The sequence below is a fragment of the Mustela nivalis genome (assembly GCF_964662115.1).
Source record: "Mustela nivalis genome assembly, chromosome: 4".
Classification (NCBI taxonomy): domain Eukaryota; kingdom Metazoa; phylum Chordata; class Mammalia; order Carnivora; family Mustelidae; genus Mustela; species Mustela nivalis.
Genome location: NC_139023.1, coordinates 45,963,022 through 46,227,147, shown reverse-complemented (window position 1 = coordinate 46,227,147; position 264,126 = coordinate 45,963,022). Strand labels below are relative to the sequence as shown.

General features: G+C 39.8%; 1 protein-coding gene and 2 long non-coding RNA genes across 9 annotated transcripts; all 3 read left to right on the top strand.

The window, feature by feature from the left end:
* The first annotated feature begins 21,057 nt into the window (after nt 1-21,057).
* STIM2 (stromal interaction molecule 2) lies at nt 21,058-167,146 on the top strand. 6 transcript variants are annotated; one of them, XM_082728395.1, is made up of 14 exons: nt 21,058-22,259; nt 24,678-25,085; nt 85,589-85,719; nt 109,857-109,971; nt 140,065-140,176; nt 144,028-144,143; nt 146,986-147,163; nt 147,914-148,091; nt 152,684-152,851; nt 153,116-153,139; nt 153,551-153,651; nt 153,876-154,114; nt 160,634-160,907; nt 165,481-167,146. In XM_082728395.1, the coding sequence occupies exons 1-14, from the start codon at nt 22,241-22,243 to the stop codon at nt 165,956-165,958; spliced, it is 2,541 nt and encodes an 846-aa protein (XP_082584521.1). In that variant the 5' UTR covers nt 21,058-22,240; the 3' UTR covers nt 165,959-167,146. The 6 variants fall into 6 exon arrangements, with proteins under 6 accessions (XP_082584521.1, XP_082584523.1, XP_082584524.1 ...); XM_082728397.1 differs by lacking the exon at nt 21,058-22,259 and adding an exon at nt 24,358-24,406; XM_082728400.1 differs by lacking the exon at nt 21,058-22,259 and adding an exon at nt 24,440-24,456.
* A 19,444-nt stretch (nt 167,147-186,590) lies between these two features.
* On the top strand, nt 186,591-195,946 carry LOC309863276. Of its 2 annotated transcripts, none has more exons than XR_014310962.1 (4): nt 186,591-186,695; nt 187,867-187,983; nt 190,242-190,339; nt 194,711-195,946. It is a non-coding gene; the product is annotated as an uncharacterized lncRNA (long non-coding RNA). The 2 variants fall into 2 exon arrangements; XR_014310963.1 differs by lacking the exon at nt 194,711-195,946 and adding an exon at nt 191,900-192,462.
* Nucleotides 195,947-204,462: 8,516 nt separating this feature from the next.
* Nucleotides 204,463-212,469, top strand: LOC309863277. The gene is made up of 2 exons (XR_014310964.1): nt 204,463-204,560; nt 212,182-212,469. It is a non-coding gene; the product is annotated as an uncharacterized lncRNA (long non-coding RNA).
* The last annotated feature ends 51,657 nt before the right edge of the window (nt 212,470-264,126 follow it).

The following is a 264,126-nucleotide window of genomic DNA, read 5'->3' as shown; positions in this document are numbered from 1 at the left end:
AAGTCAAGTCTGTGTTACTCACGGTTGTAATTTCAGCACCTAGCCTAGTGCCTGGGACACAGTGGTTCCTCAAAGAATATACTTTCAACTGAGCCAAAGAGACCAATACAATTTGGACCAGGACAAGTGAGAGGTTTTTTTTAGCTGGGGAGGGGTGAGAAGCCAGGGAAGAGGAGAAAAGAGAAAAGTCCAGAACGTCTTTGGGAAACACTTGGCATCAGAATTGGGCCCTTGTTCACCAGGTACTCGCTTGTTGCCTCACTGTCCCACCTGCCCTGCTGTATTGTGCTCTGGAGAGGCAGGGTCAGGTGTCTGAAAATGACATTTCCCAGACTCTCTTGCCGTCTGGGCGCAGAGGGAAATCCACAGGCACCGAAGAGTCCTGCTTGAGCTCCGGGAGTGAGGAGGTGGGTTTCTGGAGTTGCAGCAGTGTGGGGTGGGAGCGGGATGAGGGGGTGGGGGGATTCCAGCAGAGTGGGCCCCAGCAGAACGTCCCATTTCAGCTGCCACAGCCCGGTCCAGGCGGCAACCCTCTGGCCCATCCAGAACAGACCGAGTAGCACAAGCAGCGGGTGTGGATTCAGGGCTTTTAGCCTGAGTGTGCTTAGCTGTGGCTTCTTTTATGCTCCTTCAGCATAAAAGCCCCCTTCCTCTTCCCTTTTGCTCTTCCAACCCTTCTGGCATCTTTGAAACCGATTCCCTGCACGGAATTCCCTGTATTTGAAACTCTTAGAGTAGCCTCCTTCTCCTTCTTCTTCTTCTTCTTCTTCTTTTTTTTTTTTTTTTAACTTGTATCCATTATTTGAGAGAGAGACACAGCACGAGTGAGAGGGAGGCAAGCAAACTCCTTGCTGAGCATGGAGTGTGACACAGGGCTTGATCCCAGGACCCCGAGATCATGACCCAAGCTGAAGCTGAAGTCAGATGCTTAACCGACCAAGCCTCCCAGGTGCTCCCCTAAAGCGGCTTCTATTCTCCTGTCCAAACGCAGACCAATTTTGCCTTGAAATCAAGAAAAGGGGTAAAGACAGAAAGGCATTCTGAAAAGGAGAACTGCCATGAGGTGAGAGAGTTTGCAGGGATATTTGAGAAATCGTCCAGTTTGTCTGGGGCAGGGTGATCAAACAGGAGAGGGGTGAGAAGAAAAGCCATGGAGGCATAGTAGGTGTATGTCATGGAAGAACTCAAAGACTGGGTAGAAGAGTCTGCTCTGGTTTTGATTAACAGAAGAGAGTCACTGAGGCCTGTGACCAGGTGCTGGGACTAGAGCTGTACTCCAGGAGGCTGTTCTGTTTAGTGGCGGGTGTGATGAGTAGGAAGGAGCGGAAGGATCCAAACCCTCGTAAAAATGTAGTATTTAGAGGGTTGTGGACTGGGTTGGATGAGATGAATGAGAAGGGAGAAATCAACGGTTACACCACAATTGTCCTCATTTCGCTGAGAGAAAGGTAGGGGTATGAGGAGAAGTGGGGGAGACAGAATTAAAGTCACTTGGAAGCTGTGGCAGGTAGAGAAGAATCAGCCTCTATAGCACTATGAATCTTCACCTGTCATCTCGTTTGATTTCAATTCCAATTTTCTAGCTCTTTCCTCTACACTGCTCATTGGCATTGGTCTACAACTTGGCAAAGAATCTAGGTTTATATAACATGATTTGATAGTCATCTGCATAGAAGAGAGAACCAAAAACATAATACTGGATGAGATAACCAAGGGTGAGAGTAAGGGAAGCCAGGCCCACAAGGATGCCTGTGGGCAGGTGCGTAGGAGGACAAAGTGTTGGAGGTGAGAGAGAGAGAGAGGAGGCAGAAAAGTAGCAGGCGAGTAGGTAGCAGGGGGACCAGGAGAGTTCTGAGCCTTCATGAAGACTTTGTGAAAAATGGGACTTGCCACAATAGTCACCTCCTGCAAGGTGTTAAGGAGAATAAATGTTGAAGAAAATTCCATGGGATTTGCAGACCTCAATTTCAATGATACAGTAGGGAAGAATCTAGGTTTCTAATGGCTAAAGAGTAGTTGAAGAATGAGGAAATAAGAAGGTAAGAATGACCTATTTTTCCATCCTTTTGGCCCTGTTGGCATCCATTTCTTGTGCCTACCGCAGAACCCCTCCCTTCCCACACCGCCAGTGATGTGTCCATGAGCTCCCCATCCCTCTTCATCCAAGTTTAGGACAGACCAGTTGTTGGGGTCGTGTGTACAGAGCTGGCCTCCTGACTGACCTGCAAGCCTGCACTTCATGTAGACCGTATCAGCCTCTTGTGCAGGCTCAAGTTACCTATCAGCTTCTGGGTGTGACACTTAAATTTGTAGATTAACGGGGTTTACAGTTGGGCTAGGGCTTTTCCTTAACAATGTCAGCAATTTATTAAATCAAGGCTAGTTGCCTTCCATAACTTCACTAGAAACAGACAGAAGAATTATACAATCCCCCATTGTTCTTCTTATTATTTTTAATAAGTGTATCCTTTCTCATGTACTTGACATTCACTCAAAGTCACCAAATCACATCCATGCACACGAGGAAGTGTTGAGAGCTGCATCTCTCACAAGCTCCCGGTGAACTTTGTAGACCACACTCTACATCATTGGCAAGATTAGGCCACGGAGAGAGCAGGCAGGCTTCCTGTGCTCTGACGGGCTCACAGAAGCCATGGTGAAAATCTGATGACTTGGCAAGGGTTCCAAACCTTGACCTAAATCGCCTCACAGAAATCCTTTAACAAATCATTAGAGGGCACCTCTCACAGCACCAAGCAAGAGGTACTCAGCTTTCAAAATTCCGGTAAGTTCTGCTTTGGAGATAAGGTATACTTGACCAACTTAGATATTTCATAAAATACGGAACCTGCTTGGTCTAAGCCTAACTATGTTCCTGATAAAATATCAGCCTTCTCAATTACATTCTGTATGAACAAACACGCCTGTGAAACATCCAAACAACGGGGCAGTAGGTGGAAACAGATGTCATCATTTATTTTAAGATTAGTTTATTCAACAATTGAAAGGAGGAATGTTGCTTATTCTGCACAACAGCTTAGGATGTGAACAGTTTACTTGTTATTTAAAAAAATATAAGGCTGTCAAATAGTTTTCTCGATTTCTAAAGGAGCGCCTAAATGTGTAATTCGGTGTTTTTCTGCCGTACAAACAGAACAGGTTTTTCCTGAAACTTGCTGTAAAAAATTATGTTGCCCTAAGATAGAATATTCTAAGGAAGCTTAAAAAATAAAACAAAAAAGGGGTGCCAGGGTGGCTCAGTCAGTTAACTGACTGACCGGGTCAGGTCGTGATCTCAAGAGCCTGGGATTCCGCCCCACCTCGGGCTCCCTGCTCTGCGGGGAGCCGGCTTCTCCCTCTCCTTCTGCTGCTCCCCCTGCTTGTGCTCCCTTGCTCTCTCAAATAAATAAATAAAATATTTTAAAAAATAAAATAAAATAAATCCCTCTGAATTAGTCTGCAACAGCCCAGTTTTGTTTTTCCTAACCCCCAATGCCGACAGCAATAAATACTCATAATTGGGATCTTTGAGTATGATGTGCTAACAGGGGACACTAAAATCCCAGTTAATTTCCACTGCTGGACTTGAACTTTTTTTTTTTTTTTTCTAGAATGTAAAATTTTAAGCAGAGATCTTCCTCCAAGTCATGTTGCTTTACTTCTCTCTTCAGTTATAAAGCACGTGGGCAGGAGGATGCGGGGAGGAACACGGATGGCGAGGTGGGTTTGAACTGCTTTTCCATCACCCTCCTTTAGGACAAAATAAATCTGAGAAAAACGAGCCTCTCCCCTCGCCGGCTGCACTTCATCACCTCCCATTCACGTCCCAGCCCACTGCCATCTGGCTTCCCTTCCACCGCTTCATTCAGACTGCTCCGATTCAGAGGTTACAGTGTTTCCCTACTTGCCGAATGCAGTGACCTATTTTTAGGACCCTTGCCCTTGCCCTTTCTGTGGCATTGGACACAGCAGGGCAGACCCGGGTTTCTCGACTGTGTGTCTACAGTAAAGGGTAAAACTGGGTCTGGTGCGGCCCTAACACGAGTGGGGGGCGGGGGTGGAGATGGGGGTGGGGCATGTGCCCCTTCTAGGGGACCAGCGGCTGCTCATCTCTGGCTCCATTTTGGCCACGGAAACCTATAGACCCAGCATGGTTGAAATCTCTCGATTTGTTGTTGTTTTTTTTTTTAAAGCTTCGTTTTTGTGAGAATGTTTCCAATTTTTAGATATTGCCTCAGATTTCCAAGATGCTTGTGGGACCAGTAAATGTCTCTGCAGATCTGCCTCCTAGTAGAAGATTCTCTAGTTCTGCTAGTTTCTGGGCCTACCTCTCTCTCTCTCCCACCTGTTCATCTCTGCCTTGCATTTGCTCCCCCACCCACCCACACACATTTCTCACGTTGGGGCTCCCTAGTCTTCCTCCTTGGCCTTCTTCTGTCTTCTCAGCCTCTTGGGGGATGTCGTGAGGCTACGCTGGCTCCATGGGTTTGCAAGCCATGTGGTTGCCCAGGAGCCCACGCTCAGAAAGCCTCCGTGCTTGGGTTTTAATGCTGTGCAGCTGCTGTCTTGAAGTTCTCAAAATATCTTTGAGTGTGTGTCTTGTGGGTAAAGTCTGATGGGACAACGGAGCACATCCCAGAGGCTTGGCATCTCAGTTCTGTACAATCTCTCCTTCCTCTGCCTCCCTGGGAAGGGTTCTTGGTCTCCTTCCCTTCGACCTTTTACACTCCTGGGTCCTGCCTTCTCCCTCCCCCACCCCCACCGTGCCTCCCCTACACCTGCCCAGACTGCTTCTCTTCACCTGACCTGGATCTGAGCGAAGGTGTGAGGAGAGTTGAGGTTAACCTGTGGCATCTCGGGGGGAGGCCCAACAGTGGTGGCCGCCCTCCCTACCCACCCCCCACCAGTGTTGCCAAGAGCAGTACTCCTTCAGTGGACCAGTTGGATAAGGCCAGCTCCTCACCACTCTTGATCCAAATACCTAGCCCATGCTGGCACAAAGGTTGAGATACCCTTGGGGTTGCCAATCTGCTGTGGGTTGGGACAGCTGGCCTGTAGAAAGGGGAGATGCCTGATTTGACTTCCTGGCTCCCGTCTGAGGTGCGGTACATTGGCCTGGGCACTAGTGACAGGGGGAACATAGCGGCAGTTCGGTCCAACTGCAGGATGATTTGCCAGTCCCGGGCTGGAAGCCCTGGCACCTGCTCGGCACTGAAGGCGCCCTGCAAGTATCCCCAAATCCTTTGGGACCAGACTGTGCTGCAGGGGAAACTCTTCTTCCTCCTTCTAACTTCTCTGGATCTGGCTTGTGTTCATTTCTTTTGACCAGCTTGCGTCACCTTCCAGGGTGACTCAATTTCAAGCCAAGAAATTACGTTGTGCAATTGTAGTGATTCCAAGTTAAATGTTCTGATGTTTACATTGAGAACTGGCATTGCACACTATAAAGATTCATGGCAAAATTCATTCCAACAAATTTAAATTTCTATTTATTTAGAACAACATTGAACAGCAAGTAAAAACCTCCATGACATGTTGAGAGACTATAGATGAAAGGGAAACTCTTGCATTTTAATGCCTTCAGTATATTCCGTGACTTTCATGGAATGCTTTTCTTGCTGTTTGAACAATGGGCCCACATTTTTATTTTTCATCGGGCACCATAAATTGTGTGTCTGGGGATGTCCAGGCCCTCTCATGCTGATGGCTCCTACCCCTGTGGACAGCCTGGACCTGCTCCTCCTCTCACCAGGCATGTTTCTGAGGGTACGACAGGCCAGCGAGCTGGAGGCCATGTAGGACACTGGCAGGCAATGTGTTCACATCTGATCTCATTCCCCAAATCAGCTTCTCCCCTTCTGCTTTCCTTTTCACCTCATGAAATTTCATCTCGTCACTCTCTTGTCACAGAGTAGGTGCTAAACTGAATGAATGAATGAAATTTTGGAAACAGTTTCAATTCTCTCCCTTCCCTCAATTTCCCATATCCAATTGGTCACCAAATTCCACCTGTTCTACCAAGCATTCCAGGCCCTCCCCTCTCTCCATGCCTGCATAGGGTATGTGCTACCTGAACTACCTGTTTCTTACCTGTTCAAAACCCAGATCATATATTACTCCCTCCAAGAAGCCTTTTTGTGATTGGCCAGGCAGAATTAGTCACTCTTTCTCCTGTGATGCAACAGCCTGTTTTTACAATATTTATTATGCTGTGTTGTAATTATTTGCTTCTATGTCTGTTTTCTCCCCCCTAGGGTGTGAGCAAATCAAAGATAGAGTATATTTATTTATCTGCACGTTTTTATGCCTAACATAGTATGTTGGAGACTCTCAGTAAATGAATAAATGGTACAGGAAAAATAAGAAAGAATTTACAGGTACCAGAAAAGGCAGCTTCTTACAGAGGGTAACCCTATTTTCTAGGGATACCCGAGGCCGGGGGGGGGGGCAGAAAATGAAGGTAGACCCCCATATCTGGGTATTTAGATGTTCATTTCAATCACAGACTTGCCATAAAGAAGAAAAAGGGGGAAAGGAGAAGAAGCAGGAAAAAAAATCTTTGACACAGGCAGACACATGATGTAATAGAAATCACTGAGTTATAAAATAATTTCTCGTACTAAAAAATTTTTTTTTGGTAAGTGTTCACATGACGCTTTTCATTTTTAAAAATGTTTTAACATACACATAGCTATCCATGATTATTAGTACATATACCTAGATGGGCTTGGAAATAAGTATATACCCATGAAATCAACACCATCATTTACGCCATAAACTTATCTATCACTTTCAAAAGTTTGCTCCTGCCCTTTTATGACGCTGCTACTGATGCTGCTGATGTGATAAAAAGGCTTAACAAAAGGTCTACCTTCTTAGCAAAGTCTTTGGTATATGACACAGTATTGTTAACCACCGCCGCTATGCTGTGCAGGAGATCTCTAGGACTTACTCATCTTGCATAACTGAAACTTCATATCCTTTGACTAATAACTCCTTGCCTACCCCTCCCCCAGCCCCTGGCAGCCCCCATTCTACTCTACTCTCTTATTCTAAGAGTTTGACTATTTTATGCTCACCATGTAAGTGGTATCATGACACTATTTAAAGCTTCATGCTTATTTAAAAAAAATACCAATGCCATGTCCAAGTAGATTCCTGTCTCCCCAAATGTTTTAGTCATGCCATACATTTGGTTGAAACTCCCCTATACTCATTATATGTTTTTCCCAGTGTCTTACGAATAACCCACCCTCCACCAAGGTTTCAGATGTAGGATTAGATACCTTGAGGAGTCAGAGAAAGGAGGGAGGTGTGGTGCCGAAGCACTCTGGTGGAAAAAAACAAAAAAGGAAAAATGTACTGACATGAGAGACCATTAATAACATAGATTACGTTGTTATCAACATTAAATATGAAATCTGGGATAAGGTCGATTGTTAACCCAAACTTTAAATATTAGTAATAGTAGAGCAGGACTTCTTTAAGGTTAAAAATGGAATCACAAAAATCCACTAAAATCAGGGTAGATATGGTCCACAACTCCCTTGAAAATGCAGGAGGTTGTTTTACATAGGTTAGTACTCTCTTTCAATTTAAGAAGTGAGGCTACCTACCTTTTTTTTTTTTTTTTTTTTAAGATTTTGTTTATTTATTTGACAGAGAAAGAGAGAGAGAGAGCACAAGCAGGGGGAGCCAAAGACAGAAGGAGAGGGAGAAGCAGCCTCCAAGCTGAGCAGGGAGCCCACACTGGGGCTCCATCCCAGGACCCTGGGATCACGATCTGAACAGAAGACAGATGCTTAACCAACTGAGCCACCCAGGAGCCTTGAGGCGATCTGCCTCTTTTTGGGCCAAGTAACAAACTTTGATATGATCTGAGCTGGAGGCTTGGTAAAATAGAGATCGCTCTAGAAATTCCTAAATTAAGTCTTTATAGCTTGATTGCACTGTTTCGGAATGTCTGGATCAAATCATCTGGGGTGTCTATTAAAAATGCCACTAGTTAAGCCCCATTCCAGACCCACTAAATTAGACTCTTTGGAGGAAAGGCTGAGGAAACTACACTTTTAACAAGCCCTCCCTCCCATCCCAAGGGATCAGTAGGTACTCCAGATTTTAGGAAAACCCAATTTGCAATATAAATACAATAATTTTAGATGGTCAAATAAAACTTTTTATCTCTTTTTAACAACATTGGGAAAATAAGTTCTATCTAAGTGAGTTTTCTGGAAGAATTTCACATCGGTATACCCATATAAGTCCTGGAGCTTTTAATGTTTTAAACATTTTAATGAAAATCCTTCTAAACTGTGTTATATAATGCACCATCCTCTCAAAGAGAATACATTACACAAATAGGACATCATTATTGGTGACTCAGGATCATTATTACAGATATCCGTTATTATAAGAATAACTTAAAAAGTTCTGAAGCCTATTATAAAACTGTCTGATCCTCCTCTAAATGGTCCAGCTGGCTGTGTTTTTATGGTACTGCAATAGGTTTTTCATGTTCTGTTTAAATATGTTTTCTGTTTTCCTCCTTGCTGTCAGGTAGCTTTTATTAATTGTACCATTACTTTTTTTTTTTTTTTTTTAACTTTCTGCGTCTGTCTTTAATGAGCTTTGGGAAAGCATGAGGAACTCTTTATGAGTGAACTTTTTGTGTAGGTGCAAGGATCAGTTGGGATGCTTTCAGGTGTGATAAAAAGCCACAGTTCAGACTGATTTAAATAATAAGGGAATTCATTATCTCTCATAAAAAAGGCATGCTTGTTTTACAAAGTTGAAATCAAACTGTATATGCAAGTTTTATCCTGCGTTTTAAACTTATTATATCAAGCCCCTTCCTATATCATGAAACTCTTCCTAAATACTCTTACAGAAAACATTTCACCATATTAATTAACGCGACCACTACCGGTGCGGTGTTTTTCTCTATACAAGCACAGGAAGGTGATGGAGATGAAGTGGGGAGCGGGCTGGGACACAGTGTCTGGGAGCTTTCATTCTAGCAGAAGTTTGCTGTCATTTATGTAACCATTATTCTGTTTCCGAGAAGTTCTTTTGTAATGACAAATAACATTCTGATAAACATATTGCTTAATTTGGGGTTTATTTCCACAAGAGTAATTTCTTATTTATATATTTATTTAGAACATGAACAGGGGGAGAGGCAGAGGCAGAGGAAGAAAGAAAATCTCGGGCAGACTCCCCAGGGAGCAAGGAGCCCAGTGAAGGGCTTGATCCCATCAACCTGAGATCAGGCCAAATCAAGAGTTGGATGCCCAACCAAGTGAGCCACCCAGGCGCCCTGCCACAAGAGTAATTTCTAAAAGTGAATTACTGGGTCACTGTTAGGCTTTTGTTATATATATATATATTTGAGGGTTTCTATGTGGTAAGATACACATAAACTAAATCTACCAGTTTGAACTCTTTTGAAGTTTATAATTCAGTGGTATTAGATGCATTCACAATGTTGTGCAAACATCATCACTAACTATCTCCAGAGCTCTTCGTCATCCCAGATGGAATTTTTACCTATGAAACAGTAACTTCCCACTTCCCCATCTCCAGACCCTGGCAACTACCATTCTACTTTCTTTCTCTATGAATTTGATTTTTCTAGATACATCATCTAAATTGATTACCCAGTATTTGTCCTCTTGTTTCACATAGCAAAATGTTTTACAGTTTCACCATGTTGTAGCATGTGTCAAATTTCATTCCTTTTTAAAGCTGAATAATATTCTTTTTATGTACATACAGCATTTTTTTTAAATCTCTTCATCTGTTAATGGACATTTGGAATGTTTCCACGTTTGGCTCATTGTGACTTATTCTAATTTTTGTAATTTATTTTTTATTTTACTTATTTTTCAAGATTTTATTTATTTATTTGAGAGAGAGGGAGAGCAAGCACGCAGAGGAAGAGAGAGAGAGGGAGAAGCTGACTTCACCCTGAGCAGAGTCTTACTTGGGGTTCAATCCCAGGACCCCAAGATCATGACCCGAGCCTAAGGCAGACACTTAACTGACTTAGGCACTCAGGCACTCCATATTTTTTTTTTTAAAGATTTTATATACTTATTTTAGGGAGAGAGAGTGGTAGAAGGGAGTAGCAGATGGAGAGGGTCAAATGGACTCTGCACTGAGTGTATAGCCTGATGCAGGACTCAATCTCATGACCCTGGTATCATGATTTGACCAGGAATCAAGAGTTGGTCGCTTAACAAGCTAAGCCACACAGTCACCCCTTATTCCATTTCTAAAATGGACTATACCTGGTTAGGTCTACTGATAGTATTAAATAATTCTTTTTCACTGTTTACTTAACATCATTATATTTTCAAACTGTGTTAATAGTTGGAAAATATCTCAGCATTGTACTAACTGGTATTTCTCTATTTATTAGACATGTATACCATTTCCAACTGTTTATATTTCCATTTTTATGAAATGTCTACTCATATTTTCACCCTTTTATATATTAGAATCTGAAGATTTTTCTTACAGTGTGAGGTTTTTTTTTTTTAAATACAAGGTAATTTTCCTATTGTCAAATTTCTTGCACATATTTTTCCCACTTTATTTTAGCCTCTTCATTTTGGTTTGGCTTCTTTTTGTATCTAAAGAACATTTTACATTTTAATGGAGTCAAATTTATCAATATGTTTGTAAATTATATCATTTATTTTAGGTTTAGAAAATTCTTTCCTCTTTTTTTTTTTTTTTTTTTAAGATTTTATTTATTTATTTGACAGAGAGAAATCACAAGTAGATGAAGAGGCAGGCAGAGAGAGAGGAAGGGAAGCAGGCTCCCTGCTGAGCAGAGAGCCCGATGCGGGACTCGATCCCAGGACCCTGAGATCATGACCTGAGCCGAAGGCAGCGGCTTAACCCACTGAGCCACCCAGGCGCCCCAAATTCTTTCCTCTTAAGAGCGTATTTCTCCACTGATGTTTTGCATTCAACAGTTTGTCTGGAGTTAGGTATATGGTGTAAGATGACTGGCAATTTGTTTCCTTCTAAATAGCTAAACAATATTTATAGACACTTTTATAATTGCTAGTCTTATTCACTTTTCTGCGATGTTTGACGTTGCTAATCATTCCTTTTGAAAGTTCGTCTTTCTGTTGCTCACTCTCTCCTGGTTCTTCTTGTATGTTTTTGTTCTTGGTTTTCAGGCCCCTTCATTGTACTACCTCTTTCTCTACCTGTTCGTGAGACTGATTTCAACTTTTTATTCTCTTCATGTTGCACATTCTCTCTAAGTAATCCACCTCTTGGATCTATATGCAAATGATACCCTGCCATTTAAAAAAAAAAAAAAATCTTTGGCAATAAACTCCTACCTGGATTCTAGATCTCTGTATTCATTCATTATTCACCAAATAGTAACTGAAAAGTAATTGAATTGAATTGAAAAGATAAAAATGCCCACTCTCATGGAACGTACATGGTTGTGGGTAAGACTGACAATACGGCAAGTACATACAATATCTATTTCTTTTTAGGTAAAATAAGAGCGATGAGGCAAATGGATGCAGGCAAGGAAGTTAAAAACTGTCTGTGGGCAGATGTGGGGGTTGCAGTTTTAAACTGAGTGGCCAGGGAAAGCCCCACTGAAAAGGGGACCTTTATGCAAAGAGCTGAAGGAGACAGATGGAGCAAACGTGGTTATCTGTTGGAAGAACATTTCAGAAGGAGAAGCAAATGCAAAAGCCTTGAGGCGACGGTGTATCTGGTTTGTTCCAGGAGGAGGGAGACCCTGGGACTCTCCAGAATAAAGAAGAAAGAGAGCAATAAGATATGAGGTCAGAAATGTAACTGGAGTCAGATAACACAGGACTCTGTCGCCATTTTATGGCTTTTACTCCAAGAAAGATGGGCTGTTTGAGAAATACCATGGTCTCTGGCAGATGTGTTGAGAATAGATTTTGGAGGACATGGGCAGAATAGGGAAGCAAGTCAAGAGGCAACAGCAGTAACCCAGACAAATCAACTTGCTTGGCCCACAGCAGTAGATGTACAGGTAGTGAAAAGTGGTCAGATTATTTTTCTATTTCAAAGGTCAAGAGGATTTGCTGGGGGACTAGATGTGGGGATGAGAGGAAAGGTCTCAGTCATTGACTGAGATGGGGACTATAAAGAGAAACTGGTTTTGGAGAATATATCAGAAGGATCGTTTCTGAACATGTGAATTTGAGATGTTAATTAGATATTCAAGTGGAGATGTCAATATGAGTCCAGAGTTTACTGAATACTGATAGCTCTGAGCTGGAGAAATGAGTTTGGGAGTCATCAAAAGATGATGGCATTGAAAACCATGAGAGGCGTGCCTGAGTTGCTCAGTGGGTTTAGCCTCTGCCTGCGGCTTGGGTCATGGTCTCAGGGTCCTGGGATTGAGCCCTGCAACGGGCTCTCTGCTCAGGGGGGAGCCCGCTTCCCCCTCTCTTTCTGCCTGCCTCTCTGCCTACTTGTGCTCTCTCTCTCTGTCAAATAAATAAATTAAAAGAAAAAAAAAAAAAAAAAGCCATGAGAGCAGATGAAAGTACCAGAGAGTCAGTGTAGGTAGAGGAGAGGTCTACATCCTGTGCTCTGGGAGCTCTGTCATAGATTGAAATTATTACTATATTTTTGCACCTGCATGTATCAAGGACATTTCAAGCTAACTCTCTCTCAAATTCAATCGTCTCTCCCCTTTCATTCTCTAGTTCTATGTAGAGAACCACCATTTTGATAGAACAGAGGAATTTGAAAAAGGAAAGGAGAATAAGCTGTTATATAGGTTTAAGTTCCCATATGATTATTAAAGTCACACAGCCAATTTCACTTTGAGCTTCCTGGCAACCAAAGAATTAACAGCACTTCTCAAATTCTCAGAAGCCTTGTTGCCATTGTTACTTCTTTCTCTTACTTAAAAATAATATGCTGCTAGCTTTTCTAAAGATCCCTTGCCACCCGTTTTTGCTCCTGTGTGTGTACATCACTACGTCTTTTTTCTATCCATCCAAGCACAGTGCTCATTAGGTAGAAATCTGCTTTTAGGTTTAAATCTTTCAAATTATAATAGGGTATACTCAGAGCTTTTGAAGTGGTTTGATGTTAAAATGTACAAACACACACACACACACACACAATATAAGTCTGAGGCCATACAATGCCATGGTCTATTATTCAATTATTTACATGCTTTTGTTGAGCAAAATATAGTTATTCTTCAAAGACTGCACATTTACTCTTGTTTAAGATTTTACTTTATCCATTTAGTAAGAGTTCAGATGATATTATTTTGATTATAATTTCTCTTCCTCTTTGTCTAGTCTCTTTTTAAAAAGGTCATTTATTTATCTACTTGAGAGAGAGCACGTTAGTTGGGGGAGGGGCAGAGGGAGAAACCAGTTTTCTGCTGAGCAGGGAGCCTGAAAGGGAGCTCAATCCCAGGACCCTGAGGTCATTATTGAGCCAAAGGCAGACGTTTAACTGACTGAGCCACCCAGGTGCCCCTCTAGTTAGTCTTAGATTTGGTAACAGCTTATTGTCCTTGTAACCCATCTCAATTATTATTCCTATAAGGAGTCTTCCCCAGCTCCCTGGCAGGCTGTACTTAAGGAACATTTTATTTTCACCAGTATCATCATATTTTTCTTTAAATCTTTATTCATATGTCTCCATTATTAGAAGGAAAACTGCTTGGGAGCAGGTATTCTCCGTTTTTTAACCTCTGATGCCCTGCAGGTAGCACAGATTCCAGCATTAATAATTAATTAATAACCGTGATTGATCAGTTGATTGATTAGTAATCACTTAGTAATTGCGTTATTAGTAACACAAAGTGCTTTACTAATTAATGTCCTTTGCAAATGAAAGAGCTTTAATTAGCACACAGAAAAATTAAGACTCTCATTTTGTTGGGTGGACTTTTGAATCTGTATCATGTCAACTTTAAGACCTAACTCATTTTCCAGATCTTAGGATCACCTAACACATTTTTATCTGCAACTTTTGGTTAGCTCTGAGGGTAAGTGACATTTTCATTATTTTTATAACCAATTCATGTCTGGTATCATGTTAACAGAAGGTTCTTTTAGGGATTATACTTAGATCACTATTGCTTTTTATGACATATTTTCTGCTACTTTACATTTGGTTGCCTATCAGGTGCCAGAACTATCTCAGATATTGTATTTACTCATTTAAACTTCAAGAGAACCTTGAAATTTAGCTTTGTTATTTTAATAGGCCTTTTTATGGGCTGAAATTGTGTCCCCCCCCTTCATAAATTGAAGTCCTAACCCCCAGTTCTCCAGAATGTGATCTTATTTGGAGATAGGGTTTTTACAAAGATAATCAAGTTAAAGTGAGGTTGTTAAATTTGACTGGTGTCCTTAAAAAATGGTGACATTTTTGGAGACAGACATGCATAAGAGGGAAGACCGGGAGAAGATATCCATCTATGAGCCGAGGGGAACAGAGCCTTCTTTCACAGGCCTCAGAAAAAACCAACCCTACCTGACACCTTGACCTTGGACTTCTAGCTTCAGAATTGATGACAAATTTTTGTTGTTTAAGCCACCTGGTCTGTGGTACTTCGCTATGGCAGCCCTAGCAAACCGATATAGGCATATTTGGTTTTTTCAAAGGCAAAAAATGTAGACCAATACCAGGGTTGGTGGGTTTCAAAGACTTTTTTGTTTCTTTTTTGAAGTACACTCTGACATCTCAAACTTTGGGGGAGGAGTGCAAAGTGTGTAAACCTGAACTACTGAATTCCCCTTAATAAACTCATTTTTGATCACTTGATCATCAGTTGAACTACATTCCTTCTTTGGAATTGTTTAAATATTTATTTTGTTCTACTTCTATGGGTAGTGAAGTCTATATATTTGTTCCTGGCTGTGGTAAGTACTATTCCTTTTATTTGCACCTGTTTTGTGCATGAAGAACAATAGAGGAAGGATACATTTAGAGAACATGTGAATAATCCTGTGGCATTAAATCCAATCTATACATTGGTGGCTCCTAAACTGAAGTCTCCAGCGTAGGTTTTTCCTCCGGACTCCAGGATCGTATACCATACTGCTCACTGATATTTTCACCCAGATGCCTAATGGCATCTCCAGTTGAACCTACCCTGAAATGAGCTTCTAAACCTCTCTCACCACTACTACCTGCCTCCAACACAGTCTCCTCCATGGGAGGTAACTCCATTCTTCCAGTTGCTTCTGGCAAAAATTTCAGCCTTATCCTTCATTTTGCTCTCCACATTGTACAATACAACATTGTATTTTGTTGGCCTATGAAGCCTGTTGATTCTACCTTTAAGGTTTACCAAGAATTCGGGGTGCCTGGGTGGCTCAGTTGGTTATGCCTCTGTCTTCGGCTCAGGTCATAATCCCAGGGTCCTGGGATCGAGCCCCGAATCTGGCTCTCTGCTTGGTGGGGAGCCTGCTTTCTCCTCTCTCTTTGCCTGCCTCTCTACCTACTTGTGATCTCTTTCTCTCTCTGTCAAATAAATAAATAAAATCTTAAAAAAAAAATTTACCAAGAATTTCAACCACTTTAAACCATCACTTCTTTCACTCTTCTGACCCAAACTTCCATCTGTTGCAGGAGGTTCCTAACTCTTGTTCCTGTTCCCACTATGAAGCAGCTAGAGTGATGCTATATAACAAAATATGCCCATGGATGTGGGTGGGGGATGGGCTAAATAGGTGGTGGGATTAAGGAGGGCACTTTTGATGAGCACTGGATGTTGCAATGGAAGCGTTGTACACCTGAAACTAATATTACACTGTATGGGAACTACCTGGAATTTAAATAAGAAGTTAAAAAAAAAAAAAAAGAGCAGAAAAAGAATGTCTGAAGACATTAACACTATCCAAAAGCTTCCACTGGTTTCTGAACTCATTCTGAGGAAAAAGCTAAAGTTCTTACCATGACCTGTAACACCCTCCATTTTTTTGGTCCCCATGACTTCTCTTACAGCTTCTATTATTCTCTCCCTTGGTCTACTCTGGCAATGCTTACCTTCGTCCTATTCCTGGAACAAGTCACACACATCATTTCCCTAAAACCTTTCTGCTTGCAGGGATCCTCTCTCCCCAGATTACCATAGAACTATTTCATTTTGTTCAAATCTTTACTCAAAAGTCACCTCCACCCTCTTTGTCTTCTTAACCCCTTTAACATTTATCAGTATTTTACACGTGACATATTTTACTTATTTATCTCACATATCATCCATCAATTTCCTCAGTAAGAAAGTAATGCCATGGGACGTGTTTTCTTTCTTTTCTTTTCTTTTAAATTGTGGCAGATAGTAAAGAGCCCATCAATTGGCTAAATAACACAAATTTGTTTCAGTTAGATAGACAGCTTTAAACTCTCATCATCATCTTCCTTCTGAGAACGTGCCCCTCCATAGTGTGGACCTCCACATTTCCAAGCTTTCTGCTTTCCTCCCTTTCCATGTCAGAAGACTTGTCCCCACAAACTCCTGTAATTATTCCACTTCTTCACGGCAAACACATTTTGGAGCATGTTCGTGTAAATATTAAAATATTTACCAGTTCCTGGCAGGTAAATTATGGGAAGTATAAAATTATTCATAAAGTTACTTGATATTAATGTTTTGAGGCAAGAACTTTTTTTTAAAGGATTTAAAAATTTTTAAGTAATCTCTATACCCAATATGGGGCTCCAACTCAAAACCCTGAGATCAAGAGTCACCCATTGTACTGACTCAGCCAGCCAGGTATTCGAGGCAATAATTTCTTGAAACAAACCTGTTTTCTTAATGATTTAACCACATAGAGGTTGTAGAAACCGCATTTGTTGGTGACAGAAATTATTAAATAACAAAGCATGAATAAATGAATGAAATAAAGGACTACCTTTTTATTACTGTGGTGTGACCATGAGCTCCTCAGGTCTTGGACAGAAGGTTATTTTATTTATCTTTCATCATAACACCTATTATAGTATCTGGCCCCTAAAATGCCTTTAATATTTGGAAGCATAAAGGGCTTCTCTTACTTCACAGTGCCTTTTATGCCTCGGGTCTCTCATGTTTCTGCCATTATCACTCTATTGAACCCTGTTTATGTGCCTCCTTGGATTTGCTTTGCATAGTTTTCTGTTGAAAGCTACGATTACCATCTAGAACATTACTGCACTGCAACAGAATTGTCCTAGATTGCAGAAGGAATATTTCAATCTTCACTGAAGGGAGGCTTATTGAACTTGGCAGCAGCCTTGGTTGTAGTGGCCTTGATGTTGTGAGGCTGTTTGCTCCAGGTCACTCACACTGCTTTGGGATATGACTTAATAAAGTATCACTTAATGCAGTGAATCCCCAATTTTTTTTTTTTTTTTTTTTTTTTTTTTTTTTTTTGTCGGGGCAGGGGAGTGGTGGTGCAGCGGGGAAGGGAGCTTCCCTGTAGCTCCAGAAGTGGTAGACACTGCTGAGCTGCAGGTGCACAGTTGGGAAGCGCTACTGGCTCCCATTCACTTGCTAGCTCAGCTCATGCATGGATAACGCTAGTGCTGTTGAGGGATCTGGCTTTCCTGGCAGCTGCCTAGAGTAGCAGGAGGCAGGATTCAAAAGTATGGGGGTGGTGGGGTGGGGGTGGTTCATATCTCCTGCAATAACCTTTGACTGATGGGGAATAGGAAACTTTGTTCTTCCTTTTTCTGTTCCAAAACACTATGGTCCCCCAAGTCCTCTATCGAGACATCAGCTGAGATGGAACAGCCAGCATTTTCCTTGTGACCAGCTCAGTGTTTCTCATCTTCTGGGTTTTTTACTATCTCCTTCCGTACTTCTTTTCCCTTTTCCCCCTCACTCTTGCTTCCCTGGGGTTATACTCTCTAAAGAACTGCTGTCATATAAAACTTTACCTTGGGTCTTGCTTTCTTGGAAACCTGGATTAAAATATCATCACTGACTGCCCCTTTCCCAGAAATATGGTGCTGTAAAAATTTTTATGTGCCTAGTTTTATGTGCTTTTGTGGTTTTTAAAAAAGATTTTATTTATTTGACAGAGATCACAGGTAGGCAGAGAGGCAGGCAGGGGAGGGGGGTGGAAGCAGGCTCCCTGCTGAGCATTAAGCCCATGCAGGGCTTGATCCCAGGACCCTGAGATCATGACTGGAACCAGAGGCACAGGCTTAACCCACTGAGCCACCCAGGTGCTCCGCTTTTGTATTTTTTTATGTGTTCTTTCCACTTTCCTCTTTTGCACAATAAAACTGAAAACAAGTTCTGTCCTTAACACCCTCAAGAGTTCAGATAATAATATCTGTGTACCAGGTACCCTTACAACTGTTTTTACCTCCCAACAGCCCTGTGTGGGTACCATTATTATTGCCTTTTTACAGAAGGGGAAACTATGGCTAAGACATTCAGTAGCTTGGCCAAAGTCACACAATTGGTAAATGGTTGTGTGTACCAGACTCTTCTTTTTTTTTGGGGGGGTGGTGGTGAAGAGGGAGAGAGAACCCTAAGCAGGCTCCACCTCATGAAACCTGATGTGGGGCCAGATCCCAAAAACCTGAGATCATGACCTGAGCTGAAATCAAGAGTTGGATGCTTAACTGACTGAGCCACCCAGATGGGCCTCCACCACACCCCACTTCCCTGCTCCTCCGACAATCAGTATTCTGGCTGAGGAATACTGACATTATTCCTTATAACTCAAATGTCTCCAGTAAGGACATGGCTTTCCTGGAACCAAGATACAGGAGCTCCTCCTCCCCTCACAAAAGGTTTAAATTCCAAATGGCTGTACTTATGGCCATGTTTATATACATTCAAACTTAATAAGAAGATTAACCCACAGTATCAGGATGAGCTTTTCACAAAAGAGTGAGATAGGTAACACTTTACAACTTTAAAATAAATCTATTTTTCTCTTCCTTGCTTTTGTATGTTCCATGGCATCTTTTCCAAAAATGGACATGTTTTGTACACTTTGAAATTGAGGGTAGGTAATTCCCTCTTAGATAATCTCTTCAACTGTTTTAAGAACTCTTTAGCAACTTCATGCCTCATAACTCACAGATGTTATAAATATTTGGTTGGTGCTGTGGACCCATGGAACCACACTTTGCCCGAAACACATATTTTACCATTCTAAGCTTTAGTTCTAGAACACTTGGTCTTATGTGACTTAAGATTAGGTAAGTAGGCATCTGACTTAGAAGCATAGTCTCTTGCATCATACTCAAAGGTTTTTCCATTCCATCAATCACTTTTCCAGTCTCTTGCTGTCAAAAGTGTAGGCATATCATGTTTTACCTGTTGCACAATTTGCCTTCCATCTTCAGAATTAATACTATCCAAGGACTCATCTGCGTGCAAATGAGGCAGTGCTCATTTTCTCATCATTTTCCGTTATGAACCTCTCTACCTTTGTCTTCATCACAATTCGACTTCTCTTTTTAAGGGAGCATTTATCACTCCCAATGCTTTAGCACTTGTGAGATACTATATGATCAATAGTATTCGGGACACCTGGGTGGCTCAGTGGTTAAGCAGCTGCCTTCGGCTCAGGTCATGAAACCAGCGTCCTGGGATCAAGTCCCACATCGGGCTCCTTGCTCGGCGGGGAGCCTGCTTCTCCCTCTGCCTCTGCCTGCCATTCTGTCTGCCTGTGCTCGCTCTCTCCCCCCCCCTCTCTCTCTGATGGATGAATAAAATCTTAAAAAAAAAAAAATAAATAGCAAACTGCTTATAGGGCGCCTGGGTGGCTCAGTGGGTTAAGCCGCTGCCTTCGGCTCAGGTCATGATCTCAGGGTCCTGGGATCGAGTCCTGCATCGGGCTCTCTGCTCAGCAGGGATCCTGCTTCCCTCTCTCTCTCTCTCTGCCTGCCTCTCCATCTACTTATGATTTCTGTCAAATAAATACATAAATAAAATCTTTAAAAAAAATAGTATTCATGAAACACCTCAAATTAAGCAGTAACAGAGCAAACATCCTTTTAAATAATAGAAATGACCCCAGAAGCCTACTGATTAGTTGTGGTGGGCAAAACTTACTTGCTTTTGCTCTGTTGGATGGCTTTTAAAAAACTATGTTAATATTATGTTAATTGGTTTTGTACCCTGGATGCTGGATACCCTTTAAAAGACTTCCTTCTTCAAAGCAAGAATGCAATGACAAAGCTTACCACCTTCTCCAAACTAGCTGAGGAATATTCCCTGCCTTATTGGCTTTAAGGAGAAAGAATCTTGCTAATGAGTGATTTCCACTGTGTCACTTTTTCTTCTTGGCGCTTCAGTCAACAATTTGAGGACCATATTAATTTGCAGAGGCTTCACAGTTCGAATTCTGGGGCCATCATAACATAATATCACTTTAGAGATGTTTCTAAAGTTCTCAGGACCTCACTTCCCTTGCGAGCCTGGGTGGGGAGTTAGTGGGAAAACAGAAGGTGCTCCGCAACAGGACTTCCACCTACGGGAGCTCTTTGCATTTCTCGAAGGGGCTTCACCGTAATGAGCAGAAGCGGGGTTACGAGTGACTCCCCGTCAGGCGCCGGGATTCTGTGAAGCTCCTGTATCTTGGTTCCGGGAGAGCCATGTCCTTACTGGAGGCTTATTTGAGGTACGGTGTCTTTAACTCTTTGTTATGTTACTCTTTTATGGTAACTTTGACTCTTTTCAGACTCAAAGCCATGAAAACTGGCACATCCCTCTGTAGGCGAAACGCGGGCCAGAGAAGCTGGGTTGGCGGGCGGGACACAGGAGGAAGCCCCCCTCTCAGTTAACCGCGGACCGGAATTCCCCACTCCCGAACCTCCACCTCAGCTCCGGCTCCACGCCCACCCAAAGCCTGCCGCGCCCGCCCGCGCGGCGACGTCATCCCGCGGCAGCCGGTCGCCCGGACGCACCGCCCACGGAGTGGGAGCCGGAAGCCAGGCTAACTGCGGCGCGCGGCGTCCCGGAACCGCGGGAGCCTGAGAGCTCGCGCACCTGGGGAAAAGGCGGTGGGAGACAACGGGCATGCGCGAGGTTGCCTGGTGGCGCAGGCGCGCTGTTGGCTTCGCTCCCGGGATGAGATCCGGTTCTCCGGGTTGCGGCGGGTTGGCAGTCGTGGGCTGTCTTGGCTCCCCGGGAGAAGGGGGAGAAGAAGATGGGGACCGAGCCCGACGCTTGGGAAGGGCTGGTTTGCTTTGGGATGGGAGGGGCCGGGTGGACGGATCTTGCGTCTGTGCTGGGCGCGCCCTACGGAGTTAGGGAATTTTTTGTCGGAAGATGAACTCAAGCGACCACGCAGGCAAAGAGCGATGAGCTCTCCCTAAATTAGGAACACGCTCAGAACACACGCCCGGAACCTGGGGCCAGTTTTCCCTGAGGGATGAAAACGTACCTGTGTGCCAGGCAGCGTGCAAAGTCAGAACCTGTTGTTATATTACTCTGTTGCAGCCACCAGCAACCCTGTGGGGCGGGCATTGTTACGTGGTCCCTAATTTTCCCCTCCGGAAACCCAAGACAGTACTTTTCTTACGGGTTACACAGCTGAAAAATGATGGGAGTTGCAGTTTCCACCAGGTTTCTCTCATTCTAAAGCTTAGTGATCCCCATCAAATGCTTGAAGTAGCGAATGGGTGAAAAGCAGACAATAAGGACATTCTGTAAATTAATGGATAAGGTTTGGACGTTAAGAACTAGGCTGTAGGAAGGCAGGCGGCCAGGAAAGGGGCTTAACGTAGATTCTAAGGGAATTTGGCAAGAGAAAAGAAAGTTTTTTGGAAGCTAGGAAAGGGAAGGCAAAAGCTTGGAGGTGGGACAGGAAGTCAAAAGAAAGGAAGGCGATTACTCTAACGGGAACCTGGTGTTTGTTTTCGGCTTGTAAATGGAAGCCTCTGTAATTCTATAGAACCTCTTGCCTTCCAAAGCACCGGACTTTGTCTTTTCTGGATTTAGGTTTATGGTAGATGCACAGTGGTGCTATGCCTCTCTATAACAAGAGGATGCATTCTGGCCACTCTAATAGAAACTTTGGCACCCACGACAGAGATGATATGAGATGAAGGATTTAGGGCTGAACTCTGACATGCTTGTGACAGGTCTCTTCAGTGTTCCCAGGTACCTCCCTATCTCCTTCTGGCTCCAGCAGTGAGAGGCATAAACAGTTAATCATAACCCCAAGTCCAGTGCGCTCTAATTGCCAACATCCTTATCTTTCAAAGAGGAGGGGTGCCTTGCTGGCTCAGTCAGTGGAGCATGGTACTCTTCATCTCAGGTAATGAGTTCAAGCCTCAGATCGGGTGTGGAGCCTATTTAAAAGAAAAGGGGAGCCTATTTAAAATAAAAGGGGGGGGATCCTATATAATCTTTGTCTAAAGAAGTTTGGCCTCAGTGATTTGATAATTTGTTTGTGTTTTATACTGCAGTTATTGCTATAATACAGCCTGCTGTACCCAATTTAGCAACTAATTAGCTACTACTTTGTTTTTGCCACTAATTATTTAATGAGTGTAAATTTTATCTCCTAAACAAGATCCTCAGATTCCCCAGGCAGGGACTGCGTGGTTTCTCACATCCCTGAGTTCTGACTTGACTTTTTTGTCTCATTCCTCTCGAATTCCCACTACTCATTACCCTCCCGAGTACATACTAGGCACTCAGTAAATATTGAGTGTATGACATGTTGAAGAGCAGAAAACAAGCCTGTTATTTATATTTTACTGGTCTTCTAGCAAAGTTCTCTCCTTTTGGTAGATGCTCAGCAAATGTGTGACTTCATTGCTGTGCCTTTCAGCAGGGGAAATATAATTTCCCTGTCGTCCTATTAAGAATTGCCACCTAGGAGTGCCTGGGTGGCTCAGCAGGTTAAAGCCTCTGCCTTTGGCTCAGGTCGTGGTCCTACGGTTCTGGGATCAAGCCCCACATCGGGCTCTCTGCTCGGCAGGGAGCCTGCTTCCCCTTCTCTATCTGCCTGCCTCTCTGCCTACTTGTGATCTCTGCCTGTCAAATAAATACATAAAATCTTAAAAAAAAAAAAAAAAAAGAATTGCCATCTAAAGCACTGTCCCCAAGAAGTCTGTCAAGAAATAATTGTTGATCTGGGGGCCTGGGTGGCTCAGTGGGTTAAAGCCTCAGCCTTCAGCTCAGGTCATGATCCCAGGGTCCTGCAATTGAGTCCCAATCCCCCCCGCAACCCGCATCAGGCTCTCTGCTCAGCAGGGAGCCTGCTTCCTCCTCTCTCTCTCTCTGCCTGCCTGTCTGCCTACTTGTGATCTGTCAAATAAATAAATAAAATCTTAAAAAAAAAAAGAAATAATTATTGACAGATTGATTAGCTTCAAAGAAATTCTCAATTCTTTCCTCCCGTGCATCCACTCTTCCACAGTAAATGAGTCATGGTTATGTTGGCCAGATGGGACTGCGAAATTCTTTGGGAGACTGTGTAATTTGAGTAGCTTCTTGACTTGAGAAAACCCGCCAATACAAACTAAAATCAAACCCTGACCCAACAACAAAAAACTAATACCAAACAGGATCTTTATGCTCAGGGACCCTATCTGCAAATCTTAAATAACTTTGTGCTCCCGGAAGAGAGAATGCCTCTGCGTGTGCTGCGTGTGCAGGGCGCTTTACCCTGTAGGTAAAGCCAAATCTGAGCCACCATTCTGTAAACTTAAACGGACAGCAAAAAATTTTTATGCTGGGGTGGTAGCGAGGTGATGAGTTCAGGTAATGCTTGAACATAGGAAAGTTAAGATGGCAGAGCAAATCCATTTCAAATATTTGCATCCCATGGTCCTAAATCTGTCCCTGTCTCTAATTAGCTGTGGGGCCTAGAGGCAAGTTACCTACCATCTCTGCGCCTTAATTTGCTCATTTGTAAAGTGGGGTTGATAAGCGATACCAATACCTAACATTTAGAATTACAATGTGTAAATCTGCAAAGGCTTTAGAGCACCTGACGCGTGGGCTTGTACCAAGCGCTTTAAGTAAATAAAATACTGCTCTCTGCTAACCTCTACTTCCACTTTGCAGGCATCTTGTAAGCCGCACCTATATTGAAATTCTAGAGACGCCGCTGTTTTTGATTACAAGGTTTTCCTGACCCATGCAATTATTTTTGTTGTCGTCTACACGCCTATAACTTGCCCAAACAATTTGGGAAGTCTGTACTCCTTTGTCCCGCCTCTTTGGTACCCCCACCCTCCAGCTGTCTGGGCGGGTCCGTGAATGGGGGAGGGGGACATGCCGGTCTTCCTCCCCGCCTTCCAACTCCGTAGCTCCAGGAGAGCGTTAGCAGCTACCCCACGGGACTCCAGTCTTCCCGGGAACGCCCTCGGGGGCGGGGCTGTGGGGCCACGCAGGCGCAGTGCAGCAGAGCCGCGCTTGCGCCGTGGAGAGGCTGAAGGAGGCGGGGGATTGGTATGCTGCGTGCGAGTGTGTGAGGGGAGGAGGCATCGGGGCCGAGCGTGGTACTACGACGGGCGCGGGCCGAAGGGGGCGGGGGGATGCGCCGCGGCGGCGGTGGCGCGGGCGCTGGTGCTGGTGTTCAGAGGCGCCAGAGCAGCGGATCCCGGTCTCGCCGCCGCAGGAGCGCGGGTGTCGCGCGCGGCCTGAAGACGCCGTACCTTTCTGCCCCTCACCTTTTTTTTTTTTTTTTTTTTTTTTAAATAACCGGAACCAATGAACGCAGCCGGGACCCGAGCTCCAGAGGCCGCCGGTGCGGAGGGGACCAGGCTGGCGCCCAGCAGGAGCTCGAGTCCGAGGCGGCGAGGGCGGCCCGAGAAGTCGCCCGCAGCGGCAACGGCTGCAGCGCCTGGCGGAGCGGACGAGCTGCCGGCGGCTGGGGCGCCGCCACGCTTTCCCTTCGCTCCTCCTCCGCGCCCTCATCCCGCCGCGGCGTCCGGCTCGGCCTCGGGCTGGCTGCGGCGGCGGTGGTGCTGGGCTGCGCTGCTGGTGTTCGGACTGCTGGTGGCCGGAGCGGCGGACGGATGCGAGCTGGTGTCCCGGCACCTCCGCGGGCGGCGGGCCTCAGGCTCTGCCGCGGCAGCCGTCTCCTCTCACGCTGCGGCGGCTGGCGACAGTCCGGCGCTCATGACAGGTGAGGGCCCGGGGGGCGGCGGGCGGGGCGAGGCCGGCTGCTGCGGGACTCCCATCCCCGGGAGGGGCCCGTACCCCTGCTGGGTGCCCGCTAGACGACTGCCACGGGCGGTGCGCGGTGCGGAGCGGGGCGCCCAGACGCCAGCGCCTTGGCCGCTGCTTGGTCGCGGTCCCCTACAGTCGGGACGCCTTTCTCCTCCCACCCCCACCCCCGACACCCCGCCCTCGACAGAGCCTCTCGACGGCACTCGCTTCTCCGCCCTACAGTCGGGCTCCCCAGTGTTCCTCGCTGAGCAATGCGGTGGTTTCTCTTCGGTGCTGCAGAAGAGCCAGCAGGGTGTGCAGGGTACTGGGCTGATTTTTTTTTTTTTTTTTTTTTTTTAAAGCTGCTACAAAAAGTCAGCGCAGCACTGCGGTATTTAGTCTGCTTGTGGCGCTCCTTTTGCAAAGGCAGCTGGCAGCGAGTCTCACAGGTTCAAAGCCTCGCTGAGCACAATGTCCCAGGGGAGGCTGCTAAAGAGGATTCTTTGAGAGCCGTAATACCTAATGGTATTAGTGGTTCCGTATTAGTATGCGGAAACCTCTAAACCTAACGTGTATTTTTGGAGGGTTGGGAGGAAGGTTTTAAAGGATGGGAAGTATTTGCTGCTGGGAGCATCACTGGGGGATTAAAGGGTGCAGAAAGCTCTTCAGGTAACCAGAAATGTACCTATAATTTGTTAGGCTCAGGATATTCGTTTCGGGGCTTGTATTTGAGCAGCACAGTTCTGCTACAGCGCACCAGCACCTTTGTAGTATACAACGTTCTCGAAATTATTTAAAACTTGCGAACATGTTTAGTAAGTTTAGAAAGAAAATTGAATCTCTTTAAAGCCTTCCAGTGTCACGTACAACTGATACGTGTGGTTTAAGTAATGATGTAGGGATCTTGAAACGATTTCTTTTGGAAAAGTAGTGGAGCCAAAGCTTATTTTTAAAATTTTTGTACTGTATTTTTAAAGGTCATCAGTAGGTTTTCTACACTGATTGCAAGACTAAAAAGAAAAAGCAAAGTGGAACAAGATGACCCATCATTGATTTAACCAAAGTGATAGTCCAGCAGGCCCCTGAAAGTTACTAACAGCTGCTCTGAGAAGTGCCCAGGAGCTGTACTCTTGGAGCAAAGCAGCTCTTCTCTGGGTTCTTTGACAGGGTGTTGACTAGTTCAGAGAGGAGGGTGTTGGTAAACTTTGTCAGGCTCTTTCAAAGTTGTGTAGAACATAATGATCAGAATCTTTACTTTACTCTGAAACATATCATGCTCTTTTAAATGAAACTTGAAACATCAAACCTATGACTGGTTAATTTGGATAAAATGATTACAGAATGATGAGTATTAGCATAGTATACTTTGAAAGGATAGGTGGAATAACTTTAAGCTTTAATAGTCTTTATTGTCCAAATACAACTGTGGCAGATAAAATGAAGAACAGTGATTATTAGGAAATTAGTAAGAAAACCAATTGCAAAGGTTAAGGAAAGTAGCAAGATAAAACTGATTCAGAAGGTTTAATGCCTCATGCAGGAAGGGAGGGAACAAATATTTGGGCTTCTAGAAGATATAGGAGCATGACTCTTGGTTTCTTGAGCAGAAGAGTTCGATTAACAAATAATTGGCTAATGTTTTATCGGTAATTGGTAGGAGGGCATGCAATTTAGAAAATTCAGTACTTCCTAACTGATAACAGTACAATGTATAGTATATAGATTATAGCAAGGAAATTACTTCAGGTGGAATTTTAACTAGCTGTTTATAATCCTTTTTGAAGATTTAAATTTCTCTTATGGCATCATGGAAAAGGAAAGGTGATTGTTATTAGATAAGAAGTGTGATCACACAAAGTGAGTTTGTACTATAGTGATTTAAAATATGTTTACAAAAATAATATTAACTCTGGAATTTATTTTGAATGTTCTTATTCTTTCCCTTTGTTGGAACACTAATTTTTAACAAGTTAAACATTTCCATTTCAAATTTAAGATAATCTGACTATACAATGTGCAAGTTAAATTGTCATTTTACTAAGTTTATGTAAATACAGTCAGTAGCACTGATACTTGGGAAGTGGTAAATTGAAGTCTGTAATAAAGTTGGAGCATATTGAAAATTTCTTTGAGCTCTATATATGCTCTCCACTATAGGGCTCTTTCCCATTCTTCTGATTGTGTAAATAGTACTTTCTTTAATGGTTTCTACTTGTGTTAGGCCAAACCCCAAACATAATAAATTATGGCTATTGTACACTTCAGGAAGTAGAACCATAAACTGTACTTAAAAAATACTGCTTTATCATATTCTGGGAAGCATTAATGGAGAGAAGTGGGGTAGAGAGCATTAGTAATAAAACTAAGATACATGTGAATTTTGAAAGTGGAAAATTCTTGACAGAATTCTGAGAGAAGAATTGTATTCTGGCTCTGTATTAAAGTTGTCATTTAACTGTGAGTATTCTTAATAGCTCTGAAAGTGAGAGCCAAAATCAAATCTTTTCTTTTCCTCTACAGATTGGTATTTTTAATACTTCAGCAACATCATAAAGAGTTTGCCTCTTACAAATAAAATGTTGAAAGCATTCTTTTCCACTGAATTTTGTCTTCCAAGAGTTTTACTTTTGAGGTTTAGTGTAGTTTAAGACTAAATTGCTTTTAAGTCATCTGTCTCATGCTTAGTTTTAAGTAAGCAAGTGTTCTTACAAAGAGAGACTGAGAAATCATCAAAAGAAACAGACTCACCATTATAATGAATATTGGTTTATATTTTCCTTTTTTATATTACGTTTCCAGGATTGAGTGTGCAAATGTTTTGATAAAGTGAAACCAGTATTTATAATACTGTGTAGTAAAGGCTTAAATTACATATACATGTATATATCTTTAGGGCTCTTGCTTTGAAAGTGATTGAAATTTAAAGCAAATTAGGGCTTGGTGATGAAGTTTGTTGATTACAATCTAAGGCAGTGTTTTAATAATTCAAGCATTATTATTATTATTTGCCTGACAGATTTAGAATCTGTGAATTGATCCCAGTGAAGAGTGATTGATCTAATCCAGATATGGTCTCGAGAAATAGTTTATGAGAGGGCAGGGGAAGGTCAAAGAATACACATATGCAAATATGTCATTTGTGTATATGAACATATCACAGTTCTTTATTCTGGCAAAGTGTGCACAATACAGTTGATCATTGAACAATGGGGTCAGGAGTGCTGACCTGTGCAGTTAAAAATCTGAGTATAACTTTTGACTCCTCCAAACTTAACTACGAATAACCTACTAGTGACCAGAAGCCTAAATAGTTGATAGACATATATTTCATATTTGTATTATATACTATATTCTTAAAGTAAGTTAGAGTAAAGAAAGTGTTATTAAGAAAGTCATAAGGGAGAGAAAATATATTTACAGTACTGTACTGTATGGAAAAAATACGTATGTAAGTGAACCCACGAAGTTTAAATCCATAGAGTTCAAACAAAGTTCAAGGGTCAACTGTAACTGAAACATTTAAAACATGTTTTCTTGTAGAAGTTGTTTCAGAATTTTTTTTTTAAAGATTTTATTTATTTATTTGACAGAGGGAGATCACAGAGAAGCAGGCAGAGAGTGGAGGAAGCAGGCTCCCTGCTGAGCAGAGAGCCTAATGCGGGGCTCCATCCCAGGACCCTGGGATCATGACCTGAGCTGAAGGCAGAGGCTCTAACCCACTGAGCCACCCAGGCGCCCCTGTTTCAGAATTTTTTAAAACAAATTTTAGCTTCAGAAATATTTGGTTCTATCTTTTCTTAAAAATGAATTAATGCAGCCTTCTTTAGTGCCTCTGTTAAGGTTTACTATAATCCTTATCATTAGTATGATATTAGAAATATAAAACTTTTTTTTTTTAAAAGATTTTATTTATTTATTGGACAGACAGAGATCACAAGTAGGCAGAGAGGTAGGCAGAGAGAGGAAGGGAAGCAGGCTTCCTGCCGAGCAGAGAGCTAGATTCAGGGCTTGATCCCAGGACCCTGCCATCTTGACCTGAGCGGAAGGCAGAGGCTTTAACCTACTGAGCCACTCAGGTGCCCCTGCAATATAAAACATTTTAAGACATGTCTTTTGGAAGTATTAAAATTTCAGTGAAAACTTAAAATATTCTTAATGTGAAGTTAGACCATTTAGAAAGAGCCACTCATTAGTGTTAAACACATGTATGTGGTGGGGGTTTTGTTAATTTAGATGAAAATACTTCACATGAACATGATTATCACTGTAAAAAATTTCAAGGTTCATTTTTAAGCATTTCACCTTGCATACCTAACATTTACCTAGCAAATGTCACTTTTTAAAAAAATTAGTATTGGCTTGAGTGTAGTTACATATATGTTGCTTTGATGAGTATTTTACAGTGAATTTATAGTGTCGATGTTTACATTGTGACAATAGGTAAACTTATAGTGTAGTTCACATAGTATTAGAAACCATTGTTTCTCTTTTTGTGAAATTGCTCTTTCTGAGTTTAGCTTCTGATTTCCTGAAGCCACGTTTTGATGGATAGGTCTTGTGCTGTGTTCTCTTTTGGCTTCCCAGGTTAACTAGTACTGGTTCTTTTCTTCATCATTCTTTGGCCATTGTGATAAGGGGTTTTTCTTTTTCTTTCCTCTTCTTTTGTTTGTTTGTTTGTTTGTTTGTTTTGTTTTGTTCTCTTGCTAACTACAGGATTAAGTATCTACTTATATCTGTTTTGATCTAGTCTGTTTTGAACATTTCAGAATTATCTTACTGGTCTGGAGACATTGCTTTTCTTGAGAATACCATGATAGAACTGATTGGTGTCTGTTGGGAATCCCCTTACATAGGAATAACTTAGAGGGCCAGTTGGAAAAATGGGTTACGGATTTGGCTTAACTTTAGCAATAGGAGGAATTCTTTACTTTGCTTAGGGCTTGCTTTTTGGTTGGATACATGCTTATGTTTTTAGATTAATTTTGACTTCTGTGTGACTCTGTTTTTGGATTTTGGCTTACTCATTGATAATAATGCAGTGTAGAATACTTGTAAGATGATGCTTGAGATCTTTATCTATGTGTATGGTAGCCAAAGTATGAACTGGTTGAGCTAATGTTAAGATACACAGTAATATGAGTAGCAAGCCATTATTGATATTCACTAGAATTATGACCTTATCTTATTAAGAACTATCAGATTTTATTATCAAACCATTATTATTTTTTTTAAAGATTTATTTATTTGAGAGAGAAGGAGAGTAGTAAGACTCCCCACTCAGTGTGAAGCCCGGCATGGGACTCAATTTCATGAGCCTGAGATCATGACCTCAGCCGAAATCAAGAGTTGGACCCTTAAGTGACTGAGCCACCCAGGTTCCCCTCAGCCAAACAATTATGAAACCTATGCAGAATACTATATGTACAGTAGGAATTGGAAAGAATACAAAAAGGAGTGAGACAATGAGTGTGCCTGTTGGGAATAGTATGTATATTTATTAAACTATTACTAGCTGTCAGTATTGTGCTAAGTGCCGTATATACATCACTGTTTTATTTCTGAGATTAACACTGTTGGCGATAACCCTACTGTAATCTTCTTTTAAAAGATGAGGAAAGCCATAGAGGATGATCTTAAGTAACTCGCCCAAGGTTATACTTAGTAATTATAGTCAGAGATTGACTTGAGTTTTTCTGCTTACAAAGCTTTGATTCTTAACTTGTATGTTGTATGCATCTTAGACACAACTAAACATAATGAGACAGACTGACTAGTACCAATAAAAGACTGCAAAATATTGGGGAAGGGAAGACTATTAGGGAATAGGAGGAAGTTAGGGTTTGAGTGGGAGCTTGATGTATAAATAGGGACTTCTTGTGGAGATGAGTGAAAGAGCTTTCTGGGAGAAGGCATAATATACAAGAATAAGCGGTAAATTAATAGTTCTTTTTAGAGTTAAGTATAGGGTGTATATAAAGTAGTGGGAAATGCAAGGAGAAAGAAGATTTGATCCAAATTATCTAGAACTTTAATATTCCTTAGTTTATATGCTTTGTTTTGAAATGTCAACACATCTAACACTGGGGTACCCAGCCATGTGCATGGGAGTATGGGAATTATGATACATTTTCTTGGCATATCCATTTTACTAACTGCGAAACAAACAAGTATTTAATCCATAGTAGTTTAAAACATTTAACGGTACTGAACTTGCATGTGTTATGGAGAATGTAAATTTACTTTTATTGTTAAGGTAAAACAAAAGCCTTAAGGAGGTATTTTGATCTTTAGTAAACTCTGTTTTCCTGCTGGATTGGGAAAGCACTGTGGTTTTTGAACATTGAAGTGACTTGAGCTCTTTGTTTAAGAAAGCACAGTCTGGGTGGATGGAAATGAGGAGATGTGAGATAAATGAAGAGGCCAGTTAGGAAGCTGTATAGAAGTAAAGGCCTTGACAGTTTTAATCATGAAATTATGGAGATGAAAATGTTTAGAGGAAATTTTATAAAATTTGCTTTATTGTTAGAAAGGAATCTAGAGGAAGTCTAAGAAGCAAAAATTATTGTTTAATTTTAAACATGTAACCTTTGTAGCGTGACTTAGATTGGTGAAAGTCCTTGAAAATATCAAGAGGAAATGTATTTTTAGTATCATTATTTTATTTTGATTTAATCTTTTAAAAGATTTTATCCTTTATTTAGAGAGCACGAGTGCATGTGAGCGAGAGCGAACATGCAAGTTGGGGGAGAGACAGAGGGGGAGAGAGAGAGAGAGAGAGAGAGTCTCAAGCAGACTTAGCAGAGTGCTGAGCTGGATACAAGGCTGGATCCCAGGACTTTGAGACCTTGACTTGAGCTGAAATCAAGAGCTAGATGCTCAACCAACTAAGCCACCCAGGTGCCCCTAGTATTCCGTATTTTAAAGTGCAAATTTATTCCTTAACAAAGAATAACTTTCCAGGTTGACTTCATACTATATTGCATCAAAGTTGAACTTTCCCCACCCCCACCCCTTCCTTGACTGGCAGTGTCTTAGAATACTGGCATATTATTTGTTTCAAAATTAACTTTTGAATTTCACATATGAATTTCAAGCTCGATCCTTAGCTGATGATTTCAAATGACAAATCTAAATGATTTGTTCATTTCCTTATCCTTCCAGAACTTTATATTAGTAGGTATTAGATATTTAGTTCTTGAATTATCTAATCCTGTCTTCAGTAACTGTTTTCCTTGACTGGTTTTTTTATTTTTGCTAATTTTAAGGGTTGTTCTCTCCTGTCTCTGTCCTCAGTCTTGTGTTCCTCTAGCGTAGCTGAACATTTCCTCCTCACAGAACTTCATTACTAGGAAAGTTCTAAATTGGGGATAGGGAACCCCAAGCCAATGATTGATTTGACTTTTGGCTTTATTTCATTTGGCCCTTGAGGTGATACTGCACAACTATCATGGCTGCGGACCTGAGAGTAATTTTCCTTCTGCTAGGCTGCCTCAGTCATGCAGTGTAAAGTGAAACAACTTTAGGATAAAGACTAAAATTAGTTGTAGAATGTTAAATAGTGGCTATTCAGTGTTTTCTTTAGATGTTGGTAATTGGCCTTACCCCCAGCACCACAGAGTAATACCAGAACAGTTATTTGGACTAATATTCATCTCAGACCCCACGCACCTATATCTTGTCCCAGTGTTTCTTGCAAAATAAATTTGTCTTTCTTTGTGCTTATGGATCTTGGCCTCTGTTTAACTTACTTTTACCTCTACTTGTTCTCTCTTTCTCTACCTCTCTCTCTCTCTCTTTTTTTTAAGATTTTATTTATTTATTTGACAGACAGAGATCACAAGTAGGCAGAGAGGCAGGCTTTCTCTACCTCTCTTTTGGCCTTCTAAACTTGCCAGTATACAGAACTTTCACACTTCAAAAATGATTTTACTGAGTTAAAAACTAGGTTTTTGACTTAAAAAATAATTGAAGTGAATATGATTTATGTGATTTAAAAATACTAAACAATCTTATCACAAACCCCTGGAGTAACAAAAATGATTTGTAGTTGTTTGTTAAATGATTCTCAGTCAGTAAAAAAGGTTTTTTTAAAACCCTTACTTGCTGGGGCGCCTGGGTGGCTCAGTGGGCTAAGCCCCTGCCTTCGGCTCAGGTCATGATCCCAGGGTTCTGGGATCCAGCCCCATATGGGGCTCTCTGCTCAGCAGGGAGCCTGCTTCCTCCTCTCTCTCTCTCTGTGCCTCTCTGTGCCTGCCTCTCTGCCTACTTGTGATCTCTGTCAAATAAATAAATAAAAATCTTAAAGAAAAAAAAACCCTTACTTGCAATTTTTATCTGCTGTTTAACATATTGGACATTTCACAGGTCCATGTTATTGTGCTTATTTTTTTTTTTTCCTTTTTACAAATATCTGATGTTGAGTAAATAGATGATGTTAATCCTTCTTCTCTATTCCTATTCTCCAGCAAGAAACCTCTAACTTTTTTGTTAATGATAAGTATATAATTTCTCCTGTTTCCTTACTTTCATCTTTAGCAATTCTTTCTACTTTGTTACACACATTCAAACTGTGTTAATCCTTGATATTTCTTCTGTGTTTCTGGATACCAAAATTAAAAAAAAAAATCTACTTTGAATCTTTGTTCAACTGGGGGTATAGATACTCTGCTATGTTTTGAGTTTGCTTTTTAAAATAGACCTTGTGATGTGCATCCAGTGTTTGGTTCTAGGTCTGTTGAAATAGATCCTAAAAAGAAGGGTGGAGGGTAAAAGTCAGAAAGTCACACTTGGTGAGTGTGTGTGTGTGTGTGTGTGTGTGTGTGTCTGTACATAAAGCTTTAAACATTATTAAGGGATTGTTTAGTGCCAGATATGATGCAAGGAACTGGGGATATAAAGATGCTGAAATTTCATTGTTGCAAGAACAATATAGACTTAAAAATAATCCGAGAGTGAATTGCATAATCCAAAAAAAAAAGTAATAATATTGTATTTGTTTTTTAAAAGAAATCTACTGTGGGAGCTTATTTCGTAGCATTTCTGCATTTCTAAAAATACCTATTAGAAGTTCCTGGTTATATATTTGCAATATTGAAAACGAGCCCCCTTCCCCTTCTTTGGAACAAGTTGTGGTATTAATAAATACAATACTTTTTTGTTTACTTTATGGTATTACTTTTAGTCTTCATTAACAGGCAGACAAGCAAATAAACAAAACACTTAAGTGACTGTATGTGCCAGTCACCAAGTTAGGTGTTTGGAATTTTAAGATTAATAAGATACTGATCTTGCTTTTTATTCTAGGAGGAGATACTGACTTTTAAATGGTGATGCTACATTGTGACAGGAGGGGGGCATAAGGGCTGTATTTAATAGAATTGCATTTTGATGTGGGGAGGTGGGGTATTTAAAACACGTTTTTTAAAAATTTCATTTTAAGTAATTTCTACACCCAACGTAGGGCTCTAACTCACAACTCTAAGGTCAAGAGTTGCATGCTCCACAAGTGAGCCAGTCACGTGCCCAACATGGGCTTTTTTTCCCCACAGAAGTATTCACTGAGAATGCATGGGAGTTTGTCACATAGGGGGGGTTGCCTAAGTGGCTTAATTGGTTAAGTGTCTGACTCTTGGTTTTGGCTCAGGTCATGATCTCAGGACGTAGCAGAGGGAGAGGGACAAGCCCACTCCAGGCTGGGTGCTCAGCCTGGAGTCTGCTTGTCCCTCTCCCTCTGCTATGTCCCCGCCATGCCTGTCCATGCTCACTCTGTCTTTCTCTCTCACAAATAAATAAACTCCCTAAAAAAATGTTATAAAGAGTTTGTCACATGGGGCAAGGTATAGCACTGTGAGAGGAGGAAGCTGAGTGGGGAATGACATCATAGACATTGCCATTTGAGAATGCCTAGTGAAGGTTGTGAATTACAGGTGTTGCAGAGTCAATGGTCAGCCTGTTTGTAGTGTATCAACATCTGTGTCGGCATGTGGGATTCAAATTTATGCCAGGCATTTGTATGTTTTATCTTATTTAATCCTTTAGAGTCCTGCTGAGGTTATTGTCATATCTGTAGATTACTATGTATGATGGAGATTTAGGATTGGTCTCAAATAGTTTATAACCTTAAAAATCCTCCTGGGTGGTACCTGTGTGGCTCAGTCAGTTAAGTGCTTTCAGCTCTGGTCATGATCCCAGGACCCTGGGATTGAGGCCTGCATCAGACTCCTGCTAAGCAGGGATCTACTTTTCCCTCTCCCTCTGTGCTAGTGTGTTCTCTCTCTCTCAAGTAAATAAATAAAATCTTAAAAAAAAAATCCACTGGGGCACCTGCGTGGCTCAGATGGATAAGGTCTGCCTTTGGTTCAGGTCATGATCTCTACGTCCTGGGATCAAGCCCACATCGGGCTCCCAGCTCAGCGGGGAGTCTGCTTCTCCCTCTCCCTCTGCTTCACCCGCTTCTTGTGCCCTCTTTATCTCTCTCTCTCTCTCTCTCTCTAAAATGAATTAAAAAAAAAATCCACCAATGTGGAAATTTTTATGATAAATTAAAATTTAAAAAATTAAATTGGTAACCTCAGTAAGTGGGTAATTCCCGTTTGTGATTTGTTTTCATGAATATTCCTTAAGAATGGAATGTCAGTTTTAAGAAGCATAACATTTTACATCTTGAACTTTTTTCTGGGCCGTAAGTCTGGTCCCACTTTTTGTACAGTGTGATCAGGAGCATAGCCTCTAGATTAGAGTGGAATTGCTTGAGCTTGAGTCCCAGTCTGATAGTGGTTCTGTAATCAGGGGTAGGTGATTTAATTTATTCATGTTTAAAAAGTGTTTCTGGCCCCAATTCCAGTCTGTGCGGGGGAGACTTGCCCATACCAGCAAGCAGTTCTCCGACTCCAGCGGAGAGTCTGAGAATTCAGCCTGATTCTGATGTTTTCTACCCGAGATAGAATCAGATCCCACATGTAGAGTGCTCAGTCCCACAAGACTACCTTCCATTTCAGAAGCCAGTCACAAGCCCTGGTTGTTACCTGTGCTTCTGACTGATCCTCTGTAAATCATAGGTTCCCATGGATCCCCCACCTTGGGTTTGATTAATTTGCTAGAGTGGCTCACAGAACTAAGGAAAACTCATTTACTACCAGTTTATGACAAAGGATATTAAAAGATACAGGTCAGCAGCCAGATGAAAAGTTATATCGGGCAAAATCCCAAACAGAGGAGCTTCTATCCTCCTGGAGTTTGGGGCTCTGCGTAATGGCACACGGAAGCTTTCTGGTTCCCCAAGATGGAAGCTCTCTGAATTGCCCTCTTTTTGTTTTTTTATGGAGACATTGGGTTTTCATTATGTAGGCAGGACTGATGAACTCATTGGCCTTGGTGAATAATTCAACCTCTAGCCCCTCTATCCTCCCTAGAAATCAGGGTGAGACTGAAAGTTCCAGCCCTAGAGTCAAGGTTGGTTTCCCTGGCAACCAGCCCCTATCCCTTAGGTGCTTTGTAAGTCACCTTCATTAACATAAGCCCAGTTGTGGTAGAAAGGGTTTGTTATGGATAATAAGACACTCATTTCACTTTCTTGGCTCTGAAACTTTTTCAGGAATTGAGTATTAGAGCTCAAATACAACAAAGATGCTCCCTTTGCTCTTAACTCTCAGGAAATTCCCCGATTTTGGGAGCTGTGAGCCAGGAACTGTGGGTGAAGACCAACGATAAATGAAGTTTTTATTTTGCTCTTTTCTGTGACCAAATACATGCATTTCTTATAAATTACAATGTTGTAGTACCTTAATTTCCTTAACTCTAAACTGAGTTTGAAGGATATATGACTTTATCTGTGTAAAGTGCTGAGTACAGAGTCTGGCAAATACAAGTATTCAGTTGTCGACTTTTTTTTTTAAATCTGGAGATAAAGATGTAGAATAGTTGTAGAAATGATCTGTGATGTATTGAGTATCATTGTTTAGATGTTTTACGTTGCCTTTAAAAAAAGTGTGAAGACGTAGTTTGAGTCACTTCCATGATTCAAATAATCATTAATGGTCTAAGATTAGTAAAAACTTTGTAGAAATATGAAACTAAGTGAGGAGATTGAGAGTGAGGAGTGTTACTGAATTTTTAAAAAGTTAATATCATTAGCTTAAGTGATTTTAAACCTTTATTATTTTATATGATTAAAAGATTTAAAACATTTTGCAATTGAGATATCAGACTTTAAGTTCCCCATGGAGCTTGCATTTCAGTTGAGAGAATAGGAAAAATAAATTGTTTTTAACTTGTGAGAAATACTATCAAGGAACAAAAGAGAGATAGAAGATAGAAAATAATATGACTTGTATGGGGACACCTAATTTAGGCTGGTTAAGAAAGGTTTCTGAGAAGGTGACATTTAGCAGAAAATCTAAAGGATCAGGAGCCAAATCTCTGAAGAGTTGGTAATAACATTCCATATCATGGTAGCAGCATGGGTGAAAGACCATGAGGCAAGAGAGAATTTGAATTATTTGAAGAAGTGAAAGTATCATTTTGACTGAGCATCTTGAGGAAGAGGGAGAACAACGTTTGATCTGGCTGTGCAAGAGGGAAGGGTCAGACAGTACATAGCCTCATAGACCCTGTTTGGAGTTTATTCAATGGGTGATAGGAAGCAGTTGAAGCATTTTAAGGAGGGTAGTTACATGATTCCTTTTTTGGGGGTGGGGTTTGGTCTAGTGTTTTGGCTTGGCCCCCCCCCCCCCAAATTACTATGGAAAGAACATGTAACACAAAATTTTGTTACATTTTTTAAGTGTACTATTCAGCAGTGTTAATTATATTCATGTTGTTGTGAAACAGATTTCCAGAACGTTTTCATTTCACAAAACTGAAACTCCATTTTCCAATCAGGTAAAGAAAGGAGGCAAACTGAACAAGAAACAAAGGTGGCCTTTTATTTGGGGTCTCAGAATTGTCAATTCAGGGAATGCTGGTATTAGTAGCAACCAGGAAGGTGTCCCACTAATGTGGGGAAAGCAAGAGGTTTTTATGAGTGAGAAGAGGGTGACTTAGATAAGAGAAGAGGGGGAAGAATGTTCATTGGTGCTAACTTGTTGAGCCCCTTTTGATTATTTTCTCATCAACTACTTTATTGGTGCTACCAAACAAAACAGTTCTTGGTATGCATTAGTTAATTGTTCTGTCTTCATAAACTTCCTACCGACAGTTTTATGGTCCGAATATCAGTTGTTCTGTTGCGTTTTACTAGCACCTGCTTGTCAAACAGTTGCCCATTCTGGGTCAGCTTAAGAATTCATTACTTAAAAAGGAAAATGGAGCTTCAAAATGGAGCCTCTCACTTCAAGCCATTAAACAGCAGCTCCCTGTAGCCCCTGGGGATCTTCTGCTTTTTGTTTCCATGGATTTAACTACTTTAGATATGTCACTGTCAGTGGACTCATACAGTATTTGTTTTACTGTGGCTAGCTTCTTTGACTTAGCATAATGTCCTCAGTGTTCATTCCTCCATGTTGTAGCATATGACAGGATTTCCTTTATTCTTAAGACTGAGTAATATTCCATTGCATGTATATACCACATTTTTTATATCCCTTTATCTGCCAATGTTGGTTCTATCTTTTGGCTATTGTGAATAGTGCTACTATAAACATGGGTGTGCAAATATCTTTTGAGACTCTGCTTTCAGTTCTTTTGTATATATATATTCAGTGGGATTGCTGGATCATATGGTAGTTCTATTTTTAATTTTTTGAAGAACCTCATATTGTTTTCCAGGATGGTTGCCCCCTTTAATTGCCCCACCATCAGAGCACAAGGGTTTCAATTGCTCCATGATTTACATTAAAAAAATATCTTTGGCTGTTCTTCAGGGAATGAATTGTTGAGTCCAAGAGTCACCACAGGGAGATTACACTGGAAAGTAGTTGTTAGTAGTCTCATTTAAAATTAATGGCTTGGACAGGATGATAGGAGGAGGAAGGGTTAACAAGATATTTTGGAATTAGAGTTGATTTGGTTTGCTGATGGATTGGGAAATAGCAGTGAAAGAAAGGGAAGAGTCAAGGACAGCTCTTAGATTGTTAACTTCAAGGTCCCTGATGAACTCCACAATGCTAATACAGGTAGAAAGGTCTTTCCTTGAAGCCCTTAACATATTTCTTCTCATCTCATGGGTCAGGTCTGGGTTGTTGAACAATGATTTCCGTTTTTAGAACAATTGTGTTTCATTCTCATAGGACTGGCAGAGTGGCCCACCTTCCTGAGCACATTGCTACCCTGTTTGAACAAAATGGAGGTTCTTTTAGGAAAGAAGAGGTGTAATGAGAGATTAATTAGCTTTGTCAGCTTTGGGGGAAGTATCTTGACTTCTTTTGCTTCATTTGTAAAATGGGAGCGTAACTACCTCACAGGGTTGTTATAAAGATTAAAATAATGCATTTGAAGTGCTTAGCAAGGAATAAATGCTCAATAAATAGCATTTTCTTTACCTGATTCCCTCTCCCCTTTGACTCTGTATTTCTTTTAGTGGCACCATTGTTTTTTGAATCAATTGAACACAAATTCTTTTTATTTTTTTTTTAAGATTTTTTTATTTTTATTTTTTATTTATTTGACAGAGAGAGATCACAAGTAGGCAGAGAAACAGGCAGAGATAGAGGGGGAAGCAGGCTCCCCGTCAGAGCAGAGAGCCCCATGCGGGGCTCGATTCCAGGACCCTGGGACCATGACCTGAGCTGAAGGCAGAGGCTTAACCCACTGAGCCACCCAGGCGTCCCCGAACACAAATTCTTGAAGTTAAATTTGAGTTTTTTGCCATTCTTTCTGTTTTTACTGCTACCACAATGCTTCTGAACTAAATTATTTGGGCTAGGGGAGGCAATAATCTTGTAACTCACATTGTACTCTGTTATATACTACTTTTATTAGTAAAGCTTTTACTATTTTTTATTAATACCAAATTAAATTTAAACTTGTTTTGAAGTTCATAGTGGACTCAAACTCCTGATGGTCTTCTGTATATCATAACTATATTCTAGCAAAATTAGGATACTTCTTGTTCTTTGAACATTCTTTATTTTCTTCTTTATTCTGTTGCTTGCATATTTCCCTCATACTAGCATGTCCTCCCAGTCTCTCAAGACCCATTCCAAATATTTGTTCAGTCAGTAAATATTTATTGAGACTATTCTATTTCAGTGCACAGTTGTATGAGTTGGAGATACAGTGGCGGGAAGAAATTGACATGGGTCCTGCTCTCCTTGTTTCTTTTGTCATAAGGTCTTTCCAAAGTTATCTTCAGTAAGACATGATTTCTTCCACCTTGGGACTTTCTTAGGAAATTGTTTATACTCTTCTTATTGCAATTCTTACTGGCAGTATCTATCTACTTATGTTGTATCACAGTGGTTGTTCTTTCTTTTTGCCCATTTGCGGTATCTATTATGATATCTTTCTCATAAAGGTTGTTCCATTAGCCTTGTAAATACTTTTCAACATGAAGGTTTGTTTTTTATTGTAATCTGTTGTAGTTGATGTTGCTTATATCTGTGGAGCGATTAATGGTTGACAAGTAGAACTTTGTGTCCACTGTGTCCAGCACCTTAAAACATGTGGGTCATCTGTAATATAGTATGATTTAACTGTTGGTGACTGTTCTTACCTAAGATGTTTTGTTGCTATTGAAAAATTTTATGAGTTAAATGTTTTTGGAAAAAACTGTAGCTCATCTTTATTTGTGACTGTTAATAATTTCTAGTGGAAAATGTTACAGGATAACTTTCAGTTTTTCACTTATATAAACTGAGTAATTATGATGAATGCATTACTCAGTTGGTTTGAGTCATGAACTCCTTAGTTGATTATTTCACATCCTTTTGAAAGAGTTTAGAGAAATTAAAATGATTGTGATTTTTATTTTTATTTTTTATTTTTAAAATATTTTATTTATTTATTTGACAGAGAGAAATCACAAGTAGATGGAGAGGCAGGCAGAGAGAGAGAGAGGGAAGCAGGCTCTCTGCTGAGCAGAGAGCCCGATGCGGGACTCGATCCCAGGACTCTGAGATCATGACCTGAGTCGAAGGCAGCGGCTTAACCCACTGAGCCACCCAGGCGCCCCAAAATGATTGTGATTTTTAAAGTGATTATTAAAAAGGCTGGAATTTTATTCAGTTTTTAATCTTATGGACATTACAAAAATTTAAAAAGTACTGGTTCATGTGAAATTAGGAGTAGTAAAGTCAGCAGTAGGCATAGTCTGTGAGATTGCATTGTGCTTCTTAGTTGGGGAGTACATTTATTTAACAAATGTTTGAATGCCTACTACTAGACACTTTTTAGGTGCTGGAGAAATAGTAGAAACTAAACAAATGAAGTCTCTGCTCTTACGATTTCACTTTTAATGTTCCAGTTATTTGTCCTGCAGTAATAATTTTGGTATATGTAATATGTGATATTTGAACAAATTGGCAGCTTCCTCATTTTGTGTTGCTGCTGATCCCAGTATTCACTGGTTTCCAGATGCCTTTGTAATTGAAGCTGAGAGCCACACTGGTTTTAGCTATTAATCTTTTTACTCGCTCATAAATGAGTAAAAAACCTTTTTACTCATTAGTTCTACAAGTCATGATAAATCTCTGTAAGTCTTATACAAATCATACTTAAATATGTGTATTTTAAAATAAACTTTAGTGCAGTGTGATAGGCCTAGAACTAGAACCCAGATTTATTAACTCATAGTCCTGGGTGGTTTTTGTTATAGGCTCTATAATATTTCTTTATGGGATTTATTTTAAAAATGTTATAGAAACATGCAAATGTGTTGGTCCTCTGAATGTAGTCAAATTCAAGAAAATTCATAATGAGTTGTTTAAACTTGTTTATAAAATTATCTTTTATAATGTACTAAAAATTTAGTCTGACGTTTTGAAATCTTAAACTTTTTTTCACATAGCTAGCTGGTAATCATGATATATTTATCATAAACCTTGAGTATTGAACTGTTAATAGGTAGGACTTTTTTTCATATTGAGGCTAGTAAAAGAGTAAAAAATGGTTATATTCTAAGGCCTCTGATTTAAAATGAAATAACATAAGAATAGACTCTTGTTTGAAATTAAAAGTAAGTCAGTTTTTTTGTTTTTTGTCTTTGGTCAGTTTTTTAAGATTAGATAAACAGCAGATGTTTTTAGTTAAGTACAAATCCAAAGCAAGACATGGTATGTTTATAGATAATTTCTTCTAATCATGATAATGATGTTTCTGAAAAGTCTTACCATAGCAGAATTCAAAGTTGAAGAACTAAGATCTTACGGGGAAAATAGGCTTTCCAGTGAGGGATCAGTAGGAGCGCCTGGTTGGCTCAGTCAGTTAAGTGTCTGACTCTTGATTTTGGCTCAGTCATGATCTCACGGTTGTGAGATTGAGCCCTGTATCAGGCTCCATGCTGAGTGGAACCTGCCTAAGAGTCTTTCCCTTGCTCCCTCGCCCCCCATAAGAACACACCTGTGTGCATGCTTTTGTGTGCTTGCACATGTGTACTCACTCTCTCTCTCTCTCTCTTCCGAAGGAAAAAAAAGGGATCAATAGCTGTATGACAGTCTTTATTAATATTTATATTTGCTAAAAGAAAATGCCATAGTAAAGGATCATTTGCCTGTTATGAATTATAATTTGGAAAAGTTAATTTCTATTTATCATCTTTTTATTATAATGAAGCATTCAGAATTTCCACTTGTAGTTTGTGAGATGCTTGAAAACCCATTTCAGATTGTAGTAGGCAGTACGTGCACTAAGGAGCATTATTCATATGCTACTCAGTGTTTAGTCCATTGGCAAGTTAGATAGCCTTTTGCTGTTACTTGGAATTGTGTCCACTGTATCCACTTGTGTCCAGTGTGGTTCCAGACATGCTGATTAGCTTTGATGAAAAATGGGAAAAACTTTGAGTAAATTTATTTAATGATTCTTTGAATATTCTTACTGCTGTGGCTCAGACATCTTCAATAATTCATTAGGGTATTAGTAAAATTTGAATTCTTCCTGTAGGAACCTTTTATCAGGAGACATGAGTATATTCTGACTTGCCTCTGTTTCCCCACTGTTTAAGTGTGTCTTCGGACCTCAGCACTTTCCCTGCTTTGAGATAACAGAAGGATACTCTAGAGGTAAGGTCACTTTACCTAGGTCTCCTTAACTCAAGATTGCATTTTAAAAGTCTCAACTCTGGCTCTTCTCTGCTTTATGCTTATCATTCTCTAGACCCCCCCCCTCCTCCCTAGTCATCTGTAATAAAGATTCTCATGGTAGTGAACATGATAAACCGTAATTAAATTTGTAAAAGAGGGATGCCTGGCTGACTCAGATGGTGGTGTGCTGACTCTTGTCCTGGAGCCCCACAAGGTTGGGTGGAGAGATAATTTAAAATTCTCAAAAATAAATAAATAAATAAATTTGTAAAAGAATTCTCACAAAGTGAAATTATCATCCCAGAGGATTTACTAAACTCATACACAATAACTGTTTTACAGCTCATAACTGAATGCTTTTATTTAATGTACTTGTTGAAAAAAAATTTTTTTTTTGGTCAGAGGGATATATTCTAAATACCTGTATTTGGTGGCTGTTGGAAGGAAACTATAATATATGTTTATTTGATTATACTTTATAATTTAGGTCTTTTTGTCCTTTTACCACCTTTTCTTCTGTTTGATCTGTTCCTCTAGTTCTTTTAATGTGGAGATGGAAATAATAGGTTATTGTATTTTTATAGATAATAGAGAGTATTTTACAGTATCTGCTAAATACATACTTTCAGTAGTTAATTGTTTCAGGCTTTATCTTTTGTTTAAACCCTTTGCTTTAACTTGTTTGATTTAAGGTAATGAGAACTTCACAATTTTAAGAGTTTTCAGAACTTCTTGGATCTGTAGTTTGTTGTCTTCCAGTAATTTTGGATAATCTCAACCATTACTTTTTTGGATGATTCTTTTGTCCTATTTTTCTTCCTTCTCTCTTTCCTTCTCTCTCCCCAATTAAGTATATGTTAGACCATTTGATACCATCCCACAGTTGTTGGGTCCCCCCCACCCTTTTTTTAAAAACCCTTTTTTGTCCTTTTTATTTCAGCTTGGATAAGCCATTGGTCTGTTTTAAGTGCACTGATAATCCTGTCAAAGGAATTTTCCAACTTCAAAATTATTTATTTATTTATTTATTTATTTTTTAGTTTTAGTGTTACTATTTGGTTCTCTTTTAGAATTTTCTTATCTATTGAGATTCCCCAGCTGTTTATACATATTGTCCAGATCCTTTAACATATTAATCCTTTCCTCTAGATCTTTTAACATTAATCATAATTATTTTAGCCACTGTGGTAGTTCTAACATCTCGGTTATCCTTTTGTTTGGTTCTGTTGTTTGCTTTATCTATTGACAATGAAGCTTTTTTTCTTTTTTTCCTTTTCAAAATGTGACTTAATTTTTTTTTTTAATGGCTCATTATTTCTGATTAAATGGTAGCACAGTTGAGACTGAGGTAAATATTGCCTGTTTCCTTTAATGGATGTGCTGCTTCTGTCACACTATTACTGTGGTAGGTTGAGTCAGTTTTGTTAATGGTTGAGGTGGGTATGGTTTATGCTGTTACTATCATCACTTTCAGAGCACCATAGACCAGAAATTTCCCCAGCAGTGGTTTGCTGTTACTTAGTGTTTTGTGTGGCAGAGGTAGTGTTCCTTTTGCTTTGGCAGCTATCAGCAGCATGCCTGCACTGTGGAGAGGCTCTCTTTGTATAATAGGTTTGTGATGGGAGTGGAGGAGTTCTTGGTTTTAGGTAGGGCTTGTGAGCTTGGGCCTTGGGAGTTGAGCCTTTTCACTCTTCTTCCTCTTTCCCCAGCAGCAGGCAAATTCTGCCTAGTATTGCGGGGGTGGGGGGGTGGGCGGGGGGTGAGGGGTGGGAGAAGTACTTAGGGGAGAGTTTCCTGTTCTTGCCCAGTGGTAGCCTGTTTTGTTTGGTGTGGCATCCTGGACCAAGAGGAGTTCTTGTCCCTCTCCTGAAGTGGTGGGCTCTTACTTCTACCTCTTCCCTTGGAGCAATGGATCTTTGCCTGAGCCCTGGGGCTATGAGAGTTTCCTGATGATCTCCTTGTTTCTCTTGGTCTGTGCTTGTCCCTCAAATTGACTGATCATAGTTTTTGGTATATGTCTCTTTGCCAGTGATTTCATTCCAGGCTGTGGATTATGTTCTCTTAATGCTTTTACTTGTATTTCCTATCTAGCTCTTGTGTTCCTATTGATAATTCTTTGCTCCTAGACTTCCATGGTCTAACCAAATTTAGTCTTGAGCTCCCTTTGCATTGCTAGGAGGTTGAATCATCAACCTTACTTATCAAGGTACTTACTGAAAGATCAATACGCTTTTGATTATTTTGTGATTCAGAAGTTACCAATTATTCTAATTTATCTACATGACTATGTGTAATACTGAGCCCTCTAGATTTTGGGTTGTTGTGTAATTTATGTCTGAAAGTTCACGGATTTCATAGTTCTTCTTAGTTGATTTCACAATCTTAACGGTTCTTAAGTTTTCAGTCTTCATTGCTCACCTGTGGTGAAGAGTGTATGCTTTTATAAAGATTGAGTCAGATGACCTGGGTATAAATTCCTGCTTCATCATTTCTTTTATCTGCCTATTTATCCATAAAACATTTGTTGACTGCCTTTTCTATTCTGGTATTGGAGTCATTCTGGCAGCTTTCATATATAGAGCACAAAGTGTTTCTCATAGGTTCACATTTAATGCCCCCTGCAACTCTTTGAGCGTTGTAGGTATTATTTATAGTAATTATTTGAGGGATTATTGAGTAATTATTTTAGGAAACTGGAGCCTGGGTACTTAGTATCATATCCATTACCCCATAGATGGTAAGAGATGCAAACCTTCAATAAACATTAGTGATGTTCCATCTGATGGATACTTCATAATATATTTAACTGTGCCTTAGTACTGGAAGCACACTTTAAGTTTTAGTTTTGTAACGATTCATTCAGACTTCTAGGAGCTATACTTGATTGTTCTGGGTCTTTATCTCCCACATCCTGACCATCTGTCATAAATGCTGTGGGTTCTAACCACCCCCATATATTTTAAGTTTCTCTACTTTTCTGTTTTCATTGCCATCGTTATAGTCCAGGCCAGTGTTACCCCTCACTGGGATTCCTGCAGTGGCTTCCTAACTTCTTGTTAATTGCTCTTAACCTTCTATAGTCTGTTTTCTCAGAAGCCCCATAAAAATACACATAAGATCATTTCCTTCCCCCTTCAGTGGCTTCCCTTTTTAATTACAATAAAACAGACATTTCTCCTGGCCTGCAAATCCCTCCATGGTCTGGTCCCTGCCTACCTCTCCAGGTTTACCTCTTTTACCATTTTCCCTTACACTGAGTTCTTTGCTGCTGCTAGAATATGCCAAACTCTTTCCTTGTTTCTGAATTCTGGCACTTAATTTTTTTTTTTTTTTTTTTTAAGATTCTATCCATTTATTTGACAGACAGAGATCACAGTTAGAGAAGTAGGCAGAGAGAGAGGAGGAAGCAGGCCCCCCACTGAGCAGAGACTGGGATGCAGGGCTAGATCCCAGGACCCTGAGATCATGCATGACCTGAGCCGAACGAAGGCAGAGGCTTCAACCCACTGAGCCACCCAGGTGCCCCTGTTTCTTATGTTTTGACTGTTCCCCTGTTCCTTTATGCCTGGCTGACTTTAGTTTTTGGTTTTGTATCTTTCCCAGAAAGACTTATTTTGGTGACCACCTTTAGGAGCAGTCTCCTTGTCTCTTCCCAAGAAACAGATAAAACACTTTTAACACTTATATATACCTAAAACTAGAAGTTATATTTTAGTAGATCTGTTGACTTGCTATCTGTACTTACCCATAGAAATCTAAGCTCCGTAAGAATTGGCCCTGTCTTTCTTGCTCGTATGTTACCTAGATAGTGTCTAGTATGTTATAAAATTAAGGTAAGCCATAAACCTTTTTGGATAGTAAATGTCTTCATTTATGCTTTTTGTGCATAAACCTTTTTCAGTATTTTGGTGTTTTTTTCCCCCGAGAGTAAAAAGTCAATTAAGCTAAGGGAAATGTCTTATGTATTTCTTAACCCTTTATGCTAATTTGAACATTTCAGAAATGATCCCATTCCTCCCTGCATTTTTTAGATCTTGTGATACTTAAAATGTATGTTGTGCCTTCTTAATTTTCATTCTTCTTTTATATAAATGGTTCTTATTATGAACTTTGCATATACAGACACATGTAGCAAAGAGAATAGAACAAATTTCACTCCTCAGAACTGCTTTGGTATTGTTCTTTATATCCAGTAAGAATTATTTTATTTAGTTTCAGTTCTCTTTGATGCAGTTTTGCATCTTGCTTTTTAAAAATCTACATATTCTGAGCTTTTTCTTAACTAGTAAATGAAATAGAAGATAGAAAATGAAATAGAAGGTAGTAAATGAAATAGAAGAAATTATTTACTTGTTCTTACTGTTGGAAAGATTCCCGTTGTTGAACAGATGTTTTCAGTTTTTGTATTAAAAATATTGTTACAAATATTTATGCACAGAAACCTTTCCTTCATTCTGGATTTTAAGGGTACATTCCTAAGAGCGTAGTATTAGAGTAAAAGGTATGAATATTTTAAGGTTAAAAAATATTACTGGCAATATTAATAATTGCATCCTGAAGGGATTATGTTTTTGAATGCCCATTGGTGTTTTTTTTTTAAACATTTTATTTATTTATTTGACACAGAGAGAGATCACAAGTAGGCAGAGAGGCAGGCAGAGAGAGAGGGGGAAGCAGGCTCCCCGCCAGAGCAGAAAGCCGGATGCAGGCCTCGATCCCAGGACTCTGAGATCATGACCTGAGCCAAAGGCAGAGGCCCAACCCACTGAGCTACCCAGGCACCCCTGGTGTTTGTTTTTTGTTTTTTTTTTTAAAGATTTTATTTATTTATTTGACAGACAGAGATCACAAGTGGGCAGAGAAGCAGGCAGAGAGAGAGGAAGGGAAGCAGGCCCCCTGCTGAGCAGAGAGTCCAATGTGGGACTCGATCCCAGGATCCTGAGATCATGACCTGAGCCAAGGCAGCGGCTCAACCCACTGAGCCACCCAGGCGCCACTGGTGTTTTAATTGTAAAAGAATCTTTGCTATTTTGGGTGAAATACCAAGTTTCATTTCCTTACTTATTAGAGTTTGGATGTTTTGCCCTTTGTGTATTCAGCATATTGTCCTTGTGTTCAAAGGTTGGAATGGTCCTGATGGCAGATATCTTCTTTCAAACTAATGAGAGGATCAAAACTGATTTTTTTCTTGATATTCCATTGTGGTGACTCTTATAAAAATGTGGTATCATTGAAAGGGGCGAGCTTTCTAGTAGGTAAATAGTGATTCCTTTTTCTCAATTTTCTTAATTCTGGTTTAGTTCAGAAGCCTTGTTTCTTGAATTTGTTAATTTGACTGACAACTCAGGTTTCTGAGGAGTAAGTTACCGTGAATATTAAAGATGTTGGTTGCCTTTATTTTCTATTGCAAGATTTTCTGGAATATTGACCCTTTTCTGTAAATGGTGAGGTCTGTGATAGATCCCTGATTTAGTGGATATAAAGTGTGTGTCATTTGTCACTTTAAGGCTAGTACTGTATATCCATGTGTCTCTTCCACTATGGGGACTGGTGACCAGAGAAAACTACAGAGTGAGAAAGAGTAGATTCAGAAGGAGAAGAGAGCATGGAATAGAGGAAAACGAGACGAGGTAACATAAACATGCATTTTAATTGTATACCGTTTACTAACTCCAAATTTCTGTGGCTCCCTTTCTCCCTTAGAGGAAAAGGAGCTAATAAGCTCTCTTAGGTCATAGTAGGGATTAAATTATACACGCATACACACACACACACACACACACCCATGCTAAGTAGTATATTATTTGGGGTTCAATAAATTAAGAAATTAGGGAATTGTGTTTTTTCCCTAGGGAAATTAAAAAAAAAAAAAGATTGTTGCAGTGTCTGGGAATACCATATTGTTAAACACAGGTGTGAGTAGTAATAGTATAAGCTGGGACATTGCCTAAGGTACTGAATGTGTATAATAAGTTCCATTGTGGTGGCAAAGCAGTTCAACAGATTCATTCCTTGTGACCAAGCTGTAGTGGAAGTAGTATTATTTAATTAATTAATATGAAGTATTGAAGGTTAATTTAAAATGAAAACTTCCTATTACATTTACTAATTTCTTTGAAGTAGACTTAATGATATATCAAATGGTGCTCCTTTTGAAATGGAAGACAAAAGCAGCAAGTTCAGATATTGAAGTGTTTTTGTAGTTATGAGTGAGTTATGCAGATCTGCAAGATTGTGTCTTTTGATAGGACATTGTTAAGTTAATTTCCTGTTAAATGCCCATTAAAGGGATTCTCAGCATTTATCTTATTCTTGGAAAAGTTACTGTTAACAACAGGATTATCAGATTATCACTGGATTAACACCTGGCAAATAGATGAATCTTAGCAAACCAAGAAAATTATCTCAAGTGGGACTGAAATAATGGAATTAGATGCTTGAGTTCTTTATGTTCTTCTGAAGAGAAGGTACTTTCTCTCCAACTCACTCAAATGCATTTGGGCTTAAGATTTATTAATTCCCATCTTTATAATGAATTAGTCCATGGCGACCATTCCTGAGTCCCTTCTGTTTGCCACCTCTGGGAATGGGGAGTTGTAGCATCTGTAATCTAATGAGGAAGAGCAGCTATAACTACAAAACATTACAATAAGAATATATAAATAGTTGTGAGGGAATAAGGTAAAGGAAATCAGTGAAATAAAATGAGCTCAGAAGTAAGATGGACCTAGGCTGTTTTAGTTAGAGTGAACAATATACCTATTTAATAGGGTTGTTGCGAACACTAATGGTGAATATAGGAAAATGTTTAGTGCAATGTTTGCTACATAGTAACTTTTACAAAGGGTTGGCTGTTAGTATTTAATATTCCTATAGTTTTTCCATGGTGATGCAGTTCTCTAAATGGTTATTTATTTACTCTTTAAAACATTCAGCACAAAGAATTGAGGAAGAACCAGAGTGGGACTGAAGTGTGATTTATTTTTTTATTTTATTTTTTCAAAAGGTTTCCTTCTTTCATTCATTCATTCATTCAGAGTGTGTGCTGAGCAGAGGGGAGGGACAGAGGGAGAGAGAGAAAGAATCTGAAGCAGACTCCACAGGGAGTGTGGAGCCTGACATGGGGCTTGATCTCACAACCCTGAGATCATGACCTGAGGTGAAATCAAGAGTCAGCCACTTAACTGATTGAGCGACTCAGGCGTCCTTGGTCTGTGATTTATTGCTACTTCAGCAACTACTTTGGGAAATTAAAATTGAAGAAAGCTGGTGGTTTGTGATCGTGCTTTGTAGAAAAAGTACAGTACAGTGCCCATCTGTCAGTTGGTTATGGTTGTTTATTTAGCATCACTGGGAGATTAAATATACCACGTGAATGAAGAGCCAACATTGTTGAACTCTTACTATGTGTCAGGTGCTGTTCTTATGCTTTACATAAGATGACTCACTTTGTACTCACAACAGGCTTATGAGGAGGTGGGGTCGCAGAGGGCCAAAGTTAATTAAGTTCATGGACCTGACTAGTGATAGACACAGGATGCTCTGGACAGGATTTACATCCCTAACAAGTGTTATTTGAACTCTTGAGTGATTTCAGCTTAATCCTTTGAATTGTGAACTCGTTTTATTTCAAACTTATTGGAAGCACTTTTTTTTTTTTTTTTTTTTTAACATTTTGTTACTTCCCTGACTGGTATTGAGCGCAATTTAACAGGCACAGTGGTACTATTAGTGTGCAGGTGTGCTTCAGGGCTATTGGTTTTGGTTTGTGTAGAGCTCTTTGTCCTTATGCTTCATGGCCTTGAACTGCTGTAATAATTATTTCTTTATCAGCTTTTAAAGTATGATAGTACAGAGAAGGGCGCCAAGTCAGTAGATGGCATATCTTTTTCACAAAGCGAATCCTTACATATTACCAGCACCCAAATCAAGAAACATAACATCTTTACCCCTGAGGTTCCTCATGCCCTCTTATAATCACTGCCTGTTTCTGCCAGGGTTAACCACTGTTCTTACTTCAATGTCATAGAAGAGCTTTCCTGGTTTTTTTTTTTTTAATAAGGATTTTATTTATTTATTTGACAGTACACAAGCAGGTGGAGCAGCAGGCAGAGAGAGAGGGAGAAGCAGGCTCTCTGCTAAGCTTAGAGCCCGATGTGGGGCTCAGTCCCAGGACCCTGGGATCATGACCTGAGCCAAAGCAGACACTTAACTGACTGAGCCACCCAGGCACCCCTAGCTTTCCTGGTTTTGAATGTAATGTAAATGTGGAGTCATTAACATATATAATTATATCACAGTTTATTGGTTGGACATCTGTAGTTTAAAAATATTTTTTGGTATCGGGGCACCTGTGTGGCTCATTCAGTTGGACATTTGCCTTCAGCTCAGGTTATGATCCCTGCGTCCTGGGACTGAGCTCCATATTGGGCTTCCTGCTCAGTGGGGAGTCTGCTTCTCCCTCTGCCCTCACCCTACATGTGCTGTCTCTCTCTCAAAATAAAAAAATAAAATGTTAAAAAAAATTTTTTTTTTTTTGGGGATCTGCTATGGCTGGAAAATGGTACCAAAGCTTGAGTTGTTCTAATTCTTGGTAGTGTGAAGGATCCTCCTTTGAGTAAAGCATGTAGTGTTTTAGTGTGTGATATTTGTGATACCTTTTTCATTTCTGAGGGTTTTTTAAATTTTTTTTTTTAGGTTTACTGTGTTTGGCTTAGGTCAAGTTAGAAGGAGCATTCAGATAAACTATTTCCTGTGCTTATCAGATTAAAGAGTTTAGAGGCAGAAAAACTTAAAATGTAAGGTCTAGTGTTATTTGCATTAGGAGAATAAAGCTAAACTTATCCCCTTAGGCTATAGATAGGGTATACAAGCATGTAATTTATATATGCGTATACATTGTTGATTTATCCTGAGTATTGAGAAACCTCCTTATGGCTTATTGAAAAATTTATACTTAACTTTGCTTCAAATCTGATTTTTAAATCCTAGATTTTTAGAAGCTGATTACCATGGGCTAGTTCCTCTTATTTGACAAATAAAGGAAGTTGGGATTGGAGACTCGTAATTTGTGTTTAAGTGGAAAAGAAGAAAAATAGGACAGTTAGAACATTCACTTTTATGTTTATTGTAAAACTAAATCAGGGAGTAGAGGAACTAGGAAAGTTGATCACTTTTCATACTTAAAGCTTTTGCTGTTTAATAGCATATTCACATAATTGAGAGGATTGAAATTTGACCTTAAGGCTAAGTATTATTAGTTCAACGTGTATTTACTGAACACTTACAGTGAGTGCTCTAGGAACTGGGGAAGTGAATAAAACAATGCAGAACAACAAGCCTACATTTAAATGAGTAAGACAGGTAAACAAACAGACAAGGGGCACCTGGATGGCTCATATGGTTAAGTGTCCCAACTCTTGATTTGAGCTCAGGGCCTCAGGTCATGATCTCATTAGATAGAACTCCATGTGGGGCTCTGCACTGAGTGTGGAGCCTGCTTAAGATTCTCTCCCTCTCTCTCTCTCTCCCTCTCCCTTTGCCCCTCCCCCCACCAAGCTCATCTGTGTGCATGAACTCTCTGTATCTCTCGCTCTCCCCCGCAAAACAAAACAAAACCCCTAAACAAGTAGACAAATATGTAATACGTCAGGAGGTATTTAGTACTATGGAAGAAAATTATATGGCTGAGGGCAATAGAGAATGTCAGGGCATAGTGTGTATCCACATTTGCTATTTTGTATACAGTGGTCAGAGAAAGGATAGGTGACATATGAGAAGAGGGAGGGAGGTGACAGAATGATGTGGTACCCCTTAGGTGGAGGGAACCTGGCCTGGGGGCATCATGTACAGCATCACGATAGGGAGCATGCTTGGATTTTGGAGAAACTTAAGGAGACTACTGGGTTGGTATGGAGTAAGCAGTAGAGAGGGGAATACTGGATTAAGTCAGAGAGGTAGCCACAGCCAGAATGTCCAGGGTCTCATAGACTGATGTAAGGACATTGACATTTCTCTGAGTGAGATGTGGAGCCACTGCAGGATTTTGAGAAAGTTTTGACATCATCTGACTTGTGTTTTCAAAGGTCAAGTTAGTTATTTCATTAAGATTGGATTGTGGAAGGGCTGGTCTCAGGAAGGGCATACAAGTTAGGAGGCTTTGTCCATGGGAGGGAGAGTGATAGGGCTCTGGTATTCTCTGTGGAGATGGTGGGAGGTGGCATAGGTGATTATATACAGAGATAACCAAACACAATGAAAGGCTTTCTGTTCTGTTGTCCTGAAAGTTAGGTTTATTGTGATATAAACTTCCCTGTGATGTAAAAACACAAGAGCTTATGCTATATAATTTAAGGAGTTAAAACATTGGAACAAATTTATTGTAGTTTTCAAATGCTGGGTGTTATGGGTGGCATAAATATCATGCCAAATAGTTAAACCTTGTTTGCTTTTCTCCATGTCCCTAGTCCCTTTAAAGCATAGAGTTTATTTTAATTTTTTCTTTTTTCTTACTTTTGGTTGATATTGCCTTCATTTTTCTTAACTTTCCCTTGTTTTTGTTTTTGATTTTTAGCCTTCCTCTTATGTGCAAAATGTAATCACAAATACCTGATCTGGTTTTTGGCCATACTTTGAATTAATTTTCCTTTAGTATTTTATTAGGCTTTTTACTTTTTCCCCTGATTTTCTGTAATCTGTTATATAATTCTCAAAGTTACATCACTGTCACTTAACTTCAAGGCATTTTGCTTTATTACATAATAAGAGCTTATTTCATTTTGCAGAGTCAGTAGAGAGAGTAAATTATTATCAGCATCTAGCAAATAAATACTTAGCAAATGCTTAATTTTTTTGCTTTATTCATTTGTATTAATTTCTTGTTACTGTATTCACTTATCTGTTGTAAATTATATTTATTATGTCATGTATGCATTAAAAAATTCATACATATGCATATCTCAAGTATTATAGTCTGGTAAGTAGCCCAGCTTTGCAATCAGACCCATGTGAGTTATCATCTTGGTTCTGCTGCTTATTAGTTTGGTGGGACATTCTAGGCCTCTGTTAGCTTCCTCTAAAGTGGAAAACACAGTGCCTGGCTTTCCAGGTTGTGAAGTGCCTAGTGCAGTATCTGGCAGTAGTAGTACTTGTCCCTCAAATGGTGTTTTTCATTTTTCCCTTACAAGTATTTCTGAAGGGTCTGAACTGTTAGTAGTTCTGCCTGATTTAGGTTGTTGTAGCTTTCTATTGACTTTAATCACAAGACATGGTAGTACTGAGAGTCACTGTAAGAGGTCTACTGTATTTTAGACTTACGTTGTGTAATGGCAGTTCAGTCTATTGATAATTGGGTCCAATTGCATGAGTAAGTAAAGTACCTCCCTTTGTTTCCCATTGGCACAGAGGGAGGAGGAATACAGAGTGGCCGGATGGCAGATTGAACTTGCAGTTTGATGGAATTATTGTGTCTCCCAGTGGAAGCATTCCTCTCTTTGGAAGTAAGACCTCTAGACCACCAGGGTATAAGGTCATGGGGGTAGGAAGCAAGCATTTTGCTATTGAGTTACTAGGGGAATTTTCACCCTTTGATTTCAGGATTTGTGAATTCTAACTAGGGAAGAGACAACACTATTTCTTGAATGCTGATTTAGAATATATACAGTCTCCTGGAGAACATTGCCTTAGCCCTGCAAGGTCTTGCCATCTTAACTAGCACTGTAAGTGAGTCTTCAAAAGGCCATCCCACTAATCTGTGGGCCTGTTCTTTCAGGATGATGGAGAACATAGTAAGACCACTGAATTCTATGAGCATGCATCTGTGGCCACACTTCATGTGCTGTGAAGTGAGTTCCTTGATTAGAGGCAATGCTGTGTAGAATATCATGATGGTGGATGAGCATTCTGTAAGTTAACAGATGGAGATTTGGCAGGAATATTGGATGCAGTGAAGGGTTCTGGATACTAATCTATATCTAGAAAGTCTGTCCATTAAGAACAAAACTTTTTTCCCTCTGTGATGGAAGCGTTCCAGTGTAATCAGCTTGCTGCCACATGGTTAGCTGATCACTCTGAGTAATGGTGCCCTATTGGGACCTCTGTTGATTTCCACTGCTGGCATATTGGGCACTCAGCAGTGGCTGTAGCCAGGTCAGCCAGAATGGGTAGAAATCCATGGTGCTGAGCCCATGCATAACCTTCCTCCCTCCAGTGACCACTTTGTTCAGGAGCCTATTGGGCAGTGATAGGAGTGGCTGGGGAAAGAGATTGGCATATACAGAACCAGTCATCCTGTCCACTTGATTATTAAAATTCTCTACTGAGGTGACCCTTTGGTGAACATTGACATGGGACACTGTTTTCACATTTTTTTTGTCCACTAAGGTATTTCCATATTTTTTAATCCTTTTTTTTTTGGTCTGTCTGCATATCTCTTCAGACTACCTTATAATCAGTTTCTCAGTTATGTCCTTCCAAGTTCCTGACCACCTAGAATAAACCACTGGCTACATCCTAATGCAGTGGCACCTCTGGCCATCACTTCTTCCATGCAAAATGAACAACCAGGTACACTGTTCAAAGTTCTGTCCTCTGGAAGGATTTCCGTTACTCTGTGCTGCTACCACCCACTTATGGGTGGAACCTGCATATGTAGAGAATCATTTGTAAATGAGGCCCAGCATTTCTCTTTTGCATTCAGCTGGTGGTAGGAAAGTTCCCATGTGGTTGTGAGTGTGGGATGGGAGAGCGAAGATAATGTTACAGGAATGAAGGCCATGGGCATTTGGGCACTTCTTCATGTATCTTACTTGTGCCTTCAGGATCTGTGCCATCTCTATCTTGTTTGTACACCTTCCATTTCATGATAGAGTACTGGTGTGCACGTCCGCATTTATGACTTAGTGGGTCAGACAACGGAGGTCATGACAGGCAGCTCAGTTCACATGGTAACTTGGTAGTCCATCATTAAGCATCAGTCTCTACTAAGTCCTAGTAGCAAGCCAAAATCTGTTTTTTAAGAAGAGAGTATTCACTGCAGAGGATGACTGGCTTTGCTTCAAAATTCTAAGGGTCTGTACCGTGATTAACCAACTTGGGCATGCCATAGGCCCCAAGCAGCATCTCTCTCTGCTGACACTTCAAGTACCACTGGATATGCTGGGTCGTATGGCCCAAGTGGCAGAGCAACTTGCTTGGCAGCCTGACTAGAAGTAGAGCTTTCTTTTCTTCTGGGTCATCCTAAAAACTAGTAGTTTTTTTGGATCATTTGGTGTGATGGGTAAGTTCTGTGTGTCACCTTGGCTAGGGTGTACTGCCCAGTGGTTTGGTCAAACACTAGTGTAGACCTTGGTGTGAAGGTAACTTGTAACTTGTACCTCCCTAAAGGAGATTATTATGGATAACGTGGGTGGGCCTCAAGCCAATCTGTTGAAGGCCTTAACAGCAAAAACATTTTCCAGAAGGATTGCTCTGCCCCAAGACTGTATGTTAGAAATCTTGCTGGAGTTTCAAGCATGCTGTCCTGCACTACAGATTTTGGAGTCACGACTCCAGCATTCATTTCTGACTGAGTTTCCTGCCCAAGTGGCCCGAACTGCAGATTTCAGACTTGTCAGCCTGTACAGTTGCACGAGCCAGCTCCTTATAATAAATCTCTTGCTTTGTATTTCTCTGTCTCTTTTCCTGCCCCATGTGCATTTATCTATCTGTGAGTGTGTGTATTGGGGAATAGCACACCCAAATGGGGGATATGTTGCCTGTAAAATCTAAAGAGGCCCACTAGGTATTGTCTCTTTCTTGTTTGTGGGAGGGGCTAGATGCAACAACTTATCCTTTGCCTTAGAAAGGCCACCTTGACATTCCCCACACCACTGTACCCCTGGAAATTTCAGTTAGGTGAAAGGCCTCTGAATAGTTGTCCGGTTTCTTTCCTACCCTCTGACGTGCAGTAGTAGCAGTAGTTGCTACTTCTTGCTGACCACATCCAGTTAGTATAATGTCATAAATGTAATGAACCAGTGTGATATCTTGTACATGGGGGCAGGTATCAGGAAGTCCTGCAAATTAAATTATGCCTGGGACCATAATGTTGGAGAGTTGATAACGCCTCTGAGGTGGGATAGTGAACATATATTGCTGGACTTACCAGCTGAAAACAAGCTCCTTCTGGTAGTTTTATTAATAGATATTGTGAAAAAAAGCATTTGCAAGATCTTCATCCGAAGTATTGTTAACGATGTGTTAATTTATTCAAGTGGTGAAACCACATCTGGTACAGCAGAGCAGTCTCAGTTGGAGGCCATCACCCAGTTAAGTTTGTGATAATCTACTGTTCTCCAGAATCTATCTGTTCTCTGCACGGGTTAGATAGGTGAGTTGAATGGTGATGTGGTGGGAATCACCAACCCTGCTCTCCTTATAAGTCCTTGATGGTGGCACTGATCTGTATTTCCTCCATGAATGCAGTATTGCTTTTGGCTTACTCTTTTCCTATATAGTGGCAGTTCTAATGGCCCCCCAGATGGCTTTTCTTGTCCTAATAGCCCTTACTCCACAGGTCTGGGGACCAGTGTGGGGATTCTGTCAGTTGCTGAGTATGTCTGTTCCAATTACAGATTCTGGAACTGGGAAAATAAACCATAGGATGGATAGGGGATGCAGTGGACCCATCGTGATATGTACCTGAGCTAAAACTCCACTGATTACCTGACATTCATAAGCCCCTACTTTGACACATGGACTGCAGTGACATTTTGGGTCTTCTGAAATTAGTGTTAGTTCAGAACCAGTGTCCAATAATTCCTCAAAAGTCGAATTATTTCCTTTTCTCAGTGCATTCATCATGGTAAAAGTCTGTAGATCTATTTGGGGAAGTCTGGGGGAAAGATTAAATCTATGAATTTTTTGCTGTATCATAGGGTCCTTCCTCAAAGGGACCCATCCTCCCCTCTATTTCCAGGGGTTATGAGTCTATAAATTGGCTCAAGTTTGGGAAGTTTTGAGGAGCCTTAATTCAGCCTTAATTCAGGTTCACTGGACCTAGAACTGTTTCGTCTACTAGAACAAGTGAGAATTTAGTAGACAACCCACCTTTTTCACTTCTAGAGGCACTGTGATCATCTAGTGTATGTCATAGGTTTCTGAGTTAGGACCATTCTGATTTTTGTTTTCATTCTGTTATCCATTGTGGTAACCATGTCTACTATGTATTTGGTGATTAAATACTGCCACATGGTTCCTGACTTCCTAGGATTCAGTTACCCCCATTGCATTTAAGGATCTCACTTCAGTGGTAACAGTTCCCACTGTAATTTCTGACCTGCAGAGTAGAGCAATGACAGAGTTCTTCAGCAAAGCTGAGACTCACCACATATATTTATATATTTATATATCACATCTCCTCTGGACCCTCGTGGGGTTGGGGAGCAGGTTTTACATCAGAAAACCATTTTAACATTCCATTCTAATTTCTCTAAACCTATGGATACTTTCTTCTTTGTTATACCAAGGCAGTTCTGGCATTTCAGCTTCATGAAATGCAGGCCACCTTTTGGTCCATGTTTGAGCTGACCAACCAACCAAAAAGATAGAGCTACAACCTCCTGAGCTACAGCATTGAATCTAGAATCTCTGTTTAGTGGGCTTACATTAATAAATTGGGCTTCATTCAATTTTTATTTTTTCATAATTACCCCGCATCCTTAATATCAAATCTGACTCATATTCTCCAGGTTTCCTGTCTATATAATATAGAGTGCAAACATTTTCAGTTATAGTTTATCTTCTGGAGGATAACACTTTATACCACACCTTTTGGGACCAGCTGAGTCTTGAATCTAAATACAGGTCTAGAAGCAAAGGGTGAGAGTATAGGTACTGAGGAGAATCAGCTGTGTGTGGCAAGGTAAGTATCTCAGGTGAAGCTATTGCAGAGTCTTAATGCAAAGCAAGTTCATCTTAGTTAAGTGTAGAAGGTCTGATTGTACTAGCAGAGAAGATCCTGCAGAATTTAGAGGTCCAGTGTCCCCTGCATCATTGAGATCTGCCCACATGTTTCCATTCCGATTTTCAGGATCTCGTTTCTTCCTAGCCAGTACCCTTTCTTTAATGGACAGTATTGCATGAAGTTGGGAATTCAATTTGTGTTTTAATTTGGCCACGCACAGGATGACACTCTGGGTTTGATTTTCAGAAATCTCAGCCCTGAGGGTTTAGTAGATAAAGATTTCAGGGCAGAAAGAGACAGGAGCTTTTAGGTCATTTATGTAGAATTTGAAGCTCTGAGCTTTATCTTTTTATTTCCCAATTTATCTAACACAGTTAGTAGTCACTACTAATGTCATTTTTTGGCAAATGTTCCAAAGTATCAGTTGCAAGTTCATCCAGAACCTTGCTTTTTAAAAGTATTTGCTTAAGAGTTACCCAGTGGTTATATTTTATGTATCTTTAGTACTGTATCCTCCCATGTTCCACCAGTGTTTTCTTTATCTTGTTACTGGAAATAGAGTCATTAGTGCCTTTTAATCTAATCAGATTAGAGACCCAATTACAGAAACCCCAGACCCAATTCAGAAAACTAACCAAGATTCTGATCCTCTAGAACTATTCTTGGTTTTTAAATCATTGTTAGGGTTTTTAAGAGAAACAGAACAAGTATGTATGTACACACACACACACACACACACCACAATTTCTTTTAAGAAATTGCTTTAATGAGATTGTAGGAACTAGCAAGTCTAAAATTTGTAGGGCAGGCTGAAAGGTCACCTTGATCCACCATCAGGTCAAGAAATAGAAATCCACCAATATTCATAGAGACTTCCTTCTCCCATATCTATTCTAAATTACCACCTCTCCTCCTGCCAAAGGTAACATTAAATCTTCTGTGGTAAAGATTTTCTTTCTTTTTGCTTTTACCATTTGTGTATGTATGCTTAAACACTATCATTTATTTTTGTCTCGAACTGTATATTAGGCTCATTGTACTTTTTGTCTCTTGCTTTCACTCAGGAAAAGTGGGAGTTTTGTTCATTTTGTTGTATGTAGCTGCAGTTCGTTCATTTTACAATAATATTCCAGTTTTAAATACTCCACAGTTTAATCAGTTTTTCTGATGGACGTTTTGTTTGTTTCCAGTTTTGGCCTTTTATGAACAATGCTTCTGTGAATGTCCTAGCATTACACATCTGTGTGAGTTTCTCAAGGGTATATAACCAAGGAGGTTGCTGGGTCAGATGGTATCAACTTTACTTAGCAATGCCTAATTATTTGCCAAAGGAGATGTATCAGTTTACTTTCCCAGTATCACCAGCATTGGTATTTGTACACTTAAAAAAAAAAATTCTACAGTAGGTATATAGTGGTATCTTCTTGGGAGTTTAATTTGCTCATTACTATTGAAATTGAGCATCATTTCATATTATTGGTCATTTGGATTTCTTCTTTTGGAGATTGTTTATTAAAGTTTTCTGTCCATTTTTGCATGGGGTTAGTCCTTTTTTTTCTTACAGTGTTATGGAATTCTTTATATTTCTATTCTTTGGTTACAAAATATTTTTGGAATTCTTTGTTTTTCTCCTGTGTTTATAATTGCAATATCTCACCTCAGTTTGGCTTGAGTTTTTATTTACTTTATAGTGTGTTAATGAACAGAAGTTCTTAATGCTAGTATCAAATTAATGAGGCTTTTCCTTTGTAATTAAATACTTTTTATATCTTAGTTAAATTTTTCCCCACCCTCATGATCTTATCCTACATTATTTTCTCAACGCCGTATGGTTTGTATTTCAAATTTAAGTTTTTCATTTGATAGGACCTGAATTTTGTGTGTTTTGTAAGAATCAAGTCTGATTTCCATTTTTTTCCTTAAATGTAGATACTCAGCCAATTCCAGAACCATTTATTTTAACAACTTACAATTTTCCCACCAATTTGCATTGCTAATTCTGTTGTATAGCCAATGTGTGTATATGTTTGGATCTGTTACTGGGCTCTTTATTTCTTCTACTTATTTCTCTGTTGCTTTGACAATACTCACAAAGTTTTTAAGTTACAGTTGTCTTCTAAGTCTTGGTATTTGGTATAGTAGGTTTTCTTGCTATCTTCTTCTCAAAACTGTCTGGCTATTTTTTCCCCTTTGTGTATTCATATACATTTTGCAGTCAGCTTGCCCCGCTCTAGGTGAAAAAGCCTATTAGGAATTTGACTGGAATCGCATAGGTTCTTTGATACTGAGTTGGAGACAGTTGACATCTTTATAACATAATCTTCCAATCTACAAACTTGGTAAAAATCTCTATTTGTTTAAGTGTCTTTCAATGGCTCTTATAAAGTTTTAATATTTTTTTCCCTAGAATTCATACATACTGTTGTATTTATTTCTAGGCACTTTATGTTTTGGTCCCCTCTTTAAAAAAATTCAATCATATTTTTAAAATGGGATTGTCTTCTCACTCTTCAGGATAGCAAGTATTTTCATAGATTCATAACTGAGTTTTTTTGTACCTCAGGAAGTGTGAACTTGTAAAAATTCCCTTCCTTTCCCTGCAGATTTTTAAGGCAAGTGTTTTGAAAACCCAGTGGTAAGGAGAAATGTGAAAAAACAGAATTTGGCTTTAACCAGATATCATTAATTTTGTCTTTATCTTGCCCTGTCATTAATGAGGGCCAAACAATCCCCAAACCATGGCAGTCTTCAGATAGTTTGTTCTTTTGAAACTTTCAGCCAGAATATGAGGGGCTAAGGTTTAGAAAAATTTTCAATAAGTAGTAGAATCTATTTTTAGTTTTATTTATTACCCCAGAGTCCTTCTCTTTGTAAGCATATTTAAGAAATAATCATCAAACTCAGTGTATTAGATATCTGTATTACTACATAGTAAATTATTACAGACTCAGCTGCTTAAAATAATGTATACTTATTATCTTAAGGTTTTTGTTGGTCAGGTGTCTTGGCATGGCCTAACTGGGTTTTCTGCATGGTCTCATAAGACTGAAATCAAGGTGTTGGTTGGGCTGCATTCTCATTTGGAGCCTGGAGTGTTCTTCCAAGTTCATTCAGATTATATAACTGTCTGATTTTCACTTAGCATAATGACCTTAACATCCATTCAGATTGTTGAGTGTATCAGTAGTTTGTTCCTTTTTTACTGTTGAGTAGTATTCTATTGCATGGATGCACCGCAGTTTGTTTAGACATTCACCCATGGAAGGACATTTGGATGGTTTGCATTGGGCCAACTACAGATACCATTCAGGATTTTGTTTGAACATTTTAACAATTTCTGTAGAATTAATGCCATGGAACACAATTGATGGACCATATAGTGAGTTAGGGTACATTTAACTTTCTAAGAAACTGCCAGTCTCACTTCCCAGAGGGACTGTACCATTTTACATTCTCACCAGCAAAGTATGAGATGTGGTTTCTCTTCATCCTTGCCAGTGTTTGGCTGTGTTGGTATTTTTTTCTTTTGCCCGTTTTAATAGATAATGTGGTGATACCTCGTTATTTTAATTTGCATTTTCATAATGGTTAGCAATGTTGAACATCTTTTTATATATTTATCTTCTTCTCTCTGTCTTCTCACATCTTTGCCCATTCTTGAATTGAATTTTGATTGGTTTTTATGTGGATGTTTGCAAATAAATATAAAAGCTTAGTACCCTAATGAACCCCTATTATGGAGCTTCAGCTGCATATTTAGCCCTTTTTTCTTTTGAATATTTCAAAGCAAATCAGACACCTAGATTTCATGATGTTTTATTTATGAATACTTAATTTGTATAAGAGATGCATTTCTCTTACAAGGATTTTTGTAAACTATAACTACCAGGACAGTATTATACTTAGTTTAACAATAATTCCTTAATATCTACTATTAATAACTGGTAGTATTAGCATGTACTTAATAGATAGCAATAATGATATATATTAGTAACTAGTCCATACTAAATATATATTAGTAATGGATAATAGATACCTAATGTCTAATAGTCCATATTTGCATTTTTTGTTTCAAAAATGTATTTTTAAAAATGATATGTTGGAATTAGAATTCAAATAAGATCATTTATATACTCTTTTATTTGACAATATTCGCTCCTTTTTTTTCCCTCAGTTGATTTGCTGGAGAAATTGGGTCGTCTTCTAGAGTAATTTGGATTTGGCTGACTCCTTTTTCTTTGTATCATTTAACTTGTTCTTTTTTTTTTTTTTTAACATTTTATTTATTTATTTGACATAGAGAGACACAGTGAGAGAGGGAACATAGGCAGGAGGAGTGGGAGAGGGAGAAGCAAGGAGTCCGATGCGGGGCTCGATCCCAGGACCTAAGCCAAAGGCAGACACTTGATGACTGAGCCACCCAGGTGTCCCCATTTAACTTGTTCTATCCCCTTGTTTTATTTCCTAAACTGATAGGTTTAGTGTGTTGGTTAGATTAGTGTTCAGATTTTTAGAACAGAATCTTCACAGGGGTACCTTGTACTCTTTTTTGCATTGCATAATGTTTGATTGTTCCACTTTTCAGACTACAAGTGAGATCAGTTATTTCAGATATTGTCAGTCCTATCCCTACATTAAAAATTCTCCATTCATTTTTTTTTACCTAATGGTTATGGCTTCCATTGATGTTTGTTGCCTAGATTCAAATTTTATTTGGGGTTGTAGAATGGTGATTTCTTAGTTATTTACTCTTGCATTTATTTGCTGGACTTTCTTTCTTTTATTTGCTGAACTTTTAAGAACATTTATCACCATTTTGGTTTTCATGAAATGCACTCATAAAGGAAAAGCAGGAAAAATGCGCAATTCAGCACCACCCCTCACCTCTTTATCAGTTCTCAGAGCAGTGACTTGGTGCCCAAGCAATCTACAGAAAACACCAGTGAGATGTTTTGTCCTCCATCATTTTCTCTTTGAATTTTGAATTTCTCATTTTGAATTTGTGGATTTTTAAAAAAGGTATTTAATGCTTTTCAATGACATTTTCTTTAAAACTTCACTTTCTGTTTGTAGGTGTTTAGAAATACAACTGAATTTTGTACACTGATCTTTTTAGTCCAGCAATCATGCTAAATTCTTGTTCATTTAAATTTATTTTTAGATTTTATCATCTGCAGATGGCAGTTTTTTTATTCTGCTTTTTAAATCTTTATACCTTTTGTTTCTTTTTCTTTCCTTACTGTAATAGTATAGTTCTCCAGTACAATTTTAATAGAAGTGGGATAATGCAGCCCCCCTCTTGCCCATTACCTTAGAGGCAACAACACCTCAGTATCTCACTATTAAGAATGTAGTTTGCTACATTCTTATGTAGGTTCTTTATCAGATTAAAGATGTTTCCTTATATCATTATACATTTTATCATGCATTAATGTCTCATTTTATGGACAGCTATTCTGTATCTCTTCCCATGATGATGTGAGTTTTCTACCTTTAATCTGTTAATATGAATTATATTAATTGATTTTTTTTTTAATGTTAAACCAGTCTTCCATTACTGGAATAAATTCATCTTTATCTTGATGTATTACTATCCTTTTTGTAGGTTATGGAATTTAATTTGCTAATTGTGATTTTTACATTTTGTTCACAAGTGAGGCTGGCTTTATAATTTTCATTTCTAGTACTATGTTCTTGGTTTTGGTTCTAGTGTTAAACTGTCCTAATAAAACAAGTTTCGGAGACAAATTTCTTTCTACTCTCTGTTAAGAGTTTAAGAGTGGAATTCCTTTTCCTTGATTATTTCTAGAACTTACTCGTAAACCATCTGGGCTGGGAATTTTCTTTGTGGGAAAAATTCTCAGGTGGTTTAGTTTTTAGTTCTTTGAAGAATGGTGAGGTAGAAATAATATATTCCTGTGGTAACAGGCTAGTAGTTAAAAGTGAAAAATTCATTTGCTGATTAATATTTTTTTACTATTTTGAGTTAAACTGTTTTGTCTTCAGTTTTTGAGGTATAGCCTGTATACTTTTTGTTTGTAAATAATTACATTTATTTTGAATATTATTACATTTTGAAAAATATGTTATTTCCTCTCTTTCTTTCCTTAATACAGTTTAGATTTGTGTTTTAAACTTCTTAAGTTTATAAGAATCCTGAATAACGAATCATTGAGGGCTCTTTATAGGACTTTCAGCCGGATACCTAAGTTCAGCTTCTGGCTCTGCCAGTTACTATCTTGTGTATATCTCTTACTTTCTGGACCTCAGATCCCTCATTTGTAAAACAAATAGATACTTCACATAGTTTTCATGAGGATAAACTGAGAAGTGCTTTATAAACCATAAGCTGTAAAAATGAAAGGTTTTGAAGATAGTGAATATAAGTGAAGTGTTCAAACAAAGAGAGTTGGAGGAAACTTTGAGATCTGTTTAAGGCCCTCCATTTTATAGGAAGTAGAAGTGACAAGTGTATGTTCAGAGCTGAGTGCGGAGTTCAGACTTCCTGTTTCCCAAATCACTGAGCTTTTTCTATTTTTTCTTCCTGCAAATTGAAGTACGTACTTGAGAGAAACTTTTGATTTCTTTAGGTACACAGTTGAGTGTATCATTCCTAAGAGGCTAGGGGGAAAAGTACATGTGTCATTAGGGAGAAAAAGGAATTTTAAGACTTTAGTTTCTTAAGTTATCCGTAATTAAAAGTGCTGTCAAAGTAGTTATTGATTTTTTTTTCCCCCTCAGAATTTAGACAAAGAGAGCCTTGTTATACTTCTCAGGGATTAAAATTCATCTAATATAGTAAGAAGTAAGGCCCTGTGTGGTTGCCACATAACTTTGTACTTGAAATTCAGTTGAAATTTTTGCTTTAAAAACTGTTTCTTCAGTATAATTTTAGTAAAATCTTACCTTAAATTTAATGTGAAAACTTTCAAACTAACTGTGTTTGCAAAAGGTGTTTCCTTGAAGTCTAACTTGTCTCCTTGATTCCTTATTCTCTCTATAGGCTTAAAAAAATAGTTTACTTCAAAGTCTTAAGTTAATACTAATAATGAGGAGGTTTGTTATTATTTGAGTTTTGAAAATTCGATATATTATGTAGTATTTGTAGTGTCTAATACCCAGGAGGAACCCTCTTTCCTCCTTTATTCTCACTGTGGCAGTGTATTGGAGATAGCAGACTGTACCAAACACCTCCCCTCCCGAGCCCTCCATAAGGTGCAACACACCTTTCACTTGGTGACCCTTACCTCTATTTCTGCTGTCTGCTCTCATTGAAGAATTTTCTCTTTTCTTCCCTTCTTACCGTTCCTCTTCCAGAAATTCGCTTCCCTGGAAACTAGTGAGACACTAGGGACATATTGAAGGGAGGATCCCAGGTTTGATGAGGGACTTCTACAATCCGAAACATCTTTGTAGAAAATATGTGTCCCATACTTTCACTGAGTTTTTAAATATTTTATGTAAGTCATTTTGATCACATTTGTATTTTATTTTTTAGAGGTAATACCATCAAATACGAGATTTGTCAGTAGTTATTTGGAATATTTGAATATTTGAATTGAAACTGTGGTTTTGTTTTTTTTTTTAAGATTTTATTTATTTATTTGACAGATCACAAGTAGGCAGAGAGACAGGCAGAGAGAGAGGAGGAAGCAAGCTCCCTGCTGAGCAGAGAGCCCGATGTAGGGCTCCATCCCAGGACCCTGGGATCATGGCCTGAGCCAAAGGCAGAGGCTTTAACCCACAGAACGACCCAGGCGCCCTGGCTGTGTTCTTTTTGTTTAAATACTAATTTCTGTGAGATTCACTATGCATTTATGTAAAACTAATTATAATTTTGTTGTCTTAAAAGTTGGAGGTCAGATTTAATGTTAGGTTAGTTATTACAGGCTTGTGACTTTTTTCCCCCTCAAAAACAGGACATTTTCTTTAAATAAAACTTGTTACCTATATCCTATATCCTATATAGGATATTCCTATATCCTATATAGGATATTCCTATATCCTATATCACAAAGGTAGAACTGATACCTGACATCGAGGAGGTTTAGTTCCTTTATATAATAAATTTCTTTTTTAGGTTTAATAGATGTTGTTAGCTGCACTATGATTCTACAGGTTTTCTAGGACTGTATCATTCTTTATATTTTTTCATTGCTAGTGAGTGAGGGTGAGTATTTTATGCTAATTTTGCAGCTGAGTTAGCACAGAATTGAAGATGTTAAGGGGTTTACTAAAGATTATGTAGTTAATAAGTAGTGGAATCGCGATTTGAGTTCAGGTCTGACTAGAGTTGGTGGTGGTGTGATTATTTAGGGAGAATGCTGGTTGATAGGTAGAGTTACTTGCTGCTGTAATAGTTATGCATAAACTACTGTAGGAGTGGAGAATTGGAAATATCTGTTAGGAAGGTCAGGAAGGCTTTACAGAGAGGGTGAATCCCTGGTGAAGTGATTCTTCAGAGATCAGATTGTGTCTTGTGTTTCGTGCTGTGGAGACTGGGCTTTATTCTTTGGGGGATTGGGAGGTCCTGAAGGATTTCAGCAGGAGGGGTGATGTGACCAGTGCACATTCTAAAAAGATACGGTGGCTGTAAAACAGGGCACCTCTGTAGTGTGGTGGTCCTAGAAGTAGAGACACCATTAGAAGAAGGCTGTGGGGGGGTGATGATGTTATCTCCGATGGCAGTGGCATAGAGATGGACAATGGACTGGACAGGGCAACCAGGATTTGAACTTTTAATAGCCAGACAATATACAGATGTTGTTCTCACTCATTTCTCTTCTCTGTCAAAAATAATGAGTGAAAAGTCTGTGTTTAGAAGATCAACCCAATACTGGTTTGCAAAGGACTTTGCTCTTGTTAAGATCATAGCCATATTTAGGATAGAAATCATATCTTTTAGTGACAAAATTGTTTCCTTAGATGGAATCTAAATTTATGCCTGGATTATGGTAATAATGTAAAACTTTGCAGTATAGGAACTACACTGTGACATCATTTCAGGAAGCAAAGCTAGTATTACTTAAAATGATCAGCACCATTTTATGAATGACTTCTTTCATTGCATTCTAGATCTCTAAATCATTTCTTAGAAATATCTGATTTAGTTCTGTATGCAGAAAGAATGCAGTGATTGTCTGTCTTTTTGACAACATGTCCTTATTGGCCAATTTCTACCTATTTGATGCCACCCTGCCTCGTGTTTTTTCCTCATACCCTGAGGTGGAAGGGAGCTGTTGCAGTGTTCCAGACTGTCATGTGGTAGGTGGAGTTTTCTTGGATTATCTATAACAACAGTCTTCCTGTTGTTATTGAGGCCAATAAATAAATAAACTAAAAGAGCTTATAATATGAGTTTAGTTTTCAATACTTAATCATTTAGAAATGTATGTATCTGGATATCTCTTTCTCTAAAATTACAAAATACAAAGAAAAAGATCATATAGCTACCTTTATGCTTGGTAATGAATAAGATCTTTTCCTGTTGATGACATTTCTATTTAATGGAGGCTGCATATTGTGGTGGAAACAGTGGAGAGTTTTAGAAATTAGTAAAATTTACTTTGTAATATTTATGCAATCTGCCACATTCTCTCTCACCTTATTAGTACAGCCTTACAGTTTAGACCTCATTGCTTGAGATAAAATTACTTGATTTCCTGCCTCCAATCTGCTGTTCTTAAAACCACATTCTACAGCTACTGCATATTCTGTACAAAACACAAATCTGACACTGTCCCAGCCATGACTCCCAGTCTCTTATTGCTAATGAGTTCTGCTAAATGAGTTGTGACATAAATATAGTGGCTCCTTGAACATTTACTTTCCATGAGCTTTTGCTAGCTCAGTATTTTACACAGATACACCCCTCACCCCAACACATAGGTGTTTGGTTTTTGTAAAATATTTCAACGAGTTTATTTCTTAATATGCTTCAAGTACCATTTTACTTTAATTACCTATAATTAGTATTTGTTAAAATACCTGATATAGATAGATGTTAATTGAGACAGGGATATAAAATTATGAAAAGATAGGACGTAAGACATATAAGTGATAGTAAATGAGAGTGTTACAGATCTCTGTCAACTTTGTTCATAATTTTGAGGGCCAGATTTCGCTGAGGCTTGTAGAGAGTGCTAAGAAATAATAAAAGGCATTTTGGAATGTTATGTTCAGAAAAAAAAACAAGGCAGTGATTATTTCTGATCCTTTAATGGTAACAATAGAAAGTCGAACTCTTCACCACCTGTTGGAGTCTCTCTTTTGTTAGGAAAATAATTGATTGAAAATGGTAGATAAAAGTTATTAACAGAGAGTAGAATAAGAAAGGAACTAATTGTTCTCAGTGGCCAGGATATTTTCATTCTAAGGGTTAAAAACAACTAATTATCTTATTTTCATGATGTCTGAGCTGTCATAACTGTCACCACAGTCCAAGTAACCATATAACCATAATCCCCCACAGTTTCCTCATACCCTTTGAAAGAGAAAACTGAGAGGCAGCAGTGAGTGAGGAGGAAAACAAGAATATTATGTTGTCCTGGAAACTGAAGAAAGAAGAGAATGTGATCAGCTGTGGCAGATGATCACTGATAGGCCAAGAAACAGGAGCAATGAATTGACCATTGGATTTAGTAAGGTAGAGATTACTGGTGATTTTGACCAGGGGAGTCGTGGTGGAGTGGTGAGTGCTCAAGTCTGATGGGAGTGTATTTTAAGACAGAAAGGGAGGAGAGAGATTGGAGATGGTAAGTTAGCCATATTTTCAGGGAGTTTTTCTGCAAAGGGGATCAATAAATGGAGTAGTAATGCAGTGGAGTTGAGAATGTTTTGCCCCCCACCTTCTTTTTTAAAGAATGGGGGAGGAAAACAAAACTGTTTATATTCTGATGGTAGTGATTCATTGAGAGCAAAATACTAAGTGTGAATTTCTGGAGTAGTGCTCTTGAGGGGCCAAATGGGATGAGATTTAGTACATCAATGTAGGGATTGGTATTATGTAGAAACTTGGATAATTCATCTGTGGCTACAGGCAAGAGGCCCAGTTTGAGGTATAGGTATTCGGAGGTGGTTCAGTGTGTGATGTGAGTTTATGAAGTTCTCTTCTGAATGATACTTCTTTTTCCTTTTCTTTTTCAGAGTCTTTGCTCTGAATGAGGGTGAAGGGAGTGTATTGAGGGTGAGGATCAAGAAGGTGTGAAATAGAGCAGGAGTGTGAATTGACTGGAAGTTAGAGTGTGATTGTCTGGTCAAGTTAGCGGTGCAGTTGAGAGACCTGTGGTTATGGGTATAAGGCATCATGCTCAGTCATGTTTAGATGCATGGGTGTAGGGACAGAGTATGTGGAGAACTAGATTTTTACCATGGTTATTGTTTTGCCAACCAAGTGTAATAGAGGAGAAATGGGCCAGGGACTTGCGTGTGTTTGCAGGGGAGCAATTATAATAAGTGACCGTGGATTTCACTGTGAAAGGAGGGGAGAGAAGACATTAAAGGATGAGAAACAGTAGTCTCCACAAGAGATGATGGTGTCTCTGAATGGGGCAGAGTCCGGATAATGTTTCCAAGGTAGAACCAACAGATTTTCTGTGGTTGGATATTATGTGTGTGAAGGTTGTAGTCAAGAATGACTTTAGGGATGCCTGAGTGACTCAGTTGGTTAAGCGTTGAACCTTGATTTTGGCTCAAGTCATGATCTCCTGGTGGGGAGATTGAGCCCTGCATCAGGCTGGGCGCTCAGCAGGGAGTCTGCTTGAGATTCTTTCCCTCTGCCCTCCCCATACTTGTGCGCTCTGGCACGCAAGTGCACACACACACACTCTCTCTCTCGAATAAATAGATAAATCTTAAAAAAAGAAATAACGACCTTAGACTTTTTGTTTTGAGCGGTTATAAGAATGTCATTATTGCCAGCTGAAGTGCTTGGTACTTTGTCACATTCAGTGGTTTGATTATTTTTTGTTGATTATTCTATATAAAAAGGAAAATTTTTTAGTGTAATTAAGCTAAATATAATAAATATAAATAAACTTAATCTACAATCACTCATTCAGTTTCTATGTTGATTCACTCATTCAGTAAATACTTGAGTATTTGCTGTTGTTCCCAGGTGGTATTCTAGATGATGGGAATATGAACAATAAATCAGTTGCTTATACTGGTTTTTAGTTAAAATTGAGAAATGAAAATTTGGAAACTTTATGAAATAAAAGGAATTACCATATCTTAATAAGTGAAAATTTATATTATCCTCGTACTGAATTGTTAAATATCTCAGTTGACTATATTTAGGCCAGTTTTTTTCATCTTTTAATACTGTTCCTCAAGGAACTTACATTATCATGCAATTATTTTTTAGGTCACAATTATTTAAAATAATTTAAGGTATTAATGACGTATTCCAAAAAATATAAAGTAGAAGTAAGTTTGAGGGTTAATGAATTGAAATTTGACCATATGAAAAAATCTTTTTCTTTAATGGCACCTGATACATTGTTTGGAGCAGAAATGACATTCTTCTATTTGACTGAGCAGTTTCCAAAGTTTAAATCTACAGTAACTGGAAGAAAAAGTATGCCATTTTAAAGAATATGCAGAAAACACTGCACATTGTTTGGGGCTAATTCTTTTAGTTGAGTCATGAGTGCCTTGAATTTTGGGCAGTGGCAGTGTTGTTGGAAAAAGTATATATACTTTCCTAAGGGAGAAATCTCAGAATAGGAAGGTCAGTATTAATTTGTGTGCATATATATTGATATATTGATTAAATAATTTAATTACTTTCATTGTTATCTTCAATAAACTCTGGTGTTTAGAGAGAACCTCTGAAAGTTGATTTGTTGAGGACAACACATCATTACTACTAGGGAGCTGAAGTAAACACTTTTAGAGAACAGAGGTTCCCCTGGGAGGTATTTATGTCTGCCATACTGGTTAGGAACAGTGTTGGGGTACATGTGAGGAATCTCCAGTAACTTCTGTAATTCTGAACTCACTGCTTTCTACTTAACATATTTTTTCTCTTTTCTTTTTAAAAAATTTATTTATTTGAGAGGGAGAAAGAGAGTATGAGAAGGGGGCAGGGCCAGAGGAAGAAGCAAACTACCTGAGCTGGAGAAGAGACTCTATCCTGGGACTTCAGGATCATGCCCTGAGCCACAGACAGTCGCTTAACCAACTGAGCCACACAGGCTCCCCCACTTACATATTTCAAAGTGGAAATAGGTGTTAGAATTATATGGTAAGAAAAAAGAAAAAGCATGTGTAAAGGTAGATAGAAAAGACTGTATTGGAGCCTGGCATTAATTAATGATCTTTAGAATTAGCTGCTGGTTTGCTCATAAACTAATAAACAGATGCTTTGCCTGATTCTGCTTTTTGCACGAGGCCCTTTACAAGCTCCTTAACAAATGCTCACATTTCCAGTTTCTCTCTGCTGCTTTTGGATGTCTTTGGGGGAGGGAGGAAGCTTTGAATGTCTTAAAGAGGCTCTTTTGCCTGTGAATATCTTAGCATTAGAAAAAATCAGTGGAATTCTTAGGGTATACAAAAGCAGTGAGTGAAATGGAAGGTATGGGTTATGGGCATCTGACCTGAAAGGAGGAACAAAAGACACAAGCGTGGATAGAAACAAGAACAGGGCGCCTGGGTGGCTCAGTGGGTTAAGCCGCTGCCTTCGGTTCAGGTCATGATCTCAGGGTCCTGGGATCAAGCCCCACATCGGGCTTTCTGCTCAGCAGGTAGCCTGCTTCCCTTCCTCTCTCTCTGCCTGCCTCTCTGCCTACTTGTGATCTCTCACTGTCAAATAAATAAATAAATTATTAAAAAAAAAAAAAGAAACAAGAACAATTTTTCTGATAAAATTGATATCCCTTGATGTTGGCCTTTATTTATTTTTATCTTCTAAAAGATTTTATTTATTTGGGATAGAGTGAGAGCAGGTGAGAGACAGAGAAAGGGACATGAACGAGGATGGGGGAGGACCAGAAGGAGAGGGAGAGGCAAGCTCTCCACTGAGCAGGGAGCCCTCGGTGGGGCTCCATCTCAGGACCCGGGGGGTTCACAGTCTGAGCTGAAGGCAGACACTTAACCAACTGTGTCACCCAGGAACCCCAGTGTTGGCCTTTTTAATTGAATTATTCATAAGTTAGCTGTATGTGTAGATTAGATGATATAGATGTAGATATCTCTCTCTTATGGCCTTCAGTGGTGAACCAAGAGAGCTGTTACCTTTGGTCTTACAACTTTTTTGATACCAGGTTACTTTCTTTTCGAGTTCATACTTAAGATGTTATTATGTACTCAATTATTGCAGAATTTCTTTTCACTGATGTGCTTAATCTCCATGGTTCATCCATGTAGAACCAACAGTTCTCAGGAATATTACCCGTAACTCTAAGTAGATATGCAGTGCAGGAAAACAGTTAGTGGATCTTACCACATGAGTATAAATTTAAAATGCAGACTGTCTTTTGGTGACTGTCTCAGTTTGCTTACATTAAAGATATAGATAGTAATAAATGTATTTCATTATTAATGTAAAAATTGGAATTAATATGTTAAGAGAAATGATGATAGAATCTGGTATATGTAAGGTCATTATTATTTTTTTATTTTTTAAAATTTTTAAAAGATTTTATTTGTTTGACAGAGGGAGAAATCACAAGTAGGCAGAACAGTAGGCAGAGAGAGGGGGAAGCAGACTTCCTGCTGAGCAGAGAGCCTGGTACGGGGCTGGATCCCAGAACCCTGAGATCAGGACCTGAGCTGAAGGCAGATGCTTAACCCACTGAGCCACCAGGAACCCCAGGTGGTCATTATTTATTAGCAAATTGTAATTCACAAAACCTCAGGGAAAAAAAGAGGCTTTAAAAAAATTCTGAGAAGATATTTTCTTCAAAATTCAGAAATACCTTTATAATACTTTCTGCTTTGATGTTTTAATTACCAATAAGGATTTCAATAAGCTCTGTAACTGTATGTTTTTACTTTGGAGCGCTGTGTGTCGGAAGCTGAATTTGTAAATCTTTAATGTCTAGAGGATTTTATGAGACTTTCCCTTTCCAAAACAAAACCAAACCAGTGGCTCTCTGTTTTTGGAGGTGATTGAAGGGGTTGGTTGGTGGTTTCTTTCTACTTTGTATAGGCATTTCCCAACTTAGAAATATTTGATTTACAAATATCCTTATTATCAAGTCTCTGGTTGTGGCCTCATTTATCTCCTGTGACTGCCATCGCAAGTGCACTTCCCGTCAGGTGCTCACCTCTTTCATTGAGTGAAATATAACTTTGTAAGTCTTTCTTCCATTATTATGGAATGGTACATGGAAGGGGAATTATCCATTTTTATTGCTGATACCAAATTGGTGGGACAATGAATTCTCCTTCCCAGTTGGAAGTGTGAATTTATTTTCACTTGGAAACAGTAAGAACTTTCTAAAATAATTGTTCGAACAAACACACTAATCCTGTAAATACAGAGTAAAACTTATACCTAAATGAGTGTTTTTCTTTTTCAATGTAGTAATCTTTGGAGATTTTATACTTACAATAAGTACTGCTTTTAGTGGACCTGCTTTTAGAATTCTTGTTTTGGAGTTTACTTTCAGAATATTCTTTTGGGGTATTTTTAGAAATAGGGAGTCTTTTTCTTTTGACATATTATGGGAGATGGGGAGAAATAAAGTTCTTTTGAATTTCAACAAAATAGTTAACCCAGCTCTTTGACTTTGGGCATATTGCTTTGCGTATGAGAATTTGGTTTGTTCATCATGGAAAGAAGCAGCATGATCCCAACATGGCAGGGTTGTAGAGAAGTTGAATTAGATAACCAAGTAAAGCACCTGGCATATGTTACCCAGTAAATGCTCTATTCCCTCTTTATCTTTTCTTCTTGCCTTTTAGGGTCTATTTGCTTTTAGAATCAACCAAAAGATATTTAGAGTAAGTTTAATTTAGAAAAAATGATGTTTTTGATATATGTTAAGATAATAGTAATATAGAAAGACTAGACTTAGATAGCAGGAGACTTGGTGTTGTGCTGTTGATTAGCAAAGGCCCTCACCTTTCTGGATAATAGTACTAGGTATCTACTGAGTGTTGTCTGCTGAGTTCCATATGTGTGCCACACACTGTGTTAGGTATTTTATCTATAGATGTCTCATTTAATTCTAACATCAGCTTGGCAAAAGTTGCTCTCTGTTATTCCCATTCTATAGATCAGGGAGTTAAGGCAAAGAAGTTAAGTGACTTTGCTAAGATTGTGCAGTAATTGGCAGGATTCAAATGAATTTCCTGGGGCCTGGTTGGTGAAGTCATTTGAAAGCTTTTGACTCTTGGTTTCTCCTCAGGTTGAATCTCTGTTTCCTGGGTTCAAGCCTTGTGTTGGGTTCTGTGCTCAGCGCCGAGTCTGCTTGAGTTCCTCACCAACTCCCTTTTCTATCTCTCTCAAACAGATCTCTAAAAAAAAAAAAAAAAAAAAGTTCTTTTCCTTTTACATACTCCTCAACCTTTCTTTCTGTAAAATTGGGATAGTAATTTTATTTTTTGTGGTTGTTTTTAAGTTCTTCCTCTGTGAGAGAAGTGAAGCAGTGTAAGACAGTATTAATGATCTTTGCTCTCTATACCTTGTGCTTGGCTGTACCTTTTTTTCTTTATTGTGTAAAATATACATGTGACATAATGTGTGACCATTTTAAGTACACAATTCAGCATCATTAGGTACATTCACAGTGTTCTGGTTGTCACTTTGAATTACCACATTCCGTCCAAAACAATACAAAATAAAGTAAGCAAAGTTATTGCACTATTCTGTTCACATAATGCTGCTAATTCAGATGTTAGTGATTGTGGTATCCTGGGAGTAAATCAGGGCACTTGTTTACTTTTTTTTTTTTTCTTTTTGTGCCTAGTCAACATTATTTTCCCACATATGATAGATGTAGCTAATATTATAAACAGATACATTACTGCTTTCTAGGAACTTATAGAGCACAGTGGAAATAGGCAGCAGTCAATGAATGCAGAGAGATATACAGCTGCATAAGTATTACTTATTTAAATACATTGAAGGAACATATTGTTTAACCATGAATATAAATATAGATTTTTTTTGGACGAGGGATGTGTTGGTAAGTGAATTTTGTATTAAGATAGTTTCAAGGCAGAGGCATTCTCTTTTGTCTTCTACTTTTAGAGAGGCTCTTTGAGATTAGCATGGACTGTTTGAGGAGGCAAGGACAAGATGCTTTTTGTGGGTGGGGAGTAAGTGGAAGTGAAGTAGTTAGAAGATGGTAAATTGAAAAATGTTCCTGGAAAGTGCGAAGGACCTCAGTGAGTGAGTTCGTATGGGATGGTCTATTTAAAACATTTGGAGGGGGTAGTTGAATAAGGCACTTTTTTATGGGACATTTTTAGCTAACAATCAGGGGAAACTTCTTTCTTTTTATAAGAGTAGAGACTAATTAATATATACTTTTTATACAAAGTCAGTGATTAAAGAGATTCAGAGCTCCAAGAGGCAGTCATCAGTCAGGAGGGGTTTAAAGTAAAGACCCTTTATTTTCTGTTCAGTGTAACACTTATGGCATAATTAGGTACATCTGCAGTGGTTTCTCAACCCTCTATTGGTAAGGTTTGTTTAACTGGTGAACTTTAATTGTAGGAGTAAATATCAGAGATTCTAGAGTCTTCCACCTGCATTTTTATAGTGTCCTGGTATAGCATTGTGTAACCAGTTACAACTTTTTCTTTCTCATTTGTTTTTCTGGCATGTAATATGCTTTTAATAAAGAGCATATTTTGAATATCTACTTTGAATATCTAGCATATTTGAATACTCTATACAAAATAATATAATAGATGATGGGTTCCAACTAACTTCTTTCTAAAAATGTATTCAGTGACCTTTATTATTTATTAGATATTTGGAGAAACATCCATTAATCTTACTATATGCTAGGTGTTGGTGGTACGTTAGACACTGGAAATAGAAGGGGCACGAGAGACTCACCCTAAAGAGGATATCAGAAGAGAGAACACATTATTTATTTTTATTTTGAGTTTGAATCATGTCTTTAGTTTATCAAAAAATGATACTAAGGAATTATCTCTGAAGATCTTAGAGAACATTTATTCTCAAAATATTTAGATTGGAGTATTTAATTTGATAAGTGCTTGAACTATTAATGGAAGTACTAAGTACAGACAATATTATTTAAAGAATTTCTCTCAGTGGTGATAATTAAGAAAATCCTAATCACGAGATGCATAAATAGTTGCCCGTATGGTAAGCCAAGTTCTTGGCAGTATATGATATTGCACATTGTTAACAGGCTACAGTCATTGGATTGTGATTAAGAGTCGGCTGGCTCCCCTTCTTAGTTCTTTTCTGCATGAAATTTGCTGACCTTAAGGGCATTATGGGAGGGAAGCTAGCTCTAAAGACTGGATTTACTTCTTCAGCTTCAGTTATTTCTGAAGCTCTTGCTTTCTGAGGTTTCCAAACCATATTCCCTGCATGTATCGATTGAATGAGATGTCTCCTTTGACTGCATTCGGTTGTCACTTCAGTATGACCTTTTCTTTCTGTCTTCACTGCCATGACTTATATTCTAGTTTATATTCTGTTACTTCCTGCCTGGACTGTTGGAACAGACACTCATTGGGAACAAGCATGTAAACTATAGCTACAGTTTCTTCTCTGGATTAAAATAAAATCGACTATATGGGAAAGCATATTTTGAACTTGAAAGCATTACACAAAATATAAGTTGTAATTTCTTTCTGTTACATTTGACATTATGTCACAGTCCTACTTAAAAATCACTGGTTGCGGGGCGCCAGGGTGGCTCAGTGGGTTAAGCCGCTGCCTTCGGCTCAGGTCATGATCCCAGGGTCCTGGGATCGAGCCCCGCATCGGGCTCTCTGCTCAGCAGGGAGCCTGCTTCCTCCTCTCTCTCTGCCTGCCTCTCTGCCTGCTTGTGATCTCTCTCTGTCAAATAAAATCTTTAAAAAAAAAAAAAAAATCACTGGTTGCTTCTTTTAGGTGCCTCTTTCAGAGATTCATTGTCCTTCGATGCTGACAGCTCCAGGCTCTCTTTCCGGATTCATATCCTTCATATCCTGCTGCTCTTCCTTCCAGCAATTGCTAGTGTTCTCTTCCTTTCTTTGGGGGACTGCTGGCATAGCTGAGGACAAGGCTGTTCTCTGCTGTGTGGGACTGAACTGAGCTTTCTAGTTGCTTGATTCTTGGGCTCCACACTCCTCTCCTGCATGTCCATAGCAGCAGTGTGGAGAGAGGTGAGTGTGAGGGGGATGGGCAGAACACTGAGTGGTACTCTCTTGGAGAACCAGTCAGTTAGCCAAACTACTTTGTTGGTCCCAGAGCTCATGTTAGTTCCTGTTTGAGTTCTTGCTTTTTTTTTTTTTTTTTTTTTTCTAATCCCACTTACTAAAATCCAATTCTCTTTCCTAATGCCACCCAAAATGTAATTGCTTGCACGTAAAATTCAGGCATCATTTGTATAGCAGTGATATATCACTGCTATATATATATATATTTACCAGTATATATATTGGTAATAATATATAGTAATGAAACTGGCTTAATCTTTGGTTTTGAGTAGAGGAAGACAAGTTGGAATTTAATAGTGGTGTTGGTTGCTGGCTTTAGTTAAGTTTTATTCTGTTTCAGCTGATTTCTTCTCAGTAGAAAGTTCTGTTCTTGATTTAGGAAAAAGAAAGGAATGCTCAGTGTATAATGCTAAAAAGATTTATCACATCATATTGCATTTAATACAAAGTGAGGGCACCCAGCGGAGGGAATTTGTCTTAATTGTTATGTGGATGTCCAGCACCAAGCACAGGGTCTGACATATTACAGGCACCCTATATCCTATTTACTTGAACAAATGAATTCTGTTTAGATATCTGAGAAACATGTTTCTGGCTATGGAATACATGATACATACTGGTGCATTTTGGATAGCTGAAGTAGATGTCAATGAAATGTTGGCAAAGGAGAACCATTTTGTCATTTTAGCAGTTGTCTTTGGAACCTTTACACCAGATTCATTATATGCACAGATCTTTTGTAACAGTTTGTGTATTTGAAAAGAAATTTAGGTCAGCTATTGTGAGTTAAAATGATCATTTGAGCTGAATTAACCTGGAAGGGAAACAGTTGAGAAAGAAATGAAAAAGACATTAGAACAGGTATTGGGGTTCAGAATTCTCAGTTATTCTGAGATTTCTAGTCCTTAAGTCACTGTACCAAAAAGAGATAAAATTTTATGTGGAGAAATGGATCACTCTTGCCATATCCTCAGCTCCTGTTTTTCCTTTTCTGCTGCTTCAGCTTGGCAAAACACCAAATCCCACAGCAATGTTCATCATTTCCCTCCTCCATTCCTTGGACGCATGGAGTATTGCAAGCCTATAGGATTACAGTAGCACTTCCTGACAGCTGTGCCTCTCAGCCTTGCCTCTATTCTATTTTCCTCTGTCACCAGAGTCATCTTTCTGTAATGGATCTGATTGTGTTGGGCTTCTCCTTGAAAATCCCCTATTGTTTTCAGGATAAAAATCCAAATTCCTTAGTTGGTAAAAACGACTCTTAGAGATCTGGCCCCTTCTTTCCAGTTTCTTATCTGATCTCTCTTCTTTTCTCCATTTTTTCCTCTGTATTCCAGACATATTAACTAGTGGCATTTCTCTGAATGTTTGTTTTCTTTTCATGCCACTGAACTTACGACATTTCTTTCCTTCTTTCTTTTTTTTAAAATATTTTATTTATTTATTTGACAGAGATCACAAGTAGGCAGAGAGGCAGGCAGAGAAAGGGTGGGGGGGGAGCAGGCCCCCTGCTGAGCAGAGAGCCCCATGCCAGGCTCAGTCCCAGGACCCTGGGATCATGACCTGAGCTGAAGGCAGAGGCTTTAACCCACTGAGCAACCCAGGCACCCCATTATAATGTTTCTTTTTCCAGGCATGCGTTTCTCTCCCTCCCTATAGTCATCAACTATAGGTCATTTAAAACTTCCCAAGGTTACCTCTAGAAAACGTTTGGCTTTTCCTTCCCAGTCTATATTGGTTCCCTTCCTCCATGCTCTCCTCGTGCCCTACAAATAGTGTTTTCAGTGGTCCCTAACCTAATGTAGTAGTACACATGCTTCCCTTCTCACTAGACTGTGAACTTTCTTCAAATACAAGATACTCTTATAAGCTCTTTAATTCCTCATCTCTGTCACTGGTTTGCACAGTATAGAAGCCTAGAAGTTTATGGTTTAGTTAGTATATGAAGTAACAATTTATCAGAGACACAAAATTGCCTGGCTAAGTCCTGGGTATTATGATTGTGAGAAGTAGAACATGGTTCTAGCCTTGTACATAAACTTATTTGTGTGGGCAAAATGACCCATGAAACAGTTAGAGATTAATGAAGTACAACATCAAATGAGGACTTAGGTTGAATGATTTGAGAATAAAATATAATCAGATTTCAAATTCTTTGGCATTTCATATCTGTTCTTTATTTTTCTACTTAATACTTACCACTGCTAACATGCTCTGCCTTTTACTTATTTATCATGTTACACTTGCCTTCCCCAGTATGCTGCAAGTTTCATGAGGAATTTTTTTATAATTTTTTATTTTTTATTAACATAGGATGTATTATTAGCCCCGGGGGTACAGGTCTGTGAATCGCCAGGTTTACACACTTCACAGCACTCATGAGGAATTTTTATTTCTTTTTTCACTGTGGTATTTCCATGCCTGACACATGGTAGATACTCAATAGAAGTTTGGTGAATGGATGGAATAGTGTTCAGGAAAGGAACTGATCCCTGAAAGATAGTACAGATACAATACAGAAACATTTCCTGGAGATGTTACAACCTGAAACAGACCTTGAAAGGTAGTGTTTTATTAAATTAGTTAATTTAATTGAAAAAATTCCAATTTTGTTTTTACATGAATTTTTTTTCAGATTGTATGTTTCTCCTAATTTTCTTTTTTTTTTTTTTTTTTAATTTTTATTTATTTGACAGGCAGAGATCACAATTAGGCAGAGAGGCAGGCAGAGAGAGAGGAAGGGAAGCAGGCTCTCTGCATCAGCAGAGAGCCTGATGCGGGGCTTGATCCCAGGAACCTGGGATCATGACCTGAGCCGAAAGCAGAAGCTTTAACCCACTGAACCACCCAGGGGCCCCCTCCTAATTTTCTTTTAAGGCTTTATGAGGTTTTTAGAGCCCCCATCATTCACTTTACTTTTAGAGTTTGACTGGATTAACAACAAAGCCTGTTTAATCAGTGACTGATGATAACTAACCCTTGTGTACTCCTTGCAATAACACTTTCACTCCATATATTTATTAGCAAAATGCGTAAAAACACAGGTTTGCTGGAGGCAATAACACATTCCATATGTTAGGATACCTGTTTGTTTATATTTTACTTCACCTCCATTCAGAATAAGTACAAATGAGTTTGAACTTCTAGGCATGTCAGGGTTCTGGTTGTTTTGTGATGTAAGAATCATAATTGACCATTGTGCCTGCAGGTTCTTCGATTTTAGTAAATCTTGATCAGAGTTTTAAATACACACACATACACACGTGTCACATAACTTAGGATTGCGTTGCCTGTTGTTATAGTTTTAAACTTTTCTGTTTGCTTCTCTTCCAAGACTAAAGAAATTAAAATTAGATTTTGACTTCAAACTATTAAAAGTGTTAACTCCTCCAAACGAGTTACAACTGGAACATGCATGTAATCCAGATTTGCATTGTTCTGTTACCAAAAGAAAAAAAATTATTAATTGGTTTCCAGAAGTGGCTTCTTGACATTGTTTTCCCTAAGCACAGAATTAGATTATTTCTTAGGCCATTGTAGCTGCAGTAGATCTTAGTAAACATCTAGACTATTTTACAGGTGGGGTAACTAAGACACAAGGACAAGTGATTTGTACAGAATCGGACAGTTAGTTTATAACAGAGGCAGAATGATAAACTAGATTTTTTTTTTAAATTTTTTATAAACATATATTTTTATCCCCAGGGGTACAGATCTGTGAATCGCCAGGTTTACACACTTCACAGCACTCACCAAAGCACATACCCTCCCCAATGTCCATAACCCCCTCCCCCCAGCAACCCTCAGTTTGTTTTGTAAGAGTCACTTATGGTTTGTCTCCCTCCCAATCCCATTTTGTTTCATTGATTCTTCTCCTACCCACTTAAGCCCCCATGTTGCATCACCACTTCTTCATATCAGGGAGATCATATGATAGTTGTCTTTCTCTGCTTGACTTATTTCGCTAAGCATGATACGCTCTAGTTCTATCCATGTTGTCGCAAATGGCAAGATTTCGTTTCTTGTGATGGCTGCATAGTATTCCATTGTGTATATATACCACATCTTCTTGATCCATTCATCTGTTGATGGACATCTAGGTTCTTTCCATAGTTTGGCTATTGTGGACATTGCTGCTATAAACATTCGGGTGCACGTGCCCCTTTGGATCACTACGTTTGTATCTTTAGGGTAAATACCCAGTAGTGCAATTGCTAGGTCATAGGGCAGTTCTATTTTCAACATTTTGAGGAACCTCCATGCTGTTTTCCAGAGTGGCTGCACCAGCTTGCATTCCCACCAACAGTGTAGGAAGGTTCCCCTTTCTCCGCATCCTCGCCAGCATCTGTCATTTCCTGACTTGTTGATTTTAGCCATTCTGACTGGTGTGAGGTGATATCTCATTGTGGTTTTGATTTGTATTTCCCTGATGCCGAGTGATGTGGAGCACTTTTTCATGTGTCTGTTGGCCATCTGGATGTCTTCTTTGCAGAAATGTCTGTTCATGTCCTCTGCCCATTTCTTGATTGGATTATTTGTTCTTTGGGTGTTGAGTTTGCTAAGTTCTTTATAGATTTTGGATACTAGCTCTTTATCTGATATGTCGTTTGCAAATATCTTCTCCCATTCTGTCAGTTGTCTTTTGATTTTGTTAACTGTTTCCTTTGCTGTGCAAAAGCTTTTGATCTTGATGAAATCCCAATAGTTCATTTTTGCCCTTGCTTCCCTTGCCTTTGGCGATGTTCCTAGGAAGATGTTGCTGCGGCTGAGGTCAAAGAGGTTGCCGCCTGTGTTCTCCTCAAGGATTTTGATGGATTCCTTTTGCACATTGATGTCCTTCATCCATTTTGAGTCTATTTCTGTGTGTGGTGTAAGGAAATGGTTTAATTTCATTTTTCTGCCTGTGGCTGTCCAATTTTCCCAACACCATTTATTGAAGAGGCTGTCTTTTTTCCATTGGACATTCTTTCCTGCTTTGTCAAAGATTAGTTGACCGTAGAGTTGAGGGTCTATTTCTGAGCTCTCTGTTTTGTTCCCTTGATCTATGTGTCTGTTTTTGTGCCAGTACCATGCTGTCTTCATGATGACAGCTTTGTAATAGAGCTTGAAGTCTGGAATTGTGATGCCACCAACTTTGGCTTTCTTTTTCAATATCCCTTTGGCTATTCGAGGTCTTTTCTGGTTCCATATAAATTTTAGAATTATTTGTTCCATTTCTTTGAAAAAGATGGATGGTACTTTGATAGGAATTGCATTAAATGTGTAGATTGCTTTAGGCAGCATAGACATTTTCACAATATTTATTCTTCCAATCCAGGAGCATGGAACATTTTTCCATTTCTTTGTGTCTTCCTCAATTTCTTTCATGAGTACTTTATAGTTTTCTGAGTATAGATTCTGTGCCTCTTTGGTTAGGTTTATTCCTAGGTATCTTATGGTTTGGGGTGCAGTTGTAAATGGGATTGACTTCTTAATTTCTCTTTCTTCTGTCTTGTTGTTGGTGTAGAGAAATGCAACTGATTTCTGTGCATTGATTTTATATCCTGACACTTTACTGAATTCCTGTACAAGTTCTAGCAGTTTTGGAGTGGAGTCTTTTGGGTTTTCCACATATAGTATCATATCATCTGCGAAGAGTGATAATTTGACTTCTTCTTTGCCAATTTTGATGCCTTTAATTTCCTTTTGTTGTCTGATTGCTGAGGCTAGGACTTCTAGTACTATGTTGAATAGCAGTGGTGATAATGGACATCCCTGCTTTGTTCCTACCTTAGCCAAAAAGCTTTTAGTTTTTCTCCATTGAGAATGATATTTGTGGTGGGTTTTTCATAGATGGCTTTGATGATATTGAGGTATGTGCCCTCTATCCCTACACTTTGAAGAGTTTTGATCAGGAAGGGATGCTGTACTTTGTCAAATGCTTTTTCAGCATCTATTGAGAGTGTCATATGGATAAACTAGATTTTTAACTGTTGTTGAGAAGACCAAACTATGGCTAACCCTTCTATTATTCTAGTAACTACTTTAAACTTCTAGGCCATTTCTAATTCTAGAAATACATGTGGAACTGATGGTGTTTTAAAAGATATTTTAGTGACCTGGCAGAATAATAGAAGTAAGTTCTTAGAGTTTGTCAAATTGCCAGTCAGCTGGATTGGGTCTAATTGAAGTTTTGGCAGTACATTTTCATTTTAGTGTATAGGCTGTTTACTGTTTGAGTCAACAAGTAACTTTTACTAATCTGATTTTAAGCTTTGAAAAGCCTTAAATTATCTCTAAATTGTTAGATTAAATTTACACATTTTCCATAGGAAGAGGTTTAACCAATAAATGTATATTAAAGAAAACATGAGGAATAAGATTTTTAAAAGTTCAGTCTTTTTTTTTTCCCAGTGTTTCCTTGTTAAATTTAAGAAGTGATGTATTTTAAAAGGTATTAATATGGGTGAGCCCTCATTGTTAAATAGAAACGTGAAAAAAAAAAACCTTTCTAAGTATCATGTAACTCTTCTGTTTATCCTTTTCTTATATTCTCTGCTGTATTTACTTGGATTCACATTTTAATTAAACTGGATTCTTCAAAAATATCACCTTGTATTCTGTGATTTTTAGGTTATTTTTTCTTTTTTTAAGGAAGGCATTCTGTTTTGGGGGGAATGATTAGTAAATATAATGTTGAATAAGAAAAAAATAGTTCAAGATGTGGAAGAATATAGAAAACCTGATGTCACTACTAGAGTTACTTCTGGTGGTAGTTGCCTAAGATCCATTAAATTGATTTATTTATTTTTAATGAGTTGTGTCCATATATTACACTTTCGATGACTCTGCTAGACTTTTAGAAACCCATTGGTTTGACTTAGTCTGAAATTTAATGTTTTTAAACATTGAACATGAAATGTTTTAAAATTTAGTGTTGTTTTTCTTTTCCATTGTATTCTCTTAACTATATAGCCTATGTTTTGGTGTGGCAAGTTAGTGATTCCCTTCATTCTCTTTCAGATCCCTGCCTATCACTGAGTCCACCATGCTTCACAGAAGAAGACAGATACAGTCTGGAAGCTCTTCAAACAATACATAAACAGATGGATGATGACAAAGATGGTGGAATTGAAGTAGATGAAAGCGATGAAGTAGGTGGAAAGCTTTTCGTGTTATTCTCTTAAATTTTCCCATTATTCATCATATGTGACTCAGGTTCATCTTCAGTATCTTTAGTTTTTCTCTTTGCATTCTAATTTTACCCTTTGTATTTGTACACCTTTCCTTTTTTCTTTTTTCCTTATGCATATACAAGTCTTCTAGTTTTATAATAATCCCCAGTCTCATGTTCTTGCTTTCCTCAAACATATGTCCTCTTCTGACTACATCAGTTATTATCTATTGCTGCTTTATTAATCACCACAAAACTTAGTGGTTTAGGACACCAGTTTATCATTTCTCCTGATCCTGTGGGTTGACCGGGCTCAGCTAGGTATGTTTTCTGTTCCCTTTGGTATAGTCTGAGGTCACTGTGATGCTGTGTGGTTGCATTCCGCTGGGAGCTCTGCTGGGGCTGAAATGATGACTTCTTAGTTTTCGCAGTCTTTCTTCACGTGGTCTCCCGTCATGCATAATCTAGCTCAGGCTTCCTTACAGCATGGCAGCTGGCTTCCAGGGAACAGTGTTCCAAGAAAACAAGTTTCCGCATAAAAGTACTTATCATCCCTTGCTTGCCTTGCCAGTGCCTGTTAATATCAAATTGGCTTAAAGCAAGTGATCTGGTTAAGCTCACAGTCTGTGGGAGAGGATTATACAAGGGCATGAATACCAGGAGATGTGGTTTATTGGGGGGTCATTGATGTAATGATCTACTGCACCCGCTGTACAAATAAATCACGTTTTATTTCTTGAGCATTATCATCTTCCTCCTGACATCCCTCTGGCGTCCCTTTTAGTTTCTCCATAGAAGTTGTTTTCTTTGGTTGGAATCTTACTCTAGCCAAGTCCCCTGGTTGTTTTTCAGGCCTCTTCAATCTCTTATATTTGTCATAGTTGAGATGCTTCTCTTTTAGTTTATATGATACTAAATTATGTTTTTTCTACATTATAATCTAATGTTACATAACAGTCATATTCTCTAATCACATTGTTACCTAATAATTATAGTCTCTAAAGATTAATTCTTGACTTGCTCTACAATACTTTACCTTGTGAATGCTCATCCTTTTGTAGGCTACACTTGGTTCCTCCATCTCTAAGCCAGTGTAGATTCCTGACCTACATATGTCGCTTTCTGCCTGACATCTTTTGAGGGCTCTTACTTTTTCTTTCAAGTTAGTTTGTCTAAAACAATATCTCAGCTCTCTTCTTTGAAATCTATGACTATTCAGCGGCCCTTCTGGACCTACTTCTCCTTAGTTTAAAATTTTCCAGATCAGGTGTTGGCCGACTTTTCTTTTAAAGGCCCAAGTTATGGGTTGAAATGTGTCCCCACAAAAATATATATTTTGAAGTCTTAAATTCTAGTACCTCAGGGTGTGGCCTTATTTGGAAGTAGGGTAATTTCAGATGTAATTAGTTAAGGTAAGGATATACTGGAGTAGTGTTGGCCCTTAGTTCAGTATGACTAGTATCTGTGTAAGAGAGGAGAACACCACGTGGTGATACAGACACTGGGGAAAAGCTGACCCTGACAGTGGTAGCAGAGATTGAAATTATGGAGCCATAAGTCAAGGAATGACAGGGATTGCTGGTGACTCTAGAAGCTAAGAGAAAGGTATGGAACAGATTTCTCTGTTTTTATAGAGCTCAGTTTCCTCAGTGGTCAGAAGTGAAAGTCTTATTGCTCTAATCTCCCGGTCTTTCTGCTGACCAGTCCCATCCCAGGGTGATCTAGAGGCACCATTCTGAGTACTCTCTTAGTATGAACTCAGAGTGTGATCAGAAGGGGCAAAATACACTCTTCTGACTCAGGAAATTCAAGGGTTTTAAGAGCTCTCTGCCAGGAACCAAGGACAAAGACCAAATATATTTCTTATACCACAATTACAGAAATATTTAAATCTGAAAAGAATAGCAAAAATTCACATTTTTTCAATCATTAAAAGTACCCTCCAAGGAAAGATCTGTTAAACTTGCATGTAATATATAGACAGGGAGGGATTAAGTAAGCTTATGCAGGTATTTGACAGCCTATTTAAATGTATCTGATTGCATAATAGTTCCTTGAATTACAAGTTATTTTAATCTTTTTAACCTCATCATCAGATATTAAATGCTCAGATGTGTGAAGTGTTATCATTTATCACTGTGCCAAACAAAGTAAACAGGCATGGCTGTATAATTTATACTTATGTGGATTCATCTTGAATCTTTTAAATTTCAGTGAAATTCCAAATATTTTATAATAGAGGTTAGAAGTAAAAACTTTATGTTAAAATGAAAAGCTTATTTAAAAAAAAATTAGAACTCTGTGATATGATTGGTGAGCTTTAATATTTAAAAACAGGAGATGTTATTCTTGGTATTTCTTCTAATATTAATATTCAAGAGCAAATAAGGTATGCCTCTATATTTTATTAGTACCTTACAGAGTCTAGAAATCTACTGTCCAGTATGGTAGCTACTAAGATATGTTTGGCTACTGGGCATCTAAAATTGAGATGTGTTACAAATGTAAAATGCACTTCAACTTTTGAATATGAGAAAAATAATGTAAAATACTTAAACTTTAAAATATTCATTAACTGTTGGAAATGATAATGTTATAGGCATACCAGATTACATAAAATATGATATGAAACACTAATCCCGTGTGTTTCTTTTTACTTTTTATTGTGACTTCTAGAAAACTTAACATCACATATATAGATCAAATTAATTTGTATTGGAAGCACTGATCTAGAGACTGTGGTGTGTTGTAGGCTTTAAGGAAAGAGTTGTTAATTCTGTGGTTCTTCGACTATTTTGATGCCTTCTGATCTGCAAAACTACATCTTGATTTATATTTCTTGGTTAAGTGTTTCTTTTTTAAAGAAGTGAATTGTAATATCATTCTGCGTTTCTAGCAGTCATCATTAGGAAACTTCATGAGTTTAATAAGAAACCTTAGTCAAAAAAATTAAAGTACTTAATTTCTTGTGATTTTGGTTTAGAATGTTAACTTTTTTAAAATTTAGAAAAATATTTAGCATTTGAAATGCTACTTGAAAACTTAATTTTTTTCTCTTTAGTGCTTCTGCTTTTGTTTTTTGTTTTTGGTCATATGAGAAAGCATTTACTCTTTTAATTTATTCATGCATTTAATATTGAGCTAATATTTGAAGGTCTGTTTACACCAGATACTCAGATCTTGGAATATATCCGGGACAGAACAGAATCTCACATTAATCTTCAAACTCTAAAGTGGACATTTTGTTGGATGTTTGTAAAAAGGTAGACTAAACAAAAAAAAACAAAATAAGCAGGAAAAAGGGGGATGAGAGCAGGTAAAAAGCGGGTAGCTGTAATTTTAAATAGGGTGCTTTTGGCAGGCCTCACTGGGAAGGTAACATTTAAAGAGTGTACTGTATGGAATACTGGGACAAGTAAGAGAGTAAGTATCTGGCAGTTTTTCAAAGCTGTTCTCAAATTGAAAATAGAGGACAAGAGTGTTTTAGATTAAGAACAGGATATAAAGCTTTTGCTTTCCAGGTCATTGTCTTCTGACCCAAGATCAAAAAGATTAGATGTCAGTGTATGCTCAATCTGTGACCTGTTTAAATTGAGGTTTTGATTACAGTCAAGTTTGTCTATTCTGCCAATATTGGAGATATTTTGGAAAGTGTAGGTACTTGATTAAGAAATACTTTTTTTAAATAAGAGAAATGAATGGTTTTGTTGATTTGAACATAGCATAGGAGGAAGTGACAATTGACATTGTTATTGTCTGCTTTGTGGACTAAACACTTTAGTATAGTTTGTAGTGTGCATGAACTTTGTTTTTACTTTTCCTCTTTTTAAAAAAAATGTAAAAATCCTTTCTTCCCTATTTTTTCTTCCTTTATATATCCATGCTTACCTTTTAGTGATAACATTTGGAATAAATAATTTTAGAGTTTATGTTATCAGTTTTTGATATTTATAATTAACTGTAAACCAATTTATGTAAAAAAAAAACTGGTTGTACCTGATATTTCAGTTTTTTTTAGATTTAGCTAATCTACCTGAATAACACCTCTGTCATCTTTTATCGGTATACTTCTTAGAAAACTTAGTTAATAGCACAGATGTATGAGTGTCTGAAACAAGGAGAGTCACTATGAAAGTATGCAAAAATAGGGTTAGGAAAACCTACTAGAAAATACATTTTAAAATAGGATCAGTGAGTTTTGAATTACGTGGAGTACTGTTTCCAAAGGAATAAATGCATGTATATATTTACTGAAAATTTTAAGTTAAAATTTTAACTTATGTAAACATATCTTTTGCTATGTAACAAATTACCCCAGCCCCGGCTCCCAAATTTGGCAGCTTACAACAGTGTATGTTCATCATCTCACAGTTTGTTTGGGTCTGAAATCTAGGTGTAGCTTAGCTGGGTCTTCTGATTGTGGGTCTTTCAATAAGCTGCTATTAAAATGTCAGCTGGTATTGTGGTCTTCTCAAAGCCGGATACATGGTGGATCCACTTCAAGGCCTAATCATGTGGCTTCATGGTTGTTGGTCTTCACAGGTCTTCACTGGTTGTTGGTTGGGGATAACAGTTAACTGCCACATGGCTCTGTCCATGGGGCAGCTCTTAACATGTCAGTGAGCTTCCCTTAGAGAGCGTGGGAGGGAGCTCAAGAGAGCAAGAGAAGGTCAACAACCTGGGAGTTAAAGTCTTTTTGTAAGCTAATCTTGGAATTGGAATCCCTTTACTCTTGCCAAATTTTGTTTGTTAGAAGGGAGTCACTAGGTCACTAGTCACTAGTCAAGGGGAGACTGTTTGACAAGGTATGGGTGTGAGAATGTTGGGGTCATTGGGAGCCATTTTAGAGACTGATTAGCACAGTTTGTTTCTATACTCTGCTCAACTACAGATATTTGATGGGATATTCTCAAGCCATGGAATTATAAAATATAAGAACAATAAAGTTACACAACTTCCTTCAGAAGGCTTTGTGTTGGAGGGGACCCACAATAAGACTTTTCATGTTGATCTTGGTAATAGAATATGTCTAGAATTTTAAAGCATTGATACACCCGATTAAAATGATCTATTAAGTACTATTTTGCTGTTAGTAATTATGTGTAATTATATGCATAAATGGACCAGTACAACTTATTTGACCAACTTACTTGGCATTCAACTGAAAGGACAAACCGAGCAAAGGTAAGGTGAGCAGAGATTAGGTGCTAAAGAGTCCTTGCCGTCTGTTAAGTTATAATTATTGAGGCATTTCCCTGCATATTGGAATTTTTATAGTTTCATAGTTCAGTTAATGTGTTATCATAAAAACAGGCTTTAAATCTTTCTGGGAAATAGTAGCAATAAGCATATAAATAGAGTAGCAGAGACTGTTAACGGGTATTCAGTTAAAAAAAAAAAGAAAAAAGGGTTGAATAGCCAAAATTGGGAAAATTAGGGGAATGATCTTTTAATTTTGTTACTATAGGAATTATTGAACTTACGTTTATGGATTTATATGCTAAAGTAAGAGAAAATACTGAGTGTTTACCATTTGTTTCACTCTATAAGCACTTCACATGGACTGTGGTAGGGCTCCTCATAGAAGCCCTATGAGCTACGAGTATACTCTCCATCTTATTTGCAGATGGGGAAATAGGCTTAGGGAAGTGAAACAGTCTGCACATTGCCACCAGCTTGTGGGGTGGTATGGGTGGAGTTTGAGTCCAGACTGAAGACATGTTCATTTTATTTTATTTTATTTGTTTATTTGAGAGAGAGAGAGAGCGAGAGAGAGCATGAGAATAGAGAGGTCAGCAGGAGACCTGATGTGGGACTCTGTCCAGGGACTCCAGGATCATGACCTGAGGCAAAGGCAGTTGCTTAGCCAACTGAGCCACCCAGGCACCCTGAATCCATGTTCTTGATTTCCAGCGTGTGTTGCTTTCTCATGTTAATGTTTATCATCAATCTCCATTGTTATGCCCTTCCTAATATAATTTACAAATAAATAGCTATGTGTACATGGTGTACAGATATAGTAGATATACCTGTATCTATATATACATACTATTATATTAGACATATTTGATACATGCATACTATTATATTGTTATGCTTTTTAAAAAATATTCACATAAATGAAAACTGAGATAAAATTAAATATAATAGAAGTTCTCGTGTTCTCTCCCTCATGAGTGGATTAGATTCTATATCTCTGTGGGGCCTGGGCAACTGAAATTGGAGATGACTACGCTGATGAATTATAAAGCAAGATCTGTTATAAGTCACATAGACTTCATTCCAGTTTTATAAGAACAGGTAACTGAGAATTTTTTAAAAATGCAAGTTCCACAGGCAGCCGGGTGGCTCATTGAGTTAGACATCTGCCTTCAGCTCAGACCATGGTTCCAAGGTCTTAAGATCAAGCCCCGCATTGGGCTCTCTACTCAGTGGGGAGCCTGCTGTCCCCCGTTTGTGTTCTCTCTCTCTGTCAAATAAATAAAATATTAAAAATAAAGGCAAGTTCCAGAGACACTGCTAATGTTAATATTCTTTAATGTTCACTGTTCGCTGTATATGGGTCTCTTAACTATATAGCACATCAATTTCTGATATACTTAGGGTGACCACTCTGCTTTTCAAGATTGAAATTAGTTCTGCTGCCTCTGATACCTGGAAGAAATGGTACTGTAAGAATGAAACAAAACTTACATATTTATACTAATAAAGAAAAAAAGGCAGGGGATGATTGAGGCAGAACATTTAGATATCATTTTGATAATGGAAGGCATGGTTAAAATCTACATTTTATTTCCTTTGTTTCAAAAATACTTCTATAAATTTGTCACTATAACCATTGTAGCTACAAATTTTAATTTTTATTTGAAGTGTATCTATTGATATATAGAGATCCTAGAAGAGAAGTAGTGATTACAAACACCTATAAATAGGAGTCTATGGAAGAAATATTCTTCTGTTACCTGCGAAGAAGTCATCTCTTAGAATATGTGTACAGTTTTTTGATATTCTGCAATGCACCAAAATCTTTTAAGCGTCAAATTTTGTTTTGCTGTTTCACTTACCTTTTCTCTTTTAACATTTTTTTCAATTGCAGTTTTGGCAATTCAAAATAATATGGAGGCTCTGTATGTGTTTGGAAGCAAGGTAGAAAAAAGGTTGAGACCCTTTTTGCATAAAGCTTAGAGTGAAGAAGGAAAGGCAATAAATCCTGAAGACAAAGGGGGTCAGTGCACCCAAATCTTTGGCCCTTAAGGGACAGAAGTGGATGAAAAGGAGTTGGCATAGTTCCTGAAGGTTGCTCTAAAAACCAATCAAAGTGTGTTCCCTGGACAAAGCAGCAATGTGTGGAAATGCAAATTTTCAGGACCCATCCCAGACCTACTGAATCAGAAATGTGGGAGGGGGGCCCAGAAATCTGTATTTTAACAAGTCCTTTGGTAATTCTGATGCCCGTGTTATCCTTTAATAAATCTTATGGTTGTTTTTCTAATATATACTTTTGTAACAGTTTTTATAATCTTGGGCACAGTATTTGTATTTAGCTACTATGATGGTCTTGCAGAAGATACTGTTTCCTGACCCTGTATTTTGTGATTTTACTTTTCAAGTTCTACTTAAAATTTTCTTAATATGTTCTACTGGAAGTCATAAACATGTGTAACACAGTAATTATTATAGTAATATATTAACTTACTGGAAAGCAGGGTGTGCTTCTATATTGCTGGGGAGAGAATTCTTTGCTTTTGTTAAAGTAAGATGGTTCTGTAACCTAGAATGGTTAAGAACCATTGTATAAATTATTGAAACAGGTCTTAAGAAAGTATCTTTATTATTTTATAGTTGTACTTAGGATATTTCTTAAGTTCTAAGTTTGCTGTCTTGCCTCAGCAATTTTTAGTTGAGTACCCAGGCTTTTTATGTCTTGTCATGACAATTGTAGTTGCTCTTTACTGGGCTTCCTTCTCTATCTCTTGCTTTTCCAGTTAATTTACCAGTTGCTGTTATCTTTCTTTTTATGATATTTAGTAAGAATGAATGCTCCAAGACCATTTATTTTTATTTTTTATTTAAAAAAATTTTTTTAAGTTGATTCCACGCTCAGTGTGGAGCCCAGTGTGGGGCCTGAGCTCACAACCCTGAGATCAAGACCTGAGCTGAGATCAGCCTAACCAACTGAGCCATCCAGGCACCCCTCTCCTAGACTATTTCTGTTCATGTGTCTTCTTATCCCTCAGAGCAACTACCATAGAACTTCAGAAGACTTTTTCTTACCCTACCATTGCTTGCCATCCAGAGAGTCTTGCCTCTCCCCCCCTCCGACTGGGATGTAGTGTAATGGTTACCCTCTTTTTTATGTCCTTAGTTGCCTGTCATTTGAGAAACACCATTGGTACTATCTAGTTAATATATACAGATTAAGTGGGCTTTTGTGCTGCAAAATATCAGGTACTTAAATATAACAGTTTTCGTGGAAAAATGTTTTTCTTTTTCTTTTCTTTTCTTTAATTTAATTTAATTTATTTATTTGACAGAGAGATCACAAGTAGGCAGAGAGGCAGGCAGGAAGCAGGCTCCCTGCTGAGCAGAGAGTCTGATGTGGGGCTCGATCCCAGGACCCACGAGGGGTGTTCGAGCCCAACCATCTCAGTTGGAGGTTAACTGACCTGAGCTGAAGGCAGAGGCTTTAACCCACTGAGCCACCCAGACATCCCAAGGAAAGATGTTTTTCAAATGGCAAATACACTCTTAAATACAACCAGTGTGTAAACTGGGAATGAATGGTCTATGGTATGAGATCTGTCTATAAGAGCCAAAAAATTTCTGAAATTATTTGTGGCCTTGAGACATTTAACCCACTACCTTTGGCCTCTTTCTAGGAAGTTACCACAACCCCTGCTTCAACTAGTAAATCTTTTAGCCCCTTTTCTCAAATGATTTCCATTTTCTTTAGACAGAATATCTGGCAATTACCTGTTTTCATTAAAGAAATCTTCCCCAGGGCATCTGGGTGGCTCAGTCGGTTAAGTGGCTGCCTTGGCTCAGGTCATAATCCCAGGGTCTTGGGGTCGAGCCCCACGTCGGGCTCCTTGCTCATGGAGGAGGCTGCTTCTTCCTCTCCCTCTGTCTGCCACTCTGCCTACTTGTGCTCTCTCTCTATCTCTCTGGCAAATAAATAAATAAAATCTTTAAAGAAAAAAAAATAAAAAAAAGAAATCTTCCCCATTCCTGTTCATTTCCCTTAACACGACTTTCGTATTAAATACTGTTATACACTAGAAGGGGGCAGAGCAGCAGGGGTGTGAATCAGGATCTGTCTCTGTACTGCTTTAGTTCAGCCTGATTATATAGCCAGTCCTGCTCTTCTCCCTCCTCCCCCAGGCATTTTCAGGATCATGGCATGGCAATGCATTTATGTAATATATTTTTTGTGAGTTTAGCACACTTCGCATATCTGGCTTCTAAAACATCTGAGTTTCGGTGTACAAAACCTATTCCTGTTTCACAAGTGAATATTGTACATTTACAGTAACATTAACTCTATCGATCTTATAATTTCTGTTGTTATGGATATGGTGACATATAATTCATCATCCATACTGGAATACTTTGAGAGTAAAAGACGGTACTATTAATAATTACACCAGGGCGACAGGTGCACATGAGGATTGTCCTAGGCAAACGGGGCCATATAATTAACTCACTATAAGTCTTTCCACAGTCAGCTTTCCTCTGTAATTTCCTTTGTCTGTGTCTTGCTCACTTTACTAAGTTGTTATTAAATTGATTCAAGTATTGTGCCAAGGTTTGTGCTGTTAGCAAAGGTTGGATCTGTTTCAATTCAGTTTATCATACTGTCTTTATGCATGGGCCCCTTGTTTTCTAGTAACATGACAGAGACTTTGACATAATTCTAGTTTTTCCTAGAGCTAAGTGATTTTTTTTGTCTTTTTATTCTCTGGAAATAAAACAATGTAACAGTATTTTCCATATTAACTTAAAACTTATTGACCCTTTCTTTGATTTCTAGAATTTATTTATTTTTAAGATTTATTTATTTAGAGAGAGACATGAGTGGGGGGAGGGGCAGAGAGAGAGGGGAGGGAGAGAATCTCAAGTGGACTCCACACTGAGCACAGAGCCTGGTATAGGGCTCGGTCCCACAACCCTGAGATCATGATCTGAGCACAAGTCAAGAGTTGGAGGTTAACTGACTGAGCCACCCAGATCCTGCTACTTTTTTTTTCCTTTTGCTGTAAATTTCTGGCTTTCCCAATAATTCATCTGAAGAATTGTGTATAGTAGTCTAAATTTTCCTATTCACATACCCAGTGTTTGGCCTCCAGAATTTCTCCCAGAAGTAAGTGCTGCAGTCACTAACCCCATGGTCTTCAGAAGACTGTTTTGCTCTGGAAAGCTGATCTTGTGGCCTTAAGGTGATAAGGTGCTATGCTACATCAGGAAGCTATAAGGTAAATTGTTCTTATCCTCCTGATAACCCCACCATCTATTGATTATAACATCATGGCTCATAAAGCATTTATGGTTTCTCACCTTATCTTCAGCAGTCTTGTTTTGGGATAGGCAAGATAGGTGGCCTGTTTTAAGGCTGGGACTGCGGCTGTGATTATGTTACTTAGGTCACATAGCATAGGGGACTGGGCTGGAGCCCAGCCATCTCAAGTCCTGTTCACTCTTGAACATGTTTAGGCACAATGCCAATTGTTGTTTCTTGAACTTGTGTTCAATTTTGAGCCCTGGACTCTGAAAGAACATCCCTTGCTTACATTCCTGAACTGTGTTTCTATTAATGACTTCAGTTTTAGTTGCAAACCTTTAGGCATTGATGTCAGCCCTTTCACCTGGACCTTATACCTGCTTGTTCCCTGTATTTGGTCTAAATCATATTGACTTGTGTCTTGAGTGTTACCTTAAGCATGGCTAAAGAATCTCCTTATGTCACCCTAAAGACTACTTTTCACACCACTTTTCACCCCTGTATTTCCTTTAGACTTTCTGTCTTGGCCTTGCTGGGTCTGGCCTGGCTTGACTTTGCTCATGGCCTTGACGAAGTACTGGTATTACCAAATGTTGATGACTTGCTTTTTATTACCACCCCCCCCCCCCAACCCGTGCTGACCTTTTAATAGGATTATTAGGCCCAGAAGGCTAAAACTATAAGGCTGTTGAATTCAGTTGATAAAGAGAACCTTTTTAAGATGAAGGAGTATTTTGCCTTGATCCTGAAAATGTTTCAAAAATTTGATAAAAAATATTTGAGAGCCTTTTACTTTAATTGCTAATCCTTGCCCACTGACTTTTATTTTTTGTATCTCCCAAGTTCCTAAAATTTCTTTGAAATCTTTATTAGGGAAGTATAGGAATTTTTTGGAATTTAAAAGCCCCCCCCTTTTTTAAATTAACTAGTTGTGTTTTTTGTTTTTATTTTCCTTTTATTTTCTTTTACTTTGTTCCTTTAAGGGCTTGGGAAATATGCCTAGGCTCCTGGCTAAGGGTGTTTTTGAGCATTCATTTAAAAACAAAATGTTTTTACGTTCCTATTTATATATATAACACTGTACTGAATATGGAGCAGAATGAAAAAACAAGCATAGACTTCCATATGCTTACCATCTGGTAGGGCATATGAGGCTCTATCTGTCTAATACAAGGCATGTCATGGCATAGTATGTACTAGGAATACATATGAATCATGGAAGTGCTCTTGTGTCTCAGAAGAGTGTACATTAATTTGAGGAGCATCTAGAAAAGTGTGAAGTAGGAGTCCTTGAGATGGGCCTTTGGAAGTTGGCATGGTTTTACAGTTTTAGATGATTAGGTGGATCACTTCAAGAGGAATGGTCAGGGGGCAGAAAAAAAAAAGCAAGAATATAAGGTACTAATTTATGCAGTAGCTGGTAATTCAGTCTGACTGGAGTATGGTGAGATGGGGGATAGCATTGAAAAGAACTTGCTTGGTTTTTTCTCTTTCTGCTTCTGGTTACTTCTCCTTTGATTCTTCATTGTTCTTACTTTTCTTGCACCCTAAAGTGTATGTATTGTATAAGATTAAAAAAAGTTTTTTTTTAAAGCAGTTTGGTTTACAAGATTGAGAAGGCAGAGAGATTTCCTATACACCCCTTACCCCCACACATGATGTATACTCTCTCTTAATGTTAGCATTACCTACCAGACTGGTCCATTTTTTACCTGCTAAAGACTAACCTACACTGACATGTCATAATCATCCAAAGTCCATAGTTGTCATTAGGGTTTGGTCTTGCAGTTGTACTCTCTCTGGGTTTGGATGAATGTATAATGACATGCACTCAACATTGTAATATCACAGGGTATCTTCACTGCCCTAGACCTTCTCAGTCTTTATTGTTTCAGGCATTTCTTCTGTTCCTTTCTCTGTTTCTTCTCCTGGTACTCCCATTACATGTATGTTATACCTTTTGGAGTTGTCTCACAGTCCTTGGGTACTCTGCTCTGATTGTTTTTTCAGTCCTCTCCTTGCTTTTTGGTTTTCCAGATTTCTACAGATACATCTGTCCTCTGGGGTAGAGAGGTTTTTCTCAGCAGTGCAGTCTACTAACAGGCCCATCAACGGAGTTCTTAAAGCGCTAGAACTAGTGCTGTTGATCTGTAGCATCTCTTTCTGGTTCTTTCTTTGGATATCCATCTCTTCTTACTGCTTATCTGTTCTTACTTCTGATCTACTTTATCCACTAAAATCCTCAGGGTATCCTCTTGATTGTTTTAAATCCTTCATCAGATCAGTCCCTACTGTGTCTGGTTCTGATGCTTGTTCTGTCTCTTCAGATGTTGTTTTTTTGCCTTCTGGTATGCCTTGTCATTTTTTCCGGAGAGCTAAACATGGTGTATGGGATAAAAGAAATGCTGCAAATAGGCTTGTAGTAATATGATGGTGAGGTGTGGGGAGAGGGGAGGTGGTTTGTAGACTCATGATTAGGTCCCAGTCTTTTCATGAACCAGTGATTCTGGATGGCGGCCTTCACAACTGTTTCTCAGTTTTAGGTTTTTTTTTTCCCCTTTGATGGGATAAGATGGTTAGAGTGAGTTGGAGTTGGGTATTTCTCTTCTCCCACTGGAAAGCTAGAGAGCCTGGTAGAGTTGAATTGGTCCTGGTCAGTTAGGCTCTGATAATACCCCTGCAGGATAGGCGCCAGTTAACTAGTTGCCCCTGAGGGTAGACCTGATTGAGACAAACAGTGCTCTGGAGTACACATCTTTTTCTCAACTTATAATGGGATTATATCCCAATAAACCCATCATAAGTTGAAAATATTTTAAGTCAAACACACATTTAACAGACTTTAACCTACTTTAAATGTGTTAAGAACACTGACATTAGAGTTGATCACACTTGAGAACCACCACTGTAGTCTACCATATATAGCCTAGACTTCTTAATTTGGCATTGAAAATATTTTATTGTCTGGTCATAATCTGCCCTTCTAGCCATTATCATTTACTCTGCAACTTCTTGATGCACTCTTTATTTTCCCCAAAGTGAACTGCTGAAAGACTGCTCTTTGGACATATCTGTATTCTCATGATTGGAGAGGCCTTTCACTCATCATTTCTCTCATTCTCTTCCTGTTCCATTTTGCATGTGGTTGTCTTGGGTGTCAGACTAACATTCCATAGATGGGGTGGTTTTTATATTCTATAACACAGAGCATCCTAAATGGCAGTTTGCAGTCAGTCCTGCATTTAATACATCTTGAACATTTTAAATTACTTCTGTTTCTGTGTTGCTTTTGGTAAATTGTTTCCTCAAGAAAACCATTCCTTGACCTTGGCTCTCCCTGTCAGAATTTTGTACACTCTGTAATATCTTTAGTTGTAGTTGTCCAGTTTTCCTAGTAACTTTGTTAATGTGTTGTGACAGATTAAAATTTGAGTATATAGTGTATATGATACTAAATTGTGAATTAGTGGGACTTAATTGTGTAACATTGTACAACATTTGACAATAATAGTACTTGATATCCTGTCAAGGAAAATTTATCCCCAGATTTTAAGCTGGAAAATCACTGGAATAACTGCTTAGAAAAGAGTCACAAGTAAATGACTTTTGAGGTTTTGGTTACATACATGAAGAGTTGTATACAAATTGAAATGTCTTTGTGCTAATTCTTAGAACAGCCAATCAAATCTCAATTATGACAAAACAAGCAAAAACCATAAAGAAATGGGTTATAGTTACAACCCTGAGTCTCACTGATGGAAGTATTTTAAACTCTTCTACCCTGAAAAACCAAAATATAATAAAAAGACTTTCACAAAGTTTAATGTATGGGAAGTTAATGTAATCTCTTAGAGTTTGGCTTAATGATTATCAGAGATGAGTAGTACATTTAGAATAAATAATTTTTTTTTAATGAATGAAATTGTGCCCATAAAAGATAATGAGTTTCTTGAAATTCTTGATGATTTAAATATTTGGGGTATATCTTACATTCAATTTAGTGCAGAATTTTGGCTATATACAGTTTCATGAATTTTGACAAATGTATATACCCATGTATCTACCACCCCAATTGTGGTATAGAACATTTTGATCCTCAGATTTTGAAACTGTTACATTCTTTTGTGGAAGACAGTGAAGAGAAATCTTTATGTTGCTATAAAATCTATTATGTATAATTCATCAGTAATTTTCCTTTACCTTTCCATTGTCTGTTTATTTCCCATACTTTGTGGTGTGTTTAAAATCTTATCCCAGGGCCACCTGGGTAGCTCAGTGGGTTAAAGCCTCTGCCTTCAGCTCAGGTCATGATCTCAGGGTCCTGGGATCGAACCCTGCATTGGGCTCTCTGCTCAGCAGGGAGCCTGCTTCCTCCCTCTCTCTCAGTGTGCCTCTCTGCCTACTTGTGATTTCTTTCTGTCAAATAAGTAAATAAAATCTTAAAAAATAAATAAATAAAATATTATCCCAATGATGATCTTAGGATTGGGATAGGGAAGTTTTTCCTCTCTCCTTTTCAGAGGCCATATAAGGCCACTGGAGTTGCTCATCCACCTTCATTTATGGCTATAAACTATATATTCTCTCCTATTATTGTCGATTCACTGTGCCCCTTGCAAAAGTGAATTACTTCGACCTGAGCACTCCATCTCATCTCTTGTCTCCCCTTGGCAACTGCAGGACAATGCTTCAGCAATTTTCCATTTTCTACTGGATCTTTCCCATCTGATGCAAACCTGCTTTTGTTTTCTCACAACAGCATAAAAACTTCTGCTGATTCTGTTTCTCCCTTTGGTTATTGCCCAATTCCTTTGTCCTTCTTTCCAACGAGTTTCCTCAAAAGGATTTGTGTACTATTCTTCTCATCTCGTTCTTTCTTGAACTCACTTAAGCTTTTGTCTCTGTTATTCCTTTAAAACTGTTCTTACTAAGCTTAGATTTCCATCTGGTATTAGTTTCCTTCTGCTTACAGGGCTTTTAAAAACATTTCTGGCAGTACAGGACTTCCTGTGATAAACTCTTAGTGTTAGTATGTACGAAAAAGTTTTTATTTTGCCTTCATTTTTAGAAGATGTTTTTGCTGGGTAAGAATTGTAGGTTAAAAGTTTTTCTTTCATACTTTAAATATGCTTCCTAAGCAGTCTCTGGATTGTTTTTTTTTTTTTTTTTTTTGAATCTGACAAAAATTGTGTTATCCTTCTTATCTCTGTTCCTCTGTACCTATTGTGTCTTTTTTTTAATCTCCCTTTCCCAACCCAGTTGCTTTTAGATTACCCTCTTTATCCTTGGTTTTAAGCTATTTGATTGTGATGTTTATTGGTGTAGTTTTCTTCTGGGATCTCTGGGTTTATAGTTTTAATAAAATTTGAAAAAATTTTGGCCATTATATTTTCAAGTGTTTTTTTTTTGTCACTCCCTCTTGGCTCCTTACGGACTCCAATTACACTTATGTTAGGCTGCTTGAAGTTGTCCCACAGCTCAGTCTCTGGTTTGGATAGTTCCTCATGCTTACTGTATTTAAGTTTGCTGATATTTTAGTCTGTCATGTTTATTATTAATTTCATTTAGTGTCTTTTTCATCTCAGTCTTTGTGGTTTTAATTTTTAGAATTTTGATTTGGGTCTGAAAAAACACTTCAATCTTACATGTCTCCATTAACATGTTCAGTATTTACTCTGGCTTTTTGAATAGAATATAGCTATAATAACTGTTTTAATGTCTTTGTTTATAGTTCTCTCATCTTTGCCCTTTTTGGATTTGTTTGACTTTTCTCCCAGTTGTGGGTTGTTTTTCTATCTTGGAGTACTTGGTAGTTTTTCTTTGGATGTCAGACATTGTGGATTTTACCTTGTTGGATACTGAGTATTTTGTATACATAGAAGTATTCTTGAGCTTTATTCTAGGGCAGGGTTAAGTTATGGAAACAGTTTAATCCCCTTGGCTTGTATTTATAAGCTTTTGCGGGGGGCAGAATCAATGTAGAGTTTAGTTGGGGGTTAGTATTTCTCAGTACTAGGGCAAAACCTTTCTTAGTCTTCCACCTGATGACCTACAGATTAGGGGATTTTCCATTCTGTCTTGTGGGAACAAGCACTATTACCTGTCCTATGTAATCTTCAAAGGCGATTTCTTCCAAATTTTTGGTGTGTCTTTTTTCCTTGGCTTGCATGCATGGGGTGATCAGTAGTCACGAAAGACTCAAGATACTCTTTCTAGGTAACCCAGGCTTCTCTCTCTGTGGCTCACTCTTCTCTGTTACTAAGTACTGTAATCCGTACCCTCTTTAGTTCTCTGCCAGTTCTGTCTTTTCAACTCAGAGGACTGTCCTCTCTGCCTGGGTTCCCTCTTCCTGTGCTTTGTCTGGAGTTCTCTTCAGGAATTAATTTAGGGCAGTCCCAGGGCTTTCTTTGTTTTTGGTCTCCAGGGATCACTGTACTTTGTTGTCTTGATGTTCAGTGTCTTCAAAACCATCGTTTCCTATATTTTATCCAGTTTCTTATTTGTTTTGGGAGAGGGTGATAAATCTTGTGTCTGTAACCTCTTCTTAGCTGGAAATACAAATTCTGACTTAGCTCATTTTAGCCAGTAGAAAAGAGGAGATTTTTTGTTACATCTTGAAAGTTTACTTAAAGTAAAATTCACATATTGATGTTAAATCTGAATGGCTTACCTTATGTGTTACTGTTGTTACGCTTGATGGATATTTTTTGATTTATGTGATCTCGTGAGTATTGATCACACACAAGTTCATGGTTGGCAGAAGACATTTAAGTAGATATGTGTGTGTTCGGATTTCTGGAAACTGAAACCAAAGCCTAATGGTAGACTTTGGCCAGAAACTAGAGCCAAAACTAGACTTCGGTATATCTCTAACTTGCTACAAGAACTACTTATTTTTAATAATAATAATAAAAAATAGGGGCACCTGGGTGGTTCAGTGGGTTAAGCTGCTGCCTTTGGCTCAGGTCATGATCTCAGGGTCCTGGGGTCGAGCCCCACATCGGGCTCTCTGCTCAGCAGGGAGCTTTCTTCTTTTCCTCTCTCTCTGCCTGCCTCTCTGCCTACTTGTGATCTCTATCTCTGCCAAATAAATAAATAAAATCTTAAAAATATAAATAATAATAATAGTAGTAAATAAAAACAATAAATTTTCCCCATATATTTGTAAATCTGTGTTCTCTTTTTTTATATTTATAATCTAAAAAATTTTTTTACCTTTTATTTTCCAAATGAGAACACAGAAGATGAATCATTTGCTTCTGCCTTTGGACTTTTATTTTGGTGTTCTTAAGGACAGTATAATACTTTATTTATTTATTTATATTTCTTTATTTTCAATTGGATAGATTGATGGAATCATCAGTAATTTTGTTAGAGATTTTGGGATTATAAAGAACAGTAATCTTGAAGACTAGTCATGATATAGGTCATGTATTGGTTCATGTAAAACAAATGACTGGCATACTTCAGCTCATAAATATGTTGTGTTTTACAGGTCTTTGTAAACTCCTTGTTTGATTGTCATCTGTCATCTCTATTAATCGATCATTTATTTGAATTAGTGTAATAAATAATGGTTAAGGTCTCCACCTAGCTCATAAAAGGCTATAGTCTAGCTTAAATGGTGTTGACAGTCATTGTGAGGCCAGTTGAATGCTGAGCTGTTCTGAGAACAGAACAGAATCCTAAGGAGGTCATTGGCGCATTTATTGTGGGTAAACTGGGGATTGACTGATGGGATTTTGTTGTTGGAAGCTTAGGGAGTGGAATTAAGGGCTGATAACATACTGTAACACTTGGGCAAAAGTGTAAAGTTATGTTTGTATTAAGGTGTAGAAACTGTCCAAATCAGCTAGAAGTTTTTTTTAGTATAGAATTTTAATGTTTAAAAAAAATATTTGAAGTTAGGATCTCAAAAGTTTTTTCTCAGATATTAAGTGATTTACGTTTTTCATTTTTAATTCCATGAAAACATATTCCAGTTTGCGTGCGTTCTCTTATGTTTTTGTGTAGATGTCATCATCCATCTTAGATGATAAGGTCAAAGTTACTAAGACAAATCTTAGCACTAGCCTGTATCTCTGCATTGTGAACAGCATTTTGTGTGGTGGGTATCAACCACGATTTGATATTACTACACTTACATCAGTGATTATCAGTAGAGTTATCGTCTGCCACTTCAAGAAATGATACAGAGTGTACCTATCAAGGCAAAGATTTAACTCGTTATTTTAAAAAATAAATGATTTACATGAAATATTGACATTGTTGAGTGGTTACTCTATACCAAACAGTTTTTTATACTTCATGTGAAATAAGTCACTTTTGATATATGACTAGAATTACATTTTGCTACTGAGAAAACTGAAGCGAAGGGAGGAAAGTAGCTTACTAATGTCATATAGCAAATAGTACATTTGAGATATTCAAGGTGTGAAGATTGAGTCTGTGCTTTCCACCACTATGCTTAGTTTTGGGATTAGGAAACATGGGCAATTCATGCAAAATTAGTATGGTATCTTTTCTAAAAATTGAGAATCAGTAAATTTTTCAGAATATCCAGGTTAGGATAGTGGTGTGAATAGTGGTGAAGGACTTAAACTTTGGAATTCTTTAAAATTCACTTCCAGTATTTGATTATCTTAAATAACTCTATCAAGTCAAATAAATTGTCAACCCTCCCTTAGCTCTGCCTTTTTCCATCTGTACAAGCACAGATAATAGTAGTCCTTTCTGGTTATGTATTGTTTCCCCTGAGACATTATACTGAGCTATTTTAGTATTATTTTCAAGACAGGAAGACCCTGCAGTTTTTTTTCCAGGAACCCATTTGCTTTAACTGACTCAGATATCAGACCTTGGACACTGTTTTTTTTTTTAAAGATTTTATTTATTTATTTGACAGACAGAGAGATCACAAGTAAGCAGAGAGACAGGCAGAGAGAGAGGGGGAAGCAGGCTCCCCACTGAGCAGAGAGCCTGATGTGGGTCTTGATCCCAGGACCCTGAGATCATGACCTGAGCTGAAGGCAGTGGCTTAACCCACTGAGCCACCCAGGTGCCCCTGGACACTGTTGTTTTGATGACAAGTGTCCTTTGGGAAAACCTCTTACATTGTCAATGAAAAGTTTGTGGTTTTCCTGTTCATTTCTGTGTTATGTATTTTGTTTCAGAATGGCTGAAATGGTAGTTTTAAGAGTATTTGGAAATTGTAGCTTTATAAATGTCTGATATTTTCTAAGATGTATATTAAGCTACCAGTGTAGTCAAGGTGAAACTAATTTATTCAGGCTTTAAAGCTCAACAGCAATAACAACTCAAATTGTTTTTATTGTTTAACACTTTTATATTCTAAGTATGAATTTTTAATTTACTCTTTCCATAACTATACGTGGTGGGTGATTTAATTTCCTCACTATACAAAGGAGAAATATGAGGCTAAAAAAATGCAAGCAGTGGAGTCAGATTTTGAGTGTATCTGTCACCCTAGAGTCTGAGTGCTTAACTGTGATGATAAATCACCTCTCCTTGGGTATTGAGATCTTAAAATTGTATGTTTAAAAATAAAAGGGGAAATACCTATGTATCATTCTTATGTGGTGGAAATCAGGACAAGAATTATATACCCCAGGCCTCCTGGGGAACTGAAACAGGAAGTCCTCAAGAATTGAGGCAGTTCCTGGCGCCATTTCTTTCTCTGTTCTCTTTCATTAGTTTCTGTCTCTACATTTTGGCTTCCTTTGTACGTGTGGTTCATGTGTCCATTCATAAAATGGTACCTTCAACACCAGTTTCTTTAAAATCCAGAACCATCACCAAATAACTTAGCCTTTTATGGTCTGAATTGCATTTACTTGTGAAATAGAATCCTTTCATCCTGTTCATACTCTGGATTGTTTTCTTCTGGGTCAAGTAAGTGTCCATCCTTTAGTCACACAGCTGTGCCAATGAGTGATAGGTTGAGGAGGGATGACTGAACACATTCAGAGATATACACTTACATTGGTAGGGAAGGAGGTATGTATTGGCTGAAAAGAGCCCTCAATTGTGTCTGTACTAGCATGTATCAGATTTTATTAAGCACTGTCATAGAAATAACACAAATACAAAACACAAATATAAGTGCAGTTGGAATAAAAAGAAAAATATAGCATCAAAAATATGAAGTATAAATACAAAATACAAATAATATGTATATTAGAGATACAAGGAACTGATACCAGTTTATCATCTAGAAGCTAAGTTCCTGAAACTGGCTATGTAAATTCCATAATGGTTTAGAAGAATGTATTTTAAAGAATCATCTGCATAAATATTTTTGAAAAGAAATTTGAGTACTTTTGTATTTGTATTATCAATTCACCCTTTCTTATAGTAGGTATAATTAGGCACATAATTGGACATGCTTATCACTTTTTATTTGCAGTACATTATTTAAAGATTTACCTCATAGAATTTCAGATTTTATTTTCTGATTTAATTCCCAGATTTCAACAGATAAAAATTTGTCATTTTCTCATGCATTTTCAATTATTGGTGACTGCTTTTAAAATTTCTCTAGTTAGCCTGCCTCATTTCTATGATTTACAGTTTTCTGTGAAGTTTTAGAAAATTCTGAACAAACTGATTCTGTAGGAAACATTCTGGAGAGGGTTAATGGAAACTGATGAGTTTTAGTGTACTTGGTTTAGTTAACATTTTTCCACCTTAGTTTCAACACAAAGTAATTCTAGTGCTTTCTACTCTACTCTAGTGCTTTCTACTCATATTTCTAGTGCTCTCTGTTCACATTTGTGATCAAAATGTTGAAGATGTATGAGATATAAAATACACTTCAATATTGTTTGTTATGAATTGTGTTGTCTTGGGATCATGTTTTAAAAGGGAAGTATAGGGGCCCCTGGGTGGCTCAGCGGGTTAAAGCCTCTGCCTTCGGCCCAGGTCATGATCCCAGGGTCCTGGGATAGAGCCCCGCATCGGGCTCTCTGCTCAGTGCAGAGCCTGCTTCTCTCTCTCTCTGCCTGCCTCTCTGCCTACTTGTATTCTCTATTAAATAAATAAATAAAATCTTTAAAAAAAAATGAAAGGGAAGTATATATTAATTTTTAAATGATAATTTCAGGGAAAATACAATTCTGTGCATTTATTCAGTTTTGACCCAACATTTTTGGGAGCCAAATAGTTCTTTTACATTAACTGCACTATAGATAATCTTCCTGAGCTTTTTTAAAAAATTGCCTTTTTTTGATATCTTAATTCTTTTATTTTGTTAATCACATGTTTTGGCAGGTATCTATACACTCATCCTAGGCTTACTAAAATAGTTCAGTGACTAGAATGCCTCATCTTTTCTGTATATGGAGATTAGCTTTATTTTCTGAAGTACATTGATCCTAAAGCCACAGAACTCTACTTTTAGGTTCTTTGTGTTCATGTGGTAAAGAGAATTTCTTAGGACTTTTTTTCCCCCCTATGTATCACAAATATGAAACAGTTGCCATTTATTCCAACTGACTGGAAAATTTCCAAGGCAGGCTTCCTCCCTGCTTTTTTCATCCCCATGCTTTTCTTTCTAGAATTTCTCTCTAGCCCCCCCCCCCTTTTTTTTTAAAGATTTATTTATTTGACAGGCAGAGATTACAAGTAGGCAGAGAGGCAGGCAGAGAGAGAGAGAGGAGGAAGCAGGCTCCCTGCTGAGCAGAGAGCCCAATGCGGGGCTCCATCCCAGTATTCTGGGACCATGACCTGAGCCGAAGGCAGAGGCTTTAACCAACTGAGCCACCCAGGCACCCCTCTCTCTAGCTCTTCAACCTTTCCCAAGCTAGGTGCAGTTTCTGAACATCTCAGTGACAGTGATTTTTCCGGGTATATCTACTGGATTCTACAAATATCAGGAAGAACAAAGAGGAATGGGCAGAAAATAGGAAATTAGAAAAATATGAAATAGAAGGAGTTGGAGCAATGAGGCAGGCCCCTTTAACTTTTTAAAAGGGTATTTGGAAAACAAAGTGAGGCACTAGTTAGAACAGCAAAATATATAAGCACTAGAATAGACCTGGGTTATTGCTTTTCAAAGTTATCTATGGTTGAAGGACCAGATTTTTCATGTCCAGTTCATTTTAAATGGGGCCTACATGGTAAGTACATTTACCACATGCTTGGATCATAGTCTTTGAAAATGTCTGTTACTTTGTAGGTTTCTAAATGGCTTCTCTCTGTTTCTGTACATACTGTAGACAGGTATCAGTTCCCTGACCAAAATCAGTCTCCTGACATGTTGAGTAGTGTTGATCGTAAAATGTTGTTTCTTCATTTTGTAGCTGAGGTTACTAAATCTCAGGAAAGTGAAATGATTTCTGAATATTATACAGCTATTAAAAATTTGTTTTTTTAGTTTTAGTGGAAGATGACATAAAAGCAAAATTTGGCCTTTGTTTGAAAATGTTCATTATCAGTATATAAAAGTCAGAAAAATATGCCTCTGGGGCTGGGAGTTATTCACTTTGGGGGATATTGGTTGGGGATATTCACTTTCTGCATTATGGGTTTCTTAAATAATCTTTTGTGTGATCTTATATTTTTGAAATCAGAAAAAAATCAATAAAGATATCAATTAAAATAATACCAGAACAGGAAAAATGAGAAATGAGAGAAAAAGCTTAATAATTTAAAATATTTCTTTTATATTATTAGAGTAATGAGTTTATATGAGGATAGTGTCAAGAGATCAGGCTGAAAAGATTGTCAGGAATAGGATTGGAAAATGGTATGCAAGCCATAAAAGGTGTTTGCTTCTTCTCTTTCTCCCAAATAAAAAGCAAATGACTTTTTAACTACAGCAGGGAGCAACTGATGGATTTTCTATAATGAATACAGAGCAGGTTGGTTTTTAGCAAAGAAAATTTTAGTGCATTTTCTTTATCTATTTTAATGTAAGATTAATAGAGATCTACTTCAGCTTTATAAAATATAGTTCTGAACACTGCAGTCAAATGCCTCTCAACTATAAATAATAGCTTCACTGGTAGGAGAACACAAAAATATGAGGTAGTAATTGAGATTAGCATATATGGTGTTTTGAAACACCCTTGTCACTACGTATCTGGTAAAAATGCATGTATAAATGCATGTATATACACATACATACACACATGTACTGGCCATAATATAGAATATATTATACTGTTGAGCACAGTATACTTAGCTTTGCTGTTTGTTATTTTTTCAATCTTGGACAAATTATTTTATTTCTTTGGGTCTTGGTTTTCTCATCTACAAAAGGAGGATACATAATATAGAATTATTATGAAGTTAAATGAGTGTGTGTGTGTGTGTGTGTGTGTGTGTGTATGTGTATGTGTATGTAGAGACACAATGTAAGATAGTACCTGGGAAATAATGAGCATTAAATAAGTACTTTTATTGTTGTTATGATCAGTAGAAGACATTTTATTAAATAAATTTTATAAACATGTAAGAATAAGGTGACTATAAAATACCAAAAATGCCCCGGTTGTTATCTGAAAATTGCCACCTCTGGATTTAAAAATTTTGTTTCTGAGTCTACAGAGATTATAAAATAGTGAATTTAAGGTTACTTAGTGTTTTCTCTCTTACAGTTTATTAGAGAAGATATGAAATATAAAGATGCTACTAATAAACACAGCCATCTGCACAGAGAAGATAAGCATATAACTGTTGAGGATTTATGGAAACGGTGGAAAACTTCAGAAGGTAAGACTGTTTTAGTGAACTGAATCTGCTCTTCTGCCCTGCTTAGCCATTGTTAACTCACTAATTGCAAATGATTTTATGAAAAAAATAAAAATAACATTTCTGTGAGGGTATTTATATTTTAGTAAATAATTTTTCCATTTTTGATTTTGAAAAATGCTCTTTTATCTTATGATTAAGGGTCAGCCCGTTTTCAGCCTGTTTTACCTTATGTTAGAATAAATACGATAATGCATGTTTGAGAGCTTAAAGTTGTGGAGTATTGCTTCACTTGTTAAAGTGACATCATTATAAAAGGTTTATCTAGTAAATATGGGTCCCAAAGTTTTTTGTTATTGCGAGCAGTTCCTAAAGTCTTCAGAAGACACAGAACTTTTAAGCTTTTACTGAAATAAATTTTTTATGAAGTCTTCTAAGACTTGCATGATAAAGTTCTGTGATTTATATTTTACTACTTCTCTGGTTTTAGATCCTCCAGCCATCTCATGGACAGTAATTGTTTAAGGCAGGAAAGGTGTATGACCTAAAACCTCAACTTGATTTCCTAATACTAGAAAGCTCCAAAAATTAAAAAAAAAAAAAAAAAAAAAAGAAAGAAAGTCCATCAAACTTACTCTTCTTCTTACTTTTATTTTATTTGAGTGACAGTGAACCAAAATGTTGTTTTCCTAATGTTTTTATGTTTCTGTTCTTTTACCAAAACATTTATGTTATATATATTTTCCTCTCTAAGTTTAATAATAAAAGGAAAGGAGGAGAAAGATGGGACAGACTACTGCACAGTAGGATAAAGACACTTTATTATAAATTTACTAGACTGGTTGTGGTAACATTTGGAAATGGAAAAATTTTCTTAGAAAACTATCCCATCAATGCTCAGTATTTTTTATTAATGTACAAGGAGGTTTATAGCTTGCTTACATTTTTGTTTTCACTTTTTAAAGGAGGCTTTTGTTAAAATACACTGAGAAGAAGAAAAAGAAGGAAAAAAATATCACTAACTTGATTAAAAAATACATACACTTAAAAATCTGTCTTTCCATTTCCCTGCCCCATACCATTTTTAAGTAATAGGAATTTGGGTAGTATTGCGAATGAAAGAATGTACATTTCATGGGGGAGAAAGTGCTAGAATGGTGGAAAACTCAGAAAAACTTACTCTGCTTACAGGTATGCCTTAGAGATACTGTACACACCACCATAATAAACTAAATATTGTAGTAAAGCCAGTCAAATGAGTTTTTTTGTTTTGTAGTGTGTTTAAAAGTTATGTTTATGCTATACTGTATTCTGTGAAGTATGGGATAACATTATGTATAGAAAAATGTACATACCTTATTTGTAAAATACTTTATTGCTAAAAAGTGCTAATCATCCTCTGAGCTTTCAGCAAGTTTTAATTTTTCTGTTGGTGGAGGTCTTGCCTTAGTGTTGGTGGCTTCTGGCTGAACAGTATGCTGCTTGCTGAAGGGTGGTGTGGCTATGGCAAGTTCTTAACATAGGACAACAATGAGGTTTGCCACATTGATTGACTCTTCATTTCATGAACAGTTTCTCTGTAGCATACAGTACTGTTCGGTAGCATTTTACACAAAGGAGAACTTTTTTCATAATTGCAAAACCCTGCCCCTCTTTATTAAACAGGTTTATGTAATAGTCTAAATCCTTTGTTGTCATTTCAACAGTCTTTGCAGCATTTTTACCAGGAGTAGATTCCATCTCAGGAAACCTCTTTCATTTGGTCATCCACAAGAGGTGACTCCTCATCTGTTCAAATTTTATCATAAGATTGAAGCAATTCAGTCCCATCCTCATGCTCCTCATCTCATTCTAGTTCTCTTGCTGTTTCCACCCCATCTGCAGTCGCTTCCTCCACTGAAGCCTCAATGTCATCTATGAGGGTTGGAATCACCTTCTTCTACACTCCTGTTAATGTTGATATCTTGCCCTCTTCCCATGAATCATGAATTTTATTTTTTTTAAGATTTCATTTATTTATTTGACAGAGAGAGAGAGAGATCACAAGTAGGCAGAGAGGCAGGCAGAGAGAGACGGGGAAGTAGGCTCCCCTCTGAGCAGAAAGCCCGATGCGGGGCTCGATCCAAGGACCCTGAGATCATGACCTGAGCCGAAGGCAAAGGCTCAACCCACTGAGCCACCCAGGTGCCTGAATCATGAATATTCTTAATGGCATTTAGATTAGTGAATCGTTTCCATCCATCAGAGGAATCACTATCTATGGCAGCTATAGCTTTATAAAATATATTTCTTAAATAATAAAACTTGGAAGTAGAATTACTCTTGATTCATGGGCTGTTGAATGGATGTTGTGTTAGCAGGCATGAAAACAGTTATCTCATTGTACATCTCCGTCAGAGCTCTTGGGTGACCAGGTACATTGCTAGTGAGCAGTAATATTTTGAAAGTCTTTCTTTTTTCTGAGCATCAGGCCTCAACAGTGGGCTTAAAATATTCAGTAAACTATGTTGTTAAACAGACGTGTTGTCATCAAGGCTTTGTTTTTCCCTTTATAGAGCACATGCAGAGTAGATCTAGCATCATTCTTCAGGGCCCTAGGATTTTTCATAATGGTAAGTGAACTTTGCCTTCAACTTAAAGTCACAAGCGTCTTTAGCCCCTAACAAAAGAATCAGCCTGTTCTTTGGAGCTTTGAAGGTCACAGGCATTGATTTCTCTTTAACTGCGGAAGTTCCAGTTGGCATCTTCCAATATAAGGCTGTTTCCTCTGCAGAGTATCTGTTGTTTAGTGTAGCTACCTTTGTTACTTATCTTTTGGAGAACAGCTTCTACATCAGCACTTGCTGCTTCCCCTTGCACCTTTCTTATGGAGATGGCTTCTTTTCTTAAACCTCATGAACCAACCTCTGGTTGCACTTCTGTTAGCTTCACCTTCCTTGGGCAACTTCCTCATCTCTCAGTCTTCACAGTATTGAAGAGAGTTAGGGTTTTAATTCTAGATAAGGCTTTGGCTTAAGGGGACATGGTCGCTGGTTTGTTTTTCTATCCAGACCACTAAAACTTTCTCTGTATCAATAGGAAGACTATTCACTTTCTTACTATTTGTGTGTTAACTGGAGTAGTACTTTTAATTTCTTTCAAGAACTTTCCTTTCCGTAGACAACTTGGCTAACTGGCACAAGAACCTAGATTTCAGCCTGTTTTGGCTTTGACATGTCTTCCTCTCTAGGCTCAGTCATTTCCAGCTTTTGATTTAAAGTGAGAGACATGTGATTCTTCCTTTCACTTGAACACTTAGAGGCTATATTGTAGGTTTATTAATTGGCCTAATTTCAGTATTGTTGCGTCTCAGGGAATCGGCACCGGGGGCGGGTGTGGGGGATAGCCAGTTGATGGAGCCATCAGAAAACACACAACAATTTATCAATTAAGTTTGCTGTCTTAAAAAAATTAACAGTTTCCAGGGCCTAGGGTAGAGAGAAGGATGAATAGACAGAGCACAGAGGATTTTTAGGGCAGTGAAACTGTTCTGTCTGAAACTATTATGGTGGATCCATGTCATTATATATTTGTCCAAACCGTAAAATAGACAAGACCAAGTGAACCCTAATGTAAACTCTGGACTTTGGATGATAACAATGTGTCAACATGGGTCCATCACCTATAAATAATGTACCACTCTGGTGTGGAATGTTGATAATTAAGGAGGTCATATATGTGTGGGGTAAGGGGTGTGTGGGAAATCTCTGTACTTTCCATTCTGTTTTGCTGTGAACTTAAAACTGCTCTCAAAAACATAATCTAATAAAAAATATTTTAAAATCATAAATTAAAAGTAAAAAAATTAAAAGTTTGCCATCTTATACGGGTGCTGTTTGTGGAACCCCAAAATAGTGACAATAATAACATAAAGATCAGTGATCACAGATCATCATAACAAATACAATAATCATGAAAAAGTTTGAAACATTGTGAGAAGTATGCAAATGTGACACAGAGACATGAAGTGAACAAATGCTATTGGAAAAATGGCGCTAATCGACTTACTTGATGCAGGGCTGCCACAAACCTTCGATTTTTGTGGGCAGTGTCTGTGCAGTATCTGTGAAGTGCAGTGAATAGAAGTGTGGTCAAACAAGGCATGCCTGTGTATGAAATCTCTCTGCAGTATGGAGGCATCATTCAATTCTAATAAAGAATTAGAGACCCATTATAACATCTGTTGCTATGAGTATAGTTTAGATTTTGGATATGTGATAGATAAGTTAAGTGGAGCTCACTTAAATGTGCTTGAATGAGGGAAAAAGGACTTGACCACTTGTTACCACCCACAGTGCTTCCCCCCTGGTTCAGCTTCCACCTCTTGCCTGGGTAACTGCAGCAGCTGCCACACGGGTCTCCTATAGTGTCTTTGTGCTCTGTTGCATTCTGGACTTCACTTAGCAGAGTAATCTGTTTAAAACATAAATTAGATTTGCTCAGAGGAAAAGCTAAAGTCTTAACAAAGACCTGTATGCCTCTCCATGATCTGTCCTCCCCTCTTTCTTCTTCTCTTCCCTGTCGTGTGTAGCCGGCCTGCCTCACTCCTGGTGCTCTATCCCAGGACTGGAGATGTCCTCATGGACCCTCAGGGAGGCCCACCCTCACTATTTTAAGATCACAGATCACACTCCTCTCTCTCCACTTTTACTTTTTTTTTTTTTTGCACTCCTCTCTCTTAGCTTCACATTTTCTTTTTCCCGTATCATGTGTCATCTTCTAAGACCTCATGTAATTGACTTATACGTTATGTTGGTGTCCTTTCTTTCTCCTGCCTCTGAGAATGTCTGCCTCAGAGAACAGGGCTTCTTTGTTTATTTTGTTTATTAAATGTATCCCAAATGTATTGGGACTCTATCCTTAAACCTGGTTTTGGTTTCTGACCCTAGGGAGTTTGGTGAGATCTTTTGTGATCTGTGAGCTGTTTTGTTTTGGTTTTGTTTTGTTTTGGCTTAGGGCCTTTCCAAGTTGGGTTCTCTTTAATCTCTTTTTTTCCTTGGGTTTCACCTTAATTTCTACCCGCTAAGATTTTGCCATTATCATGGTAAGATTTCCCCGAGGCACCAAAGAGGTGGCCTAAATTATAAACCATATGGTTCTCACATCACCTTCTAGGGGAATATTATGTTGGAGGAGTAGTCTTAAGGCTCCTATTAACACAGCTGCATGGGAGGAGAGAGAATGAGCCTTGGGCCTTGAATTAAACCTCCCCTACATGCTTTAGAGTGACCTAATTGATTTTCTCAATACATATGAGACATTTATTAACGGTCATGTAAAGACAGGGTATTGTTGCTAGATGGTTTTTACATCAGAGCTTGACAAACCCCAGGTATCCTGGAGATCGCTTAGGGACAGGGCATGTTGAATGTGCAGGATTCTGCTTTTATCTGGATGTCGTGTTTCTGTTTAAGATTTTTCTTAGGAAACAAAAGGTGAGTCCTCTGAAAAGGTTTGGAAACTGCTGGTATAGACATGAGTATGTACTTCTAAGGATTACCTGTAAGTCATGGTTGTTAGGTGAATCTAATACACACAAGTACTGGCATCCATGCATGCCTGCTTACACGTACAAACGCTGTCGTACTGTGCCCGTTTTCATTGTGTCTCCAGTGCCTTATATACTTTGATATTCAGTAAATATTTGTTGAATAAATGAATGTATCATCCCTGATGAGCACTGGCTACTCAATGACTCAGTTCATCCAATACTTTTGAGTATGGGCATTTCTGTTACAGTGAGATGTAACAGATGCATTCTTGAGAAGGCTATGTTTTGTAAACTTATGAACTGAAAAATTCCAGAGTTTATGAGAAAAATGGGTTAGAGCAGGCTACTCAAAACCTATGCACCTTTGTAACCAGTGCACTAATAGTGCTAGTAAAAATACTAGCACAAGTTTAAAAGATATGTTAAATTCCTAATCAGTTACAGTAGTGAGTATGGGCCTTTACCTTAAACAGGTAGGTCAAGATAACTTCATGGAAGGAGGTGTTAGGATTGAGGTTGCTAAATTAGGCAGACAAAAGCAGAGCTCATGAATTTGAGAAGTGATCTACAAGCCTTGCTGAGACAGGCGGTGGCCAAATGGGACTGAGAGGAAGGAGTGTGAGCAGACGGTATGTGCACAGCCTGCTGTTTTGCCATTTTGGATACTTTGTATCCATTTGTTGTTACTTGGCAGTATAAAATGCTAACATGTGAGGAAAAGTCACTCTTGAAATGATAGACTTTTATATTTTATTGACATGATCCTTGTTTACCAGTTGCATGTAAGCTAACTCATGACGCAGAAGCACCTGGAGTAGAACAGGTTGTGTCTGTGATGTGCTCACTAGGCATTGGATGCCAGGTATTGATGATGAAGGAAATGTATCTCTGGGCTATGACGTATAAGTAGCTGAGTAGGAAAGACAAATAACTGCAATAAATGGGGATGTGTATCATAATAGGAGTAAGTGTAGGATATGGAGGTAGCTCACTGGAAGGAGTAATTCACTCTCTGGTAGTATTAGACATGGAAGATGGTGATTGCGATAAGCTGTGAGGGTTGACCAAGAGTTCTGGGAAGGGATGAGGAGGCGGACCATAAATAGTGGCCCCCTACCATGGGTCTTGCAGGTACCTGAAATTTGCTAGAAGTGGAAGTGGCATGGTCTAGGAAGTATGTGGGCTTTTGAACTATACAAATTTAAATCCTAGTCCTTTTACTTAATGAGCATTAAGGCATAGGATACATTTTAAACTTCTCTTATAAAATAGAGTTTTTATGTGATTTAAATGAGTACTGTAACAAAAGTGCTTGGCATAATTTCCAGCATCTGGTAGGTACTTAGAAAATGTTGACTTGTCCTTGTAATGCTGAGTAAACTAAAATGTTACACTGTACTGAAAGTTTTCTGAGGTTTTTGATTCACTCTCATAATATTCATAAATAAAATAAAAAGATATACTAGGCTAAATACTTACCATTGTAGTATACAGTTTTCTGAAGGGTGAAACAGATCTAAGGTCTTTATGGAGATGTCAACTAGGGAAAAGTAAAATTGTGTTATGCAGAAATTGATCCTGATCTTACATAGAAAAATTTCAGGTCATGTGACTATACTTTTTTTGCTTGTGTGGTGAATGCTTGGTCAGTTTGCACATGCCAGCAGTGCAGTGCAAATGAAAGCCATTTTAAAAACTAGTGTTGGATTTTAGATAGATTTTGATAAATTGGATAAGTTGTTAGAATTACTAAATGCGGTTAAAAAGTAGCCAGATACCTGATGAAGGGAAATGTATGTAGAAAATTATTAGTTGTATATAAGTTTTAAGCACCATAATAGATACAAACTGATTAAGTAATGTACTGTTTTTAAAAATGGTAGTTCATTGGATTAAATAGTTATTATAACATGTGACAACCATGACGTAATCTTTCCATCCTGTTTGTTTAGCATGGGTCTTATCTTACCTAAGGTCACTGTGTAATTTTGGGCTTTACAAATTGAATAGACATTTGGAAATTTGGTAGATTTAATTTAATTTTTTTATTAGAAATTTAAAGGAACTGAAATTGAGAGAAGAGAGATGTAGGCATTTAAATAATGGTTGTTTTCAAGTGTATTTAAATCCTAGCTAGAGAGAGATGATCAAGAGTATTTTCTTTCTGTTTAGGAAAGCAGAAATGTAAATAGAACATAAAAGGTTTTATTTATTTATTAAAAATATTTTATTTATTTATTTGGCAGAGAGAGAGAGAGATAGTGAGAGAGGGAATACAAGCAGGGGAAGTGGGAGAGAAGCAGGCTTCCTGGTAAGCAGAGAGCCCAGTGCCCATGCCAGGCCTGGCATCGTGACCTGAGCCAAAGGCAGATGCTTAACAACTGAGCCACCCAGGCGCCCCCCTAAAAAGATTTATAAAGGAAAAAATTCCTTATCATGGATGTTAAAGTTCTAAAAGTAAAGAGGACTATAAATATTTCCTTTATATGGAAACTTGACATTTATAAGGGTATTCTTCTGGGTATGGAAGTATGAGTGGATTTCTACATGCTGATAAAAATCAACCAGTTTTTTAGGTGTATGCCGTTGGTTACAGTGAGATTGGAATGAAAAACAAAACAAAACAAAACACAAAGGTAACTGTGCATAATTGTTAAGCATTACCAGAAGAGTAACTAAAGATGTAGACCTTGCACATAAAGTGTCATTATCTTTGTGGCATCCATTTACACAGTATTTATTTGTATATTTACAGTATGCATAGGAGTCACTATGGTAGAGCACCAAGTGTAAGAGAAGGCCTTTCTCCTCAAGGGGCTTTTGGTATTGTTACATGTGCACACATGAAATATTAAATAACAATTTAAGAAGTTGTGATTAAATACTAGGTAAGTGGTACTATTTTAAGAGTTTAAGGAAATGGACAGATTTGTTATGAGTAAGTCTTCATTAGGGAGATGACTCTAAAGCAGGATTTCAAAAGACAAAAATGTTCTTAGAAATGGTAAAGAAGGGGTGCCTGAGTGGCGCAATGGGTTAAGCCTCTGCCTTCAACTCAGGTCATGATCCCAGGGTCCTGGGATCGAGCCCCATATCGGGCTCTCTGATCAGCAGGGAGCCTGCTTTTCCGCCGCCCCCACCCCAACTCTGCCTGCTTCTCAGCCTACTTGTGATCTCTCTCTCTCTCTCTCTCTCTCTGTCAAATAAATAAATAAATCTTTTAAAAAAAAAAGAGAGAGAAATAGTAAAGATAGCAGTATACAAGTTAGCACATTAAAATGAGTAATGAATATGTATAATTCCAGACTGAAATTCTAAATCCTTCAAATAAGCACAATTTATAAATTAGAACTACAGTAATTTTTTAGTCTGTGAGAGATAAGAATAATCACTGTTTTAATATTTGTCTTTTGCTCTTAAATGTAATACTTAACTTTTTGTTTCTTCGTTTTGTCATCTGCTAAATGGTGATAAAAATTGTGTATTGCATCAGATTGTTGAGGATGAAATGAATTTGTACATAGAAAGTGCTTAGAACAGTGCCTAGCACATAGCAAGTGCTTAATGACCATCCCTTGTTACCACTAATTTTATAAGATGGATGTGAATATGATGGATGTGAACATGGTGCATGTGGGAATTTGGAGCCTGATGCAGTTGGAACAGGTATCTGAGTTGGGAATAGTAGAAAATAGGTCAGTTAGAGGGAGACCAGACTGGTGAGTCTTGATGTTTAAGCCTGATGAACTGCTCCAGGGGTGGTAAGTAAGATTCCACTCATAAATCAGTGCTTACCAGTTGGTAGTGGCGCCTTTAGCAGTGTATTAAGGAAGCTTGATTTGTGTTTGGTCTCAGTAGCAAAGAAGGATGTTATTGTAGAAATTAGTGGTTAGCAACATTAACTGCGTCTGTGGGAGGTGGTAGTGTATTTTAGTGTTTTTTATCATTTACCATTTATCACACTAAATATTAGGAGCTGTTAACAGTGTCTTGTTTTGGAAAGCTTTAGAATATAGAGCAGTTAAGGAAGATAAATTCACTTAGGAAGACTAGCTTTGATTTTAATATAATGTATAATTCTGAGATCTTGTAAAGGAACACTTGAATCAACTTTTTCCTTTTGTTCAGAATGAATTCCATTTTCTTTTTCTTCCATGTCATTTTAGAACCCATTGGGTTTGAGCAGAATCATTTAATGGGTTCGTACAGTGCACATATTTTAGTAAATGTATTTATTATGAGCAAGGCATTGTCCTAGTTATGGAAGATACAGAGATGAAGCATATGTTTTCTCTCCTCCGCCTGTCTATAGTGTGTTATGGAGAAAGGTCTGTTAACACATGATTAAAGCATGTGATATATGATCTAGCATCAAGGTATGTAGTAGGCAGTGTGGGATAAGAGAATAAGAAGTATGTTCTACCAGAGAGTTGGTGAGGCCAGAGGAGTTACTTGCATGAAGGGACATTTATTTACCTTTCATCTCTTGCCACCCCTTCACTGGGAGGTACTCTGCTGGAATAATTGCTTTCAAGATATTTGTGGTTAATACAGCACATTTTAAAAACACAGGGCTCTTAATATGCCTCAAATGCTTGTGATATTTTATTAATTCAGGTTTTTAACACTATATAACCTTCATAATGATATTTTTGGTTTCAGAAGCTGTTGTTAGCCGTCTATAGAGGTACTTAGGGTTTTCATTGTCTATAGAAAGCAGTTTATACAAGGGAAGGCCTGTTCTTGAGGTAGAGTCTAGTTTCAAAATGACAAATGTCATTATTTGTACTACTAACAAAGGCCTTTTGTAGTCATAGTTTCTTGTATGTGGAGAATAGGCAACACAAACATATTGTTCATTTACTCTGTCAGCCAAATTTTAAGTGTGCTTAACATAAATTTTTGTTAGACGAGTAACGTGAATATTATTTGATCAGTTTGCAAAACGCTGTTCTGTGTTAGTCAGAATTGATTTTTGTACTTTGCATAAATTGTATTCTTTTAAAAATAATCAAAAAGTTTTCTTTTTTGATAAAATTATCTATGTGAATTCAGAGCACTCACAATAAGTTTCTGATCTTATTTAATCATTATTTTATGTCAGCATTTCAGTTTCCCTCTTTCCTTCATTTCATATCTATTTATTGGGGCTGCTTTGGTTTTTATTATTTTCATTTTCTTCTTTCCTGTTTCTCTTTCTCTTTTACTCTTGGCCCTTTTCCTCTTTTACTTCAGAATATTTGACTTTTAGAGATTTAGAATCCTTGTGTATACTAAGTTGCTAGGATTAGTTATGCCTTTTAATCTGTGGAAGATTGTTCACTTTGAGACAGCTGTGTCTTTTATACTTTTTAAAAATTTTATTCTGAAATAGAGACCGCTTTTCAGAACAGGATGCAGAGACCAATCACCTATCACATCTTTCTGTACTTTGGGTTCTAGAAATTTGACATTTTCTATTCTTCGGGAACTCATGAAATAGATAGGTTGCAAGCCTCATTTTTTTCCTCGAATAACAAATTTTCCAGTAGGTAATTCATCATATGATGAAAGTTTTCTTACAATTTAAGGAAGTACAATTCTAAAATTGATTGTAAATTTGCCTTATTATGGTTTTCTGTGTACCTGAATTATTCTACATTTCTCCTCTGCTATGTTCACAGACTCAAGGGATACCTCAAGTTTGGAGTACAGTAACAGAACCTTCTGCAGAAGGTAAAAATGAGGGCTGTCCACTTTTCACCGTGATGGACTATTTAGAAAACAGTAGCTTTTCTGAAACATCTTACTGTTCTTTCTTCCTTTTCCCCAACAGTTGGGAATCGATTTTATATAGAATTTGTGTTAAGTTTTGCTTTACCATTCATTGTTTTGGGAAGTGGGGGGGTAGGATGGACTCTGGTTAGAGTTTTGTGTGTTAAAATATATATTATTATAGGAGATTCATTGTATTAAATTCTACTTTAGGCGGAGCACAATTTTATTCTCATCCCTTTGGATAAGGGGTTTGTTTGTTGATGGTAGTATTCTCTTCAAAGATGGTCAGTTGTGCAAACATCTTTTTTCTTTTCGAAAAAGTCTTTGTTTACTTGGTTTTTTTTTTTTTTTTTTTTTTTTTTTTGCTACACTGAATGTTACTTAGCAGGTTAGAAGTAATTATAATAGAAATAATGCAAATTACAAATACAATGAAAATAAAATTTTCAGAGATATTAAAGAACTGTTTCAGTAGCATGGCTTGTTTCTGAAAACTAAACATCTTTGCAATCCTGAATCACATATGTATAATATATGTTATATTACATATATAAATATATGGCTTAGAATGAATGGTAAAAAAATAGGGTAAATCACATAGTATGTGTGTCATACTTAAATACTTTTCACTCTGTGGATGGTTATTTTATCTAAATTGAGTGCTGAGTACAAATAAAGCTTACTTTCTAACTTTTTCTCATCTGGTTAAGGTGTTCTTCAATATGAGATCCGTAATAAGCATTCTTCTAACATTTGGCCAGTCTTCTGTTTCTCTTTCTGTCAGTGTGAATTCTTCCATATGTTGAAAATGGTGGGCCATTTAGATACTTTTGATTTAGAGGATTTAAAGTTAACTGGTTATGTAAGTTATTAGTTTAAAAGTAAGAGTCTAAATCACTATGACAAAATGAAATAGCAAATGTCAGTTCCAATGAAGTAAATTAAGTTTTTACTTCCATTATCAATCTTTTTCTTAGCATGTAATCAGGTAAAAAGAAAGTATTAAACAAGTGTTTATCACTAGGAGCTTCTGGTTGCTCAAGGGCTGTGTTCTTGAACAAAATTAACAACAGAGAGTTGTTACTCACTCACATAAAGGTATAATAAAGTCATATGAGTTGAGAGTTCCATAAGAATAGGGAAAAAAATTGGCACCCTTGGGAATACTGTTAATAAGGCAAAAGCAGAGATTTAGCTAATGAAATAAGTAATGGCCATTAGAAATATGGGAGATGAATCAGGAAGGTACATTGTCTTGAAAGTCTAGAGAGGAAAGTTTTCTTGAGATAATGGATGGCTGTATAATTGAGGGCATGATCTATCTACCATATTGGAAGATATCTGTTGAAAGCCTTCACAAATAATTTTTCTTTTTAGGTCTCTTTCATAGGAACAGATGAATTCCTGATAAGATGATTTATGCTTATCTTGTTTCCTTTGTCTGTTTTTTGTAGCTGTTTTTAAGGATTTCATGTATATTTTGTGCGCATTCTTAGTTTCATTTTATTTCCCTGTTCCATTGCCATCTTTTATGTTATTATTCTCTTTACATTATGTGAATCTTTGTAAATCATTTCTTCTCCCTCCCTCCCTTCCTTAGTGGGGGATAGAGAGAGAAGAGATGAAAAGTGGCTAGTAGTTCTGATATAGAGAAATATGATGAAAAACTATTAGTCTTGGCAAGAAGAAAATCATTAACCCTCAAGGATCAGTTTAAACATTGGTATGGGGAATTGAGTCCCATACAAAGAATAAGTCTTTTAAGATTTAAGTGGAAGCTACCTGAATGTACATCGGTGGGTAAATGAATAAAGAAAATGTGGCACATACATACAAGGAAAATTCTTCAGCCTTAAAAAGAAGGACATTCTGACACATGTTAGAACATGAATGAACTGTGAGGACGTTATGCTGAGTGAAATAACGTGAATGGACTGTGAGGACATTATGCTGAGTGAAATAAGCCAGTCACAAAATGATGAATACTATATGATTCCATTTATATGAGGTTCGTAGGAGTTGTTAAGATCATAAGGACAGAAAGTAGAATGGTGGTTGCCTGGATTTGGGAAGAGGTGAATGGGAAGTTATTGGTCAGTGGGTACAGATTTTCAGTTTTATAAGATGAAAAGAATTCTGGAGTTCGATGGAATGATGGTTGCACGATAATATGAACACTTAACGACTGTTGGACTGTACACTTAAAAATGGGTAAAGATGGTAGCTTTTATGTTACTTGTGTTTTAACCTCAAATAAAAAATGATCTTAGAGAGTGAGTAGATGAGAAGTAGAGAAATGGTGGGCAAACCCTCTGTTTAAGGTATAGGCAAGAAAATGGAGGGAAATTGGCAGTTACAAATGGCTAGTGTGATCAAAGGAAGGGTTTTCTTTTCTTTCTTTTTTTAAAGATTTTATTTATTTATTTGACAAAGAGAGATCACAAGTAGGCAGAGAGGCAGAGAGAGAGAAGGGGAAGCAGGCTCCCTGCTGAGCAGAGAGCTGGATGCAGGGCTCGGTCCCAGGATCCTGAGATCATGACCTGAGCTGAAGGCAGAGGCTTAACCCACTGATCACCCAGACGCCCCAAAGGAAGGGTTTTCTTAAAAACTGGTAGGTGTGACTGTGCTTAAAGAAACAGGGAAGCACCCAATTGACATTTTTAAAAGTTAAACATTTAAAAGAAGTTTCAATTCAGGAAGTACTTTGTTCAAAAAGTACTATATATAAGGTTTGGCAATTGGGATTATACCTTATTACATCATTTAATGTCAGCCTTTGTTTTCTTCATGAATACTTGTGTTGGTTTATGGATTGAAAAGATACCATTAGCCAATAAAAGGTGAATTTGAGATAAGACAGTCTTGTTGACAGAATTGCTAGCTGGCACTCAATCACAGATATGTCACTAAATGTTTTCAAATCCATCATAGAATTTATTTCCTATGAAGAATTTGAATGACAATTTAAAAACAATGTCTTGAACTTTTGGAAGGGGGTTAGGGTGGGCTGGGAAAAGGGGAATTGGGAAGTTGAGTACTTAGAGAGGAGAGGCTCCAAGAAAGACCTTACCTTTTAAATTTGCTTATGCTTGTATTTGGTTTCTGAATTATATGTTGTAAGAATATAGAATTCTAATGTTATTTTCCATGTTTTGACCAGTACCAGATATTTTCTGGCAGAATTTTAATGATAGTGCTACAGCTCTACTACTACAGTGAATAATAATAGGTTTCTGTGTACTAGCTGCATACCCACTGATCCAGAGCCTGTGACCTTAGCAAAGGTAAGCATGTCCCAGATTGCAGTGTGAGATAGTTGAAGATTGATCTGCTTTGGTAATTGTCTAAATTTTTCTCATCTCTTTTTTATAAGCATGCTTAGCTGCATGAATCTGACCTTGACATTAGATTGCATTCTCTTTTAGAGCTGTAATTGGAAGCTTTTGGATGTGTAATTGAAAAAAGGGGAGACTGAGTTTTAAGTTAGTGGATAGATGTTTTAGGGCTGTGTCCAGATTCTTTGAATGGTTTTCAGGAATGCCCAAAAAAGTAATCTTTCTAGTTTCCAATGGAACCTGCACTATATTAAGTAATGGAGGCTGAATTTATCATAAAACTAAATGCTTAATAAATTCCTGTGCATAACTGATTGTTCAAAATGCTTTGTTGAGTGGCTTGAAATTATAGTATATTATGTCTTTTTTTACTATAGAGCTTTATTTTGAAGTTTGATCAGTCATGTGTGTTTTAGTAAGTCTTACTTTAGTGGCAGGAGATAATTGGGAAATTTGTTGTAAGGATACTTTATCATCAATGATTTTATTAATCACAAGTGATAAAAATCACCTACATCTCCATGCATTCATTAAGTCATCAAACATATATTTAGTGCTTCCTGTGAGATGGCATTATTCCAGGTTTTGGGGATGGAGCATTGAGCAAGTTAAATATCCTACCCTCAGGAAGTTAATACTCTTTTAGGGAGAAAGATAGTAAATAAGTTTGCATGTGTGCATGTAGGTACATGCACTCATAAAAGTGCTGGAACAGATAAGTGATAGGATAGAAGTAAAGCAGGATAACACATAGTCAGTGTCCAGGTAGAGTGAGGGCTTTTAAAGTGCTGTCATTTAGGAAGAACTCTCCAGAGAAGTGATATTTGGTTATAGATGGGAGTGTTGAGAGTGAGCCAAAAGTGGGGGGGTGGGGTGCGTCTAGGTGAAGTATATTTCAGATTTAAGGATCAGCCAGGCTAAGACCTTGAGGCTGGTGTGACCTCAAAGTATTGAAAGGATTACAAGGTAGTATAGCCAGACGGTCCTGAAGGGATGGGAGAGTAGTAGGAGACATAAGATCTGTGAGATGATAAGGGCCAGATCTCATAGGACCTTTAGGGCCTAATAAAGAATTCGGGATTTGTTTTAAGTATAATGTAGTCTTTGTGCATCTAGCTTCATTTTGGAGTTTTGAGCAAAGAAGGGATGTGATTTCCTTTTTGAAAAGTTTACCATAGTAACTGTGTGGGTCTTAGACTCTTGAAGAAAAGGGGCAGGAGTAGAAGTGGAAGGCTGTGAGGCCTTGCTCTTGAAGTGACCTGGTAAGAGGGAGGTACCAGAGAGGTCCGACTGATAATGTAGTTTGAAGGAGAGTTACATAGTAAATTTTACTCCACCTCTCCCCTTTCTAGAATCTTACCAGCTATTTCAGATTTTCTGTACTTCACAGACAGCCACTGAGTGTAAAGTTTATTAAAGTAACCAGAGAATTGATTGTCTTGTAGGATATGCTTTTATGAAATTATAAAGAGAGCTTTATTACATTATAAGTAGTTATAGGTAATATTTTATTATCAATTCTAGGAAAAGCAATACTTCTTTGTGACTTAGGCTACTATAAGAAATGGTAGTTTTGTAGCTTACAATGCTGTCTTCATTTTCCATATTTTTAAAAATTTAATTTTTTAAAAATTCAGTTAATTAACCTATTAGTTTCAGAGGTAGAGTTCAGTGATGATTCATCAGTGGCATATCATTGCTCATCACAATGTTTTTTTTTTTTTTAAGGTTTTTTTTTTTTTTAAAGATTTTAGTTACTTACTTATTTGAGATAGAGTGGGGGGGCGGAGCACAAACAGGGCAGAGGAGCAGAGGGAAAGGGAGAAATAGCCTCCTGCTGAGCAGGGAGTCTGATGTGGGGCTCTATCCTGGGACCCTGAGATCATGACCTAAGCTGAAGGCAGATGTTTAACTGACTGAGCCACCTAAGTGTTCCAACAAGTGCCCTTCTTAATGCCCACCACCCCACCCCCCACCTCAGCAGCCCTCAGTGTTTCCTATAGTTAAGAGTCTCTTACAGCTTTCCTCCCTCTCTGATTTCATCTGACTTTATTTTTCCCTTCCTCCCCTTATGATCCAGATTTTTAATGAAAAACTGGTGATATTTTTTCAAAAATGAATTTTGTATCATTGTGAGTGTCTTTGCTTTTTTGTGTATTAATAGGAAACAAGGAGCAGAGTTCTCTGAAATATCAAATGTATAAAATATTTTCATTAGTATTTGTAGATTGATAGCATGTGGAAACCTACAAATAATTATGGAGTTCATCTTCTGGAATATAAGGATTTGTTTATTTTGCAAGTAAATTGGTTAGGTGGGGAGCTAGAGGTGATCATTTCTGGTTTGTCAACATTTTCATTTAAATAAAAATTATTACTCAATAGAATAAAGTATATTGTTTTCATGGAATAACAAGTATAAGAAAAGACAATTTATAATTTAAGAACTTTGAAGTTAATTATTTGGTAATAGCTTGTTGGTTTGTCACCTAACGGTTTCACTAAAATAAGCAGAATTACTTTTCTTTCCCTTTGGCACAGCTGGGGCCCAGGCGGAAAAAAAAGTTAAAATAGGAATGTACTTTGGGATCTGAGAAATAAGTCGATTATAAGAGAACAAGGAAATACAACTGGGAATTATTGAATAGACGATAGAAAAGGCAAAAAACTCTAAAACAGATTATTTCAATTCCAGCCCATAAAAGTGGAGAAATAGTAAAGTTTACATGTATTAGTAATTTAAACAATGTAATTATTCCTTACAAAAAAAAAAACGACTAAAATTTCAGATAATTCCTGAATGTAACGTAAGTCAAGGGAATTGGTTTTCCTTTAAAGTCTTCGTTTTCAAAAAGTATCATAAATATTTTTATAGTAGTTTATTAGTTTTTTGCAGGATAAACATCCTAAATCTGTATTAGGAGCTTTCTAATAGTGTGAATTTAGTATCTTATATCTTTTCAATCTGGTACTAAGTGAACAATGAACAACAAATAAACTTTATGGGTTCTGAGGCTACATAATTCCTGGGGCCTCTTATCTTTTAGACACTAATTTCTTGAGAAACCTTGAAGTAAACCTATTCTTTTCCTGGAGAGACAGTATCCCAAAGGAACTTGACTGCCTGTATTCAGTTCTTTATATAACACTTACCTAGATTCGTGACCTTGGGCAAGTACCTTAATCTCCATTTTCCTAACTTTCCCCATTTCTAAATGTAGTTTATTATAGTACTACTACCTTAGAGGATTGTATTGAGGATTAAATGAGTTATTGAATATATAGAGTTTAGGATAATACTTGATAGTTAATAAGGGCCTGGTGTTTACAGTTATCATTGTTAGGGTTTAAAGATTACTGTACTTTATTGAAGAAAAACAGAAGCTACAAAATACTAGAGAAATCAGCAATTATTAGAACTCTACCTACATAACTAAGAAAGGGTTAGAAATACTTCTTTTTAAAATTGTAATGTCTTAACTGAAACCAGTTTTAAATTTCATGAAATTTGCTGTACCAGAACAAAGAGCTCTCACATATACTTTGTCCAGAGACCCTCATTCCAGTTTTGCCATTTGTCCTGATAATGATCTTTATAGACAAAGGATCCAAGAGTATGCATTATACCCAGTTGTCCTGTCTTCTTCAATTTGAAACAATTCCATAGTATTTCCTGGACTTTCCTGTCTTTGGCTTGAAACTTAACATGAGTGACCTTTCACAGATTGCATCTAAATTAGAATTTGTTTTGAGGGTTTCATATGGTTAGATCCAGGTAATGCATTGTGGATTAGACTGTTACAGAAATGATCCTTCTCATTACATCTTTTTAAGTGGCATATGGGATCAATTTATTTGGTTACTGATGGTATTATCTTTGATCACTTCATTAAGATAATGTCTTTGTTTTTAACTGTAAAGTTACTTTCTTTTCTTTTGTAATTAATAAATTTTTTTTGTGGAGAGAAACTTGGAGACTTTGTAAAAGCATATTCCTCATATCCCTTGCACCCACTAGTTGTAGCGTCTGTTGGCAATTCTTGCCTCAGTTGATTAACTCTCATTGTAATTTTTTTGGTTTACATAATTCCTTCTATTTATTAGTTGCATTCTACTGTAAGGAAGAGATTTAAACAGCTTATTATCAAAATCTTTTCCTGTGGAGATGGTAGGGAGGAAGACAGATATATCTTGAGAGTAGAAATTGGAGAAATAGTGAATCTCAGAATCTCATGGTCTGAAGATTGATCTTCTGCACTTACTGATTTATATCCTTGTGGACTCTTGGATTTCTGCTTTATTCAGTGGGTCATAGTTTGTTGCTGTTATTATTTTGATGCTCAAATTGTATCATATTTGGCTAGTGGAAAGCCTTTCAAGCTGGCTGACTTCTATATTATTTTGTGTATGTCTCCATCATTTTTTGAGCTCCTCTTTACTTTCTGGCACAAAAAAGATGTTCCAGACTCATGTTATTTCTCAGCCCTAGCCCTGGAAACAGCTATTTCTTCAAGGACTCCTGGTTATATAGAGTTGAAATTGTATTTCGAAACTGTGATTTGTGCACTAGGTATGTTTATTGCTACTGAGGTGTTGTTGCCAGGCCTTCTCAGTGAACAGGTTAGAAATACATACCTTTGTATTTATTTCTGTCTATATATTAAAAAGCCTTGAGTATCATTGATATCTGGTACCAGTTCATACTGCTACCAGTATAACATTACTGGATCAATTCTAGCTTAATCCCTTTCCCTACTTGTACCTGCTTTTACTCATCATGAAAAGCCTAGCTGTTATGTTCAATATATTTTCTTATTTGCCAGAGCGCCCCCCCCCCCCCCCGCCTCCCTACTTAGCCACTTCCTTGACTCTGTTGGGCTGCTACCTTATTCAGGAGTCTGCCATGTATAGATTCCACCCTCACAGAGCTACCACCCCATCCCGTGTCCCAGTTATGTATACCCTGATCACCATTTGCCTGTCTTCTCATCCTCTTAACGGAATCTAGCCACTGCTGGGTAATTGAAAGATTTTGAAATAAGCTTGAGAATTTGAAAAAACTTTGGAGAGGAGTGCTCTCCAGTGACACTCTGTCAGTGAGTCTGTCTTTATTTTTATTACTGAAGTACATTATTCACATTTTTCCTTTTTCCTAGAACTCTAGCTATTGACAAGGGTCCCTTTGAATGGGGAAGTTATTTAGTATTTATTTATTTATTTATTTTAAATTTTATTTGACAGACAGAGATCACAAGTAGGCAGAGAGTCAGGCTGAGAGAGAGAGGGAAGCAGGCTCCCTGCTGAGCAGAGAGCCCAATGCCGGGCTTGATTCCAGGACCCTGGGATCATGACCTGAGCTGAAGGCAGAGTCTTTAACCCACTGAGCCACCCAGGCGCCCTGTTATTTAGTATTTTAATGTTTTAACCATTGTGTCAGTACTCCGAAAATGAGAACTTTTCTTAAAAGTTATTTTGTCAGTAATAACTAGTTAAACCACTACGCTATATAGTAAATGAAGCCTTGGTTGGGAAATGTTATCTGCCAAGTAAATGCATCTAATAATATTTGGGATCTGTTAAATTTCTAAACACTAAATGTACTAGAAAAAGGCATATGCAGTTGCATACTAAAATGGAAACTGCCCGAGTCTTGAAAATACTTCTGTCATTGAAATTGGTGAATTTTTTTATCTAGAAGAAATTAGGATTAAAAAGTTTTGAATGTAGTGCCTTTTCCTACCTGGAGATTGTGTGACAAGCTGTGAAAACTCAATTTCTAATCCCCTTTAGAAAGAAAGTATTTATTAACTGGACTTTTCTGTTCATTTTTTGTTGAACTCCCTCTTAAAGTCAGTATATATATATATTTTTTTTTTGAGCTTTCTAATAGTGTTAGTGATAATATCTTGACTCTGATGTTTTATATTTATTTTATCCAGTGCCCAGTAGTAATTACTGTGAACTCAGTAAATATGTGCTGAATAATGGGGCGCCTGGGTGGCTCAGTGGGTTAAAGCCTCTGCCTTCTGCTCAGGTCATGATCTCAGGGTCCTGGGATCGAGCCCCACATTGGGCTCTCTGTTCTGCAGGGGGTCTGCTTCTCTCTTTCTCTGCCTGCCTCTCTGCCTACTTGTGATCTGTCAAATAAATAAATAAAATCTTTAAAAAAAATTGCTGAATAAAAGAATCCCAAGTTGCATGTAGAGAAAATTCTTTTGAAGAAACTTTCAAATTCCAATAGAAAAAAAATTGATCTTTTTAAATAATTTTAATAACAGAAAATTAAAGCAAACATTTGTAAAGCTGTCATTTAAAAGTAGAATTTCTGTTAACATATTTCTTGAAAAGCAGCATCTGCTCCATTTTATGAAACTTAGTAATACTTCTGAAAATGTTTGCTGCTTTATCTAGAAGCGCCACTAAAAGGAGTAAACAAAGGTGACATTTTCCTGGCAGCCTTGGTTGATAGAATCACTTTGTCATCTATTCACTCATCTAACAAACATTAATTGAGTTCCTAAGACATATCTGCCATTCCACATTTATGTAGTGGTAGCTATATTTTTGACATTGTACAACATGTTGGGAATGAATATAAAAATGAATGAGAAGTGTTGTCTGCCGTTAAAGAACTTACCTTCATTTTATGTGAAATGCTCTTTTTATTCTCAGTTCAGTGTTTAAAAGTAAATAAAAGAGGGCAAGATGGGCAGCCGAGGGGCTGAGTGTGACACGAAAGAATGCATAACCAGAGATGCGACCACCCTGTCCTTAAGGTGATGTCTTTAATACAATAGTGAGGTATTTAAGAAAACTTGATTAAACATTTAGTTTTCTTTATGGCCTCTGAGTCCACTGGTTTGTTGACTCAAGAAAGTGTATTCTTTGCATTTCATTAATTACAAATAATTTCTGATTCATTGTTACTATTTTATTGTGATACTTATTTACATTTGTAGTTTCACACCATTGCTTAGAGGCATTTCCACATGCATTTTGTTAATCTTCAGAACAGTCATAAAATTTTAAGACTCAGTGTTTCTCCAGGTTTTATTTTATAGGTATGTTTTTGTTATTCCTCACCATCTTCATGAAATTACAGGCTGATACTCTATCCTGTTTAAATTAAAATAAGATGGCAGTTTACAAGAGAAAAAGTAATAAAGTCTTCCTTTAGTGTCCATTTTACCACTCTTGAGAAGAAGACACCCTGGTAACTTTTATGTTCTAAATGTTCAGACATTTGCTAGCATTTATGAAGAGTGCCTAAAAATTACATGTAATTCTTGGACGGTGAAAGTTAAGGAGCTCATGAGGGACAGTATGTGTATTTATTTGTCTTTAGTACAACTACTAATATTTGGACTTCCCAAGCTCAGGGTGTGGCTTTTAGGTGTCCAAATATAGCATGTTGCAGGAATGTAGTCCATGCTACAGAGACATGCCCCGCCAAGCAGTGTGCAAATGAGGAGCTCATATTCTGGCACCGTTCTAAAGATAAGCCTGTCTGGACCATGCAGAGCAGCTGATCATTTAGCCTCACTCAGAAGTCATACCACAAAATCTATAAACCGGCTGAGATAAGATGAAATGTGGAAAGCTTTAAACTTTTTCATCTTTTATATTCTAAAAAGTAATTTTTAACTGTTTCTGTTGCATTTAGTTGAAGTTGCTTTTCATCAAAGCCCTGCTGTATTGTACCTTAGATTAATTGCATTTTCTTTTGGCAAGTTATGTCACTGTAAAGAGACTTTCGGAGGCTTTAGTTACTTGAAATCTCAAGTGAAATTGAATTTAGAGAAGTGGTTAATACTGGTATGCACATATATTTTAGAATACAGTACTTCATATAAATATACCAATAATTCAGTTATTTTTATAGCCACAAATATTTATTTATCTGTAAGTTTATTCTAAAAAGATTTTTATTTTATTTATTTATTTATTTGACAGAGAGAGAGAGAGAGCGAGCGAGCGAGCGAGAGAGAGCGTGCGCACAAGTAGGGAGAACAGCAGGCAGAGGCAGAGGAAGAGGGAAATGCAGGCTCTCCACTGAGCATGGAGCCTGATGCAGGGCTTGATCCCAGGACCCTGGGATCGTGACCTAAGCTGAAGGCAGCCACTTAACTGACTGAGCCACTCAGGTGTCCCCACAAATAGTTTCTTGCTTGTTTATCAAGAAGCTGCAAAATCTAGAACTTCTTTCAATAACCATTTTATATGGCCAACTTTAAGTGTAGTTGCTTTTGTTAACAATGTTTTAATTATGTTAAATATGTTAATATTTTGTTAATCATGTTTATTCTTTCTCCTCCCTTTTACCAAACCTTTTGGTACTTATAAAGATGTTTTCATGCTTTAATAGAAGATAGTGAGTGTGTATTGAACTGTACTGTATTTAATTCTGCAGTACTATTTTATGGTATCAGAAGTTGATTTTTTTAAAATATATTAGTTTGCCGGAAGAAACTGTTATGCCAGTTGCTTTCTTAGCATTAATACGTTGCAAGTGTGTGTGTATGTGTGTTTTGTTTTTAGAGAGGGAGGAAGGGGTAGAGGGAGTTGGAGAGAGAATCTTAGGCAGACTCCATGCTGGCCGTGGAACCTGATAGGCCTCCATCTTACAACCCTGAGATCATGACCTGAGCTGAAATGGAGAGTCAGTTGCTCAAACAACTGAGCCACCCAGGCACCCCAACTCGTGTGTGAGTGAGTGTGTGTGTGTGTGTGTGTGTGTGTGTGTGTGTGTGTTTATTTGGGAGAGAGAGTGAGTGAGCAAGCAGGGAGAGGGAGAAGCAGACTCCCTGCTGAGCAGGAAGCCCTGGGATCATGATCCAGACGCTTAACTGACTGAGCCTGTGAGGTGCCCCTTAACGAGTTTTTTTTTTTACCATCAATTTAGGATATTGCAGGTTTTAAAAAATAGTCGGAGAGCTATTAAGACATGAAGTATAGAATAAATGTAATGCGTGTGTTATATCCAAGTTCTGACGTGGCTGATGGTGACTTGACTGTATTTTGAAATGTTTTCATCATGCAGAGGAGGTGGGGAGGAGGCCGTATAATGGTTAGAAGTTGGGGCTTTGAAGTCAACAGGGGTAGTTTTGAATCCTCTCTCTGCTACTTCCTTGTGTGAATTTACACATACTCTGTGAGCCTCAGCTTCCTGATCTGTGGACCAGGATTATAATATTACTTGTAAAACCCATTTCATAGGGTTGTTGAAAGAATTTAATGAAATAATTCACGTAAAGCCTTTATTCTAGTTCCTGGAAATTGCCAAGTGCTCACACAATATTAGTTACTGCTATTATTAACATGTTCTATGTGCACGCTAATGCTTTATAATTAGGAATCAGTTTTTTCTCATAGTATTTAGGTGATTTTACAAATTGTCTTTGAAGGTTTTTAGGACAGCATGTACTTATATTAAATATAACAGATGAAAACTTATATGGTGGTACTTCACTAAGCTGTTTTGTATTTTTAGGCTTGTAACTTAATACAGGTATATGGCTAAGTACACTGGGTGCATTGGTTTTATAAGATTGCCTTTTATAGATGAAAGGAGCAAGTAAATATGTATATCTTAATCTTCTGAAGTGTATCTTTCACACTGGTTTGTGTATATCATACTTAAGGCAGGGGTGAACTGGAAGCACATAAGTTCTCATCTCATCCTGCTGTCAAACACCCCGCTGTAAAGTGGCACCTTCTAACTTCCAGGATGTTGTAGGTCTCTGTGATTCTGATTTGGTGTCAAGGATTCTCCAGTGCAGCTTTGAAATATGATATCATGAAAACAGTATTTTTTGTCTTTTACACAACTATAGACATGTTATAGCCAGTAGACCCACTTAAATACAGCAGGTTTGGTTTTCGCCTTTAGGGAAGAAAAACACGTTACACATACAGCTGATACTTAAATGGCAACATTATGCTGGGCTGCATAGCTCCTGCCTTATGGAAGCTTATAGTATAGTAGAGACATAAGATGCAGTTAGAAAATAATGCATCACGTATAATGTATTGTTTGATACAAATACTAAGTATCAGGGTTGGGGGAGAACACTTTCAGTTGCAGTGTTTCTTCTCCTTAAAACCAGTTTGTACAGGAGGATGTACCTATGCATGGTTCATGTGTTTCTTTTAGAAGGCTTCTTCAGCTGGGTGGCCACAGGAATGCTAGCTTCTCTCTCTGTTGCTGGCTATTTCTAGCCCTTTCTATCTTGTCATTCTCCCATTATTATAAATCCTCTTACTGTCTAAAAGCTGCTCTCCCCTTAGGTCCAGTTATCATTTTCCCTCTTTTTCAAGGCCTGATCAGAATAATTACATGGTGGCACTGAGACTTGCAAGGAGGAAGGGGAAGGGAGGGAAGCTGTTTTGGTGTAGAATCAGGAACTTCATTCCCTATTACAGAAATAGCATTGTTGAGAGCAGCAAGGGGGAGGGATAATGAAAAGGAGAATCCTTATCTTGCCTCTGTTCCCGTGAAAATCCATAAACGTGTGCCCCCACACATCCTACATCTTCACACCCACTCATCTCCTGAAGATTTGGTTCTACTCACCATCCTGTCCCTGCTCTTTCCTGTTCCTCATCACCTTCTTTGTGCCAGAGCCCTGCCCCAGCTCTGAGTCCCTTGGCTCTTAGAAAGTCTTATCATTTAGGCTTTTCTAAGTCCCAGGAGTCAACTCATGATGAAGAACTGGCATAGCTCCATTGAGCTATTGTGTTACTTCTTCCAGGCCCAGGAGGCCACAATGTGTCCTTGATGTCTCTAGTGGAATCCCAAATCCATTAATGCAATTACCTATAGCAGATTGCTCATACATAATGCTTAACTCTTGTATTATTATTAGTACTATGCGTCTAGAAGGTTTGTTTCTAAGAGAAAATGTGTTTTAAGTTTTAAACAGTGTGGTATTCAAATTAGGAGACACCTATATTGGCAGTAAACTTGGATTCTGAAAATGAGAGTTCAAATTCTAGCTCTTCTAGTTCATAGACGTGTGTGACCATTTGTGTACTTACTGGCCTCTTCTGGCTAAGGTTCTCTGTATTGGCTGTAGAGAGAGTAACTGTCTCAAATGTGGTTATGGGGGCTTAATGAGAATGTAAGTGAAAGGGTATAATAAAATATAAAATCCTATGTCAAAGGAATGTGGCTTTTTGGTGTTAACAGTCACTATATTACGTTAAAAAAGAAAAAAGAAAAGTTCCTGCCTTCTAGGAACTCCTCACCCAGGGTTAGATAAGACAGAAATGGGCAATTCCATGAGAGTATGTGATACATTCTGTGGCAAATATATGTACCTATGATGAGGGACACAGAGGAGAGCAACTATAATCTGAAAATGGACATTTAGGGGAAACTTCCTGGACGTGGGACTTGCTGATCTGAGTCTTAAAGGCCAGGGAAGAAACATGCCTGGCAGAGAAAGAGGAAGAAGGGAAAGCCATTCCAGGTCGAGGGAGTGGCAGGGGGGAATGTGGTACATTCAGAAAGCTGCAGGTATGGCTTCAGGTATGACTGGAGCATAAGCTGTCTACTTGTATTGCTTAATTTGATTATTGGGACCCCTTACCTAAATCTGAAAAGGCAATTTACTGCACAGTGGTTAACAACTCTAGAAATAAACCTGGTTTGATCATTTGCTAATAATCTTTTATGTCTAATTAAGAACTTCATCTTCATAGACTTTTAAGTTCTGTGTGATCAAGGTGTCTACTTCAGTGGGTTGTTGCGATGAGTATTTGAAATAATGTTTGCAAATCTCCTGGTGTTTAATACACTTTAGCAGCAGTTTTTGTGTCTGTCTTGAAAGTTTTTAAGAGTTAGTTTTCCCCCGTCAGTATTTTATAATCTACTTTCTAGGCTAGCTATTTAGCAATATTTTAAACACCAACTTTTGTTTGTTATAATGGAATCAGAATTTGAGTGAATTTTTAAAGGTGGTCTAGATTAATTTTATCATTCTCTGTGTTAAGAAACTGACTCATAATTAATCACCTGGCTGTCGTGTCCTAGTGAATCTGTGACACAGCTGGGACAAGAATAAGGTCTCTGTATTCCGGAGTTCTTTATTTTAGCCTTGGAATAAATGTCAAAAATCACTCAGAGACACAGTTTCTAGCAGAAAGAATATAAGTTAGCCATATAGAAATTGGCTTTTCTATAGTTTTGCAGATGGGAAATCTAGGTTTTGAAGAAATGCAGTCTCCTTCTCGGGCTGCCCTCTGGTGGAAGTTCTGTTTAGCAACAGCACATGTGAAAGAGCCCTGAAAGGCGGTGATGAGGAACCAGGTAATAATTCTTAAATGAGTGAGTGCTTTGCCATCAAAGATTTCTTGTACAAAGTCCTATTTCTGATTACTTCCTCACTAAAGTGTGGAAGTAGATTTTCACAATACCTGTTCTACTTCATTTATTCAAGAGGATCAAACAGGTAATTTTTGTTGAGCATCTTTTGTGTACCATATGCTAGGAATAGAAGGAAGAAGCAATTCATTAGTGAAGTAAACATATGTTGAAATGATCATACAATAAGTCATACAAATAAATAGCTATAATTAGTTAAATGCTGTGCCTAAAGAGTACAGAGTGATTTATGACCATTAACAATGTTTGGGAAGCCTCCCTTGAGGTACTGAAGTCTTAACTGAGATAGGGAAACTCAGTAAAGAGACAAAGATGAGTCAGAGCAATGGAGAAAAAAATCATACTGAGGAAATAGCATGTGCAAAGGCCCTGAGGAGGGACACAGTATGATCTCTCCTAAGAACTGAAAGACAGCTAGTATATTTGGATCAGAGAAAGCTCATGTAAAGTACATGCCATGGTCGTGAGAAGTGAAGGTATTTACTAGGTATTACTGAATAAACCAAAAGGCATAGGGAGAAGTGAGCCTCTCCCAAAGTAAACTGTGTGCTCTGAGTTAGAATTTTGTTGTTTTAAAGATTCATTATAAAGAAAATTACTTTAGAGCCACTGTAATACTCTGTTTACAGAGTAGAGTCATGCTGGGATTTGGGCACTTTAAATATGTATTTTTATTCGATTTTTCTTCCTTTATGTGCTGGCTTATTGGGAATTGGGGGAATATTTTGATGTGCTGGAGTGTTGAGATCAGGGACTTTTGTTGATCAGTTGAACAGCAATAGAAATGACAGAATCTTATCCTTTTTTCTTAGCTGAGATTTTTGTGTGGGTGTGTGAGGTGCAGCTGCACTGTTGGTTTCTTGGCAATCAAGACAAGCAATTCTCAGTGCAGTTCATGCTGAATGGGAAGAAACTTAAAAGAAAAAAGGCTACTTTGAATATATTAATTTCAGTAGAAAGCACTGAGGGCCTGAACCTTTGGCTGGTATTCTAATTTATTTGACTAAATGGATACAGCAGCCTTGGGCATGTATCCAAGCATATGGCAGAAACACATGAAGGAGAGATTTTTAAATAGTCAAAGCTTTGTCTCAATAGAAAATCATCAATTACCATGTGTAATTCTTAAATGAATTTTTGCTAGTTAATTTTTCATTTGTGATTTAAGCTTTTTCTCTATTGAGCACTTAATGAAAATGCAGATTGTGAAGAATTAGCTTTGCTTGCAAAAGTGAACTCATAATTTTCTGTAGTTTATCAGAAAGATATTTCTCAAATTTATATATACACAGATGGATTCCTAGGTCTGCTTTTACTGCTCACTTATTTTATCACTCTCTTTTGACTTTTTTTGTGGCCTGTAAGCACTTTGTGTTCCCAAACCCTCAAATTAAATGCAGACAATATGGAGCTCTTAATTTTTTAAGGACACTTGGATCCTTCCCTTTGGATAATGTTGTTATTGTCCTCCATATGCTTCAAGCAGGAATGTCTAAGTCGTTCCCAATCTTTAACTGTTTGTTTATCTCTCTACTGCTATTTAGTATTAGTGCTTTAGAGTAGCATAGTCAGGTCCTACAGTCAGTTGGCCTGGGTTCCTATGTAGTCCTGCTACTGACCATCTTGGTCCCCTTGACTTTTTAGTTTCTTATCTCAAAAATGGAGATACTCATATTAGTGCTTCATGAGGTTTGTTTTTAAGTAAGGCTTAGAGGAAGAAATGAATGTAACGAGCTTAATTCAAAATAAGTGTCCAAGAGAAGAGATGCTATAACTGGTCATTTTCTTGATGATTTTGGGCCATTCCCTCAATCCACTGTCCTGGGGGATCTCATTCAGCATAAAGATCAACCGAATGCTGATGACTCTCAATTTTTATATCTTTGTTTATAACCTCATTTTTCCTGAAGCGCCAGACTTGTGTAACTGACTGCTACTATAGATATACATTTAAATATCTAATAATACTTCAATAAAACATGTCTAAAAGCAACTTTTGATCTCTGTCACGCATTCCTACTTGCCTCCCCAGTCTGTTCCGTCCTAGTCTTTCCTATCACAGTTAATGGCACCGCCCTGTGTACTTTTTTTTTTTTTTAAACTTTCCTGTAGCCAACAACCTTCATCCATTTTGTGAGCACATCTAGCAGCATTATCCCCAGAATATATCCTAAATCTGATCACTTGTCTGTCACCAAATCCTCTGCTAACACTGTAGTCCCAGGCAATAACCTCTCATTTGGACAGCTATATAAATGAATGTCCTGCTTACTGCTCTTTGTTTTCCTTCTTGTCTCCTATAATCCTTTCTCCACATTGAGGGTAAACGTAGATTTGAAAACATTGGTTATTTACCGCTTCCTTCTCTCAAACGTGGCTAGTTCAGTACAATCATAAGGCCTTTACACTAGCTTTTCCTTCTGTTAGGGATATTTTTATCCCTGATCATCACAGTGTTAGCTTCTTGCAAGTTTTGGTTCTCAAATCAGATAACAGCTCCTCAGAGGCTCTCCTGACAGCTTTCCTTTCTTTCTTAATAGCTGCTCTCTGTCTGGAATTTCCCCCACTTTTCTTCCATGTCTTGTGGATTGCCCCTCCCCTCTCCCATGAGGCCGAGGACTTTATGCATCTTGTTTACTAACATATTCCCAGGGCTTAGAATGGGACCTGATATGATATTCAGAAGGTTTACAGGATTATATGGATGGATGACAAAATGAAAGAATAATTAGGTACATGTTTTATAAGTGTTTTTTACATCCAGAGAAATGATGGATTGTTTCATCCTGAAAGATTTTACATAGTTGCTTATTTTAGAATTAACCATGCTAATTTTTTTTTTTTATTTCATGTTTTCTCTGTCATAGATTATAAGCTCTTAAGTATAGGAGGTATGTCTCCATTGTTTTCAGCTTCTGATAGAATGCCAAATATCATGTTAGTACTTATTGTCAATTGAATTGAATTGAAAATTCAATTAACATCCTCTGAAATTATAGTAATTTTATGTATGTGTGAATGTATATACATATAAATATATATGTAAATTACACAAGTTTTGAAAGCAGATGTGCTTAAAATATGCCTTCCCCTTTTATCTCTTGCAGTTCATAATTGGACCCTTGAGGATACGCTTCAGTGGTTGATAGAATTTGTTGAACTACCCCAATATGAAAAGAATTTTAGAGACAATAATGTCAAAGGAACAACGCTTCCCAGGTTAGTCTTTATTATCCAAATGTATTTTTTTTTTTTTTTTACTCAAGGAGAATTACATACTAGATGTTATTTTTAGTGCCAGATTTGTAAGTTGACTCTCTGGCTAAGGGCTCAAAGGAAATATTATAAATATATCCATTCTTTAATTTTTTTTAAGGTGTGAGTTTGCAATTTTAATCAACTTTTCTTATCTGAATAATCAAACTCTTTTAAAAATTTATTACCAAAGATAGTAATTTTGGGAAGTAGAAGATAGGCCAGCTGCATTTTTTTTTAGATAACTTTAGAGGGCCAACCTCTGACCATGTGGTAGATATGACAAAAACATACTCATTTGATATTAATCTACCTTTATGAAAGACCTATTTGAATGGGTCATTCTTAATTAGATTCTTTTAATAACAACAATAACCGCTCAGTATTAGTCACTGTAAGTTAAACCTCAAAAAAAACAAAAAATGAGGTTTAGTAAAAACCATTTTAAAGTGTATATTACATGGAGGTACTCTGTATTACCTCATTTAAACTTCATGGTTAAAGTTAACTATGTATTTTTGCATTTTAGGAATTAAAAAAAAAATAGAGAAGTTAAATGTTTTGCCCAATTCAACATTTGAACCCAGACAGATCTTACACCGAAGTCTAGGATGCCAGTTTAATCCCTTAGGTGTCTGGAATTATTGTTACTAGTCTTATGAATTTTATTTTCTAAATCTACATTAATTAACTTAATAATTTTTCAAGTTTTTTAACTTAATAAGTTTTTAAGTTTTTTTTTTTTTTTTTAATTTTTAAGATTTTATTTGACAGAGAGGGAGAAGGAGCCAGGGGGAGGGGCAGTGGAGAGGGAGAAGTAGACTTCACACTGAGTAGGTGACCAACAAGGGTTTCATGGCTCCATCCCAGGAACTTGGGATCACAACCTGAGCAGAAGGCAGATGCTTAGTTCACTGAGCCACCCAGGTGCCCTGTTAATTTTTAAAGATTTAAATGTTGAAATTTGTAATGGTTCTACCAGAACCTGGCCGTTGGAAGACTGCTTATTTTACATTCTCTCAAATGTTTCTTTTATCAAAAAAGATTAAGCCATTATTATTGTCTTATTATTATATGTGATGAGATGTGCATATTGTATTTCTAATCAGTTTACTTACATACTGTATTTGAGTGAGTGGCTTTTGTTGCTTTGGACTTTGGATTTTGGATTGAGTTGAAAAATGTGAAAATTTTCAACTCAATCCAAAATTTTCATATCTCCTGTAAATATTTTCTGAACATCAACATCAGTATTTCTGAATTTACTCTGTACATGACTATAATGATGGAATTATGGGAATAAGAGTCAATTCAACAAGTGTGTATTTAGTATCATTTATGTTGTTCATGGTGTAACTAGATGCTGGAAAGAAGACAAAGATAAGATAGATTTTTTTGTTTGTTTGCTTGCTTGCTTATTTATGAGAGAAAAGGGGTGGGAGGTGTAGGGAGAGGGGCAAAAAGAGAATCTTAAGGAGGCTTCACACTCAGCACAGAGCCTGATGTGGGGTTCGATCCCACGACCCTGAGATCATGACCTGAGCCCAAATCAAAAGTTGGATGCTTAACTGACTGAGTCACACAGGCACCCCAGTTTTTCCTTTTAAATACGAGAAGTTTCTAAGTCAAAACAGGATAGTAGAGCACTAAAATGGGATTAGGGGTTTTTGAGTTCTGTTATCCTGGTATGAGGAACTCATAGTATTTTTCTTATGTTGTCTTTTGGGAAGTTTCTTTGTGTCACAACACGAGATAGAATAGGTTGATTGGTGTTCTGGCAATAAATGTTATGGTCACTTTTTTCTTTTGGTTATGTAAAGGTTATCAGCGATAACTCAAATCCTAGAATTGTTGAAATAACATCACATTTAATCAAGATCAATTTTTTTAAATAGTCTACATGTTGCTAGGAAAGACAAGTTATAAATACAGAAGTTCAGCTTTCAGGTAAGCCCATTGGAGCCTTTTGGAGTGGAGGAGAAAGGAAAACTGGAATGCCCTTCATCCAGCCCTTTTTCTATGGTAATGGCACTTACACTTAAAGGAACAGTATCAATTAACTTAAAGATGTGAGTTACAGAACTTTTTGTAGGGTAACTGTAGATAAAAGAGCTGTTTATAATAATGTATACGAAAATGTATTACACATCACAGATGTACATGTGCCTACAACAATTCATTATGTTTCCTTTCTGTGACATTAAAATACTGTCACATATGCAGTAGGTAGCCAAAATTATGTTAGTTTTATGTCAGTTATCATGAGCTTTTTACTGATTTTCTATACTCTGAAATTCTTATTACCAGAGCTTATACTAAGGCTCTCTTCGCCTGACACATGCCTCCTCATTCCTTTCAGACCTGTGTGAACTTCCCTGACATCCTCACCCACTCAGGTAGAATCACTTCCACCTCTGGGTTCATACTGAACTTTGTATAAAACTGTTATTTGGTATCCTTTTTACTACATCTCATTGTCTTTCTTAAATTTAGTCTATTGATATTGTTGCTATTAATTCATTCATGCATCCATCCATGCATTCATTCATGTATTATACAAGCATTTATCAAGCATCTACTTTTGCCAAGCATAGTGCTAGGTTTGGGGATACTGAGACAAGACCTAGCTTTGGCTTTAAGCAGTTTGTCACGTTAAAGGTGTAATAGCAGCATACACAGAAGGGACCTGCGGAGGTGAAGGAAAGCATTTTGTAAAGGGAATGTTAGAGTTCATTACTCTGTAAAGTGTTATGGAAGCCTACAGCAGTTATAGGAGGCTTTATAACTTCTCCATACTTAAAAGATTTTGATACCTTCCAAAATAAAATATAGTGGTTCAGAGTATAGTCGTTGGAATCACACATTTGGATTTGAATCCCTGCCCTACCTCTTGCTAATTATGCAACCTTGGGCAAGTTACTCAATCTTTCCCTACCTTAGTTTCCTCATTTATAAAATGGGAATTTTATATATATATTAGAGGTTTGCTTGAATTTTGACTAAGCCCTTGATACAGGACCCGGCATATAGTACATGCTTGTTTTTATTGTCATTGTTATTAGCAATTTTATTATTATTAGACTTTGTGTTATAAGATCTTTATTGGCATTATATTTGGTTGTTAAGATGTCTTAGTTGATGACTTTGGGCTACTTGGATTTGAAATTCAAAACAAAGTAATTTTATTTACTTATTTCACGTGTGCCTTTTCCGCTCCCTTCTCCCTACATGGTTTCTTCATTGCTGGTGAAATGGTTGAGTACTTTTTATTACCTAAATCCCTCCCTCTTCTCCATGAGGACTTCTAACTCTCACGACTTCAGTGGACTTTGTTTAATTTTTAAGCAATTTACATATAAGAATGTAAAGGTATAGGCTTTTTTAGATACTTTTAAAGAAAAGTGATACGACCGAAGTTGAGAACTATATTTTAAAGTCTGCTAGTGAAGTTAAGTAAATCATGTACAATGTTCTTATCCTCTGTGAAATGATAGTAAAATGCCAGAGGTAATTAATTATTGTAAAATACTTTTACATTTGACACATTTCAATATCCTAGTAAATCATAGCATAAAGTAACCTTAGAAAACAAAAACATCAACATAATAAATAAATAATTGACATACATAGGTGTTCGTACAGCTGAGTTTACACTGGAAGGTTTTTGGTATGTTTTGATATGTTAATAAAGTATTAAATCACATGGATGAGCTCTTACAGCAGCCATCACTGAATATTAAAAGTATTGTTAAAATATTTAAGTTTACATACTTGAAATATTTTCATTTAATATGTGTGTTTTTTTAAATAAACAGGATAGCAGTACATGAGCCTTCATTTATGAGTTCTCAATTGAAAATCAGCGATCGGAGTCACAGGCAAAAACTTCAGCTCAAGGCACTGGATGTGGTTTTGTTTGGACCTCTGACACGTTAGTATTCTCTCTGAGTCTGATGCAAAAGAATCATCAGATCATATATTTATTATTTAAAGAAGGAAAAAGTAAGAAGGAACACTAAGAAAATCATTAGGTATAAAGGAAATGTCATGTATGTTAAGATATATAGGATGAGATTTTCTGTCATTGAAATGTGGCATGTGAAATTTCCAAGCTGGTTACTGATGTAAAAAGTTGTAAAAACTATGTTCGTTGATAATTTAGAATTAAATTTCGAGATTTGGAACTTTAAATCTTTGTAACAGTTTTAATGTTGATACCATTATAGCTGGATATTCACTGAAGGATGCCTTTCAGAAATGGTACAATATAACCGTCTCCATGGCATGGAGTAATACATCCTAACTTGATTTCATTTATCACCAGGAAAAGGATTTTCTAGCTATAGATCAAAAGCAGAGATCCACTTGAAATTTTACATGGTAACAGACTATCCTGGCAGAAGTACAAGGTGGAGAATGTTACTTGATTGTGTTGGAGAATGTTACTTGATTGTGTTGAAGAAGAACATCTAACAAATTTTTATGTCATATTTGTAAGGAAAATAAGCCTTGTATTTCTTTACTTTTGACAGGAATACTTTTTCTAGAAAGGAAATTTAATATATTTAATTTCAAATTCTAAAAAGCTTTGGGGGAAAATGTTTGAAGAGTACACATTTTAAAGGAATTATGTTCTATTTTTCAGAAGCCAAAAAGAAATAACAAAATTAATACAAGAAAAATGGCATCTTCAGATGATAAATTAGGAAACTAATATTTATTTTACCTCAATTTTTGGAGTTAGGAGACTTGCAGGTTTTGGTACTATGGTTTTGGGGGTGGCCCTACTGAAAAAGGGTTCCTGGAGCTGTTGGATGGATTCCATGACTGTACTGGTGGTTCTTTTTTGGCTCAGGCTGAGAGCAGCTGGTGAAACAGCTGGAACTCCGCTTTGTGAGAGGTGGTGGAAATGCACTGTTGTTGGAAATTACAAACCCTAGGAAACAGAACGCTCCTGAAATGCCGGGCATTCCACACAGATGACACCCTGAGTTTCTTACTGCATCTCTTGGGGGTTGTCTTCCATGAGATTCTACCTTTTGCATCGGAGTGATTGGTGAAAATAGAATTAAGCTCTAAAACTTGCCTCTCTGTACAACTTGGTTAGGGATATTTATGTTTTATTAATCTGGAAACAAATCACCCTCTATGCCAAAACAGTATTATATTATCATTTGAAAAGAAATCAAACTAGTCTCAAAGAATGTTGAAAGCAAATGTTTTAATAAACAAACGAGTGAAGAAGTTAATGATGCATTACCTTTTTAATGTGTTTGTCTTAGAGTTATTATTCGAGTGAATGAGCCCTGCAGGTGGAATACAGGCAGTAGATTTGTCACTAACATTATAAAATGAACAAAGATATATTTTAAAGAAGTTTTTTGAAATCTTTTTCAGTTTGTGGTAATTATTTTAGAGTTTGGGACTTGTCTATTTATTGTTATTTCTGGTGATTCTATTTTGGCCTGAACAGAGCTCATATTTGAACTAGAACTCGAGTTGAACTTCTCAGTCTGAGGCAGAAATAAAAATAAATCCTTGTGAGATTTTAGTCTTCCACAGTGCATCTGTTTCACTGTAGGTGTGCGCTCTGGAAATATGCAGCCCCGAGGGTCTTTGGCCAGGAGCGTGCTGTTCCATCACACCATGTAAACATACACAGACCGAGGAAGCACAGGAACTTGTCCATCTATAGAGCTCCTTATTTCATTCATCACCCATGCAACAGATATTCCTGCTGGAGGCCTGGGCAGTTAGGTCGTTTTCCACTATAAACTATATCTCTTTGGAGCAACGAATACATTATATTGTATTAGTTATCTTTGTGTATCCTTCCAGAGAGCCCTCTGAAAATTCGTGTGTATTAAGAGTCAGGGATAAACTAGGAAATTATTTGACTAGTGATTTCTGTGTTTGGTATCACTGAAGATAGTAGGCCCTGGCTTCTTACTCAGTGAGTAAGTGCTAGAAATTACTGACATGCCTAATGGAAAGGAAGGTGATCTGTTCTTTTTGTCTAGTAACCCAGATACCTCTGTCAAATAGCCACCTAAAGCATGACTTGTTATCATTTAACTCCTACTTTCTCAACCTTGGTGCTTCACATTTTGGGCTGGATAATTCCTAGATGATTCTCTATTACTGGCAGATGTGAGGCTGGAAAGTGATTGTCTTGTGCGTTATTGAACATGTAGCGACATCCCTGGCCTCTCCCCACTAGACACCGGTAACAACTTCCCCATCCACTTTTCGCCCTCCAATTGTGACAAGCAAAAATTGTCAAATGTCCACTCTTGGGGGGATATCACCCTTAGTTGAGAATCATTGACTAATCTTAGTTATATGACTACTTGCTTGGGAAAAATCCTCTTTTGGGGAATGATTAGGCTTCCAGTGTATGTATCAAAGCAAGACCAATCTCTAACTGGACTGAAGGAAAGCCGTTGGTATGATAGTGGTGGTACTCTTTATGCCTCCTTCCACCCCACAGAGGACATGATTGGAGGTGCTTCATGGCTCCCCAGGACTTCTGTTACCGACAGGGCTGGCATACATGCTTGTAGGTTTATCTGTGCCCTCTGGTAGTTCTAGTGTATCAGACTGTTATAATAAGCACTTTGATTATTAGAAGAAGGAATTTTTAATAGGCTAGAGCTGGTTTATAGGAGGGACATTTTCACATTTGTTTTTAGATACCTATTACTTAAAAAAAATTGCTTCTATGTATTGAGCTTCTGTTATCAAAGATTAATCATCTCTAATTTTCTTTATAGGCCCACCTCATAACTGGATGAAGGATTTTATTCTCACAGTTTCTATAGTAATTGGTGTCGGAGGGTGCTGGTTTGCTTACACACAGAATAAGACATCAAAAGAACATGTTGCAAAAATGATGAAGGACTTAGAGAGTCTACAAACTGCAGAGCAAAGCCTAATGGACTTACAGGAGAGGTGAGTAAGTTTAAAAAGCTACGTGAGTCTTACTATTTATGTAGGCAAATATAGTTTGTGAAAATGTAATATGGGCATTGGCTCACACTTTTATTTAGTTGTTACACACATCAGTAAGGGTCTGTCCACTTCATTTTGTATTTTTAGAAAAATTATATTGTTCTAGCTAGAGATTTATTTTAAAGGTATGCACTAGAGAATAAATGAGCAGGTCAGTGGAAATAAGTCAAGTATAGGTGGAATGATATGTATAGTTAAGTTTTATCCTTTTTTTTTTTTTAAAGATTTTATTTATTTATTTGACAGAGAGAGATCACAGTAGACAGAGAGGCAGGCAGAGAGAGAGAGAGGGAAGCAGGCTCCCCGCTGAGCAGAGAGCCCGATGTGGGACTCGATCCCAGGACCCTGAGATCATGACCTGAGCTGAAGGCAGCGGCTTAACCACTGAGCCACCCAGGCACCCTAGTTAAGTTTTATCTTTAACGTGATTCAGGTAATAATGAATTTCTTAAAAGTCTCTTTGCTGAAGGGTGATTCCCTGCTATCACTGTATTTTGAGCTCAGTATTACCCATATAGCTGTATAGGGGGCTACCTGCTAGTTTTGGTATTCACATGTAAGACTAATAGAAAATACTCTGATTTTGGATGGAAACATGTATTCTCCTGCTTGATACGTATTTATTCTTTGTGAAAAAAATGAAACTTTGGAAATTTTGGTGAGGAATTTTAATTTTTATCCTTCTGTAAGGCTTGAAAAAGCACAGGAAGAAAACAGAAATGTTGCTGTAGAAAAGCAAAATCTAGAACGCAAAATGATGGATGAAATCAATTATGCAAAGGAAGAGGCCTGTCGGCTGAGAGAGCTAAGGGAAGGAGCCGAATGTGAACTGAGCAGACGGCAATACGCAGAGCAGGAATTGGAGCAGGTATTTACATCCCATGAACATATTTGTTAGGGCAGTGGTAGCGCCCCTCTGAGGAGTTGTTTTGTTTTTGTTTAGTCTTCTACATTTAGTGGCATTGTATATTCTTCCTTAGTTAATAAAAGAATTATTTGTTTTACATTGTTAGCATTGTTAGCATTGATCAAAGCCCATATAGCAAAATGACAAAGTAATAATTTAAAAATAAAGTTACTGTCATGCTCACTCACTCATGAAATCTTACCCCATGCCATGTTAATTATATCCAGTGAATTTAAGATGTTTATTTAACATCTATGATATGTTTCAGCTACCAGCTGTAACCTAGTAAAGTTTATCTAATGTTAAGCCTCTCTGCAAAGGTAAAGAATCTCTATTATACATTTGAATCCTCTTAAATGGCTTTAGAACATAATCTGCTAAAAATTCTGAAGTTGTCTACAGATGGCTTTTCAGTATCTCTTGCTACCATGCAGTTACTCAAGATGGAATGAAAGCCTTCAAGAAAGGTGGGGGGTGAGGGTGCAGAATTTAATTGTAGGCAGATCTTTTGGTTTTCTGTTCTTGCTTTAAAAATATTACCACTAACTTCGTGACTTAAAACAACACACATTTATTATCTTACAGTTCTTAAGACAGAGTTTAAAATAGGTTCACAGGGCTGCATTCCTGTGGAGGCTCTAGGGAGGATCTGTTTCCTTGCCTTTTTCAGCTTCCAGAGGCTGCCTGCATTTCTTGGCTCATGGCCCCTTCCTTCCATCTTCAAAGCACGTCACTCCAACCTCTGTTTCTGTGGTCTCATCTCCTTCTTTTGACTTGGACCCTTTCTTTACTGATAAACTGCAGGCGAGAAAGCGTGCCCAAGATCAGAGTGTCTCAGTTGTAAAGCAGGGCCAAGAACCTTGGTGTTCTGTCTCCCGCTTTGCTTTGTGTACTGTTGTCTTCTCAGCCAGGTGCTAAATAAGGAATAAGAATTATGTGATGAATGAGTTTCAGTTTTAACTCATGAAAAAATGTTCAGTGTGTGTTACTGTTTCCTTCAGGATTGTCATTTTTGGTAGGATTTTTCTGCCTGAACACAGCCATCTCTTCCATTCATGGCTAGCTATTGTTTCCCTCATACCCCTGGCATCTTTTTTTTGTTGGATCTTTTCCCTGTAAGGAGTTTGTTCTCTAAAGTTAACTCCTACATGTACTTTGGGGTCAGGTCCTATTTACCTGACAAACCTTATCTGTACAGAATGTAGTAAAGAATCCAGTAGTTAACAGACAAAAAAGAAAAGAAAAGAAAAGAAAAAGGCTTAGCCAAAATTATAGTGTGCAGGAATTAGATATTATGCTTTTTATTTCTGTGAAAACTCACTGCCTTTTCCCACCAAGACTTCTAACTCTTGGTTTGTTCCCAGTACTGGCTTGTTAGCTATTTTTCTGCACTTTATGGGTAAGAAAGAACAAATCAGAAAGCAGTAGTGGTAATTTGCCTACAGATACATAAACTTATAGCAGAATTTTACAAGTAAGTGACTGCCCCACAGCAAGGGAGAAGACACCCTACAAAAAGGATTCACAAATCACAAACATTCTAATATGAAGTTTTTGCAAAAACCGTTGCACACCTCAGTAGACTGTAGGATCTCCATGATATGTCCCAGTACAAATGTAATAATCCTAGTCAGATCCCAAGTCAGTAAGAGGTGGTTTAAAGGGGTTAAGTGGGTATTTAAAAAGAACTTTGTCCAACATGATTATAGTATTAAGAAACACAGTTTTAACAGTTGCATACTCTGTGTCAGAAGTTTATGCTATGCACATTACAAGTGGTTTGGTCATAAATTTTAATCCTCATGATAGATATTATGCTCATTTATAGATGAGATGTGCAGAGAGGTTAAATAAGTTGCCTGAATTCACATAGCTCTTAGGTGGCAAAGCCAAGATTTTTGTGTGTCTTATTCCAAAGTCCACGTTTTCCCATACTGCTATTAAAAGTTTTGTTTCTAAAAGTAAATTTCACTGGGAATAATTTATGTATGTTATATAGTCTACAATTCCACATAGTTTGAAGTATTACTATAGCTTATCTGGGAGGTAGTCAACTTCTCAGAACTACAAGTCAAGAGTTTCTGGTACATGTATTGTATAGTGGCACTATTTTTCCCTAAAACAAAAACTTTCGGGTGAAGAGTTGTACCACTTCATATTTTGTATGGTTTAAATACTTTTTCATGTAAATTATTTTGTTCTTAAAGTTTCAAGAAGACCAAAGTCAGGACAAGTCATAGTATTTGCCTATTCTACATGAGACAAACCTCAGATTAGAAAGTGAAGAACTTGTGAAGGTCACAAGGGTAATAATCATAAAGTTGGGTCTAGAGCCGTGTTTTCAGATATTTAGGGTGTTTCTTTGTGTGATACCATGTTTTTACTTATTGCTGTTTTATTCCTGAGACACAAACATTGTGTAAATAATTATATTTGTAAACAATTTAATAATTCGTTTGCAAAAGCTTATAATAACTTGTTTTTTTCCGCATTCATTCCTCTGTAAATAACAGTGTAATTCAAACTGAAGGATTAGAATTTAAGTCAAATGATAAACTTATGAATAATAACAGTGAATATAGTTAAAATAGTTGCTCTTGTTGGAAGGTCAAGATTTCCAAAATTTTAAATCATTATTTGACAGTGAAAACTTTGTTCAGCTTCAGCTGTGAAATAAACCAATTTCCCAAGCCTCAGCTAGCTCTATACTAATTCTGTGTTAAATGTGTTCATTGAGTTCTTTTAGGGGAAATAAATGTATAGACATAATAAGGAAAATCTTTATGAATAAAGAGAAAAACTTGAGTGAAATTTGAAATAGATTCTCTGTTTAGCTCCTTGGCAATGGAAATTGTATGGAAATTTTAGCTTTAAGATCTTATGAGTAAGAGAGCCTGCTGACCTACACTTTATAGTGTTGTGTGGAGCTCCATGTCACAGGACCTGACCTCAGATCCTCTCTTCCTGAAAGATCAGCAGGGACACCGCACAGCTTAGCCAGCTATTTTATTAAACACAGTATTGTCCCAAGCGCTTTGCACAGTTTAATGTGTCAGGCACATGTTGCTTAGGATTTGTTTTTAGTGAGTAAGTGGAGTATGTTCTCTCTTACCCTTACTTTTAATGTCTGTACTTAGTGTCCCATTGTGATTTTTTTTCTTCTGATTTTGAAGTTTTAAAAGATACTTCTCAAACATAATTTTCTTTCTGCAGTATCTGACAGCTGTTCTATTACTTTATCAGAAGAAATTTGTGTACAGTACTCTTATTAGTTTATTCTGGCACACAATAAAGTTTATTTAAATAAATTGAGCTTGCTCAGATCAAACATTCTTTTGCACATGAGTTTAAGAGTGGAGTTTTTAGTTACTTACTTAGCTTTGGGGGAAGTAATTTACAGTTATGGTGCTCCAGAAGCAGGATGCTCCGCGGTGCATTTGTGACTTTGTCTGAAGGTCTTGAGTGTGTTTGTGATTCCTTATATTCCACCACGCATCCTTACACATCTTTAGCTTTAACTAGCTCTTGCTAGTTTTTAAGTGAATCTTCCTTAGAATGGATTGTCTCTTTTTTCTTAGTTCTTTTCTTAGGCTTTCTTTAAGAGTTTTTCCCGTAGCATTTTATTCCAACTAATGCAGTCGGCATTTTAGTTTTGTAACTGTTTATTGTCCGGCTCCCCTAAAGGGCAGCTCGAAGGAAGACTTCGACATCCTGACAGTGAAACCTGTGCATAGTTTCTCATGGAGAAACCAAATAGAGTCTCACTCAGAATCTGTTTTCTTGAAATTTACACATGGTCTGCAAATGCTGATTTATCTACCTTCTCGTATGTTAGAAGCAGCAAATGAAGTAGAAGTCGGTTAAACAGGCTGTAACAGACAGATGTGCTTATGATAACCGTGAGAAATAACTAACCGTAAAGCAGATGTCATGAAAACTGTAAAAAAAACCCGGTATCATTACTTTAAGAAGTGAATGTATAGTGAATAGTGAATGTATGGCTTTCGGTAGTGTCTCCTGGGAACAGTAGAAGGGGTAGTAGGGCAGGTATCCACTGTATTTTGGATACTTCTTATATTCTATACCCTAAACAAAAATACACTATAAGAAGAATGTAATCCATTTTAGTTTGGTATGTGTCTGAAATTTTCTTCTGTCCCTTGAGTCTGGCTATCATAAAATATAAAAACGAAATAATGCAACTTAAGATATATGTAAGCCCTTTCTACCCTTTGGCTTTACAACTTTGGTTAGTGGGTTAAGATGCACTTAAAAACTTCAGCTCTAGTTTTTATGTTAGGAATATATTTTTATACTTTGTGATTTTAAAAAGATGTTTACAAAGAGCATAATTAAAATTGCATTTTCTTTTAATTTTGGTAAAATATTAATTTCTTAAGATGTATCTTAATTTAAATATTTTCTTAAAAAAATAAATTTCTTTCTCTTTCTCTCTCCATCTCCATCTTCCCTCCAACCTTCTCTTCCTCTTTCTCTCCTCATCCCTTCCATTTCCTCTTCCCCCTCCTCTTTTCCTTCTCCCTCCTTTCCAGGTTCGAATGGCTCTAAAAAAGGCTGAAAAAGAATTTGAACTCCGAAGCAGCTGGTCTGTTCCAGATGCACTTCAGAAATGGCTTCAGTTAACACATGAAGTAGAAGTTCAGTACTACAATATTAAAAGACAAAATGCTGAGATGCAATTAGCTATTGCTAAGGATGAGGTACTCTATTATATTTCATAATTTAATAAATTTCTAAAGAGATTAACCAATTGGGATACAAAGATCTGAATAAAATTTTATTGTTGTAGCTTCTTTTTGTGAATTGGAATTTACTGCATAAATTGACTCTTGTAGTCATAGGCCGTAGAGTAAAATTACCTTATTTAGAGCAGTATATAACTTTTAGAATGACCTTAGTGTCGTTTAAAAATCATCCCTATTATCATTATCATAAATGTTTTATACAGAGCTTTTCTTCTCTAGGTTGCTGCATCATATCTGATTCAGGTTAGTAGTTACTAGAAATTAATGTCTGACTCTTATTAAATTGTGTGAAATGGCATTAAGTTTTAATCTGATTTCTAGCAAAAAAAAAAAAGCTCAGTTCACTCACTAACACCTCATTGCAGTAGGATATGATTAATGTTATTTTGTTAGTTTTGATAGAACATTAGGATTTTCTGAACCATCAGAATAAGAGAAAAGTTCTCCAGAATAAAGTTTTGAATTGTATTTATTCGCTTAAGAAAGCATGCTTTCTCCCTCATCTGTTTTCTTTTTTGGAAATTAGGGCTTTATTTTGGCTAATATAATTCTCCACTGATTTTATAATTATTAATATTTTCAAAACAAACTTCATTAATATATGTGTGTTTTTTCCAAACCTACCCTTATTTTTTTCTCTCCTTGGGTTTCTAGGCAGAGAAAATTAAAAAGAAAAGAAGCACAGTCTTTGGGACTCTGCATGTTGCACATAGCTCCTCCCTAGATGAGGTAGATCACAAAATTCTGGAAGCAAAGTAAGAATGTTATTTTAGCTATAAGTTTACCTGTATTATGTTGAAATGTGTAATTTATAAACAGTTTACATAAGTTAACTTGTCATTTAAGCATGTGTAATTACATAACCTATACTAATTTTAAGAATGGGTAATTGTCACTGTTTGTTCATGTAGTTGCCCTGTTTAGTGCCATATTAAAGATTCTTTGATGCAACAAGTAATTACTACATTGGCTTTTTCAGGAAAGCGCTCTCTGAGTTGACAACTTGTTTACGGGAACGACTTTTTCGCTGGCAGCAGATTGAGAAGATCTGTGGCTTTCAGATAGCCCATAACTCGGGACTCCCCAGCTTGACCTCTTCCCTGTATTCTGATCACAGCTGGGTGGTGATGCCCAGAGTCTCCATTCCACCCTATCCAATTGCTGGAGGAGTTGATGATTTAGATGAAGATACACCCCCAATAGTGTCACAGTTTCCTGGTAAGTGATGAGTTCAAAAAAGAGAGTTTGTACGGTTTTTCAGGTAACTTTCTACCATGCGTTTTATGAATCATTGACTTTGAAACCCATGATGAAAAATTTGTTCATTCATCATTTTCTTTTTTTTCCTTTTGTGGTTAATAATTTCTCTTTACTATGTGAGAATAATCAGGTGTGTATCTATATACATATATACATAGAGTAGTGCATCATACATGCTAAATATTGTATGAATGAAGTGCTGAGCTTTGAGGGTAAATATTCTTTCAAATGACAGCTTAATCTATAGTAGAAAGTAAAAATTAGGGGAAGATCTTGGTACCACTGACTAACCAACTGTGTGACTTTGGGCCGGTCTGTGATTTATTTGAAATTGCATTACCATTCCCAGTGGGCATGGGGTTTTCTGTTTTGCTTTTCCAGTTCTCTATCCTTTTATTTAAAGAGTTTATCCTGCTATATTTTTTTTTACTCTTGTTGCACTGGCTCAGTTTACTTTTAAGCAGACTTAAACTGTGCTTACGTTTAGAAGAACATTTTTTTTTGTTGTTGCTAGAAAATGGAATCCCTCTCAAAGGTGGTTTTAAAATGTACAGTTTTTGTATGTTGCCTTGTTTATGCTATAAACATAAAACATAAACAGAAATGTAAAATATGTAAAAACAGTATGTAAAAATAAATAAATGCAAAGCATAACTATAAAATATGTAAAAATTAAACATAAATATTCTTTGAATTTTTACACTGCTAGGAATATGTTTTAGTAGGAAGGTTAAATTCAGATATTTTAGATTTTAATCATTTTTAGAATTCATTAATATATGGAATTTTTGCAGAGTTTTAGAGAGTTGAATTTAAAATGGTATGTTCTTATATTAGAAATCATTTGAAAAACTTTTCATCCTTGTTATTGCCTGCCTGAATAACTTTCCCAGTCTTTGTGACTTTTTGGGAACTATAGATAAAATAAGATTCCAAAGAATAGAAAGCAGACTTTAATCACTAATTGGTTGAAAACTTAAATAGAAATTCTCGTGTTAAGACAAATCAATCATGATATATGAACATTTTTCAGTTTGAATTTTTTTATCCAATTGTTACATTTTTCCTGATGTTATGATTTACAAAGGGTTCTAATTTTTAGAACAATTTTAGGAAATAAAGCCCTAAATTTACAAATAAATAGTGAATGACTATGCATTTGTGTTCATTTCTGTGGCTCTCTCTGGTTTAATGATAGAGAGGTAACGCAAGTCAACTGGGGAGGCACTAAACTCTTAACACAATAGAGAAGACAGGACAGATAATAAATGCTGTAAACCCTGGAATATGTGACCTTGCTCATCTCACTTGTCCTGTGCTGTGAAGTAGTTCCAGTGCAAAGTTATACCTGTATCTGGACCAGCTCTGCTCTTTGAATATTATCTTGTCTTTATTTGAATTATATGCCCTTAAGCTTGCCAAATGCTACACTGATTCATAAGTGTATGATTTTGTTTGAAAACTATAGCTTTTAAAAATAACAGCTTCTCCTTAGAATCCATAATTATTCAGTATCAGTATACATGAAGATGTTTTCCCTAAGTTAACTAGTTTTTTTTTCTTTCCTTTTTTAAAAGTTCTTTTCGATGGATCAAAAACATCTATATGTGAATAGTTGTCTTAGGTTTTCAGCGATTGTGATATACAGAGAAATTTAAAATATGAAAAAAGTATGAGTTGATTTTTAGTTTGATGATTTAGAAGTTCTGTGACCAAATTTATTATCTGTGAAAAAAACTCTTGCCTAAGATTACACTTTGAGAGCTCTGCCTCCACCCAGTGGCACAGCAGTGATACTCCACTCTGCCTAGTTATGAAAGCATAATTTCTAGAGCTGATAAATGGGAAACTCCTGGCAATCAGACTAGAGCTTAGAGTAGGATGAAGGCCTCTTTATTTTGTACCCTCTGAGAAGTTTTAAATTTGTACCGTGGGTATGTGTAAATTGTCTAAGTGTGAAATAGTGGCAAGGAAACATACCAGTGGTATATTAAGAGCAAAGTAAAAGATTGTGAAACTATACACAAAATAATATTGTCTATGTTTAATTATGTGTGAAGAAAAAAGACAGGGAAAATATTATCAAATTTAGCTCTTTATGGGTAGGAAAAGAGATCATAGTTTTTTCCTCTTTTATAGTATCTGCTAAATATTCATAGTGGGAAATGTGGTACCAATTTACTTAAAATTTCTTATTATAAAGGCATTCAGATGTACTTAAAAGTACTGAAAATTAAATGCCCACCTACTAAAGATAAACGATTTTAACATTTTTGCTCTATTCATCCCTTTTTCTGAAATAAACTGCTATACATATAGCTAAAACACATGGCCTCCCCTTCCCACTCTTCTGAAGTTGTATACCATTCTAAGGCCTGTTGTACTTTTATTACTTGCAGATGTACCTATAAGTAATAGATACAGTTGTTTAAAAATTTACATAAATTAACAAACTCTAGGTAATGTTTTGCAGTTCTTTTTGCTCACATGTATGTTGTAAACTTTCCATGTTCATACACAGCTTTATTAAGAATCACTGTAACTGTTTATTATGAGTTAACGACAGTGTATCTATTTATTCATTATAATCACAAACCACAGTTTATTAACCCATTTTTCTACTGAGGTAGGCTCTTTGTACTTTTTTGCCTTTACAGACAATACTGCAGTGAGCATCCTTACCTTACCTTTATCTTTTTGTGCATAATTTTGAGAGTTTCTCTGAGTAGACACCTAGAAAATGAATCACTTTTAGTCCTTGGGAGGGCTGCTGTTCCTAGTCATTGCAAGGTTGCTCTCAAAATAATTGTTCATTTTTACACCCACCTTTATAATAGTGCTTGTCTGCCCATATCCTCATCAATACTTAGAATGATCTATTTGTTTTGTAACTTGAATGGCTGTGGTATACCATAGAGTGATTAAAATTTTTATTTCCTTGATGACTACTGAGATTAATTTCCAGTTCATTTAATGGTGTTTGTATTCAGATTTCTTCCTTTCTAAGTTGTTTGTTCCTACTGTGGAATCTCTCCCAAGATTCCTTATTGATCCAGGAGAATTTGTCTTAATATTTTCCAGCTCTTTGATGGTTGCAGATAGCTTTTAGGCTTTGGCTTTTCTTTGTTACTCAGCTGTATTATTTATTTCTTTTATAACCGTAGGGGTTTTTAAAATACGTTTCCAGTGACAAATTTATGAAACTGATTTGTGCTTTTTACATCTTTTTCAGAAGATAACAGATTTGCTCTCTTAAAAGTTTCAGATTTGCTTTAATCCTTTAGTCTTTTAATCTACCTGGAAGTTATTTTTGTTTGTATTGTGAGAGAGGAATCTAAATACATCTCTGATGTATGGACAAACAGTTGTCCCAGCCTCATTCCTGGTCTGTCCCTACCGGTTTGTAATCCCACTTCTCTCCATTGGTGCACGTGTGCATCCAGGCTCTCAGTTCTGTTCCACTGGTTCCATTCTGCTTTAGTTGCTATTTTATAGTTTATAGTAAGTGTTGAGGGTTGATAGGTCTGCATTTTCCTTTATTATTCAAATTCACAATTGCTGTTTAGGCCAATATGATTTTTAGGATTCACTTATGAATATCCATTGAGATTTTATTGGAATTTCTTTGAATTTATTGATTTGGGGACAGTTATTATTTATAAGTTTCATTTATTGGGATCTGCTTTTATATCTTTAAAATTTAAATTTTTCTCTGTACTCTTCTTGCACATCTTTTTAAAAAAGATTAATTTTTGGATACCCCATAGTGTTTTTTGTTTTGTTTTGTTATTGTTGTTTGTAGTTACACATTACTTTTCTTTAAAAAAATTTTTTTGCTTGTTGCTGATGTAAAGGGAACTGCTATTGATTTTGCTAAGCTGATGTTACATACAAAAATACTAAATTCTCTCAGGAGTCTTTTGGATTTTTTTGTTTATGCAATAATAATAAGTTGTTTTTTTTCTCTTTTCAGTCCTAATGCCTTCTTCCCTCCCTTTTCTCTCCCTAAGACCTTCAATAAAATGTTGAGTAGAGGCACCTGGGTGGCTCAGTGGGTTAAGCCTCTGCCTTCGGCCCAGGTCATGATCCCAGGGTTCTGGGATCGAGCCCCTCATCAGGCACTCTGCTCAGCGGGGAGCCTGCTTCCCTCTCTCTCTCTCTCTCTGTCTGCCTCTCTGCCTACTTGTGATCTCTGTCTGTCAATAAATAAATAAAAATCTTTTTAAAAAAAAAAGTCGAATAAAAGCCGTGATTGTAGGCAATAATGATTGCCATTTCTGATTTCAAGGAGAATACTCCCAGTATTTTATCATGAAATGTGATTTTTATTTATTTATTAAATTATTGTTTGCTCTGTGTTTTTGGTAGATTGCTTTTAAGTTAAGGAAATTTTATTCCTATTTTGCTAAGAATGATTCTTCTTTTAAATCATTGGCTGTTAAATTTTACCAAATTTTTTCCTGCTTAATTTGAGGAGATAACTTATATTATTTTTCTTTATTCTGTTATATAAAAGCAGCGCAGTGTGTGAATGTGCTTTGAGAAGTCAAGGGAAGGACAAAATAATAGTCAGTGTCAGGTGCTGGTCAAATGTCAGGGAAGGGTTGAGCTATCTGTTGAATTTAGCAACAAGGAAGTAGATTATGACTTTGTTGAGAACAGTTGCAGCAAACTATATGTGAGCACTTCCTACTTTCTTTGATGAGTGAGTTAAGGTGAAGTAGTGGAGAAAGTAACAGATAAAATTCTTCATAAAAGGGGAGAGAGGTTATGTCAATTGAAAAACAGAGTGAAGACAGAGGAGGGTTTTTTGTTGCTGCTGTTGTTTATCGGTTTGGTTTTTAGGTTTGTTGTTCAGCATTGATTTTTAAATACTATTGGGAAAGAAGTTGAATATAAAGCTAACAGAAGCCCTAATCAGTAGAGTAAGGTGCTTGAACTTGGGGTCGAGAATAGGAAAAAGTGTAAGGAGCAGAATGTGTGAACTAGAAAGGTAGAAACGTGGTCAGAATCTCAATTGTCTGTCTTGACTTATAATATCAAAAATGGAGCAGTGATCTCAAGACAGCAAGATAGACTTGGAGAGTGAGTGACGGCATAGATGTTTTGAGATGGGGGGAACCATGATGAGTTAAGGTGTCGGAAGGTCTTATTTTTAAATGAGATTGCTCAAGTTTAATGATAGGTTGGCTTGATTGGTAAGGGAATGACTGGGAAGTGATAACTGGAGTAGAGGTGGTAGATTCACACAGCTTAATAGTGTGAGTTTCAAAAGGAACACATTTTTATAAAAAGATGTAGGTATGAGGGTTTATAGAATGTTGGAGTGTGAGAAGGCCACCAGTGTGATGTTCTGGTGCTGCAGCCGAAGTTTTCTACCTGCATGGGTCTAGACTGAGACTGGTAGCAGAAACAAGATTATCTTAAGATTTCTAGTTAGCTCCATAGTAATCAGTGTTCAGGAAACAAGTTTTGGTCAGATCTTTGCCTTACTGGCTAGGAGACAGTATTTCAATGACTTGATTTAAAATTTCTTAGAGCAGGCAAACCATAAAAGACCCTTAATGATAGAGAACAAACTGGGGACTGATGGAGGGAGATGGGTAAGGAATGGGCTAAATGGGTGACGGGAATTAGGGAGTGCCCTTGTGATGAGTACTGGGTATTGTATATAAGTGATGAATCACTAAATTCTGTTATAATATGAAACCATATCACACTATATGGTAACTAACTAGAATCTATTTATTTATTTATTTATTTATTTATTCATTCAAAGATTTTATTTATTTATTTGACAGACAAAGATCACAAGCAGGCAGAGCAGCAGGCAGAGAGAGAGAGAGGAGGAAGCAGGCTCCCTGCTGAGCAGAGAGCCCGATGCAGGGCCCAATCCCAGGACCGTGGGATCATGACCTGAACCGAAGGCAGAGGCTTTAACCCACTGAGCCATCCAGGCACCCCAACTAACTAGAATTTAAATTGAAACTTGAAACATGAAAACAATAAAACTTCAAGTTCAGACAAGTCACGCTATCTCAAGAGATAATCTCAACCTATATTTTTTAACTGATAGTTTTCTTCTTTTAATGGTAAAATTCACACAAAGTTTTGCTACAGAGTACACATGCTGTATTGATTTTTAAATGTAAGGATTTATCATCATGAGCAAATTTTCAAGCCTGTGTAGTTAGTAATGTCATATGTAATGTTAGAGGCTCATGGGTTTATGTTTTCTTCTGTTTATTTTCTAGACCTGTTTTCATTTTTATTCTATTGTTTTTGTATTTCTTCACCTTCCTGGGAAGCAGTCCAGGTGGTAGAGGTGGTGACCATAGTGCAGTTACTCCAGTGAGTGCTGGCTCCATGGTGATGTGACCTGTTAGTGGAGGCAGGACCCCAACATGTCTGTCTGTGCTGTGCCTCGAAGCGACACTGGTCTCATGAGCCCGTTTGTGTGTTTCTGCTTGTTTTCAGGGACCATGGCCAAGCCCGCGGGGTCGCTCGCCCGAAGCAGCAGCCTGTGCCGTTCCCGTCGCAGCATCGTGCCAGCCTCGCCGCAGTGTCCTCGTGCCCAGCTCCCCCCTCACACGCCGCACCAAGCCCACACCCGGCACCCCCACCACCCCCAGCACCCGCAGCACTCCTTGCCTTCCCCTGACCCTGATATTCTGTCAGTGTCAAGTTGTCCCGTCCTTTATCGAAATGAGGAGGAGGAGGAGGCCATTTACTTCTCTGCTGAAAAGCAATGGTATTGGCAGTGAACCAACTGCAGTATATGTTGGGTGGGGTGGATGGGAGGTGGGCCTGGGGTGGGGAGGAGCGACACTTTGGATTCGGTTTCTATTGCTGCCTCATGAATTACCATAAACTTAGTGGCTTCAAGCAACATCCCTTTATTAGCTCTTAGTTCTGCATGTCAAAGTCCAAGCTTGGTGTGGCTGGGTTTTCTGCACAGGGTCTCAACAAGGCTAACATCAAGGTGTTTGCCAGGCCTTATTCTTCTCTGGAGACTGGAGGGCCACTTCAGAGTTCATTTGGTTGTGACAGAATTCAGTTCTTGTGATTATAGCCCTGAGGTCCTGTTCCCATGCTTGCTGTTAGCGGGGGTGGGGGGGGCTCCATCTTCAAAGCGCACAACAGAAGCTATCCCTTCTGTCAAGTCCCCTCTTTCTTTTGTATCTCTGACTTGCCCTGTCTCTAATCTCTGGACCCAATTTAAAAGACTCACTTGGATAATAATTTCTGTATATTAAGATAGACTAGTTTGGGGCTCCAATTACATCTGCAGAATCCCTTCTGCAGCACCTCTATTAGTGTTTGATGGAATAACTGGAAGAATATATGTGTTTACATGAAGACTAGAGATTTAGGGACCATCTTAGCATTCTGCCCACCATAGACAGTGTAGATATCTTGACATGCAACTGCTTAGAGACCACTGCACACAACTGACTCAAGTCTCAGAACACAGAATTGTCTTACAAGTAGTTTTATTATAAAACACAAAGGCATAAAGTTAAATATACACAAAGAAACATTAAATATGACTGAATTTTTAAAATATTTATTGCCACTCAGTGATTTTTTTCTGTTATGTGCTAGTACTTACTAGCAAACAGGAAATATCAAATGGCCAAAGATAAAAGAAAATGTAAGAATTTGTATAGAATGGGTATAGCAGCAGTGTGTTCTAGTCCAGCTTGAAGACCATCATGCTCCATGAGACCCGTTGCAACTAAGGATGTCTCCTTCCAAACCACATCTCTCTTTAGGAGTGGTGGGATATAAAGTGACAGGAAAACCGATGCCAGTTTCTGACTTTGCTCACACATTGTCGCTATGCAGCTCTGAAGTCTTCCTGTCCCTACGTGAGAAACAAAATTAAAGGGAGGGGGCTCGATGCTCTCAGTGATCCTTTGTGGCTTCTCTTTATCATGTGATTCTTTTTTTGACATCATCATCAAATAATAATTTTCATACATGTTTGTTTTTATCTATAAGTGAAAGTAGATTTTATGAGAGAATATTCCCGAGGAGAAGGTCCAAGGTTTGTGTCCTTGTTACAGTTGGAGAATTTGGTGCAGCTTTGCTTGGGTAGCACTTTCTGATTAGCTTTTTGTATAACCTTTGCAGTATAACTATCATCACCCACAGGATGGCTTTAGGGACAGAACCAATTTTGTGTGGCTTATGGAAATTAATAGGAAGACTCTAGAGTGCTGCTATCCAGTAGAATCTCTGCATTTGTGGAAATGTTTAGTTTTCATTTCAACTAATAGTGTTGGAAATTGACAGCTAGCTCATAAATAGAGAATTTAGCTGCAGAAGACTTTTCCTCATTTAGTCTCTTACATGTTTACATGATGAACCACTAGAATCCTTACAAAATAGTAATATAGTAATAGTAGTAGTAATAGTAATGGTAATGACATTTACCATTAGTAATAGTAATAACATTTACTATTTACTGATCTTTTATGTTCTATGCATTATGTGCATATACCCTCATTTAAATCTTACCTTGACTTGAGTCTTGTTATATAGGCATTAAACTGACATGAATTCACCTATACCTCACAGTGAGAAAAAAAGAAATAGAAAAATAACATAAATAGTACACATCAGGTCCAGTATTCCAAAGAATATATGCTCTAGAAAAAATGGGACACTTTAAGAGTCAGAGATTATACTGTACCTTACACCCCAAATATCACTAGTTCTGTGGAAGTAGCAACACTTCAGATTATTATTTGTTTTGGAATAAAGATGTTAGAATGAGGAATAATTTTAGAGATTAATCAAATACTCTGACAAGAAAATTGAGACCTGGTTAATTTAACTGATTTGCCCAAGGTTGTGCGGCTGATTAATGGCAGGACCAGTACTGGAATCTAGGAGTCCGACCTTAGATCAGTATTCTTTTCACATACTATTTAGATTTTAGAGACTGTTTTTGAAACATTTTTAACCTAGCTTAGAACTTCACACACAAAGCAGCCAAACCACATAGCAGAGTAGAAAGTAAATTTATAAAATTGTAACTTAAATCATCTTCTGGCTCTGGGACTTGGACAGCTTCAGGAACAGTGATCTATGCTATACAGTTAATGGATGCCCAACTCCAAAAGAAGCTAACAGAAAAGTCCTTACCAGTAACCAACTGCTGAGTCATTTCTTCTTACCTGAACTTCCTCTTGTCCTCTGTTAGCATCTCCATTATCATATTGTAAAAGCATTTAAAAATGATGCAGCACATGTAACTGTATTACATGAAATCATCATTTAAGTCTTTATTTGCCCAGGGGATTTGGTACCTTCTGAGAGTTTGAAGTGTAATAGAAACAATCTGCCTATACATGTGTGAGTGAAGTACAGAGAAGTGATTAAATACTTTGAGTAAGATACAAATCTAAAATGGGGTATTAACATGAAATGCAAATCAGAAGTAATATCACTGTGTGAGTAATGATAGTAATCACAGGTCATCTGAGGTGAGAGATCATTCAGTTCATTTATTCTATAAATATGAACTTGGGTCCTTGCTGTATGCTGTGCACTTGCTAATAACAAGTGAGACAAGGTTCTGGCCTCGTTCTGGCTGGTGGATTATGATCATATGTGTCCTTGCCTTTCTCTTCGGTCTTCAGCTCTCTTCCTTCTCCTGCCGTGTTTCTTCTGCCAGTTACTTTTTATCTTAACTCTACTTTTTATTTCTTAATCATTTCTTTCATAGAGTGAACAGTATTTGAATCCCATGTGGTACATACAAAAATAAGTAAGACATGATCTCTATTATCCAAGGTCTTTTCTCTTTTTCTTTGCTTTCATCTGTTTCATTCATTCATTCGTTCATCACATACTCATTAAATACCCACTGTGAACCTGCCTCTCACCATTCCAGTGCAGAGAATACAGAAGTTAGTAAGATTTCCTGTCCTCATTTTCTTTCTTCTGGAGAAAGAAACTATAACAAGTTAATATAAAATACCTTTTGAAGTAGTGGGATGTTCTGGGATGCTAACTAAAGTCCGATAAAAAGAGAATACTGTTTTGACAGAGTGCCAAGGGATTTATCTCTGGAGAGATAGCAGTTGAGCAGTGACCTGAATGACCTGGGGCATTAAGCCCTGTAGAGATGGAGGGAAGGAAAATAGGCAGAGGGAACAGCAAGTGCGTAGCCCCGAGGGAGTCATGGGATTGGCATCTTGGGGAGAACAAAGAGGGAGGCATAGTGTAATAAGACAGAGAGCTGGGGCCTGCAGCTGGAGCCATAGCTGTGGTCCTGATTGTACTGGGCTCTGTGGACTTGGGCACAGTTTTTGGATTTTTAGCCTGACTGGGGGAGGAAGCATTGGAAAGGTTTGAGCAAGTAAATGAATGATGCACTCGGTTTTTAAAAACCCCTTTGTATCTGTGTAGAGCAGTAGCTAAGAAGGAGGAACAAGAAGGGAAGCAGGGAGATCAGTTAGGAAGCCCTTGCAGTCACTGAGGTGACTTCACAGTAGTTCAGGAATAGGGATGGTAGCAGTGGGGGAGTGACAAGTGTTGGATTTGAGGGATATTTTGCAGGAATGGCTAATAGCATCTACTGTTTTTTGGCCTTGAGGTTGTGAACTTTATTATCCTTCTTATTTTTCTTCTCTCTTTACGTGGAGAAGGGGGGAATCAAAAGGAAATAAACTTGTGAGCATATATTGACTGTCTACTTCTTAAAAAATCAGGTAACATCACTGACTTTTGCCTCCCTTCACTCCCACTCCCCTGCCCCCAGTTGTACGTCAGCTTCTCCTGTTTCTAAACTTGGGAGATCTTACATTTTAGCTTAACTATATTCCTTTTTTCCTTCCTCAGGAAGCTAAATTTCATCAGTTCAATAACTAAGTAGGAAAAGGAGAGACCATGACTAAAGTTCATCTTTTAAAATATGTAATGTCAGCTATATGATTTAGAAAGAAAAATACTCGGTGTTGAAACAAAACACCAAAGTAGCTGAGATTAAAAAAAAAACAAAACTGTGAACTTTAAACATTTTCATTTCTCTGACAATTGAAGAAAGATGTAGCATGAGTTATGTTTCTTAAATTGAAAGATTTCATTGTTATAGTGTATGTTACATATTAAACATTGAGTTTTGCTAAGTTTATTATTTAAAATAGTAATCTAATTTTGTCAGCATATGTATGGACTTTTAGTATTTTTCCCTTTTTACATTTTGATGGATTAAAAATAGAAGTTGTTTTAGTTAGAATTAGTTAGCATGTCTGCTGGTAGTTTTAGAAAATACTGATTTAAAATGTTACCTTTGTCTTTGTCTCATCCAGGGAAGTGCCAGACACGGCCTCAGAATGTGACTCCTTAAATTCTTCCATTGGAAGGAAACAGTCTCCTCCTTCAAGCCTTGAGATATACCAAACATTGTCTCCTCGAAAGATATCAAGAGATGAGCTCTCTCTAGAGGATTCATCCCGAGGAGATTCACCCATAACTGCAGATATCTCTCGGGGTTCTCCAGATTGTGTAGGTCTGACAGAAACGAAGAGTATGATCTTCAGTCCTGCCAGCAAAGTGTACAATGGCATCTTGGAGAAGTCCTGTAGCATGAACCAGCTTTCTAGTGGCATCCCGGTGCCTAAACCTCGCCACACGTCCTGTTCCTCTGCTGGCAACGACAGTAAGCCAGTTCAGGAAGCCCCACATGTTGCCAGGATAAGCAGCATCCCGCACGATCTTTGTCATAATGGAGAGAAAAGCAAAAAGCCATCAAAAATTAAAAGCCTTTTTAAGAAGAAATCTAAGTGAACTGGCTGACTTGATGGAATTTATTGAAGTGGCATCTTTAAACTCTTTATCTCCTGTCCTCCACCCCCCCCCTTTTTTTTTTTTTAATTTTAGGAATGTAACGCCATTGGGGCTTTCCAGACTGGATGTCATAGTGGACTGTCCCAGGGGCAACTGTCTACTGTCTGCCTATTTAAATGACTATATAATCAATTTGTCAAGCCAGTTATACTGAAAAATCATTAAGAGATGAGACAGTTTACAGTCATTTCTGCCTATTTATTTCTGCTTTGTTATTAGTGATGTATATACAACATTTTGTTGAAAGCCACTATGGACTTACAAGCTTTAATGGACTAGTAAGCCAGCATGGGCTTGCAAAAATTTCTTGTTTACCACACCATCTTCTTATCTTTCCACAGAGCTATTTACATCCTGGACTAAATGACTTAAAGTAAAACTAATTGCACTACCATTTTCCAGACTGGAAAAAAAAAAATCTCTGCAAGTGAAACTGTATAGAGTTTATAAAATGACTATGGATAGGGGACTGTTTTCACTTTTAGATCAAAATGGATTTTTAAGTAGAACCTAGGGTTTCTAATTGACTTGATTTCTGGAAATGAAAACCCACGCTTTTATTATGGGAAGCTTCTATAAATGCATTTAATATTATAAAGTTTCAAGTCCTGCTGTAAAGATCATGTTGTTTTGTTTTTCCCAGGGCTTTCACTGTGATTTACTGCATTGCAGGCTGTATGATAAAATATAAATAATTTAAGGAGAGAAGGCTCTTGATTTCCTTACACACGTGGAAGAGTTAAAATTTGATTGAAGGACTGACATTCACAAGCTTAAACTGAGGTTGGGGACGTGGGAATTCAGGCACTTGTTTACAGACTTTGAATAACCGCAAAGAAGTTTGGTTTGTGAAGAATTTGTACTGTGGAAAAGATAATAAATTGGAGACATTATTGTGTGGGACTGTGTTGATTTTTGTTGATAACACTCCACTAAAAACACTATACTGTTTCTGGAGAGCTAAGTGAGCTGTTGTGTTGCTTAATTGCACTATAAGAAATAGTGATGTTTTGGAAGTTGTCAACAAATTTCTTTCCATTTTATATTGTTTGTCATATTTTTATGTAGTTTGAAATGTTTAAATGTTCTAATATCAAGATTAACAAATATAAATTTATGGTGCATTTAGATTGTGTTGTATTAATTTATAAAGTTTGGGGTTCATTAAATCTCTAGGTTATTTAAGGGTAGCTTTTACTGTGAAGATCATCACATAGAGCGGCAAAAAAAAAATTACCAATAACGTCTGGGAGTTTTCGCCTAAACTACTTCTAAAAATTCAGGCATAAATGATTGGTTAATGCAGTATGGATGGACATTGGGATGAACAGTGGATACATATTAGCTAGAATGGCTTTTCAGCAGTATGGCTAAAACACGTAGTGTCCAACCCAGTCCTGCTTAGAGGAAAATGCCAACTGATCAGAAGTTTATGTGAGATGTGCTCCTAGAAATACTTTTATCAAGAATACGAAGGGTTTCCTGAAGTGTCCAAAAGTTGTGGTAGTTTATTCTCTTTAGTACTGTTGTTAAAAACTTAAGGTGTTGAATGATATATATATTCAATATATGATACATTCAATATATATGTTATATACACACACACACAGAGATATTTATATATGTAAGAGACAGTGCTGTAAAGGCAAAAAAATTGATAACTGAAATAAACACAGTGTTTTGGTCTAATCAGAAGGTAAGATCTCCTGAAAGCTCAAGAGTTGAGGAACAATGGCACTAAAGCTGTGGGGAAGTGGGGGTAATGTGCGTAAAGCATTGAAAAGCATTCTGGAACGTTTCTTCCAAGTAAAGAAATATTTTTATCTTCTTTCTCCTTCTTACAACCAGACAGTAGTTCTTTCCTCTGAAAATTGCACAAGGTATGAGAACTTTATAGTTTGTTAGATAGAAAAGGTAAAAGACCGATGGGGCAGGGAGTTGGGCGGGAGGAGGAAAGAAGGGCTCCAAGGGGCTCCCAGCAAGGCCCGCTGCCTGTTGGGTGTTAGAAGGGAATTCTGGATCCGAACCATTGGACGCCGGCACATGGGGGCTGGGGTGCAAGAGGCGGGCCTAAGTATAGTGTGGGCAGTCTAAGGGAATGCATGGTTTGTATGAAATTTCATGTTCTTGTGTATAAACAAATTCCACTAAAGGGTTTTTACTGCTTTATGTTGGTAGTACTTACTTGGCGTTAGTACAGTGTTCTATATTTGTAAATTCAATAGAGAATAATTAAGCTGTAAAAAGCCACAATAATTTCTGTGTTGCTTCATTTCCATGTGTAGAGTTGGGCATTAATATAAGTTTTTTAAATTATCCATTCGTTACCTTACTAATTGTATAAGACTGGTGTTTTCTGATTTTAAAAGTAATACCCTCCTTATTATATAAAATGACTCATGATAGAAAAGTATAAAGAAGAAAAAGGAACAGCAATCAGGTTAAATTCTACTACCCCAAATAACTATTTTTAATGTTTTGGTTCATTTTCTGTCAGATTATTTTCTCTATATTGATATATATTTACATAATTGAAAACATACCATATATGTATTTAATTTTACATCATGTTTTTCACTTAATATAAGCATTTCTCCAACATCATTAAAAACTTCATTTTAGTAACTATAATATGCCATTATATGGATTTACCATAACCTTTTTAATTATTCTTTTATTAATCATTAGGCTATTCCTGATCTCTGATATGCAAAATACTAGGATTTAATATTTATTGAGCACTCAGTGTACTAGGTGCAGTTCTAAACTCAAATATATATTCTCATATAATCTTTATACCTACCTTGTAAGGTAGGTACTGGCTTTTGTGGGGATTTTTTGTTTGTTTGTTGGTTTGTTTGTTTTAATAATCATTTTACTGATGAGGAAACTGAGCCAGAAAATTAATAATGTGCTCAATGTTACATAGCTGGTAAGTGGTAGTGTCAGCTTCTGAGTCATACCACAAATTCTGATCAACATTTTGATTCCTGAGAATATATATTTTGAGAAGTAAATAGAAAAGCCTAAAGAAAATATATATGTATGTATATCTAAACATCCATAGTTTTACATATAAAACTATACCTTGTTTATACCTTGAGTATAACTTTTTAAGGTTTCTTATATAGCTGTGTTTATAACCCCCCCCCCCAATACCAGAGTGTTTCACACTGTAACTTTCTGAATTACCATTTGGTTAAAACTGCTAATTTAATTGGTAAATAATGTCTAGTATTGTTGGAAAGTTTCTTCATGTTATGTATTTTTCATTTCAGTTAATTGTCTATTCATGTCTTTTGCCCATTATGTTCCTGGGGTCCTAGTGTTTTTTGTCTTTCAAATGTAGCTATTCTTGTATTCTTCATTTACCAACTAAAACAGTGATTTTTTAAAAATTATATTCGTATTTCCATGTTTATTTTTAAAAGTAAGCAAAAGAGAACCTACATATGTTTTAGCCTTAATGATCTCCTATTTATAGGTCTTAAGTGGTATTTCCCAAAAAACTTAACAGATAAGAGACAATATTAGAATCTTATTCAACAAATATTTAATAGCCTATCACATACCAAGCATCACAATCATCAGCTCTGTGGGTATAGAGACTAATGTGACCAGTACCTCCCCTAAAGGAACTCCTCAGTATCTAATAGGGGAGACAGATCCAACAAAAATCCTTGTAATAAGGACAGTGATAGAATATAAACCAAACGTCGGGGAGATGGGAGCTAATAGGGAGAGGATTTCTCTGCAGCTCAAAACTAATAAATCAAGGACAATTAAATGGTGCTAATTTGCTGAGGACGTGGAGAAATTTGCTAGAACTGTAACAGGCCCCAGAGCAAGTTAGTTTTAGGGTTTCTACCAACTAGTAGTCTAGTTCCAGCAAATGAACTTGTAGTTACTGAGGTCCAGCAGAACAGCTTGTAATAGCTGGGAGGGTGTGCATGGTGGTTATGTTATCAGAGGGAAATAGCATTTGAGCAATCTCGAAGCCCTGATAGTACAGATAAGACTGCGCTCCGCACATCCCAGGCCTAAAACAGGGTAGCCTCTGTTGAAAAGATGACCCACCTCAGACTTACCTGGGTAGGCCTGATCCTATCTTGAATCTCTTGGCTTCATGCTAGCCTTCAGGATTCTATCCCAGTCCCATGATTGAGCTTTCGGGAGGTTATCTGCAAGTGTCTGCAGTGGCCCTTACAGGAACCTGTCTCCGGCAGGTTGGATGGGACATTGGGAGGGAGGCCTCAGTCTAGATCTTGATTTCTTACCATGTGAAGGGAGTGAGACAATGCCCAAGATCCTTGCCTGAGTTAAAGAATTTAATCTACCAGATTCTCCATTGTTCCAATGGTCCAGTTTTTACCAGATGTTCTAGGATGTCTTCATCAGCCTCCAAAAGTGACAGCAACAGGTTCAAGGTATGGCAGACAGTTTGCAGTTGTGCCCCAGGGAGAGAGTCACGCAGCCATTCCAGACCTTCAGTTCTTAAAACAGCAGCAAAGCGTCTGTTTCTGCTTCCCTTGCTCCTCTGGCTTTGCCCTGCTAGATTCTAGTTCCTTGTAAAAGTCAGACTCGCAAGTTTCTTAACTGGGTCAAAATGGTTCTTTGTCTGTAGCTTCAGATTGTAACAGTTTAGAGGCTTTTTTTTTAATGAGTATAATTTTTTAAATGTATAATTGTCATACAATATCCTGTTAGTTTAGGTGTATGTGATAGTGATTCAATATTTTTGCACATTATAAGCCCCATGATAAATATAGTTGCCATCTGTCATATGAAGTTATTACAGTATTATTGACTATTTTCTCTATGCTATCTATTACATCCCATGACTTACTTTATAACTAGAGTTTTTACCTCTTTTTTTTTAATTAAATTGATTTATTTATTTTCAGAAAAACAGTATTCATTATTTTTTCACCACACCCAGTGCTCCATGCAATCCGTGCCCTCTGTAATACCCACCACCTGGTACCCCAACCTCCCACCCCTCCGCCACTTCAAACCCCTCAGATTGTTTTTCAGAGTCCATAGTCTCTCATGATTCACCTCCCCTTCCAATTTACCCCAACTCCCTTCTCCTCTCTAACACCCCTTGTCCTCCATGCTATTTGTTATGCTCCACAAATAAGTGAAACCATATGATAATTGACTCTGTGAGTTTTTACCTCTTAATCCTCTTCACCAATTTGGCCTACCTCCTAAATCCTCTTTGCTATGATAACAGTTTGTTTCCTGGATCTGTGAATCTGTTTCTGTTTTGTTTGTTCATTTGCTTTTTTAGATTCCACATATAAATCATACGTTACTTGTCTTTCTGGCTTATTTCACTTAACATAACACCCAGTAGGTTCATTCATGTTGCAAAAGGAGAGATTATATTCTTTTTTTATGGCTGAGTAATATTTCCCTGTATATATATGTTTACCACATCTTTCTTTATCTTTCAATGGACACTGGGGTTGCTTCCATATCTTGACTTTTGTAAATAATGCTGCAGTGACCATAGGAGTGCATACATCTTTTTGAATCATGGGTTGTTTTCTTTGGAAATACCCAGAAGTGGAATTGCTGGATTGAACGATCTAATTTTTTGGAGGAATTTTCACCAATTTCCATTCCCATTAACAATATTATGGGGGTTCCCCTTTTTCCACATCCCTGCCAACACATGTTATGTCTTGTCTTTCTGATAATACTTAGTCTGACAGGTATGAAGTGATAGCTCTGCAGTTTTAATTTGCATTTCTCTGATGATTTAGTGAAGCATCTCTTTGTATAACTGTTGGCCCTTTGTGTGTCTTCTTTAGGTAAAATGCCTATTCAGCCTATTTTTTTTTTTAAGATTTTTATTTATTTATTTGACAGACAGAGATCACAAGTAGGCGGAGAGGCAGGCAGAGAGAGAGGAGGAAGCAGACTCCCCGCTGAGCAGGGAGCCCGATGCGGGACTCTGATCCCAGGACCGTGAGATCATGACCTGAGCCGAAGGCAGCGGCTTAACCCACTGAGCCACCCAGGCGCCCCCAGCCTATTTTTTAATTGGGATATTTGTCTAATATTGTGTAAGTTCCTGACATAGGTTGGATATTAACCTCTTATGGGATATATGATTTGCAAATACCTTCTCCCACTTCCGTTTTGCTCATGGTTTCCTTTGCTGTCCTAAAGCTTTCACATTTGGCTTTCAAGTAGTTGTGTGACATAGCAGCCATCCTAGTGTTGTAGTTCTGTTAAGATTATCATGTTTATTTATTTTTTTTAAAGATTTTATTTATTTATTTGTCAGAGAGAGAGAGAGAGCAAGAGCGAGCATAGGCAGAGTGGCAGGCAGAGTCAGAGGGAGAAGCAGGCTCTCTGGGGAGCAAGGAGCCTGATGTGGGACTCGATCCCAGGATGCTGGGATCATGACCTGAGCCGAAGGCAGCTGCTTAACCAACTGAGCCACCCAGGCATCCCCGTGTGTTTATTTTTAAAGTACAGCTTCTTTAACTGAAGTGTCGTGGTTCTAAAATTTCCATGTGAGCCAATTCCCCACGTGTGAGAATGTTATCTGCTGAAATACCCTTAAGACCTCTGGTCCCTGAGATGCGGTCACGCCAGATTCTGTGGAGATCGAAGGGCACCACCCCTTAGGAACTGGAAGAGGTTTCTAGGGGAAGAATGTGGCTTGTTTTGTTTTGTTTTTGAAATACCAGCTGTTCAAGTTTGATTCTCCTTGAAAAGGCTTTCTATTAACTCTCAAGATGTGTATATCTGTAACCAAAAAGTAGAATGATAAGAAATTACAAGAAAGGGAGATTGGATTAGAAAGGATAAAATAAGCCTGGGTGCAACCAGAGGTTACATTTGAACTTTAAAACTCAGAAAATGAACCTGGAAATAGGACTGAGCATAGGACCTTGGGAAAGGAGGGGGCATAAGGAGGGAAAGGATGCCTGGATTGGCAAATCACCAGCAATTTTGAATTTAATCCCTGAATATCTCTGCTAATGCCCGTCTATACTCCCCTGGGGTCTTCCTTCTTCATTTCTAATTTTATTAACTTCCACAAGCTAACTGAACCAGCCTCACCCTCTTTCATCTTCCTGTTGGTGAGCTAAGCCACACGATGGATTTTCTCTGATTAAAATCTTTCTATGCCTTTCCATTGCCTATAGGAGAAAATACAAACTTAACAGAAACTAGTGAAAGACCTTGATGTTCTGGACCCTGCTAATTCTGCCAGCCTCAGGGCTTGCCATCATGGACGTAACCTAACCAGTTCAGCAGAACTTCTTACAGCTTCCCTGCCCGCCTCCCTGACCATGCAGCGGCTGGTGCTTTTGCCTAAATGTCCTCTTTTTGGGCTGTTAACTCTGAGCCTTTAATTCAGCTCGGGCATCTCTGGGAAGTCTCCCCTACATGTCCTCAGTGTGGATGATATCCCACTTCTGTGAAGGTCCAGAGCTTTACTGTGGCACTTGTCACATCATATTGCCACCACCTAACTGGTTTGCCCAATAAACCAAGCTGCTTAAGTGCAGGGAGTTGGCTTTCTCCAGCTTCGAATTCCCAAGGACTGGCCCTGTAGGTGCTAAATACTTTCTATACCCGCTGAATGAATAAATGACGAACATTATTGCTGCTTTCAAGCTTCAGACTGCTAAGGGTATTCATACATGTAGTGATGAGAAAAACAGTTCCAGACCATTTCCCAACATGATTCAGCAATGTGTGCTGTATTTCCATTGTCTTCTACGGAGATTCTAAGGAAGGAAGAGATCAGAAATGGCATGGAGTAACTAGTACGCTCTCTTTGCAAAACATATTTATCCAGCTGGGCCCTGAATGATGAGTGAGGTCTGAAGACCCCTAATAGGAGAAACAGATGCTTTTCCTTCCAGGCTCTGCTTAGGTGTGTGCTTTGTGTACTTAGCCTGTCCTATATGGAGCTTGGCCTCTCTCCTGAGCCCAGCATGTAATGGCTGTGCTGCCTAGCTGGTAATTAACGTGATTTCTGCTATTGTTAGGTCTTACTCTTTCAGTAATTGTAGAATGAGCGTCCATCATGTGCTGAGTGCTGGGCGTACGGCAATAAGTAAGATAAACATAGTCCTTACCTTGTTGAACAAACCCATAAATGTTTACATTACTGTGTTTGTTATTAGTGCTATGAAGGAACAGGTCATGGGGCTATGTGATTATTTAATGAGGGTCAGAAAGGACAGCGCTGAGGAAATGACATTTGCACTTTCCCCTGCAGATTCTGTAGGAAACAGACAAGGAGGAGAACACGTTTCTGAGTGGTGGTGGCAGTACCAGCATGTGTCGAAGGACTTCAGGAGGGATAGAATCGGGTGTGTTCTGGAAGCAGAAAGATTAGTATGGCTGGACTGTAGCAAGGGAGCAAGAGAACAAATAATACAGCATATGTTAATTAAAAAATTAATAAAAAAAGAGAAAGGGGCAAGATCCTGCAGGGCCTTGCAGGCTGTATTTAAGATTTTAGACTTCCTCCTGAGATCAGTGGGAAGTCATTGAAAGGGTTAAGCCTGGGGGAAAATCCAGCTCTTGTATTTATTTATCTCAGGTGCTTCCAGATAGTTTGAAGGGTAAACACACTGGTTGATACAGCCTTAAATTCCCTCTGAGCACCTGCTGCTAAATTAGATCCTCAGGTAAATATTTAGCAATTTGGTTTCCAGATGGAGGGAGACAAGTTTAAGGGTGAGAGTGAGTAGAGTATTTCAGGAGATGAGGAAGGACTCTTGACAGAACATGGGGAGCAGTGGGAAGTGCTAGTTTAGCATAGTGGTCACCCTCTTCAGGTAGAGGCTCTACAGGAGCCAGCTACAGGGGCTGAAACAGCAGCTGCTGATTTTCTCAGTTTTGGAGCCTAAAAGTCCAAGATCAAGGTGCCAGAAAGGTGGGTTCTTTTTTTTTTTTTAATATTTTACTTATTTATTTGACAGAGAGAGAGATCACAAGTAGGCAGAGAGGCAGGCAGAGAGAGAGGTGAAAGCAGGCTCCCTGCCGAGCAGAGAGTCCGATGTGGGGCTCGATCCCAGGACTCTGGGATCATGACCTGAGCCGAAGGCAGAGGCTTTAACCCACTGAAAGGTGGGTTCTGATGAGTCCTCTTCTTAGTCTGAGGACAGCTGCCTCCTTGCCGTATCTTCACACGCGGCACATGTGCACATACGTACCCACACACACCCAGAAAACATGCCTGTCCTATTGGATTAGGATGCTGCCCTTATGACCTAACTTTTGCTTATTTACTTCCTTGTCGGTTCTGTCTCCAAATATAGTGATATTAGGAGTCAGACCTTCAACATATGAGTTGTGGGGGGCATAATTAAATGTGCAACGGATTTTGTAATGTGAGACCACTGAAGCAGGGATTGTCAGCCAGGGTGTAAGTCAGTAGAACTGGAGCTTTCTCAAACTTGAGATATTTAAGGAACTGGTGTTGGGAGTTTCTGTTTTGTTTAGTATGAAGCTAGAGACTCAGAGTCTTCATTTTTTGAAAATCTCTCTGAGACGATGCCGATTGTATCAGGGAACTCTTACTGTATCTTTCATTTTATTCCTCGCCTATAAACCAAGGGACTTCTCTCATCTCCTCCACATTTGGGAAATATCCCATTCCCCTCTTTCCACTTTCTCTGAGACTTCCTCAACCCTCCCCCCCACCCCCAATTAGAGAAACTTGAGAGAACCCAACATTTCCAGGCCCACACAGGAAAAAAAGCTTTTCATTTTCTTGTACTCCATACTATTTGTCCTGCCGTGACTGACAGGGCTGCTAAGCCAGCCACTATCTTCCATGTGGTTGGCTGCCAAGCCCATTTCCTTTTCCTACAAGTGGATTACAAGGCCTCGATTTGAAGGAAGGGAAAGTGGGAAGCACAATTTTAATCTCAGAAGTCTGAAGAGGATTGCATTCAGTTCCAAGTGACAGAAAACCCAGCTAACCAACAGTGGCTCATAAAAATGAGGGGTTTAGTTTTCCTCATACAACCGGATGTCCAGGGGTAGCCCACTGGCTCAGAGACTTGGCTCGTCCACTCCTCGTGCACTCCTGGAGTCACTTCATGGCCCAAGATGACCACGTTGCCTCTGGTGTCACCTTTACGTGCCAGGCAGGAAGAAGGGCAACAGCAAGCTGGGGGTGCCTGTTGTCAACACCCGCCTTGTGAAGAGCTTCTCAGGAAGACTCCCCAGCAATTACCTTTTTTAACTCCTTGGCCAGAGCTATGCCATTTGGACATCCTCAGCCAGAAAAACTGGGAAATGAGTGATTCTGCATTTATATATGCATACGTGCTGCTGCCCTCAAACACAGTTGGGGTTCCACTGATAAGAAAGAAGGATGAAGTGGATTTTGAGCAGGGAAGGGACATGGTGAATTCTCATGTCTAACTCTTCTCTAGGCGGAGGTGTGTGTGGAGGCAGGGGGGGTCACTGATTACTTGCCTGACCCTGAGAGAAATATTAAAATATTTTGAGTTTCTGCCATGTACCGGAAGCCATTCTGGGTGCTGGGAATACAGCGGGAAACAAAACAGGCAAAAAGCCTCCTCCCTGGGTCTTATGCTGTAGTGAGGGGTACAGCCAACAGAGGAAATGTGTAGCACATTGGACGGAGGTAATGAGAAATGTCTGGGCAGTGGCTGTTGAGGGGGTGGGTCGCCGTGTTCAGGTGAGTGTTCAGGGGAGATCACCGCAAGCGAGCTGGCATTCCAGTAATGACGTAGACGAGGTGAGGGATGGGGTCGGACAAGCACTTCTGAACCCGCATCTAAAACAGGGCAGTTGGGTGCAGCAGATACAAAGGCTCTGGGTTCTTTGCTGTACTTCTAAGGTTTGTTTTATGGATTCTAATATTTGTATCTTAATTTCTTTATACAGACATCAGTATGTGTGGTTTTGCTGCCTGTGAAAGGGCAACTCTGTAGGGGTGCCAGGGGCTTTCCTCCCTCTTTGGAAAAAAACAAAGTGCCTGAATGTCCATCTGGAGAAATTAAGTGCCTTTTCGCTCATCTCTCCAGCTCCTGAGTCCTGTTTTCTTACTTCTTTACTCTGGGAGACTATAAGCTGCTGTACTTTAGAAAATGGACTTCGGAGTCTTGATAGCTCTGAGTATGAGCCCGATGTTTTCTCTCTTTGATATTGGGTAAATAACTTATCCCCAGAGCCTGTTTGGCGGTGAAGTTGGGATGCAAATGCCTCCATCCTATTGTGAGAATTAGATGATGTGTGTGGAGGGCACGCTCTCAGTGTCTCTGCCCCTGTCCCCTTGTGATCTCCAGCCCCCAGGCACATGGCGCATCTGGGGAAGGTCAAGGCTGTCCCTATGAGAAAGGACTTATTCTCCTAGCATGTGACAGCCTAGTGTCGCATTTATTTTCCTTCAGGAAGTCACACTTACCAGCCTGTCCCTGAGCCCCACCCCAAACTCTTTTGAGAGGTAGAAATGAGACTCCTAATTACCTGAATGCCAGAAAGTAGTGCTGCAGACACTGTGAAATCTTGTCATTATTAGGGGCAGTCCACTTGGGGACTCCATCCCTGCCCTCTCCCTGTATCTCTCTTGTGCTGGCTCCTTGTCACAGAGCCTCATCTCTGGTACCATGCCCTTCTCTATGGTCATCAACCACATTCTGGCTTTCTTCCTGTGTTCTCCTCCCAGAATGTCACAACACATCTCGGCAATTGCATGGGACGTGCTCCCACACGTCCCTGATTTCCTCACCAGAAGTCCCACATAGAGATTAGCAGAGCTGCCTCACTCCCTTGTCAGCTCTGACTTCCAGGTTGTTGCAAACAGGCCCCCTTTCCCACTTCTACCTGTGCTCTCTCAAGTCCTGACGCTGCCTTCACCCCACCCAGCATGCCACCAAGCTCTCAGGTAACCCACTGCTTAGTTGGTATGAACATCTTCAACGGCTTGTCCCCGAGCCTGTAAGATTATGTATGTATACAACTCTCCCTTCCTCCTTTCTCCCCCATCAGAGGGAATGTTTGTTATTTTTCTATCCAAGAGTCATCCAGCCATTCCTGTTTCTGAATTTTGTGCTTACCTGCCTTTCTTGGGATTGACTCATTGTCTCTTCTTTACTGTATCTACTATCTCTCTTGCCATGGCATTTTTAAAAATTGTGAAACAGGCTCAAATCTTTGTTATCTTAAGAGGAAAAAAAAAACACCCATAACTCTTTCTAGCTTTCACATGTATCTTACCCAAGCATCTAGGAAGGTAGTCAATGATTATATACCTAATTTTTAAAATGGATCTATGTCAAAGATTTATTAAACAAATTAATGAAGGATTCAGGAGAATGGTAAAGCTAGTCAAAGAAAATTGAAAAGACTAGGTATATAAAGTAATGAAAAGTATGCTAAAAGGAGATTGCTAAATTACATATAAAATAAACTATAACTTCTGGGTTATAATATTTTCATTTGTATCTCTTTCATTTTCTTTCACGTTGAACAAAAATAACGTACATGTCTTTCCATGTTTTATGAGTTAGCATTTATCCTTACAGAGTTAAAAAAGATCCTAAATAGTAAATAAAAGTGCACAGTCCTAGAGAATCAGAATAAGTCTGGACAGGCCTGCTAGACACTGTTCAACACAACACTGAAATGACAGGCAGAAATCTCTTTGCCCACTTCCAGGTTTTGGACAATTTTTCTAACAACCATTCCTTGTGATCATAAAAAACCCCTGAGTGTTATTCTGGGTCACTAATGCTAGTCTGATTTTACTTTGTTCTGATTCATTAACTCATTAACATTGGTGCAGCAAGACGTGTTAATATAGACATAAATTTCTTTGAAGTATGGTCAACAAATCCAGTGCTCTGTGGTATTAAATAATTACTGTGGCCAGGAAAATCACTTTCTGTTTGATGTCATGGAATCCTGTATCGTATTTTCAATTGGTTCTATTATTCCAGAGAAATTTTTATTGCTCTTATTTGCACTCATGTTCTGTGGCTAGAAAATCAAACCCAAGGAATTTATGTCTACCAGTTTTGCCTGGAGTGAGTACCTGCAGTCTGCTTTTACAAAGTTGATGCTTCTGGACTTAGCGTCCTGGAAATCAAGACTCCAGCTCCTGCCATATTTGGCAGTTGTCCAAGCAGTGTCCACTTAGAAGTTTGTATCTATCCCAATGTTCATAGCAGCAATGGCCATAGTTATCAAACTGTGGAAAGAACCAAGACACCCTTCAACGAACGAATGGATAAAGAAGATATGGTCCACAGAGTCAATGGAGTATAAGAAAGGATGAATCAGAAAGGATGAATACCTAAGTTTGTATCAACCTGGATGGGACTGGAAGAGATTATGCTGAGTGAAATGAGTCAAGCAGAAAGAGTCAATTATCATATGGTTTCACTTACTTGTGGTGCATAAGGAATAACATGGAGGACATTAGGAGGTGGAGAGGAGAAGTGAGTTGGGGGAAATTGGAGGGGGAGACAAACCATGAGAGACTGTGGACTCTGAGAAACAAACTGAGGGTTTCGGAGGGGAGGAGGGTGAAAGGATGGGCGAGTCTAGTGGTGGGTGTTAATGAGGGCATGTATTGCATGGAGCACTAGGTGTGATGCGTAAACAATTTTGGAACACTGAAAAAATTTTAAGACTGTACCTATGAATCCATTATTAAGAGGTGAGAGTAACTTGTCCTTGAGGCTCTGAGGATGTGTGTCTTTGTTAAACACCTACTTTTAGCCTGTAGTTTATAACAAAGTCTTCAGGGATCATGACAGGAAAGCCAGAAGTTGACAAGATTGTGTGGTGGTGGCTTTATTTATTTATTTATTTATTTATCTATTTAATAGTCATCAACAGTATGAGAATGGAGGAGAGAAAAATCATCTGTAAAGGTGAGGTTGTGAATAACTATTTTATAAGATTTGGATCAATGTTTCCCAACTGAGGATAAGAACATATTCTAGGCAGTGAGGACATTGACTCTGGGACATTCCTGAAGTGTACAGTCTTGAAGACAAAAATTGGCTTCTGTAAGGCTGAGCTTCTCCTTTCATTTGACAGATCTTTCCATTTTAGCTCTCAGGCAGCTCTTACCTTCATTTTTCCCCCTTGACTCAATCCTTTGCCCTTTTATCCCTTGTATGTTTTCTCTGAGAAATGTCCTCTCTTTTGGTTTGGTATCAAGTGTCCTAAATTAACAAATAGTATTTTGGCAAATCTTGCCCATTCTCATCATCTGCCCCCGGACATCTTCTCTTATATGTCTCAGAATTATTGAAAAGGGAATTCAATATGTTTAAATTGCAACTTATCAGAACTTCTAATCTGACCCTGATGGAGTAATTTATCTTCCATAAACAATGTAAAGCAAGTCAATATATATGAGGAAGTTAGTTTCAGGTATTAAAAAACAAATAATGTCAGACTGTTCTTTGAGAGAAGTGGAACCTATCAAGTGAACCACACAGCCAGCCAGCTCTCTTCCTGGGCCACTTTTTGGACTGTAGTGTAGTATAATGGTGTATAGGGGCTTCTTGTGGGTTCTTGGGTGAGAGCTGGGTTGTACATATACAGGGTGAGGCTTCATTAAAGCTTAAGAAAGTGTGGCTACTGATGGGCCAGCAGTTGTGCAGTGCTGTGAGACATTGAATGTTGGCCAGGCCAGAATGGAATGTGTTCAGTGAACACTGGGTATTCAGTTGAGATCTCATAAAGGCCACATTTGGGAGTAGGAAATGTACCCTAGATCAGGGGTTGGGAAGTTATGGTCATATCTGGCCTGGGCCTGTTTTTGTATAGCCCATGAGATAAGAATGTTTTGTTTTTTACATTTTTAAAAAGGTTGTTAATAAGCAGCAGCAGGAGGAGAATAAAATAGAAGAAGAGGAGAAGGAGGAAGAAAAGAAAGAGAAGAAAAAGGAGACAGAGACCATAAATGGCTCACGAGGCTGAAATATTTATTACCTGATCTTTTATAGACATGCTCCCCCATAATAAAGATCTCATCCTGTGATGAAGAATAAATTTGAAATAGAAGCCCCCCAATGAGAAAAAAAAGTCAGGAGATTTGCCAATAATTAGCTGCTTTGCAGAACAAAGCTAAGCTTTTTTTTTTTTTTTTAAAGAAAACAACATAATCCAGACTCCTTATATCACTCATGATGTTTAGCATACAAAGAAACATTGCCAGACACATGAGAAATTTCCTTGACCAGAGGTCAAGGAAACAATAACTAGTCAATTGAAGCAGACTATGATAGGATCCAGACATTGTACTTAGTAGATAGGGCCTTAAAACTGCCATTGTATATATGTTCAGAAACTAAAAGGAAACGATGTACACAATAAGTCCACAGATGGGAGACCTCAGGGAAGAAATGGGCATTATAAAAAGGAACCAAGTTGAATTTCTAGAACTAAGTTACAATATTAGAAATGAAAAGTAACAGTAAAGTGGAGACTCAAAGAATAGGATAAGAAGCTTGAAGAGAGAGCAATAGAATTGCTCTGAGGAAAAAAAGATAAAAAGACAAAAATAAGAAACAGACTCCTCAGTGGCCTATGGGAGATTGTTAGACTGTCTGTGAAGAGTCCAAGAAAGAGAAGGAGTAGGGTAGAAAAATACTCGAGGAAATAATATCTGACAATTTCCCAAGTTTGGTAGAAAAACAATTACTCATCTAAGAGCTCAGTAATCCTAAGCAAGTATAAAGAAAACTACACTTAAACTCATCATTGTTATCCTTCTAAAAACCAAAGATAAAGAGAAAATCTTAAAGGCAGCCAGGGGGAAAAGACCCAGTATTTACAGAGGAATAGTCATATATCTGACAGATAATTCTCACAGAAAACAATGAAGGCCAGAAGACAATGGAGCAGCAGCTTTAACATTTTGGAAGAAGGGGGAAAAAAACCTGTCAATCAAGAATTCTCTATTTAGCATGAGTATCTTCCAAAAATTAGGATGAAATTAAGAGATTTTCAGATAAATAAAACCAGAAAACTTATGGCAAGCAGACCACTACAAGAAATGCTAAAGGAGTTTTTTTTAGCCTAACAAATAATGATATGGGTGGAAACTCAACATACAGAAAGTAATGAAAACTCTAGAAATGGTTAATAAACAGGAAAATATAAACTACTTTCTTTAAAAACCACATAATGCTTTAAAGGAAAGGTAACGTTATGTTTTGGAATTGATAACATGTGAAATAAAATACATGACACTAGTAGCCCAGAGCACAGAGCACAAGAATGAAAACACCTTACATGTCATGTGAAGTGGCTGGTTATTAACTCCATGTGGTATGTGGATAAGTAAGGATGAATATTGTAATCCCTAGAGCAACCATTACAAAGAATAAGATATAGCTAAAACCTCAATGGAAGTGATAAATATTATACATGGAGTTTGATTAATTCAAATAATATATAATATATATTTTATATATAATATTATATAATATAATTATATAATAAAACAAAGAGAAATGGAGGAATAATGAAAACAAGAAAGATGGGGAAAGTAGAGAACAAATACTAAGATAACAGAATTAAACACAATCATATTAATTACTTAATGTGAATTGATTAATCTCTTTATTTAAGAGGCAGAGATCATCTGGATAAAAATGTACAGTCCAACAATAAGCTATTTATAAGCTTATTTATTTATCATCATTTATAAATGATGCAATTTAAGTGCATGTAAGTATAAGTATACATGTATTTTGAACGAAAGGAAGGAAAATGATATACAATGAAATAGTAAGCATAAGAAAGCTTCTGTACCTCTATCAATTTCACACAAAGTAGACTTTAAGATGAAGGTTGTTATTACATATAAATAGGGACATTTCATAATGATGAGTTAATTCACCAAGAAGTTTCAGAAACCCCAATTATGTATGCATGCACATGATAATAGAGCTTTAAAAGTACATGAAGCACGGGGCAGCTGGCTGGCTCAGTCATAGGAGCATGTGACTCCTGGCTTCAGGGTCATGAGTTCAAGTCCCATGTTGGGTGTAGACTTACCAAAAAAAGTAATTTTATTTGCAATATTATTTTTATTCAAAAGAATTCTCTAATTTTTTTGAATAAAGTAAAAAAAATAACATATCTATGCATGATATATATATATGTATATACATGTATACATGACACACACACACATATATATATATATACACACACACCTGCAGTACATGAAACAAAAACTCACAGAACTAAGAACTAAAAAAAATCCACAATTACAATTGGTTTTAATGTCTTATTTTCACAAGTCGGTGGAACAAAAAGACAAAAACAGATCAGTAGAAAAAGAGAAGTTGCGTCCCTTCACCTACACTCATCACTTAAGCTTCTAGTCTCTTGTACACACATTTGAGATGTCCATCCTTTACTTCTCTGTTTATCAAAAGTATGTGAAATCATCTAAATACATTTTGGAGCAAACGTCAAGGTTCTCTTTGTTCTGGGATAGTGTAGGTCTGCGATGATTTCATCAAGAGGGAAGGCACAGCACAGTCAGTACCTCGGTCCAACTCAGCTGAAGAGTGCAAATCACAGCAGTGTCCCAACCCACCAGTATTGTGATCACTCCCTGCAAACCTGTGTTTGCTCAATAGAGACACACAGAGCTCGCCATCACTTTGGGGTTTTCCAGTTTGCTTGTTTTAGTCTTCTGTGATGTGACGTTGTGGCCATATGGCTGATTTTTAACTTGCTTATTGCAGTTATTTGAAAACAATACCAGAACAAAAGCTCCTGTTTTCTTTGGCAGTTTCTGCCTTTAGCACTTTTTTCCTAAGCATTCTGCTCCTTCCTTTTTTTCCCCTCGTGTCTTCCATTCCCTGGTTCACAGTTCCTGGGGATTTCTCAGCTGTAACCCAGGCTAGGAGAAAGGAGTGGCCTAATGCACTCATGAGTCAGGATTACGGGCACTTTTATCTTATGTGAGGAGGTGGGAAAGTAGCTAATTGCATTTGTACATGAAGACTGTGAATATATCATTAAGTTCTATATCACAGAAGTCTATGAATTACAGAGCTGGAAAACTAAAGCTAGTGTTATGTTAGAATCCTGGCTTCCCACCTGACTGGCGTTTCCAGGTATGGTGCAAAACCTCACTTGATACATTTCCAAGCTCGTAACAACCCTGCAGGCTTTCTCTTCCTTGCTCATTGGCTTAGTAGTCACCAACAGTATTTTTCCTTTCCTTCCAAGTGCCACATACTGGCTGCTCTTTGAGCCAGAGTTGGTCCTCAGACATGTTTTATTCAGACTGCAGAGATCATTTTCTGAAATTTCCCAAATAAAGTATCTGGAGGTCTCACAAACAAATGCAGATTTTTAGCTTTCCTTAAACTAACAAGAACAAAAAAGGAAGACCAGGCATGACTGAGCCTGGGCCTGCTCACTCCTTCAGGCAGCCCTCTGAGCCCATCACTCTTCTTCCTGGTCAGCAGTCCCACAACCCTCCTCAACCTCCCCAGTATCCTAGGGTTTGAAGAAGTAAAAAGTTTGGAGAGCTCTGATTTAAGGCACGGATGTGAAGTTCAGAGCAAGTCTTCCCAAGATGTGTCATTTTGGCATATGGACTATTTTGAACTGAAGGCAACTGAGACCTGGTGAACTGAAAGAAACTTTCCCCCCTCCTTTATCTACCTAGCAGAATCTAAACTGGGGTCCTTTCCAGAGTTAGCATTATTAGCAGAGATGAATTTTATTTGAGTGGCCCATCTGTATTGCAAGGCAAATATGTAATTATGATGCATCTTCTCTTATTGTCCCATGAATTATCCTCATCCACGCTGAAGCTCCAGAACCCCATCCCATTCTTTAGCTCAGGATGGCATATAGACATCAGTTTACCTTTCTGCTTTGAAACTCTCATGTATGTGGGGTTCCTGTACATACAAAATATATTTGATTTTCTTCTGCCCATCTGTCTCATGCCAACTTAATTCTTAGGCCATATAGAAGAACCTTTGAAGGGTAAATAAAAACTTCTCCTCCCCAACAGTTTGACAAACCAGTTGGGAGACCTCACTCGGATGCGTACTGCTTACCACAAGGCTGCTACAGTAGAACAAACCTGGGACCTCTGAGAAGAGCTGGCCAGAGGTAAGAGCTCTTACCACGTCAGACTCTAGAATCCCTATCTGCAGATTACAGTGGCAGCAGATAGTGAAATTCCCTCTTTTCCTTTTTGAAGTTTTGAAAAATCAGTGGGCACAGGTTGAGAGATAATAGTTTGACTCTGAGAGACTCAAGGCTCAGCCAAAGCTCTTACCTACATATCAGAAAACCAAAGGAGTTTTTCTTTCATCTCGTTCTGTGATCTGAGAGCTTGGTTTTGTGATCAGTGAAAAGATTCTCTGTGTTCTCTACCATCCAAAAGGTGCACTTGCAGAAGGACAGCTTGGAGGCCAGATCACACTGGAGTTCCAAGCAGCAGTGTCTTTGGCCATGCCTATCCTCTGGGGAGTTTGTCACAAGGGGTCCCAGTCCAGAAGGGGCCCTTGTTGTTTCAACCTTCCTTGCTTTGTTAGTGCTGGAAAACTCCCATTCCTGCAGCTCTTACTTGATGTCTCAGATTAGCAGGCTTGTGACTGGTGGCATCTCTTATTGCTGTAGGAAGCTATACTACACCATCTTTACCATCTATCCAACGGAGGCCTTGGTTTTCTTAGACTGTCCTTGAAAGTGAGCTTTCTGGATCTAGGGAGGGCTGCGTATTTTGCAGTCTGTTATGGGATGTCTCTTGTGTTTTTGATTAAGCCATAAAAGGGCCTACTGGTTTGAGTCACTGTTGAGAGAGATCTTACTTGTCAATGGCCACAGGCCCAATCCTTTGAATTGGCTATATTTGAGAAGAAAATAAATTTAGAGAATTATCATCCTAAATGATTTATTTGTACCTATGGAGAGACCAAATTAAAAAGAGGACACACAAAAATATAATGACTAGCCTGAGGGATGCCCATAAGATGAAAAAAACCAGAAATTAGAATAAAAATTAAATCCAAAGGAAATTCCTCTTCTCAAATCTGGCCCCATTTGCCTATTTTAGCTTCCAATTTTTCCTATAAGATTTACAGAGAACACTCTAGCCTAATATCTTAGGCATAGGGTATACGGGTTTCCCCTATAAATACTGAAAGTCAGAAAGTGAATTTTGCAGAGAACCCTGGGACAGGCCGTGGAGCTTGCCTTCCTGGGCTCTGTAATCAGGCTCTGCCAGCTACAAGCCTTCCTATGCAATGTCCCTTGCAGACATATCTTAGACCCTCTCTAAAGGAATTCATGCCCCATGGACAGCAGCATAACTTTTCAGAAGATTCTACAAATTTAGAGAAGAATTAGAATAGTGGCCATTCATAAATCCGACACCATCCACCCACTCCATAGAGGAAACGGATGACCAGAATTTCTGCTGCGCCCTCCCCCAAATTATGAGCTGAAAATTATTGTTCAGAGACTGATAGAAAAGGAAAATAAAATTTCATGTTGCCCTTTCTTTTCCAAATCCAGACCCATTGTTACTGATCTGTTCTGTCCTGGGATAGATACGGCCTTCCCGCTCATCTCACTTTGCCTACCTGGGACATGAAGGCTCTCCATTCTTTCTTCGATCTATCTTTGGGAGTGACTGGATCTTGGAAAGGTGGTATCCTTTGTGCCCTCAGTGAGGACCCCTCTTTAAAGGGGGGATATTTAATATTGCCAGAAATATTTAATATTTGTTCTGGCTGAAAATGGAGAAGAAATTTAAAAGAAAAAAAAATTTTTTTTGAGTGGGCCTACAATCAAAAGTTGGCCATATTTGAAGCTAATATTTAGAGCATAATAGAAATACTTAATTTTTAAAGAAGATTTTACTTACTTATTAGAGCATGAGTGGAGGGAGCAAAGGGGCAGGGAGAGAGAATCTCAAGCAGACTCCATGCTGAATGGAGCCTGACACAGGGCTTGATCCAATGACCCTGAGATTATGACCTGAGTCAAAATCAAGAGTCAGACACTTAACCAACTGAGCTAACCAGGCACCCTGAGCATAACAGAAGTTTTAAAAGATTTATTCCAAATTAGAATAAAACTATGTACCCAGAGGGAAAGAAACACATCCCCAATTCCTTGAGGGATTAAAAATAACTGTCCTTATTTTATAAATCTTTGGAGAACTAGAAATATGGTCCTGAAAAAATTCAATGTCAATCCCAAAACCTCCCCTTTTTATCTTAAAAGGTGTATTGGTATTGTCCTTAGAAACAGTCCTTCTCAGAGACTAACTGCATACTTTCTCTGTGACTTTGTGATAAAGATTTTCTATCCCATCTTCTCTGGGAACTAAGAGCCATTAGTTGAAATGCAAACCATAGGGAGAGGTTTCTTATCAGAAGGAAAAAAACAGGAGAGAGGAAGTATATTTGGAATTTGGTCAAAAGTAAAATCTTCTCTACAAATATTAGGAAATGTAAGACCTCTGCATCTGCTCAGGGATGTCTATATATATATATGTTGTAGATATGTGATAGTTTTCTATCTCCAGATGGTATTGCCAAAATTAATTTGTAAAGACTTCTATTTAGTTGGTTGGAAAAAGCAAGTACTTAAAAGGATTGGCTGTTCAAAAACTCTCAGAAATATGAAAACTAACTGAAACAATTTTCAGGTTCATGTAATCTAGGATTAATCTTTGATAAATAAAAACTAATTGAAGTTTGTTGGTTTAATTAAAATAGTCATGTCTTTAGAGTTATCAGCATTAAATCTAATACCTTGATTCTACCTAGGCTTACTAAAAGTCAAATAAGCTCCTGTTATCTCTGTTACAGACTTTGCCAGCAAGAAAGAGAACCTAAGATGATGGCTAGCTATTATTAAATTTTTGTGACTAATCCAAGCATAATTATTTAAAACAAATGAACTTAGGATATGTAAGATAAACATTTGTAAGTGAACTTTTGGGTAGTATATTTATGTTTTATGAATGGTATGTCTACTTAATAATTCCTCAAATCTCTTTGGTAACTTCTATCCTAAATGATTAAAATTCTTTGTATGTCTAGGTCATTCCCAAATAAGAAAAAATATTGAAACATTAATAACATTAATTGCTAAGGACATCTAAGTTTGCCAAACTTTGTCTTCTTTTATGGAGAAGATGAAGATAAATTTGGGTCTATTGGTAAATATGTTTTAAGCTTTATTGAAAGTACTGTGAGAAAGCACACATTTCTAGAAATTATGAAATGTATTCATAAATTTGCCAGTCTAAAGAATGTTGGTGTAACAGTTCATAATTACTTACTTGTTGGTTTCCACTAGAAATAAAGATTTTCAGAAGTTAAGAATTCTTTTATTTATTTATTTTTTAAGATTTTATTTATGTATTTGACAGACAGAGATCACAAGCAGGCAGAGAGGCAGGCAGAGAGAGAGAGTGGAGGAAGCAGGCTCCCCACTGAGCAGAGAGCCCAATGCGGGGCTCCATCCCAGGACCCTGAGGCTATGACCCGAGCCGAAGTCAGAGGCTTTAACCCACTGAGCCATCCAGGCGCCCCAGAAGCTAAGAATTCTAACTAATGTTTGTTATTAAAGCTACTAGAAATAACAAGGGAAACAATCCTGTAGGGTGGAAAAGTAAGTTGCAAGGGTTTTAAAAATAAGCTTTAATATCAGTAGTGTTCTTATGTAAAACCAGGAATAAATTTTCTTTCTTTTAAGATTTTATTTGTCAGAGAGAGAGACAGAGCATAAGCCGGGGGAGCAGCAGGCAGAGGGAGAAGCAGGCTCCCCAGTGAGCAAGGCGCCTGGTACAGGGCTGGATCCCAGGACCCTGGGATTATGACGGGAGCCAAAGGCAGCTGCTTAACCTACTGAGCCACGCAGGAGTTAATTTTCTTTCACCTGTTAAAAAGACACGGTTTTCTAGAACTATTGGTCTTCTCTTGATATGATTGTAAAAGACATTTTGCATTTTAAAGTTATCCACCTAAAAAACAAAGATTCTGTGTTTTGCTAGAATAATTTCCTGTGTTTATCAGGTTTTTGTTTATGTAAGAAAACTGAATCCTCTTAATATTAAAAGAGCTAAATTTTGCTAACAACTATGTAAGCTTATTTGCTTTTAAAATCTTTTAAGGTCACTTTGGTTTAATAGATAACTAAGTATTAACCAGGACTTGTAAACCTATTTGACCAAGTGCTTTAAAATCTTTAAAAAGAATTTTTTCTTGACAAACTTCCTCAAATCTAATTCTTTTTTTTTAAAGATTTTATTTATTTATTCGACAGAGAGAGAGATCACAAGTAGGCAGAGAGGCAGGCAGAGAGAGAGGAGGAAGCAGGCTCCCCGCTGAGCAGAGAGCCCGATGCGGGACTTGATCCCAGGACCCCGAGATCATGACCCGAGCCGAAGGCAGCGGCTTAACCCACTGAGCCACCCAGGCGCCCCCCTCAAATCTAATTCTAAATAAAGTCTTTTGACCTATAAGAAACATTTGAGATTTTTCCAGAAAGGTGCCCGAAAGGTTCCAAAGATTTTGTTAAACTAATTAGGTTTATTTGAGATGTTAAATTACATGGAGAACGTTGTCAAGTAAGAAATAATACCAAGCCTTCTTTATGTTGTATTTGTGTAAGTATAAGTGTTCTAGAAATTTTATAAAATTCTTGAACTTCTGATATGTCCTGGTATTTTGTCTATCACTTATAATTCAAATTATTAAAATGTATGTGTCACAGACATAACCAAATTTCCCAGTCAATTCCATTATGATGACTTCTCATCAGATCTCTAACGATGGACATTTTTAAAAAGATATTTATTTATTTATTTATTTGAGAGAGAGTGAGAGAGAGCGCAGGAGAGTGGGGTAAGAGGCAGAGGGAGAAGCAGATGTCCCACTCGTGTGGGGTTTGGTCCTGGGACTCCAGGATCATGACCTGAGCTGAAGGCAGACACTTAACCAACTGAACCACCCAGGTGTCCCTAATGGTGGACATTTCTTTCTTTTTTTTTTTTTTTTAATTTTTTATTTTTTATAAACATATATTTTTATCCCCAGGGGTACAGGTCTGTGAATCGCCAGGTTTACACACTTTACAGCACTCACCAAAGCACATACCCTCCCCAATGATGGTGGACATTTCTTAAAAAGTCTTTGTCGTGTACAATTATTGTTTTAACTGAGGTGCTTTTACACAGTTTCTTTGCAGACATTCTTCATCTTCAGAGAGTTTCATGGAAAGGTCTCTTGACAAACACAGCTTTCTGTTAACCTTAAGATCACAAAACTGAACTGGGTAAGTATTTTTGAATTAGTAAGAAAACTGGATTTAAACAGAACAAGAATTAAGAACACGGGACTAAATGAGTTGAGGAGGGTAATTATAATTTTCACGACTCTTGTATGAAACATTGATGGTTCTCTAATGTCTAATGTTCCAGATTTAAGGAAACTTCTCTTCAGTTGTCTATGACTTAGACAACTGGTGAAATATACCTTTGTAAGCAAATATGAAACATTTATCTTTTTCTCCTACCCAATCCCTCCGGAATTCAAAAACTCTCAGTGAGTATTCTTATTTTCATGGCGGTATAGTTATTTCAGTAAGTTCAATAGTTCATTAAGAATCTGTTTTTCTTGTAACAAGGCATAATTAGAAACATTGTTTATATTACCAAGGCTTTGACTGGAATGTCATATTTCATATTTGAGAGACACTTAGACTCTGCCCATCCAGAGTCTGGCAGACCAGAGAACTTAACTCAAAAAAAGACCAGAGAACTTTATTTGTTTTTAAATATTTTATTTATGTATTTGAGAAAAGAGGAAAAGAAGCAGACAGAGCACAGAGAGAGGAGAAGCAGACTCCCCACTGAGCAGGGAGCCTCTTACAGGACTCGATCCCAGGATCCCAAGATCATGGCCTGAGCCGAAGGCAGATGCTTGGCTGACTGAGGCCCCGGTGCCCCAAGACCAGGGAGCTTTAAAGAACTAAGGTCAACTCTATCGAGCAATAGATCTCCTTAGAGAAGCAGCCTGGTACCTTCTTAATAGGGTTCCCGGCAGCCTACATAAGGAAGGGGCAGGAATCTCAGGATATTTTGGGTCCTTCAGAAGAGGAATTCACCCAAAATATAGGTTATTGCTGGTGAAATCTGATGGCAACTCCTTGGCTTGGCTTTCCTGGCCCCAAAAGGCCTTTGAAGGTTCAATCTCAAATTCTTTATGAGAAATGGTAACAAATCAGATTCAAAGGAGCCTGTAGGGTTTAATCACTCTTCTTGAGGCACTTCTAGAATCAGGCCAAGTTTGTTGAAACACAGCTTATTTTACAAACAAATTAGTCTTCCCTTGGCTATCTTTTTGGAGAGAAAAATTATGTTTTAGTCACACTTTTGTGGGTTCTAGTTCTTCCGAACTTTCCTCGAGAATTTGTCTTCTACCTACAACCAGGACTGGATCCTGAATTCTGGTTGCTTCAAATACCTTGACTACATGACTCTCCAAGCTAATGTTTCTCATTTTCTCCCATATTTCTGATTGGGAATCACTGAAAGCAAGGCTGTCCTTTTTCCTTAAGCTGTGTAAGCTAAATCTGGACAACTTGAATAGAAACTTCAGAGAAGTCGTCCCGACAGTCTGTCTCTTTACACAGTCTTTGTGCCTATTGCTGTCTCGGCCCCTCTGAAGGTTCACCAGATACTCACACTGCAAACCATGACTCACTACTGTCTACCCTCACTCTGTCTGAAGGCACTTCAAGCCTCGTGTCTAGAAATCTTCTTGTCAGCAGCATCCAGAACTTAGACACTGGGTTTAGAATTTGTTGCAACTATTGACCTTTGTTTTTCATTAGTTTCCCTAAAAATGCCGCTTATTAATGACCTGGTTGCCATCATGACATAGACTTAACTTTGGGAGCCTATCTGAAAGACCCCCTCCTGAAATGAGACAGCTCTTCATCTGAACTGACGCCTACTTGGGACCAGATCTTTGAGAAATGGAGCAATCCACCACCGTAGTTTCTGGATCGTGAAATCTCTTTCAACCTTCAAAGGCAGGACAGAAGGGGTTCAGTGTACATGTTCCCAAAATGTGCCACCTTGGCAAGTGACAATGCATGAGCTGAAGGCAATTAAGACCCCATAGGTCAAAGAGAAGCTGTGCCCCTCCCTTAACTACCTACCTAGAAGAGTCTAAATTGGGTGTCTTTTCCAGAATGAAAGTTATTAGTGGAGATAAATTGTATTAGAGCGACCCATCTATATGGCAGGACAAATATGTAATTATGAAGCATCTTCTCTTCTTATTGTCCCGTGAATTATTCTCTTCCACTTTGAAGCTCCAGACCCCAATCCCATGGCATATATCTATTATTTTACCTTTCTGTCCTTGAAGGTCTCCTGTGTGTAGGGTTCTGGTACATGCAATATTAAATTTGATTTTCTCCTGTTACTCTGTCTCATGTCAATTTAATTGTTAGACCAGTTGGAAGAACTTACAAAGGACATTTTTCCTCCCCCACGTAAGAATAGTAGGGATCTCATTATTTAGCAAGCCAAGTCTTCTTTTCCTATCATTATCAGATAGACCAGCAAACCCCTTTATTTGGTTTATTTTACAGGCCTGGGTGGGGGGGGGGGCGGGAATCAATCAGAAAAATTAAAAGGCTGCAGCTTCTCATAGTTTCCACTAGATGGCAGTATTGTACAGGTATTACCGTAGCTCATTCTTGAAGCCGTCAACATGTGAATTATATAATTTTTCAGGGGGAATAATTCCTGTTTCTAAATTTATTACAGTATTTTTTCAATGATGTGAAATTTATCAGGAAGCAGGTAGAGTCCAGAAGCTGCATTATTTTAAAAGAACAAAACGAACATCCTTTTTTTTTCCCCCTACCCCCTTCCCAGAGCTTCCTGACTTAATTATTTGAAACAGAACATATTGCAACGGATAATTGTTACGATTATGCGGCTGTTCATTTCGAGTTTGTGTGTGCATACGCATTCAGCGGCCACATCTGCAGTGCGTGCCAGAAAAATAGCCCTGTCCCTGTATACTTTGAGACAGCAAATGTTTCCCATTTGGAGCAATTTCTTTATTTTGTTTTGTGGATAATGAGTGTTACCCACAAATGTGGGAGGCAAGGAAGCAGAAAATGGTCTGTACTATAAGGGGATGCTCTTAGAGATATATATACACATAAGTAGACAAATGTGAGCTGTGCGCTGGCCTCATACATAAACAAGGCAAGTGCTGTGAAGGAGAAGTTGTGTGTGTTAATTAGATTAATGGTTGGAGAACAAATCCATTTCCAAGCAGCTAATTAAATATTTCATTTTGAGTTTATTTTGTGTAATTTGCTTTGGTATGTGGCAGATGAGTATGAAGCATTCAGTTTTACCTTCAGGCACAACCCACTAATATTTCATTGACTTAATTCCTTGGTTTGGGTGCTTCGGGTTTTGAAAGTGCTACCTTTTTAGTCCTGGTTAATCCACTTGACAGCCGAGTCTGAGACAGGGACTCTGCATTTCCCTCTCCTACAATCTTGGTCTGGCATCTTGGACCAAGGTAATAGGATGGAAGCTTCCTTGTTATCACCTTGATTAGGTCCTAAAATGTTAGGTTTGGAGCAACTCCATGAGCACCCCTGTCGCCCAGGGTTCAAGGGGTACAATTTTTTATGACAGATTGCTCCTCCAGTCCCTGTCTGAGCGCCTTGGGGCTGGGATGTCAGGGGTGGCGTTGCCTCAGTAGTGGCTCCTGTAAGGGACAGAGCTGACCATACATGTCTCCTCTCACCAAGCCAAGAGGAGAGCTGGGGCCGGGAGGAAAATTGCAGGCAGACAGGTGAGAGGATTCCTGCCTGGAGAGCTCTGGAGGTGACCGCGAGGACCTGGGGTCCCTGACACAGCCCTCTAGGCAGTGCCGCGGAACCCGTCTGCCTTTCCAGGCTTATCCAAACCACAGAAGGGAGCATCCTCTGTGACCCAGCCCTGCTCTGATGAAAGAGACAGCCTGACTTCTATGGTCTAGACTTTTTCCCACCCTTGAACCAAATGCTTTCAATCTTAGATCAAAGTGATGGATTTTTACAATGGATTTTTACCATTGTTCTGCTACTGGCATTCCCCTTTTCCACATCCTGCTTGGAGTCTGGCTTTTGGGTCAGCTCTGCTGCACCAAGTAAGATGTCTAGAAAAATGTCATCATTAGCCTTTGCTCTCAGGCGTCTCTCCTGTTCGCACGAGGTGGGTGTTACCCTGTAAAATCAGAGCATCAGCCCAACCACGTCTTGTGCAGCTCTTACCCTGGCCGACCAGGATCTGTACTGATCGATGCCATTCCATGCCCTCCTAAACACCCTCCCTGCCTCCTCTCCACCTGTTCCTTCTGTGTGGGTCAGGACCTACGTGAGGACCACGCATCCCTTGCCTTCCCAGACTCACCTCTGTCCGCACACCAGAATCTCTACATGCTTCCAGATCCTCAGTCCTCCTACTCTGTGGTAGTTGCAAAGATTCCCCCAGACAGGTTGGGGCCTGGCTATCTCTACGTCCTGGTTTTCAGCGGTTCTAACCCCTGGGTCAATGAAATCTGAACGAGGGAGAATAAATAGCCACCTGCTCTGGAGCGTCTCAAAATCTAACAATCTTTCTAGTTTCAGGAAAACTTTCAAGACAAGTCACCTTTTATGCACAGCATGTATTTTCAACGCGATAGCCTTCGGCTAATGGGACCTTGTTAGAGGAAGTGTGAGGTCTGCATTGCCACCTTGGGAGTGACTCATTTCGCCTCGGGTCTGGAAGTCCTGTGTGACACCCAGCTCTCCTGTCAAAATGCTCACGGTGTACCTGACAGCATCGGCAGAGGCTAAATGGCTTGAAGGAGCAGGAAGCGAAGGGCTGGACGGAGGGGCAGCTCCGGCGGGCAGGCACCCCGACTCCTGACTTAGTCTTGAAGGAAGAACAGGTGTTTTCTGAGTGGATGATGTGAAGAGCGGCATTCCAGGTAGAGAGGTGGGGTCTACAGGGCCCTGGACCCCTGAAAGAGCTCTTGCATACCCTTCACTCTGAGACTCGGCTAACTCGCTGCCTTCTTCAGAAAGGATGACCTCAGGCCATGGTGCCGCTCCCTGTCCTTGCCTGTCTCATCCTTACAGAACAAGACTGGAAGCCCCAGGTGACTGATTCCAGCCTTTTCTAAATCCACCCAGTCCCCAGGACTGTGTTCCATCACTGCCCGGGGACCTACATCATGCCCGGGGAGTCCTGGGTGGGCAAAATAAGAATTTCCAGGTTGCCAGCCTCTCACTGATCCCACAACCAAGGAGGAGATCCTCCTGTAGGGAATGTGAAAGGTACAAGGAACACGGGGGTTTCTCTTCGTGGAAACCACAGGGCCATGTGGAGGTGAGACTCTCTCTGCCTTGACAGGATGTACAGTGTAGTTTCTCCGCAAGGTGAAGTCTGGTAAGTTTTTGAGAACCCCGCCCGGTAGCAACTCCAGATTTGGGGCTCAATTCAAAGGCTTGTAGAAATATTTCTAAGAGAGAGCCCCGTGAAAGCACCCAATTTCCCAACTGGTGCGTTTCCACGATTTACACGTCATTCTTCAGAAGAGCTCTTCTCTCTCCACATTTTCCCAGGCCCTCATGCTGGCCTTTTACACACCAGAAATCAGGCCAGTTTGGATTCCTCCAGGAGCAACAACAGTAAAGCCACCCTCACTCCTGAATGAAACCTGAAACTGTCTCCCCACCGCGCAGCTGCTGCGGCTGTGTGTCTTACTCCATCATGATCAGTGGTGGATGGCAAGGGGGCGGTGGGGGGTGCTGTCTGGGGATGTCAAGTCCGGGCGTGCTAAGGAGGGCTTATGCCATGCCACCGCCTGTCGTTTTGGGAACTGTGAAAGGTCCACCAACCTGGCCGCTGCTTAACGACGGGACAGAGTTGATTTGGTTGACCTGTCTCCAGGCCTATCTCATGATGCCTTCAGTGCAGAAGGCTGGAGAGGTCTGAACTTGCTGAGAAAAATCACGGTTTTTCATTTGTGAACAATTTTTTTTTTTTTTTTTTTAGATTTCATTTATTTATTTAAGACTCACATGGAGAGAGCACACAAGCAAAGGGAGCAACAGGCAGAGGGAGAAACAGGCTCCCCGCTGAGCAGGGAGCCCCATGTGGGGCTTCATCCCAGGACCCTGGGATCATGACCTGAGCCTAAGGCAGACACTTAACCCACTGAGCCACCCAGGTACCTCCTGTGGATAATTCTTTAAAGAAAATATTTCTGATGTGTGTGTGTGTGTGTGTGTGTGTGTGAGAAGCCCTTTCTGTCACCTTACCATCCTGGGTGCTCTCATTGTGGTTCACAGTGTTCCCATGCGTGTTGCTCATGGGAGCACATCTTCAGTCTGTTTAGTTCTGTCTCCCTGGTCAAATGTGAGCAGAGCTCTGCAGATGGACAGCTGCTGCTTCCTGCTCTTTCTGCCTCTCTTTCTCACACTGGAGAGGAGTCACCTTGCTCTGGCGTGATAACCCAGAGTCAGGGCTGTTTAATTAAGCCATACCACATTGGTGAGGGAGGGGAGACAGTGAATAATGATCTTTGATTTGCCCAAAGTGTACTTGACTCACAATAAAATGCGGCTGAAGGGGCATTGTCTTTCTCCAAGAGCATAGCATTATGGAAATATTCTGCTAGCAGGACTCACAGCAGGGGGATGTTTGAAAACTTGCTTCCGGTTTTGCTCCAGCCGGTCACAGCGATGGGGTGATGGATGATTTAGTTGCCCAGCTCGTCCTTCCCGTGGCACGTCTGTGGATGAGGTGCGTGGTGGTGACACAGACCTGGTAATAGACTATTTTGGTAAAGAGCTAGAATTTCTCTTTGCTTCTTGTAGAATCTTCTCTTTTATCCATTATTTCCAAATAGGTCAGGAGAAATGGGGTCCTCCCTGGTGTATGTGTTAACTCGTTATCTGCCAGTTGCAATTTCTCAGCGGTCTGCCAAACTTGGCACTTTAGGTGGCATGACTTTTACTAACTTAACATGTAGACTGATGTTGGCAGTCACTCAGCAATCTACCCAAAGCAGGCAAATCCTTCACCAACGTCACATGTTTACTCTCTCTGAGGTACTTTCTTATGGTATTTATATCCCCTTTGGTAGAGGTTCGTTTCATTGCCATTTATCATCCTCTGATCTTTTTAAACATGGAGTGAGCTTCTTGTGTGGTAAACCTCTGGAAGACTGCCCTCTAAAATACGGTTGTGCTGATTTGATAAATATTTTGTAAATATTTGAAATGATAGGATTTGATAACAAACCACTGGTCTCTGACTCCCTGGTGAGTGTGCATATGCAAATAAATTATGATTCCTGTCTTATCGCCCACTTCCCTGGTCCTCCAAGGCTGTGCCTCTTATTTCTATCTTTGTTACCTTTGTCAGTCAATATAGAGTCTCCTTCTCTGTTTTTAAAAAAATTGTTCATGGTCAATTTAAAAGGCTTGTTGTCCCTAATTTTTAGATGAAGCAGCCTATCACCTACATCAGATGTATTTGTCTGAGCAAGATGGGAACTCGGGGGAGAACATCGGACAGGAGATAAAAGAGTTAACATGTAATGTAGTGATCCGAAGGGGCATGTACACCTGAATGTTTATAGCAGCAAAGTCCACAATAGCCAAACTATGGAAAGAACTAGATGTCCATCAATAGATGAGTGGATAAAGAAGATGCAGTACACACACACACACACACACACACACACACACACACACAATGGAATACTATGCATCCATCAAAAGAAACAAAATCTTGCCATTTGCAATGATGTGGATGGAACTAGAGGGTATCATGCTTAGCGAAATAAGTCAATCGGAGAAAGACAATTATCATAGGATCTCCCTGATATGAGGAAGTAGAGATGTAATGGGGGGGGGTTAAGGCGGTAGGAAAAGAATAAATGAAACAAGATGGGATCGGGAGGGAGACAAACCAAAAGAGACTCTTAATGTCACAAAACAAACTGAGCGTGGCCAGGGGGAGTGGGGAAGGGAGAGGATGGTTGGGTTATAGATATTGGGGAGGGTATGTGCTGTGATGAGTGCTGTGAAGTGTGTAAACCTGGCGATTCACGGACCTGTATCCCTGGGGCTAATAATACATTATATGTTTATAAAAAAATAAAAAAACAACAAAACAAAACGAAACAAAAACAAACAAACTAAAAGAGCTAACATGTACTGACAGTGGATGCTGTGCTGCGTGTGTTACGGAGGTCATTTCATTTCTTTCTCAGGATAACCCTGTAACACAGATAACCGATGGCCAGCAATGGCGCTCAGAAGTGAAATTTCTCAGTCGGGGCCACGCGGGAGTAGAGAGGAGATGCGAACCGGCCAACTAGGGCTTTGGAATGTAGTGAAGAGGATTTAATAGGTGAGGACAGATGGGAGGGAGAAGGATGGGTGGCCGATGATAAATTCCACTCAGTAATAAGCAGTTAGTTAAAACCCAGGTACGGGGATACATTCACCTGTCACACATAGACATGCAAGATCAATCCCGGGGCGGGGGGGGGGACCCTGGAACAAAATAGGAAGTACTATAGCCCACGATGGGAGAAGGTATGAAGGTGTGCTGGTGTCCTTCCCCAGGAACCACTTGGTTGGAGCCAGTAGCCTGCAGTCCCCAAGCAGGATCCCACACTCTCTCCTAGGCGGCCGAGGCTCTGGACACGTGGGCGAAGCCACTTCTGTCCCGCGAAAGGCAACTTCACCACCACGGCCTCTTTTCTTGGCGACCTGGGGTATCTGCGTCTACAGGGAAGTCTTATTAGATTGTTCCCTAGGACAGAGTTCTGCTTTGCAGCTGTATCTGTCAGCAAGAGGACTAATACCATACCAGGCAGAGCCAGCATGGCCCACAGGCCTGAAGGGACGGGAGAGGGTCCAGGAAAATCAATTCGTTGGATGTCCTGTTGGAGGCTTCCTGCTCTGGGGACCTCCCTCCAGAGCCTCAGAATGGGGAATTCCGTGAAGTAAGTGATTAATAAATATTTGATGAAAGACAGAAGGAAGGATGGAAGGGAGGAAGGAAGGAAGGAAAGAAAGAAAGAGAAGGAAAGGACCAAAGGGAAGGAAGGAACACAGGAAGGAGAAGAATCCTATCAGTTAGGGTCATGTTCACTGTATGATACCCAAAGAGTATTTCTCAAAGTTCCAAACAAGACAAAGCTTTCTTCCACTACAGTGACCTTGGAAGTGACACACTTCAGCACCCCTTAGTGGCTCCTAGTTCTTTATGTCTCTCTTTTTTTTTTTTTAAAGATTTTATTTATCTAGTTCTTTATGTCTTCCAAAGTGTCTCTTCTCCCTCGCCAGCAGTGCCTGCCGCTGGGTGGTCTGGCTTCGAAGACTGGCCTTGGCTCTTGCTGCCTCATCACTGGGATATTTATTTGACAGTTTCTGGGGAGTTTTTAAAGTACAATGTAGCTCTTCTTTTGATACAAAGCCAAACCCACTCTGCTGGGGTGAGCTGGATATGTGCAAACACACATACTTAGGGAAGACACCCTTTAGACAATAAACTGGAAAGAATGCCTGAAAGGGATTGCAAAGACTCTTCGGTTGTTTGTAAGTTTTTCCGAGAATTTGCTCGGCTGCAAAGGAAAGTGGACTCCGGTTTACTGAGTGTTGCTGTAAGCGCCTTCTGTTTAGAAAAGCGAATCAGCATTGATCTCCTAATTGGATGTTGCTGGGAAAATACAAGTGCTGGGAGAGGCAGCGGCCGCTCTACTCCTCCTGCCCCAGCCCTGGCACCGTTCACACTACGGGAGCCGATCTGGCATCCTCTTTGGGCTGGGGGAGCACATGCCCTCCCAGAGTCAGGCCCGTGTCTGAATTGAGGGCAAAAGTCATGCACTTAGAACCACCTGTTCCGGGACACCTACATCCCAGATGTTAAAACAGTGCCCCTCAATATCCAGACCGAAAACAGGACAGTAAGAACGGAACCCCCCACGACATGGAACAGAACAGCAAGATCCTCGCGTTTGATCTGAAAAACTCAGCCCTTTCTGAAATGGCCAGAGCCCCGGCCAGAGGAGCCCCCAAAGGACTGTGGGAGAGGTAGGCATGCTGGACCGGGAGAGCAGAGGAGCTGGGAATGTGTCCAGTGAGTTTGACAACGTGGTGACCTTGGGCGGAAGCTTAATGTCACTTTGTCTCCCTTCGCCCATTTCACACATCTGTCAAAGACGCGTAATAACCCGGCCTCATCTCATGTGGGGGCTGAGGATTAATTAATAAGTGATTGTAAATTACTTGGCACTCCTCTGAGGAAAGGCATTGGGAAGCGCCAGGCACTGTAATTATCAAGCAATCCGCAAGCTCCAAAGCCCGAATGGCCTCAGGGAAGCTGCTGGGTTGCCTGTGGTGGCCCCTCTGGCTGGGAAACCAAAGGTGGAGGGTCTGTGGAGCACTTTGTTTCTCCTGTCAGCCGCCACCCCCCCCCCCCCAACACAGGACACTCTCCCCACCATGATGAATACCCCATTGGTAGCATTTCGTGCCCTACATGATGAAAGCACCCATCTCCCTTGATCCTGGCTGGGAAATCACACTGAGGCAGAGTGGTGTTTCCCAAGGATGATTCCCAGAGCACCTGCCAAGCATGTTGCATGAACCCCGAAGGGCTTTGTGGGGGAACACCACATGTTACCCTCTGCCTAGAGATGGACAATCCACTTGAATATATTAAAGTCCTGCAAGGGGATTGCAAGAGCGTGTTTAAATTTTATTTGCCTCCCTTCTTCCCCAAATTACTTGATGTCCTGTGATGTTTGTAGGAAGTGCACATTGTGCTCTGTGGATGGACCCCTGTCCCCCACTGGAATGTGAATTCATTTGCTCCTCTCCTCACAGATGAGTCTCTTTCTTGACACATTAAATCTGGACAGGCTTTGTTACTTGCCTTGGCCAACAGAAAGTGGCTGGGATGACCTTGTACCAGTTCTGAGCCTGGGCATCAAAAAGTTTGCAGCTTCTCCTCACCCTCTGGGAACCCAGCCAGCCTCTGTAGGAGCACTCGTGGGCTAATCTGCTGGAGGGTGAGACAACCTGGCTCTAGGTGCCTCACTCCTCAGCCAACAATCACCCAGCATCACCACCTGACTTGGAAGGAAGTCGACCACAGACATATGCAAGAGACCAGACACGTGTGTACCCCACAGTGTTGACCCGGAGAATTATGAGCCACAGAAGTGGTTATTGTTTTAAACTGCTAAGTCTTGGGTGGTGTGTTATGCAGCAATAGATGAAGAGTACAATGATGACATTAATTTAAACAATTCTTTTTAATAGTCATAGACCTATAGTCATAGGTATATAAATTGGGCTTAGAAATTTGGCCATGCACTGACTGTTCAGCATTTTGGCTGGACTGGCTGTGGTCAGCTCAGCCTCTCTGCTGTGTCTTGGTGCATTCTCCTCTGCACTGTGGGAAGAAGCAGGAACAAATTTACATGTCCTACAGTTCCTGTTCTCATATGGTTCTGGCTTCTCTTCAGCTAGAGGCATGGGAGTAAGATTCGGAAGGCAGACGAGAAGGCGAAATTACCATCCTCCAGGGTAACTGTGGGTGGAAGCGTGGACGGACGCAGGCACGAGGTCTGCAGCAGCTTCTGGGCGAACTCTTAGAAATCACCCTCCATGGGGCTGCCCGTAGCCTCACCACAGCCTTGGCGCCTCCTGGGTTTCTGAAACTTTGCCTTCCTAGGCTTTCCAAGAGCGTGCAAACCTCTGGTGAGATTTCCAATTACATCAGAAACCAGACCGTGATGCCCGATAATAAGAGAATGTGACTGCTGACTCTCAGCGCCAGACTCCCGTTGGGAACTTCACTTTGCTACATTTTTTGGAATGTTTTCTGATGCATTGTAGGGGATACTCTCCAGCACCAGCCAAACGCAGGGAGAGATGAGTAAGGACAGGTATGGGAGCAGGTACCGGGTTTCTGCCTTCCTCGAGTGGAGCGGCCTCTTAGCACCCGGATGTGCCCAGCCCCCTGCAAGCCCTGCCTGACTACCTTTTAGCTCCGAGACTTAGGGAGGTTCCTTGCCTCCGTTTGCTCGTGTGTAAAATGGGAATAACAATTCTCACCCCAACCGGTTGTTGGGAGGAAGGGGTGAGCGCCGTAAGTACTGGCTTTGTCCCGCATTGTCCCTGTATATGACATCTAGGAGTTCCTCTGGGTGAGGAGCCTGAAATAGCCAGAAAGAGAAGATACACGTGTGCAAATTTCAAGAGACTGGCATCTGGATGATCGGGTTGTCCTCTCCCAAACGGCTGCGCTTTGCTGCCTTCGCTTTCTTTCAAATTGGACACATTAGCGTATCTCCAGAAATGATCAGCAGCTTTCAGAGCTTCCCTGTTTGGTTCCTCTCATCCTGGATCGCCACATCTGGTGCGCACCTTGCTCCTGTTGCAAAGGCTGCTTTCTAATAAGCAAAAACATTTTACTCAGGCGAATGTGAACACGATTTCAGCGGTATTTCCCAGGGATTGCCTTGGAAATCAACAAACAAATCAAAACGTCTCATTGCCCTGTAAGGATCTCAGTAGGATTATATCAGAATTCAAAGGTGGGGGGGAGGGAAAGACAGGGATGAAAAAACCCAATCATCTACCTTCATTTCCACAGTAGTTGTGGTGTTGAGAGAGTCCCACAAGGAATCAAGAGTGTATTAAAAACACAAAATCAAAAAGCTTTATCTAATGTCTCGCTGTTCTTAGCTTGTTTGCTTATTTGTGGGGAGGCAGCAGGTGAGTGTTGGGCTTCTTGAGGTATTATTACAGGGGAATCTTCCACTGTCACCAAGAGGAAACCCGTCTTCCCAGAGATCTTCCCAGACCAAAAGTATGGCCTTCACTTGATCATAACAATGCATATTCATTTTTCCTATCCTTCATGTTTATTTTAATATGGAAACAATAGTTCCCCCTGGCTCTTTCTAGATTACAGGTGCTCAAAGAGGACGGGTGCACAGCTTTATTCCTGGAAGGTAATATTAGAAAGAGAAGGGGCTCAGGAGTCGAATTCTGACTTCCCCATTCGGTAGCTGTGTGACCTTGGGACATGAATTAATTTCTCTGAGCCCGTTATCGCATTTGAAAAAAAAAAAGATAATATTTTTCTGGCAGGGTTGTTGTGAAGATGATAATTCCGTGAGATAATGTATGCGACGTGCTTAGCAGAGTGGTAATGTGTTCCCAGGAAACTGTTGCTGTGATTTATATTGTCCCTTATTCTGAGAAGGAGGAAAGTGAAGGGATGTTTTGACCTTCCTGATGCTGGAAGACTACTCCTCTTTATTCGGTCCTCACCCACGTTGAGACCTCCAGTTGGCCCCTTGGCCCCTGTGAGACTTGTGCTGATGTGGGATTGGGTGAGGAGCCCGAAATAGGCAGAAAGAGAAGACACACATGGACAAAGAACGGGCTCCAGGCAAGCAGACCCTCCGGTTTTCTTCAGCCAGGGTCTTCCAGTGAGCTGTTCCCAAAAGACTGGCTCCCTAATACGTTGACTGGGTCCAAATGTTTGCTCAGATGGTCCTGTGCTTAGAGCTGAGGCGTGTGGAGGGCACAGGGCTCTGGCTCTCCTCATTTATTCTGGCTCATCTTGTCTGCTTGATTCCTTTGCCCAAACAGATGGATTTCAGACATCCAAAATGCTTTGTTGAGTACATATGGTAGGATAAAATTAGAAGGTAATAACCAAGGTTTTTCTTTCTACTTCTTCTGTTTGTTTGTTTCTGTTGTGTTTTTTGCCCCAGAGCAGTCATGGCCTCCCAGGGAGGAGACAGATGAAGGGGAGCATTGAAGGCAGCTCTGAACAGTTTTCAAACCATTTTCGGAATGGAATTTGAAAGAGTAGACACTCTTGTCTCAAGAGCCCAGGCTTTTTCCTGCAAAAGCTTTGTTTTTTGTTTTTTGTTTTTGACAAAAGGTATTTTGAGGACAGAATTTGCCTTAGAGGGACGTGGTGGTTTGAAGACCATATCCTTAAATGGGAATATGGCAAATTAGAAACAGTAGAATAGAATCGGGCAGAAATGATGACACGTCGCTCTGAGAACAGAGAATAGTAACAGTGGTTTTCCTTGTGGGAGCCGCTCTCACTCTGTCTTGGACTGTGGGCTCTGGAGATGCCGGCTGCCATGCCATGAGGTGGTCCTGTGGAGAGGCCCAAGCATTGGAGTTGGGAAGCTGGTCTGCCACATCCACGTGGGGGAGCTTGGAAGCAGATCTGCCCCAGTCCAGCCTTGAGATGACCACAGACTGGGCGTCACTTGGTGGCCTGAATCTCAGGAGAGGCCTTGAGGCAGAGCCACCCAGCTAGTCACAGCCTGTTCCTGCCCCATCAAAACTGAAATAATAAATGCTTGGTTTGCTGAGCTGCTAGGTGTTGGGGTAATCTGTTATTCACCAGGAGATAACTGAGGTACGTGGCCGGGGCATGATGATATCAAATCAGTCTGAGGAAGTGATAAGGGTCTGATGGACTGTTGGATGTGGAGGACAAGCAGAGAGAAGGTCACCAGGGCCAGGGCAGTGATGGATCTCCATCTTGGGACATGGACAAATGCCCCACCTTCCTAGAGGGGATGGACACCCCGGGTAAGTTTGGGGGCTTCTGCAAAGTCGTGATGACGTCCATCCTGAGGAGGAAGCAAACTTCCTGTAGAAGAGACTATTGACTTCACTGAGATCACAGGAAGTAGAGGTAACAGCCAACTCGTCTAGGGCAGAGGCTGGCAACCTTCTGTGAAGAGTCGGATAATAAGTACTCTTGCTTATGGGCCCTATCATGTCTGTCACAGCTACTAACTCTGCCTTTGTGGAGTAAAAACAACCACGGACAAGATGTAGATGAAAGGGCATGAACATGCTCCAACAAAACTTGATTTATAAAAACAGGCAGCGTCCCAGATTCCTGGGAGGTAGTCTGTCCCTCCCTGGTGTAGGTCCAGAGGATTCAAGTCAAACCCCTGGGTCTCCAGCAGTTCCAGGAGAGCTGAAGAGGCTGAGGCTGGCTTTTGGACCTGGAAGGCCTTCCTGGGGGGCATGAAGAAATTGCAGAAGGAGCGATGGGGACTGGGGCATTTCAGCTCCGTCTGTCTGGGCTTAAGGACAGAAGACCACAGAATATAGGAGATTTTATGTGTTAAGGAGTTGGCATTGCTTCCTGGATTTTAATGTCTCCTGGGGGAAGCGTGTGTGTGTGTGTGTGTGTGTGTGTGTGTGTGTCTATGTGTGGTGAGACTGTGGTTCTGGGGCAGGGGAGAGGGGAACTGGTGGCAAGGGAGTTAGCAGGGACAGTATCCTGAATTAACTGAGCTCAAAAGCAAAGTCACAGGGTTTTCTTGAATTGGCAATTTTTTTTTTTTTTTTTTTGAATTGGCAAAATTTTTATACTCCGTCAGTGGTAAATGGACTGTTGAGAACTAAGTTTGTATCAGTTCTGGAGTAATGAAGAAGGTGACATTTTTGTAGACCTGGGCACTGTGATTATGTAACATTTGTGTTTGCTATATGCATATAAATAAGAAATAATATCAGAGAGATCCAGATTTTGGAGCTGGGAAAAAGCCAAAAATTCAGAGCACGTGAGTAGAAATATCATTTCCTGCGGCTCTTGGCTGATTCTAGAACTGGGCCAACTACATGATTTGCAAGGCCCGGTGCAAAATGCAAATGCTGATCTTTCCTTTTGAAAGAGCAGGAAAAAAGTGCTGTTAAAGGTAGTATAGTACAAGGCTTTTTCCTTTCTTCCATGGTCTCTTTTTTGACTTTTCATGGAGTTTCCTCTTTGCTCTCTAATGTTGTTTTAAGTACAGAAAAATTAAAAATATAATTATTAATATGAATTTTACTGTTCATCTTTATATAAATATCTATAGGTATATAAAGATTTTATTTATTTATTTGACAGAGAGACACACAGCGATTAGAGGGAACACAGCAGAGGGAGTGGGAGAGGGAGCGGGAGCTGAGCAGGGAGCCCCATCCGGGACCTGATACCAGGACCTAAAGGCGGACGTTTAAGGATGAGCTGCCCAGGGGCCCCTGTTCATTTTTATATAGTGCAAGGCCTCTTTTGAGTGCAAATATAAAAGCATTTAACTCATGCAATCGGCAGAATCATCTCACTCCTGTTTTGTGGCTCGTACACGTGTGTACACTTTGCTCCTAGCAGAACTGCAGGAGGCGGCATGAAAACTAACAAGACTATTTTAAATTTCACCTCCCAAGGTGTGCGCATCCTACGGACATGTCTCTTTGGCTTCTGCTGAGCGCAGAAAGACAGAAAGGAAAAGGGAGTATGAGTTGCACTATCTTTCTGTTCCTTCCCTCCTCTGTCCTCATTCTGCATGCACTGTTGAGCAGCAAAGGGAGGCAGGTTGGGGGCCAGAGGGGGGCCCTGGATTGACTTGCTGGGGGCGCTTGGACACAGTACTGCCTGCCTAGGGGCTGAAACAGCAGAAAGGGATTGCCTTACAGTTGTGAAAGGAGAAGTCCGAGATCATGGTGTTGGCAGGACCACTGGGGCTCTGATGAAGGCTCTGGGGCAAGATCTTCCAGGCCTTTCACCTGGGTTCTTGGCCTTCTGTGGCTTGAGGCAGCTGGCCTACAGTTTCCACTTGCTGTTTCCTGGCTCACACTTGGTGTCCAAATTTCCCCTGCTCATAAAGATACCAGTCCTATTGGATGGGGGGCCCATCCTACTCCAGCAGGACCTCATTTTAACTAATTACAACTGTGACAACCCTATTTCCAAATAAGGTCACAGTCTGAGGTGCTAGGAGTGAATTGGGGGCAGGGGGAGCACAACTGAACCCATACCAGATTCCTTGATTGTGTTGCTTAGAGCTCATTGCTTTCTTTCTATAGTTGAAACAGGTTCTGGTTTGAACAGAAAGCGTGACCCCCTGGGGATGTCAGTGTCCCCCTACCCAGTTGTGGATCTGGGGACCCACATCGTGGGTCCACTGGCATTGTGTGCTCATGAGGAACCAGGAACACTATATGTGAACATGGCAGCTAGGAACAGAGGGAACAGAGGTGTCCTGTATATCTCCTCTGCTCACATATGTGCGCCATTGTCCCTTTGGACTTCACTCACAAAATCCAAGTTCAAATTATTAGGGTACCTGGGTGGTTCAGTTGGTTGAGTGTCCAACTCTATTTCAGTTCAGGTCGTGATCTCAGGGTCGTGGGATCGAGCCCCAAGTCAGGCTCCTCAGTCAGTGGGGAGTCTGCTTGGGATTTTCTCTCCCACTCTCCCTCTGTTGCTCATGCCTGTGCTCTCTCTAAAAATAAATAAATAAATAAATAAATCTTTTAAAAAAAGGATAAAATTACTAAGAATGTCAAGATGGCAATAGTTGAGCATTAGAGCACATGTGGGGCTCTTCTGAGCCTGGGGCCCTGTGTGGTGGCCTGGGTCACCCACCCACAAGGTGGGGTCCAGAACCACAGCCCACCTCTTGTACCTGAGCTTTGTACTCTGTGCTACAGATCCCTAGTGACCTACTGGTGACCCAATCCAATCTCTGTAGACCAGGGGTCCAGGGAGATGAAATGCCTATCCCAAGATTCCCAGTGGGAAGAGACAGGACTGAAGGCCTGGTGGCCAGAGCCCTGGTCCAGCCATAGCTTACTGTACCCCACCACCTTGCCACTGGCTCCCTCAGCTGCTCCATCTGCTAAGAGTTGGCTCAGTGTGAATGCCCACTGCACAGACACTTCTTTATGGTCAGTTATCATGAGGTATTGGGGGACACTCCTTAGATGTGTGTGTGTGTAGGGGACGGACCTGCCTTGCCTTCTCAGTGACACCTGAGGCAAGCGGTCACATGGCAGCAGTTTTCCTTCTCAACTGAATCTTAGGATTAAATTCAGAGTGATGGGACAAGGAGCAGGGCTGTGATGTTAAAAGGATCAGAGCTTTCCTGTTCTCAGCTCGGTGAAAAGATGAGGAATGGGGTAGGAAAAGGGTTGGAAAAGCCGAAGGGAGCCTTATCCCACAGTAGGGCCACGATACCTAGATCTGACCTGAGGCAAAGCGTCCCAAGCATGGGTTGACTTTCAGGGTTCTCCTGACATTTCTGGTCTCCCTCCTGTCTCAGTGAACTTTTGCTATGTAACAAGCCCCCCTTAACTTAGTGGCTTCAAATAATAGTCCATTCTCTGCCCTCGCCTCACCCCCCACTCCAATGTAGCTCAGGATTCTGTGGGTAATGAGGAGTGGGCTCAGCGGGACAGTTCTGCTCTGGCCCATCTTTTTCAGCCCTGAAAAAGCTGTAGCTGGCTGGCTTAGGGAGGATTCGAGCAGCTCTCGACTGGGGCTTCTTCCTGTGGTCCCTCATCTGCCAGCAGGCTAGCTGGACTCCTTCTCAGGGTGACAGCAGGGTTCCAAGAACAGCAAAAAGGGAAGCTGTCTGGCCTGTGGAGACCTAGGATTAGAACTTGCAACACTCTCTCTTTGACTACAGTCTACGGATCACCACAGGTCACAGACCAGCTCAGCTTCAAGAGGTGGGAAAAGATATGCCACTCCTTGGGGGAAGAGCTACAAAGCACTGTGGCCATTTTGCAATCTATGACATCACCTCTGGGCACGGCTCAGCATCTCACGCCTTCCATCCAGTGCTCCTGAAACTTTCTTGTCCTGGTGTCAGAGCTTTTCCGTCTTCCCCCTTGTTATTCCAGGGCTGTCTTTTCAGGATCCTTTATGAGAAGGAGCCAGCTTATTTTAGGATAATTTGTGCCAGATGACAGATAACAGAACGTGGGGAGACATCGTAACAATAGGCAGTACTCATGGGTCACTCCGGGAGCTTCCGGGTAGTAGAAGTTCTGAGCTTTGGGAAAAAGCCATGCCTTAAATCAGGTCTGTCTAAACGTCCATGACCGGAAGGATTATCAGGGGAGTTTGTTGACACTACAGATTCCTGAATCCGTGATGGAGGTACTAGTTCTGTGTTTTCTGGGAGGAGCCTGGGTGTTTGTGCATCGTCAAGCTTCCCGGCTGGTACTTTAGATTAACTGGATGTGGACGCCACAACCGTATCTTAAAAGCATAAGAAGCATCTTGGCGGGGGATGCAGGGAAAGCAGGGGGAGGCAGGAAAGGTGTTTGACTCGTGGGCTCCTGGAGGGATAGACTGTGTCTTCTTTCTTTCCCTGTGCCCACTGCGACTGGTGCCCACAGGTATTTGAGATTCTTGCCATGTTTAATGGAGTTGAGTGGGGCCATGTTTCTCTTGTGTGGTTTGTGTTCTACCAGCATCTCTTTCTTGGGATCATGTGAGGAATGCAAATTCCTGGGCCCCATTCCAAGCCCGTCTGAACCAGACTCTGGGGTGGGGGCCCACAGTCTACTTTAATGAGCCTTCCAGGTGAGTCTGATGCCTGCTCATGTCTGAGAACCACTGGGTCAGGGCTAGGCACACCTGGGAGGAGGAGCTCCTGAGCAGCAGCCCATGTGAGTGAGGTGGGGTCACTGGGGGCCCTGGGGGCATGACTGTGTCCCAATCAGCCTCAAACCCCATGTCCTCTGGCAGGGTCCTCCTGGGGCTCCTAGCTCTCTGAGTATGCTCCTCTAACACACTTGCTGTGTTTCTTTTCTTTTTTTTGTTGCTGCAATTCTTTATTCTGCATTTTGGACTGGCAAGGTTTCTGGGTTGATAACAAAATGATGGTTCCTGCTGGGTGAATCAAGCTTTTAAATTGGTGTCAAGATCTTTCCCCCTTTCCTGAGTGGCTTTTAAAACCCTGCGCCTGAGGTGGAGAACTGAGGATTTAAGAATTAAACAGGAACTGGCATGAGGGAGGTCCACCATTCCTGCAGAGTTTCAGCTGCGCACTTAATTATTAAAGTGGGTATACCCAGCGCATGCGTGGACACACACACACACACACACACACACACACAGAGTGGCCCGGGACAAAGTATCTAGATGTCATGTTGTATTTTCGCTGTGGTTGCCTGGACAACACTGGGAAAGAAGGAGTGTGTAAGTCCTCCTCAGCCTCACTGGCCCCAGGAGATTAAGTTCCTTGGGCCAGAAGTCTCCTGAGCAAAGAAGGAGACTTAAAAAGTGAGAGGACGTTGGCCTGAGTGTCACAAGTCCGGCATTCTAGCTTCGGGTACACCACAAATTCTTGGACCCATTGCTTCGTCTCCCTGAGGCGCAGCTCCTTATGTGCCAATGGCACATGTCCTGAGATGCTTTCCCTTCCCCTAAAACATTCATGAAGGTACTTATGAATGCATGCAAAACAATAGTTAGTAAGACATAAACAGAAATTAGGAATTCTATAGGAGGATTGAAGAGATTAGTGGAAGCTAGAATCTGAGAATCTGAACATTAAATTTGATTTTGAGGGCTTGGAAAGCCAGGGGAGGCATGGAAGAGGTAGGGTAGAAAGTTTCTCTTGACCTATCAAGTAAGAGAAGGAAGTAGATGGGCACGGGGAGTTGGGGGGGCATGGCGTGGGCAGGCAGGGCTTGGGCTTGCCCGTGAGACAAGGAAGCAGGAGCCATGTGACAACTCCTCCTCTCCAGTCCCCATCCTGGCTGGTAGTTCACCTGACATCTGAGATTGCCTGGAGTTATCTGCTCTGTGGATTTCCTTGGCTTTGTGCAGCTTATGTTTATTGGGGGGCATGCAGCAGTTACAAAACCATTCCTCCCTTTCACACACTTGTGCTCACTAACGTGGTCAGGCAATGTTTAATTACAACAACGCAATTGTCCTGGGAATGCAATTCTGCTAATAGGTGTCTGATTTCAGATGAGGCTTCAAAGGGGTAGCAAATCTTTCAGCCTGAAGAAGTACCAAACATCCCACCCTTTGCTGAATGTGCAAACAAAAAGGTGAAGGACGGCCTTTTTGGGTTAGAATAAAACAAGCAGCCAGTGTTGCGTGGACTGTGTGGAAGGAACCGCATGGGAGGGGTGTCTCCACTTGCTGATAGACAACTCGGAAGAGGAAAAACAAGGCTCGGGACTCTCCCTACCAGCTCCCAAGACAGACTGTGAAGCTCTAGCAAAGACAATATGGTACTGACACAGGCAAATAGATTCCTGGAAAAGGACTGAGAAATTGGGCCACTCTATCCGTTTTGTTTAGGATGTGGAATAATGGGATTTTTTTAATCCAGTGAGGTTGGAAATAAAAATAGGCACAGCCACTTAGGAGAAAAATTTGGTACCTTCCAGTAAGATGAAGATACAGACTCACTATTACTCAGAATTATACTTCTAGATATATCTTCTAGATGAATTCATATATACATATATATGCATCCATATGTATATACACATTTGCATCTCTATATGCACACATGTGTATGTCAGCAACTATGAACAATAGCAATCACAGAAGTATCCTTTGTAGGTAAAATATTGGAAACATCCCAAACTCCATTTGGAGGAGAAATGAATTGTTGTATCTGTAATGGAATTCCACATAACAGTGAAAAGAAATCAACTAGAAATACATGAATCAATATGGATTAATTCTGCAAATATACTATTGATCAAAAGAAAGCAATTTGCTAATGAATATTTGCAGTATGGTATCTACATGCAACAGTTCTATAAATTGAATAGGGATGTAGATGTGGAGAGGAAAAAGAAATGCAAATAAAGGGCTAAACCTCTAAAATCAGGACAGAGGTTCCGCCTGGGTTGACAGAAGGAACAAGGAGGTCCTATACGGGGAATTTCACTATGTTGAAAGTGAATTATTTTTAGAGCTGGTGAGAGTCGCCATTCTTCATGCTGTTTTACGTGTCTCAAATGTTAATAAGAAGTTGCAGCACTTTTAGTTACAGACCCAACCATGTGTCTTTCCTCAGGGGATGGATCAAGATTGATCCAATCCAGGAATGAAGATCCCATTTCCTTTTGCGGTATGATCACTTTGGGTATATAACCTATTTTTCTAAGGCTTAAGAGAAAGTCAGCTGGTGGTGGTGGGGGTGTATGGTTCTGGAAAACTTTTATTTTCTGATAAAGAATCCCATTGACCTTTGACTCTTTTTCTTCTTGAGACTGTAGATGGCAATATGATGTCTGTATCTTTGGCAGCCACCATCACCAGCTGACAAAGAGCAGAGTAGAAGGCCAACACTCCAAGGATGGTAGAGAAGGGACATGGTCGGATGTGGACACAACTGAGCTGCAGAATGAACTCCGGGACCATCGAGAGCCCACAGTTTGTTTATTTTATTAAAGAAACAGTAATTATCTTAATGGCTCAAGATACAGGTGGTCTACCTTTCTGTTACTTGTGGGAAAAACTTCTTGATACAGAACTCAACAAATCATCTTCCTTTTAACCTTATAGTTGGGCTTGCCTTTCCATGAAAACACTAAGCACTTTCTCTCCTTTAAATCTCTACTCTTTCCTTCATGTATAGGGCCCCTTCTTTCTTGATGAACACCTCAGCGATAAAAGCTCTTCTGAAATAGGTCCTCTATAACACTTTCCCAGAGATCCCAAGTTACCAGCACTCTTTTTTCCCCAGGACTCCCAATACCCTCTCTCTCTATTACAGCCCTTTCCATGTTAACAGCATGTTCCACCATGAGTCCCTTTGAGGTAGGACCAGGGTGTCTTCATTTCTGTGTCTCCTGTGGTTGATACAGCTCCAGGCACATCATAGGGACCCAAGAGAAACCGGGTAGAATGAAAGATGCCTGCCTCATATCTATACCTCAGACAGAAAGCAAGTCAAGTACCAAACTGGCTAACCGAGGAGGAGACGTGTGGAGGAGGAGAAATTTGGGTGACCATAAAGGCACACTGCAAAGTCAACCCTTTTCTTAACAGCTCCAGATGCAATATTCCATCAGTCACTTCACATTGGCTAATGTTTGTGTTTTGGACAGAATCATGTTTAAGCTCACAGGTCTATTTAAATCCTGGTTTCCTTTCATTTTCCCATCATAATCAGGTTTAAGTGATGATTGCTTAAGCTCTTATTTTCTAGGAGATAAATGATTGCACAGGTGATGCTGGGCACTTACAAAGTGATTACTTTTCCCAGAACTTGAACTACGAAAAGTGTGGGCAACCTTTATTATCAGACAGAGCCCTGTGTGCTTGGGAATACAGAGACACGAGTAGTGCATTATTTAATTTTAATGGGCTTGAACGTTTACTCCAGTGCACTTCTCTGTATCAGTAATCATGAGAATAGAACAGGGTTTACATTAAATATTTTTTATGTCGTGTGTGTGTGTGTGTGTGTGTGTGTGAATGTGGAGGGGAGTCAGAAATAAATGAAAGGAGCATCAATATGTAGATTAACGTTGAGACAGAAATTCATTGAAATATTACCAGCAGCTTTTTATGTAGTCAGGGTGCTGGACCATGAATTGGTGCATATGTAGAGGAGAGCAGGCTTTAGTTGAGAGAAGATTCCCGCTGCAACAGGAGTAGACTGAGATAGATATTTTGGAGCAGATCTTCATTTAGCAGAAGGTCCTTTGAAAAACCTTTTTCATGCAAATGTAGGTGAATGACACTTTACATGTGTTATCTTGTTTATATTCACAAAGTCCAATGAAGTCATACTATTGCTATTTTTATTTTGTAGAAAACAGACTTAGAAAACTTGTCTAGGGATCACAGAATGCAAAGAAGTTCCCATTTTCCTGGGAATAGGGTATAGCTGTTGTTTTGTGGATTTGGTAAATGTTGTCTCTGCCTTCGAGTTCTTGGATGGTAGGGACCTATCTGGATTAGGAACCCAGGAGCACTTAGGGAATAAAAGACCCTACACCTCAACTTATGAAGAACAAAAGTTGACATCAAGGCAGGGTGATTCCAGTGAATGCCCAGGGCAATGAGTCCTTGGAAGATTTACCATCAGACTGGAGTTATGAGACAAATGGACTGACCTGGTACATGGTCAGAAAGGAAGACGTTTGTGTCATGGTCCTGGATTGTGGTTCTTGGAACATGGCCTAGAATTTTTATGGCACTTCCAAGCATCTTCTATTTTCTCACTGGAATGGTAAGGAAGTAAATTTTCCCCCTCTAAAAACAGAAACTTGGCCACATATAATCAAGGAGATTGCAAACTATAAAGCTCTTCTGACACCATCTTCTTTCTCTAGAGTGGGGGCAGCACTAGCCCCACTCACAGGCTTTCAGGGAGAACCGAATGAAGAGATGTACAAAATCAGCAAGCAGTGTCAGCTACTGCCATGTTTCTTCGTGACAGCGATGCTGTCCAGATCCCATAGGTTAAGGGCTCAGTCCAACAAGACTGCCTCCCCTCCCCCACTACCCCCCACATTCAGATGCCAGTCTCAAGTCCAGGTTGTCACTCCTGCATCTGACTCATCAGCTGGAGATTGGAGGTGCCAATGACCCCTCCTAGGGTTCAATTAATTTGCTAGAGTGACTCACAGAATTTAGAAAACAGTTTGCTTAGCAGATTACCAGGTCATCAGATCATTATAGAAGGGTATAACTCAGGAATAGCCAATGGAAGAGCTGCACAGGATAGATATGGGGGAAGGCTGTGGAGTTTCTGTGCCCTCTCAGGCATGCTACTCTCCCCAATTTCCACGTGTTCACTTCCCCAGAAGCTTTTTGAACTCCATCTTTTTGTGTTTTTATGGAGGCTTTAGTATCTATGCATGATTGATGAAATCATTGGCTATTGGTAACTGATTCAACTTCACCTCCTGTCTCCTTACTGGAGGTCAGGTGTGGGACTGAAAATTCCAACCGTCTAATCAGATGGTTGGTTCTCCTGGCAACCAGCCCCCTGTTCTTTCTAAAGTCAGCTCATGATCATAACAAAAACACCTCATGGTTCTCAGTACTCCTGTTGTCAGGAGTTTTAGGTACTCTGTACCAGGAATGAGACAAAGGCCAAATAAATATCTCTTACAAATAATAACATCACAGTCACCAAGACTCAAGATTCAGGGTCCCAGGAGGAGGACTACCACTACCATCAGGACTCAAGACTGGGGATGTTGGGAAAGAGATCATAAACTTCCCAAAGCAGTTTTGATGAAGTTCTAGAACCTAGGTGAGGTTCGGTGGGCTGAGGTCCGGCGCCGATGACCAAGAAAGAATTCTTGAGACATCTTTGGTGCAAAATGGTGGTTTATTAAAGCACAGGGACAGGACCCGTGGGCAGGAAGAGCTGCTGCCCCAGGTTGAGAGGGATGGCAGGTTATATATCTTGTGGTTGGGGGAAGGTGAGGAGAAGGCATGGGAGGTTTCAACAGAGTTTCCACATGTTAAGGAGGGCCTACAAGGTGCTGGGGGGAGGCCTTGCCCTTATGGCTTGATCAATGTCGTCTTTAGGTCAGGCATTAACATCAAGATAGTTGGGAGATTCTTGGTGGGGTATTATGATCCTGCTATCATTTACATTCCCTTCTACCTCAGCCTCCTCCAGTTTATGGTGGGGAGGGAGACATTAGGGCTTCAGGAACTGAGAGTTATTTGCCTCTGGAAATTTGTGCTTTTGATAAGGTAACCTCCCTGTTTAGGTCTCTAGGACATCTGTAGAGCAAGGGAGATTCCTATTCTGCAGGATTGTGATCCCTGCAAGTTAACTATTTATCATTTTATGGCAGTCAGGGGTGCCTGAGGAATGCTACACATATGGAGGGGAGCAGGTGGAGAGGGGGTGCAAGGCGCCAGCTTTTGCTCTGTCCTCAGCCAGCCTCCTGCTCCCTCATCAGTTTTGCTGAATCACTGGGCATTCCAGAACTGTATGGGGATCAGGATTAGAAGTCTCATCCTGTTCCCCCTGAAGGGTTTGTTCATCTTTGTCTTTATAAACAAAAGAACACAACTGTTCTGTGAAAGAAGTAATGAGAAAACAGTCTTATAAAATATTCTTTCAACTGGCTTTTGTTGTGTCAAAACATACATTACCATTTGTATATAATGAGTCTTACTTTATACCATCAATTAGCAATGGTTGAAATGCTATTCCCTGAGCACTTACTATATCCCAGACTGGTTTCAGAGGGAATGACTATGTGATTTTTTCCACTTCTACATTCTGGTTTGTTTGGATGAGTTTGTTTGCCTTTCCCTGGACCTCTGCCTTGACTCTCTGTAATTGCCCCCTCTTTTGGTTTTACTTACTGGTGAGTGTAGAGAGGGGGCAAATAAGAGCACTGAAGGAGAGCAGAATTTGCCACCTCAAACATGCCTCTTTGACATATGGATTATTTTAGGCTGATTATTTTTAAGAAATAGCAGACATAGAAAAAAAACTCTGAAAACTGAGTTTAAGCTATCCTTTTGTAAGAGATCTTTCCACGTATAAGGGAAACCTCCGTTTGTAAGAATGTTTCCCTGCTTTTATCAGGAAGACAAAGGTAATTACAAATCTTTAGAGACTCTTATCAATGGAGAAAACAAGGACTTAAATCTGCATAACAACCTCACCCTTGTTTACTGTGCTTTCCTCTGTAAACCTCCTACAATTGGCCTCTCCATTCCCCCAACATCTTTTGTCTTTAGCTGGAGTTATTATTTAAGGTGGTAGTTTAGATCATTTTGGAGAGTTATTCAGTTTTTTCTGTTTTTTTCCCCCATGTATACAGGCGGTATACATGTTATTAAACTTCTGTTTGTTGTTCTCCTGTCAATCTGTCTTTTATTACAAGGGGATCTCAGACATGAATCTAGAAAGAGGGAGGGAAATTTATTTTTCTTTCCCCAGAACACTACAGGGACTTGGGAGAGCTAACTTCCTACCTGGATTTTTTTCCTGGCTGATAGTGAGATGGGCATTCCCCTGGAGGCTTGGCTTATCATCAGGCCAGTGAGCCGATTGACTTAGATTATTGATACTGTTGGGGAGGAAAAATTTTTAGTCTACTCTTCGAGATTCTTCTAGCTACCTTAAGAGTTAGATTGACAAGAGACAGATTAAAGGGGAAAAACCCAAAGTTTAATTTTATACACATAGAGGCCTTAAAATAAAATTGAGACCTAAAGAAATGACCAAGTCATGCATCTTTTATATGTTTTGCACAAAGAGACATAAATATGTGAGGAATTGACCGGACAAGAAAACTTATGTTCAGGAACTTTAATTAGTAAGGAATTCTAAATAGAATTTGGGCTGGTGTAGTACATTAGTCAAAGTAACAAGGTTTGTTCTATAGCCTTTTCAGCTCTGAATTCCCTGTCTCCTGTGATAAGGATATCTCTGCGCATCCTGGATTTGTCCAGTCAGAAGCAGGGAAAACACCACACGAGAGAAGGAAGAAGCAGCTGTGGGAGCAGCTGCATGTGTGTCCCTGAGATGAGAGGTGGAGCAATGATGCTGATGACTTCCCAGTTCCTCTTCCTGAACCCTCTGAAGCCTGGTCATATTCCTATCCTCCAGACACTGTCCTAAAGCTCTGGTATGTTTGCATCACATTCATACAAAAGGGCCATTTCCAGGAGACTACTTAGGTACAGGCTGAAGGCCTATGCTGAAAAATAACATTTCTTCCTATGTTATTGTGCACTTCCTCACTTGTCTGTTCATCTGTTTACTCATTCATTCATGCATTCATTCGTTTGTTTGTTCCTTCTTTCAATAAGCATATATTGAACTTTGCCATTTGCTGGGTACTGTGGTCTACTCTCTGGTAAGACTGCGGAGTAAAACAGATGCGGTGCCTGGTCTCCTGGAGCTTATAGTCTGTTTCTGTGGCTGCCATAACAAATTACCATAAACTTGCTGGCTTAAAACAACAGAAATTTATTCTTTCACAATTCTGGAGGCTTTACATTTGAAATCCAGGTGTCAGCAGGCTGTACTCTCTCCAAAGGCTCTAGGGGAAATCCTTTTTTACTTCTTCCAGCTTGTGGAGTCTCTAGATATTCCTTGACCTATGGCTGTGTCATTCAGATCTCTGCCTCTGACTTTACCGTGGCTGTTTCTTCATCTCCCTGTGTCTCTTCTCTGGATGTCTCTTATAAGGACACTTGTCATAGAGTTTAGGGTCCACCTGGGTGATCCAGGACCTCATCTCAAGTTCCTTAAGTTAATTATATCTGCAAGGATCCTTCTTCCAAATAAGGTCACATTCATAGATTCTGGAGGTTGGGACATGGTCATATCTTCTTAGGGACCACCATTCAACCTATTACAGATGGTGAGCAATTATAAGAAATGTGGAGAGGGGTTACAAAGGGGACAGGTGGGGTGCTTAAGAAAATGTTACAACAACCTCTTTTTGGGAGTTAGGGTGAGGCACTTAAGAAAATGGTACAACAACCTCTTTTTGGGAGTTAGGGAGGGCTTGTTGGAGGAAGTCACATTATCTGAAACCAGGAGGAAGAGCATTACAGAGGTGGGGATATTATAAAGGAAAGAAGACCAAGATTTAAGAGAGGAGGCACCCACCAGGGAAAGAAGAGGCAAGCAGAGCTGGGACAGTCCGTGTGCGGAAGCAAGGGGAGGGGCAGAGCATGGAGCAATGGTCTGGTGAGACAGGTGGGTTCCCCCGGCACATCCATGCTGCCTTCTGCTTTTAGGTGGCCTACAGTGATCTGATTTGCATTTTGAAAAGATCTCTTTAGCTGTCCTTTTTCTCCCCTCAAGCCTAGAACTTTATAATTTTCTGATGCTTGCCAACAATATTGTCAGTGGGAAATCCCTGACAATCCTTGGAGGCTTAGGTGAGGGAGGGTACTTAGGGTGGAACGTGTCAGAAGCCCCCATATTAGCATCTAATTCACACTAGCCCCGCACCCCATCCACATCTGCCTTCATTTTGCTTTTGCAAAATGTAAATCAGTAAAATACTACCTTAAGGCCTTCAGATACCAAAGGCAATTTAATATTGTGAAAAATAAGAGCGCCTTTGCTGTTCTGACATTTATTCTTGCCGGACTCGTTACTTTTCCTAATGAACGTTTCTTTCTCTCCTTCCGCTTATCGGTTTTAACACATGCCATTTACCACCTCCGACCTGCTGATTAGGGGGCCGGGCACAGGCTTACATCACTGTCAGAGAAGGAGAGGAAAAATAGCAAAGTAAATGGCAAGATGTGGCTGTGATAGCGAGCGGGGAAATCTGCAGTGTTCAGGAGAATGCGGGGACCCAAATGAAATCCCCCAGCTCTGGGGGTGCGGGTGCGGCTGAGCCACTGGCGGGCGGGCGCTGGGCACCACGTGGCTGATTATTCAAATGAGCCAGTGATTAACCCCGTTTATATTATTGATGGAAATAATCCTGCCGGAGCCGGCAATGGCTAATGCATTTTGGAACTGTGGTTTTCCATTGATAGCACAAAGTAGTGCAGAGGAAAGCCATTTTCATAATATTAATAATGGAACTACAAAATCAGGTCACTTAAAGGAAAGGGCGCTGAGTCAGCGAAAGCAGCGTCAACTTGAATGTGAAGATTAATACCGAGAACGCGAAGGAAACACAAACCTTCTGCAGCGATCTCATGGCATAAAACACACGCCCCTTGCCGTTTTCTTTTCTGAAGAGAATGCGCTTTAGAAATGGCTCGAGATTCTAGATGAATTTATGGCAGAGAAAAACACTGTCCGGCCTGCCAAGAGAGTCCCTGCTCAGGTATCTCTTTCTTTTTCTTTGATTAAATATGGGGTTTACCTTCCTTACCCACGCCCTGGTTTCATGTCCAAGTCCTGGAAGAGTATCTGTAAATGCCTCTGAGCCAATGATTAAAAATTACAAGTGGAGATCAAAGAGGAGTGAATGCGTTGGCCAATGCAGGCAAGCAGGTGTGGAGATCCACCCGTCTTGTGGCCCGCAAGACAAGCTCATAGGTAACTTCCCTTGCTCCTTACACCTGCCACCGACCACTCTGGGGTGGCCTGCTTCTTTCTTTGGTTTCTTCCCCCACCCCCCATGTACAGGGCCAGTTTCAGATTTCACCCCAAAGTTTCAGACCAACATGGAGTGGACTGCTTTCTCCTCTCTGTGAATGGGGCCATGATATGCATCTTTCTTCGCTCAGTCAACACATCTTCACTGAGTATCTCCTAGAGGCCAGGCTTTGTGCTACGGGCGGTACTCCTGAACATGAATGTGGAGAGGAAGTCCTATTTACGCCAGGCTGAATTCTCTATAAAGACGTGCCTTCCAGCAGAGGAAGTGGAGAATCCTATAACCTCCCAGACTGTCTGATAGGCAGAGGGAATGGAGTAGGTGAGCGAATCATCAGAAGGTTAAAAGAGGATAATCAACCTCCTGGAAATATTCCTTTTGGTGTCCTATCCCAGAGGGACAGTTTGACACGAGGAATGCTTTTATTTTATTTTTTTTAAACCATCGGTATCTTTCTTTCTCCTTCATTTTCAGGATCTGTGGTCGCTTTGCCCTTGTTAAGGTGCTTTTGGGGGGCCCCGAAGCCACACTTCTCCTGAGGGTGCTCCTGGAGACAACCTTGGATGGGATTTGGTTCCCAAGCAGCTTTGCCAACACAAGCCTAACCATCTTCTAGAAAATGGGAACACTGGACTCCTTATTTTTAGCAACCAGAGCGGAATGCAGTAAGCAAAGGGTGATGAATCTCCTTTTATACCAATGTTTCACAATAATGAAAAAGCAACCTCTGTCTTAAAATGGCCATTGTTTTCACTGTAATTTTTCTCCCCCAGGCAGACAAATTGGCGGAGTTGGGGTGGGCAGACATAGCTTTCATCAGCCCTGGATAGATTTCACAGGGGCTCGCCCAATGGGGCGTGCACAATCTCTGGCTGTGGTCTTCTGGTCACATTTATCAGGAAGCAGGCATGGGGAATGTGGCTGGCGGGAAGCAGCTCAGGAGAAGGCATTCACCTTTGTGAGGAAACAATTCTCAGCCCGGGAACAGGTGGGATGTGATACCAAAGTCCCCTCCAGTGATCTCCACGGCTGCTTTACTTACACTGGAGTATGGGCGTTTTGGGGGAATAGCACCTCTCATTATGATGAAGGAGAGGCCCCAGGTTGGGGTCTCAGGTGGTGCTGCGCTAGAGATTTTGCAGGCTGGGCTGCTGGCCTGGCTGTTGGCCATCATGCTAGGGCCCAGGAGGGTTTGGGGAAGGACACGTGTGTGTGTGTGTGTGTGTGTGTGTGTGTGTGTATGTGTGTGTGTGTGTGTGTGTGTTTGCTTGGGGGAGCTTTTTATTCTTCTGTGCAGGGATGATTGTATTTGCCTGGCTGACATTTTAACTGATTCTTATTCTAATAGGTAAAGCCACTGTTTTCATTCCAAGGGAATTTCAGGGCAAGTGCCTTTCTTTTTTTTTTTTTTTTAATTTTTAAATTAATAGATTTACTTCTCAGAGTAGAGTTAGGTTTATAGAAAAGTTGCAAAGAAAGTACAGAGAGTTCTCATAGGCTTCCCACACCCCCCCAACATTTCCCCTATGATTAACATCTCGCATTAGAGTGGTACATTTGTTGATAAACCGATATTGGTATGTTGTTAAAACTAAAGTTTATAGTCTACTTTGGGGTTCACTGTGTTGTCCATTCTGTAGGTTTGGTCAAAGGCATAATGTCCTTTATCCACCATCAGCATATCATAGGGATGTGAGCCCCTTTTTTCTGTGTGGTTGTGCCTTCCTGGGGTGCCCTGCACCTCCTCCAAGCAGTGCCCAGGCTCTGACAGGAGCCCTTGTAGGCTGGGCGAAGGGGACAGAGTGCCAAGCTGTCTGAGAACAGTGTCATTGGTACCTGTCCAACAGAGAAAGAAGAGCTGGTCTTAGAAAGAGAGGTGTCACTAAGACACAAGTGACCTGAGACAGATCACTCAGAGAGGTGTCAGGTTCCTTCTGAAGCAGGGGAGGAGGCTTCCTGCACCCGCATCTCTCAGGTAGATGTTACTGCCCTTCAGCCTTTGGGTTCATGTTTTTTGGGCTACTGGGAGGGGTGTATGTATTCACACAGGCGCAGATGGAGGATGTCAGACATCCTGGGGTGAGGCGAGGTGTCCAACTGGCTGGGCAGTCGGTGGCGGAGTCACTGGCTCTCTCCTGCACAGGTCCTATAGACACAGTAATCATTGTGAGTGGTGAGGATGGACATTCCATGTGGCCCCAGGCTGGACATAGTTGAAGAGCCAGTATTGGCTGAACACGTATTATGTGCTAGGAGAGTTCCAGGAGAAGCACTCTCCCTGGATTGACTTATTTATTTATTAAAGATTTTATTTATTTATTTGCGAGAGAGATACAGAGAGCACAAGCAGCCCCCCCCCCGCCCCGCCCCGAGCAGGGAGCTGGATGCAGGACTCCATCCCAGATGCCTGGGATCATGGCCTGAGCTGAAGGCAGCTGCTTGACCAACGGAGCCACCCAGGCGTCCCTAAATGACTCATTGAATCCTCAGAAGTGACTATATTTTTATGATTATCATCCCTATTGTAAGGTGAAATAACTCAGTTTCAGGGAAGTTAAGTAGCTTGCCCAGGTGAGCAGAGAGCCCAATGCTCAGCTCCTAGAAGTCTGGTCTGCACTGAAGTTCTAACAACACAAGTTAATGTTGATCGGGCCGGTGAACACGGGGCTCTGTGGCAAGCACCTGCAAACACTCTGAAAAATGAGAGTCTCCCCACCTGTGGGAGGGAAGGCAGATGAAGAACGGGAGGCTCAGGAGGTCAGACAGCTAATGCGTGGGCCGAAGCTAACGATGGCAGAGCTGCGGCGGGAGCCCAGATCGGTCTGAGTGGACAGCATGAACTCCTTCTCATGTGCTGGGAGCTTTCCTACCTGAAGGCACACCTGAATAACCCAGAGGACCATTTATAAAATACCGATTCCTGAGCCCCACTCCTGGAGACAGATTCAGAAGCTTGGGGCAGGCCTGGGAATGTGCATTTTATACAGGCCTCAGGATGCATTGCAACCCACCCCCTTGCCCCCCGCCGGCTGTCCTTGGCCACAGCTCGGGTTGTCAAGTGCAATCCTCTGGTGGTGGTGGAGGGTGGACGTCCTCAGTAGCATCGTGCTCTGGGCTGGGGCCACTCTGTACTATTGCTTTGTGGCCCATTTCAGATTATGAGATTACCCTGATAATGCGAGTCTACCTGGAGGTCTGAATCCCTTGGTGAATCACATGGGAAGCCAATCCAGAATCAGAAGCCATTTATTGACTTACCACAGGGGTCCGGGGAGGGACCTCCGTGACACCTGTACTCTCATCCCTTCTGGATGGCCAGCATCTGCGGTCCACCTCCCTGGAGGACCCCAAGGGAACCTGTCACCAGGCAGAGGGGGCCTTGTTGGAGTTGGAGTCTGGGCAAGGACAGCTCTCTCGGTCAGCGTTCCTCAACGGGGGCTGCACATTAGGTTGTTTCGGGGTGACTTTTGAAGGAGACTAATGCCTGCTCCATTCCAAATCAATCAGTCGGGGCCCTCGGGAGGCAGATGGGAAATGGCCACTGAAGACAAGCTCCATAGGAGGGGATTCTGATGCAGGGGCTGCTGGGGCGGCAAACCCCGTGAGGCTGAGGTTTACTTGCCTCTTCTCCTATTTATAGTTCCTTTGGGTCTTCTTTGATTTACCAGATGCTGTGGTATTAATTAATACAAATAACTAAATTAACAAATTAATTAATAAAAATTATTTTATTAATAAACCTCATGTTTGGGTACAGAGAGCTCCCCCTTCCTCCGCGCATTTACAGCGTCCCCCATCAAATGGCTGTTTTCATACCAATTTGCGTGACTTGAAATGACCAAAGGAGGACTCTCAGATTTCTGCTCCTGGAAAGATTCTCTGTAAAGTTGCTCATGCACAAACCTAGTGTTGGCAGGTTTTCCGGCACCTCGTGAGTGACTGGTTGAACCCTAGCTTCTCTGTGGCCCCAGGTCCTGGCCGCGCTGTCCGCTCCTGGGGCCTGGCTGCGAGCAGGCTGGCAGGATTTCTCTGTGGGTGAAACTGTCCCGCCTTGGGGAGTAGTCTGCAAGGCACTCGTGTGAGTGAGCATAGAGAGAAGGGTTTACAAAGAGATTTGAAAAGAATCAAGTTCAAATCCCCTCGAAACCAAGGAACAATCCCCTCCACCCCTAGTTTTGTCCCCATTTCTTTCTAAAAATCTCTCCAGCTCTCAAAAAATCTTGTTTTCCACTCTTCTCAGCTTCAATATAAAAACATGTCACTAGGGGGCACTTGAAGACTGAGTAAGAAAAAAAACAAACCCCAGCAATTCAGTAACAATAGGCTGCACTTCATCATTAACTAGGTAAACCGTTCTGCACAAAACAAAATATAAAAAATACATAAGGAATTAAATATGTATTTAGCTGAAACTGTGATTCAATTTCTGAGGGTGGTTTTCTTGAAACTGGACACGGGAGGAAAGTCACATCCTTGGATTTACTGGCAATTTTGACTTGAGATTTAATAATAATGATGATAATGGTAACAATAGCTGTCTTTTCATCTGATTTAAGATGGACACTTTGCTTACTTCAGTGCTTTAGTGCAAGTGGGTGTTTGAAGCTTTTACTAAAATTTATGATGAAGAAGCGTCTTTTTTCTCAACCCCAATGATAGCATTAATGTGATTGCTAGCAAGTCCCAGCTGCACAATTAATGAAGGGTTTTTTAGGGAGGCGAGGAGAGGCTCTGCGGGTGCATCCGGGACCTGAGTTCTAGATCTGATCTCTTTTTATCTAGTGGCATGACCATGGGCAAGTCACTGTCTCTCTTTGGACCTCAGTATTCTCACTTGTAAAATGATAGTATGGACTAGGAGATATTTATGACCTTCTTCCAACCCAACAGGTGATAAGAATTTCTCCAGCTGTCTCCTTGTGGTTGAATTGTTCACCTAGCATCTCTCTGGGACTTTGGCATAAAGAGTTACACCAAAGGCTACTGGGGGGAGAAAGACAGAAAGAGGATGTGAGTGTGAGTTCTGGTTCTGCACTTGCTGGCCACCTTTGGGAGGAGAATGGGTTAAACATCGTTTCTCTAGAAGAGGTTGTTAAAGTCCTAACCCCCAGCACCTGGGAACATAACCCTATTTGGAAATAGGGTCTATGTAGGGAATCAAGTAAAGATGGGGCCCTTAGGTTGGGTTTTAATCCAGCATGACTGTTGTCTTTATGAAAAGGGGAAGTCTGAACACTTAGCAGAAACAGACAGGAAAATGCCATGTGAAGACGCAGGCAGCGAAGCGGTGATGCTTTTTCCAGACAGGGAGCATCAGAGAATCCTAGCAAACCACCAGAAACTGGGGGAGAGGCCTCCCTCACAACCTCAGAAGGAACCGACCCTGCCACCACCTTGATCTCTGACCTCTCCCCTGCAGAACTGTATTTAATTGTGATACTGTTAAAGTTTACTTTAACAGTAAATACATTTCTACTGAAGCCAGCCAGTCTGTGACCCTTTGTTATGGCAACAGCCCTAGCGAATTAATACAGAAGGACATGTAATCAGTAAGGATGAGATGAAATGAGACAGCGTGGGGGAAAGGCTCTAGCACGGAGGGCCTCGCATCTCCTGGGAGCTCCTCTGACACTAGTTATTATAAAGAAGGCATAAAGGAGGGAGGAAGGGAAGGATGTCGGGAGGAAGAAGGAAACTCCTGGTGTGAAGCACGTGTTAGGTGTTGGGAACTTTACATATTTCTCTTCAGTTCTTGCTAACAACTATCCTGCTGCTGAGGGAACAGGGGGCTCCTAGAGGTGAAGTCATTTGCTGACGGCCGCACGCTAGAAGTGGTAACAGCACGACCTGTGTTCTTGATGCCCTGTTCCGCTCATTGTTAGGACCAGGGGTTACTGATGCTGGCATGGTCAACCTTATTCACTCGTTCGCTCATTCATTCATTCACTCTTCTGCTTAGGAGACAGAAAGAGGCAGAGCTGGGTCCATTCCAGTGAGCCGATGCGAGACTCGGCTCCATGGAGGCATGTATTTTCTGGAATGATTGATGTTCATTGCCCAGAAAATTATTCCCTGCAGCAGGCCAGAGTGAGGCTGTCTGGGGGGGAAAAGCAAATCTCAGGAGCTGAACCATGAGTCCCTGGGAGTAAAGTACTCAAATTCACATTTCTCTAGCTTCTTCCCTAAATAAAGTTGCCCACGCTGTTCTAAAGGGCATTGACAGATGACCCAGAACCAGACTCACTCCAGACAAAATCCCTGACGAGCCTAAATCCATCCTGATTTCGTAGTTCCTCTCTCTGTGTCCTGCACATTCCAATCCTTATCCTTCTCTCCTTGCCCAACCCATCCCATCCCTACCCCTGTTCAGTTAGACATTGACCTGGGATTTATCTTCTGCCAGGCCCTGGGCACATAAAAGTGGCTGGAGAGGGGGGCTCACAGCTATGCTAATCGTTGCGATGTCAGGAATAGGCCCAAGATGACAAGGGTGTGAAGCAAGACACTCGGATGGCAGCTCTTCAGGAAAGCTTTCCTAGAGGAGATGACAAGCAACGTTCTTGGAGAGTGATGAAAGGGCAGGGGTCTCAGGCTCAGGGAAATCATGTGCAGAAGTCTGGAGTCCTGAATTAGCAAGGCAAGTGGAGACAACTGGAAATGATTTGGGATGATTGGTCCTATGTGTGGGGAGAGGGAGTGAGAAGAGGCTGGAGGGCTGGCAGGGGCCAGGTGGCCAAGTCCTCCTGGCATTTCAGAGCCATCCTAAGAAGTTCTCATTCAGCTCATCATTTCTAGAAGGTCAATTCCAGAAGTTTCCTCAATTATGCTCCCCATCGCTCCCCGGCTCCCCTCAGGTTCACTGTCTGGGGTCCAGGTGGGCGCCTCTCTTCCCTCCGCTGCTACTAAAGCATGCACTGTCTTGGTTGTTCAGTCCATCAACAAATATCTAAGGCTTTCCTACTCTCTACGGGGTCCCACTCCAGTTGCCAGGATCCAGTTGTAAATAATCAGGCCAGCAATGGGGAGTGCTTTATGTCCTCCTTCTTCTTAGGCAAGGTACTGAAAAAATAAGCCAAGGATTTAGGTAGGTCAGAGGGGGACAGATTGGGGACAGCGAGCCATCCTTCCCCTTGGGGCCATATGATGTAATATGGCCGTCCGGGGACCTAGTAGTTCTGCTCCCTCCGTGGACAGTGACTCCCTCTTCTTGTCTTACTCTCTCTGTTGCCTTGATGACGCTCTCGCACATGCCTTGTTATAGGTGACACCTCCCAGACATTTCAGAGGGACAGGTGTGCCCTGGCCATATCCTGTCCAGGTGGGATTTTGCTCACTTCAGTGCTTCTGTGTCTGGAAGCGTCTTTGGGACCAGCTGTGAATATCTCTGTTCTTGCAATGGGGCCGGTACCATGGGATTTCTCTCTCTTATTCCTGAGCTACCCCTTGGGTCTGTTCGTTTCCAGGGGCTGCTGTGGAAATCGCCATGAAGTAGGTGAATTAAAAAAGCCAGAAATATATTTTCTCTTAGTTCTGGAGGCTAGAAGTCTGGCATCAAGATGTGGGCAGGACCTTGATTTCTCTAAGGCTCCAGGGGAAAATCCTTCCTTGTCTCTTCCGGCTTCTGGTAGCTCCCACCATCCTGGCGTTCTTTGGCTGGGGGCAGCATCATGACAACTCTGCTTCACTCTTCACGTGGCCTCTTCCCCCAGGTATCCACGCAGCAATGAATCTTTCTGTCCTTATAAGGACACGGATCATTGGATTAAAGCCTACACCACCCAGGATGGCTACGTTAACTGGCAGATTAGGTCCCATCCACAGGTACCAGGGGTTAAGACTCCAACCTGTTTTTGGGGAACCCAAGTCAACTCCTAAGTTGACCCTCACAGAGGGTCAGCAAGAGCATGAGAGAGAACATAAGCAGAACGTCAGACTTCAGATGTCTCCAGGCTTTGATCAGCAGGGAATTCTCTGAGAGGACATGAGTCTAGGCAGGAACGGAGGCGGAGAAGGCTACAGAACCCCAGGAGATGGCTAGTGGGGGAGGAGGAGTCTGTCTCTCCATGCTGCTCATGCTCCTTGTGTAGGCCTCTCTGCTCAGTTTGCTGGGCAGCTAGTGGGTGAGGTGGGCTGCCCCGTGCTGGGTTTAAGTACACCTTTGCGATCCTTCCTGAGTGTGCGGCTCTGCTTGCTGCACCTAACCACCCCCCTCTCCCGCCCCCCCCCCCCCCCCCCCGGTTTGTTTCCAAGTGGCTCTGAAGGATGAAAAGTGAGCAAGAGACCCAGGGTAAGGTAATAATGTCTGCGGGACCGACCGAAGATCAGCCAAGGGAAAGCCCAGAGTTCTCTGCACTGACTTGCGACCCAAAGCAAACCCAAAAGCTCAAGACAGACAGACTCACCGCCCGCTGCCCCGAGGTCTAGGAAAGCCCTAACTCACATTGATGGGGAGAAGGCTGGGGGTGTATTAGAGGTCTGGAGCAAAAAAAAAAAAAAAAAAAAGGTACTTTTGCTTCTCTGAGTGTTTATCAGATCACCCCGCCCCAAGTCGTTCTGCATTCAGTTCTGCAAACATCAGCGGCTCCTCCGGGCTGGGCTCCTGAGCACCGCGAGCCCCTACAAGGTGAAGGCGGAGGCGGTGGGTGGGGAAACTTTGACTCTCACTGGCCCCAGCTGACCGCGAGCCCCGTTGCTCCTAGGGAAGCGACTCTCTGCGCCGCTCCGAGGCCCCTCCTCCCCCGCGGCCCGCGGGTCCCCTCCCCGCTCGGCTCAGGCTGCGCGCGGAGATGTTAAGTACCGAGGGTGGCAGGGTATTTTTGTTGCTGCGCTCGGCAAAGCCGGCCGCTTTTTACAAACACATTAAACATTAATATCTACAGAATGGGCAGTTTTATAGTGCACAGGCCCGAGCTTCCTGGACACGGATTTATTTATTTTTTATTAATGTAACCTTAGCACGCCACGTATTTCTTGCGGAGCTCCTGATCTGAAAGGCCTTGGCTGGGCGCAATGAATACTTTATGATTCCATTTAAGACCAAGGGAGCCAATAAACCCACCCCAATTTACATTTCAGTGGAGTCTTATAAGTAATGCATGCCGCTCGCCTCTCCGCAGGCTCCCCGACTGCCTGGCACATCTCATCACAGACGTGGCCTTTTCACGAGGCACAGAGCAAAGACGTTTTCTCTTCGAACTGTTTTCTTTTCCTTTCTGCGGCTACCTGATCTCCTCTCCGCGAGGGGCTGGCCGCCGGACTGTACTGGGATCTGAGAGAGAGACCTCCCCGCCTAGGTGTGTGCCGCTGAGCCCGCCTTCCAGAAGGGCGCGCAGACCCCCCCGCGCCTCCAGCTCTGGCCCTGACTTTCCCACGGCTTGGATTCAAGGGCGCTGAACGGTTGTCCTTCTAGACCTGACTTTCCTGATCCTGGGAGCTGCTCACTCAGGGCAACACTTCTTCAGTGTCCTCTCTCCCGCCGCGCGGCTAGTGCGGTCTTCATATGGCCCAAGTCAGATCAAGCCACCCTGCTCAGAATCTTCCAGCGGCTTCCAGGCTTTTTAACTCCTGCGGGAGTTGCCAGCTGCCCTGTGGATTTCAGACTTGCCACCTCTCCCAAGGGCTCATGCTGATTCTTTTTTTTTTTTTAAATTTATTTATTTTCAGCATAACAGTATTCATTATTTTTTCACCACACCCAGTGCTCCATGCAATCCATGCCCTGGTACCCACCATCTGGTACCCCCCCCCCCCTTCAAAACCCTCAGATTGTTTTTCAGAGTCCATAGTCTCTCATGGTTCACCTTCCTTCCAATTTCCCCCAACTCCCTTCTCTTCTCTAACACCCCTTGTCTTCCATGCTATTTGTTATGCTCCACAAATAAGTGAAACCATATGATAATTGACTCTCTCTGCTTGACTTACTTCACTCAGCATTATCTCTTCCAGTCCCGTCCATGTTGCTACAAAAGTTGGGTATTCGTCCTTTCTGATGGAGGCATAATACTCCGTAGTGTATATGAACCACATTTTCCTTATCCATTCGTCCGTTGAAGGACATCTTGGTTCTTTCCATAGTTTGGCGACCATGGCCGTTGCTGCTATAAACATTGGGGTATAGATGGCCCTTTTTTTCACGACATCTGTATCTTTGGGGTAAATACCCAGGAGTGCAATGGCAGGGTCATTGGGAAGTTCTATTTTTAATTTCTTGAGGAATCTCCACACTGCTCTCCAAAGAGGCTGCACCAACTTGCATTCCCAGCAACAGTGGAAGAGGGTTCCCCTTTCTCCACATCCCCTCCAACACATGTTGTTTCCTGTCTTGTTAATTTTGGCCATTCTAACTGGTGTAAGGTGATATCTCAATGTGGTTTTAATTTGAATCTCCCTGAGGGCTAGTGATGATGAACATTTTTTCATGTCTGTGATAGCCATTTGTATGTCTTGATTGGAGAAACGTCTGTTCAGATCTTCTGCCCATTTTTTGATATGATTGCCTGTTTTGTGTGTGTTGAGTTTGAGGAGTTCATTATAGATCCTGGATATCAACCTTTTGTCTGTACTGTCATTTGCAAATATCTTCTCCCATTCCGTGGGTTGCCTCTTTGTTTTTTGACTGTTTCCTTTGCTGTGCAGAAGCTCCTGATTTCAAGCTTTACTACAAAGCTGTGATCACCAAGACAGCATGGTACTGGCATAAAAACAGACACATAGACCAGTGGAACAGAGTAGAGAGCCCAGATATGGACCCTCAACTCTATGGTCAATTAATCTTCGACAAAACAGTAAAAAATATACAGTGGAAAAAAGGCAGTCTCTTCAACAAATGGTGCTGGGAAAACTGGGCAGCTATATGTAGAAGAAGGAAACTCGACCATTCTCTTACACCGTACACAAAGATAAACTCGAAATGGATAAAAGACCTCAATGTGAGACAGGAATCCATCAGAATCCTAGAGGAGAACATAAGCAGGAATCTCTTCGATATCAGCCACAGCAACTTCTTTCAAGATATGTCTCCAAAGGCAAAGGAAACAAAAGCAAAAATAAACTTTTGGGACTTCATCAAAATCATTCCAATTCTTGAAAGAAATATCCCTTTACATATAAGTGTGTGTAGACATGTATGCACAGATGCTATAAATGTAGATATAAATATATAGTATCTTGGTTCTGTTTCTCTAAGAGGACTCTGTTTTTGGCATTCCCTCTACCAATCATCAGGGATAAAATGCTGTCCTGCCACGTTACTCCCTGTGATGTTTACACATCCTCTGACATTCCTCTCATAGGAAGGTGAAGACTAATCCCCGCCCCCCCATATGGGCAGCCCTTAGTGGCTCACTTCACTGAATGGAATGCAGTAGAAGACATGCTGGTTGACCTCTCTCAAGGCTGGATTAAGAAAGTCTGATTCTTTTCTAACATGTCAGCCTGAATCTCTCTGCCACCCTCTCTCTTCCTCTCTTGCTCTTTTTCTCTCTTTCTCTGTATGGCTTGCTCTCCGAACTCTCTCATCCTACTGTGAGGAAACCCATGTCACAGGGTGAGGCAACATGAATCTGTTGTAGCCCATTGCCCCAGCAAGGGTTCCACCTGCCAGCCAGCATCAACTTCAGATAGGTCACAGGTTGAGCCTCCGGATGATTCCAGCCTCCCAGGGACCCTGAGCTGCCCCAGGGACCCTGAGTGGAACAGATGTAGGCTGTCCCCATTGTACCCGACTGCAACTGGAGAGTCAGGAGCAGAACCAAATTATTATTATTTAAAGCCACTATTTGGGGGTTGGTTGTTTACAGCAAAATAACTGGAATGTGTTATCCTGCTTGCTTTTAAGTTATTTTTTTTTAAGATTTTATTTATCCATTTGAGAGAGAGAAAGAGAGAGCATGAACAGGGGGGGAGGGGCAGATGGAGAAGGAAAAGCAGGCTCCCCACTGAGCAGGGAGCCCAATGTGGGGTTCAATCCCAGGACCCTGGGATCATGACCTGAGTGGAAGGTGGATGCTTAACCAACTGAATCATCCAGGTGCTCTTAAATTTTCTTTTTAATTATCACTATTTGGACTATAATTATTTATTAACTTGTTTATTTTCTGTCTTTTCCATTAAATATGAGTTCCATGAGGAAAGAAACTTTTTTAATCTGACCCTTTTCCCCCCTAAATCTTAGTGCCTATAAGAGTACCTAGTAGGCACCCAATAAGTATTTCTTAAATTCTTCTGAATCTACTAAATTCTGTTCTTTTTTATTTGCTTCCTTCCTTTTCTTCCTCTGACCCTTTCTTCCTTGATATTTTTCTTTTATTTCTTTCATTTTTATTCTTTTTTCTCTTTCTCTCTTGCTTCTTCCTTCTTTCCTTCCCTTCACATAATTTCATTACTTTCCAATCATTCAAGAACCGCATAAATACATTTCCTTGTGAGAAATGAAAACATTTCAGGTAAAGCTCAGTTCCTTCGTTCATCCTCCAGTCGAAAGACTGGCCCTCTTCATCGTCACTTCATCTTTGCTTTGCTTTGTGTCCGTGTCCCCAGTCATCTGGGGGAGAGGGGAGGCCCTTCTCCCCCACTCCAAATGTTACAGCTTCCTTGATTTTCTGCCTTCAGTTTCCCCCTTCCAGAACATTCCATCATATTATCAGGGTATTTTCCCCCCAATCTCTGCTTTGAGGGGAACTTGCCTTAAAGCTTTCAGAGAGTTCCGTTATCCACCAGCCAGAGTTCAAACTTCCCAGCCTGGAGCGTAAACTTCCACAATCTGAGCCCTTCCTAGGACTTCTGTTCTTCTTCCTTCATGAATCTCTTCTCCAGCAACAAGGATCTCTTTCCTGCCTCCAACAGTCCCTGGCTTTCTCACTTCCTGCCTTTTTGGTGACTCTGTTCTTTATGTCTTCAACATCTTCCTAATTCTATTCATCTGTTCAGATGCTACCTATCTTCTAGGTCCTTGGCGGGGGGGGGGGGGGATTGTCCCTGCTCCTGCCTCTGAAGAATCTTCTCTCCTGTGGGCTTCAATCTCTCAGTGCCTTCTCTCTGCTGTTGTCTTGTAGGGCTGACCCTGGGCATTTTGTGGTATCCGGTCTCTTCAGCTGGAGTTTAAACTCATGGAGAATAAGGACTGTGTTGCATTCCATTCCATGTAATCGGAGAGCCAGGATATCTGAAAGTCTTCTAGAAGGCCCTTCTGCTGCTGCCTCTGTGGTCACTCAATTGCCCTAGGGAGGGGCACATTTGATGTCCATGTGTATGTTCCTGGGACATGGTAACAGTGGCCAGGTGGACAGTGGGAGTCAGCAAATTGGTGGGTTTCTTCTCAGGAGTCCTCTTCTCCCAGCCTCACTTGCCTGAGGTTGAGATTTTTGACCTCTTTGGGCAGCTGTTCTGCTACCTGGAGTCCACCAACAGGGTGCATCATTAAGAGTAAACTTTTGCTGGCAGAACCATGGAGGGGGGGCTCTACCTGCCTCTGATGGAGAGACGAGGGAGGGCGTGGGACTGAGGAGACAGAGAGGACCCATCCTGAGGCATAGACTGGTAAGGAATAGGCTTTGGGTGGTTTTTACAGAGCCTTATTTATTCAATCCTTTATTCAACATATTCAACAAATATTTCTTGGACACCTGCTAGGGGATGGGCACTGTACATGGTGCTAGGGATGCAGAGGTGAATGAAACAGATGCAGCCTTGAGTGTATAGTCTAGTGGAAGAGACAGGCAGAGAAGTGGCAAGTATACAGTTTGAATTCAACATGATCAGGGAAATCAGCCGGGAAATCATGATCACATAAAGGGGACAAGGGTCACACCTTGAGAGACTCCCCAGAAAATGGAACATGAAAGGTGACATCTAATAGGTAGAGAGGAGCTTGCCAGGTGAGGAGGGGAGGTGGGTCAGAAGGAAGAAGGAGGGAGGCCTTGCACAACAGAGGACAGGACCTCAGGCCTGTTCCCCCAGGGGGCAGGGAGGGTAGGCTAGCTGCCTTCATCTTGGCTCCCAGCAGATATAGACTCAGGCATGACCCGGGGGTCATTTTTCACATTTGCACAGTGGGAACCTAACCACAGTGGGAACCTAACCCTGCTCACTTGGTCAGAACTTTCCGCTCTGACTTGGACCAAAATCTCTGCCCTTGCCAGGCTTCTCCAAAAAGGCCACGCCTGTGAGTGAATGGGTATGGCTATTGTTTTATGATGGGGAGGGCTCACACAGCCAGCTCAGAGCACTTCACCCTATAAACATGGGTCTGTTCTCCTTCCAGGCTTCCTTGAGTGTCTCATCGACTTGGAGTCTTTTCTCTCTGCTCTTTCAGGTCCCTCCTCCCACCCTCTTCCCTCCTCCCCTCCCTCTTTTCCCCAGTCCTCCCTGCCCTACGTTTCTCCCTCTTCCTCCCCTTCCCTTTCCCCTTCTCCTTCCTTCTTCCTCCTCCTCCTCCTTCTCCTCCTCTTCCTCCTCCTCTTCTTCTTCTTCTCCCCCCCTTCCTACCTCCCTCTCTCACTTCCTGTCCTCTCTCCTGCTTCCTCCCTTCCCTACCCCACCTCCCAGGAGCAGTCAGTTTTCTTATCTCATGCAGAGCAGCTCTACCTGGTTCTCTAATCTCAGCCGAAACTGCCCTGAGACCCTGAGTGGGTTTATCAAGGCCTTTGAAAGTGGGTCTCTCTTAGGAGGAGGGATTTCCATTTCAGCTGTTAAAGGGGGAAAATATATATATATATGTATATACAATATATATGGAAAAATATATAGAAAATAGATATTATATATATGTAAAATACATGTTTTCTATATATATAAAATATATGTAAAATATGTATATCTATTTTACCCTATATATATATTTTTACAATGAAAGTGTCCTTACTTCTAAACAACACAGGAGTGACTCTCCCTTGGGCTCCCAATAATCCGTTTTGGATGGGGAGCTCACCTGCAGGGAAGAGATAACACTCTGGACCCAGGCGTCATGGCCACCTTCATCTATTCTACTCACTTCCCTGTCTTTTATTTCCCTTTTTATATTGGTGACATTCAGTAACTATTTACTGAAGGACTGCTATGTGCTAGGAATTAAACTAGGCATTTGCTAAGGAAATCTTTTCTGGATGGGTGTAGAAAACTTGAAAGGCCCTGCTGCGAGTCTCCTCTCTCCCCTCTCTCTTGTCCCCTCTCTCCCAGAGGCTGTCCACCTTCCACGTCTGTGGCTGCTACTGGCATGCAGTGTCCACCATGAACTGGCTTCTCATTGGGATTGTTGATCTTAAGAAACATTGGTTAGCCCCTCTTCTGAACTAGAAGCGATATCACGTCAAGGTCCAGTGCTTCAGGGAGGGTCATGCTCCCCCCCCCCCCACCCCAATGCAGAGAAAAGCAGGTTGTGTTGAAGAAGAGTGCACCACCTGGAGAAAAATAGAGATACGTTTCAGGAAGGTCATTCTGAAGATACTTGACCTCAGGTCTCCGGTTGTTGTAAAACTGAGCTGCCTCCCTGCCCTTCATACCCTCTGGCTTCTCAGTTTCTCTTTGGGGTTGAGCTAATAAATCTCAGATTTTGCCCAACTGGTTTGAATTGAGATTCCGTCACTTGCATGCAAACTAATAAAAGAGTAATTAAAATTGGATACATAAGGTACTTGGCAGTGAATGGGCTGCTCTGAAAATAAAGAAGGCAAGAGGCTTGTTGATTTCAAATCATTATGACCTAGATTGAACAAGCAGTTTTGCGAAGTGCCCGGTATAGCGTCTGACACACAGCAGACCCCCACTGATGTTAATTTTCTCCTTCCCTCCCATCCCCTTATCTTCTCTTCCTGGAAGCCTATTTCAAGTTAGATGCTGGAAAGCAAAAGACATTTTAAAGCAGGTTTTGTATGCCTTTTTAGATTACTAATCTTCTAAGTGGTAGGAAGGAGCCAGGGTGATCTAATGCTTCTCTGATGGCCTACTTTTCCATGGGCTCAAGCCGAATATGTACTTAATCTATAGCCAAAAATATGTTAAAAAAATCTGAATCACAGAGGCATAGAAATGGGGAGCTCCATTACTGGGGAATCGAAGCCTCGTAAAAGAACAGCTTTTATGGAGGATCCTGGTTCTGGGGTATGTAGTGTCTTATTTGATTGCTCAATCAGCAACTGCTGGATTTAACAGGCATGAACTTCATGGCACCTTATCCAAAGCTCCATTCCCTGACCAGTTTCCAACATATCTTAGCCTCCAACCTTTTAAAAAGGCTTTCTTTGTTCCTATATGGTTTGCCATCTGTTGCTTCCTGACTCCTCCTAACGCTGCATGTTTTGAATAAGTCTTTACATATGACCAAGGTTTGTCTTTGAGCTAGAACTCCATCTTGCTGGATAGTTGCTAAGTTATGGACTTCACCATGTAATTGTTTACAATAGGAACATCAAAATTTATAACAGAAGGGTTAATCGGTGGAGGAGTCTAAAATACTTGATTGTGCAGTAGGAAATAACATGAAAGAATATATATGCACGTGTCTTTCTCTCTCTATATATGCAAAATGCAAAAGCTAGGCCCTTGCTGTTGATTCTCAGTGACAAATGTCATCAGATTCAAGAACTCTGATGTCTGCATTGAAATCCCAACAAATATCCTGGGTTAAACTGCATAGCAGATCCACTCTGCATGGCTTGCACGTAACATAAATAGTTGTCACCTTTCTGCAAAGTGCCAAGTCAGGAAATGTTAATCCATTGGGAAGCCATGCCTAGGTCGTGGCTCCAACCAGATTGGTAATTCCCATTCTTGTTCTCTAATTTAAAAAAAAAAAGAGAAAGAGGGAGAGAGAGAGCGAGAGTGATTCCTGTCCCTACAGTAGCTCAGCCTCTATTATGCTGTGTGTGCATTAGTAAAATTGATCTCCATAAGAGTTCTTCAAGCTGAATTACTTAACAGCATCGTTTAGGGCTGCTGCCAAGGGAGAAAAGTCAGCAGGGTGAGGACTTAAGAAAGTTGCTAACACCGAGGCTGATTAAGGCTTCCACACTTTGCAAAACATGCCTGGCCATGGCTTAGTGGAAGGCTGCTGCACTTTACACCTGGAAAACAGGCCCTTGGAGCACAAGCTCTTGGCAAAAATTGCATTAATACTACTCATTTGGCGGTGATGTGAATTTTATGTATTCGCTTTAATTCACTCCTCTGGTTCCTCAGGGTAATGACACAATTCAGGCTGATTTTCTCATGGAGAGCTCTTAGCTGTCCAATTCTGAAGTTTTTAAAAAAATTCTTTTATTTTATAAAATTTGTCATAGGGCAGGCAGAAAGGAAAAGGAAAAAAAAAAAAAAAGAAAACATTCTGAAGGAAGCATATATAACCAATCCAGGAGTCATTTGCTTTGGTTGTGGGGGGTTCTCATGGGCCCTCTGCTCAGGTGAGGGCATCCTGGAAAGAAACACCTGAAAGTTAAAGGTTGGGGTCCCGATGAAGTGCGTGATCAGCACACAGGGAGGAGTGTGGGGAGGGTAGGATGACAGGAATGAGGCATTTGCCTTCAGCACCAAATTTAAGGAGGTGCTCAAAAGCTCAGGAATCAAGAGACATAATACATTCATGAAATAATCTATAAAGAACTTATCAAACTCAACACCCCAAAAGCAAGAAGTTCGGTCAAGAAATGGGCAGAAGACATGAACAGACATTTTTCCAAAGAAGACATACAGATGGCCAAGAGACACATGAAAAAATTCTCAATAGCACTTGGCATCCGGGAAATACAAATCAAAACCATAATGAGATATCACCTCAGGCTGGTCAGGATGGCTAAAGCTAGCAACTCAGGAAGGAACAGGTGTTGGTGAGGATGTGGTGAGAGGGAAACCCTCTTACAGTGTTGGTGGGAATGCAAACTGGTGCAGCCATTCTGGAGAACTGTTTGGAGGTTCCTCAAAAAAGTTAAAAATAGAACCACCCTATGACCCACCAATTGCATTACTAAGTATTTATCCAAAGGATACAAAAATACAGATTCAAATGGATACATGCACCCCGAAGTTTGTAGCAGCCCAATAATAATAGCCAAAATATGGAAAGAGCCCAGATGTCCTTGGACAGATGAATGGATAAGGCAGAGCTGGTATAGATATACAATGAAATATTACTCAGCCTTCAAAAAGAATGAGATCTTGCCATTTGCAATGACATGGATGAAACTATAGGATATTATTCTAAGTGAAATAAGTCAGAAAAAGATAAACACCATATGATTTCAGTCATATGTGGAATTTAAGAAATGAAACAATTAACAGCTTACAGTCAAGGAAGAGCCAGGGTTCCAGCCCCTTCTTATGTGATTCCAAGGCCTTACTCTTCACACTGATCCACAGTCCATCTCCTGTGTGAGCTGAGCTTGAGTTAGAACACCTTAGGGACCTCCAGGGAGTATAGCCAGAATTCACCATGACTGTTCTCTTGTCAATGCAGGATTGTCGGCATTCTGCTCAGACCTTTCTAGCAATGGAGAATTCCTTGCTTTCAGGGGCAGTGTTTTATTTTGGGGGCATTTATACTTTTACTGAGCCAAATCTGCAATATCATTATGTCCATGTATAGTTGCATATTTGTCTCTTGGAAAAATTGGTTTTTTTTTGCCTGCAATACCTTTTCTTGCTATTGTCTCCTGTATGAACTCCTAATCATCCCTCAAAACCCAGGCTGAATATCCCTATATTTATGTTTCTTTCTCAGATTCTCTAGATCAATTGTTACTCCCCTGTTTTTGAACTTATGGCATCTTATACTTGCTTATGTTTTCACTCTTATTAATTTATTTTTTGGATATAGTTATTTGTTTGCACATTTATCCCCCTACTAGACTGTGGACTCCTCAAGAGTGAGAAATATGTCTTGTTTATTCTTAGATCCCAAACACCTGGCTCATTTTCTGGCACACACTAAGGGCTATTAAAAATGCTTTGGGGAAAATCAATATAGCTTAAACAGATCAACTGGCAACTCTCCCTACAAGAATGCTCTTCTGTTTCGGGGAGCCCCATGTGACATCTCTCCAAGCTGACTGTAAAGGAAAGAATTTCTATTTGCAGCCAAATAAAACCAGTTTTGAACCTAAGTCCTGTCTCTCCTGCTTCCTAGACGAGTGACCACAGACTAGTCATTTAAAGCTTCATCTTATTTCCATCTCTTTTCTCCATCTTTGCCTCCCCCATATCCCTTCCTTCTTTCTCTTCATCTTTGCCTCTTGCCCAGGAGCAGGGCTGTCACCAAACCCAGCACGTGGCTGTCTCGCAGACATCTCTCTGGTCATCTGTATCCCGTGCTATTCCTGAAGGCTGAGGGTGACTTGGCAAAAAGGAAACCAGATTATAAGGTGTTACTGCTCAGTTTATCAGAGGCACAGAAGCGGAGCTGCAAACCCCTTCTAGAACCCAGTCTTGATCTTTGATTTTAATGATGTGAATTGCAGAAAACAGAAATCCTGCAATGGAGGCAGGAGCTTCCGCATGGGTGGGGAAATGTCTTCACGGATGATGGGGAGAGCCAGCAGCAAGCAAAAATCTCTGCGTGCCTGGAACTTTGGGGGCCACGCTTCTTTGGTGCTGCCACCCGCAGGAACATGGGACTTGGAAACCAAAAGATTTTCCTGTACCAGTCCTTCCTCAGCTAGAGGATGTCCATTCTAGCAGGACATTTGCCTCCTTCGGTAAGAGGAAGGTTGAATGTGAAATTTTCTCCCCCCCAGATTCTATCACCTTGAGAAAAAGTACTTTAAACACTGGCTATATTTAAAGATTTTGTCAGCTAATACTTGATTGTGTTTGTGATATGAAGCCTGAGGCAAAGCACTGAATTAGATGCCCAAGAAACAAATACATGAAAAACTTGCATGGATCTTTGGAATAGGTGCACCCGCACGTCTGCAGGCTTTAACTGTGTGGAAAAAAAAAAAAAAACAAACAAAACAGACACCCAAATCTTTGGGGGAAAACACAGAGCTGCCCAAATCTTTAGAAGATTCTGAGCTTGAGTTCTGTTATTTCCAAGGTCAGCATTTTGGGAATTCTTCATTTTCAAAACTTGCAGCCCAGGTGATGGAGGGCATGAAATTCAAATCTCTTGTTCTACTGGCTCCTGCTGCTTTTGAGCTCAGTGAGAATTTCAGAATACCATTCTTTTTATGCCTCCAGTTTATTCTGCACCACAACCCGAGGCAGTACCGACATGTAACGGATGATTCTACAGATTGTAGCCACCACGCTGTTTCCCCCGTGTCTGACAAGCCAAGGGCAGCAAGAAGCGGGGGTGGGGGCATCCAGAAGAAAGAGAAGGCAGGGCTCCAAAGGGGCCAGAGGGAGGTTATGGGGAAATGAGACTCCCTTTTGTGTCAGTCTGTATGTACAGCAGAAACTGGTTGCTTTTGTTTGTCAAGTGTCACTTTGGTAAATCACTCCTTCTCTGCCGCTGTGTGGTTGTGAGGGTGGGGATGAAACCAGGCCGTGGGGTAACTTTGCCCTCTGCTGCCCTCCCTGCCTGGGAGGCTGAGCCGTAGGACACTCATCCCCTGGACTCCCTTCCCTGTGGATTCTGGTTGGAATCATCCAGAAGATGCACCGAGAGGACGGGCGAGCTGGGAGAGTGAGGTTATTCCCTGGGGTCCCTCCCTCCCGGATTCCTGCAGGCTGGATTCATTCCTCACTAAAGCTCCAGGCTCTCAACTGCCTCCGGGGTTCTGGTAACTGTCTCCCTATGCTCTTTGTGCCTGGGGATGCAGCAGCTGCAGGCTCTTCTTGCCCTGGGGGCACAGTGACTACAACATCCCCATCCCTGGACACACCTTTGTAAACAGCGCTTTTACTGAACTCTCTTCAGTCGTCCCATCGAGTGCGCAGTCTCTTGCCATCTTGACCCAAATATGTTATATCCTATTCTCCCTCAGTATCCCTCCAAAATTAAAACCAGGGTGCCTGGGAGACTCAGTCAGTTAGACCGTCCGACTCTTGATTTTGGCTCAGGTCATGATCTCAGAGTCATGAGATGAAGCCCCACGTTGGGCTCTGTGCTCAGCAGGGAGTCTGCTTGAAATTCTCTCTCCCTTTCCCTCTTCCCATCCCTACCCTCCCACTCAATTAAACAAATGTATCTCCAAAACTAAAACCAAATTCCCTGGGTAGGCAGATAATCCAGGCTGGCCCCTTCATTCATTCAGAGGTGTTTACTGAATATTTTTATAAGCCAGTGTTGCCCTGGGAATTAGGAATACCTAATGGCACGGTGAATAGCATACTCCGCACCCTTATCCTTGATGAATGTTCCTACATTCATGGGAGGCACTAAAGAGAGGCAAGTCAAGCATACATACCTGAGATCATCTCACACTATTTCAAGAGAGAGAGAGAGAGAGAGAGAGAGATTGAGAGAGAAGAAAGGTAATAAAGCAGAGAGGAGCTGGGTGGGTACAGGTGGGCAGGCAATACCAGCTTGCGTGGTCGGGGAAAGTGTTTCTGGGGAGATGACAGGTCCCAGCGCCCCTGGATGACAAGACGAATGGTGGAAAGCGCACATTAGGTGGTGAGGACAGCAAAGGCAAGGGTCTGGGAGCACGAATGAGCTTGGTCTGGGTAAGGCGAGAATGAGGCCAGTGTAGCTAAGATCAGGGAGCTCCGGGTAGGCGCCGGGGTCAGAGAGCTGCAGTGCTGGTTTTGTGGGTAAAGGAATCGGGCCTTAAATCATTTTTGGAGTGGGATAACGGCTGCCAACAGATTGTAAGAGGAGGACGATGTCACCTTTTTCATGTATTTAAAAATCTCGCCGGCAGACATCTCACGAGGGGTGTGTGGCGCCATAATCTTGCCCCCTAAGTATGCCATTGGCTGTCATCCTTCCAATCTGGCTGTCCTGGATGGGGAGCGCCGTCCGGTCCACCATGTGATTGGGTGGAAACCTGACCGTCCCACTCACGTATCCTCATCTGTTTAGCGGCCCTGTGCACCGTCTCTCCCCTCCTGTAGTTTCCCCTTGACTCTCATCGCCTCCATCGCTCCGTAGCGTGGGAGCCTTGACTCGTCTCCTTGCGCACCAGCTTCCCTGCTACCATCCTCGTGCCCCGCTGATCCACTCCCCACTCCACTGTGAGGCGGCTGTTACCAAATAGCACTTCCAGTTTTGTGTGTGTCTGCCAGACCTCACTGCATCCCAGGCCAGTCAATGCTCGGCCCTTCCTTAGCCTCTGTCCACCATTCCAGCCTCCTTGCCCAGAACTCTAGCAAATGCCCTGTGGTCTTGCTTTTTCTCCGAGGATGCCCCTTCCTGCTGATGTCCCCGTGGCCCGGGATGCTGCTTCTCTGCTGGTCCCTGTCACGCCTGGTCTCAGCCATTCTCTTTGTGGTAAAGCCGGCTTTAACGTCCAGTGCACGAGGTGGAGAGTGCCCCGTGCACCTCATTTCTCTGAGTATCGTTACGTCGGCTCTTGTCACACTGTTTGACAACTCACTGTTAACTCGTATCTTCTCCACTAGACCGTGGAGGGTGCGCACAGGCGTGTTTTCCAAACATTAACAACACCAGTCCTTCAGAACGGGAGCCCTGGAGTGGGTCCTGCGGCCCTGGAGACTCCTGCTCTGCCAGATGAAGCCCCTTTAGCGGCCAGATGGGGGCGGGGATGTGCCGGGTTTCCTTAGAAGCCCCAGAGCAGGGGTGGCGGGGACGCTTGGCTGGGTTCCTGGGAAGCAGTTGCTTACTAGGTGCTCTCCAGCTTGTTAAATGCTCAACATCCAGCCCTGTGGCAGCTGTTGGATGAATCTCTGCTGAACGACTCCATGAATGCATAACATTCCGCCCCCTCCGTGGACTCTTCTCCAGTCTGTCTTGCTATCAGCGCTCTTCTCCAGTCGGGCTGCGAGGCTCCCTGAGAACAGCTTTAGATTCCCCGGTATTCTCACGCCACTTGGCACGCGGGCGGGCCGGAAGGACAGTGAAACAGCTGCTACTTACCGAGCATTTGCTGTGTCCATAAGGCACAGGTTGAATGCGTTTTCTCACGTAAACATCCTAACCCTTTAACTAGGTAATAATAGCAACATTGAACACTTGCTATATACCAGACGCTGTTTTAAACATATTCTGATTTATCCGTTCCTGACATCAACTCTAGCAGGTAAGGATTGTTATTGTTGTCCGCTGACAGATGTTAAAATGGAGACACAGAGAGGTTAAGTAGGTTGCTTAAACTCACACAGCAGGTTGATGGTAACACTGGGGTTTAAGCTCACGTCTGATTCTGAAGCGCACACTCCTGATCTCTTCTGTTCTGCCTGATCTTGGTGATTGATGGAGAGGTAAAATGTGGTCTCCTGTGGCTTAAGAATTCTAGACTTCCTGGGGCACCTGGGTGGCTCAGTTGGGTAAGCATCTGACTTCTGGTTTTGGCTCAGGTCATGATCTCAGGGTTGTGAGACCAAGCCCCAGGTCGGGCTCTACACTCATTTGGGGAACCTACTTGGGATTCTCTCCCTCTCCCTCTGTCCCTTCTCTGGCTCATATGTGCCCTTTCTCTTTCTCTCTAAAATACATAAAAAAGAACAGTATATGTTTTTATAGAGTTGTAAGGATGAACTGAGTTAGTTCAGGCTAAAACTCCTCCTTTTCTTTTTTTATTTTATTTCCTCAGGGAGGTTTTCCTTAAACCCCAGGTCCCATCAAGTCTCCGTGATAAGCATTTTCTTCATGTGATCCCTCCTGTTTCTGACTCTTCCCACAGTAGTGTGTGTGTATTTAAAAACTATCTTTTAAGTCATTCTGCTAATGCAAGGTCTGGGGCTGCCTTGTTCTGCCTGTACCCTAGTGCCCTTCCGAGGGCTCAGCACGGAGCAGACACACAGTAAGTGTTTTGAGAATGAATGCCGTGTTACCATCATCTAGGAAACGTGTTGGCCTGGCCCTCGAATCCCTGATCTGGTTCTCTTTGTGCTATAGCCCAGCACAACACCACTGCAGTCCACCTACCAGACTCCCCCAGAGGAATCTGGAGAGATGGCATGGGCCTTGAGCGAGGCTCTGGGCCTGGGCCTTCCCCAAACAGCTTCCTCCCGAGACTTGGGGTCCATCCCTTCAGGCCGGCCTTCTCAGCTTGTGTAATTTCCTGATCTTGCCTTGTTCTCTGTGCCCGACTCTCTGTGATACTTTCTAGTTTTATCTATCACTTCATCTTTTTAAAAAATGATTTTATTTATTTATTTGACAGAAAGAGAGAAAGAGATTGAGCACAAGCAGGGGGAGGAGCAGGCAGAGGGAGAGGGAGAAGCAGGCTCCCTGCTGAGCAAGGAGCCCAGTGATGGTTCAATCCCAGGCACCTGGGATCATGACCTGAGCTGAAGATAGACACTTAATGGACTGAGCCACCCAGAAACACCCTCACTTCTTCACTTTTAACTTTTTCTTTCTACCTTGCATCTTGGGCACATTTTTCAGGTGAGTTCCTGGCTTTTTTATTGTCACAGGGGCTGAAGATAAAACACCTTTCTACATGCTTTGGAATTTGAAATGGAACTTTGGTTCTCATTCGTGAGTCTCATTCAGCCCCTCTGTCCCTCTTCCCGTGTCTTCAGTGTGTACGAGACCAGCAGGTACATCTAACAGTAACTGCAGCGGGCACCTCAGAGCCCCAAGCAGTGACCAGTGAGGCTATGCATGCTCCCTGAAGGCAGCACCAGAGCAAGGGGACTTAAATGTTCGAAAGTTTCCAGTTCTTTTACCTCCCCTTGATTCGTGAGCCTTCTCTGCTCACAGCACAAACTTGGTCAGAAACAATATATGAGCACATCTACTTCCACTTTTTGATACATTGCTTTGAAAACCTCCAGCATTCCTATAGCCTTCCCTTCTCTGGAGTGTCCCAAAGTTTAGGGTTTACCTCCTTAACAGAGAGCGATGTGCTCAGGTCCTCATGAACCCTCAAGGGACAGGACAGCAGGTGGATTTATGCAGTAGCAAGAGGGAGGAATAAAAGGGCATTTCTTTTGCTTGTGAAGACTGTCCTACACATGCCTCTGGAGAGACCAGCCGAGCCTTCAGGAGCCCCAGATCCAAGGCCTCGGTCACACTGGGCGATGGAAGGACAGAGCAGGTGCACCTCCTGGTCTGACTTGGCCTGACTTCCTGGTCGCCATCAGGATGCTCAGGACAGCCTTGGCCCCTTCCTGGAGGGCACAGAGATTTACCCTTCCCATCCTAAACCTGTGAGGATGGCAGAATTTGAGACAAGAAGAAAAATGAAACTCATGAGAAAGAGGATGCAGGCTTCATGGGGCACTCAGGTTTGATTCTGAACCCCGAGACATCCCTGCTCTGGGCTCCTTTCCTCTTTGATCTGCTCCATCTACCGTCTGCAGCCCTTGGAAATGCTTCCCCTGCTCTCTGTTTATTCAGATACCGTCTCGCTGTGGCTTTTGCGATCAGGAGAGGGCAATGCAACAGACGAGGTGTTTTCTCCCGACCCAGACAGGCGGAAAAGAGCAGATGCCCAACCCACTCCAGCTTTCATTTTTCCTTTAGATCCATTCCCTTTCTCTTACTCATTCCCCCCCCGCCCCCGTCCACATTTAAGAACAAATCACAGAAACATTCTTGTGACTTTGAGTATTGGAACTGTGGGCACAGGTTATGTTTTGGAGAGGCGTGGGTATGCCCGGTTTTGTACTTTACTCAGGAACAATTTTCAGAAGGCCAGGCCCTTTCTGCACTTTTACTTTCTTTCAAATGAAAATAGCTTTCTGGTTTTCACTGATCATAAAGGTAAGCAATCTGTCTGGTTTACTTGTTTAGAATTCAGACCGAGGTCAAATCTCTTTTTCTATTTAAGTAAAACGGCCCAGACACCCGCTTGCTACTGTAGGTTTCAAGCATCGACCTTCCCGGGGTCTATTTTTCTTTTCTGAATCAAGTTCAAGAATGCCAGGGCCTTACTTGGTTGGAGCAGTCAGTCCTGGTTACAGTGGCCTCACCTGGGGACAAGCGGGCAGGGACTGGAGTCAGTCTGTGAACTGAGGCCCCCCACACTGGGGCTATGAACAGGGTGCTGTCCTCAGTCCCATGCTGCAGCAACAATGGGTGGCAAGGCTTCTAAGAGGACTCTCTTGTCCTCGGCAATTTCTTGAATTTCAGCCTAAGCAACCCAGTCACTATTAATGTCTCCCCCAAAGGCTAGAACTTTTTTTCTCACTTGTCTGATTCCTACTGTATCACAAACTGATCCCTACTGAGGACAGAGTTTGAGCACACGTGTGCAAACCACACACACACACACACCTGCAAATGCACCTTTCAGTAGCTTCCAGTTTCCCCCATAGGATCTCACTTCCTAACCATGGGTCCTACCTCCTTATTATTCAAAGTATGGTCATGTGCCATGCAGCCTCAGCATCTTCTGAGCGGTGAGAGACGCAGTCTCAGGCTCAGCCCAGGCCAGCCCAGGCCACGTGGCTTCTGCTGAGTCACATGTGCTGCTGGGAAACCTTCCCTTTCCCACCTGTGGGCCTCTTGAGTGCTGCCTGCTTTGCCTCTGGGTCAACACCCAGGGTCTGGAATATTGTTTTGGCCTGACTGGTAGTCTCCACTTTTGCAGATGGTTCTACCTCTGAGGGCCTTTTGGACCCTGGAGGAGGATCAAGGACACCCAAGTTCTTAGCAAGGTGACAAGGACAATGGGTGGCTCTGTTGGTTGAGGGGTGTCACAGAGGAGAACTGATTGGTTTAAGAGCAATTGTGGTAAGCTGTTTGTCATTATACGGGTGCCTTCTTGAGGCCTCCTCTTTCTCAGAATGTGGGTATAGGAAGGGGCAGTGGCCTCAGCTGTGTGCCCTACTTTTTTTCCCTTCTTCTCTGGCAGCCTGGCCGAACCCCTTCTTTCTTTTCCTGCTGTCTCAGTAGCATTCCCCCCCATGCTGGGCTCCTTCTGCCTGGGGACACTTCACCCAGCCCTTTCTGGCTTCTTTTGTAATAGATCTATGTGCCCTATGTTTCTGGATTATACAGAAGTAAAATCAGGAATGACTTTTTTCCAGCCAGTTGTGAATTCTGGTGAGACAGAATTGCTTCTGTAGCAAAAAAATAAAGAGTGCTGGTGTAGGAATGAAAACCAGCTTTCTCCTGCTGCTGAAGGTGTACTCTTGTATCTGCATGAATTCTCCAGGCTTTCTAGGCGACATTTAGTTAATCTCCCAGGGCACTGAAAAGCTGGAGGAGGGCACAGATTATTGGTCCTTGTATTACAGGTGGAGAAACTGAGGCTGTGCTTACTCTTGCAAAGAAGTCCGTGAAACAAAGCCAAGCCCAGCCCCTTATCCTGGGCTGACAGTTGGAGAGGAGAGCAGAGAATAGCTGAGGACTTGCAGAGCACCTCCTTAGGGACCCATGGTTGGGTATGAGGTCCATCTCCCACCTCCCAGCTCCTGTTACTTCACAGCAGCACCCTCAGGCCAGGTCAGCATGTGAAAATGAGCCAAACCCTTAACCGCGGTGCCTGGCTGAGCCAGTTTTTATAGGCACAGCTGATCAAAAGCAGCATCCTGGGTGAAATGCCTGTACTGAAAGACAGTTCAAATTCAGCAAAAATGAGGCAAACAGTCTGGAGTGTTCATGGGGTGGGAAGCTGGTAGCACAGACCCCAAATTTCTTGGTGGCTAGGTATTTCTAACTTCCAGGAGCTTTCAGAATGAAACATCCCTTTTTCCTGGCTTTGTTCTCTCCCTGCATCTGTCCTGGCTGGGATGCTCTCCTTCTCTGTTTTTTTCTCGTAACTCGTTCATTCTTCCACTCAGCACAATGTTTTGTCTTCCTGAAACTGGCCCTAGGTCCTGGTTGGAGGAAAATACATGTTTCATTGCGAAGTTTGTGCACATACTGGTCACTCTGCCTAGAAGGTCTCACCATGTGTTCGTCTGGCATGCTCCCTCACTTCCAGATCTCGGCTCCAGTGGCATCTGGCTGGAGAGGATTTCCCTGATCATCCTTGACACTACAACCTACCCTAGGTGTGAGATTCTAGGTGCTGGAGATCAGCTCATCTCTCTTCTTGCTTCCTTTTTCCTAGAGCCATTAATACACAATATCTATCTATCTATCTATCTATCTATCTATCTATCCATCTTTTCATCTGTCTACTTACCTATCATCAATCTCTCTCATACTCCATCATCAATACAATTTTTTTATCTGTCTCTTCCATGAATGTATGAGCTTCATGGGTAGAATATAAGCTTACTGGTCTTGAACATAGTTGATCTCAAGCACCTAGCCCAATGCTTGGGACACAGTTTCTTTGATGTCCAAATATTTGTCAAGAGATGAACTTAAAAACTCTTGAACTCTGTGCACCCATGGCACCCTCTTCTTATCTCTGCTGGGACACTTCCATGCATTCTAGTTTTTCTGGCTTCCCCTTGAGACTGTACATTCCTTAGGAGCAAGGACCACTTCTCTCCTTCTTATAACTCAATTGCTAAGTCCCTTAGCTCAGAGTCTGGCACAATGCAGTGCTCAAACTGTGATGGATTAGTGACCAACTGACTGGCTGAGTGTCTTGGTGAGAGACATGGTCCATGGTCCATGAGGAGCCAGATTCTGGGGCAGACTCAGTAGTGATTGGTGACAACTGCTACAAGAAGGGGAAGAGCAGGAGAGGTTATTTGACTCAGAGAATTTTAGCCAGAGGTGCGGTATGGATAGTGATTGTTTTAACTAAGGTGTAAACACAGGAGAAGGTGCAGGATACTGGGGAGGAGGGGTGATAACAGGATCTAAGTCATTTGTAATACAGGACCTCAAAGAAGAGACAATCTCTGTGCTCTTTTCTTCCTACCTGTGAACTAAAAATAATTTTTCTTCCTACCTCTCTCACAAGGATGTCATTTTAAAAATTAAATAAATAAGTTATTTTGTCAAACAAATGTAGAGTGCCTACGATGTACTGAAATTTCTGGTGAGTCAATGGATGGGAAAAATGCTTGTGTGTTTTGCATTCTCTGTTTCCATCTGAGTATTATTTCCTGTGTCTTTATCCCACTTTGCAAAGAGAAGTTATCACTCACAGGGTACCACTGAGCATGTCCTTTTGTACAAACTAGTCCAAGAGTTTCCTCTAAGCCCCCATGGGGTTGGCAGGGATTTGGGCTCAGAGAGTCTGACTCATGTGTAAAACTGCAGTTGTCTGAAGTGGGCCACTCCAGAATTGAAATGAGATGAAAATAGAACTCTTGCTTTCTCAATAAGAGGAAATGTACATTTCCCCAGAGGAAATGTGCATGGTTACTTTCTTTCCCAACCAATAACTCTACAACAATGGTAAAACTTCCCTTTGGGAATCCTATTGAGGGAGTCAGTCTTTTTCTTCCTCTGAATTCATTTTTTAGCAAGGGTATATTCAGATTTAGAGGCCAAATGAATGTCATTGGGTGACTGGCTTAAGGTCAAGTGCATTCTATGTTCTAATGCCGTTAGTCATTTTTACTAAGAATCCTTCGCTCAGGTTTCTTTTACCAGTGAAGCTTTCCCTTTAGATTCCCTTGGGAAAAGTCCCGTCATAGAAAATGCAGAGGAGAAGCTGTTTGGTTTGGTGCTGCTTTGGTAACCTTGGAGAATTTATTATTCCTTGTTCACACTCTAATCTTTGTTTTGTTTGCTTTTCCTGGACTCTTTCAAAAGGGATCTCTAAGCAGAATTGAAATGTAAGAGCATGGAAGGATAGTAAGGAAATATGATATGAATGTTGGCTCAGTAATTATGTGGACTGAGCATCTGATTTGTCTTAGAGCTTCCTGGTCACCAGAGCAAAAAGGGAAAAGAGAAAATGTGTACCTACTATTATCACAGAGAAGCACTCTGGCTCCTTAGAGGGGACTTAATTTTTTTGGCATAAAATTTTTAGAGAAAGAAAATCTTAGGATAGAATTTATATAGATGGTAAGAGTTGTACGATGAATTTAGAAGTAGTTTTAAGTAGCTGTTTCACTTGTAATGATCAAGGGTGTCACATTAAATTCCAACTCAGGAAAATGCTTGTGCAGCAGAAGAACTAAGAGGGGGTAATCCCGTTCACTCAGGTTGTTCTAACTGGTTTCAGGGATAGAACTGAGGCTTCTTGACACAGTCTGGTTCTAGGGGTAATCCATGAAACACTTCTGTCCAAATGACAGGGAAGGTTGTTAAAATGCAGATATCCAGGCCCCACTCCTGAACTACTTATTAGTTTAGAAGCTCCCAAAGTAGAGCTCGAGACAAGAATTTCAGTGAAGTAAGAGAGGGAAGGAGATGTGAAGGAGTGGGAAAGGCAACAGGGAAGACAAGACAGCCGATACTGGATGTATTATTAGGCAACTGGAAGTTAATACCTTGGAGAAACTCAGTGGCCAGGATGCACTTACCACTCCCAATGAGCAAGGAATCTGTGTTATTTACACACCAATTTCCATCACTCCTTGGCTGACGATAGCTTTTGGAGACATTAATACCCCAGCATGTCTGCCCTGATACACAGGCAAGCAAAGCAAACCTTGGCAGTCAGGAGAGCTAATGTAGGCAAAGCCAGGCAAAAAAGTGCAGGACTGAGATTTGAACCTCTACTGGCACCACATGTGGTGGGAAGGGGAATGTATTTGTTCCCTAGGAATAACAAAGTACCACAAACCAGGTAATCAAAACAACAGAAACGTATTGTCTTACTATTCTGAGGTTAGAAGTCTAGGACTGAGGAATTGGCAGGGTTGGCTCCTTCTGCAGCTGTGAGGGAGAATCTCTTCCATGAGTCTCTCCTGGCTTCTGGTGGTTTGCTAGGAGTGTTCAATATCCTTGATTTTCATTATGTTACCCGATCTCTGCCTTTGTCTTTATGTAGCATTGTCCCTATGTGCCCGTGTCCAAATCACTCCTTTTTATAAGGTGCTATAGGCTGAATTTTGTTCCCCCCAAATCCATATATTGAAGATTTAACCTCAGAATGTGACTGTTTTTGGACGTAGGTCCTTGAAAGAGGCAGTTGAGTTAAAATTAGGTTAGTAGAGTAAGTCCCAGTCCAACCTGACTGGTGTCTTTATAAGGAGAAGAAATTTAGACAATAGAGAGGTACCAAGGATATGTGTGACAGAGGGAAGACCATATGAGAACATAGTGAGTAGGTAGTGATCTGTAAGCCAAAGAAGTCTAAGGAGAAACCAAACCTGCTGAAACATTGATCTTGGATTTCTATCTTTAGAACTATAAAAAAAGTAAATTTCTGTTGTTTCAGTCTCTCAGTCTGTGGTATTTTGTTATGGTAATCCAAGAAGACTAACATATAAGGATAATAGTCTTATTGAGATAGGGGCCCAACCTATTCCAGTATGTTCTCAACGAATGAATAATTATATCTTCAATGATCGTGTTTCCAAATAAGATCACATACTGAGGTACTGGGGGTTAGGACTTTAATGCATATTAATGTTATTTATTTATTTTTGAGGTGCAGTGATACCATAAAACCTACAAAAGGATAATATATGGATGAGTCTTCAACAGCATGAGTTGTACCATCTGGATCACAACTTTTGAGGATAGGTAGGCCCTGGGTATCTGCATTGCTAACAAGTTTTCTAGGTAATTCAGTTACATAACAAAATTTGAGAATCAGCTATCTGGAAAAAGTACCATTACTTCATCTTACCCAAATACCTATTTTCTCTACTCTACTTTTGATAGGAGTGGGAGGTTAGACAATTTGAGTATTTCTGTGGATCCCGAAAGCCGGTTTTGCTACTAATAGAGAATTCCTGACCCTCAAACAGCACCATTGCATTATAGTTGGTTAATCAAGTGACCATCACTCTCCACTGCTCTGTGAACTCCTTTTAGGGTACAGATTGGATTGACTTCATCTTTGTATTACTTGTTTTGTGGACATTGTAAGTGTTAATACATATTTGTAGGACTCAATCTGTCAAATGATAGACTGCCAATTAGTGTTTGTTAAATGAGTGAAGAAGGTCTGTATCTATTGGCCAATAACTGTTGAATGAAGAAATAGGATTAAGAATGACACTGAATCTCTGCCTCTTAACCCTTTATACCAAATGATATTGTGGGCCAAAGTATTCCCAAGGTTATCCTCATTGTTAGCTCCAGCAGAGGAATCCCTCTGGAATTCATTTTACTAGAATTTCTTTAGGGAAATAAATTGAATGATGACTAGAATTTAATACATTTCACAGATAGTTTTTGTGTATTTTTTTGCTACGAAGCCTTCTGAAAACTGACATATGTATTTAGCTCTCAAGAGTCCTTGTAAATTAAGAATGATAAGGATGAAGAATAAAATGATGAGACCTGTTGCAGCAGACATTCTAGCTGTTCACAAATATTTTACCTCTTCTCTTCTTTCTGTTATGTGGTAAGATTACACAATTCTAATTCCTTTAGAGTTAGGCATGGATATGTAATCTGTTTAAACCAATGAAATATGAACAGAAGTGATACTGCTAATGGTTAGGAGTTTTAAGAACCCATGGAAGTTTTACTTTCCCATGTGGTATCGGTCATGAGTTCACCTGTCAAAAATAAAGCCTCTATCAGTATAGATCTCTGGATGATGGCCAGAGATTCCTTCCATTCAACGACCCTCACTATTGGATATGTAGTGTGAGATACAAAACTTTTAAGTTTAAACTGCTGAGATGTTGTTTTTATGACGCAATTGTAATAAAATCTCTCTTACTTATTGATATTTGGTCATATTTGAAAATCGTGAAAATAACTTTTTCTGTTATCTGTGGGCTGTGATGTCAGGTACTACCTAAATGTTTGGTCCATCAGTAGAGATAACAAATTAGAAATTTTAAAGTACAGAAATAATGGCAACAGTATACTATTTCTTTCTATTATATTTTGTTATATTATATGATTTTCTATTATTTTTTGACTCACTTATATGTTACATATTTCTACAGTTTAATTTTCAAATTAAAAGAAGCTTGCTAATAATAAGGGTTTGCTAAGTCTAACTTTGACAATGGCAGAGTAAAGGCATCTCAAAATCTGCTTCTCATAAAGACAATGAGAACACTGGAATATTTTAAAAATCAACTTTTTCAAAACTCTGGGCATTAACTAAAGGCTTACAACAATCTAAGACATGTTTGTTCAAGAAAAACAACTGAGTCTTTGTAGAAGCAGTAAGCCTTGTGGTGTTTTAGCTTACCTTAATTCTATCCCCTTTCTCATCTTTGTGATAACTTTGAAAACAAATAGCATTGCAACTATGATAGTTATGAAAACCAGCAGTTTAATACCCAATGAATGAGGCAGGGTGGAATTAGAGTTCCCCAAAAGCCTCATGGTCAGAATTTGGCCCATCTGGTTGCTTGCTGAAATGTCCATTCTCAGAGTATCACTTGTCTTGACTCAGAATTCACTCTGCAAACAGAACTGCCTGCCAAAGCATTTATTGAAAACAATCACTAACAATTGTTTAATATCACAGTTGTCTAAAGTGATGTTGCCAGTTGCTTAGTGGTCAACTACTTATTGGACAAAGATTTCCTTAACTTCTTGGAATTAATAAATCCCCTGGTCTTTATCTAAGGGCTTCCTATGCACAGACACACAGTCAGTGGTCCTGAAGGCAGTTTACAAATCTGTCTCAACCTTCACATTTGCTTGTGCATAGTCTCAAGCTCCACCATAAATGAAATCAGGTTAGAGTTTCCTCAGGTCTTCCCTTAGTATGCTTTTTTTTTTTTTAACAGAAGGCTGACCACAAAACTTAAAAAGATAAACTGGGAAATGGAATGTCCATAGGGGGCTTTGGAAAGCTCTGAAATATCCTGAGAATCTAGAAAGCATACTAAGGGAAGAAGTGTAAACTGCCTTCAGGACTACTGACTATGTGTCTGTGCACAGGAAGCCCTTAGGTAAAGACCAGGGAACTTATTAATTCCAAGAAGTTAAGAAAATCTTTGTCCAATAAGTAGTTGACCACTAAGCAACTAAACAGAGACATCAGTGAATGCATAGGAGACAGAGTACAGACTTCACAGAATTAGTCCAGGAAAGTTACTAAACCAACAGCAGCAATAACAGCAGCCAAAACAACAAACCCTGGAGAGGGGAATCTGATTACTGGAGTTGTAATATTATATTATTCAAAATTTCTAATTTTCAGAAAAAAAATTATGAGACACACAAAGAAACAGGAAAGTATGGCCCATACATAGAAAATAAGCAGTAAATAGAAACTGTTACCAGGTGTTTAACTTACTAGAAAAAGACTTTAAATCAGCCATTATATATTCATTCAAGGCACGAAGTGACTCTTACTTAAAGAACTAAAAGAAAATAAGATAATGAAATTACACTAAATATTAAGAATATTGATAAAGTGATAGAAATGATAAAAAGGAACCAAAGAGAAATTCTAGAGTTGGGAAATAGTAAAATTGAAAGATTAATTTATTAGAGGGACTATATTTGAACTGGATAAAGGATGAATAAGTAAAGTTGGAAAACAAGTAAGTTGAGATTTTACATTATGAAGAACAATAAGAAAAAAGAAACGTGAGCACAGCCTCAGAAAACTGTGGGACATCCTTAAGTGTGTCAACACATATTAAGGAGAGTCTTAGAAGAAGAGGAGAAAGAGCAAGGGTATTTGAATAAATAATGGTTCAATCTTCTCAAATGTGACAAAAGCATTAATCTGCACATCTAAGAAGTTCAATGAATTTCAAGAAGAGAAACTCAAAGAGAGCCACAGGGAACACTGATAGTCAAGTTGCCAAGAGACAAAGACAAAGGATCTTGAAAGCATCAAGAGAAAATGACTTATTATATACAAAGCTATCCCCAATAAGATTAACAGAATTTTCACTGAAGAGGTCAGATGGGATGTGATATTTGAGACACTGAAAGAAGAAAACTTGTCAACTAAGAATTCTATATCCAGCATAACTATCTTTCATAAATGAAGGAGATATGAAGACATAGCAAGAAAAGGAAAAACGGAGAGAATTCATCACCAACTACTACTCTTCTCTGCAAGAAATAGTAAGAGAGGTCCATTGAGCTGAAATGAAAGGATATTATACATTAACTTGAATCCACATGAAGAAATACAAACAGCATCAGTAAAAGTAACCATTTAGGTAAATATAAGACCGCTCACATCTATTTTTGTTTGTAACTATTTTCTTCTATCTTCTTTAAAAGACAACTGTGTAAAACAATAGTTACAAAACTATGTTGGTTGACTCATAATGTACAAAGATGTAATTTGTGTGACAATAATAGTATAAAGGAGGGCAGAGAGAATGGAACTATATTAAAGCAACGTTTTTGTATACTATGGAAATTGGTATTAATGTAAATGGATTGTTTCAAGTTAAGATGTTAATTGTAATCAAAGCAGCTATTAAGGAAATAACTCAAAACATATAGTAAAAGTAATAAGTGAATTAAAATAGTAAACAAAAAAAACCTATTTAACAAAAGAATGATAATAGTGGACAAAAAAGATATAAAATATACAGAAAAAGATCCCAGCAAAGCGGCAGACATAAATTCTACCTTATCAGTAGTTATATTAACTGTAATTGATTAAACTCTCCAATTAAAAGGTGGAAATTTTCAGAAAGGAAAAGAAAAACTGTGATCTAAGTGTATGGTATCTATAAGAGACATACTTTAGATTCAGAGACACAAATAGGTTGAAAGTAAAAGGATGGAAAATATATATAATCACACAGTACTTAAAAGAGAGGTAGAGTAGCTATATTACCAGACAAAATAGACTTTAAGACAAAAATGGTTACTAGAGACCAGGAAGGACATTTTACAATGATAGAAATGTAAATCCATCAGGGAAACATAAAAATTATAAACATATATTTACCTAAAAACAAAGTCCCCCAAACCTAAGCAAACACTGAAGAATTAAAAAGAGAAATTGACAATCTAACAATAATAGATCAAGGCTTTAATAACCCACTTTCAATAACGGATAGAACAACCTGACCTAAGATCAACAAGGAAATGGAAGACTTGAGAAACACCATAAATCAAAAAGACTTAACATGTAAAATACTGAACTCAGCTACAGCAGAAAACACATTCATTTCATGTGTACATGGAATGATCTTCAGACTAGACTATGTATTTAGCCACAAAACAAGCCTAATAAACTTTTTTGAAGATTTTATTTATTTATTTGAGAGAGAGAGAGACAGAGATAGAGAGCGTGAGCGAGCACAAGCAGGCAGAGGAGCAGAGGGAGGAGAAAGAGACTTCCCGCTGATCAGGGAGCCTGACATCAGGCTAGATCCCAAGACCCAGAGATCATGACCTGAGCTGAAGGCAGACACGTAAGAGACTACGCGATCCAGGTGCCCCTCAATAAGTTTAAAAGGATTGAAATCCTGTAAAATACGTGCTCTGCCCACAATGGAATGGAATTAGAAATCTATAACAGAAGGAAACGTGGGAGGTTTACAGATATTTGGAAATTAGACCATAGTCCTAAGTAACCAAGGGGCCAAAGAGGAAATCACAAGGGAAATCCGAAAATACTTTGATATGAAGGAAAATTAAAACACAGGCAAACTTATGGGATAAAGCTAAATCAATGTTTAGAAGGAACTTTATAGCTTTAACCATCTATATTAAAACTAAAGAAAGATCTAAAATCAATGTCTCAACCTTCTACCTTAAAAAACTACAAGAAGGGAGTCCTGGGTGGCTCAGCTGAAGTGTCTGCCTTTGGTTCAGGCTGTGATCCCAAGGTCCTGGGATTGAGCTCCCTGCATTGGGGTCCCTGCTTTGTGGGGAGTCTGCTTCCCCCTCTCCCTCTGCTGTTTCCCTGCTTGTGCTCCCTCTCTTCAAATAAATAAATAATTTTAAAAAATAAGAAAAAGAAACTGTAAGAAGGAGAGCAAATCAAACCCAAAGCAAACAGAAGGATAGGGCAATAGTAAATGTAATAAAGAAAATAAGAGCAACATGGGGAACCTGGGTTGTTCAGTCATCGGGCATCTGCCTTTGGCTCCGGTCATGGTCCTGGGGTCCTGGGATCTAGCCTTGCATCTGGTTCCCTGCTTGGTGGGAGTCTGCTTCTCCCTCTACCACTCCCCCTGCTTGTGTTCCCTCTTACTGTTTCTCTCTCTGTCAAATTTATCAATAAAATCTTTAATAAAAAAAGAAAGAAAATAAGAAAAACAGAAAAAAAACCCTATGAAACAAAAAATTGTTCTTTGAAAGGATCAGACAATTGGCAAGCTTTAAGCTAAGCTGACCAAGTAAAGACAGAAAGAAGACATGACTTATATAAATCAAGATCAGTAGAGGGGACAGCATTGCTGACTTAGAGAAATTTAATAAAAATTTTGTAAGAGACTACCATGAACTGTTGCATGCCAACAAATTAGATAAACCAAATGAATCAGACAAATTACTAGTTTCCTTGCAGATTTTTTTTGGGGCAGTTTCAGTAGTTTGTGAATATACTATAAACCACTGAGTTATGGACTTGGCAATTTTAATCACATGTGAATTATATCTCAACAAAGCTGTTATTTTAAAAAAAAGTCTGATCACTTTTTTTCTTCTTGCTTTCTTAAATTCCACAAGGGATACATGGTAACCTGGATATTTTACATGGCACATGGAACTGCCCTTTGAATATCTGTATTATGGGTCCTTTAAATCTCTTTTTTTGAGGAGAAAGTAGAGGAAGAAAATGGAGAAAGCTTTAGGAGGATGGCAAAGTCAAATAATTTATGTCTGTACCTTGCATGTACTTAATTATCTTTTATAAATATCTCTTATGATCTTCTATTTTTGCCTGAGTCATTTTCTTCCTGCCGAACTTTGAAGAGTAACATTAGTTCTATGTAATTTATATTTTTTTCCAGAAATACATCAAAACTCTCATAATTTTGCAAAATGTTGTATAGTTTTTATCTTATTAGTTAATATGCCAATTTTCCAAATACATAAAACATAGAAGAAATGACTCCATGAAAAAAATTTGAGCTTTTAATGTGAAGATTCATTTCTATATGGTTTACAAAAATAAGTATAAGGCATTATTCCACTGAGGCAGAGTGATCCAGACATAAAATTTCTATTTCCATCTCTAGATTAATCATAACACATTAGAAACACAGAGCTTAACTCCCCAATTTTTCCAGCCTTAGGTAGCATGATTTGTTTCAAAGATTTTCTAGCTTCAATTTGAAATATTATGTTCATAAAACTCCGAGGAGCACAATTTCATTGTGACTCCTTTCCTCTCATCACTGCTGCTGTGTATAATTTATATAGCTTCTCTGACATCCTTTGTGCTTTGTGTGCCTGAGATTCTAGTGTCAGGTCGTTACCCTGAAAAGCTTAGAATACAGGATCTAAAGCTCCATGCACTATGAACAAGAAAGCAGGAAATGATGGTGGTGGATGGAGGTTTCAGGGTCTCTAAATCTGCTCTAACAAGATTCTCAAATCATCATTGGAAGGGGTCCTTTTTGTACTTACTAGCCAGAATTAAAAATGAGACATTGAGTAACCCCAGTTTCTTTCCCCACAGAACTATAATAACTTGTCAATCTGTATTTTCCTAATTTTTGTGAAGACTTATCAGAGTGGCAGACTGTTTAATTCATAACAATGAATGTTTACTCCTGGGCACCATTATATGTGCTATTTTATCTAGCATGTAAATTTCTTATGGGACCAGCCTATGTGTTTTGTATTTTAAAGTTCTTTTCTTTTTTTTTTTTTTTTTTAAAGATTTTATTTATTTATTTGACAGACAGAGATCACAAGTAGGCAGAGAGGCAGGCAGAGAGAGAGGAAGGGAAGCAGGCTCCCTGCTGAGCAGAGAGCCCAATGCAGGGCTCAATCCCAGGACCCTGAGACCATGACCTGAGCCAAAGACAGAGGCTTAACCCACTGAGCCACCCAGGCGCTCCTAAAGTTATTTTCACAGTGTTAGAAACATAAATGTGTATAAGTCTGATTATGCCATGTAGAGTAACAAAAATCCCCAGCCAAACATGTTTAAACAACAACCACACACACACAAAAGGAATGTATTAACTTAAGCAACGGAAACATTAAAGGGTTGCCACCTTCAGGCATGACTGGAATCAGGTTCAACGATGTCCTAAATAAACTCTCAGTCCCTGGTGATCCTTCATCCTTCAGTTCTAATTGCCGTGGTTGTTAGCTCACACCTCTCTCTCTTGGTGGCAATCTAGCCCTGACTAATCCAGGCCAAAGACAAGAAGATAAGAGCATCACATCTTCTCTTCTCTCTTTTTTCTGCTTTCCCAGCAAAAGTGATTCTTTGTTGTTGCTGTTTTGTTTCTACGGTGGCTGAAGGATGTAATGTCCTCATTAGCCTGGCTAAGTTGGGGTTAATATAATCTAAACATCATCAAGAGGAGAGTGAAGGAAGGAGCATTCCATGGAACAAAATTGGGCTGCTGTTTCTATGCAAGAGTGAAGAATGCTGAAAAGTCCATCAAAATAGATAGCTGGTAATCATTTGATAGTTGAGTCTAAATCATTTAAATTGGGACTGTCATTTGGATTTACCAAGCCCTCATCAGAATATGCAGAAAAGACAGAGGAACACATTTACTTCCATGAAGTCAGTAAAGACTAAGAATGAAGGAGAATGCAGGACTCTTCAGAAAATTTAGCATCCACAGTCTTGTTTTCAAGTCTAGATTTACCTTCAGAAATTTACCCACTGATACACGTAGTACTCATGTTTCTCTTTTTAATCTATCTCGGTCAGTGTCACCTTTTGGGTAGTCTTCAGGGGAGGCAGCATGTGGTTTCCTCTGCCCGGTGCAACAGTATTTGAGATCTAGATCATGGTGGCGTCCAATAATGCTCTTGAATGAGGGTGGTAAGTAGAGGTCTCTAGATTCCCTGCCTTCGATTGGTAATGGCACAGTGCAAGGCTGGTGACAGGACACATTTCTGCTAATAGTTCCACCACTGGGATGGTTTGCTGTAAGTTAAATGAGCTCTCCTTTGCTCTTCCTTCAGGCCAATTCCCTTGCAAGGTGAGACACTTGTTCCTGACCTTAAGGCGTCATTACAAGGAACTGACAGTGCCTTCTGGGAGAGACCTAGCTTCCTTCTTTTGTGCAGCAGCCTCTCAGGTCCCAATTCCCCATTCACTGGTTAAATCCCAACTCCAGGTTAACTGCACCTATTAATTTGTAACAAAAATAACAGTTAAGCATGGAGGAGGGAACATGCCCTTAAGGGAATACCCAAATGCGGCGCTGGAGTCTCACCAGGACCACCTGCATCAATTTAAAAACAGTTTTTACCAGCACAGGAAGAATTTTCTGCAAACGTTTGTGTTTGCGAAGCTTGTTTACCTCAGCTGGAAATTGCAGCAGATCGCAATTTGAAGAGTGTTTACTTTTTTCCCCTAAATCATACTCAGTGGTAATTATTGGGATCCAGATTTTGTTGTTGTTGTTTGAAAATGGTGGGAAGTAAATTTGGATTGGATTCAGGCTCCTGAGACCTGGATGAAATAGGATAGGCATGACTCCAAATGATTTCTGGAAGAAGAGAACAGATCTGGAGGAGTTCCACGGTTTGAGACCCTCAGGGTGAATTTTTTCCCTCCTGCTTTGGGAGGAGGAATCCTCCTCTGAGGACTGTCTTGTTAAGAATGATGACCCTCGGGTGCTACAGGACTCAGACCAATAAAGATTCTTTCATGTTTGACTCCATTTAGCAATTCAAAGTGGTCTATGGATATTTCAGGAAGAATTTGTAGTGCAGGTCTGGCAGAAAAATTTTCTTGGCCTTGGTCCTACAATTGACAAGAATTTTGGTGTCCTGAGATACCTTCTTTCTCAAGAGTCCTGGGGAATCAGAATTTTATAGTACCTAGCGGGAGAGGGGTTGGGTTGGCTCACATGTATATACTATGGTGCCAGAAGTTCTAGAATGTCTGGAATTGAATGGTAGATGTGGGGTGGATCTTGGGGAGTTTCTTCTGTATTTTTGTGCTGTAAAAGCAAAAAATAATTTAAAAATGTTTTCTTTGCCCATAGTACTGAAATAGTAGCATGGTATGTGGCCCAGAGAAAGCCACCTGGTATACTTGTAAGAAGCACGAGAGAAGTTTGCCAAAGCTTAAGGGCTAATCTTCTACCTCATAAACTCAGTAATTTCTCTTTTTGAGTCTACTAAGACAAGTCTTTTTTTGGATTCAGATTAACACAGTGTGGCAGTAAAAGTAATGTTCAGAGAACATTTTGTTTATTCTCAGACATTTGCCATTGTCTTTTCAGCAAGGCACAGCCGTGTGACTAGTGTTTGCTGGTAGGTTCTGAACAGAAGTTGTATTGTTCTCTTCTAGGCTAAGACGTAGAGGAGTTGATATGAAATTTTTATGTAGCCTGCCTGCTGCTACTCAGAAGGCTTGTGCTCTGCATGTACAGCTATAACATGGCGATTTTCAGTCCTCGAGGGATGGATGTGGTGCCCTATCCTGTACCAACCCTTGATGGGTTTGTAGCATGCTAAAGCAGAATTGGGGATTATCACTACAGCATAACCTAATATCCTGACTGATTCCTCAAGTGAATGACATTGCTGTATAGAAATAGAACACTTATTTAAAAATGTACAAGGGTACATGTAACGGCTTCAGAGCTAGACATTTAAATCCTTATGTCACCACATTCTTTTCCTTAAAGCAAACTATGTTTTTGTTTCCTAGGGCTGCTACAACAAAATCAATTGCTTAGAACAACAGATATTTCTTCTCTCATAATTCTGGAGGTCCAAAGTCCAAAATAAAAGTGTTGGAGGGATCACATTCCATCTGAAAGCTCTAGAGGAGATCCTGCCTCGTCTCTTCCAGTGTCTGGTGGCCCCTGGCATTCCTTGGTTCATGGCAGCATAACTGCAAGCTCTGGCCCCACCTCCATATGCCTTCTTTTCTATGTTTCAGTGTCTCAAACTTCTCTCTTCCTCCTACTTAAATCCAATGACACTATTCATTGGATTTAGGGCCCACCCTACATCCAGGATCTCATATGGAGAACCTTAATTTAATTACATCTGCAAAGACCTTATTTCTAAAAAGGTCACATTCACAGGTACTGGGTGTTAGGTTTTGGACACATTTTCTTGGGGGACACAATTTGACCCACTACAGACAACATGGGAAATAAAATCATAGTTAAAGTATTCTTGTTCAATGTAGAATTTGAATTGAGAGTTAGATGCATGAATTATTCTATTTCCTTAACTTGACTTTGCTTAACTCTTCTCTGATCCCTTTAAATTGGTCTTAAAGTCACAACTCCAATCCTCTTTTTCTTAGTTCAATATTCCTTAATGGTGTCTTACCAGAACCCCAAGTACTAAAGATAATATCACAAAGTTCCCTCAATAGTGAGGCAAACTTCTTCAACTCTGTAGCTGCTTCCCCATCACTTTGTCCCCAGTTCGCACCTCAGTATGTCCCCCACATACTGAAAATCTTATGGTTCTTAGAAGAATCTTAACAACATATGAACTAAGTAGAAGTACTGGAGAATATGTCCTTTCTTCATATTTTCCATATTCCCTATTGTGATTGCTAGCTGAGAGGTTTAACGCAATCTATGATAATTTTTTGCCTTCTTCATTCTGCTAATTTCCACCCTTATTTCTTAAAGTCTTGATTTGGTTTCCTCTTGTATGAATATACACCAAGAAAACTGTTCCCTCCTACTTCATACGAGGTCAAAGTTAGGAACAAGAGCCTGCAGTGGCTCTCAGACCCTTGGATTTTATTTTATAGTCATTATGAGAATGCTTTTATTTAAAATGGTGGATATTTGTTGGTGGAATGAAATCATGTGACTTTTTAAAATTATTTATTTATTTATAAAGATTGTGTGTATTTATTTGACACACACACAGAGAGTGCACAAGTAGGTAGAGCAGCAGGCAGAAGGAGAGGGAGAAGCAGGCTCCCCGCTGAGCAGAGAGACTGATGCCCGGCTTGATCCCAGGATCCTGGGATGATGACCTGAGCCAAAGGCAGATGCTTAATGATTGAAACAACCAAGTGCCCTGCCTTTTTAAAAAACAAACAAACAAACAAACAAACAACAAAAAAACCCACAACAAAATTGTGGTAAGTTTGGGTCTTGGGACACATACCTTTTTCATTCAGGAAAAGATTAATTTGTGGTGGGCTCCATTGGTATTGCATTCCTATTACTTTTCTGAATTTTATTCAGAAGCTGGAGGGCTTGATCGTCAAGGAAGCTTACCAGATATCAGCATTTATAGACTGATTATGTTAAAGTAAACTTGTCAGCACAGGATTTCCAGCATATCCCTGCAACAGAAGACAAATATAAGCATCATGCAAACAAATACGAGTTTTTAAAAGAGGGTCTCCTTTTTGGCTGCAGGTAGAATAGGAGTGGTGGAAAAGACCTGAAACTATTTAGAAATATGGATTGGCCATCACTCTAGAATTTAATATTCTCCTTCTCTCTGGTTGCTGTGGCTGCTTTCTCATTCAGACTGAGTAAAGTCTTCTGGGCCCAGCCAACCAGGAAAGGAAGGCCCTCTTCTCTTTTGCTAACTCTGGATTGGTGTTATGGTTATTATACAATTAAAGTTGGGTTCCTACATATGCTCATAATATTGATGGGCTTCCCACACACAGCTAACTGATCTCTGTGCTCTTGCCCACTAAGCCTGGACCAGCCTTGAATCAGGACTAGAGTCCTACTGCCAAGCTGGATGAAGAGTTAGAGTATATTAAAACTTGAGTGGGTGGACTTTTTTTTTTTTTTAAAGATTTTTTATTTATTTAATACACAGAGAGAGATCGCAAGTAGGCAGAGAGAGGGAAGCAGGCTCCCTGCTGAGCAGAGAGCTGGAGGCGGGGCTCGATCCCAGGACTCTGAGATCATGACCTGAGCCAAAGGCAGAGGCTTAACCCACTGAGCCACCCAGGCACTGTGGGTGGACTTTTTAAGACAATTCCTTCATGTGTATATATGGGGAGATAGAGATGACTCAACAAAATCTTTACAGAATGCTCTGAAAACAGCAATATCCGTCATTAGATCTCAGTGAGTGCCAGTTACTGCTACCTTGAATATTT

What these genes read in the sequence shown, in the direction of transcription:
- STIM2 (XM_082728395.1), top strand. An exon ending in CAGTCCGGCGCTCATGACAG is followed by an intron (nt 25,086 to 85,588) that starts GTGAGGGCCCGG and finishes ATTCTCTTTCAG; the next exon opens with ATCCCTGCCTATCACTGAGT. An exon ending in TTCTCTGCTGAAAAGCAATG is followed by an intron (nt 160,908 to 165,480) that starts GTATTGGCAGTG and finishes TGTCTCATCCAG; the next exon opens with GGAAGTGCCAGACACGGCCT.